The sequence below is a fragment of the Pongo pygmaeus genome, chromosome 19 (assembly GCF_028885625.2).
Source record: "Pongo pygmaeus isolate AG05252 chromosome 19, NHGRI_mPonPyg2-v2.0_pri, whole genome shotgun sequence".
Taxonomy (NCBI): domain Eukaryota; kingdom Metazoa; phylum Chordata; class Mammalia; order Primates; family Hominidae; genus Pongo; species Pongo pygmaeus.
The window spans coordinates 93,813,896-94,089,896 of record NC_072392.2 but is presented as its reverse complement, the minus strand read 5'-3'; the positions used below and the strand labels follow the sequence as shown (position 1 = coordinate 94,089,896).

Genomic DNA, 276,001 nt, shown 5'->3' with positions numbered 1-276,001 from the left:
TATCTCATGAAAGACTGTGAGATCAAGCAGCCCGTATTTGGTGCAAACTACATCAAGGGAACAGTGAAGGCGGAAGCGGGAGGTAGGTGATGGGAACTCAGGGACGCGGATGGGGCCTCCAGGGGAGTGCCCTGGGAACCTCTGACTGCTGCCGTGGGGGCATCCCCTTCAGACTCTTATCGCCCTAGCCATGACCTCTTCCCAGCTCTGGGCTGCCAGCTGGTGGGGTTTGATTGCCAAGAGCTGGGGAAAATGCTGGCATGAAAGACGGCAGCTCAGATCAGCTTTTCAGAGCGTGAAGTCTGCAGAAGCCTGCAGACTGAGTCAAGATGCTTAGTGCGACTTGGTGAGCGCATACAAATTTTAGACTCAGGAAGGAGCTGCATCAGGTTCTTGAGAGGGGCCTTTTCATGAGAGCCAGGAAGAGGCAGCTGCCTCTGGGAAGCCAGAGTCACCCTGCTTTGGGGCTGGCTTTTTGGCAGGCCCCAGAGACCTCTGCACTGAACTCGCCTTCCCCTTGACACCCAGCCAGGCCCGCCCTTGCTATTGAGGCGCTCTTGGTCCCCCTTTGGGCAGAAGCCAGGCTAGAGGGGCCAGAGTCTGTCCTTAGGCCCCCTTAGGACGAGAGGTCTGCTCTGAATTTTAAGGTCGGCTGTTGCTGAGTGGGCTTGTTCCTGTGAAGCTGCCGAGTGCTTGACTGGGGCGGAGAGAAACCTTGATGTTAGTTCTAAAACCAAACCAAGGTGGCCTTGGCACCCGTGTACATATTGGGCCAGGGGTGGGAGGACAGGCTTGTTCCAGGAAGGAGAGGCCATTGATCCAAAGGGGGAAGCGAGTACAGCAGGGCCAGGCCGGGCTGCAGTGCCGGCTCCTATGTAGGCAGCAGGCTGGAAACCATGGCACTGGGAAGTCCCTATCACAGTGCACGCCCAGCCCCCACAGGCCTACCGGGCGTTGGATGAAGCCCTGGAGAGGAAAACAGCCATCTCTTTGGGCATAAATTTTCTTTTCCTGTGCTGTTTATTCACTGTCATTCCCCTCTCAGGTGGCTGGGAAGGTTCTGCTTCCTACAAGTTGACTTTCACGGCAGGGGGCGCCATTGAGTTCGGACAGCGGATGCTCCAGGTGGCATCTCAAGGTATCCAAGCTCCGAAGATTAGGGGCTAAGGACATACTGAACATGTAGGGGTTTGGTTTGAGTTTGCTTCCTTTTTGTTTTGCTTTTTCAAGAACTCAAGAGGTAAGTGGGCACCAGGCTGACCAGGCCTAGGAGTTGGGAAGGAAAGCTGTCATTGGCATCAGCTCTGTCCTGTACCTCAAGAGACTGCGTTTCCCTGCCTGGAGCAGGTGGATGACGTTTTGACAAAGCTGTTTGGACTCAAGGACACTTTACTATGGCCTCATAAAACAAACACTAAACCAACCATTAAACTGCGGTTCCGCAGCCACTGAAAATGACTGAGGGATGGGCCAGCAGACATCCTCCGCCAGCTCACTCCTACCCCAGCCCCGAGCCTCCCTCCCAGCCTCTGTCCACCCTCCACCCTTGTCCTTGACCTCCCTTGCCTTCCCCTTGCTCTGACCGCTCCCGTCCTCTCTCATCCCTGACCAAGGCGGCCTCCCGAGTATGGGTGGAGAGTGGAGTGGGATGGACAGAGCATGTCTGCAGGGCACATCCCTGAGACCCAGTAGCTCCCATCTGCAGGCAGCGGGGCCGCCCTCTCCCTGCCCCAAGGCAGGCCACGCTCATTTCTCTTTCCCCTTGTACTTGTAGCCTCCAGAGGTGAAGTCCCCAGTGGAGCCTATGGCTACTCTTACATGCCCAGCGGGGCCTATGTCTATCCCCCGCCAGTCGCCAATGGAATGTACCCCTGCCCTCCTGGCTACCCCTATCCACCGCCCCCGCCTGGTGAGTGTGTCCTTTGCTGCCCAACACCCCCTCATGAGCCCACCCACCCAGGCTCCCCCCAGGCCAGGGAGACTTCATTGCTTGAGCTGCTTCAGGACTAACGAAGGAGCTGGAGAGGCCCCCCCCTCGGAGGGGGCCACAGCTGGGTGCTCACCGTGTCCTTGTTGCTCTCTCGCCAAGCAGAGTTCTATCCAGGACCCCCCATGATGGACGGGGCCATGGGATACGTGCAGCCCCCACCACCACCCTACCCTGGGCCCATGGAACCTCCGGTCAGCGGCCCCGATGTCCCCTCCACTCCTGCAGGTGAGGGCCCTTGGGTGTTGGCAGCCCTTCGGGACCAGCCCTCTCCTCCCCAAGGTCGCACAGAGAGCCTCAGGATGGCCAGAGACTGCTGAGAGCCGCAGATGATGGATGACCCCTGGATTACCCCAAGGGCCCAGCAGGGCTGTGGCCTGGTGGAGCAGAGCTAGATTCTGGCCCCACCCCCATCCCTTAGCTACCCATGTGCCCTGGGCGGGGAAGGTCACCCTGTGTGCCTCTCGATCCTCTCATCTACACTCAGCTGGTCGGCCACAGTGGCACCTGGGGAGTTGGCTCAAGGATTAGATGAGGTGAGACATGCGATGGGCCTGGAAAGGACCACGCCAGCGCGTGGCATATGCTCAGGAAACCTCACCTGCTGCTCTCATTGGTGGAACTGGACCCCCAGCACCAGCTGCCCCAAGCCATGGGGCCCCGGGGTCTCTTGGCTGAGCTCAGGGGGAGGAGAGCTTGTCACTGACACCGGGTGTGTTTTACTCTCATAGCCGAAGCCAAGGCCGCAGAAGCAGCTGCCAGCGCCTATTACAACCCGGGCAATCCTCACAACGTCTACATGCCCACGGTGAGGGGGCGTGGCAGTGCCGGTGCAGCCCCGCAGCCGCAGATGCTGGGAGCTGCGGGGGGAAGACCGCACCATGTTTTAAACCTTCTAACACAAATCTCCCCTTTCTCCCTTCTTTAGAGCCAGCCGCCGCCACCTCCCTACTACCCACCGGAAGATAAGAAGACCCAGTAGGCCCTCCTGCCGCCCTGCCTCACCCTCATCTCTCTACCCTACCCCTCCCATTGGGGCTGCGCTGGGGCTTGGGGAGGGGAGGGGGCGCCTTGTTCTCCCTCCAGGTCTGATCATAAACAATTACCAGGAGCTAGCATTGTGGGACATTAGGGCCCCCGGCCTCGGGAGAGGTGCCGCTCAGCTTCCCATACCAGCCCAGAGCCCACAACGCTGCCCAGCGTACCTCCCTCACTGTCTGGGGCTCTCCTGGGAGCACGGGGCATCCCCTGTTCCTGTTTCACTCTCAGCTTCTCCCCTCAAAGGGACTCTCTGGCCACCTCCTCCACCGCAGTCCAGCTCCCTCAGTCTGGCACCCACTGCTACACTCAGCCTCATGAGCCACTTCAGAACAGCCAGGTGTCTTCCCGGGCCCTGCCAGACCCTGCTCACATTCCCTCTGCTGGTCTGTGCTGGTCTCAGAAGGCCACCACGCCCGCATTCCACTCAGCCAGGGTCCAGCTGCAGCCCCCGCCACCCTTCCTTCCCTTCCCTGTCCTGGGTCATGTTGTTGCCACCCTGTGTGACTTTTGAAGCTGTAAAATGAGCTTCCAGGGCTTGGGTGGCGTCGGGGACAGGGCTGCCGAGGCTGGGAGGAAGCCCTTCTGCCTTTTGCTGGTGTTTCTGGAATTTGCTTTCCTCACCTCTCACTCCCCTCTAGAAGGAGCTTCCTGACTGGACCCAGAGAATGCGTGTCTGTCCACTTGGTGGCTGCTGGGTGGGGCCGGGAACAAGGGCCCCTGCCCCTGTGTGCTGGCCGGGACCTGCCACCAGCCCCCCAGCTTGCTTCTTTCCCTTAAGCTTCGTGCCCCTGGATGCGCTAACATTCACTCTTGTTTGTTCCTGGACTGGCCATGAAGTGAGGAGATGGTTATTTAAAGAGAATTCCCTATTTATTTGACAAAAAATCCAGTTAATATATTAATGTGAAATAAACCCTGTTTGCACCTTGATTTGTTTGCTGAAAATGTGAAATAGTAAAAATGAAATAACTCGACCCTTTCTGGCTCTGCGTGTGGTGACCCGGGGGTCTCTTCCGGAAGGAGAGCCGTCTGGCCGCCAAGGGCCCTGGAGGCTTTTGGGATGGTTCCCTCCCACGGGAGGATCCCCGTTCTCACGGCCCAGCCTGTCTGGTCCCCAAGACAGCTCTGGCCTCTGGAGCCGGTTCTTACGGTCATCGCTCAGCAGCCGTGTCCCTCCCCCACCGAGTCCCCAGGGCCTGGCTGGGACAGAGGTGGATGTGGCCCAGAGTTGGCTTTGATGGGAGGGGTTGGGGCTGCCACCTTGTCCCCTGCTGGCTTGAGGAATGGCAGCCCTGGCCTAAGTCCTGGTTGCCGGAGGGAGGAGGCCGAGTCAGCCCTGGAGCACGTCAGGACCTATGACAGGGACACTGAGGTAGCCGAGCCGGCTCGCCACCACCTACGTCACGTGCCCGGCTGTGACCTTGAAGGGACAGAAGGGTGGGAAATGGCCAAAGGCCGTAGCCAGGCCCACGCGCCCCCGAGTCCCCCAGCCCAGCACTGGGCACAGGGTGGGCAGGCCACAGAGCTCTAGGAAAGCCCCATGCTGAGGCGCATTTTCCTGTCCTCTGGGAGCCAAGTCTGTCCTCAGGAGAGATCGGGCAGCAGTTGCTCTGCCTCCTCCTCCTGGCCGGCCTGGCCCAGAGCTCTCTGGGACTTGGCTAAGCCCCCTTCAAGGGCGTCTGAAGGGAGCACCCTCCTGACTGCCAAGGTGGGGGCAAGGGTACAGGGCTGTCCCTGCCCAGCACAGCTTGGCCCCGTCATCTCCATGGAATGTCACCTGTGGGGCCAGGCAGGCTGAGCAACTGGCTGTCCTCCAGGGAGACGCCTCTTGGGAGCCCTCACCCTGGGCACCACCCCACCCTACCCCGCCCCGCCCCACGTCTGGACGCACTCGAGGAAGTGGGGTGAGAACCCCCCCGGGCCCAGGTCAGCTTCCCTCAGGGTCCAGCCCAGCCTGGGCACAGCACATGGATGGGGCAGGATGCTGCCCGCCTGTTCTGGGCCCCCCCGCCCCCTGCTGAGAGCGTTGTCCCCTTCCTAGGGCCTCTGTGGGAGGGTGGGGCGGGGCCAGGCCTGCCCACGGGGTCCACCTTCTGCTCCAGCCAGAGGAGGGTCCTGTAGGGATCCCGGCTGGGGAAGGTGCAGGGGGCCTGGGAGACCGCCTCTCCAAAGCGGTGAAACCCTCACCCTTCCGTCCCCCGCCAGCCGCCCTCCCTACAACCTCCCCTGACAGACGGTGGCAGCCCCAGGCTCTTTGCATAATCCTGTGGCTTCGCTGTCTTCACCCAGCACCAGCGGACAGGGAAGGGCAGAGAAGGCCACCATGGCGACACTCCTCTCCCATCCACAGCAGCGCCCTCCCCTCTTGCGCCAGGCCATCAAGATAAGGCGCCGCAGAGTCAGAGATCCACAGGATCCCCCGCCCCAAATGGCCCCGGAGGTAGGAGTGACCTCACTGGGGAGAGAGCTGGCCTTGGGGAGCACTGTGGTCTCGGGTGCGGGTGCCCTGCTGTCTGGCCCCACCTCTCAAAGGCTGGGACTGGGGACCAGGGACCCTCCCCCGCCTACCCCACCCTGGGGAGAGCCTCCTGGGCCAGCAGAGCAGGGGCTGCCAGGTGGACTCTGGGTCACTGGTGGGCCTCAGGCCCTGTGGTCTGAGGCTCTCTGAACCCCTCCTTCCCGGTAGGCCTGACCCCATCCCCTGCTCCTCCAGCTTCAGAGGAGCCGACTCCGTTAGGTGGGGGTGTCCCTGCTGTGGGGTGAGCTGTTTGGGGAGCAGCAGACCCCTAGGCCGGCATGGCACCCCCCTCACCTCCACTGCCGAGCCTCACTTCCGCTGCTGGGTGAGGAGCAGCCGCCACTGATAAGCAGAGCTGTTTCCTCTGGGGAAGGGAAGGAGGTGGGGTGCGGGTGCAGAGGGCTCACGCTGCTGGGAGCCCATGGACCTCAGCCACGGCGGGCCCGGGGACAGACCTCCAGGAGGCCTGCTGGGGGAACAGGTGCGGGGCATCAGTGGGGCTGGAGGCTGGGGTGCTGGGGCGCCCATACCCTTGGCCTGGTTCAGGCCTCAGAGGAGCCGTTCCTGTCCATCTGAGCCTGCTCTGGGCCTCCCGGGACACTCTGCCTTTCCACCTTGCTCTGCAGATCCGGCCTCCGTCCCACCACTTCTCCCCCGAGCAGGTAAGAGTCGGAGTGTTGGGGTGCAGAGAGGTGGGGAGGGCGGCTGTGTGTCCTCCTGCTGGTCGACGCTGATGGCAGCAAGCAACTTGCAGTGAGCAGGGGGCTCCTGGGTCTCAACTCCCTCCGCTGCACAAGCCGCCCCTTGTCCTGCCCATAGCGAGAGGTGTTGGTGCCAGGGGTGGCTGGTGGGGTCCCCAAGGTGACCCCGTGTGTCTCAGCGGGCCCTGCTCTACGAGGACGCACTCTACACTGTCTTGCACCGCCTGGGTCAGCCTGAGCCCAACCATGTGATGGAGGCCTCTGAGCTGCTGCGATACCTGCAGGAGGTGAGCCCGGCTCCCACCCCACCCCGCTTCCTGCAACTGCCCTGTCCCGTGCCCCCAGCCACCCACCCGCCTGCCTCCCCACCAGGCCTTCCACGTGGAGCCCGAGGAGCACCAGCAGATGCTGCAGCGAGTCAGGGAGCTTGAGGTAACTTGGGGCCAGAGCCACCCTGGGCAAGGAGGGGCCTGGGAAGACCAGCCCCCTCAGGGACTCAGGCCGTCCCTCCTGTTCCTCCAGAAGCCAATATTTTGTCTGAAGGCAACAGTGAAACAGGCCAAGGGCATTCTGGGCAAAGATGTCAGTGGTGAGCATGGGGTGGGGTCCCCGAGGAGCTTCTTCCTGGCTCCTTCCTCTCCCATCACAGCCTGGCCCAGGACTCTTGGCGGGAGCACCCACCTCCCAGAAGCCCTGTAGCGCTGGCCCCCCATGCTGCTGGTCCCCTTCCCTCTCCCCAGGAAGAGGCTCAGCCCTGGGCGGGGGTGATGAGGGCCTCTCCCAGGGACCCAGCTGACTCCCTGGCTGCCTCGTCTTCCCCACTCCTCCACAGGGTTCAGCGACCCCTACTGCCTGCTGGGCATTGAGCAGGGGGTAGGCGTGCCGGGGGGCAGCCCCGGGTCCCGGCAGCGGCAGAAGGCTGTGGTGAGGCACACCATCCCCGAGGAGGAGACCCACCGCACGCAGGTCATCACCCAGACACTCAACCCCGTCTGGGACGAGACCTTCATCCTGTACGTGGCCGTGCTCCAGCCCCCACTCTGTCCAGGTCTTTCCTGGGTGGCAGGGTCTCCCCCAGACAATGAGATGAGTAGGTCGTCCTGGCTCAGGGGAGGGGGTTTGGCCCTGGACAAAGACTGGAGAAGCCCATCTCTAGGCACGTTAGATGGACAGTAGGTCAGATGGGACAGAACGACATCAATGCCACGCGTGCTGATGAGGCAAGGAGGGTCAGGCCCTTGTGGGTGAGTCTGGGGGTGCCTGAAGCCATACCTGAAAGGAGGCAGGGATGGGTGCGGTGGTTCACACCTGTAATCCCAGCACTTTGGGAGGCCGAGGTGGGCAGATCACTTGAGGCCAGGAGATCGAGACCAGCCTGGTCAACATGGCAAAACCCCATCTCTAGTAAAAATACAAAAAAGGCCGAGCCTGGTGGCTCACGCCTATAATCCCAGCACTTTGGGAGGCCGAGGCGGGCACATCACGAGGTCAGGAGATCGAGACCATCCTGGCTAACACGGTGAAACCCTGTCTCTACTAAAATACAAAAAATTAGCCAGGCGTGGTGGTGGATGCCTGTAGTCCCAGCTACTCGGGAGGCTGAGGCAGGAGAATGGTGTGAACCTGGGAGACGGAGGTTGCTGTGAGCCGAGATCACGCCACTGCATTTCAGCCTGGTGACAGAGCAAGACTCCGTCTCAAAAAAAAAAAAAAAAAAATTAGTGGGGGCCGGGTGCAGGGACTCACGCCTGTAATCCCAGCACTTTTGGGAGGCCGAGGCGGGTGGATCACCTGAGGTCAGGAGTTCGAGACCAGCCTGGCCAACACAGTGAAACCCCACCTCCCCTAAAAGTACAAAAATTAGCTGCGCGTGGTGGTGCATGCTTGTAATCCCAGCTACTTAGGAGGCTGAGGCAGGAGAATCGCTTGAACCTGGGAGGCGGAGATTGCAGTGAGCCGAGATCGCGCCACTACACTCCAGCCTGGGTGACAGAGTGAGACTCTGTCTCAAAAAAAAAAAAAAAAAAAAAAAAATGGCCAGGCGCAGTGGCTCATGCTTATAATCCCAGCACTTTGGGAGGCCTAGGCGGGCAGATCACGAGGTCAGAAGCTCAGAAGCCCAAGACCAGCCTGGCCAACACAGTGAAACCCCATCTCTACTAAAAATACAAAAATTAGCCAGGTGTGGTGGCGGGTGCCTGTAATCCCAGCTACTTGGAAGGCTGAGGCAGGAAAATTGCTTGAACCAGGGAGGCGGAGGTTGCAGTGAGCTGAGATCCTGCCACTGCACTCCTCCAGCCTAGGGGACAGAACTAGACTCCATCTAAAAAAAAAAAAAGGCAGGGATGTGGCTGGGAGGAGAGGAGTTTGGCAGGGATAGGCTACAACTCCATGGCTCTGGGCTGTGGTCACTTATGGCTTCATCTGGGGGCATCCACCCTCCAGGGCCCTCAACCATGCCCTTTTCGCCATACAGGGAGTTTGAGGACATCACCAATGCGAGCTTTCATCTGGACATGTGGTGAGTGACCTGGCCTGCCCCTAGGGATGGGAAGGGAAGGGATCTGGGGTGAGAGAGGCGGAACCTCCTCCTGGAAGAGGTCAGGCACTCTCTCTGCTTCCTTCTCAAACCTCTGTCCCTCCAGGGACCTGGACACTGTGGAGTCTGTCCGACAGAAGCTTGGGGAGCTCACGGATCTGCATGGGCTTCGCAGGTGTGTGTTGCAGGGCTCACAGGGAAGGGGTTGGGGCTCCTTCTGCCCTCCATCCCCTGACATGCACACTGGTTGCTGGAGTGCAGGCTCCTTTGGGGTCCAGGTGGCCACGGCGGGGGGTAGATTCCAGCCTAATCCCTTCCAACGTTTGCTGCGTCCCCCTCATGGGACCCTGCCTGATGCAGGATCTTTAAAGAGGCCCGGAAGGACAAAGGCCAGGACGACTTTCTGGGGAACGTGGTTCTGAGGCTACAGGTGAGGAGGATGAGGAAAGGGGCCCAGGAGCGAGGCAGAGGGAGGGGGTTGGGAGGGGTTCTGGGGAGAGGCTCTGTGTCCTCACAAAGCTGAGCCTGGGGTCCACCTCCTGTCGCCTCCACTGCCCCTGACTCGGTGAGGTTCTGACGCTCACGGGCTGGGCATCCCCGGCTGCCAGGACCTGCACTGCCGAGAGGACCAGTGGTACCCCCTGGAACCCCGCACTGAGACCTACCCAGACCGCGGCCAGTGCCACCTCCAGTTCCAACTCATCCACAAGAGGGTAGGTCGGGTCCTGGGCCAGTGGCTGTGCCCAGCTCCTGCGGTGGTCTGCTGGGTTGGGGGGCTGGCTGCACCAGGTATGAGGCCCTGTCTGCTCACAGAGGCCTCATTGCAGAGAGCCACCTCGGCCAGCCGCTCGCAGCCCAGCTACACGGTGCACCTCCACCTCCTGCAGCAGCTTGTGTCCCACGAGGTCACCCAGCACGAGGTACTGCCCTCCCGGGGCTGGGCGCAGCCGGGGCTGCCCTTCAGGTCCTGACACTCCTCTACCTGCTCCCCTCAGGCAGGAAGCACCTCCTGGGATGGGTCGCTGAGTCCCCAGGCTGCCACCATCCTCTTTCTGCATGCCACACAGAAGGACCTGTCCGACTTCCACCAGTCCATGGCGTGAGTACACAGCCCTGGGCAGAACCCCTGAGCCACCAGCCCCCCACGCCCCCTGCCCAAGCTGGTAGCCCAAAGTGTAATTCTCAGCAGAGTTCCCTTTGGCCCAAAATGTGTGTTTTAAGTTTTGAATCAGTTGCCAACTTTAAAAAGTCTAGAGATTCGGCTGATGCAGTGCTCACTCCTGTAATCCCAGGACTTTAGGAGGCTGAGGCAGGAGGATCACTCGAGCCCAGGAGTTCAAGGCTGCAGTGAGCTACGATCACACCAGCGCTCCTGCCTGGACCACAGAGTGAGACCTCATTTCCAAAAAATATTAGAAAAAGCTATCTGGAGATTTGACATACCATCCAGATCTTCAGCTTCTCATGAAACACAAGTGCTGGAACTGCAGGGCCATCATTTTGTTTTTTTTGAAATGGAGTTTCACCCTTGTTGCCCAGGCTGGAGTGGAATGGTGCAATCTTGACTCACTGCATGCAACCTCTGCCTTCCAGGTTCAAGTGATTCTCCTGCCTCAGCCTCCCGAGTAGCTGGGATTATAGGAATGCGCCACCACGCCCAGCTAACTTTGTATTTTTAGTACAGACTGGGTTTCTCCATGTTGGTCAGGCTGGTCTCGAACTCGCGACCTCAGGTGATCTGCCTGCCTTGGCCTCTCAAAGTGCTGGGATTATAGGCATGAGCCACCGCACCCAGCCATTTTGCTGCTTTTTTTTTTTTTTTTGAGACGGAATTTCGCTCTTTCGCCCCGGCCGGAGTGCAGTGGCACGATCTTGGCTCACTGCAGGCTCTGCCTCCTGGGTTCACGCCATTCTCCTGCCTCAGCCTCCCGAGCAGCTGGGACTACAGGTGCCAGCCACCGCGCCCGGCTAAGTTTTTGTATTTTTAGTAGTGACGGGGTTTCCAGGATGGTCTCGATCTCCTGACCTCGTGATCCGCCCGCCTTGGCCTCCCAGAGTGCTGGGATTATAGGCGCGTGCCACCGTGCCCAGCCTTTGCTGCTTTTTTGAGTGGACAGAGCAGAGCGATGTGTGTGCCTCTGCCCATCATGGCTGCCACTGGGCCCACTTGAGTTGCTTTCGTCTCCTGAGTCCTGGGCATTTGAATTTGGACTCGGTCCCTAACCCCAGCCCCGTTTCCCAATGCCATAGCCTTCAACTCAGCAAAACTACGTGCTGATAAGGACAGATCTATGTTGAGGGCCACTTACGTCAAGTCCTAGGAAGGCCGGGGAGGGCACAGGGGGTCACAGCCATTCCAGTGCATGTGAGTAGGGCAGAGATGGGACACAGCCAGCTGGGCTAGTGGCTCGCGCCTGGAATCCCAGCAATTTGGGAGGCCAAGGCAGGCAGATCACTTAAAGTCAGGAGTTTGAGACCAGCCTGGCCAACATGGTGAAACCCCATCTCTACAAAATATACAAAAATTAGTCAGGCGTGGTGGCGCACGTCTGTAATCCCAGCTACGCAGGAGGGTGAGGCATTAGAATCACTTGAACCTGGGAGGTGGAGGTTGCAGTGAGCTGAGATCGCACCACTGCACTCCAGCCTGGACGACACAGCGAGACTCTGTCTCAAAAAAAGAAAAAAAAAAGAGGTGGGACACATCCAGGTGCTGGCCAGGGGAGGAACAGGAGCAGGATGCCGCCTCAGGCCTGGGCTGCGACTTGGAGTCTGAATGGGAGGCAGAGGGAGCCCAGGGGAGTGCATTTCTGGGCTGGGGTCAGCTTGTGTACTGCTAGGACCTCAGGCAGGTGGGTGATCTGGAGACAAGGGTGGAATGGTGGTGCAGCTGGAGACTGGAGCAGGCACCAGATGGGGAGGGGCCTGGTTTGCCTGCAGGGCCCAAGCACAGTAATGCAGGTGGCTGCAGTGTCCAATAGGGACCTCGGCCTGTCCCCAGGCTGCTCCTCTCCCCCATCCTCTACCCTCCCACTGGACGTTTGTGTGACATCCCCCCAAACCATCTGAAAGGAAGTTCTCGCTGATGCTTGCCACATGTGCACGAAGGCTCAGGTCCATAGATCCTATTTTTCTTTTCTTTTCTTTTCTTTTTTTTTTTTTTTGAGCTAGAGTTTCCCTCTTGTTGCCCAGGCTGGAGTGCCATGGCACAATCTCAGCTCACTGCAACTTCTGCCTCCCAGGTTCAAGTGATTCTCTTGTCTCAGCCTCCCAAGTAGCTGGGACTACAGGTGCCCACCATCACACCCAGCTAAATTTTGTATTTTTGATAGAGATGGGGTTTCACCATGTTGGCCAGGCTGGTCTCAAACTCCTGACCTCAGGTGATCCACCTGCCTCGGCCTCCAAAAGTCCTGGGATTACAGGTGTGAGCCACCGTGCCCAGCTAATCCAATTTTTCAAAAACAGCAAGAAATCCTGAAGTTTTAAAATCACAAAGATCTCAGTCTGGGCAATTTGAAAAGCATCTATGGAAACAAAGAAAAAAAATCCTGGCTGGTCACAGTGGCTCACGCCTGTAATCCCAGCACTTTGGGAGGCCGAGGCGGGTGGATCACTTGAGGTCAGGTGTTCGAGACCAGCCTGGCCAACATGGTGAAACCCCATCTCTACTAAAAATAAAAAATTTAGCTGGGCATGGTGGTACATGCCTGTAGTCCCAGCTACTTGGGAGGCTGAGGCTGGAGAATCGCTTGAACCCAGGAGGCGCAGGTTGCAGTGAGCCGAGATCGCGCCACTGCACTCCAGCCTGGGTGACAGAGTGAGACTACATCTCAAAAAAAAAAAAAAAAAAAAAATCCCGCGTGTCCTGTTGAGCCACTAGTTTTCAGCCTGTACTGGTGGATGGTTCTCCACCAGGGGCCCTGGAGGAGGGAGGTGATTCCCCTCACCTGAGGCCGGGTGAACAGGGGAAGGTGATTCCCTCCTCCCTGCCCAGCTGAGGGCTTCCTGTCACCTGCAGGCAGTGGCTGGCCTACAGCCGCCTCTACCAGAGCTTGGAGTTCCCCAGCAGCTGCCTCCTGCACCCCATCACCAGCATCGAGTACCAGTGGATCCAGGGTCGGCTCAAAGCAGAACAGGTAGGTATGCAGTGGGCAAGGGGCGCTGGGCAGGCAGGGCTCAGGGAAGGGGCAGGGGAGCAGCAGCGGCTGTCTAGGCCCCTAAAGCATCTCCTGGCTCTGCAGGAGGAGGAGCTGGCCACCTCATTCAGCTCCCTGCTGACTTACGGCCTCTCCCTCATCCGGAGGTTCCGCTCCATCTTCCCCCTCTCTGTCTCGGACTCCCCAGCCCGGCTGCAGTCTCTTCTCAGGTCAGTGGCTGCCTTCCCCTTCCTCGGTGGGGTTAGGGATGAGGGAGCAGCTGGGGTGCCTGCAGGAGTGGGAGAAGCCTGTTGGAGGAGTGAGTGCAGTGTGGGGCAGCAGGCACTTTCGACACAGCTCTTTCCGTCTTGCAGGGTCCTGGTACAGATGTGCAAGATGAAGGCCTTCGGAGAGCTGTGCCCCAACACTGCCCCATTGCCCCAGCTGGTGACTGAGGCCCTACAGGTATGGTACTCGTGCTGGGGATGGGGGAGACCAGCTCCTGGGCCTGGCAATCCCTCCCTGTTCACTGCCTCTTTGTCGACAGACTGGCACCACTGAATGGTTTCACCTGAAGCAACAGCACCATCAACCCATGGTGCAGGTGAGGGGCTGGGCAAGGGGGAGGGCAGGGGGGCACGGGGGGTGGTGCCTGCCTCTGGCAGCCCTGCCCGGCCCACCTATGTCTCTGCAGGGCATCCTGGAGGCAGGCAAGGCCTTGCTGGGCCTGGTACAGGATGTCATTAGTGACCTGCACCAGTGCCAGCGCACATGGGACAAGATCTTCCACAAGTGAGCAGATAGCCAGGTCGGGAGGTAGTGGGGCATTGCCTCAGAGCCGGAACCATGGGGACCCTGGCGTATGCCACTGGGTGACACCTGCTGCCTTTCCTCCAGTACCCTCAAGATCCACCTCTTCTCCATGGCTTTCCGGGAGCTGCAGTGGCTGGTGAGTACCTCCCCTGTCTCTAGGGCATGCCCTGCAACAGAGCTGTGGGCCCCGCCCTCCACCCCTTTCCTTTGCAGGTGGCCAAGCGGGTGCAGGATCACACTACGGCTGTGGGTGATGCAGTGTCCCCAGAGATGGGCGAGAGTCTGTTCCAGCTCTACATCAGCCTCAAGGAGCTCTGCCAGCTGCGCCTGAGCTCCTCAGAGAGGTGGGCAGCAGGCCAATTGTGGGCAGCTGCAGGGGCACAGGGGACGGGAGGGTGGACGAGGCCCCAGGGCCCATGGTGGCCCCAGCCTTCCCGACGCTGAGCCCCGGCAATCCCCAGGGATGGAGTCCTGGCCCTGGATAATTTCCACCGCTGGTTCCAGCCGGCCATCCCCTCCTGGCTGCAGAAGACGTACAACGAGGCCCTGGCGCGGGTGCAGCGCGCTGTGCAGATGGATGAGGTGGGGGCGTGGCCAGGGCGGGGGTCAGGGCCCTGGTTTGGGGTTGAGGCTTGGGTTCTGCCTGGACCTCCAAAGCGTAGTAAAAGCCGGTAACCTGCTCTGAACATCCCTTTTGGGTGCACTTGAGGCCAGTTTTGTGCAAAACGCTGCCTCTGGATATCCTTGGGGCTGTGGCTTCACTTTGCCTGAGATCCTGCAGCCTGGGGGTCTAGGCGGAGCCGTGCTTGTCTCTTGTGAAGCTCCCTGCTCAGCTCTGTGCCTGGTGATGGTAGCTGCTCTATGAATGAAGGAAGGAGGGAAGGGGGTGGATTTGGCAGTATCCTGAGTCCTCCTTTCTTCCCCCAGCTGGTGCCCCTGGGTGAACTGACCAAGCACAGCACATCAGCGGTGGATCTATCCACCTGCTTTGCCCAGATCAGCCACACTGCCCGGCAGCTGGACTGGCCAGACCCAGAGGAGGCCTTCATGATTACTGTCAAGTTTGTGGAGGTGTGGCATCTTCCATGTGTCCTTCCCCCTCTTTCTAGAACAGCCACACTACCACCCACCGTTTCTCCCGTGCTCTCACCCAGGCAGCCTCCCAAAGCCTGTATCCTAAATCCCCCAAGTCGCTGAAATGCCCATGCCCTCCCACCTGCCCTTCCTGGATGCCCCACCCATGGATCAGTTCCCTCTGTCCAACCCCACCCTAGGACACCTGTCGCCTGGCCCTGGTGTACTGCAGCCTTATAAAGGCCCGGGCCCGTGAGCTCTCTTCAGGCCAGAAGGACCAAGGCCAGGCAGCCAACATGGTAAGGCCAGAGCTGGGGCTGGGAGTCTGGCTGGGTGTGGGGACCAGCCTGGGCACAGTTCAGGAAGCTCTGCATCTCTGACCCAGCTGTGTGTGGTGGTGAATGACATGGAGCAGCTGCGGCTGGTGATCGGCAAGTTGCCCGCCCAGCTGGCATGGGAGGCCCTGGAGCAGCGGGTAGGGGCTGTGCTGGAGCAGGGGCAGCTGCAGAACACGCTGCATGCCCAGCTGCAGAGCGCGCTGGCTGGGCTGGGCCATGAGATCCGCACTGGCGTCCGCACCCTGGCCGAGCAGGTACCTTGTCCAACCGCACAGTCACCCCATCCCATCCTGTCTTCAGCCTGCCTGGCTCCAGCAGGACCTGGGCCAATGTCCAGCCCTGACCCCTTCCTGCATCTAAACTCAGGCTCTAAGGAACTCTCCCATCCCCAACTCATGCCCTGACCTCCCCCCTTCTTCCGTTTTGTGTCTCCAGTTGGAGGTGGGCATCGCCAAGCACATCCAGAAACTGGTGGGCGTCAGGGAGTCCGTCCTGCCTGAGGATGTAAGTGGCGCTTCTGCCTGCTGGCCTTCACCGCCCTGCCAGCTCTGTAGATCTGGGGTCATTGAAAGCCTTGGTGTCAAAGATAAGTCCCCCAGACTAGGCAAGGCATGTTCTTTCCCTGGGCCTCAGTTTCCTCCTGGGATGCTCACAGGAATGGGTTGGGTCACTCCACCAGCTGTCCCAGCACTGACAGTCAATGAGGGGGCTGCAGTTGGGGAGGGCTTAGACTTTGCAGCCAAACAGGCGAGGGTGCACATCCTTCTCAGCTGCCTCCTAGCTTTGCCGTCCTGTTCACACAAGCCAGCTGACCTGTAAGTGGGGGCATATCATGACGCACACCTTTGACTGGAGGGTAGAAGAATATTCATTCATTCATCAACTATTTATTAGGTATCCACTTTGTCCTATGCATTGATTTAAGCACTGGGGATAGGTCAGTAAACAATATGACAAAATACCTGCTTTCCTGCAGCTCACATTCTAGTAGTGGAGGTGAAAAAAGAGCTACATAGTGAGTATCCATAACTATAGTGATAGTTATAGCTATTAACTCTATGCACAGGCGTGTATGCGCGCACACACACATGCAGTGTGCTAGATAATGATAAGTCTACAGAGAAAAGTTAAAACAGAGAAGTGGGTGGGAAGTGTCAGAGGGTTGTATTTTTAGATGGTGGCCAGGGAAGGCCGTGACAGCTGAGTGAAGACCTATGGGAAGCAAGGGGAGGAGCCATGAGAAGTTCTAGGGGAAGAGCATTCTAGGCAGAGGAAACGGCAAGGGCAGAGACCCTGAGGCAGGACCATGCCTGGAAGGTTCCAGGGCTGTAGAGGAGGCCAGCGTGGCTGGGACAGGCTGAGCAACGGAGAGGGGAAGGCAGAGAGGTGGGCAGGCCGGCCTCTTACAGACACTACAAACTGCTCTCACAGAATGGTTCCCGGCCCTGTTTCCTCCCTCCAGGTCAGGGGAAGGGGATGGGGGTGGGGCCAACATGGGCCGGAGCCACACCTGCTCCCCGTCTCCCTCCCCAGGCCATTCTGCCCCTGATGAAGTTCCTGGAGGTGGAGCTTTGCTACATGAACACCAACTTGGTGCAGGAGAACTTCAGTAGGTCTGTAGCAGCCCCTGCCCTGGGCGCGCTCACCACCTCCCCCTCTCCTCCCACAGCCCCTCCTTCCTGGGCCCCAGCATCCGTTCTGAGGGGTGGAGGTGAATCCCTTTGGTGACCTCCCTTACAGGGTGCAACAGGCTCTGCTAAGGCTCGCTGCAGGGACGGGGAGCTTGCCACGTCGCAGGCCTCTCCATTTCCTGCTGCCCAGCTCTGAGCGCTTTGAGTTCTTCCTTAGGCTGAGCCAAAATCTACCTGTCCTTTCTCCTTTAGTCCCAGGCCTGTCTTCAGGGCCTCCCTGACTGCTCCTCTGCCCCCATTAGGTTACAGGTGGTCCCCGCCCACGTTGCAGGGAGAACTTCTAGCTAGGGTGTCTTATAGCAGGGACCCAGCATGCCAGGCAACAGGCGGTGGAGTCCAGCACATGGGCTCTGGACCACCTGGGTTCAGACTCCGGCTTCATCACTGCTTAGCAGCCTTGGGCAAGTTCCTGGTGCAGATGAGAATAGTTCTGGCTTCTGCTGAGGATTAAATGGGTCATGTGAGGTGCTGAGCATGGTGTCAGTACAAAGGAAGTGGTCAGTGACTATTAGCTGTAGTGACGATGATGATGACAGCGCCCCACCTCCCTGTGGAACCTGGGCCCTGAAGAGGCCGCCAGCTCTCCTAGAGTTCTGTTCCACCCCCAGAGGCATAGCTAGGGCCCCTCGGAGCCCGGCCGTTTTTATTTCTTAAACCATGTATATATATTTTTTATTTTTTTGAGACAGAGTCTCACTCTGTCGCCCAGGCTGGAGTGCAGTGGCACGATCTCAGCTCACTGCAACCTCCGCCTCCGGGTTCAAGTGATTCCCTGCCTCAGCCTCCTGAGCAGCAGGGATTACAGGCGCCCGCCACCAAGCCCAGCTAATTTTTGTATTTTTAGTAGAGACGGGGTTTCACCATGTTGGTCCGGCTGTTCTTGAACTCCTGACTTCGTGATCCGCCTGTCTCAGCCTCCCAAAGTACTGGGATTACAGGCGTGAGCCACCACACCTAGCCTATTTTTAACATTTTATTTATTTTTTTCACCTTTAAGCTCTGTTGGACTTGATCTTAGACCATATTTTTCACATAAACCAGAGTTAAACCTCCACCAAGAGGGAAGTTTTACTCAGTGCTGTCTCACGAGCCTTTAGAACACCACCAGGCATGGTGGCTCACGCCTGTAATCCCAGCACTTTGGGAAGCTGAGGTGAGTGGATCACTTGAGCCCAGGGGTTCAAGACCAGCCTGGGCAACATGGCAAAACCCAGTCTCTACAAAATTATACAAAAACAAAAACAAAAACAAAAACTAGCCAGGCATGGTGGCGTACACCTGTAGTCCCAGTTACCTGGGAGGCTGAGTTGGGAGGATAACTTGAACGTAGAAAGTGGAAGCTGCAGTGAGCCGTGATGGCACTGCTGCACTCAGCCTGGGTGACAGAGCGAGACCCTATCTGAAAAAAAATTTAAAAAGAACAGTGCCTGGTACATAACGGGCACTTTAATGTGTTGCACAAATTAATTAATTAACTACTTTTTTGATGGGGGGACGGAGTCTCTCGCTCCTGACCTCAGGTGATCACCCCACCTTGGCTTCCCAAAGTGCTGGGATTATAGGCATGAGCCACTGTGCCTGGCCATGCTTTTTTTTTTTTTTTGAGATGGAGTTTCGCTCTTGTTGCCCAGGCTAGAATGCAAAGGCATGATCTGGGCTCAACGCAACCTCTGCCTCCTGGGTTCAAGCGATTCTCCTGCCTCAGCCTCCCGACTAGCTGGGACTACAGGCATGCGCCACCACGCCCGGCTAATTTTGTATTTTTAGTAGAGACAGGGTTTCTCCATGTTGGTCAGGCTGGTCTCCAACTCCCGACCTCAGGTGATCCGCCTGCCTCAGCCTCCCAAAGTGCTTGGATTACAGGCATGAGTCACTGCGCCCGGTCGATGCTTTTTTTTTTTGAGACAGCGTCTCACTCTTGTTACTCAGGCTGGAGTGCAGTGGCGTGATCTCGGTTTACTGCAGCCTCATCTTCCTGGGCTCAAGTGATCCCTCCCACCTCAGCCTGCTGAGTAGCTGGGACTACAGGTGCCTGCCATTATGCCTGGCTAATTGTTTTCTTGAGATGGAGTCTTGCTCTGTTGCCAGGCCAGAGTGCAGTGGTGCAATCTTGGCTAACTGCAACCTCCGCCTCCTGAGTTCAAGCGATTCTCCTGCCTCAGCCTCCCAAGTAGCTGGGACTACAGGCACACGCCACCACGCCCAGCTAATTTTTGTATTTTTAGTAGAGACGAGGTTTCACCATGTTGGCCAGGATGGTCTCAATCTCTTGACCTCCTGATCCATCCGCCTCGACCTCCCAAAGTGCTGGGATTATAGGCATGAGCCACCGCGCCCGGCCTGCTCCTGTCTTTTTTTTTTTTTTTTTTTTTTTCTGAGACGGAGTCTTGCTCTGTCGCCCAGGCTGGAGTGCAGTGGCACAGTCTCAGCTCACTGCAAGCTCCACCTCTGGGGTTCACGCCATTCTCCTGCCTCAGCCTCCCGAGTAGCTGGGACTACAGGTGTCTGCCACCTCGCCCGGCTAATTTTTTGTATTTTCAGTAGAAATGGGGTTTCACCATGTTAGCCAGGATGGTCTCGATCTCCTGACCTTGTGATCCGCCCGCCTCGGCCTCCCAAAGTGCTGAGATTACAGGCGTGAGCCACCGCGCCCGGCCTTGCTCCTGTCTTAAATCATGGTTCTGTCACAGGGGGCCTGGCCTCCTCCCTGTCTCCAGCCTTGTTTGTGGGTTCCGTTAGTCTGCTGGGGAGGGTTCTTCACTGAGTTTGAGAGGTGTATGTTGGATAGGACTGATCCCACCTGCCCCTTGCTGGTCCTGTACCCACCCTCTCCCCAGCCTCACCTGGGGTGGGAGGCGGAGGGGGAGGTTGGGGGTGGGAGGAGCTGGGGTGGGGCTGGGTCCCTGAGGCCTCCCCTTTCTCAAGAGCGTCTTTGCTTCCTCCTCCGCCACCACCCTGCCGTGCTGTGTCTGCATCCCTCCGGCCCCCGCCCCAGCCTCCTGACCCTGCTCTGGACCCACACGCTCACAGTGCTGGTGGAGGCGGCCGCCTCCCAGCGCAGCTCATCCCTGGCTTCCAACAGGCTGAAGATTGCCCTGCAGGTAACAGAACCGGTCACAGCAATGATAACCCTGGTGGGAGGGTGCCTGGGGTCACCTCTGATGTCTCCCCCAGAACCTGGAGATCTGCTTCCACGCTGAGGGCTGTGGCCTGCCGCCTGAGGCCCTGCACACTGCCACCTTCCAGGTAGGGGCTTTGGGTGAGCTTCCCCGTAGGAGGTCCGGGGAGCCTTCCTTTTGGCACTCACCTATGTCCAGGGTCGGCTACATAATTTATGGGGCCCAGTACAAAATGAAAACTGGGCCCCTTATTCAAAAGTTATTACAAATTTTAGAATGGTGATGACAGAACCTGAAACCAAGCCTGGGTCCTCCTAAGCACAGGGGCCCTGTGTGCCTGCATGGGCGGTGGAGGGGCCGGGGTGGGGTCGGGGAAGCACGCCCGTGAAGCTAGCCCTATCTGTGCCTCTCCTGCTGTCTGGCCGGCCTGAGGGTGGCCCCAGCCCGTTGTCCCATGACCCAATACTTTCCATTTCAAACGGACATGTTACCCTTGACGGTGAGCTACTGGAGGGCAGGCCAGGGCTGTGGTTGGACGTGCAGTCCAGGTGGATTCTCAGCTGTATGTGTTCCCAGGCTCTGCAGAGGGACCTGGAGCTGCAGGCGGCCTCCAGCCGGGAACTCATCCGGAAGTACTTCTGCAGCCGAATCCAGCAGCAGGTGAGGCCCCTCCCTCGCGCTGTGCCCTCTGCAGGCCCTGGAGCACCTCGCTCCCGCTGTGTCCCTGCTGACCCTGCCCCTGCTCCCCACCCCAGGCAGAAACCACCTCTGAGGAGCTGGGGGCTGTGACAGTCAAGGCCTCCTACCGTGCATCTGAGCAGAAGCTGCGTCTGGAGCTGCTCAGCGCCTCCAGCCTGCTGCCCCTGGACTCCAACGGTGAGTGGAGGCTGCCCTTTGGCCACTCTCCGTGGTCCCGTCCTGGCCCTCCTGTCTCAGTGACCCTGGGAGCTCCGCTCACCCTGCAGGAGCTCTGGGTGCATTTCCTCCAGTTACCAGGAGGGGTCAGTGCCGCTGAGCAGAGCATAGCTGTGGGGGTGGGGTGCCTGGGAGACCCTCAGCTGACACACACTCCTCGGCCACTTACCAGGCTCCAGCGACCCCTTTGTCCAGCTGACCTTGGAACCCAGGCATGAGTTCCCTGAGCTGGCCGCCCGGGAGACCCAGAAGCACAAGAAGGACCTTCACCCATTGTTTGATGAGACCTTTGAATTGTGAGTGGGTCCCGTTCTTCTCCCAGTCCCTCCCCTCATTTCCCCCCACCGGGCTCCCTCAGGCCTGCTCCTCCTGGCTGGGGCCAAGGGGCTCCCCTGAGATGGCCACATTTGGGCCCAAGGGATAGGGCACCTGGGACAAGAGTTTGCAGCTGGATACGGTGGCTCACACCTGTCATCACAGCACTTTGGGAGGCCGAGGCGGGCGGATCACTTGAGGTCAGGAGTTCAAGACCAGCCTGGCCAACATGGTGAAACCCCGTCTCTACTAAAAATACACAATTAGCCGGGCATGATGGTGGGCACCTGTAATCCCAGCTACTTGGGAGGCTGAGGCAGGAGAATTGCTTAACCCAGGAGGCAGAGGCTGCTGAGATGGTGCCACTGCACTCCAGCCTGGGTGACAGAGTGAGACTCCATCTCAAAAAAAAAAAAAAGAGGGCCAGGCACGGTGGCTAACGCCTGTAATCCCAGCACTTTGGGAGGCCAAGGTGGGCGGATCACAAGGTCAGGAGATTGAGACCATCCTGGCTAACATGGTAAAACCCCATCTCTACTAAAAACACAAAAAATTAGCTGGGTGTGGTGGGATGCGCCTGCAGTCCCAGCTACTCGGGAGGCTGAGGCAGGAGAACCGCTTGAACCCGGGAGGCAGAGGTTGTCGTGAGCCAAGATGGCGCCACTGCACTCCAGCCTAGGTGACAGAGCAAGACTCCGTCTCAGAAAAAAAAAGTTTGCTTCCCTTAGGGGAAGGGGTGGACTCCCACGTGTTTAACTTAGGGACTTCTAGGGAAGGGTCCTGTCTCTGAGGTTCTCAGTAACCTGCTCCCAGTTCCTCAGGACAGGTGAATGGGGAACACAGGACCCCTGGTTTAAAGCATCAGCCCACGGTCAGAACAGGCATTGCACCACATGGCTGAGAGGTGCCAGGCTGAGAGCTGGCTTTGCAGTCCTAACCCTGGCTGGTTCCCAACACCAAGTGGGTGAACCCATGTGCCAAGGCTGGGGGTGGCCGTGCTGGGGCTGGCAGCAGAGCCCTGACTCTCCCCGCAGCCTGGTGCCTGCTGAGCCGTGCCGCAAGGCTGGGGCGTGCCTCCTGCTCACCGTGCTGGACTACGACACGCTGGGGGCCGACGACCTGGAAGGCGAGGCCTTCCTGCCACTGCGTGAGGTGCCTGGGCTGAGTGGCTCTGAGGAGCCTGGTGAGGTGCCTCAGACCCGCCTGCCCCTCACGTACCCCGCACCCAATGGTAGGCCTGAGCCCGGGGCAGGGTGGTGCAGGGATGGGAGCCTGTAAAGCTTGGGCAGGGGCCCCAGAGAGGTGACGCCAGGGTCGGAGAACAGCTTCCCTGGAGATGGGAGCCAGTGGGACAGCCATGGCCCATCTCTCAGTCTAATCAAGAGACTAGTGAACTTTAAGCTAAGTGTAACGTGACACTCCCTGCATGGGGAAGTCACCAAGAGGTTTAACTGGGGAGAAGGGCCTAGATCTCACTCGGCAGGGCCACATCCCTGCAGAGCATTTTTGATACCAGCAACGGTCTGATGCTTGTGCACTTATTATGAGCAAGTGCTAAGCACTTTATGCATTCCAGCCAACGAAGCAGATATTATTAGCACTCTTTTACAGATGGGTAAACCGAGGCATGAAAAGGTTAACTTGCTAGCTTTAGGTTCTCACATAAAAAAGTAATAGTCAAACCTCAGGCATGTCTCAGCCCCTCGCTGCAGTCACGACAGTGTCCCGGCAGCACTCTGTCTGTTACGCGACCGGATGCGTGTCAGACCACCTCCTGGGCTGGTGGGCTGGTGCGGGTCTGTCACTTGTTTCTTTCCAGGTTGTCGGGGAGATGGAGCAGTGCTGTGTCCCCCCTGCCACACTCTTCTCTGCCACCACCAGGCACTGCCTCTCCTCCGGCATCTGACCCCCAAACCCCTCTCTCCGCAGGGGACCCAATCCTGCAGCTGCTGGAGGGCCGGAAGGGTGATCGAGAGGCCCAGGTCTTTGTGAGGCTGCGGCGGCACCGGGCCAAGCAGGCCTCCCAGCATGCCTTGCGGCCTGCACCGTAGCCGTAGAGGTTTGCGGTGGGGACTTGCAAGGGCTTTCCTGTAGGGTCTGGGGCTTCCCCGCCACTGCGCGGCCCTCCAGCCTGGCCTAACACTTGGGGAGCCCCAGCATGCGGAGTGCCCAGAGTGCAGACCTCCCCTGCCTCCCATGGTGATGGGGGCTCAGCAGCGACATCTCTACTCCCGCCTCCCTGCCTCCAGCCCTGGCTGCAATGTCTCCACCACATCCCAGCACCAGGGGGAGGAAACCCTGCCCCTACCCGCCTCTCAGAAAAGCTGCTGTGGTGGGCAGGGGATTGGGCCATCTGCCTCCTGGCCTTCCTGTTCCAGCCACTGGGGTGGGGGCCAGGTTCACTGGGACCAGGGCTACAGGCACAGAGTCTCCTGGGGAAGGGAGAGGGGACCCTGCCCAAGATGAGGCTCCAGCTGCCCTGGGGGGAGGGTGGTGGCCATTACTAGAGGGAGCCTGGGTCCTCTCTCCAGGGGCTGCCAGCATCCAGGCCAGGAAGCCTGGAGCCAAGAACCTTCTGGCTCTGAGGGAGCAAGAGCTGGCAGGCGGCGGGGCTGGCACGGACAGACGGAAGCAGAAAGGACAGTTTGGCCGCTGTGTCTGCTGCGCACGCCTCCTCCCCGGACAGCACCTGCCACCTAGAAGCTTTCTTAGCAAAAAAATTAATAAAAACCAATCCATTGTCCTCTTAAAATATACCTTTGGTCTACAGTGGGGCCCGGAATGCGAGCCAGGCCAGGTAGCTTCCTCCCCAGCCCTCAGGGGACTTTGAGCTACCCCCCCACCTTGGGGTAGCTACAAAGCAAGGGGGTAGGTGTGGAAATAACTGAGGCAGAGGCAGGGAGGGCTAGGGTGGTTTTTGGCTGTGGGCTTTGAATAAATTGCTTTACCAGGCATACCAGTTCCTGTGGTGACACCCAGGACAGGGACCCGTTCCTCGGGGGAGCACAGTGAGCGGGGGCCTCCCAGGGGTGCAGGTTGAGGCTGAGGGGCTGCTCTTGAGACAGTAGGGTGTAGAGGAGCTGCGTCCCTACCCTGCCTGGGGGGTGTCAGAACCTGAGGCCTGGTCATCACGTCATCCTAGCTGTGTGACCCTGGTTCCATGTTGGAACCTTTGAGTCTGCACAAGATGAGGACAGGAGTTGAGGTTAGCTGAGATGACATCCAAGGCCCGAGACCATGCAAAGAGGATCCCACCAGGGTGTTTTCTCACCCCCACCGCACAGCCTAGTTGAGGAGGTGGGAGGGAGGACGTACCTCTTAGGCCTCAGCCCCTCATCCCTCAGGGGCAGGGTGGGGTGAAGAAGGCAGAAGGCAGGACTTCCTCTGGGTCCTACCAGCAAATCATCCCAAAGGGAAGGCGCTGGGTTTTTTGTTTTTGTGATGGAGTCTCACTCTGTCGCCCAGGCTGGAGTGCAATGGGGCAATCTCAGCTCACTGCAACCTCTGCGTCCTGGGTTCAAAGGATCCTCCTGCCTCAGCCTCCTGAGTAGCTGGAACTACAGGCATGTGCCACCACGCCTGGCTAATTTTTGTATTTTTTTTTTAGTAGAGACGGGGTTTCACCATTTTGGCCAGGCTGGTCTCGAACTCCTGACCTCAAGTGATCTGCCCGCCTTGGCCTCTGTTTTTGTTTTTGAGATGGGGTCTCTCTGTCACCCAAGCTGGAGGCAGCTGTGCAATCACGGCTCACTGCAGCTTCGACCTCCTGGGCTCAAGTGATCCTCCCACCTCAGCCTCCCTAGTTAGTAGCTGGGACCACAGGCATGCGCCACCATGCCCAGCTGGGAAGACATTGTTCCTCTGAGAAACAGTTAGGGGCCCTATTGCCAGTCACCGCTAACCACACAGCCCTAAAGAGTCCTAGGGCCTGGGAGGCCTCTTGTGTCCAAGGCTAAGGGTCCGTGTCATCAACCCCTAGGCCTAGGTCGGAGAGCACTTGAACTGTCTTGGGGCCTGATGGGTCCAGGAAGCTTCCAGCCCTCTCCAGCTGCCTTACCACACCTCAGGGGTGTGGGCACCAGCCGTTTCCATGGCTGAGGCAGGGCTCCTGGCCCACCTCATAGTTCAGAGGCCGTCTTTTGGGACCCACTCCCCCTCACCCCCATGTAAACAAGCTACCACTGCAAGTTCATATTTTATTTCCAATAGGTTTGGAGCTTTGTTGATTTTTGCATTTTTGTAAAAAAGGAAAAAGTTTTCACTTAATTCATTGAAAGCCCTTTCGTGCTGAGCCCAAGGGGGAGCCTGGGCCAGGACCAGACCCTCTCAGTCCTCTTTCTCCTACCCCAGACACCCGGTGCTGGGGGTGCGGCTGCTCCCCTCCGCCCACTCTGCCCTCCCGCCCCTGCTGCATCTCTCTCTGTACAGAACAATTTTTAAAATGGAAGCTAAGACACAATATACACTGGACAGGCACACACACACGCACATAGGCGTCCGCCCAGAACAGGGCGGGACACCAGCTGCACTCAGAGAGCACCAAGGAATGCATACGGAGCCCCTCCGGGTAGGAGGGCAGGGCCTGGGCCCCCTTGGTCCTCAGTCCGCACTCCTCCCCGCCAATTGCCCTGCTAGCTGCCAGAGAGGGGAGGGGGCAGGGAGAGCTGGGGGCAGCTGGTGGGGGGGGGCGGTCATAGAATGAGTACCAGCCTGGTAGGCGGCCCTGGGGTCAGGGAGGCTCTTGTGGGGAGTCCGGGGGGAAAGGACTGAGGGTGGACCCTCAGGAAACTGAGGGCTGGAACTCCTGGGCCTTGCCCCTCAAGGAGCTTCAAGGGCCCAGGTGTCGGGAGTGGGGCTGGCCCTGCAGCACTGGCCTCCAGCCCTTGCTGTTCTCCCCAAGACTAAATATACATTTGGTAAACCTAGGAGCTAAGCCAGCTGAGACCCCCAGCACTCCCCCTCAGGCCTCCCTGAGGCCCTCACAGCTGGGGGCCAGACCTGCTCTGGGGGACCCACGTCTTCCACACTCCACCCTTGCCCTGGCAAGGAGGTAGGGGGAGCAGGGCCTGCCCTGAGGGCTTCTCCCCTCCCCTTAGTGCCTTCCAGTCCCACCCTTCCCTGCTCAGGCCCCAGGAAGAAGTTAAAAATAGTTAGTTCCTACATTAAAAAAGAGACAGAAACAGATTCTCTGCCAAAAGGCCAGTGGGGGAAGAGGGGATGTCAGCTCTGCAGTGGGAAGGGCAGGGAGTGGGTAGGGGAGGACTGCAAAATAGTTTCTTCTTTTAAAAAGTGCTTGGTAAGTCTTTTAAAGTGTGTGTCTATATCTATGTACAGATATACACACAGACACTGTCCACACCACCACGCATACCTGCACACATACGGAAATGTATACATATACATAATCATATACATATACATACATACATACACATATATATATATATATTCATATATATATGTATATATATATATACTTTAAAAAGTCCTAGGTGAGAAGATCTGGGCCAGGCTGGGCCAGGCCTGCAGGGTCACGACTGGAGGGCGTGGGCCCGGCCAGGCTGGCAGATGGGGCACTCGCTGCCCTCGGCGCAGAGCTCACACAGCGCAGCGTGTTGGCACGGCAGTACTGCCCGCTTCTGTTCCTGACACTTAAGGCATTTCACCGACTGCATGTGGAACACGGCCTGCAGGGAAAGGGGCATTGTGGTCACCATCCATGGGTCTGGCCCCAGGTTGAGCAAGGAGTTCCCTTGATCCTCACTTCAGCCCCTTGGGATGGGGAAACTGAGGTACTGAGCTCCACAGTGTGCTCCCAGACCCCTGTTGGCAGGTGAGAGAGCAGGCTGAGAGTCCACCTCTGCATGGGGCATGGCCAGGCTGCCACAAGACCCACCCCTCACAGAGGCTTCGCCCAGTCTCATTTGACCTTGTAATCCCCAAATGGGGAAAATGAGGCCCAGAAAGGGCTGGGACATGCCCAGGGCCACACCTGGGGGCTTGGCTGCCCGAGAACAGAGGAGACAGCTCTTCCCACCACGCCACGTTGGCCCCTGGGACCCAGCAGGAGACCTGGGAAGGCAGGGGTAGCCCTGGGGTCCTGGGCCTCACTGGAAGGACCGCTGCTCCATGGAGGGTGTACAGGAGGACGCATTTGAGTGAAGCTTGGTCAGGGCCGCCCTCAGGGGTGCTGGGGGTGGCACCAACACCCCTCACCCGCAGCCTTTTCACCTTCCCCAGTGCACTCTCCTCACCCACTCCCAGCAGGCCGGCCTTTTGAGTGCTGGCCCAGTGCTGGGCAGAGGCTCTCAGGAGGGTGGCCATCCCTGGAGCAGCCTGCACCGGGTCAGAGTCCAAGAGCTGCTGAGGCCACCGTGCATCCCACCCAGTGCTCCCTGACCTGGGCTGACCTTGTCCACTTGTTCCAGGTGGGCCCGCAGTTGTTTCTGGAGGGAGTAGAGGGTAGAGAGTGAGAGCGCCTCCAGGTCGGAGAAGGGAGGCAGGGCCTGGGGCTCAGGCCCCGCGTGTAGCCGCTCCAGCTCCTCCTGGAGCTTCTTCACCTGCACCTCCAGTGCATCCCGCTGCTCCCGGGCCAGCTCGCACTCGGCGCCCGCCGCACTGGCCCGCTCACCAGCCTCCTCTGCCTCTTTCTTCCAGGCATCACAAGCCTGTGGGCCCAGCATACAGTCTCATCACAATGGCCCTGCCCTGCCCCTGTCCCCAGAGAGCATCATCTCTTGGGGGCCACTCTGGCTGCGAGGCCTGGTGGGAAGCTGGGTTGGCTCTCTGGGAGGAGGGCAAGGAGGAGGCTGATGCTGTCTGCACAGAGGTTTCAGGACCTGCAGGAGACTCTCCCCTCTGTGGCCAGGGAAAGGGGCCTGGGCCTAGCACAGCAGGGGGCACAGGGTAGAGCTGGGATTCTGGCCAGCACCCATAGGGTAGCCGGCTGCAGCTGGACAGGGGGCCCATTTCAGAACCCAGAACCTTGGGCTTGAAACCCTGGAGAGGCAAGGCTACTGGGAGGAGGCAGGTGGTCCTGGGAGCTTCACAGAGGGAATTTGAAGCCTGCAACAACAGTAACCACCCAGGGTCCTGACTGGCAAAGCAAGTCCTCCTAGGCGGAGAGCAAGCGAACAAAACTGAGTTTCTGCTCTGTTCTTCAAGCCCCCGATTTCCCCCATCCCATGCCCGCTCTGTGAAGGAAGGTCTTGGGCTGGATGCCACCTGGCACTGGGGAAGGCCGGCAGGCGCGGGGCCTGGTACCTGCTTGGCCTGCTTCCAGGACTCCTCCCACTGCTTGATGGTGCTGTTGGCTTCATCCAGCTCTTGCCGAAGTCGGGCCAGCTCAGCAGCCCCTGGCCCTGATAGGAAAGCGGGGGAAGTGCCCGGGGAGAAGCTTCCAGAGGCAAAATGCTCCCAGATGCTGCTGTTCATCCCGTTCAGACCTGCCCCAAGGAGGGGAAGAACATCAGCTCCGGAGGGCTTTGGGCCCAGGCCCTGGCCAGCCCTGCCTCAGGGGTTCCAGGGACTGGCTGTCCACTGGATGGGTGTGCAAGGCTCCAGCCAGTGTCAGGCCAGAGAATTTTGCAGGGACAGGCAGGCTGTGAAGGTGCAGGTGGCGTGGGCGGAGTCAGACCTAACCTTGAGTGCCACCTGCTAGTTGGTACCACTCAACTTCCGAGGCTCAGCATCCTCATGTGGGAAACGGGACTCCCATCGCTGGCCTCACAGGGTAACTCAGGGGACTCAGGAAGTACTGCATGTGAGAGCAGCCCCAGGCCCCCGATAGTGGCAGTTTATGACTGTGGCTTCACTTTTAGGCCTTTTTGCAGCCTGATGTGAGGCCCAGGAAGAGATAAAGGGGAAAAGACAGGCCAGAGCCTCATCGGATGGCAGAGCTGGGGCAGGAAGAGCTCAGGGAGCCTTGGGGCCATCCCCCTTGTTTTACAGACGAGGACCCTGGATAAAATGTGTTACCAAGAATCACACAAATTGTAAGTGGTAGGGCCAGGACACAGACAGAGAGTGTGGTTCCAAAGGCCTATGCTTTCCAGTCAACTATGCCGCGTGCACAGCCTCCCACCCAACGCCAACCCAGCTGCCCTCTGCTCACTCGCTCAACACATGTTTACCAACATCAGGTCCCCCTGCTCTGGACCCCAGGGCAGCCCCAGACTTCCGAGAAGGACCCATATCCACCTCTGGCCTCACTCTGCCCATATGTACTTTCTGGTGACTTCTTCCTTGCTCCCTTTCCCACTAATCCAACCGGGATGTTCCAGAACCAGATTTAAGACGCTTTGCTCTCTGAGACACACAAGTGCACCCACAGAGGAGGGACATGGTCCTGTGCGGAGACCCTGTGCATGCACTGTCTGAGCCATCTGCCCCGTCCCAGAGGAAGACCTCAGGGTCACCCCACCCACATGAGACCAGCCCTGCAGCAAGCTCTCCTGTCCCACCCATCTCTCCTCCTCCGTTGGAGAAGCTCTCCTGACTCTGCTGTCCAGGTAGGCCCCTCTATGATTCTCAGGAGGATCCCAATGGCTGGGCACCCCTGCTTCCCACACTGGCCACAGCTGCTGGACAGCAGGGACTGCTGCCCTCACACCTGTATCAATACACCTGTGCTCAATGGTCACATGGTGCAGGAAGGACTGTATGGCCAGTAAGTGGAGCTAAGTCAAGACGCCACCAGAAGCCAGGCATGGTGGTGCACGCCTGTGGTCCCAGCTACTCAGGAGGCTGATGTGGAAGGATTACCTGAGCTCAGGAGTTCCAGGCTGCAGTGAGCTACGATCATGCCACTGCACTGCACTCCAGCCTGGGTGACAGACTGAGATCCTACTCGAAAAAAAAAAAGATCCCATCCGAATATGGGGCAAGTCCGAAAAATGCAACACCAAGCACCTAAAGCTGACAGAATCAACGTAACAGAGAACAGCCTCTTCAACACTGGAAGGCGCTGAGAAATCCATGTGCTGTTCTGGGATCAGGAATGAGATAAGGGAAGCCACCAAACCCAATCAGAACTCTGAAGGGCTCAGTCCCTGGGCCTGAGCAAAATGCCGGCACTTGGGGAGGGAGCTCCTGGTGTCTGCAGCTGCTGGGGGATAGTTAGAGCGGTGGTGCCATGGGCTTCCCATCCCACCCTCAAGGACATCCCCTGACACACACAAGAGGAGATGCACAGCCGGCCCACAGTGGCACAGGCCTCTGTGCCATTCTTCTAGCCACTAAACCTTGAAGTGCCTTCAGGAACCCCTAGTCCATACCATTCTAATTCTGTGGGCAAACAGCCTTCTGGGCCAGCCCTGGTCCTCCCTGGAGCCTCTGTCCGGCAGGAAGGGCACCCGGAGCCAGGGGTTAGCCTGTCTGGCTTCTCCCTTGGTCCCCTGTGAACCTGGCTGGTGCCAGCCAGCCTCTCGGAGCCTGGGGTGACTGGGTAGAACAGAACCATGCTGTGAAAGAGACCAGGCCCAGCCCTGGCGACTGACACCCCTGCTCTCACCTGCACTGGCCTCGTGCCTAGCACTTCAGCCCCATTACTCCATTCAATGCTCACAACAATGTTAGGAGGTGGATGCTGCCGTTATACCCATTTCACAGCAGAGGAAACTAAGGCAGAGAGGCTCAATCACTTGTCCAGGGTCACTCAGACAGGAATCTGACTCTGCCTCCTTGCCCAAGGCCTCTCCCCTAACCCCCAGCCTAGCTGATATGCCGTAGATGGGGTGGCCAGAGGCACCTCCTAAAGGCGCAGGTTCCTGCCCCAGTTCTCCTGAGTGAACCACTCCCCCTCTTACCCAAAGATCCATGTGATGCTGAGGTTCCCAAAAATGTGTTTTCCGACTGGCTCAGGTGGCCCTGGGGCTGCTGCAGGAAATGCGAGGAGAGGCTGACGGGAGGGGACGGGGATGCTGAGTGGAAGGAGGCAGAGCTGCCCAAGGAGCCGGGGATGTTCACGGGCGCAGAGCTCTGCAGCAAGCTGCCGCCTGCAAGAGAGGCCCGGGGAGGACGGGCTGGGTGAGGGCAGCGGAAGCCAGGCGGGCCACACAGAGCAAGGGGCCTGGGCCAGGCAGGAACCCGAGGAGTCCTCCAGGCTGCCCTGCCCACCCACACCCAGTACCGATGGTGATGCTTCCTGGGTGGGGCACTGTGCTGTTATCGAAAGTCTTCTCCAGGGCGGCCACGCCAAACTCATTCAGGTCCAGGTCATCCAAAGCAGACTCTGGGGACAGAGAAGAATGGGATGTGACCTCCCGAGGGCCCATCTGACACTGACCACCTCACCTACTGCCCATGCTGCATCTTCACGCCCATGCTACACGGGGTCCGTACTCTCCCAAGCCCCTGTGCCCTTCCTTCAGCTGCTTCCTATGCCAATCCTGACTCCTGACTTCTGACGCCGTCTGCCAGTCATGTCCAACCCAAATGCCTCTCCTTTCTGAATCTTCTTTGATACTTCCAGGAGGAATCACATCCCCATCCAGGGTCCCTGCCTCGGCCAAGGGTCTTGTCCCCTGATGTTACAACTTGAGGGTCTCAGCCCCGGGCTCAGTAGGGGTGGGTGGGTCTCTGGGCACTCAGTGGCTGGTGTATAGCAGGTGCTTGACAAATGTCCACTGGGTGGGAAGTTTCCCTCTAGAGGGCAGGAGCAGCATGTTGCCATCTGTCTCCTCAGTGCCTGCCACAGGACCTGGCACAAAGCAGGCACCTAGAAATGAGTACTGAAAGAAAGGAGCACCAACTTCTAGCACCAGGAATTCTGAGAACGTTGTGCTGGCTATTCACTACACAAGGACACCAGTGAGATGAATGGGGACTGAACGACACATCTTGGGGTGAGACTGTACTCGCCAAGGGGAAAAGGCACCTCTTTCTAATTTGCACAAAGGAGCTCTAAGGGCCAGTCCTGGCCCTACACCTTGGGGTCATTTCCCCTTTAGCTCAAAGGACTCAGAGTGCCCACCCCCTGATTTTCCCAAGACAGATGTCTAAGGGGTCTGGTGTGCTGATTTGAGACTCGCTTCAGAGACTGGGGGGTCTCTGACCCCAGACCCAGTCCTGGGCTTGCAAACAGAAATGGCCTAGTTACCTATGACTGACTCCACCGTGTCACTGGTGGGGTAGAAGGGCAGAGCATTTGCATTCATGCCGGGGACGCTGCTGGTGCCCACTGGGCTAGGGGGGGTAGCTGCCAGGCTGGAGGTGATACTAGAAGAGATGCTTGAGGTCAGGGGGCTGCCTGCGGGAAGGATGCCCAGCATGTCCTGCAATGAGAGAGGGAAGAGGAGAGGCAATGGTAGGCCTGCATACGGAGGCCAGGACGAGAGGCTGGAGAGGGGCTGGGGGCAAGGGAAACGGCCCGTGCCAGCTCTAGTCCGGGTGCCCCCATGCCCGCATGGGCCCCGGCACACCCAACACCTTGTTGAGAGCATGGAGTTGGAGGTACGGAGGCTGCCAGGCCCACTCGCCCCTACAATCCTGTAAGCAGGGAAGAGAGAAGCGAGTACAGGGCCTGGCAGAGTGCAGAGGCTCCAGGAACACTTTCTCCACTGAGTCTAGGAGGTGAGGGGCTCCAGGGCCTGACCCCCTACCCTCTCTGGATTTGTGGCTGGGACCCCACTTTAGTCCTGCCCTCAGCTTTCGGGAAAAGTGGTGCCTCCCACTCCCCAAAGCCTCCTGGGGTTCTGGGCCAGTCCTGTCCACAGCAGAGGGGAGGAAGGGGGCTGAGAGCTCTATACCTGTTTGGGCTGAAGCAGAGGCTGCTCTTGACTCCTGGGCTCTAATGAGTGGGGTTTTAATTTGGCCTGAGGGAGAAAATTCAGGGAGTGGATGAATGTGGTGCTGGGGGGTCCCTGAGTCCATCTGACCCTGAGGCTGCTGGTACCAGGGGGCAGGTGGTGGCAGACATGCAACCCCTCTTCACATGCATGCGCACACCCCCTTCTTCCTCCCCATCCCCTACTCCCTTCCCCTACCCTAAGCAGGGAGCTGCCCTTCTCCTCCAGGTGACACCAGGCCTCATGTAAGCCCAGAAGGTATCTCTCCAGGCCTAGTTAGGGACCCCTGTGTCCTGCTTCCCCAGGCCCTGCCTTTCCATGAAGGCAGCTCAGGGCAGCAGAAGGACCGCACCCAGGCGGGATCCGGCTCCTCTCCTAACCAGCTCTGAGGCCCAGGGGAGGCTGTGCAGCCTCCCCAGCCTCCCTGTCTTCAGCTGCAAATGGGCTGACACTGCTCCCTCTGTTCAGTCCTGAAGAGGCCGAGGACAGTGGAGTCCTAGCTCCCAGTCATCCTCCCCGTAGCTGGACCAAGACACTCCTCCAAGATTCTCTTGCCCCACGCAGGAGAAGGCTAACCTCACTGCAGCCTCCCTCATCCCTTACCTGGCATTTGAAATTTTTCAGGTACTCGGCTCCCACCTGGTCTTCCCTCTCGAAGCCGGGAGCCTTCTTATAGCTGCCAGGGGCCAGGCCAGACTCCCCAGGGAAGACGATGCCCTCCAGGTTTGGGGGCTTCCTGATGGAGCCCGGTGGGGAGCCGCAGAGGTTAGACGGGCTGCCTAGGCTGCTGTTTCTACAGAGGAGCTGCGGAGAAGGAGGGGAGGGAGTGGGCCTGGGGGCACAGCACAGCCTGGTATGTGGCCCGTCCTCCACCCTCTCCAGAGGGAGTCTGCAAGGGGCTCAGTCCCACTTTCATCTGCCAACGAGCAGCAGAGACCACTCGGGGAGCCCGAAGCTCATGAAGGAAAGGGGGGTGACCTCAGGCTTTGTCCCTGCCACCAGTCCTACAGGCTCATCAGCACAGGCTCTGGGGACTGCCCTACCCCACCCCCGGGCCTGGGCTTTTGACGAAGAATGCTGAGATGGAAAAGACAGATCTCTCTGGCCTGAGGACAAATACCAGGATGGTCTCCCGAGCCCAGGCTGAGAGGGCCTAGGAGGCAAGTGTTGGCTCTGTCAGGCGCCCACCCACTCCCCAGGATGGACACGTACGGCACTGAGGTCAGGGGCATGCGGGCTGGAGGGGCTCACAGGCACCGAGTCTCCGGCAGCAGACGGCATGTACAGGACAGGACCCGGCTGGGTGGGGCTGGACACAGCTGAGGAAGGCTGCAGGTCGTCACTTAGGGGTGGCTCTGCAAGGGGCAGGGGGAGGGGTCAGCAGGCCCGAGCCAGCTCTGTCCCTCCAAAAATGCTCCTGGGTCCCTTCCAAAAGAGACCACAAATCCCCCTGCACATAAAGGGAAGGTTCCTACGACATCTCTAGTAACACCATGTCTGTGCATTTACTGTGTGCCAGGCACTGTGCCAGCACTTTGCAGTAATTGTGCATCTTCATGGTGACCAGAACATACCAGTAATGTGCTCTCCATTTTATAAATAAGAAAACGGAGGCTCAGAGAGATAAGGCAAACCCACCAAAGTGACAGAGCTAAAACAGAAGAGCTGGGACTTGAATGCTGATCTGCACAACTCCTAAGCCTGAATCACTTCCTTATGCTGTCTCAGCCAGGCGGTCCCAATGCCCATGGCCGGGGACCACCTCTGCATCAAGAATATGCTTCTCCCGCCCAGGGTCCTCGATTTATTTTCCATTCTCATCTCAGAGATAGGGCCTGAGCCTGGAAAGAGGTTAAGGAGACCCAGGGCAGTATTTTGGGGTGGAAAGAGGTGTTAACAGGTACAAACTGGAGCTCTGTCTCTGAGACTGGTGGCGGCCTACAGTATCATGCTGAGGATCCAGAGCCACACTGTCCCACAAGACAGCCGAAAGCCACATGTGGCTACTGAGCCCCTGAAACAGGCTGGTCTGAATGGAAATATCCCGTAGGCATTAAAATGCATATCAAATATTATAGACTTAGTACAAAAAAAGGTAAAATGTCTTGATATTTTTGTATATTGATTATTGAAATAACCTTTTATGTTGGGCTAAATACAAATATGTTATTAAAATTAATTTAACAACATATTTTCCAATTTTTAATTTTTTTAAATTTTTAAATTTTTAATTTTTTTTAGACAGAGTCTCGCTCTGTTGCCCAGGCTGGAGTGCGGTGGCATGATCTCGGCTCACTGCAACCTCCGCCTCCTGGGTTCAAGTGATTCTCATGCCTCAGCCTCCCGAGTAGTTGGGATTACAGGCGTGTGCCACCATGCCCAGCTCATTTTCATATTTTGCTATTTTTGTTAACATGCTTAAATATTTTAACTTTAAAATGACATATGGGGGTTGCATTATATTCTGACAGGCTAGCTCTGCTCTAGAGGCCTGAGCAGGACTCAGCAGAGAAGAGCTCCATGTTCCATTAGTGATGTCTGTCATGGGTATGACATGGGGTGGCTGGTGGGATTTGCCAACTCAGCCATGGGAGGCACAGTGCCTCAACCCTCCCTGGAACCATGAGTGCTCAACCAGGGGGATACAATCCCTGCAGCCTCTATCATACTACTTTGGAAGCTCTAGGCCTTCAAGGCTACTTCCAGAAAGGTGGGGGAATGGAGCTTCCAGTGGGGACAAGGCCCACTGCTGGCAGGCCAGAACTCCTGTGCAGGGAATACTGCCAGGGGCCATTCCCGGCCTAAGCCTGAGCTAGCCAGGCGAGGGAGGGGTGGGAGAGGGCACTGCCCCAGGGCAATGGGAACAGCATACGTTCTACGTGGGCAAAGGCGCAGAAGGGTCCTCGGGGACAGCTGCCCGACTGCTGCATGTCGTTGCACTTGGTGGACTTGTAGATCTGGAGGGCAGAGCACAGACAGGTCAGGCTCAGGCCCTGAGGGAAGGCCGGGCAGGCTCCCCTTCCTCCAGCATGAGTGCGCTGGCTTAGTCATCTCTTGCCCTGTGTCCCCGGCCCCTCCCCTCCCCTGCACTATGTCTCTCCCTACCAGCTTCTTACTCAAACTCCTGAGGCAGCCCACCACCACTCCCCACTGTCACCGACAGCCTCCGTTCTGGGGCCACAGGTCCCACCAGCCCTCCCAAAGGGATCCCCCAGTGACTCTCCACTCACGGGCATGGCCAGGGCTGTGCCTCCAAGCGTGCCTCCTGGGCATTAAGGGAGCCACAATCTCAGGCAACCACCCCTGCCAATGTGACCCCTGCCAGGATACCCTGGGTTGCTACCTATACTAAGTAACCTTCCACTCTGCTGTCTGCAGCTACATAATGTAGTTTCTGTCCGCGTGTCTACCTCAGGGTGTCCTGGCTTCCATGGAACACCAAGGGCAGGGACTGCAGGTGCCTCTCTGAACCCCAGACAAGACCTAGGCACACAGATATGGCCCAGGCTACCTCTTGGGGCCAGAGGGCAAGGGAACTGTGTCAGGGAAGTTGCTGATAATCTAGGCCCTGATATGAGACAGGGCAACAGGAAGGAGCTTATTTTTTTCAATCCTTTTTTTTTTTTTTTTTTCGATGGAGTCTCGCTCTGTCACCCAGGCTGGAGTGCAGTGGTGTGATCTTGGCTCACTGCAACTTCCACCTCCCGGGTTCAAGCGATCCTTCCACCTCAGCCTCCCGAGTAGCTGGGGTTACAGGCGCTCACCACCAAATCTGGCTAATTTTTGTATATTTAGTAGAGACGGCATGTTGCAGGCTAGTCTCGAACTCCTGACCTAAAGTGATCCACCCACCTCGGCCTCCCAGAGTGCTGGAATTATAGGCATAAGCCACCGTGCCCGGCCCTATTTTTTCAATCCTGATGTCACTGGATTATAAGCACCATGAGCGGTGGAAAGCCCAGAGTGGCCAGGTCGCCACACTCCATCTATACCTGCCCTGTCAGGAAGCCTGGGGGACACAGAACTGGAAGCAGAGGGCTGCTTGGTGAGTGTGGGCTCAGAATAGGAGAAGATGCCAAATTCAGCATGCAGGGTTCCTCTAGGCACTGCCAGGGGAGAGCCGGTAGCCGCAAGTCCCTCTTCCAGGACGGCATCAGGATGGGTTCTGCCAACATCTCCACGGATCCTGCCTGCCTGCCTCTCTCCTTACTTCCCAAAGCCACCCCCCTGCCCTGCTGTGGGGCCCACCTCGGGGTGGAACTGCTGCTCAGTGCGGGTGTGGCAGTACTGGCAGGCGTCTCCGTTCTCACACTTGCCAGGGTCTCCCCACTCATCCCCGTGCTTGACGTTTGGACATGGAGACGACCTGGCCAACAAGAGGGTGGGGTCAGATGGAGAAAGGAGAGGGTGAGATCGGAGCCTAGCAGGTGCCACCTGGACCCAGCCTCATAGGCGTGAGCACGGAAATGGAAAAGACCAGCTGCAGTCAGGGCCTTGCTGGTGCCACAAGCCAAGCTCTTTCTCTGACCCAGCCTGGCCGCATCACCACAAAGGATACTGTTTGATTCCCCTCGGCCAGGCCCTCCCATTAGCCCAAGTAGGGTCAGGCTGGAGCTACAACCACACTGTCCACGCTGTGGCCTGGTCCTCATTCAACACATTCCCCTCAGGATCAGAAGCAGTGGGGCCTCAGAGACGGTCTGACCAGGGTCCTCATTCATGCAGGAGGTGAAGCTGGGCTCCTACTGTCCAGCCATCCTCACTATGCCCTCCCCTGGGCCCTGGGCTTGCGATCCTGTCATCCCCAGGACCAGCCTCCCCTCCTCCCGGAGAGCCAGTGGGAGCAGCCTCTGCCTGACCCCTTCCCTGCCACTCCTCCCTCCCGTGGCTGGCCTTCTGGGGCCTAAGGACCTGTATTTGTGCTTCCGGGGGCTCCGCCGCCGGTCCTTGCTGTTGTGGTAGTAGGGACAGGCATAGCCTTGGCGGCACAGCCGCGGGGGCTTCTTGCAAGGCTCCGTCTTATAGTTCCCCAGCACATAAGCAGTCTCTGCACAGGGGGCCAGAGGGCAGGGGTCAGGTGAGAGGAGCTGGAGCACCCCAAGACTAGCAGGACTGGAGTGGAGGGAAGGAGAAGCCACTGGGAAGGAGTCCAAGACAGGAGGCCCCTGCGAGATGTGAATAGGGCCCCTCCTCCCAGGCCATGGCACAGCCGCAGGTGCAGCAAGGACAACAGATGCTGTCCATCAGAGAGACACTCACAGCTCACAGGGTGAAAGGGCACTCTTGCAGGGCGGAAAACATTTACATGTGCATATATGTACGTGCCTGTGCACATGTGAAAGCCTGGGGGCATCTTGGGAACATGATGTGTCAGGGAAAACGCCCCTAGAGGCGCCTTTTGAATGGTGGGTGTAGGGTGGGATGCAGGCCAGGTCGGGGCTTCGGCTAGAGCAGGCAGTAGGTGGTGGTGAGCCAAATCCCCAGGGCAGCTATGAGCAGGATTATAGGGAGGGCGCGGCCGAGGCGTGGATGCCTGTACCTTGCCACCGAGGCTCCTCGCTGAGGATCTTTTCTATCATGGCGTGGCTCGCAGCCCCAGCTGACTGGCCCTCTATGCTCCCCTCTACTGTGGTCTGGCCATTCTGCAAGGCCTCCATGGCCTGAAGCTCCCTGGGAGGAGAGGAAAGAACAGAGAGGGTGGAGAGGGGGTATGAGGGGGCAAGAACCAGAGTGCCAGCCCTCCACTGCAGTCTGAGGTACTCACCGTCATCAGCCGCCAGGCCCCTGCCCTGGACCCCAGCCTACTGCCATCAGCCCAGCCCAGCACCCAGCCCACCTGATGTCGTAGACAGGGGAGCGGAGGTCATGGGGCCCGTGGGCAAAAGCGCAGTGCAGGCCGTTTTTGGTGCAGTTGCCTTTCGAGTCTGTCTCGTGGATGCAGATTCCAGTTTTGTAGTAACGAAGGTGGTACCTGCGCTCAGTGTCCCCTGTGGTTCTGTGCAGGAATGGGCACCTGGAACATGGTAGTAGGGGGTCACTCAACTTTGCTGCCTGCAGCCTAGGCTTCCCTGCCTACCCCCTGCCCTTTCCCCAACTGTTTTTGTTGTTGTTTGTTTGTTTTGTTTTGTTTTTGAGACGGAGTCTTGCTCTGTCACCAGGCTGGAGTACAGTGGCGCGATCTTGGCTCACTGCAACTCCAACTCCCTGGTTCAAGCGATTCTCCTGCCTCAGCCTCCCAAGTAGCTGGGACTACAGGCACACACCACTATGCCCAGCTAATTTTTGTATTTTTAGTAGAGACGGGGTTTCACCATTTGGCCAGGATGGTCTCGATCTCCTGACCTCGTGATCTGCCCGCCTCAGCCTCCCAAAGTGCTGGGATTACAAGCGTGAGCCACTGCGCCCGGCCTTTCCCCAATCGTTGAACAGCTTTCCCTATGGCCCAGAAGGTGCACTAGGAAGAAGGCAATGATGAGCCCTGCTGTGAGGTAAGAGAACTGCCCTGCTGCTGCCTGCAGCCTAAATGGGGCCCAACAAGGCCTGGCATTCCAGGGCAGGACAGACATCTGGGAGAACAAATGCTGCCCAGGCTTGGGGGCCGTCAGAGAAGCAAATGATCTACTCAAAACTCAGGTATAACCTTCATCCCGAGTGCTTCGTTAGGGTAGGGTTAGGGTCAGCAAGCCTTGGGCCTCCGTGAGAAAGAGGTGCTAGGCCGGACCAGCAGTTCACACCTGCAATCTCAGCACTTTGGGAGGCAAGGCAGGAGGATCATTTGAGGCCGGGAATTTGAGACCAGCCTGGGCAACACAGTGAAGACATCCCCTCACCCATCTCTACAAATTAAAAGTGTTTTAAATCATGGCCAGGCGTGGTGGCTCACGCCTGTAAATCCCAACACTTGTGGGAGGGCGAGGCGGGTGGATCACCTGAGGTCAGGAGTTTGAGACCAGCCTGGACAACATGGCAAAACCCTATCTCTAATAAAAATACAAAAAATTAGCCGGGCATGGTGGCCTGCGCCTGTGATCCCAGCTACTTGGGAGGCTGAGGTAGAATTGCTTGAACCCGCGAGGTGGAGGTTGCAGTGAGCCGACATGTAAGCGCCAGTGGAAGCAGGTGCCCATTCCAGCCTCGGCAACAGAGCGGACTCCATCTCAAAAAAAAAAAACAAATCAACTGAAGCCGGGCATAGTGGCTCACGCCTGTAATTCCAGCACTTTGGGAGGCCAAGGAGGACGGATCACCTGAGGTCAGGAGGTCGAGACTAGCCTGGTCAGCGTGGTGAAACCCTGTCTCTACTAAAAATGCAAAATTAGCTGGGTGTTGTGGCGCACGCCTGCAGTCCCAGCTACTTGGGAGGCTGAGGCAGGAAAATCACTTGCACCCAGGAGGTGGAGGTTGCAGTGAGCCAAGATCGCACCGCTGCACTCCAGCCTGGGCAACAGAGTAGAGTTTGAGGGTGCAGCGAGGATGGTGCCACTGCACTCCAGCCTGGGGGAAAGAGGGAGACCCTGTCTAAATAAATAAATAAAATTATAAAAATTTAAAAAAAGAAAGAGGGCTGACGTAGGGAAGGCTCTATGAGACAAGCAGGGTCAGTGAATGTTCCGTCGGTGACACTCCCAGGTATGGCACCTCCCTATGTCTGTCATTAGTGCGACACTCCCAGGTGTGGCACCTCCCTATGTCTGTCATTAGTGCGACACTCCCAGGTGTGGCACCTCCCTGTGTCTGTCAGTGCTGTGCCCTATTTCTCTACAGAGATTTGCAGTAAGATATTTAGGGTCAGCAAACCTGGGCACCGGTGAGGCGCTCTCTCTAAACAGCCAGCTTTGGTGGGAACTGCATGGGATGTGATCCCCAGGGGAGGATGGAAAAAAGGCCAGGGAGCCTCCTGGGTTCAGATGTGGGCCCTTAGGCTTAGTGAAAGAAAGGCCTGTCTTAGGTTTCCTAAAAGTGGGAAAGGGAAATGGTACCTCCCCGCAGCCTACTGCCAGGGATGGTGGGGTCTGAGCCCAGGCTCGAGCCATGGGCTGGGCTGCAACCAGTCCTCTGGATGGCTTCCCAGAATCTGCCCAGCCTACCCTGAGGGCATCTGACCCAGAAGGAGACACGGGGCTCCTCTGAGGACAGGCTGGGTCACTCACTCGTCGCCCTCCGGGCAGAGGCCTGTAGCCTCGTCGTACTTGGTGCAGTAGACGTCAGGGCTGTAATTGAAGGTGCCGTCCCGACGGCGGATGGACCGGCGGCGCCGCTGGTTCACGAAGTGCCAGTGGAAGCAGGTGTAGGGCCGATGCTGCGTGCATTTGTGTTGCACAAACAGTGGGCACTGCTCTGTGCGGAATTCTTTCAGGTACCTGCAGAGAGAGCCCCGCATGGGGCAGGCCGGGAGCAGAGAATGAAGTCTCTTGCTTCCCAGCAAGAAGTTAGCCACCAAGTCCCCTGAGGGCCCTGCTCTGGGGTGCTAGTTTCACTGGGACACCAGGAGAGACCCAGAGCTGTAAGGCTATACCTCAGCTCTAGGATCCAAACCAACACCCCAGTCCCACACCAGCCTGAAAGGCAGGAACCACAGACCACAGGGGCCTCGGCGGTCAGCTGTCTGCTGTGTTGACCAGCTGTGGCGTTAATCAGCAGCTCGGTTCTCTGAGCCCTTTCCAAGGTTTCCCAAACCAAACCACTAATCACAGGCAAAGGGCTGTAAATAAGAGCATGAGGCGCCTCTGCCAAACTCTACAGGCCTCTGCTACCCAGGTCCACCTGCCTGTTGTTGCAGGCCTCGCCTGTACCATGAGCTGGGGCTGTGGGCTGAGAGGAGAAATCTACAGATAAGCACTTAGGCTTTTCAGCTCTGAAGCTGAAAGCCCAGGTCACAAGGCATCCCTCGGGACTACTGACTCAGTAATTACCATCCTGTCTGCCCGCCTCCGCCCAGAGACATTTCCTAGCACTACCTAGATCTGTGCTTGGGGAAAAACTCATACTGAAGTTCTGAAGAGGCCCGCCCCCGACCCCGCCCCTGCTGCTCCAGCCTGTTCTGTCCCGTCGTGTCACCTCATGTGAGTACCTGCAGCAGCCAGGCTATTTATGTCCTGGGGGCATGAAGCTGTCTCCTTTTGGCCGCCTCCTCCCAACCTTCACTGGTCTCTCTCCTCTGCCCTGCATGTGTAACAGCCAAGACACTCCCAGATCTCTTCCCCCACATTCCACCCAGTGGAAGGCCCCAGACCCACTTACCCCCTTACATCTGGGTTTTTGTTCGCTACAAGTGTCCAGGTTGAGGGGTCTCCTAGACTGGGCCCCCCTGCCCCCGGCCCCAGGAAGGACAGGCAGTTAGTATAGTTCTCTTTAGTCTCTCGAGCCTAACAATGCAAGCAACAAATGGCTTGGGATAGGACATCTAACGTCATCGAGAAGGATGGTGCCAGAGGCTTGGAGACTGCAGAAAGAAGCATGAAGGGAACAGAAGTCGATCCAAAAACAGGATCCTCGACCCAGGCTGGGCTGCAGGAAGGAGGAAGGGGGAAGAGGGGAGGAGAGGTACTAGTGGATGAAGAATTTGAAGGTGTTTTTGGAACAGAAACAGTATGAGCTTAGAAACAGAGTGTGTCTGGTTCTAAGAGCTCCCGGTACCTTTGTGGATATGCATGGAATAGGAAGGGAACTGGAAAAGAGAAAAGGAGGATGAGGTGAGGTGCAGGAGGCAAACTGCAAATCTCAAGGGCCTCATCTCTGGGCTCCAGGTACGTCCTGAAGACCCCAGGCAGAAATCTGGAAGCCTCCCTATGGCCTGATGCTCTCCTGGTCCCTTTGGCATTTGAAGCAAAGGTTCTTCTCCTTTACTGTCTGGTTAGACAAAAAGCTGTGCCCTCCTGCTGCACAAAGGTACCAAGCCTGGCACTGAACTGGGATACCCATTCCTCAAACTGGTAGGACCATCCCTCTCCTGGGAGGTACATCCTCTTCCTGACTTTTTGGACCCACAAAGAAACTACCTCAGGAGGTAACAGAAAATGGGAGAGAAGGAACTTTCCTGAAAGAGGGAAGCTGGGCCCAGAGCCAGGAGCACAGAAGAGTGAGGCATGGTTAGAATGGGCAGATTAAGGATGGAACATCCAGTTAAACTGGAATCTCATATAAGCAATGAATAATATTTTAGCCTAATTAAGTCTCAAATATTGCATGGGACATACTTATCCTAAAGAAATTATCTACTTCTGGTCAGGCGCGGTGGCTCACGCCTGTAATCTTAACACTTTGGGAAGCTGGGGCGGGCGGATCACCTGAGGTCTGGAGTTCGAGACCAGACTGGCTGAAATGGTGAAACCCAGTCTCTACTAAAAATATTAAAAAAACGGCTGGGCGCGGTGGCTCACGCCTGTAATCCCAGCACTTTGGGAGGCTAAGGCGGGCAGATCACAAGGTCAACAGATCGAGACCATCCTGGCCAACCTGGTGAAACCATGTCTCCACTAAAAAATACAAAAATTAGCTGGGCATGGTGGCGTGTGCCTGTAGTCCCAGCTACTCAGGAGGCTGAGGTAGGAGAAGTACTTGAACCCAGGAGGCGGAGGTTACAGTGAGCCAAGATCACGCCACTGCACTCCAGCCAGGGCAATAAGAGCAGAACTCCATCTCAAAAATAAATAAATAAATAGATAAATAAATACATACATACATAAATTATCTGTTTCCAACGTAACTGGCATCCTGTTTTGTTTTTAAGAGACAGGGTCTTGTTATGTTGCCCAGGCTGGAGTGCAGTGGCTGTTCACAGGCTCAATCATGGCATACCACAGCCTCAAACTCTCGGCCTCAAGCAATCCTCCTGCCCCAGTCTCCAGAGTAGCTGGGATTGCAGGTATACACCACTATTCCCAGCTGGCATCCTTTATTTTTATTTGCTAAACCTGGTAGTTCTAAGAGTGAGACATGCCTGCCTGGTGTCAGTGCCTCATGAAAGCACAGGGAGGCAGGAGGAGAAACCTAGGATATGTTCACCCTGCCTCTGGGCACAGTCTGTCCTGGAGAAGGAAAGGTCCCCGAGGACAGGAGCTAGACCTGGTGAGCCTGCTGACTTGGGGCAGACATGTCCACAGTGCCACGTGCAGATGAGACTCCACAGAGGCTCTGGCTGGCAGGGCTCTCACAGATCAGGACAGACAGTGAGCTACAGATTCCATGTTAAACCTCTTCACTTCCATTCCCACTGCCCTGGGTCAGGGACTTGAAGACCTTTTCCTAAACTGACTTCCCTGTTTCTGGCCTTTCTCTGTCCAGATGACACTGCATGGTGCTCAACCCTCTTCCTAGAGCCCCAATTTAACTCTTACTATTATTATTATTTTTTTGAGATGGAGTCTCGCACTGTTGCCTGGGCTAGAGTGCAGTGGTACAATCTCAGCTCACTGCAATCTCTGCCTCCCAGGTTCAAGTGAGTCTCCTGCCTCAGCCTCCCTAGTAGCTGGGATTACAGGCACCCGCCACCACGCCCAGCTAATGTTTTGTATTTTTAGTAAAGACGGTTTCACCATGTTGGCCAGGCTGGTCTCGAACTCCTGATCTTGTGATTTGCCTGCCTTGGCCTCCCAAAGTGCTGGGATTACAGGCGTGAGCCACCACGCCCGGCCCAAAATCTAACTCTTGCTTTTTTTTTTTTGAGACGGAGTCTCCCTCTGTCGCCCAGGCTGGAGTGCAGCAGTGCGATCTTGGCTCACTCACCACAACCTCTGCCTCCCAGGTTCAAGCAATTCTCCTTCCTCAGCCTCCCGAGTAGCTGAGACTACAGGTGCATGCCACCATGCCTGGCTAATTTTTTTTTTTTTTTGTATTTTTAGTAGAGACGGGGTTTCACCATGTTAGCCAGATGGTCTTCTCCTGACCTTGTGATCCGCCCGCCTCAGCCTCCCAAAGTGCTGGGATTACAGGCATGAGCCCCTGTGCCCGGCCAGCAAACTCTTCTTGTAAAGGACCAGATGGTAAATATTTTAGACTTTAGATTTCTTTTTCTTTTGAGATGGAGTCTCGCTTTTTTGCCCAGGATAGAGTGAAGTGGTGCGATCTCAGCTCACTGCAATCTCTGCCCCTGGGGTTCAAGCGCCTCAGTCTCCCAAAGTGCTAGGATTACAGGCATGAGCCACCATGCCCAGCGGACTTTAGATTTCTTTTTGAGGGGATAACAACTTGCAAAGTTGGGGGATCCTTTTCATCAAAATGGATTACAAATGTTCATCGTTAACTCTGATTCTATAATACATACATATATAGTATATATATTTTATACACACACACACACACACACACACAAATTTTTCTTTTTTTAAGGCAGGGGCTTGCTCTGTTGCCCAGGCTGGAGTGCAGCGGCTCAAGCAGGGCTCACTGCAGCCTTAACCTCCTGAGCTCAAGTGATCCTCCCACCTCAGCCACTGGAGTAGCTGGACTATAGGCGCGTACCCCCATGCCCAGCTAAATTTTTTTGATTTTTAGTACAGACAAGATATCGCTATGTTACCCGGGCTGGTCATGAACTCCTGAGCTCAAGTAATCCTCCCCTGCTTTGACCTCCCGAAGTGCTGGGATTACAGGCGTGAGCCACCACACCTGGCCTGTAATGAGATTTTTACGTATTTCATCTTTGAAAATGTCGATAACATTCCACATGCATGTGGGCTTGTTTGTTTTTTTTTTCCTTTTTGAGACAGTCTCACTCTGTCATCCAGGCTGGAGTGCAGTGGCGCAATCACAGCTCACTGCAGCCTCAACCTCCTGGGCTCAGGCGATCCTCCCACCTCAGCCTCCCAGGTAGCTGGGACCACAGCCACCACGCCCAGCTAATTTTTGTATTTTTTGTAGAGATAGGGTTTCACTGTGTTGTCAAGGCTCAAGCATATATATATATATTTTTTTTTTTTGAGATGTAGTCTCGCTCTGTGCCCAGGCTGAAGTGCAGGGGCGCAATCTCGGCTCACTGCAACTGCCTCCCGGGTTCACGCCATTCTCCTGCCTCAGCCTCCCGAGCAGCTGGGATTACAGGCACCTGCCACCACGCCCGGCTAATTTTTTGTATTTTTAGTAGAGACGGGGTTTCACTGTGGTCTTGATCTCCTGACCTCGTGATCCACCCGCCTCAGCCTCCCAAAGTGCTGGGATTACAGGCGTGAGCCACTGCGCCCGGCCAAACATATAATTTTTATTCAGGATATCCATCTCTTAGATGACAATTATAGAATTCTACTAATTTTTTTTTTTTTTTTTTTTTTTTTTTTTTTTTTGAGAGAGAGTCTCGCTTTGTTGACCAGGCTGGAGTGCAGTGGCGCAATCTCGGCTCACTGCAACCTCTGCTTCCCAGGTTCAAGCAATTCTTCCTGCCTCAGCCTCCCGAGTAGCTGGGATTACAGGTGCCCGTGACCACATCTGGCTAATTTTTGTATTTTTTAGTAGAGACAGGGTTTCACCATATTGCCCAGGCTGGTCTTGAACTCCTGACCTCAGGTGATCTGCCCGCCTCAACCTCCCAATGTGCTGGGATTACAGGCATGAGCCACCACGCCTGGCCAGAATTCTATTAATCTTAATACTTCTCTTTTAATCACTTCCAGTTGAAGATTTGGCATAAACTCAGTTGCGCAGATTAATGGATTTTTTATTTTTATTTTTTAGACGGAGTCTCACTCTGTCACCCAGGCAGGAGTGCAGCAGCGTGATCTCAGCTCACTGCAACCTGTGTCTCCCACATTCAAGCGATTCTCTTGCCTCAGCCTCCTGAGTAGCTGGGATTACAGGCATGCGCTACCACACCCGGCTAATTTTTGTATTTTTTGGTAGAGACGGGGTTTCCCCATGTTGGCCAGGCTGGTCTTGAACCCCTGACCTCAAGTGATCTACCCACCTTGGCCTCCCAAAGTGCTGTCATCAACATGACTTCCCTGAAGCATAGGGTTTGCATAAGCACCGTTTTACTTTGGAGTTTTAGGTTGAATTAATTAACAAATATTACCTAGTCTGCAGCAAAAGCTAATTTCCAAAGCCATTCAGCATTCAATGGTGGTTGAGAGCGATTCTCCTCATTCAGAAAATTTTCAATCTCAGCCCTGAGCTCAAAAAGTTGAAAGATAACTACCACTGCTAAGCCATCAAACTACTGCGCGGCAGGGCACATCAGAATATTCAGCTTCTATTTCTGACAAAAACCTATGGAACTGATGATGATTCACAAAACCAAGTAAAATTACTGATGCTAAGAGTTCAATAACACATGATAAATTAAGAGATTTTCTGCGAAGTGCCTGCTGATGAATAACACAATGAATAAACCACCTTACATTTTCACAAGTTTTGTAAATTTGTCCAATTATTCTTCTGCTGTACACATATTTTTACCACCACCAGCTATAAAAGATACTAGCAGATTACACTTTAGGTTGTACTGAATTAGTGTTTTCTTAGCTGTGGACTCACCAACAGCCAGGAAAAACCACATGAAATCGGCCTTCTTTTTGATGGTGTCTAGCTCTGTCACCAGGCTGGAATGCAGTGGCGTGATCTCGGCTCACTGCAACCTCCGCCTCCTGGGTTCAAGTGATTCTCCTGCCTCAGCCTCCCAAGTAGCTGGGACTACAGGTGCCTGCCACCATGCCCAGCTAATTTTTTTTGTATTTTTTAGTAGAGACGGGGTTTCACCGTGTTAGGAGATCGATGGTCTCGGTCTCCTGACCTCATGATCCGCCCACCTTGGTGTCCCAAAGTGCTGGGATTACAGGTGTGAGCCACCTGGGCCTCCCAAAGTGCTGGGATTACAGGTGTGAGCCACCGCGTCCGGCCTGTAATTTTTGTATTTTTAGTAGAGACAAGGTTTCACCATGTTGGCCAGGGTGGTTTCAATCTCCTGACCTCGTGATCCGCCCACCTTGGCCTCTCAAAGTGCTGGGATTACAGGTGCGGGCCATGGTGCCCAGCCTTCTTTTTTAATTGACTACTGACATTGCTCCTAACGTCCTCAACATTTTGAGGCACTGTTCCTGCTGAAAAGCTAACACTCTCAAACAAAAGTGTGTTTTCTCTGGACACACTTCTCCAGCTGCTGCAATCAAACACAATTAACTCAACATCAGTAAATGGCTTTCCTTGCCTAGCTAACAAATGAGCCACTCAGAAACCTGCTTCAGTTGTAGCCTGCAACTGAAACTACAAAAATGTAGTTTTAATTCTTGTGAAGAAATTCTGCTGTAAGGAAATATTCCTAGCTGTATGCAGTGGCTCATCCCGTAATCCACCAACACAGGAGGAGGCGGTGGGAGGATCACTTGAGCCTAGGAGTTTGAGGGCAGCATAGCAAGACCCCATCACTAAAACAGTTTTAAAACATTTTTTAAAAAAACTAAGCCAGGCATGCACCTGTAGTCCCAGCTACTTGGGAGGCTGAAGTGAAAGGATCACTAAACCCAAGAGTTTGAGGTTGCAGTGAGCTATGGTTGCACCACTGCATGCCAGCCTGGGTGACACAGTGAGACCCTGTCTCAAAAAAAAAAAAAAAAAAAAAAAAAGACATCTGTGCTGAAAAAATCCATCAGCATTATCAGACCAAGCACTTATCACAATATTCCCAGAAAAGCAAGCAATGGTCAGAAAAAAATTTTTAGGTCAGGCGCAGGGGCTCACTCCTGTAATCCCAGCCCTTTGGGAGGCCAAGGCGGGCAAATCACTTGGGGTCAGGAGTTTGACGCCAGCCTGGCCAACATGGAGAATCCCATCTCTACTAAAAATACAAAAAATTACCCAGGCGTGGTGGGTCACACCTATAATCCCAACTACTTGGGTGGCTGAGGCATGAGAATCACTTGAACCAGGGAAGTTGAGATTACAATGAGCTGAGATCGCACCACTGTACTCCAGCCTAGGCAACAAGAGCAAGACTCTGTCTCCAAAAAAAAAAAGGCTGGGGGGAGCCGGGTGCAGCGGCTCATGCCTGTAATCCCAACACTTTGCGAGGCTGAGACGGATGGATCACAAGGTCAGGAGTTCAAGACCAACCTGGCCAATATGGTGAAATCCCGTCTCTACTAAAAATACAAATTAGCCAGGTGTGGTGGTGGGTGCCTGTAGTCCCAGCTACTCAGGAAGCTGAGGCAGGAGAATCGCTTGAGCCCGGGAGGTGGAGGCTGCAGTGAGCAGAGATCACGCCACTGCACTCCAGCCTGGGCGACAGAGTGATCTCAAAAAAAAAAAAAACAAAGGAAAAATAAATTTTAAAGGAATATTTCCTTCTTTATTTAAATAAAGAGACAGGGTCTCACTCTGTCACCAGGCTGGAGTGCAGTAGTGTAATCACAGCTCATTGCAACCTCGACTCCTGGGCTCAAGGTGTCCTCCTGCCTCGGTCTCCCAAAGTGCTGGGATTACAAGCATAAGCCACCATGCCCAGTCACAGCTATCTTTATTATTAGGTGCTTTGCCACCAAATGTGTTAACAAATAATCCACATGCCACCGAGCCTTAAAAGTAAAATACTTGAAGTGCATTTTTCTCTTCCTCTCTTCTTTTGACATAAGAAGTATGCACTGGTGATGAAGAATGTATAAAACATGGTATGCTGGCCGGGTGCAGTGGCTCACACCTGTAATCCCAGCACTTTGGGAGGTCAAGGTGGGTGGATCACGAGGTCAGGAGATTGAGACCATCCTGGCTAACATGGTGAAACCCCGTCTCTACTAAAAATACAAAAAATTAGCCGGGCGTGGTGGCTGGCACCTGTAGTCCCAGCTACTCGGGAGGCTGAGGCAGGTGAATGGTATGAACCCAGGAGGCGGAGACTGCAGTGAGCCCAGATCGCGCCACTGCACTCCAGCCTGGGTGACAGAGCGAGACTCTGTCTCAAAAAAAACAAAAAATGTGGTATGCTGATAAGTGCAGCAATGAGAAGCAATGAGCATCACCTATAGTCAGTCTCCTGTTGCAACTACTTGAGTCTGTAGTTGAAGTGCACAAGCAGCCAGGACAACAGAGAAACGAATGAGTGCAGGTTCAAAGGAAGTGTTATTTTATTTATTTTTTATTTTTTGAGACAGAGTCTCACTCTGTTGCCCAGGCTGGAGTGCAGTGGCACGATCTTGGCTCACTGCAAGTTCTGCCTCCTGGGTTCATGCCATTCTCCTGCCTCAGCCTCCCGAGTAGCTGGGATTACAGGCGCCCGCCACCATGCCCGGCTAATTTTTTTATTTTTAGTAGAGGTGGAGTTTTACTTTATTAGCCAGGATGGTCTCGATCTCCTGACGTCATGATCCTCCTGCCTCGGCCTCCCAAAGTGCTGGGATTACAGGCATGAGCCACCGCGCCCAGCCCAAAAGGAAGCTTTATTTAGGGACTCTTTGAAATTCATATAATCGTCACATCATGAAATATCATTTTTTTCAACCATTGAAAAAATGTGAAGGGAGGACACAGTGGCTCATGCCTGTAATCCCAGCACTCTGAGAGGCCAAGGCGGGTGGATCACTTGAGCTCAGGAGTTGGGAGACTAGCCTGGGCAATGTGGCGAAACGCTGTCTCTACGAAAAAAATACAAGAATTAGCCGGGTGTGGTGGTGCACACCTACAGTCCCAGCTACTCAGGAGGCTGAGGCAGGAGGATTCTTTGAGCCTGGGAGGTCGAGGCTGCAGTGAGCCAAGATCGTGCCACTGCACTCCAGCCAGGAGGATAGACTGAGACCTGTCTCAAAAGTGAAAACAATTCTTACCTTGTGGGCCATAAAAAAGCAGGCAGCAAGCTGGATTTGGCATGCAAGCCGGTTTGCAGACCTCTGCTCTATACTTGGGTTTTTTTGTCTTTTTTTTCCCTTTCTGTGGAGAAAGGGGGCTCGCTGTATTGCCTGAGCAGGTCTCGAACTCCTGGGCTCAAGCTATCCTCTGGCCTCTGCTCCCTAAGTGCTGGGATTACAGGTGACCTCTGCTCTAAACAGTTGGTATGCCCCATCGCATCACACCCTTACATCTCCATACTTTTGATCATGTTGTCCCCTGGGTCTAGATCACCCTGAGGGTTCCCTGGCCCTGCCTGCCCCCGCTTCCATGTTCCTACTGCACTATGTGAATACTGCTGGTACAGCCACCACAGTGGATTCTGACTGTTTTGTACACTGCCACATCGATCATCTTTGTACCCCTGCACAGAGCTGACCCACAGCAGGTACTTGAGATGTGGGAAGTGAAAAGAAAAGCAAAAAGCACCCCAAGTGGTAGAAGCCTGGTACAAAAGCAGCTCTGCACGAAGCCAGCAAAACACAGAGGAGCAACTCCAACCTCTGACTTAGATACTTCTCCTGGCAATTAACTCAGTAAGCTCTCTCTTCCACATCACGTCTGCTCAGCTTTGTTCCTCACCTGAACACTAAAATTGAGATCTTCCGCCTCACACACAGAGTCGGTTGCTGGCACCTGGCTCCTCTTTTGTCATTGGTGCTGGGAATGTGCAGAGACCATTACAGATTAACTTTTTTGAAAAAGGGTCTCATTCTGTCACCCAGGCTGGAGTGCAGTGCACTCCTCCCAGTGAACTGCAGCCTCCCAGGCTCAAGCAATCCTCCCACCTCAGCCTCCCGAGTAGCTGGGACTACAGGCACCTGCCACCCCACCCAGCTAATTTTTTATTTTTTTGTAGAGATGAGGTTTTGCCATGTTGCCCAGGCTGGTCTCAAACTCCTGACCTCCAGCAACCCTCTTTTGTTTGTTGTTTTTGAGATGGAGTCTCGCACTGTCGCCCAGATTGGAGTGCAGTGGCCTGATCTCGGCTCACTGCAAGCTCCGCCTCCTGGGTTTGCACCATTATCCTGCCTCAGCCTCTGAGTAGCTGGGACTACAGGCACCCGCCACCACGCCCGGCTAATTTTTTTGTATTTTTAGTAGAGACGGGGTTTCACTGTGTTAGCCAGGATGGTCTCGATCTCCTGACCTCATGATCCGCCCGCCTCAGCCTCCCAAAGCGCTGGGATTACAGGCGTGAGCCACCGTGCCCAGCAAGCAACCCTCTTTAGCCTCTCAAAGTGCTGGGATTACAGGTATGAGGCACCATGCACAGCCACTACAGATTAATTCCTGTTTCTATTTCCTCCAACAACCAATGGGTATCATGATGACTACTGGCAAAAGCTGGGTATCGGCCAGGCATGGTGGCTCATGCCTGTAATCCCAGCACTTTCGGAGGCCAAGGCAGGTGGATCACCTGAGGCCAGGAGTTCGAGATCAGCCTGGTCAACATGGCAAAACCCCATCTCTACTAAAAATACAAAAATTAATCGTGGTTTGGTGTAGTGGCGCATGCTTATAATCCCAGCACTTTGGGAGGCCAAGGTGGGTAGATCACCTGAGGTCAGGAGTTCAAGACCAGCCTGGCCAACAGGGCAAAACCTCGTCTCTATTAAAAATACAAAAATTAGGCCAGGCGCGGTGGCTCATGCCTGTAATCCCAAAACTTTGGGAGGCTGAGGTGGGGGGATCACCTGAGGTCAGTTCGAGACCAGCCTGGCCAACATGGTGAAACCCCGTCTCTATTAAAAAATACAAAAATTAGCTGGGTGTGGTGGCACACACCTGTAATCCCAGCTACTCGGGAGGCTGAGGCAGGAGAATCGCTTGAGCCCGGGAGGCGGAGCTTGCAGTGAGCCGAGATCGCGCCATTGCACTCCAGCCTGGGCGACAAGAGCAAGACTCTGTCTTAAAAAAAAAAAAAAAAAAAAAAAAAGAGCTGTGGTCAATCTTTTTGTGGAGTGCATGTCTGCATGAATGTCCACCCTGTATGTTTTATGTTTGTTTATAATCTGATTTGGACAAACCTACAGATTTGAGTACAGAGACATATAGGCAAGACAATGATGGCCTCCAGACAACTAAGACAAGCCAACAGAAAGAGATGGCGCTGCAACACCAGATTTGCTCAGGACTTCGTGAATCCCAAACATGCAGTGAACAGCAAGATGTAAGCCCAACAAAAGGGACAAGAGATTGAGCCGGTGGAATAACTCACTCTGGATGCCACTCAGCCTCGGGTAATGGGCCACGAGTTTTCAAGATGGAGTGGCCAGTGAGGAAGCACCTGTTCCTGCAGCTCCTGCTGCTCTCCTGGCCACTTAGTGTCACTACTCATGACCCTCACACAGCAGCTGGCAGAGACAGGGCAATCTGACAGATCTGCCCATATCCCTAATAAGCTACTAATGTTCATTTTATTACAGCCAGTCTTATAAAAATTGAATTTCATATTTTTCAACAAGTATAGGCCAGGCGTGGTAGCTCATGCCTGTAATTCCAGCACTTCGGGCAGCCAAGGCGGGCGGATCACCTGAGGTCAGGAGTTCAAGACCAGCCTAGCCAACATGGCGAAACCCCGTCTCTACTAAAAATACAAAAATTACCTGGGTATGGTGGCACATGCCTGTAGTCCCAGCTGCTTGGGAGGCTGAGGCAGACAACTGCTTGAGCCTGGGAGGCAGAGGTTGTAGTGAGCCGAGATTGCGCCACCGCACTCCAGCCTGGGGGACAGAGCGAAACTCCATCTCAAAAACAAAAAACAAATATATACAAGCTTTAACATGAATATAGGATCTTTTTAAAAAGCAAGACATAGTCCTAATCTTAAACATTCTTTATTGAAACCTAACCACAATATGATAGGATTCTGCAACTAGCACCAAAGGAAAGGAAAAACAAAAAGCCAAAAAACTTGTCATTTTTGAAGATTATTTGTAGTATCCAAAGGCTCAAATGATGCTTGTCTGTAATCTCCTGCTTTCCATGTTAACCCTGCTAGCTACTTCTTTCCTTCCCCCACATGTAACTCCTAAAAAGAAATGTAGTCACTGAGGTCATAATTCACGGCCTATCAAAGGTTCTTTAAGTTTGAGAATAAAGTATGTTTTACCCTCAAAGAGAATATTGTAAGAGCATATGAGCCATAGATTAAAATTCTAAATTATTTATCCAAGTATGTATATGTTTGTTACAAGCTGCTAAAAATCTTTCCTTATTTTTGCAAATCTGATAGGTAAACTACTATCAGTTCTACATTCCATATTTATAAGGATATACATACACATTCTGATACCAAACATGACCCAGAAACCATACAACTTTGTAACAGTAACCACATTGGTGGGAGTTACTAAAAATGGCTTTTAGTTTAGGCTGGGTGTGGTGTCTCAGGCCCAGCACTTTGGGGAGCAGAGGCAGGACGACTGCTTGAAGCCAGAAGTTCCAGACCAGCCTGGCAACACAGTAAGACCCTGACTTCACAAAACAAATTTAAAAATAAAAAATTAGTTGGGTGTGGTGGTACACACCTGCAGTCCCAGCTACTCAGAAGGCTAAAGTGAGAGAGGATCATTTGAGCCCAGGAGTTCAAGGCTGCAGTGAGCTATGATTACATCACTGCACTCTAGCCTGGGTGACAGAGTAAGACCATATCTCAAAAAAAACAAACAAACAAACAAAAAAGCTTTAAATATTTGGATGGATCTGACACACTACACAGCTATAGAGATGTGGTTTCCAAATCTTCTAAAGTGATCCTGATTTAGAATATTCTCTCTGGCAGAAAAAGCAAGCTCAGGGAGTATTATTCAGGCAAATAAAGTAAGTGTCTAGTGAATTTTTAAGTGTGTCGGAACCTTTAAGGTGGTCTTTGATCCCACACTGGCCTTTAGTCAGAGTAAATACAATATGATCTTATGGCCACTATGAAGCTCCTAGATGCGATGAAACTCCCTACCGCACCTGGGCACACACGCACGTGCACACACACACAGCAACCCACAGTTCAAGTGCTACGGGCACTCAAGCAAGTCAGTGTTTTACAGTGGGGGAGCCAATCACTGGCAATTATTTCAGCCCACTTTTCACTGGGGCTCACTGGAACTTTCTGACACCTGTGAGCTGTCCTGGCCCCAAGAACTAACAAGAGCCAGGAAGGGTGTGCAATTAGTCCTGTGTGTCCATGGTCCCTTCTTTCTATAACTGTCCCCTTGCCCTATGGGGCCTAGAACTGGTGAAACTGAGGAAGATTCATATAAGGGTCACTCACATCACTGATGTTAGAGAATATTTGAGAGTACTAAAATCCCCCGTTCATCCTCCCCCAAATTATATAATACCTTGACTTTATTCAAAGTTTTTCTGGCTGGCCATGGTGGCTCACACCTGTAATCTCAGCACTTTGAGAGGCCAAGATGGGCAGATCACTTGAGGTCAGCAGTATGAGACCAACCTGTCAGGAGTATGGCCAACATGGTGAAACCCCGTCTCTACTAAAAATACAAAAGTTAGCCAGGTGTGGTGGCACGTGCCTGTAATCTCAGCTACTCAGGAGGCTGAGGCAGGAGAATCGCTTGAACACAGGAGGCGGAAGTTGCAGTGAGCGGAGATCACACCACTGCACTCCAGCCTGGGCAACAGAGCGAGACCCTCTCTCAAAAACCAAAAAAAAAAACAAAAAAAAAAAAAACCACAAAGTTTTTCTGTACATAGTTAGCCTGAAAAAGCTAGCCTGGAAAACCTCCAGTTTTATAACACTTTAGTAATATGTTTAAACTAACATGTTCTTTGTACATTGTTTTCTGTACAACAAAGTATTTGGCCCTAAACTGCGTGGGTCAGTTTAGAACACACATCCATCATGTAAGATACAAGCAGTATGATGGAGGCGCTACAAAGACTGGAGAATGAAATAAGAATTCAAGTGGACATGGAAGAGAGAACTGTTCTCTGAAGATGCTGCTGCCCCGTGCGTGCCCTAGGAACTGAAGAATCTATTTTAGTGTGGATGCAACTAAAGAAGGCATTCAATCAGGGCTGTTGAAGCAAGGAGCAATGCAACTGAAAGCAGTGACTAGGGCCCTGTTCAAATAATGGCGGAGAACAGTACCTATGCTGTGCTAAGTGCCAAGCACTGTTTTAAGCGCTTTACATGTATGAACTCATTTATTTCACCCTTATGACAACCCCATGAGACAGGTAATATTCCTATTCTCAGGAAACTGATACACAAAGAGGTAAGTCACTTGCCCAAGATCTCACAGCTAGTAACTGACAGAGCTGGGCCTCAAATCCAGGTGGTGTGACCCTGGAGTCAGTACTCTTAACTACCATGCTAACTGTTAACTAAGCATTTTTTTTTTTGGAGACAGAGTTTCACTCTTGTTGCCCAGGTTGGAGTGCGATGGTACGATCTCGGCTCACTGCAACCTTCGCCTCCTGGGTCCTAGTGATTCTCCTGCCTCAGCCTCCCTAGTAGCTGGGATTACAGATGCCCACCACCACACCCAGCTAGTTTTTTTGTATTTTTAGTAGAGACGGGGTTTCACTGTGTTGGCCAGGCTGTTCTCGGACTCCTGACCTCAGGCGATCCACCCACCTCAGCCTCCCAAAGTGCTGGGATTACAGGTATGAGCCACCATGCCCGGCTAACTAAGCATTTCTTAACTGAGCTAAAGGAAAAACAAGAGTAGTAGCAAATAAGCCTCAGTGACTCTCTGAAAGCTGTTTAGAATATGTCGGAGAGTTTCGGACAGGCCATAACTACGATACCATAAAATAAGTTGCTGAAATAAAAACAGAAATGTTCACTTTAGCATGCTCTACTGGATATTTAATATACATTTTTGTATTCATTATAAAGTACTCTTACTTCAATAGTAAAACAGAGGTTACTTTGTTTTTAATCAGGAAACACAAGTACCAGTCTCTAATTTATATTATATTTAGATGGTCTGATTCACACAAATCCTGAAGTGGCAGGTCACCAGATGCCTGGCACCTCTTAACAGTAAAAGTGACATCAGAAACATATAGTACTGTTCTTACCAAAATTAATAAATGCTTAGATATAAGAACGACTACTTAAAACTTCTAAGTCACAAAACACCATGCTAAAGGTTTTTATCAACCTCTTCTTTACAGAACATAACTACTTCTCTTATGTGGGGGGGGAGACCTGTGAATAGGCCAAAATTTCATAGGAAGGTGGGACATGGACCTTCCCCCTCCTTATTAAAAGTCATTTTGTCAGGACTTATGGTGGCTATATGGTGTTTCAAATGCTAACAGGAAACAAATGAGTCAACTTATGCACATGAAAAGCAAACTGTGAATAAAGAATAAGGAAGGGGAGGAAACAGTTCAATAAGTTCAGATACGACTTGATGATACTGTCACAGGCTGTCACAGGCCTCAGTATCTTCTTTATGTCCTAAAGAAATTGAGCCACCAACGGGAAAAAAGATCACCTCACAGAGAATGCTGTGAGATTTTTAAGTTGCTAGACTCCTTTCCATCTTCTCTTTTTCCTCAGCTCTTGATACTGCTGTCAAATTCTACACACTGGCAAAGAAAAAAGGGGTGAAAGTTGAGGGATTTTATAGAGAAATAATAAAAAGTTTGTTGTGATTACTTGAACTAATATAGTATAGCCACTGATATCATTTTAATTCCCAAAACACATAGCCTGTCCTTAAAGAAATGCCCATGTAAACCTTAAAACACTCACGATACCTGAAGAATGGACTCTATTACATTTTAGCAAGACGGCAAACTTCTCTTCCACCTCCCACCCACCCCAGGAAGTAGACATGATTCATCTTATGAAGGCATTGGTAAAAATCTGCTTGTTCCCTGGAATGGCTATCAAGTTGGAGACAAGGTAAAGTATAATTACCAGCACCTAAGAGTCTCAAACTTGTTTTCTGAATGCATATTTCTTATCTCAAAACATCTCCACAGACTTACAACATGGCGGCATTCAACTAGAATAGATACACAGGGCCTAAGCCACTGAGAAAGCTGGGAAAAGGGCACCAAGGAGCTTTGTGCAAACCACAGGCTTTCCCACACTGAACCACTGCTGCTGAGCCTTGGCAATAGGCCATGCGCTTGAAGCCCTCTCTATGGTAGGAGGGACTCATATACACTGATTTTTTAATTAACTTTTTAACAATTTGAGATATAATTCAGAGAGCACACAAACTCACCACTTGTACATTTCAGTGGTTTTTAGTGTATTCACCCATGTTATGTAACCTTCACCATATCTAATTCCAGAACATTTCCATCACTCCCAAAATCACCCTGTACCTATTATCCCATGCACTTTCTCCACAGATACCTCTGTTGCCTATGCAGGTATTTTAAAATGACTGGCTGGGGTGAATATATAGAGTATCTATATGGTAAGAAAACAAGAAGCTACATTGTCCAGAGGGATACTAAACCTAAATTCTTGGCATTGTTAGCAATTAGGCTAATGTAATTTTTATATATTGGCTAAGAATGGCAGAGAAACTTACATTCAACATCCATCTTCACATAACAATTAGTGTGACCCAAATTCATCCAAGATGTTAAAAGAAGGGAAGACAAGCTACTAGGATTAGCCATAACTGTCCATAGTTGCAATCTCAAAACAGAGAAGATGCATACGGATAGTGGGAAAACCTCCTTTAGTATCAACCATAGCTGGATTAAAAAAAACAAAAACAAAAACAAAAAAACTTAATCATTAAGCAAATATTGCCCAGTGTGGGAAAATAATCACTAGACCAGTCCACTATTTAATGTAATGCAGCTTTAAATGCAACCTTACTGTCATCACTCTCGACCTGGAGTCTCTCCTAATGAGAAAAATTACCTTTAGGTAAAGGTCTGGCAGGAAAGCCTGCAGATGTGTGCTGTGCTGCTCAGGCTGTGGCAGGGCTCTAGTTACCTAAGCGTGCTCATGGCTTCTAAGACACACAGGAAAGAGACCTCACCTTCAGGCATCAGGGTGTTGAAAAGCGGGAGGACGTGTAGGTCCACGAGGGTATCTTGCTTTTGTGCACTTATCTGGGGTGCTATTTGCAGAGAAGGAGCTCCTTTATAGAGTGTGCCCAAGATGGATTTCTCTAAGTTGCTCTCAGAGTTGTCCAGCTGCCCTCACCAATAAGTCACAGTCTTTGTAGGATGATAGAAACCACCAGTCAAAGCAGATGCATATGGGTTGTGGGGAAGCCTTCTTTAGTATTTAACATAGCTGGATTAAAACAAAAAAACTTAACCATTAAGCAAATCTTGACTTTAATAATTTAGATAATAGCAAATATCAACTAGGTGTTAAGCTTAAGAATCTACCCTTAGCAAGGGCACTTAACACTTGTTAACGGGGACTTTGTGGGATTAAATGAAGGCCACAATGAGCTCCTAATTTCTGTCCTGCAAGAAATTAGTTCTCCTTGATAAACAAGTAAACAAGATCCAGAAATGTTCCTTGGTAATGTAGCTTGTTCTCGCTGAGGTTGCTTAGTAACGCTTCCAATGACTTCTGTTGTGCAACAAGTAGTACTCTACTAATGCATGCACCATTTTATTGTAATTTGCAATAATGACTTAAATACATGTTCATGTTCAGGATTTTCCAAAATACAATCAGATGCAATCAAGTGAAGTTAATGACATTTATATAAAACATAAACTGACAAAACTGCCTGAAAAGAGTTATCTATGGAAGTATTGCCACATTATCTTTGTTTACTTCGATGCCCAGGAAACCAGTCCTAAATTTAAATGATGCCTAGACAGATGAAGCTATAAAGTATTTATTCTCTGTCGACCTATAAGAAATCACCAAGTGGCCAGAAAACTCCTGCAAACCTTCACTAAACTAGAATTTCATTTTCCTTTAACATGAGGGCATTAAGAAGTCTGAGAACCGACTGCAGTCACTGTAGTTGAAGGCATGAAGACATGATTGGTCTTTGAGGTATACTTCCTCGCATGGGGTCAAAACAATAAGGTCAGAAACTCAGAGAGTTTAATATTTATTTATTTATTTTTATTTTATTATTTTTTTCAAGCCAGAGTCTCGCTCTGTTGCCCAGGCTGGAGTGTAGTAGCGTGATCTTGGCTCACTGCAACCTCCGCAACCTCCGCCTCCTGGGTTCAAGTGATTCTCCTGGCTCAGCCTCCCGAGTAGCTGGGATTACAGGCATGCACCACCACGCCTGGCTAATATTTGTATTTTTAGTAGAGATGGAGTCTTGCCATGATGGCCAGGCTGGTCCCGAACTCCTGACCTCAAGTGATCCGCTCGCCTCGGCCTCCCAAAGTGTCAAGATTACAGGCGTGAGCCACCACGCCCAGCCAATTATTTATTTATTTTTCAGATAGGGTCTTGCTCTGTCACCCAGGCTGGAGTACAGTAACACAATCTTGGCTCACTGTAGCCTCAATCTCCCGGGCTCAGGGATCCTCCCACCTCAGCCTCCTGAGTATCCAGGACCACAGGTGCACACCACCACACCAGGCTCGTTTTTTTAATTTTTAGTAGAGAGGAGGTCTTACTATGTTGCCCATGCTGGTCTGGAACTCCTGGGCTCAAGTGATCCTCCTGCTTCAGCTTCCCAACGAGTTGGGACTATAGCTACCATACCCAGCTGGATTTTCACATGGTAGTTTTTCTGTGACCTTTCAAGAATAAACTTTTTTTTTTTCCTTGAGATGGAGTCTGGCTCTGTTGCCCAGGCTGGAGGGCAGTGGCGAGATCTCGGCTCACTGCAACCCCCGCCTCCCGGGTTCAAGCAATTCTCCTGCCTCAGTGCGCGCCACCACACCCAGCTAATTTTTGTATTTTATTTTTTTGTTTTTGTTTGAGACGGAGTCTAGTCTTGTCACCCAGGCTGGAGTGCAATGGCGCAATCTCGGCTCACTGCAACCTCCGCCTCCCAAGTTCAAATGATTCTCCTGCCTCAGCCTTCTCAGTAGCTGGGATTACAGGCGCCCACCACCACGCCCAGCTATTTTTTTGTATTTTTAGTAGAGACGGGGTTTTACCACGTTGGCCAGGCTGGTCTCGAACTCCTGACCTAATGATCCACCCACCTCAGCCTCCCAAAGTGCTGGGATTACAGATGTGAGCTACTACGCCCTGCTCAGCTATACACTTTCAATAGTATAACTGTTAATATAGCAAAAAGCCAAAAGGTAGTTAAACTTGTAGATACATTTTGAGACATGATTGCTACAGAAGTTCGCCTCATTCTTAAACGTTTTTATAAAACTCTTCCAATATATGACAGTATATTATTATAAATAAAGCTGAATTAAATTCATTATTTGTCAAATTAGAAGACAAACTGTCTAGTAAAAGGAGGTCACAGGCCGGGCGCGGTGGTTCATGCCTGTAATCCCAGCTCTTTGGGAGGCTGAGGCGGGCAGATCACGAGGTCAGGAGATCGAGACCATCCTGGCCAACACAGTGAAACCCCCGTCTCTACTAAAAATACAAAGAATTAGCCGGGCGTGGCAGCAGGCGCCTGTACTCCCAGCTACTCGGGAGGCTGAGGCAGGAGAATGGCGTGAACCCAGGAGGCGGAGCTTGCAGTGAGCCGAGATCGCGCCACTGCACTCCAGCCAAGGGCAACAGAGCGAGACTCGGTCTCAGGAAAAAAAAAAAAAAAGAGGTCATGTGGTTCTTGTATTGGAAGAATAACAATACATATACATTATCATTTTACTAAGTGCTAAGCAAATACTTGGAGCTGTATAATAAAGGAACTTCTGACATAACTGTTTTCTAAAAGGACTGGATTCCTAAGTCTAGCACAAGTGCCTGCTACACCAATTTGCTGAAAGGATTATTCCAAAGTTTCCCTTAAAGCAAGATTATTCAAGAGTTTAGAAAAAAAAAATCAACAAAATTATCCTTCAAACTACGTTATGAATAATCCTCTTGGTTTAGGAAAAGGAGGGCTCAAACTCTAAGAACTTTAATTTCAGCACAAGAATGAAGGGCAAGAAACAGAAACCAATGGGAACATAATTTTTTGCTTTTGGTGTATTCAACTGTGTTTGCCAAGATTACCGTTATGGTGAGTGAGACTCAATTATCACACAAGTGTCTCTGGATTATTGCAAAGACTACAGCATGTTACCTAATTTCAAATAACATCAGGTATAAAACTATACAAAATTAATTAATGTGTAAGAAAGGCCAGTTGAGGTGGCTCACACCTTCTCAGGCTCACGCCTTCCCATGCCACTGTACACCAGCCTGGGTGACAGAGCAAGATCCTGTCTCTTGCTCTGTCCAGCCAACCTGGGTGACAAAAAAAAATTAAAAATAAAAAAATTAAAAATAAAAATAAAAGTGGCTGGGCGCGGTGGCTCACACCTGTAATCCCAGCACTTTGGGAGGCCGAGGCGGGCAGATCACGAGGTCAGGAGTTCAAGACCAGCCTGAACAACATGGTGAAACCCCATCTCTACTAAAAATACAAATAAATAAATAAAGAAAAGTTTAAAAAGGTAAAAAATTTGACAGGCAGATGGGAACAGTGGCTCACGCCTGTAATCCCAGCAGTTTGGGAGGCCAAGGTGGGTGGATCACAAGGTTAGGAGTCGAGACCAGCCTGGCCAACATAGTGAAACCCTGTCTCTACTAAAAATACAAAAATTAGCCAGCCATGGTGGCGTGTGCCTGTAGTCCCAGCTACTTAGGAAGCTGAAACAGGAGAATTGCTTAAACCCGGGAGGTGGAGGTTGCAGTAAGCTGAGATCACGCCACTGCACTCCAGCTTGGGCAACAGAGTGAGACTTCGTCTCCAAAAAAAAAAAGAAAAAATTGACAGGCAAAAACATACAAATATTCAAAAGGGGTCTATCTCTGTATTCAAAATGGGATCAGTTATTATCAATGATCAATTATTATTCCACTCTGTACATCTATGTGTACCCACTGTTTACCTCCCAAGCAGCTCAAATTTTCATTTAAAATCAAAATCAAAATGCTCCCGCCCCCTAACTCCCAAGGGCAATAAATGAATTTACCTTATGGGGGTGGGGGGAAGCAGGTATGGTGGTATGTGCCCGTAGTCCCAGCTACTCAGGAGGCTAAAGGAGGACTGCTTGAGCCCAGGAATTCAAGTCCACCTGGTTAACATAGAGAGATCACGTCTCTCTTTTTTTTTTTTCTGGACCAAGTCTCACTCTGTCACCCAGGTTGGAGTGCAGTGGCACGATCTCCACTCACTGCAACCTCCGCCTCCTGGGTTCAAACGATTCTCCTGCCTCAGCCTCCCAAGTAGCTGGGACTACAGATGTGTGCCACTAGGCCTGACTAATTTTTTGTATTTTTTAGTAGACGGGGTTTCCATGTTGGCCAGGTTGGTCTCGAACTCCTGACCTCAAGTGATCCACCCACCTCAGGCTCCCAAAGTGCTGGGATTACAGGCATGAGCAACCGCACCCTGCCCATGTCTCTTTTGAGAAAAAAAAGCGGGGTGTGGTGGCCTCCCAGCACTTTGGGAGGCCAAGGCCCAACAGTAGATTGCTTGTGCCTGCTTGATCACAGGAGTTCGAGACCAGCCTGGGCAACATGGCAAAATCACGTCTCTACAAAAAATACCAAAAAAATGTATCCAGGTGTGCCTGTAGTCCCAGCTACTCAGGAGGCTGAGGTGGGAGGATCACTTGAGCCAGGGAGGTCGAGGCTACAGTGAGCTGAGTTCGTGACACTGCACTATAGCCTGGATGACAGAGACCATATCTTAAAAAAAAGAAAAAGAAAAATCAGAGCCAGCAAGTGTGCTGGTTCCATCATATGTGTCCTCATGCTCCCTGCACCTCAGCCCTAGGAGGACTAGGGGATGAAGTTTTCCATGTCATCACAGCTTCTGAATGCTGGTAAGTCTAGCAAGAAAGACCGCTGATTTCTATCTCTGATTTTTGGAAATACAAATATAAAAACACACATACATACGAAGACAAAGAGATAAGAACACCTACAACCTCCCATCAAGCTTGGCTATTTCACCTACTCCTGTTGATTTCCTAAGACACCTCAAAAGCCAGGTCCCATTACTCTATACTTACCCACAAGGAATGGAAAGGCAGGAGTTTTTTTGTTTTTGTTTCTGTTTTTTGAGACGCAGTTTTGCTCTTGTCGCTCAGGCTAGAGTGCAGTGGTACGATCTGGGCTCACTGCCACCTCCGCCTCCCAGGTTCAAGCGATTCTCCTGCCTCAGCCTCCTGAGTAGCTGGGATTACAGGCGCCCGCCAGCACACCCAGCTAATTTTTTTGTATTTTTAGTAGAGACGGGATTTTGCCATATTGGGCAGGCTGGTCTCGAACTCTTGACCTCACGCGATCCGCCTCGGCCTCCCAAAATGCTGTGATTACAGGCGTGAGAGCTACCACGCCCGGCCGGAAAGATAGGTTTTAAACAAACGAGGATCAAGAGAACAAAGACTCAGATACTGACATTTAATCAGCTGTTCACTTGTTTCACCTGTCAATTCCAAAATAAGAAAGCCTTTCTAATACAGATTCCATAGTATGCTCAATGACAACACAACACAGAAACATAAGTTGCTGAAACCAAGACTCTCATGACTCAAAATGTGTTTTATTTTGCTAAATACAGTGATCTGAGCAACCAGAGATTATAAAGAAGTTCCAATTATGTGAAGTTTCCAGATTCGAAAATCAAGACTACACCATTCAACTGATCAGTAGTCTTTGAGCTAAGAACATCTCACCAAAATCAATGGAAAGACTGCGAAAGATCTCCAGTAAGGACCAGGAAAGCAATGTCCATATCAGAAAAGGAATGGTTAACGTGAGTCAGACTGTAGTCAAGAAGCTTAAATGATTTCAGCCAACAACAGAGAATCCCACAAAGAAACCATACACTTCCTATAACCAATGTTCCCCAACCCCAGAACAGTTTCCCAAAGTCTTCTATAACAAGAGTTCCTCCTGACTGGTTTGAGTTCTTTCTACTCCAACAGATGATTCTGTTCTTCGTTCACTGAACAACTTAAGAGCTGTTCAACCCCCCAGGTTCCAAAACCTCTAGCAGCTGGGGATCCTTTCAAACATGCACATCACTCAGGAGCCCATGGGGATGAGAGGCATTCACAGAGCATCAGGGAAAATGGAAAGCAACATTTTCCTTAACAGGAGAAACCGCCCCCTTATTCGTCTTTCTCCCACATCACCTAACTCTAGGGAATGCTTAATGTGGCTTGAAGGAAATGAAGACAGCGACCTAAAAGCACACAGATGCAAGACTTCCAGGAAGAGGTTTTCCCATCTTGCTGGACTCCGGTAGTGTCAGTATTTGGGGCTCCCTCTAATGCCACATTTCTGCTGAGCCTGCAGACATACTTGGAACCCATCACCATCGGGCTCCCAGATTCAGGCTCCGCACAGCCCGCGAGGGAAACGGTCATAGGCACGCACGGACACGTTTCCATCTTTGCATGTTTATCTACGTCGACTGTGAATTCAAGCAAGGGTGGCCCTCGTGGACAACCTACGAGCCTTAGGGACACAAAAGGCTTCCTGTGCAAACTGCATGGAATCTCCTGACAGGACTTCACGCTAATCATCATTCATAGGTGGGTTCTGGGGCTGGACCCCAGGGAACTCGTCTTGGTTGTGTCTGGGACTTCTCACTGCCCCCAAGGAGCCTACTACTGTGGTTTTATGGTCTGAGGAACAGTTAGGCCTCGAAAGCCTGGCCTAGGGAGAGTGCACTCTGCATCCCGAGCTCCCGCCTTCCCCACTCGGCGGCCGGGACCGAGTTTCCCGCCCCACAGCCCGACCAGAGGTTGGTGGCAGTTGGAGGCAGTTGGGACCGGCCCCAGCAGGTTGGAACCGGTCTGGGCCGGGCCGGAGGAGGAAGAGGGGGAGGAAGAGGCCGCCTCGCGCTCTCCCTGCGCGCGTGACTCACGCTGGCCGCTGACGTCAGGCGTGCGCGCGCGGCGGGGGGGGGCTCTACGTACGTGTAGTGCTGCGGTTTCTCGGGCTGTGCCTGCAGCACCTGAGCGGTAGCGGCCGGGGGCGCCGAGGAAGCTGCGGAGCCGCCGGGCCCGGGGCCCTTCGACATGGTCTTGTCTTCCTGCCTCTTCGCCGCTCCCCTTTTATTATTCAGTCTGCGCGGTCCGCGCCGAGGACCCAGTGCGCTTGCGCCGCGCCACGAGAACGTGAAGACCCCCCACACGGCAGCAGGGGTTGCTGGGAGTTGTGGTTCTATGTCCGGCTGGAATTTTACCGTCGGCAGAGGGTTGCTGGCAAAGCACAGGACCACAATACCCAGGGATCCTTGCTGCTAGTGTCCCGGATGCTGAGGGCCTGCGACGGCTTCTGGGAATTGCAGTCCGGTCGCATTTCTCCGTCTTACCAGCGCGTTTTCAGTTTCATAGGGAAGCCTTTCCATGAAACTGGAGAGCCTGGAGGAGAAGGGGCCCAGAGCTAGCGAGTCCCTAGCGATTTCTGCGAAAGAGTTCCAAGTATAATTTCACTGCCAACAGTGTCATAACTACTTTGCCTTTATACTTAGTACAGCTAGGTTCGGTTCTAATGCCAGCTCACAGCAGTGCCTCCAAGCAGGGCTTAAGAATCTGTGTTGTCCGTTCTTAGTTCTGGGCCCTGTGCTGCAGGCACCTGCAATCCGCCAGCAACCCCTTCATCCCTGCGGCGGGTCTAACCTAAGAGGCATTGAGAAAGCTTTGCTAAGGAGGAGGTACACCGCACGCTACAGTTCCCGCGCGTTTGCCAAGGCGCCTCATTTACCTTTGCCAACCTCGACACCTGGAACTCCACGACTTGTGTGCTTTCTCAGCCTGACACGTGGCCTGACCAACTTGTTTCCAGTACATTAAGGGCCAAGGACGAATTTAATCTCCGCCTAGAATAGTCTCTGAGGTACACTGACAAGTTGCCAGTGTTGAGAAGCATCACAGGGTCCAGAGGAAAGGCCTGGGTTTGAGTAGGGCGTGCCCGTATTTACCCACTCTAGTTTTCTTCTCTGGACGTCAGCCTTTTTACTTGGGACATTATCTTTCCCCTCTCTGCTTCCCACCAGTCAAGCAAAGTTCTTCACTTTATAAAATAAGCCAGATGCCCCAGACCTAGGCATTTGTTTCTGTGAGTTTTAGAATGTTCTCCGTAGATATTTTAACAGTTGTCATTTAATTTGGTTTTTCATATTGAATCTATTTCAAATCCACTGGTTTTGATTTATATTTTCTTAGATGGGATTACATTAACAAATGATTATCTCATTAAAGAAACACATTCCAAATAACCTTAGGGGTGAAGGGTGGTGGGGCTAATGGAAAATCGTTAATGTTTGAGTGACATATACTAATTTTATTTAGCTCCAAGTTCTCTCACATCAGAAGCCACATTACAGAGTTGAGAAACTGGCATTTCCTAAACAGGCTAAATCGTTTAGCCACTAGGGGCGTTTGAAAATGAAAAATTACAAAAGGATAAATAAAAGTTGTAGTATATTGCTTTAATCCTATGATTAAACGCAAGTTAATTGGTTTATGTTAGCCTCACAATACTCAAGTGTGATCTGACTGAAGAAATAGAGTTCACAGCACTAGATTTTAAATAATAGATGTATATCGTGAGCTTCAGAATAAGTGTGTGCTGGTAGAATTGGGAGATGATATCATCCAAACTGCTTAATTTACAAAAGAGGAAACCGAAACCCAGAGAAGCTAAGTAACTTGCACAAAGTTACTCAGCAAGTTGGTAACAAGAGGAACTAGGACAGTAGCCTACAAGGCTACATCACATTCACTGTTGGGTTTTGTTTGTTTTGTTTTCTTCTGCTATTTTTTTCATTGTATAGACATTTTTTATTCTTCCTCATTTCCTGTGTTGCTTTTCCTCCATTGTACCAATCTGGAAAAAGTGAAACATACCTGCGTGACTACCAAGTAAGAGAGACAGCCTTTTTTTTTTTTTTTTTTTTGAGACGGAATCTTGCTCTGTTGCCCAGGCTGGAGTGCAGTGGTGCGATTTCGGCTCACTGCAACCTCCGCCTCCCAGGTTCAACCAATTCTCCTGCCTCAGCCTCCTGAGTAGCTGGGATTACAGGTGTGTGCCACCACCCCCAGCTAATTTTTGTAGTTTTAGTAGAGATGGGGTTTCACCATGTTGGTCAGGCTGGTCTCGAACTCCTGACCTCACAATCCACCCTCCTCAGCCTCCCAAGAGCTGGGATTACAGGCGTGAGCCACCGCGCCCGGCCTCCTGTTTCCACGAATCATACTTAAATGGATAAATGTATATCCATACCTTTTTTCTCCGGGTGGCTTTAGTTTCTAATAATTAGCAAAGCTGGAAAGAAAATGACTGTCCATCCACACAGAGGCATGGAAATGACAGGATTCTGTATAACCTAGAAAAATCGTGACACACAGCTGGGAGCAGTGGCTCAAGCCTGTAATCCCAGCACTTTGGGAGGCCGAGGCGGGCGGATCACGAGGTCAGGAGATCGAGACCATCTTGGCTAACACGGTGAAACCCTGTCTCTACTAAAAATACAAAAAAATTAGCCAGGCTTGGTGGTGGGCGCCTGTAGTCCCAGCTACTCAGGAGGCTGAGGCAGGAGAATGGTGTGAACCCAGGAGGCGGAGCTTGCAGTGAGCCGAGATCGCGCCACTGCACTCCAGCCTAGGCGACAGAGCAAGACTCCATCTCAAAAAAAAAAAAATCGTGGAACACAAAGAGGGGGACCAATTTAGAAAGCCTATTCCTCTTCTAGGCCAAAGTCAAAAAAAAAAAAAAAAAGATGACAAGTTATTTTTCTGTTTGCATCCCAGAGAATTTGACAGCCTCATATGTGTGTCTAAACAGTCCCGTTTCTTAGCTTGACACAGGTTTGAGAACAAAGCATGAGAATCCACCTAGGTTTCTCTTCTCAGCATGGCATGAATAAAATCATGTAATTTTTCCCTGCCTCAAATTTTGAGTCAAAGGCAGAAATTAAAGTTGGTTATCACAGTAAATTTAGGTATATGATGATTAAATACATAATGTGCATGTTAAGATTAAGAAGGCTGGCTGAGCGCGGTGGCTCACGCCTGTCATCCCAGCACTTTGGGAGGCGAGGCAGGCGGACCACGAGGTCCGGAGATCGAGACCATCTTGGCCAACATGGGAAACCCTGTCTCTACTAAAATACAAAAAATTAGCTGGGCATGGTGGCGCATGCCTATAATCCCAGCTACTTGGGAGGCTGAGGCAGGGGAATCGCTTGAACCCAGGAGGCGGAGGTGGCATTGAACTGAGATTGCGCCAGTGCACTCCAGCCTGGCAGCAGAGCAAGAGTCCGTCTCAAAAAAAAAAAAAAATGAAGAAGGCTGAAATAATGACAGGAATTTGGTACCAGAGATTGAGATGAAGCTGAGCTAGTTTTTCAAATTGTGCATTTTTTTCTCGTTGTTTGATACTTGACCACTGGTGTGACAAGTCAATATTGAGGTATTTGTTCTTATGTACTGTAATTCTCTGAAGCCCAGGCATGGTGGCTCATGCCTGTAATCCTAGCACTTTGGGAGGCTGGGGCAGAAGGATTGCTTGAGTCCAGGAGGTCAAAACTGCAGTGAGCCGTGGTCACCGCACCACTGCACTCTAGCACGGGTGACTGGGCAAGACCCTACTTCAAAAAAAAAAATATTATCGGCCAGGCGCGGTGGCCCATGCCTGTAATCCCAGCACTTTGGGAGGCTGAGGCAGGTGGATCACGAGGTCAGGAGATCGAGACCATCTTGGCTAACACGGTGAAACCCCGTCTCTACTAAAAATACAAAAAAATTAGCTGGGCACGGTGGCAGGTGCCTGTAGTCCCAGCTACTCGGAGGCTGAGGTAGGAGAATGGTGTGAACCCAGGAGGCGGAGCTTGCAGTGAGCCGAGATCGTGCCACTGCACTCCAGCCTGGGCGACAGAGTCAGACTCCGTCACACACACCCAAAAACATTATTTTAGTTGAAACCTATGTGTACCTGTATCTGCTACTTTTTCTTTTAATAGTTTAGAATATTTGTTGAACCAGCATCAGAACTATAGAGTAGAATGCCCAAGGCTCTATTTCAATTTTCTGGGCTTTGCTTGGCTAGTCTTAACCTTAAGCCTGCTATGGTATTTTATATACATGAGGCAAGTGAAGAACTGACTATTACAATCTACCCAAGACATTTACTTAGGCAAAGGTAGGGATTAGCATATTTACACATTTGTCATGTTTCTTCAGAAGTAATACCTACCAGGATATGCTATTAAACAAAAGGGCACATATCTAGTTTAGTTATCTTTCGTTTATTCTTTATGGACATGCAAATACTATAGTAGGACTATTTACTTTCTGGCTGTAGTCATTTCGTTCAGTTGAAGTACATAATTCAAGTAACATGTTGCTTAGTAAGTTACCTCTTGTTTAAGCATATGGAAATCAAAAAATATTTTGTGACACCTTAAAAACATAGGCCGAGGCAGGCGGATCATGAGGTTAGGAGATCGAGACCATCTTGGCTAACACAGTGAAATCCCGTCTCTACTAAAAATACAAAAAATTAGCCGGGCGTGGTGGCAGGCGCCTGTAGTCCCAGCTACTTGGGAGGCTGAGGCAAGAGAATGGCATGAACCCGGGAGGCAGAGCTTGCAGTGAGCTGAGATCGCGCCACTGCACTCCAGCCTGGGCAACAGAGCGAGACTCCGTCTCAAAAAAAAAAAAAAAAACAGTTCCTCTAAAATAATTTATTAACATGTTTATTTGTATCTATTATTTACCCCTTCCCACCCCACCAAGGGACCTGCTTTTGGTTAAAAATGTATGTGCATGATATATGAAACGCTTGATAATATAACGTGATTTACTGAATTCTAATTCTCACACTACGCACTTAACTATCAAAATATTATGAAAGGTAAATAATCCAGGGAACACATTTTATTTTACATCGGAAAATGTTTACAAAAATTTTGTTAAAGTAGCCTCTCTGCGTGCATAGCATTCGCTTGATGCCTGTAAGTTTAGACTCCTGCTCATCCTGATAGAGACCAATGCAATTCATTTGCATTGACTTTCTATTGCAGAGCTTTGGAACCAAGGGAAGGATCCAAACATAGCTCCATTTTATCCAATCAGAAGGGCCGCTTAGTGCTAAACTCTGATTCGTCCATTCCTCTTTGCATCCATCCAATCATTAGGCCACTTTAACAGCCAATCAGCGGCCTAGATATGCGCCAATCATGGAACAGTGCCGAAGCACGGCCTTTGTGTCGGGGGATGTCAGCGCGTCGGCGAAAGCGCCCACCAATAGAAAAAGTCGTTGGTGTATGCAAATAAGGGTTCTATGACGCAGAGACGCAGCGTGAAGCGTGCTTATAAAAACGGAGGCGTCGAGGGGGCTTGGAGCGCAGAGCGGTTTGGTCGTTCGTTGGACTGTGTTGGTTTTTCGCTCGTCGACTGCGGCTCTTTCTCGGGCAGCGGAAGCGGCGCGGCGGTCGGAGAAGTGGCCTAAAACTTCGGCGTTGGGTAGGCGTTCTTGGGTTTACCCGCGGCTTCAGGTTCTGCCAACCGTTGGCGCCGCGGGCCGCGGCCGTTGGGAGCTGAGCGGCGGGGGCTGCTCGCGCCGCTGGCGTCGGGTCGGGTATGGGGCCGGGAGGTTTCCCCTTGGGGCTTTGTTCCGGAACTGCGTCCCCGCCTTTTCCCGGCGGTGATTCAGAGGTCCCGACGCCGGGTTCCGGGCAGTCGGGCCTCCGCCCGTCAAGGGAGGGAAGTGACTCCTCCCCGCGCTCCCCCTCCCGGGGGAGGCTGCCGCTCCTTGCAGCCTGAGTCATTAGGGGAGGGGGAGGAGGTTGGCGGCCCTCGGCCATCTGCTGCCGCGAGGTGGGGCGCGGGGAAGGCGGGAGGCCTGGTGGAGGGGCCAGGGTCTGTTCCTCTTCCCGCAGCCCCGGGGGGCGGCCCGGGTGAGTGCGGCGGCCTTATCTTCGGGGCGTCTTTCTTAGGTGAGAGAAAATGGCCCGAACCAAGCAGACTGCTCGTAAATCCACCGGTGGGAAAGCCCCCCGCAAACAGCTGGCCACGAAAGCCGCCAGGAAAAGCGCTCCCTCTACCGGCGGGGTGAAGAAGCCTCATCGCTACAGGTAGGTCGGGCGGGGGAACAATGGCCCGGCGGTGGCCGGCTTTGTGCGGCAGCGTCCGCTCACCGCTCCCCTGCTCGCTGTAGGCCCGGGACCGTGGCGCTTCGAGAGATTCGTCGTTATCAGAAGTCCACCGAGCTGCTCATCCGGAAACTGCCCTTCCAGAGGTTGGTGAGGGAGATCGCGCAGGATTTCAAAACCGACCTGAGGTTTCAGAGCGCAGCCATCGGTGCGCTGCAGGTAAGACAAAGGCCTGGAGCTGGGAGAGGGCTGGGCGGTTTCCGCTCCCCGAGGGGGATTAATAGTGTGGCTCTTGTCCTCAACAGGAGGCTAGCGAAGCGTACCTGGTGGGTCTGTTCGAAGATACCAATCTGTGTGCCATCCACGCTAAGAGAGTCACCATCATGCCCAAAGACATCCAGTTGGCTCGCCGGATACGGGGGGAGAGAGCTTAAGTGAAGGCAGTTTTTATGGCGTTTTGTAGTAAATTCTGTAAAATACTTTGGTTTAATTTGTGACTTTTTTTGTAAGAAATTGTTTATAATATGTTGCATTTGTACTTAAGTCATTCCATCTTTCACTCAGGATGAATGCGAAAAGTGACTGTTCACAGACCTCAGTGATGTGAGCACTGTTGCTCAGGAGTGACAAGTTGCTAATATGCAGAAGGGATGGGTGATATTTCTTGCTTCTCATGATGCATGTTTCTGTATGTTAATGACTTGTTGGGTAGCTATTAAGGTACTAGAGTTGATAAATGTGTACAGGGTCCTTTTGCAATAAAACTGGTTATGACTTGATCCAAGTGTTTAACAATTGGGGCTGTTAAGTCTGACCATACATCACTGTGATAGAATGTGGGCTTTTTCAAGGGTGAAGATACAAGTCTTAACCACAGTGTAACTTACAGTTTCCTTTAAAAAAAAAAAAAAAAAAAAGTAAACCTGGCAGCTATAGAATACACTATGTGCATTTATAATAGCTATTTTATATATTGTAGTGTCAACATTTTTAAATTAAATGTTTTACATTCACAAGTGGTGGGGAGTCTTGTCATTAAGGTGTGTGTAATTTAGAGTCCAGTTGGTTTTCTTCTGACTGCACTTGTTCTCATAGTAGTAAAATGCTATGCGCATTTAGACCTTGCATAAGTCCTCATTCTACCACATGTTAACCCTCTAGCTGATAATGCAAACACTAACTGGGGGATTTTATTTATAAGGGCTCTAGAAAAAACGAGTTATTCACACCAGCATCATCTTAACTAATACTCTGAACTAGTTAGTGCAGCTTTTCATTGTGTTGTGTGGTTGGTCTCATAAGTAGGTTGAGTTTTTCTCCTTTGCTAAGAGGAAACAGTACCGAAGTTCTTTTTCTTGTGGCATTTGTATTATTAAAAACTTGGTGTGGGGGAGGAGCACAAAACTCCAGCCCACTGAACCTCTGCCAATTAAGATGGTGTTGGGTTAGGTTACATCTGGTTACTGTCCTGGGAAAATCATTTTTATAGAGATGGCCTTCCAAGTGGTTTTAAAATTTACTGAAGTTTTTAGGTCGATTATGTATGTTGACTAAATTTACAAATAAACTTGTTTATCCAACTAAGTGTCCAAAACCTAAATTGAATGTACTAAGTTTTGACATGTCCCATTATCTAGGTCCTTGTATACTAATGTTTTGAGCTTAGATCATTTCAGGTGTGTTGCTTGGTGGACAAAGGAACCTTTTATTTACAAAAATACTGTAGAAAGCATGTGAACAGCTCTCTGCTTGATTAAGATGCCATAATACTGCTGTATTTGCAGTGTGGGCTAAGACAAAGTATATTAATAAGCTTTTCCCCCCACTCCCATTCCGTAGTGTAGAAGCCCGCAGGTGTAGAACTCAGTCTTAAACTTCAGTATGAAGCCAGTTTCCTTGTGCAATAATGGCCACTGAAGCGTAGTACGTGGATGTTAGTGAGACAGCATGAGAGCCAGCAGTCATCAAAGCATTCCACGTTTGAAGCTAGCAACTGCTTGAAGTTATGCCCCATTAAAATTGTTTTCTCAAAAGTCTGGGTTAGTTTCAAATGTAAGATTTTGGAGGGAAGGTAGAGTAGGTATCTTTCAGGTCGTGATAATGAGCTCCTATGAAAGAATGCAATATAATGACCTGCTTTTCTAGAAAGTTCATAATCAGCTCTGGAACAAGCACACTTAATGATTCCTCACAGTGTGCTTCAGAATGAGATTAAGATCAGGTGTTGGAATGTGCTATGCTCTGGCGTGTCTGGAAACAAGTACAGAAACCTGGCTACGGTGATAAGTTAGCTTCTGTTTACTACCTGTGACAACCCAAGTGGGTGACACTAGTTAGTGAACCTTCTCCAGTCTGCAGGCTGGCATAGAAGGCTCTCAGATTATATTGGGCAGCTTGCAATCTGCCGAAGCAGCGACTTGCATTTCCACACTTGGCTCGAGCACTCAACCCAGAAGGCAAAGACAGCTTTTGGTTGTAGGCAGCTTCCTGTATGGGATATCCCTGGGTAAGGGTAAAGGAGCAGAAGCAAAGGAGAAAAGCAGAAGTTGGAGCTGATGGAGGTATCCTATGCCCTTGATGGATGAGACTAAAATAAAATTTTTGAAATTAAGATTTTCTCATTTCTCAATGGTTTTCATTCAAATGATAATGTCTTTCAAAAAGTTTGGGGAAATGTCCAAAAAGCACTGACTTCGGATTCATCTGGGGCTGGGACGTGTGCATTCAATAATAAGGACGCTCCCTATTGAGGTGACCTCAGTGACAGTTGGCCCAGGACAGTGCCAGTCTGTGCTTGTTGAAGTGGTGTATTTATTTTATTTATTTTGAGATGGAGTCTTGCTCTGTCTGGACTGGAGTACAGTGGCGCGATCTCGGCTCACTGCAATCCCCACCTCTCAGGTTCAAGCGATTCTCCTGCCTCAGCCTCCCGAGTTGCAGGAACTACAGGCAAACACCACCACGCCCAGCTAATTTTTGTGTTTTTAGTAGAGATGGGGTTTCACCATGTTGGCCAGGATGGTCTTCATCTCTTGACCTCGTGATCTGCCCACTTGGGCCTCCCAAAGTGCTGGGATTACAGGTGTGAGCCACTCCACCCAGCTGGTGTATTTACTTTTTAGAGACGGGGTCTCCCTATGTTGCCCAGGTTGGTCTCAAACTCGAGCTCCCAAAGTGCTAGGATTACAGGCGTGAAGTGTATTTAATAGTGCCTGTGTTTACTGTCCTCTGTCCCAATTTGGCAAATTATGTGGTCGTTCTACCTACCCATACCATGGTGATGTGAGGTGGGGACCCAGTGAATCTTATTTGTATAGGGACATGTCTCAGGAAAATAAGGTCAAATTGCTTACCCACCAATATTCTAATTATACTACCTTCAGTCTGAAAACGGGACATAATTTGTTTTGTCCCTTAAACTTCAATCATCTGATCCACATAGCAGTCAGTTTTGGGATGAAGCAGGGCTGTTTTACCCAGAACCAGGGGTCCGCAGTGTAACTGCAGAATAGGGAAAAGGAGGGGTGAAGAGGAAGACGGGAGAAATGAAGGGCAACGGGTGTTCCCTCACTAAGAGTGGACCCGGCTTCTGACCTGCAACTTCATCATGAACAAGTGGTCTTCCAGCCACCTTCCTGAGGACACAGGCTAAGGGCTTCAGGACAAGTGGAGTGGCTTGGGTTTCAGAATTTCTGGGAGCCAGAGTCCTGTCAGGACCTTGGGTACTTTTAGCACCTGGCCCACTAGTCCTGGCCTAGGGACCATCAGCCAAGGGAAGAAGAGGCCCTGAGCTGACTGCCTGGACTGGAAATTAACAGTTTCTAACTCATCGATTCACTGGATGATTCCCCAACAGTGGTATCTGCTGCTCAGCTCCCCCTGCCTGGCTCCTTGCAAGCACTGCCTGGTGTCAGGTGTCAGGGTGGGGTCTTGCAGCCCTGGGAAAGCAGTCCCTTTGTCCTGAATCACCTTCAGGTAGGTCAGTAGAGGGAGGAACACTGCGAAACACGGTCAGCTGTCTGCAATTCAATCAGCAGGAAACAAGGGCTTGCCCTATGATTTCTGCAAGATGGCCCTGGTCTGTGTTCAGATTCAGAGACTGAGGCCTCAGGCCAGTCTAGCCTGCCATAGAGAAGGGCTAGGTGGGTAGTTTTCACCCCTTCTGCAGTTGTCTTACAGGGGGTGCTGTGGTCCACTGGGCACGAGATCCTTGAGCTCCTATCCTGGGCATTCTTTCCTCATCCCTTGGAGTGGGAGCATTTTAATCATCTTGCCAAAGGAATCGCAGTCCACCTCTCTCAGCCCCACCCCAGACACTGATTAGTCCCACTGAGGCTGAGCTGGCTGCACCTTCCCCGGGCCCTCACAGCCTCTTCCCTCCCTCACCCCTGTGGTGCTCCTGCCTGCCCCTGTGGGCATTCCTCAGGGAGATGCCCTGATCACAAGGATGTCACCAGCCTGGACCACTCTATCAAGCTGGGCCTGGCTTCTGACCAGCAACTGCTGCATGAAAGCTGGCCTTCCAGCGTCTTCCTCCAAGGCAAGGCTAGAAGAAGGGGAGAAGGGGTAGGCCCCTGTCGGGTTGCCAACCCAAATTCTATAGCACCTTCAGAAGACTAAGGATGCCCTCTTCTTGGGCCGGGTGGCTGGCCTTTTCCCTCCCTGATCCCTTTGTCAGCAGGTCTGGGGAATGAGGGAGGCTGCAGGCCGAGGTGGGTGCAGCTGAGACAGCCCTGTGTTTACGCACAGAGGAGTTTGCACAAGGCCTCTATTGCAAGGGGCTGTGGTGTGAGAAGGGGCTGGAGAATATTATCCTCCCCTTGGGGACTCCTACTCCCTGTGGTCCTGCTGATGGCCCAGCAACCCCTGGCTATCAGTGATCCCACCAGACACTGTCTCCCTCCAAGCAAAGAGTCACGGGATTTCTCTGGGATGCGCCCCAGCATGTTCTGGTGTCTTCACCTGAGCACTATGCCTGGTGGCCAGCAGGGGCCAATCTTGCAGGTCAAGCACACCTGGGAGCAGTGCTTCTTAGCCATTTCCTGAGCAGAGGTCTCTCCACTCGAGCTCAGCCCGCCTCCTACGTCATGACCCCTCCCCATGGAGAAAGCTAAGAGGTCCTACAGTCACCCCCTACTGGGAAAGCAAGAAGTGGGGGCTTCAGTGAGGCTGTAGCTCCTGGAGGGGCGGTAAGGCCATGCGTGATCTGGAAAAGGGTGCAGAGAGAGGGACATGGAGAGGCAGCCAGGGTCTGGGGCCTTCTCACTGGCAGCTGCTAACTCTCATCAGGAAGCTGCAATTCTGGGGATACACACAATGGGATGGAGAGTGGGCAGAAAGGCAGAGGTTCATCTCAGACATCACCAGTACCAGGGACAAGAGGGCTCCAGGGAAGGAGAGGGAGATGGGCTGCAGGCTTAGGGCAGGTAGCCTTTGCTGAGGGGTGTGTGAGGGATTGTGCCTGTCCTCATGGAGGTGGAACCTGGGCTCTGTTAAATCCCTATTCACATACCACCTCCTTGTTGGCCACATTTCCCCCCCATAAGCTCCTCTCTGCCAGGCACTGAGCCAGGGGGCCAAGCAGAGGGGTCAGGAGGGGCTTGGGTCCACAGCCCAGGCATCATGGTCCTCACAGGGCTCTCCCTCCCCAGCTCCGCACCTGCAGCTAGTCTCAATCAACCTGCCCACCACCAGCAGTGGCCTGAGGCCTGGGCAGCTGCAGTGCCAGCCAGCAGCTTTCCAGCCAGTGTGAGGCTCAAGAGGAGACAGCCTCGGCCCTGAGCTGTCAGCTGCATCTTGTAGGTCTGGACATGCTTCTTGGCCAGCAGCAGGGTGGTTGTCAACCTAGAGGGCAGGAACTTCAGGGACAGAGTAGGAGCAGCAAATAAAGACAAGACCTGCAGCTGGGTTATCTGAGCAGGGGCATCTGAAACCGGAGGGAGATGAGAAGCTCCTGGCGCTCCGAAGGCAGGGAATGAGTGTGTCTGCCCCTGGAATCACACCTGACACATAGCAGAAGTTCCAGGAGTGACTGCTGACCAAACCAAATGGCCCCAGCAGCCCCCAGGCACAGCTGGCTGGATCTGCTCCCAGCATGGGTGGCAAAGAATCAGTCTGGTTCCCAAAAGCTTTGGTTACTTGCCTGGCTTCCAAACCAAGAGTGTTTCACGTAGGAACTGAGTCTGAGAGAGCAGCTGCCCCTCCTGTCCCTCACCAAGAGGCTGAGCTTTAACTCTTGACACTTTCGTAAGCAGAGGCCAGTAGAGCAGAGGCTGCAGCAGTCCAGGAAACAGTAGTGGCTGAGAAAATGGGCTCAGGGGCCGGGAGAGGTGGCGCATGCCTGTAATCCCAACACTTTGGGAGGCTGAGGCAGGTGGATCACTTGAGGCCAGGAGTTGGAGACCAGGCTGGCCAGCATGGCAAAACCCCATCTCTACTAAAAACACAAAAATTAGCCAGGTGTGGTGGCACATGCCTGTAATCCCAGCTACTCGGGAGGCTGAGAGAGGAGAATCGCTTGAACCCAGGAGGCGGATGTTGAAGTGAGCCGAGATCACGTCACTGCACTCCAGCCTGGGCAATAGAGTGAGACTCCATTTCAAAAAAAAAAAAAAACAAAAAAAAAACGACTCTGGTAGTAAACAAGCAGTGCTGCCCCGCAGGTGCATCTTGGTTAGATATCAGCCCTGAGGTCTGGGCTTACCATGGGCTCAATATTATTATCAATATTCCAGACACTGTTATCATGAATATTATAGAAGGGCAAAGGGAGCCCAGATCAGGAAATAGGTTAACCCTCTAGAAGAAACAATAGAAGGAATCTCCCAGAATGGGTAAGAGTGAGCCATCTGCTGGGGGCAAGATGTCAGTCTCTGAAAACACTGGGAGCCATGGACCTAAGTCCATCGGGGAATCAGGCTGTGACTGCAATGCAGAAGCCAGCGCTGTGTCCAGTGTATAGTCCTGTGAAACATAAAGGCTGAGCTGAGCAAGGAGGGCCCAAGGATTTGGCTTTTGTGTAGAAGACAGACACGGACTCTCGTGGAGAAGAGGCATTTTGGAGTGCCTGTCCTCAGTGGTAGGTCAGGTCTTGCCGCGGCCTAGACAAACATTGTTAGAGCCAGGTGCAGTGGCTTACCCGTGTAATCTCAGCAACTTGGGAGGCTGGGGTGGGAGGACTGCTGCAGCTCAGGAGCTGAAGGCTTCAGTGGGCTGTGATGGTGACACTGCACGCCAGCCTGGGTGACACAGCGAGACCCTGACTGAAAAAAAAAAAACAACAAACAACAACAAAAAAACCCACTTCTAAGCCTGTCTAGGTCACCAGACACCTGGCTGGCACGCATGGCATTCCCACCACTGGCTAGTATGTCCCAGTGGTGGATATAACCCAGAATTCTATGCAGACACCTCAGCCCTATGTGGTAATCAGCAAGATACAAGCAAGTTTCTCAGCCAGCAGAGCAGAGGACAAAGCTCAGGGTGAAGTGTTTCCATTACCATGCCACCTCCCCGCTAATCCTGAGACATCTGCCCAGGAAATGGGGGGAGGGTCAAAGGTCAAAGGAGACTTCACTCTGAACAAATTTCAGTAACACACTAGATGGGATTCAAAAAAGACAGTAAACACATTTCCCAAATAAAATCAATGTTTCAGAGTCCATCTTGAACAAACGGACGTGCTTCGCCTTACGCCAAATTTTTTTTCTTTTTTGAGATGAAGTTTCACTCTGCAGCCCAGGCTGGAGTGCAATGGTGCCATCTCGGCTCACTGCAACCTCTGCCTCCCAGATTCAAGTGATTGTTCTGCCTCAGCCTCCTGAGTAGCTGAGATTACAGGCGCACGCCACCATGCCTGGCCTATTTTTTGTATTTTTAGTGGAGATGGAGTTTCATCATGTTGGTCAGGCTGGTCTCAAACTCCTGACCTCAGGTGATCCACCTGCCTTGGCCTCCCAAAGTGCTGGGATTACAAGTGTGAGCCACCAGCCCACACTAATTTTTGTATTTTATTTATTTATTTATTTTGAGGTGGAGTCTCCCTGTTGCCTAGGTTGGAGTGAAACAGCACAATCTCAGCTCACTGCAACCTCTGCCTCCTGGGTTCAAGCGATTCTCCTGCCTCAGCCTCCCGAGTAGCTGGGATTACAGGCGTGTGCCACCACACCAGGCTAATTTTGTACTTTTAGTAGAGATGGGGTTTCACCATGTTAACCAGGCTGGTCTCGAATTCCTGACCCAGGTGATCCGCCCATCTCAGCCTCCGAAAGTGCTGGGATTATAGGCATGAGCCACCTCGCCCAGCCTAAATTGAGGTTCTCCAAGAAAAACTAAAATAGGCTGGGTGTGGTAGCTCACGCCTGTAATCCCAGCATTTTGGGAGGCCGAGGTGGGCGGATCACTTGATGTCAGGAGTTTGAGACCAGGCTGGCCAACAGAGCAAAACCCGTCTCTACTAAAAATACAAAAAATTAGCTGGGCGTGGTGGCTCATACCTGTAGTCCTAGCTACTTGGGAGGCTGAGGCAGGAGATTCACTTAAGCCCAGAAGGTGGAGGTTGCAGTGAGCTGAGATCACGCCATTGCACTCCAGCCTGGGTGACTGAGAGAGACTCTGTCTCAAAAAAAAAAAAAAAAAAGAAAAACTAAAAGAACACAAAGGATGAAGATGGGTCAAACGGTCATGTTGGCCGGGTGAGGTGGCTCACGCCTATAATCCTAGCACTTTGGGAGGCCAAGGCAGACGGATCACCTGAGGTCAGGAGCTTGAGACCAGCCTGGCCAACATGGCGAAACCCTGTCCCTACTAAAAATTCAAAAAATTAGCTGGGCATAGTGGCACATGCCTGTAATCCCAGCTACTTGGGAAGCTGAAGCAGGAGAATTGCTTGAACCCGGTAGGCAGAGGTTGCAGTGAGCTGAGATTGTGCCACTACACTCCAGCCTGGCGATAGAGCAAGACTCCATCTCAAAAAAAAAAAAAAAAAAAAAAAAAAAAAGAAGTCATGTTGTCAATTAAAATGAATCAATGGAAATAAAGATAAGGGTGTGGACTTCTAACTGGTCAGAATCCCTGCTCTCTCTTCTCCTATTCAGAAAGCTCTAATCAACATTTATTGCAGACAGAGGGGGTCAGATTTGTGACTGCCTCCCAATCAGACCGTGAGAGCCTGAGGCATTTATCTTTCTGGCCAATTGCATACAGGAGAGTACCATAATGCCTGTTGAATTAATGGACAACTGATAAGAATAGCAAACATTTATTCTGTGCGTACCAAGTGCCAGCTGCTGGGCTGGGCACTTTATGAAGATTATCTCATTCAGTTCCTTTTACAACAGCACGTCTGGGAGCAATCTCTAGCCCCATTTTACACATAAGAAACTGAGGCCCAGAAAGGTCACATCATTTACCTGAGATCATATAATAGTAAGAGTGGAGATGAGGGCTCAGCACTGTTAGATGTCAGAGGTGAGGTGAGTAAAAAGCATGCAGAGAAGGGGCTGCTTCGCTCACTTCTGCCCTGATAGAATGGGCCCTTGTAGGGAGGTATGGTTTGTGAGTTTCATTCCATTTCAACCAGCCCAAGGGCCACTCATGGTATGATTTGTTTGGTGTTGGCTGTGCCAAAAAATGCTTTACTGAAGTGTGCTCAAAAGGAGCAGGTCATCCTATGAAATCTGGAATTGCTTGGGCTGGAGTGCAGTAGCGTGATCTCGGCTCACTGCACCTTCAACCTCTGGGCTCAGGTGATCCTCCTGCCTCAGCCTCCCAAGTAGCCGGGACCACAAGCACACACCACCAAGCCTGACTAATTTTTGATTTTTTTTTTTTTTTGAGACAGAGTCTCAGTCTGTTGCCCTGGCTGGAGTGCAGTGGTGTGATCTCGGCTCACCGCAACCTCCGCCCCCTGGGTTCAAGCGATTCTCTCGCCTCAGTCTCCTGAGTAGCTGGGATTACAGGCTTGTACCACCACACCAGGCTAATTTTTCTATTTTTTAGTAAAGATGGGGTTTCACTATGTTGGCCAGGCTGGTCTTGAACTCCTGACCTCAAGTGATTCACCCGCCTCGGCCTCCCAAAGTGCTGGGATTACAGGCATGAGCCACAGTGCCCAGCTAATTTTTTATTTTTTTTGTAGAGATGAGGTCTCCCTTCGTTGCCCAGGCTGGTCTTGAACTCCGGGCTCAAGTGATTTGCCCACCTCAGCCTCCCAGTGTTGGGATTACAGGCGTGAGCCACCACACCTGGGCCCCATTGTTTTCTTAACAGCTTTATTGAGATATAATACATATACCATATAATTCACCCATTTAAAACATAAAATTCAACAGTTTAGGATATTCACAGGCATGTGCAACCATCACCACAGTCCATTTTAGAACATTTTCCTTACCACAGAGAAACCTGCCATCCTTTGGCTCTGGCCCTGCTATTCCCTCAGGCCTAAGCAACCACTAATTAACTTTCCATCTGTAGAGATTTGCCGATTCTGGATATACAACAGGTGGTCTTGTGTGACTGGCTTCCTTCACTCACCATATTTTCAAAGTTCATCCTTTTTTTTTTTTTTTTGAGACGGAGTTTCGCACTGTCGCCTGGGCTGAAGTGCGACGGTGCGATCTCAGCTCACTGCAACCTCCGCCTCCCAGGTTCAAGCGATTCTCCTGCCTCAGCATCCTGAGTAGCTAGGATTACAGGCGCCCTCCACTATGCCCAGCTAATTTTTTTTTTTGAGATGGAGTCTTGCTCTGTCACTCAGCCTGGAGTGCAGTGGCACGATCTCCGCTCGCTGCAAGCTCCACCTCCCGGGTTCACGCCATTCTCCTGCCTCAGCCTCCCGAGTATCTGGGACTACAGGTGCCTGCCACCACGCCCGGCTAATTTTTTTCTTGAAGGCTTCATCCATTTTGTTACACGTATCAGTACTTCATTTCTTTTTATGGATTAATATTTCTATTGTATAGATACATCATTTTTTTTCCCCCCGAGACCAAGTTTCGCTCTGTCACCTAGGCTGGAGTGCAGTGATGAGATCTTGGTTCACTGTGAACTCCATCCCCCGGGTTCAAGTGATTCTTGTGTCTCAGCCTCCCGAGTAGCTGGCATTACACATGTGCACCACCATGCCTGGCTAATTTTTGTGTTTTTAGTAGAGACGGGTTTCACCACGTTGGCCAGGCTGGTCTGGTCTTGAACTCCTGCCCTCGAGTGATTCGCCTACCTCGGTCTCCCAAAGTGTGGGATCACAGGCATGAACCACCACATCTGACCTTTGAGCATCTTTTCATGTGCTTATTGGCCATTTGTATTTATATTATTTGGAAAAATGTCTCTTGAAATCTTTTGCTTTGTTTTTTTTTTCTTTGACGCAGGGTCTCTCACCTTCTGAGTAGCTGGGACTGCAGGTGTGTGCCACCCAACCTGGCTAAATTTTTTTTTTTTTTTTTGGTAGCAGTGAGGTCTTCCCACGTTGCCCAAGTTGGTCTCAAACTCCAAGCCCCTGAGATATATATGATTTGCAAGTACTTTCTTCCATTCTGTGAGTTGTCTTTTCACTTTCTTGATGGTGTTCTTGTCAGGCCTCTGAGCCCAAACTAAGCCATCATATCCCCTGTGACCTGCACGTATACATCCAGATGGCCTGAAGCAACTGAATATCCACAAAAGAAGTAAAAATAGCCTTAACTGATGGCATTCCACCATTGTGATTTGTTCCTGCCCCAACCTAACTGATCAATGTACTTTGTAATCTCCCCTACCCTTAAGAAGGTTCTTTGTAATTCTCCCCACCCTTGAGAATGTACTTTGTGAGATCCACCCCTTGCCCGCAAACCATTGCTCCTAACTCCACCACCTATCCCAAAACCTGTAAGAACCAATGATAATCCACCACCCTTTGCTGACTCTCTTTTCAGACTCAGCCCGCCTGCACTCAGGTGAAATAAACAACCTTGTTGCTCACACAAAGCCTGTTTGGTGGTCTCTTCACACGGACGCGCGTGACAGTTCTTTGTTGCAAAAAAATATTTCACTTTGATGAAGTACAGTTTATTTTTCTGTTGTCACTTGTGCTTTTGATGTCATATCTTAAAAAACATTGCCTGGCCGCATTGGCTCACGCCTGTATCCCAGCACTTTGGGAGGCTGAGGCAGGCAAATCACTTGAGGTCAGGAGTTCGAGAGCAGCCTGGCCAACATGGTGAAACCCTGCCTTTACAAAAATTACCCAGGCATGGTGGAGGGTGCCTGTAATCCCAGTTATTGGGGAGGCTGAGGCAGGAGAATCACTTGAACCTGGGAGGCGGAGATTGCAGTGAGACAAGATCGCGCCACTGCACTCCAGCCTGGGCAACAGAGCAAGATTCTGTCTCAAATAAATAAATACGTATATAAATAAAAATAAAAAAACATGACTGGGTGTGGTGGCTCATGCCTGTAATCCCAGCACTTTGGGAGGCCAAGGTGGGCGGATCACCTGAGGTCAGGAGTTTCAGACTAGCCTGGCTAACCTGGTGAAACCCCAGTCTCTACTAAAAATACAAAAAATTAGCCGGGCATGGTGGCACGTGCCTGTAATCCCAGCTACTCGGGAGGCTGAGGCAGGAGAATCGCTTGAACCCGGGAGGCAGAGGTTGCAGTAAGCTGAGATCGCGCCATTGCCCTCCAGCTTGGGCAACAAGAGCGAAACTCCGTCTCAAAAATAAAAACCAAACAAACAAAAACATTGCCTAACCAATGTCACAAAGCTGTACCCCTATGTTTTCTTCTAAGAGTTTTCAGAATTGCCCTTGGAATGCAGTTCCCCACTCTTTGGGCACACCCTTGAGCAGGCCCCAAGCTACATCCCTGGCCATAACTCCCCACACAACTCCCACCCTAACCCCAAGCAAGCTGCTTACATTTCAGTCTTTCAGTTTCAAAGTTCCATGTAGGGTGGGCAGCTGTGGACAGGCATCAAGGCAGCAGTTGGGGCCGGCCTGCAGGTTTAGGATGCAGGCTAGCAAGAGTGCCTGACTGGGAACAAGCCCACGCCTCTGAGACAAGGGTTTCTGGGCTGAAGAAGTGCCTGCTGGGGCCAACAGCACAACCTACCTGGACAGCTGTGGCAGGTCCTTAAGGGAGGGGCTGGGCCCACTGCTGGCCACCGCCACCCTAGTCCAGTTCTCCACTTCTAGGAGCTGTTCCATATTACCTAGAAAATGAGCTTGTAAAATTGACTCTCTGGTCACCACCAAACTTGTCTTTTTTTTTTTTTTTTTGAGACAGAGTTTTGCTCTTGTTGCCCAGGCTGGAGTGCAATGGTGTGATCTCAGCTCACCGAAACCTCCGCCTCCCAGGTTCAAGTGATTCTCCTGCCTCAGCCTCCCGAGTAGCTGGGATTACAGGCATGAGCCTGTAATGCCCAGCTAATTTTGTATTTTTTAGTAGAGATGGGGTTTCTCCATGTTGGTCAGGCTGGTCTCCAACTCCCGACCTCAGGTGATCTGCACACCTCGGCCTCCCAAAGTGCTGGGATTACAGGTGTGAGCCACTGCGCCCGGCCCAAACTTGTCTGTCTTTATCTCTACTTACAGTGAGTGTCAGGACACCCTCTTGGAGACCAGTGATCAGAGGCTGATGACCTCTCACAGCTGCTGGCCCTGGGGACCTAGGAGATCCCTTTGGGAATCCCAGGTCAACCGGGTACCGGCTCCATTGCTCTGGCTGTGTGGGTGGTGGTGGGTGGTGAGGCACATAGAAAGTCACCAGCGCCAGGGAAGGGCAACTCAGAAATCCCAGTCATGCCAAGTGCCACTCAGGGCTATTCTCACTCTAGTGAGTGCCCATTGGTTTTTCCCGAAGTCCAGAGAGAAGGACACCATCGGGGGCGCTGTATCCCACCCGGCACCATTAGCCCCTGCCATCCACCACCCAGCAGCTGGATTCCCACGGGAGTTGCGGGTGGGGGCGGAACCGGCTGAGGTCTGGGGGCGGGGCGTCCGGGCGCGGGGCGGGGCTGGCGGGTATGTGCGCACCCCCGCGCGTGGCCCCGCCCGAGCATCCCGCGCCGACGGGGCTGTGCCGGAGCAGCTGTGCAGACTGCAGGCGCGCGTCATGGCTGCTTTGAGACAGCCCCAGGTCGCGGAGCTGCTGGCCGAGGCCCGGCGAGCCTTCCGGGAGGAGTTCGGGGCCGACCCCGAGCTGGCCGTGTCCGCGCCGGGCCGCGTCAACCTCATCGGGGAACACACGGACTACAACCAGGGCCTGGTGCTGCCTATGGTGAGGGGCTGCGCGGGGAGCCCCTAGCCCGCCGCCGCCTGTCCCGGCCGCCGAGGAGGGCGGGCCTCGGGGGCGCTGGGGGCGAGTTCTTCCCGCGGGAGATGTGGGGCGGGCAGCTGCGCCTGGAGCACCGGCGCACGGAAGAGTCCTCGGGACGGGCTGTTCCCCACGTTGGAAGGGAGGAAGCGAGGAAGTGGCCGGGAGAGGGTGCGCGGCCGCCTCTTCGCTCAAGCCCGCCCTCTGGGGGCTGGGGCTCCTCACCTTCAACCTGGGAGCATGTTCCTCTTAAACTGTGAGGCCCTGTGTGCCACGCAGAAGGGGACACTCCGCGCCTCCGGCCACCGTGGGGCCCCAACCACAGACCTGGGCGAACGTAGCCTTCTGGCCCAGCCCGTTCAATTTACAGAGGAGGAAACTGAGGCCTAGAGAGGCCCAGTGAACTGCTGGAGGTCACACAGCAGGTTCTTGGCGGGGCTGCGACTTGGGAGTGAGGACTCACAGCTTTCAGCGTGGGGCGCTTTCCGCCCCATCTGCAGCTTGGGGAGTGCACAGGTACAGGATGTCCAGAGCCACCCCAAAATGTAAAGGCTTTGGAGCTCCGGTGATCTGTTTTCCCTTTGGGCTAGCTCTCCCCCTTGCCCCACAGCTCAGGGCAGAGTCCAGGTCTGTGCTCCAGCTGCAGCCGCCCCGCCCCTGAAGACCTAAGGGGGCAGGGCTCAAGCCCCCAAGGCCAGCTGGCGCTCAGGATCTTCCCTGCGAAGCTGAACCTGGAGGTTCAGAACCTGATGACTGTGGAGGCATCAGAACCTCCGCTGGAGGCGGTGTCATTGGAGAGGCTTACTCCACCAGCTGGCGGAAGCCTCACGTACTGCTTGTCTCTCCTGCCAGGCTCTGGAGCTCATGACGGTGCTGGTGGGCAGCCCCCGCAAGGATGGGCTGGTGTCTCTCCTCACCACCTCTGAGGGTGCCGATGAGCCCCAGCGGCTGCAGTTTCCACTGCCCACAGCCCTGCGCTCCCTGGAGCCTGGGACTCCTCGGTGGGCCAACTATGTAAAGGGAGTGATTCAGTACTACCCAGGTATGGGGCCCAGGCCTGAGCCAAGTCCTCACTGATACTAGGAGTGCCACCTCACAGCCATAGAGCCCATTCATTTGTCTGATACACTGTGGGGAAGGCTTGCAGAGTAGAGCATCCCATTGTACAGATGAGGACACTGATGCCCCCAGAAGGTTGGGAACTTGCCCTGGGTTTCCCATGACCTGATTGGAGGAGCCAGGATTCAAACCCCAGCCTTTTTTCCCTCCAGAGCCCTAAACCAGGAGGACAATTAGAAGTGTCCCAGCAACCTCAGAGGGTGGGAAAATGGAGGGCAGTGGGTCCATTGGCCCAGCAGGTTGGTGGCTTCTGACAACTGAGACACACACCCTAGAAACAGCTGCTAGGCCGTTGCTGCCCTTCCTACCAGGACACGTGCCCTTCCTGTGCCATCCTCCCAGGCAGCCCCTCTTACCATCACCTGTTCTTTCCCCTGCAGCTGCCCCCCTCCCTGGCTTCAGTGCAGTGGTGGTCAGCTCAGTGCCCCTGGGGGGTGGCCTGTCCAGCTCAGCATCCTTGGAAGTGGCCACGTACACCTTCCTCCAGCAGCTCTGTCCAGGTACCAGCTAGGCCCCAGCCCTGACCCAGCCCTCCTTCCCTGAGGTCTCCAGGTGGTCCCAGCTTCTACTATGCCTTATGGAGGGGGTGGTAGAGAATCTCTCTGGAGTGTCATTGGAGCCACTGCTGCTCCCACCAGCCCTAGCCTCCCCACCTCACCCTGTACTGCAGACTCGGGCACAATAGCTGCCCGCGCCCAGGTGTGTCAGCAGGCCGAGCACAGCTTCGCAGGGATGCCCTGTGGCATCATGGACCAGTTCATCTCACTTATGGGACAGAAAGGCCACGCGCTGCTCATTGACTGCAGGTTGGGCTCGCTCCCCTCGTCCCCTCCTGCCCTGCACTCCGGAGCTCCTGGGTGGAGTGTGCCCACTGCCTGGCGCAGCAAGCACACGCTTGGCCTCATCATCTCCCCCATTGTAACTCCACCCCAGGTCCTTGGAGACAAGCCTGGTGCCACTCTCGGACCCCAAGCTGGCCGTGCTCATCACCAACTCTAATGTCCGCCACTCCCTGGCTTCCAGCGAGTACCCTGTGCGGCGGCGCCAGTGTGAAGAAGTGGCCCGGGCGCTAGGCAAGGAAAGCCTCCGGGAGGTGCAACTGGAAGAGCTAGAGGGTGAGAACTGCCAGGGTGCTCTGTCCTGGAGGCGGCTCTGCTCCCTGCTGGCGCCTCAGTGTGGCCTTGACCCTGCCTGGGACCCCGATTTCCAGGACCTTCTGCCATGCTCTTCCCAGTCCCTTCAAACACTGCAAACCCAGGGTTCCACTCTCAGCAGGGCTGCTTGAAATCCTAAAATGGTCTTATCTAATCAGAAAAATCATGTTTCCATTGGGGAAAATGTAGAAAAGTACAAAGTAGAAAATAATAAGCTATAAGACCACTACCCAGAGATAGCCACTGCTGACATTTTCACGTTTCCTTTCAGTATTTTTCCACATCTGTATTCAAAGCTGAGTATATGTAATATATCATCACTTGCCCCCACCCCCTTTTCTTTAAGAGGCAGGGTCTCGTTCTGTTGCCGAAGCTGGAGTGTAGTGGTGTGATCATAGCTTACTGCAAACTTGAACTCTTGAGCTCAAGGGATCCTCCCAGCTCAGCCTTCCAAGTAGCTGAGATAACAGGTGTGCCACCATGCCCGGCTAATTTTTATCTTTGTAAAGACGGTCTTGCAATGTTGCCCAGGCTGATTTTGAACTCTGGCCTCAAGTGGTCCTCCTGCCTTGGCCTCCCAAAGTGTTGGGATTATAGGCATGAGCCACTGCGCCCAGCCCATTTGCCATATTTTTTTTTTTTGGACACAGAGTTTTGGTCTTGTCACCCATGCTGGAGTGCAATGGCGCAATCTCAGCTCACTGCAACCTCTGCCTCCCAGGTTCAAGTGATTCTCCTGCCTCAGCCTCCCGAGTAGCTGGAACTACAGGCGCCCACCACTACGCCTGGCAAATTTTTTACAGTTCTAGTAGAGACTGGGGTTTCACCATGTTGGCCAGGCTGGTCTCAAATGCCTGACCTCAGGTGATCCTCCCGCTTCAGCCTCCCAAAGTGCTGGGATTACAGGCGTGAGCCATATCGCTGGTCTTTTTTTTTTTTTTTTTTAACTAAACATAATCTCAGAACCCAGAACCCTATCTTATCCTATGCCATGAAAGGCACATCTCAGTGTGGCTCTTTTTTTTTTTTTTTTCTGGTGAGACGGAGTCTTGCTCTGTTGCCCAGGCTGGAGTGCAGTGGCGCGATCTCGGCTCACTGCATCCTCCACCTCCGGGGTTCAAATGATTCTCCTGCCTCAGCTTCCTGAGTAACTGGGATTACTGGCACCCACCACCACGCCCAGCCAATTTTTATATTTTTAGTAGAGACGGGGTTTCATGTTGGCCAGGCTGGTCTCTAACTCCTGACCTCGTGATCCGCCCTCCTCAGACTCCCAACTTGCTGGGATTACATGTGTGAGCCACCGCACCTGGCCTACGTGTGGCTCTTTAAAGCTCCACAATATTTTAGCATTCAGGTGCTCTGTCATTTACTTAACTGTTTTCTGATACACCTCACACTGTGATTAACTTTTTTTATATATCTTTTTTATTATTTATTTATTTATTTTTTTTTTTGAGACAGAATCTTGCTCTGTCACCCAGGCTGGAGTGCAGTGGCACGATCTCGGCTCACTGCAACCTCTGCCTCCCAGGTTCAAGTGATTCTCCTACCTCAGTCTCCTGAGTAGCTAGGATTAGAGGCATGTGCCACCATACCCGGCTAATTTTTGTATTTTTAGTAGAGATGAGGTTTCACCATGTTGGTCGGGCTGGTCGTGAACTCCTGACTTGGTGATCTGCCCGCCTCAGCCTCCCAAAGTACTGGGATTACAGGCATGAGCCACTGCGCCCGGCCATCTTTTTTATTTTTTAAAGAGATGGGTTCTGCTATGTTGCCCAGGCTGGACCTGAACTCTTGGGCTCAAGTAATCTTCTCACCTAGTCTCCTCGGTAGCTGCAACTAAAGGCACCCGGTTTATCTGCATTCTCTTTTTTTTCTTTGAGACTGAGTCTTGCTCTGTAGCCCAGGCTGGAGCGCAGTGGCGTGATCTCGGCTCACTGCAACCTCCGTCTTCAGGGTTCAAGCAATTCTCCTGCCCCAGCCTCTGGAGTGGCTGGGACTACAGGCGCATGCCACCACAGCGAGTTAATTTTTTTTTTGTATTTTTAGTAGAGACTGGGTTTCACTATATTGGCCAGGCTGGTCTTGGACTCCTGACCTCAAGTGATCCGCCTGCCTTGGCCTCCCAAAGTACTGGGATTACAGACACAGGCGTGAGCCACTACGCCTGGCCTATCTGCATTCTCTTAATAGTTTCTTAGGAATGGATTCTTAGGAGTAGGATTACAGAGTCAAGAGACACAAGTATTGTAGGCTGGGTGTGGTGGCTCACGTCTGTGCCTGTAATCCCAGCACTTTAGGAGGCCAAGGTGGGCAGATTGATTGAGCTCAGGAATTCGAGACCAGCCTGGGCAACATGGCAAAATCCCATCTCTAAAAAAATACAAAAATTAGCGAGGCGTGGTGGTGTGTGCCTGTAGTCCTAGCTACTTAGGAAGCTGGGGTGGGAGGATCGCTTGAGCCCAGGAGGTTGAGACTGCAGTGAGCTGTGATTGCACCATGGCACTCCAGCCTGGGCCTCAGAGTGAGGCCCTGTCTCCAAAACAAAAAAGATACAAGTATCCTTAAGGCTCCTGCTACACATGGCCAGGAAGGCAGTCTATCGGACAGTTTTAAGGTCATTATCAATATTAACTCATTTAATTCCCCCCAAAACTCTGTAAAGCACATTCTGTTACCATAGTTGTCATATTTTTGATGGGGGAATCTACAATGAGAGGCAGTGCTGGGATCTGAACCCCATCTGGACAGATTAGCTCCAGGGCCCATGCTCTTGACTGGCTGGCCGTGCTGCCCACACTGAGTTGTTCCTTCCTGGCAGTGTAGGTGTGCCTATCTCAGGGACACTAGACAGCTCCGAGGGACCTCCCTGTCCTTTTCCTTTGCGAACTGTGTCACGTTCTCCAGAGCAGCGCTCAGACCTGCCCTGCCTGCTCTGTGCAGATGTCCTTGGCCAAGGTTTCCACACTGGAACAAGTTGGTCCCTCCTCCCTACCCCAGCCTGTCCTTACCCCTCCTCCAGGTCTCCTTCTGCCTAGGAGCAGCTCACCCTGCCTCCTCCAGAGTCCTGCCCTAGAAGCTGTAATCCCTCTCCTTCCATCCCCTGCCTGGCTGCCTGGCTCCTTCCCTCAGCCTCCAAGACATGCTCAGTTTTCTTCCCTCCTAAAACACCATCCACTGTCTCATTTCCATTCATTTCTTTCTTTTTTTTTTTTTTTTTCTGAGAGGGAGCCTCACTCTGTCACCCAGGCTGGAGTGTAGTGGCATGATCTCCACTCACTGCAACCTCCACCTTCCAGGTTCAAGCAATTCTCCTGCCTCAGCCTCCTGAGTAGCTGGGATTACAGGCGCCTGCGACGATGCCCGGCTAACTTTTGTATTTTTAGTAGAGACGGGGTTTCGCCATGTTGGCCAGGCTGGTCTCGAGCTCCTGACCTCAGGCAATCTGCCTGCCTCGGCTTCCCAAAATGCTGGGATTACAGGTGTGAGCCACCGCGCCCACCCATTCATTTCTCAGTCCTTTGAATCCACTTGCGGAATAGAGGGCTATTCCGCCATGCCACCTACCCTAACAACCTTCCCCCTTAAACCTGCGGGTTTGGCCGGGCGCAGTACACTGAGTCAGTACTGGTACTGACCCAGGTACCCCTCCAGCCTCAGCTCCAGCCAGATGGGACAGCCTGCTGGTCCCTGGCTGCTCCTGCCCCCTCTTCTGGAGCTCTAGCCTTGGAGGCTCCATGTGGCTCAGCAGAATTTCTTCTCCTCCTGCTCTGTGGCGGCCTCTTGAGGGCAGCACTCACCTTGGAAAGCATGGATTGTTTCAATCCTCACTGCTCCCTGAAGGACCAAGGTGTCCCATTTTACAGTCGGGGAAGGAGGCACTGTGATAAAGGGGCTCTTCAGACCCACGCCTGAGAGAGCCAGGCTGCCCTGCCCCCACGGCCTCCCACCTTTCACTGTCCAGCCAGGGCCACTGCCATCACCGCCTGCTGGTCCTCACAGGCGTCGGGGCCCCAGGCAGTGAGACGGCGGCTGCTGACTCCTTTTTCCTCCACAGCTGCCCGGGACCTGGTGAGCAAAGAGGGCTTCCGGCGGGCCCGGCACGTGGTGGGGGAGATTCGGCGCACGGCCCAGGCAGCGGCCGCCCTGAGACGTGGCGACTACAGAGCCTTTGGCCGCCTCATGGTGGAGAGCCACCGCTCACTCAGGTGAGGCCCTCTGGGCACCCCGCTCCTGCCGGGCACAGGCCGGCCCCAGGCCCACCCCTTCGATATCTTCTCTGCAGAGACGACTATGAGGTGAGCTGCCCGGAGCTGGACCAGCTGGTGGAGGCTGCGCTCGCTGTGCCTGGGGTTTATGGCAGCCGCATGACGGGCGGTGGCTTCGGTGGCTGCACGGTGACACTGCTGGAGGCCTCCGCTGCTCCCCACGCCATGCGGCACATCCAGGTGGGCGGGCACCAGGGCCTGGGCGGGCAGGAGCGGCAGCTTCCCGGGGCCCTGCCACTCACCTCCAGCCCGCCTCTTACAGGAGCACTATGGCGGGACTGCCACCTTCTACCTCTCTCAAGCAGCCGATGGAGCCAAGGTGCTGTGCTTGTGAGGCACTCCCAGGACAGCACACGGTGAGGGTGCGGGGCCTGCAGGCCAGTCCCACGGCTCTGTGCCCGGTGCCGTCTTCCATATCCGGGTGCTCAATAAACTTGTGCCTCCAACGTGGTACCTGCCTCCTCTAGAGGTGGGTGTATGTTTGGGTGTCAGAGAATGGGGGATGTCAGAACCGCTCCCCTACCCTAGGGGAGCACCTCTCAGGCCCCAGAAGAATGGGCAAGGCAGGGCCTAGCAGTAGCAAAACCATTTATTAAGTGCAGAACAAAGGCTGGGTCCTTGTGCTGCTCCCAGCTCTTTGGTTACAAATAGGTTTGGGCCTACAGAGGAGGGACCTTGCCCTCTTCATGCCTCCCAGGAGACACCTAGCCCCTGCTTTGTGCATGTGGTTGGGCTGGGCCCCCAGGGGTGCAAGGATGGAGTAGCTGAGGAGGCTCCAGGAGAGGAGTCGGGAGGACGCCTAGTGGGACATGGCGGGGGTGGGGCAGGGTGCGGTCAGGTTTGGAAGAACTGTTGGTCCACCTGGGTGCTGAGGGTTCCGCTGGTGGTCAGCGTCCGGCTCACAAACTCCTGGGTCACATGCCGGGTGAGGGAGCCACCTGCCTCTAGGTGCTGGGCCCCCAGGGTCAGCCCGTCTGTGGAGGAGGAGGCATTAGATGACCTGGCTTGGGGTCTACCCTTCTCCCTCTGCTAGCTCCCTGTCCCAGGAGAGCCGGGATCCCCCAGCCCTCAGTGCTCACCCACTAGGAAGGGCTCGGTGGCGCTGGTGTGGGTGGTGGTGATGCTGCTGTACTCGCTTTGCAGCGGGTGCTGGAAGAGCCCGGCATGGCTGCCCAGCTGCGGGAAGGGTCCTGGGGTGGGCAGATCGGCCAGTCAGAGGGTGGTGCCAGGAGAAGGCACGGCCCAAGGAGGGGTGGGGGTGAAGGAAAGGACAGGTGCCTACCGCCATCCTGGGACTCTATGGTGATGATGCCCTCGCGCTCTGGCCCGAAGCCTTCAGTGGTCCTGGCCTGCACCTTGAACTTGTAGGGCACGTTCTCACTGAGGCCCGGCACGGTCAGCCGGCTCTCGGGGCTGTCTCCATCCACCCGGAATGTGGTGGCTGGCCCTGAGCAGGGAAGATGCCTTCAGCCTCTGCGGCCCCCTCTCTACCCCTCCCCTGGCCACTCCTGCCCCCGGGGTGGGCAGCACCTCCTCCTTGGGCCATCTCACAGGTCACCAGGTAGCCAATGATATCCCCATTGGGCCTCCGTGGCCGCTCCCAGCTCAGCTGCAGCGAGTCTGGGCTCAGGGCAGTGAACACCAGTGGGCCTGGGGCACTGGGAGTGCTCAAAGTGAAGGCGGAGCCTGGGGGCAGCAGAGGAAGAGCATCAGCGTGTGGGTGGGTGGTGGGTATGATGGGGGCAGCTGTGGGGCTGGGGGAGGCAACTCACCTGGCAGGGGACAGAGTGGGCTCTGCGGGTGCACCTGGGATTCAATGGTGATGACGCCCTCACGCTCTCGGCCCCAGCCTTCCTGGCTCTGGGCCCGCACGCGGAACACGTAGGAGTGGTTGGGCAGGAGGTCTTCTACCACCACCGAGGTCTGGGCAGGGTTGGGGATGTTGAGCCGATGCAGCTCACCTGGGGGGTCAGGTGGGGCAGACAGTAGTGCAGTGTTACTCCCACCCCTGGCCTGATCCCCCTCGTCCCTAAGCTGCCATCGAGACCTGGTTATCACCCACCCAGGACTAGCTGTGGTTCGGGTACAGGTTGGGTACAGTATGGTATGGCTGGTTGTTCAGATTGTGTACTACACAAGAGCGGAGCCCGTAATCCCACTCATGTTTGGGTAAAATCCTGCATCCTGGTCATGCTGCTTTGAATGTGCCTGCCCAGGGAAGTGCCACTTCCTTGTTCCCCCAAAGGCATCTCAAGCCAGCAGAGGCCCTAGGATCCCAGCCCAGAGAGGCCTTGTTAGGCAAAACCTAGCAGAGAATGACCAGGAGAGAGGCCCAGGGAGGTGGGTGAGACCTCAGAAGAGGGGAGGCAAAAAAGTGGGGTGGAGAATGGGGTGGGAGACCCTCTCAGGCTGGATGGGGGTTTTAGCGCTCAAGGGACTTGGGTGGGTTCCTGACACAGCTGAGGTGCCCTATGTGTCACACTGGGGGCAGGCCTTGCAGGGCTGCACCCCGCAGCCTGGCAGCCACCATGCCTCACCGCCGTTCAGCAGCTGGTACTCCACGCTGTAGCCCTGCAGCGGCCGCTCGCACCGCGGCTCCTGCCAGCTCACTCTGAGAGATGTGGGCCCCAGGGCAGAGAACACCAGGCGGGTGGGCGTGTCGGGCACACCAGCAGTCAGGCGAGAGTCTGGGGACAGGAGGCCACAGTCAGCCAGAGATGCAGGGGCTAGGGTCTCAGTGGGAGTCACGGTGCTGCCCCCTGACCTCCCTCCCTCAGCTGGCATGTCTACACTGACCGCTGGCTGGACAACTCACTCACCCTGCAACACCCTGTCCAGGCTGCCCAGCACCTACTGCACATCCTCCAGCAGGGTGCGGGCCCTGCTTGTGCCAAGAGAGGGTGAGCCCCGTGAGTCTGCCAGCTCCACCCCCTCAACTGCTCAGCTGGCCTGGCCCCTCTCCTGCCCCAGCCCCAGCCCCGCCCCCTGGAAGGGCAGAGGCAGAGTTAGGCATCAGCACTGATGGCAGGGCAGGTGGTTAGCGCCTGTGGGCAGGCGGGGGTCCTGTGGATGGAATGGAGGAGAAGCAGTGGGCACAGCTGGCGGCTGCTATGGTGGCTGGATGACAGATGGAGCAGGACAGCTGTGGAGAGAGGATGGCCACCCCTGTACTACCTGGGCCCCAGGAGGGCGCTGCTGGCCTCCCAGCCAGGATTATAGAGTCTCGTGGGCCCCTGGAAGGGGGGAACCCTTTCATCTGAGCCCGACTCCGGGACCCCAGGGCCCAGGACAGCGGAAGCCTGCTCCTCCCGTGTTCCCAGATGGGAGGGAGGCCTAGGGCAGGACAAAACAAGAGTGAGAGGAGCAGGGAGTGTGCATGCATGTGTGTACGTGTGTGCGTGCGTGCATGTGTGTACGTGCATGTGTGTACGCGTGTGCATGTGTGTACGTGCGTGCATGTGTGTGCGTGCGTGCATGTGTGTGTACATGCGTGCATGTGTGTACGTGCGTGCGTGCGTGTGTGTACGTGCGCGCGTGCATGTGTGCATGTGTGTATGTTGGAGAATGGGCGGTGGGGACAGCAGACAGAAGCCCGAGGCTCCAGGAGCTGGAAGAGAGGAAGGGTTAGTGGGAGAGGCAGGGTTGGCTGAGGTCACTCACCGTGGGAGGAGACGGAGGTGAGGGTGGAGTAGTCCCTGGGCAGTGTGGTCGAGTGTGAGTGTTCCGAGCGGGTCAGCGAGTTGTAGTCCCGTGTAAGGGTGGAGGATGTGCTTAGCACGCGGTGGGGCACGTGTGGGCTCAGGTGGGTGCCATAGGCAGCAGTGCTGGTCGTGGTCATCCCGTGCAGGGAGTTGGTGCTGCCCGGGAAGGCAAAGTCCATCCGGCCATTCACCAGGTGCTCTGCGCGGGGAAAGCAGGGTCCCTTGGTCAGGCCTGCCCCAGACCCGGGCCCCGTGGGGCAGGCTGGGCCCTGCACATTCCTGGTCACCCACCCTCTGGGTGGCTTTTGCTTAAATACAACCAGTTTTCCTCAGACCACTAGGGATAGAGGCCCTCTGTCCCTGGAGGAGCCCAAGGGCCACCTAGGCTTCCACAGCCCATGTCCTCTAGCCGGCCACTATATCGGTGTGAGCACTGCCGACCCTGGCGGTGGCGGGGGATTTGCTGCCCCTGCAGTCAGCCCTGCCCTGGGGAGATCCCCAAGCCTTCCCTCCTGTCCTTTGAGGCCCCTGAGGGGTGTACTTGGGTGCCAGGGTCCGCTTCCCGGGCAGACTTCTGAATTTGCACCCCCTGGCCAGGCAGGCACCGTAAGGGCCCAAGTGCCTGCCTCACGCGTCCCCCGGCACTGGGCCCTGCCTCTGAGCAGCTGTGCTCCCAGCCGCCAAGGCCCCGGCCTGGCTGAAACTGAGGCCCCCGAGGCAGCGCAGACGCCCACCCCAGGTCCCCAGGCCCGCGGGCGCGAGTGAGGCTGGGTGGGCGCGGATCGGGCGGCGGGTGAGCCTGTCACCTCCGGGGGGCCCGGGTGTCGCACTGCGGGGCAGGCTGCCGCCCTTCCCGCCCGCGCCGCCGTCGTCCGGGGGCCCGTGGGGCGCCTCGGCGTCGGAGGAGCGCCCGCTGCTGGCCGACAGGCGCGGGATGAGCTCCGGGGGCAGCCGCCACGTGACGCGCCGCAGGTCCAGCTCCTCCCCCAGCAGGGGCTCGAACTTCCAGCCGCAGCCTTGGGAACAACGAAGGGCCGCGTTGGCACCGCCGGGGGGCGCCGGGCCGAGCAGGGCCAGGCGGGGGAAGGCAGGAGGCGCTGCGAGGGGAGCCCGTCTCCGGCTCCCGGGATCCCGGGGTGTGTGTTGGGGGCGGGGGTAGATGCGCACCGCCGGATCGGGAAGGCCGCGGCAGGTGAAACCCTCGCGCGGCTGGAGGCTTTCCAGATGAGCGAGTGCAGCCTTGGCACAGCTGGGGAGGAGAGACCCCCGGACCCGCCAGGAGACCTGGGGGAAGTCTGGGCTCTGTCACCAGCTGTGAGGTCTCCCTTGCTTTACTTAACCTCTCCGAGACTCAGTTTCCCGTTTGTACAATGGAGAGAGGAATCTTGCCCCTGCCTGCCTCCCAGGGACCGTTCCACAAGCCACCGAGTGCTTCGCAGGTAGTGTTAGAAGCAGCTGAGCTGGGGTTCTAGAGTCACACCAGCTGGGCTCCAACTGAACCCCTCAAAATGGCTCCTTAAGCCCAAGCTGAGCCCCGTGGGGGCCAGTATGTGTTCACTGGGGGCAGCTTGAGGCATAGGCAGGGATGGAAGAAAATACAAATGATATACGTGCCCCAGAGGTTTTTCCACTCATGGTACTGTGTGATTGATATCCCATTATACAGAGCAGAAAACTGAGGCACGGAAAGGATAAGTGATTCATCTGATGTCCCACAGGTGGAGCCAGAGCTGACACTGAGCACTCAGGAGGCCCAGCTAAGGGCTCTGTACCACTTTGTGCTGGGAATCAAGGAGGAAGAACAGAGCTGTTGGGGGGTGTTCTTGTCCCCTTGGCTCCCCTACCCCTGCCAGGTGGCCGCCTGGTGGCTGCCCAGGGCTCCTGGGCCAGGCCTGCCCCTGGGGGGTGGCCTGAGTGTCCTGTGTGCATGGCACAGCTGGTGAACCTTCAAGTTGTGAAGCTGTGTTTCTTCGTGGTCCCGTGGGCATGAACTCATGTGTGCTTGCACAAGGCTGTGTGTGTCTTGCCCCCAGGCACTGGTTCGTGTGCCCTGTGCACAGATGTGCACACCATTGCATTTGTCCAAGGCTGTCTTAACCTCCATGTCCTCTAGTTGCTGGCCCCTTTGCCCTCTCTGGACCCAGCGGACTCACTCTGTACCCAAGACCCCCACTGTCCTCTTGTGGGTCCCGGGTCTCCACTCACCAGTGTCATCGGAGACGCTGGGCCTCTGGCTGCCAGATGGAGAGCGTAGAACGTCATCGCTGTACATAAGGAAGCTGTCGTAGTCCTCCCCGCTCTGGGCGTCCACGATAGGGATGTCAGGAATGATGGGGACTGCAGGGCAGGGGAATGAGCCAGGGCCCTGGCTGCTGCCCTCTGTCCCCCTACCCGGTCTGCCCCTCACCTCCCTGCCCACCACTCACTGGACATGGGCCTCTTGGGCTGGGTGGCCAGGTTGATGATGGCCTCCCGCTCGGGCCCCCAGCCGGCCCCATTGCGCGCCTTCACCGTGTAGCGGTAGGGCTGGGACTCCCGAAGGTTCTCAATGAGCAGCATCCGGTTCTTAGGGTTGTCAACCAGCACCTTCTTCATGGGCCCGATAGGTCCTGGGGCAGAGAGGGTGCTTCAGAGGGTCACCCAGGTCCCAGCCTGGTCCCAACACCACCCCTGACACAGCAGGACGGCTGTGCATCCCCTGGATGGCACCCAGGGGCTGGGAAGCAAGGCAAAGCTAGCCACTGCTGAATTGCCGCCTGCGGAGCCTTGAGCGTCAGCATGACTGGTGTGGACATGTGTCACCAGTCCTTCAAGGGACTCTGCTGAGTAAGTGGCAGAGCCAGGGCTGGACTCAAGTTGGCCTCGATGTCACCTCTACCCATATATCCACGGTGCCTCCACACAAGGCAAGGGCACGCATAGGGGGTTGCCCACCCCTGCCTCCCTTTCAGGACTGGAGAAATAACTGTTCTGCTAGGCACTCTGATCTCAGGCTGCTAGATAAAATACTGTATAAAATAATCCTTTTTATTTATTTATTTATTTTTAGACGGAGTCTGGCTCTGTCACCCAGTCTGGAATGCGGTAACACGATCTCGGTTCACTCCAACCTGCACCTTCTGGGTTCAAGTGATTCTCCTGCCTCAGCCTCCTGACTAGCTGGGACTACAGGCATGAGCCACCATGCCTGGCTAATTTTTAGTAGAAACGGTTTCACCACGTTAGCCAGGCTGGTCTTGAACTCCTGACCTCAAGCAGTCCACCTGCCTCGGCCTCTCAATGTACAAAATAATCTTTTAAAGTGCTATCTGAAATTCAGAGCCTCCTGTATTTCTGTTTGCTAAATCCGGTAACTTTCCTCTCACCCTAAGAAAACCATGCACGTGTGAGCTCCCTGGTTACCCGCATGGGGAGGGGTACCCCTGGGCCTGTGACATCACTCCGCATAGGTAACCACCCACCCTGCAACCTTCTGGGTTTGGTCTTAGAATGCAACCCAGCCCAAATCTGGCCAAAACCCTAAAGATGCCTCAGGCTTATCTGCTGACCAGGATGAAGGCCTCGAGTGCCCTGCACAGCAGGTCCAGGGAGTGACCGAGAGCTCCCTCCAGCTTTGTCCCCTCCCCTTCCATAGCTGTTCTCCCTGTGGGCAGGCAGGAAGGATCTGGTTCTTACGGTTGTCATCGTTGACCAGGCCATAGCAGACCTCGTAGGCTGTGATCTCACCGTTGGTCTCGGCCGGCTCAGCCCAGCTCAGCTGGGTCACCGTGGAGGAGACGACATTGAAGGCCAGACGCCCTGGCTCGCTGGGCACTAGGGAGCGGGGGATACAGGAAGAGTGCTGTCAGTGGCAGAGGGAGGGAGGGCTGGGCACGCTGGCATCAGGGCAGCCAGGGGACAAATGGACAGACATGGCGAGGCCTCACCTTCCTGGTGGGTGCGGCAGGACACCAGGGAGCTGTAGGGTCCCTCGCCCTCAGCCCCGTAGGCGCACACCTTCATCTCATAGTCGCAATACGGGTACAGGTTGGTGAGCTCCACTGAGGGCACCTTGCTGTCGAGCAGGTGGGCTTCGGACTCGGAGTCACCCTGAATCCAGTACTTTACCTACCCCCAGGGACAGGGGTCCTGGTCAGCGGGGAGCAGCAGGCACCCAAGCTGCCTGTCCCTCCGCTGACCTCTGCCCTTACTGTCCTCTTTGCACAGATGAGAGACACTGAGGCCCGAGGGAGGGGCTGAGAGATCTGCCATGTGCACACGTCAGGACTAGGGCAGAGCAGGTGGGGGTGTCTCCCATGCGGGGGTGGGAGGGGGCCCCATTCTAGGACGGAGGGCAAATGTCAGATAAACTCAGGAATGGGTCTTCCCTCTTCCCCAGCACAGACCGGGTTTCCCTCTGACTGCCTGTGCTAGGTTCCACTGTCTGCTCTCTCTCAGGGGGCCCTGGCCTCGGACAGCCCACCTCTTCTGTGAGTGCTGGTGCCAGACTGCCCATCCACCTGTCGTGGCCCTCAGCCCCCCGCCTTACCCTGTACCCCATTGGCTTGCCAGAAGGGGGCAGCCAGTTGAAATGGATCTTCCTGGACCCAGCGGCCTTAGCATTGGGGTTCTGCGGGGCGCCCAGGTCGCCGTGAGGGGGTGGCTGTGATGACAACATCTGACTCGTGAAGCTCCGGTCCAGTTCATCTAATGGGTTTTAGGTCGGGGCAGGGCAATCACTCAGATCCCCCTTTGCCACCAGGGGGCGCCAGACACCCACTTAAACACCCAGGGCGCTCTGCCCAGCGCATTCAACTCAGACCTGCCCACCCGCGTCTCTGGAGACCTGGTGCCCCATTGCTGCCACATAGAGCATCCTGCCAAGCTTGGCGGAGGACCCAGGAGGGTCTCTGGAGGAACAGAAGGAGGAGGGAGTTGGTCTGCCCCTTTCTCCCTTGGCAGCTCAGGGAACATTCCACATGAGAACATTTGCTCCCCACCCCATCTCCACACTGTACCCTGAGTATCTCCCTCCTCTCCCATCTGCCCGGCAGGCCTTCTCCCAGCGGGGAGGCTGAGGGCTGATAGGAACGAACTGGCCCACTCCTTCCACAAGCACCTGCATGTTAGTTGGAACTGAGGCTGAAGCCAAAGGGCCAGGGTCTGTCTGATGGGAGAATTCCTGCTGTGTGGTGACAACATGATCTCAGCCTCTCTGGCTGTGGGGTTGCCAGATAAAACGCAGGATGCCTAGTTACATTTGAATTTCAGATAAGCAACAAGATTATTTTTTGTTGAGGGACAGGATCTCATTCCACGGCCCAGGTGCTGTGCACTGGTGCCATCACAGCTTGCTGCGGCCCAGACCCCAGGGGCTCAAGTGATCCTCCCACCTCAGCCTCTGGAATAGCTGGGACTGCAGGTGCACACCACTATGCCAAGCTAATTTGTTTATTTTTTGTAGAGACGAGGTCTCACTATGTTGCCCAGGCTGGTCTAGAACTCCTGGGCTCAAGTGATCCTCCCACCTCGGCCTCCCAAAATGCTGGGATTACAGGCGTGAGCCAGTATACCCAGCCCATTTTGCAAAAAAAAAGGATAAGAATGTTCCAAATATTGCATGGGACATACTTATCCTACCAACGTGTATGTTGTTTATCTGAAATTCAGATTTACCTGGGCGTCCTGTGTTTGGATTTGCTAAGTCTGGCAGACCTAGTTGAGAGACCCCCAGTCTTCCCTCTCCTCCTGCTTAAGCTGACCCCCAGGCTCTGCCTACCTGGGTCCCTGATGATGATGGTGGTGGAGTGGGGCTGGCCCAGGTGGGCCCCAAACTTAGGGTTGCTGAGCTGGACGTGGAAACGGCGGACCTGGCGGCCCCGCAGGAGGGAGTCAACCTCTTGCAGCTCCAGGAGCTTCACCTGCAGCTCTTTCCAGGCCTCCCCAGGCTGGAACAGCAGCTCGCCCTCCATGGGGATGTAGTCCTGAGAGTAGAGGGGGTCAGGGTCAGGGTCATGGCTGGGGGCTGAGGCAAGAGTCATGGCCACACGCTCCCACCCAACCTCATGGACGCTGCAGAGACCATCCCTGCTTGCTGGGTGGAGTACTTACATGAGGTTCAGGTTTTTGTGTTTTTTTTTTTTTGAGGCGTAATCTCACTCTGTTGCCTAGGCTGGAGTGCAGTGGCATGATCTCGGCTTACTGCAACCTCCACCTTCCAGGTTCAAACGATTCTCATGCCTCATCTTCCCGAGTAGCTGGGATTACAGGCACCTGCCACCACGCCTAGCTAATTTTTGTATTTTTAGTAGAGATGGGGTTTCACCATGTTGGCCAGGCTGGTCTCGAACTTCTGACTTCAAGTGATCCTCCCACCTTGGCCTCCCAAAGTGCTGGGATTACAGACATGAGCCACCATGCCCAGCCACGTTTCTGTGTTTTTTTGTTTGTTTGTTTGTTTTTGAGACAGGGTCTCACTCTGTCACCCAGGCTGGAGTGTAGGGGCACAATCACGGCTCACTGAAGCCTTGACCTCCTGGGCTCAGGCCGTCCTTCCCCTCAGCCGCCTGAGTAGCTGGGACTACAGGCGTGCACCACACCTGGCTAATTTTTTTTTTGTAGAGGCACGGTTACCCTATGTTGCCTAGGCTGGTCTTGAACTCCCGGCCTCAAGCGATCCGCCCACCTTGGCCTTCCCAAGTGCTGGGATTACAGGCGTGAGCCACCCATCTTCCTTTCAATGCCGTGGAGCATGCCTGAGCTTTCCAGAATAAGAACTGGGAGGAAAAAAAAAAAAAAAAAAAAAATCCTTCACACAGAAGACCACTAGGTGGCACTTCAGGGCAAGATTTCAATTCCAGGGGCAGCAGCCAGGGCCATGGCTGGGGAGGCAACCTCATGCCACCCAACTCAGAAAGTGAGACCCATAGTTGTAAAACAAACAAACAAAAAACAAAACAACAACAAAAAACCAGGGAGCTGCCTGCAAGCAACCTACACAGATACTTCAAAAACGTCAGTGTCATTAGCCCGACATGGTGGCTGGTGCCTGTAATCCCAGCTACTGGGGAGGCTAAGGCAGGAGAATTGCTTGAACCCGGGAGGCAGAGGTTGCAGTGAGGCACTGTACTCCAGCCTGGGTGACAGAGCGAGAACTTGTCTTAACAAAAGTCAGTGTCACGGAAGACAAAGCCAGAAACTTCTCTAGATTAAAGGAGTCAAGACACGTGACAAAAGTCAATGCCAAATCCTTGATTAGTTCCTGCATTGGGGGGAAAAAAGCTATAAAGGACATTATTGGGACATCCGAACAAGGGGACATTGGAATATGGACGAATTTTATTTTATTTTATATATTTTTTGGGATGCAGTTTTGCTCTTTTGCCCAGACTGGAGTGAACTGGCGCAATCTCAGCTCAGTGCAACCTCCACCCACTGGGTTCAAATGATTCTCCTGCCTCAGCCTCCCTAGTAGCTGGGATTACAGGCATGTGCCACCATGCCCGGCTAATTTTTGTATTTTTAGTAGAGACGGGGTTTCTCCGTGTTGGTCAGGCTGGTGTCAAACTCCTGACCTCAGGTGATGCACCTGCCTCGGCCTCCCAAAGTGCTGGGATTACAGGTGTGAGCCACCACGCCTGGCTGGAATATGGACTAATTTTAGGTACTAGTATAATCAATGTGAAGATACAGATGTCCACATCTCTATCTATATTTCTATGTTGCTATCTATATAGAAAGAGAGAGAAAGCAAATATTAGCAATCGGTGAATCTATGTAAAGGGTAAATGGGTGCTAGTTTTATCGTTCCTTCCATTTTTCTGTATGTTGAAGTTTTTAAAAATAAAAAGGTGAGAAAATGTTTTAAAAAACAAATATCAAAGCTTTTTTTTTTTTTTTTTGAGACAGGGGTTTCACTCTGTCACCCAGGCTGGAGTGCAGTGGCACTATCTCGGCTAACTGCAACCTCCACCTACTGGGCTCCACCTCAGCCTCCCGAGTAGCTGGGACCACAGGTGCACACCACAACACCCAGATAATTTTCTGTATTTTTGGTACAGACAGGGTTTCGCCATGTTGGCCAGGCTGGTCTTGAACTCCTGATCTCAAGCGATCCGCCCGCCCTGGCCTCCCAAAGTGCTGGGATTACAGGCATGAGCCACTGCACCCAGCCTCAAAGCATCTTTATACAAGTGTAACAGGATAACCAGAAGGCAAGGCAAAAGGATCATGTTATCCTAGGAGTTTGAGACCAGCCTGGGCAACATGGCGAAACCCTATCTCTACTAAAAATACAAAATGGCCGGGCGCGGTGGCTGACGCCTGTAATCCCAGCACTTTGGGAGGCTGAGGTGGGCGGATCACGAGGTCAGGAGTTTGAGAACAGCCTGACCAACATGGTGAAACCCCGTCTCTACTAAAAATACAAAATTTAGCTGGGTGTGGTGGTGCGCACCTGTAGTCCCAGTTACTTGGGAGGCTGAGGAGGAGAATCGCTTGAACCCTGGTGGCGGAGGTTGCAGTAAGCTGAGACTGCACCAGCCTGGGCAACAGAGTGAGACTCCGTCTCAAAGAAAAAAAAACACAAAATTAGCCGTGTGGTGGTGGACATCTGTAGTCCCAGCTACTTGGGAGGTTGAGGTTGAAGGATTGCTTGAGCCCAGGAGTTCAAGATCGCAGAGAGCTAGGACTGTGCCACTGTACTCCACCCTGGACTAGAGGGAGACCTTGTCTCTTAAAAAAAAAAATTATTCTTTGGAATTTTTATGGGGGGACATTGGAAAAATAATAAGAACAGTTCCTATCAATAAAAAGAAGTAAATAAAAATAGGATGTGGCCAGGCAGCCTGGGCCTGCTGACTACATGCTCCCCTATGTTTGCCGGATGGGCCTGTGGGCCCAGGGAGGCAAGACTTTATTACTTTTGAGATAATTTTTTTTTTCTTTTTTTGAGACGGAGTCTCACTCTGTCGCTCAGGCTGGAGTGCAGTGGCATGATCTCGGTTCACTGCAGCCTCCACCTCCTGGTTTCCAGCGATTCTCCTGCCTCGGCCTCCCGGGTAGCTGGGATTACAGGCACGTGTCACCATGCCGAACTAATTTTTGTATTTTTAGTAGAGACAGGGTTTCACCATGTTGGCCAGGCTGGTCTCGAACTCGTGACCTCAGGCGATCCGCCTGCCTTGGCCTCCCACAGTGCTAGGATTACAGGCATACGCCACCTCGCCTGGCCTTTTTTATTATTATTATTTTTTTAACATAGAGACAGGGTCTCACTATGTTGCCCAAGCTGGCCTGCAACTCCTGGACTCAAGTGATCCTCCCGCTGGGGCCTCCCACAGTGTTGGGATTACATGCATGAGCTACTGCACTGAGCCAGGTTTTGTTTCTTTGTTTTTTTGTTTGATTTTTAAAAAGTTAATTATTATTATTTTTTTAGATAGGGTCTTTCTTACTCTGTTGCCCAGGCTGAAGTGCAGTGGCATGAACATGGCTCACTGTAGCCTCAACCTCCTGGCCTCAAGTGATCTTCCTGCCTCAGCCTTCCAAGTAGCTGGGTCCACAAGTATGCACTACCATGCCCAGCTAATGTTTAAATTATATGTATAGACACGGTCTCACCACGTTGCCTAGGCTGGTCTTGAACTCCTGGGTTCAAGTGATTCTCCCACCTTAGCCTCCCAAAGTGCTGGGATTGCAGGTGTGAGCCACCATGCCCGGCCTTTGTTTTTAATTATGGATTTGTTGCCAACATTTAAAAACTAGAAAGGCCAGGTGCACTGGCTCACACCTGTAATCCCTGCACTTTGGGAAGCCGAGGTGAGAGGATCATTTGAGATCAGGAGTTTAAGACCAGCCTGGCCAACATGGCAAAACCCCATCTCTACTAAAAATACAAAAACTAGGCTGGGCGTGGTGGCTCACTCCTGTAATCCCAGCACTTTGGGAGGCCGGGGTGGCTGGATCACTCGAGGTCCAGGAGTTCAAGACCAGCCTGGGCAACATAGCAAGACCCTGTCTCCCCAAAAAATTAAGAAGCAAAAAATCCCCACACAAAACAAACAAAAGAAACAAAACTATGAAGCCTGTACACCCAGTCCAGCCTGTGTGCCACCTGGTTTGGCTGTACCCTAGCACTGGGGCTCAGCAGTGAAGGTGATGCTGGTCCAGCTACGGCACTCCCTGCCTTGAAGGGTTGCTCTTGCTGCTTGGCAAATTGTGACAGCCCTTGGGGAGTCGGGCCTGGGGACATGGGGTCTTCGATCCCAGCTCAAGAAGCCCAAAGCCCCCCGGACTGGGGCATACAGGGGGAGTTTATCTCCAAGCGGTTTGGCTACCCTGTGGATCCTGGGTTGTAGGAGGGGACAGGAATGGTCTGGGCAGGTCCCTGGCCCATGAAGGAAGAAAGAGCCCTCTTGGCCTGAGTCCCTGGCAGCAATGGAGCCTCACCCAGGGTGTCACTGGCACCCTGGGCAGGTGAGACTCCCCTGCCACAGGGTGGCAGGAGCAGGTGGATGTGTCCTTGGGAGGCCAGCCAGGGGCACGGCCAGCATCCAGGGACTCAAGCAGCTGCCATGTGCTGCTTTGTCCTGGGAACCCAATGCAGTGCCCACGCAGCCCCCCGGGCTGGACCCTCGACCCTGTGGCGGAGCCTCACCCGGTTGCCCTGCGCGGTGCCATCCTGTGTGCGGTAGGAGACCTGGGACTTCCCGCCATCCAGGACGCGCCGGATGACAGGGATGCGGGCCACCTGGTCCCCGCGGCTGACCGAGAACTCAGGCTGCTCAAAGGACACCACGTCTCTGGCTGCAAGGAGCCCGGGCATTGGTCAGAGCGTGCTGGGCCCAGTCCTTTCCCACCTCCTGCTCTCCTGCGGCCCTGCCCAGTCCAGCCCAGCCCAGAATCCAGTTGTCCGCTTGGTTCCCTCTATGCATTGCCCTCTGGGAAAGGCACAGGAGCGAAACGGAAAATCCTTCCAGAAAAAGGTGAGGGGCCGGGCGCAGTGGCTCGTGCCTGTAATCCCAGCACTTTGGGAGGCCGAGGCAGGTGGATCACCTGAGGTCAGGAGTTCGAGACCAGCCTGGCCAACATGGCGAAACCCCATCTCTACTAAAGATAGAAAAATTAGCTGGGTGTGGTGGCGAGCGCCTGTAATCCCAGCTACTCGGGAGGCTGAGGCAGGAGAATCACTTCAACCTGGGAGGCAGCGGTTGCAGTGAGCCAAAATGGTGCCATTGCACTCCAGCCTGCATGGCAGAGCAAGACTCCGTCTCAAGAAAACAAAAAGTGGGTCTGGAACAAAGTGTCCAGACATCCTGGAAGGGCCAGGCAGAGGAGGGAGGCCAGGCACGGGCAGGACCAGAGATGGAGCCCTCAGCCCCAGGGCTGGAGCAGAGCAGGAACAGGCCTGAGGCCTGTGGCTTCGGGCACAGGTGGGAGGAGAGCTCAGATGTCCATGGTGTGATGCCTTGGCCAACCCCTCTTCTAGATAGAGAGGAGCAAGGGTCTGGCCCTTATGAGGATGCAACAGAAGCTTCCATTTACTAAGCGCTCACCACCAGGCAGTGTGGCGAGGTGAACAGCCCTGTATTCTGTAAAAGAGCCCTTACCCATTTTACAGATGGAGAAACCAAGGCGTGCAGAGGTTAAGTGACTAGCCCAGGCCACATGGCCAGGTCGCAATTCCACTTAAGCAGGAGGAACCAGTGCCCCCGAGCCCCCGTCTGCCTCCCCCACTCTCCGCACCCTGACCCACCTTGCTCCTTGATGATGGTGATGTTTACCAGGCGGCGGCCGAGGGTGGCAGTGCCCGCGGGCACATCGATGGCCTCCACCAGCAGCTGCTTCTCCTCGTCATCCTCAGGCCGGATAAAGAGGGGCACCCGTACGTCCACCAGCTCCACGCCCTCCTGGAACTCCACCATGCCCCGGGCGTCTGGGTGGGAGTTCGGAGGTGGTCAGAGGTGGGTCACAGGGCCACACGGGCGGGAGGTGCGAGGCAGTGGCACAGGGGACCTGCCCTCCTACCCTGGTCTGCAGTGAGGGTGTAGTAGCCAGGGGCCACCTTGAGGTCGTGGAAGGCCCTCTGTTCCACCTGCTTCTCTGTAAGCTTCAGCAGGGCCGGCTTGGCCGAGCGGGGCGCCATCAGCACTGTGTCCACAATGGTGTGGTCTTGCCTGGGTCGAGGGTGGAGGGTTCAGGCAGCAGAGGGGTCAGGCTGGCACCTGCTGCCCTGTCCCTCCTGCCTGTCCTCTCCCCTTCAGGGGCCAGGATGTAAGACAGCAAGAAGTGCAGGGTCTTCGGAGGCAGGCAGTGCTCCAGGCCTATGCCAGCCCCATACCCTTTACCTTGCAGCCTCAGCCCAGCCATGGCGCCTCCCTGTCCTCAGCATCCTCCTCTGTGAAATGGGCTTCTCTGCCCACCTCATCAAGGGCTGGACAGCAAGATGCTAAGGGTGTGAGTGCTCAAGCCAGGCTGCCGCGGCCCCAGCCCTGGCTCTAGTTCTCGATAGCTGGGTAACCTTGGGCAAGTCACTTAACCCTTTTGAGCCTCAGCTTCCTCATCTGCAAAATGGGAACAGCAGTGAGATCTACCTCACAGGCTTGACGAGAGGGCTGGATAAGACGACCACACACGGAAAGCCCTTAGGACGATGCTTGGCCCGTAGCAGGATCAGAAATGCTGGTCAGCCATTCCTTTTTTTTTTGAGACAGATTCTCACTCTGTTGCGCAGGCTGGAGTGCAGTGGCGCAATCTCGGCTCACTGTAACCTCTGCCTCCCGGGTTCAAGGGATTCTCCTGCCTCAGCTTCCCAAGTAGCTGGGATTACAGGTGCCCACCACCACACCCGGCTACTTTTTGTATTTTTAGTAGAGATGGGGTTTCACCATGTTGGCCTGGCTAGTCTTAAACTCCTGACCTGAGGTGATCCACCCGCCTCAGCCTCCCAAAGTGCTGGGATTACAGGTGTGAGCCACCACACCCAGCCAACGGTTCTTACTGATGGCCATGTGCTGTGATTCTAGCTCTTCTGTCCCTGCATCAAGACCCCCTCCTCACACTCCCTCTCTCTCCCCCTGAAGGGCCAGGACCCGGAGTAGGACCTGGGGAAAGAGGTGTGTGACCTGCTGGCCCAGCCTTTCGGTAACCTGCCTGGCCCCCAGAGGTGCACCCAAGATCAGGGTCTTGGACCCTGGAGCAGATGGAGATGGGCACCTGCTATCGCTGGTACTGGGTGGGGGGCTGGACGGTCACCTATATGAGGGCAGGGACTGGGTTGATTTGCTTTTGCCTGCTCTAGTCCAGGGGCCACTTCATAGCAAGCACTTCACACTAGCATTTGTTGAAGAAATGGTCAAAGGAACGAATGAAGGTCCGAACCCGACGGACACATCCGACCGTCCTTTCCTATGGGATGGAGATGGAGTAGGGACGGACGAGGCAGTGGCTGGGCTGGGGACAGGCAGGCAGGAAGTGGGAGCCCTCTCACCCGCGAGTCTTCTACTCACTTTTTCCCAGCATTGGGCTGCTGCCTGTGGGGACAAAGAGGGCGCTGTGAGCTAGATAGCCCTGAAGTGGAGGCCTGATCTGCCTGGGGGCTTCAGCTCCTGGAGTCCTGGTAGGAGCGGCTCCCCCACCCAACCCGGGCACCCCAGGACTCACCGGAACTTGGTCTGCTGGAGCTTGTGTACACCGGAGATCTGCCTGTAGACCTCGTTCAGCTGCCAGGCAAGGGAGGGGCGTGAGGCTGGGCCTAGGCCACCCCATGGCAAGCCCTCAGGCTGGGGACCCAGGGAGCCAGGCAGCCTCTGTACCCAGAGATCCTCAGGGTTGGCTGGGGCATGCCCCGTGGGGCAGCATCCTGGGCCCAGGCTCTGGCCTCCTGCCCTCTGGAAACAGATCCCAGGATGCCCCCTGCCAGGCACAGGTCCAGAGAGGCCTCTCTCCCCTAGTTAATGAATCTCGGTGCCACGACCGCATTCGCTTTGCCCTGCCCACCTCACCCGCCCTCATACCCACATCTCCTGCCAGGCCTAGCTCCTGGGTCCTTACGTTCTCCTCCACCTCCTGGCGCAGCTGGGCACACTCCCGAGTGTCGGGCTTCAGCAGGTTCTCGGTGCAAAGGCGGGCCAGGCGCAAGGACAGCCCGTAGGGCACTAGGGAAAGGCGGTGGGAGGGGGTGAGATGGAGGTGGTCAGCCCCCTGCATGACGGGCACCACAGAGCATCCCTCCAGCAACCATGCTAGGATCAGGGGACGCCTGGCCAGCAGGCCACGCACACCGAGGCACGAGGTTGATAGCACCATCAGGACAGGGCAAAAGGTGGCTGAGCCCTGTGCCTGCACCCCACACCCAGAGAAGAGGCGTGCTGTGATCCCAGATCTGGAACAGAGGGCCCGAAGGGCACTGCCCAGAGCTGTGGCGCCCAGCCCTGCCCTCACCCAGCTCTGTGGGGTTGATGCTGGCGGCATGAGTGGCAAAGCCAGGCCGTTGCATGTTGTTGGTGACCTTCCAGCGGACCACGTCACGGCCTTTGAGGCTCCCGCTACGCAGCATGGGTGTGTCCAGGTGGTCTGAGGCCATCAGGTTCTCCCGCAGCATGTAGTGGTCTTCCTTAAAGCCCACCATGTGACCTGCAGGATGGGGTCCTCAGCACGGCACCCCTCCCTAGACCTGCACAGCCCAACCTCATCCGGTGGGACCCCAGAGCCTCCAGCCTCTGCCGTTCCAGGTTCGGCTTCCCTCCACCCCAGCTCAGAGAAAGAGCAGTCAGATCCCCTGCTGCCCCTGCGATGCCAGGCCCATACCTCGGTTGCAGCAAGGGAGAAGTGCCAGGCAGGCCTAGGAGACAAGGTGGGTGAGGGTGAGGCCTGAGACAGCTGCCCTGGCCCAGGTAAGCCCTTCCAGCCACCCCGCCCCATGCCAATGGTCCAGAGGGGTGACAGTGGCTTCCCAGACACCAGAATATCCAGGTGGTGGCAGGGTGTAAGCATGGCACACAAGGGCATAGAGGGGGATGGGGGCAGAGGGCTCCCAAAGTTTGCGCCGTGGAACCCTCATCCTGCCGGGTGCTCTGTAAAGGTTCTGTGGTCAGATTCACTTGGGAAGCACTGAATTCATTCCCCATACCCCTCTTGCAGGTTAGGCACAGGACTATACCAAAGCCTCTGAGAAGTCCTGCAGACAAGAAACTTGTTTCTTTGTTTCTTTTCTTTTTCCGTTTTTTTTTTTTTTTTTTTTTGAGACAGGGTCTCGCTCTGTTGCCCAGACTGGAATGCAGTGGCACGATCTCGGCTCACTGCAACTTCTACCTCCCAGGTTCAAGCAATTCTCCTGCCTCAGCCCCCCTAGTAAATGGGATTACAGGCATTCGCCTCCATGCCCAGCTAATTTTGTATTTCTAGTAGAGATGGGCTGTCACCATATTGGCCAGGCTTGTCTCGAACTTCTGACCTCAAGTGATCTACCCGCCTTAGCCTCCCAAAGTGCTGGGATTACAGGCGTGAGCCACTGTAACTTAAACAAATTTAAGAAACTTGTTTCTTAAACCTTCTTCTTTTTTTTTTTTTTTGAGTCTCACTCTGTCACCCAGGCTGGAGTGCAGTGGCATAATCATAGCTCACTGTAGCCTCAAACTCCCAGACTCAAGTGATCCTCCTGCCTCAGCTTTCTGAGTAGCTGGGACTACAGACACGCGCAACCGTGCCTAGCTCAAACCTATTTGATCACATAACTCCTTGCCTATGTAATGCACATTAATATCCCACAACACTGGGGGTTACTACGGAGTGTGGTCTGCCGCCTACAGTCCCCACTCTGAGCCATGCCATCCTCCACACTTTCTCTTGTCCGTTCTCCCTTATGACTGCCAGCTCCCGGCGGGCAGGGACCTTTCTTCCTTGTTGTGGCTCCCAGGCCCTTTGCACGTGGCTGACCCCAGAGCAGGTGCTCTCAGGGATCTGGCCACCGATGGCTGATGGAGTGGGGGTCCTGGGTGGGCACTAGAGCTGGGGAAGACGTGGGCTCAGCTTGCCTCAGCCCCTTTTGAGGACTGTGTATTTATCACCTGCCTCTCAGCCCCAATTTCTCCATCTGTCACAGGGCAGAGTGACCTTGCCCCACTGACCTCATGGGGTGATGGGGGGCAGGGAAACGGAGTCATGTGGACATGCTGTGGCGACAGCACAAAGAGGAACACTGAGCTAAGCAGAGAACGGATGCTGGCAAGGGCTGAGCTGGGGGCTGGGGCTCCAGGATGACTCGGGCTAGGAGCTCATGGGCGTCATCATCATTACTGTCACTCAGGAAGCTGGATGGGGTTGGTGTGGGTCTTGCCAAAGCGGGGGCGGGGGTGATGGTGCATGCTATGGGTCAGTCCCTTCTGAACTTTACTAATTTAAGCTTCAGCTCCACTTTCTGAGGTCAATTCTTTTTTTTTTTTTTTGAGACAGAGTCTCGCTCTGTTGCCCACGCTGGAGTGCAGTGGCGCGATCTCGGCTCACTGCAAGCTCTGCCTCCCGGGTTCACACCATTCTCCTGCCTCAGCCTCCCGAGTAGCTGGGACTACAGGTGCCCACTATGATGCCCGGCTAATTTTTTTGTATTTTTAGTAGAGACGGGGTTTCACCATCTTAGCCAGGATGGCCTCAATCTCCTGACCTCGTGATCCACCCGCCTCGGCCTCCCAAAGTGCTGGGATTACAGGCGTGAGCCACCGCACCCGGCTCTGAGGTCAATTCTATAATCTTCATTTTACAGGTGAGGGAACTGAGGCATGGAGAGATTAAGTAATTTGCCCAAGGTCACACAGCTGGGACCAGAATCCAGACAGCTGGACTCTACGGGCTGAAGCCTCTGGCTAGAAAGCTGCGGGAGTGGGGATGGTGGGTGGGCTGTTGGGGGAACCATGGGGAGGCCGGGGACCCTGGTGGGGGTTGGGGACCCTGAGGAGGACCCTGATGGAAGGTGGAGACCCTGTCAGGGAGGGGACCCTGGTGAGGTGGGGACCCAGGAGGGGGTTGGGGACCCTGGTGGAGGGTGGGGGCCCTGTTGGGGTGGGGACCCTGGGATGTGGGGCCTTGGGAGGCACCCTGGGTGCTCACCTTGCAGCAGGCGCAGTACTTCCAGCATAGCAGCAGTAGCAGGGCCAGGAGCGGCAGGAGGAGGAGGAGCAGGGGGATGAGCCACCAGAAGGAGCCTGGAGGGCAGTCTGGAGAGGAGAGGAGGTGGGGGAGGTGGTGCCTGTCCTCCCCACCAAGCTCTGACAACATGCCCCCTCCCTGTGCCCGGCCCCACCAGCTCACCCTTCTTCTTGTGCACCAGGACAGTGCTGTTGGGCCCAGGGGCGCCGTCGCCTTCCATGGTGTAGCTGTAGGTGCAGTCGTCATCCTCGTCCCGGAAGGAGCAGCGCACCACCACCTCCTCGGCTGTACCCACAGCCAGTCAGCAGGGCACCTCAGCCACACCCCTCCGCCCCAGAGGACCCCAGGGTCTGGTGAGGGGGCCCCTACTCTGGGATCTGCCTCACCCACGGCAGGGCCTCCTGGGGAAGAGTGGAAGTCCTTGCAAAGCCGTGCTCTCACCTGGCACAGGAACGGGTGTGGTGGGGGTTCCCCTGCTCAGGAGCATCAGAGCCTAGAAACCTACCTCCCCCACTTCCCTGACCTGGACATCACCCAGGAACTCAGGGTCCAGAAAACGTATCTGATCTCGGGGAGGGGAGGCTGCGTGTCTCCACAGAGTGACCATGTACCCCTGCTGTGTGCGTGCCCCTACCCAAGTCAGGTGCCTCTCACCAAGACTCTTGGTCCCTTCCTGGGCCAGACTGTGTCCCACCGCCTGGGTTGTGTGCCTCCTGCTCAGGCTTTTACCCTTTTCTGGGACTCGGTGTCCTCTATCTGGGTTCTGTGGTCCCTCCCAGCTCTGGAGTTCCTGTGCGGACTGTGTGACCTTAGCCCAGACTGCAAGCCCCTGTCCAGGTGATGACACCCTTGCCCCGTTGGATGCCCCCTGCCTAGGCTCTCAGCAACCGCAACCCTCAGCCCCTGCCCTACCTCTCTTAAGCTCATCCACCATCTTGACCTTGAAGTTGCATTCCTCACACGTGCGCCCCTTCTTCTCCCCGGTGCCCCACGCCTGGCACTGCACACAGGAGCGTAGGTCCTCGCAGAGGCCTGGGTGGATCTTGGCGGGGAAAGACGGGGCAGACAGGCACTGTGTTGGGTGGGCCTCTGCCAGACCCCCGCCCCCCCAAACCTCTTGCCCTTGGCCAGCTCCTGTGGCATCAGGCTTAGCCCCTCCTGCCCACCCTGCCCTGTGCCTTCCCTGTTCCCACGCCCACACCTCGCAGGTCCTAGCCTCACCGCCGAGTAGTTGATCTCGCAGATGGTGTCCGTGTAGAGCGACTGCTGGTGGCAGTGGCAGCGGCCACACTCACAGTGGCCACGTCCATTGCAGATGCCCTGGGGTAGGAGGGGGCACCAGTGAGCCAGCTGTGCCCCATCCCTGCCTGCTCCCTCTCCTCTCTCCATAGGGTTCTCTCTGGAGAGGGTGGGTGGTGCTGACAGACACTGTCTGTCTTATGCCCAGGCCTACCCCATTGCTGTCGATGCAGGTGGCATTGCTGAGGGGACAGTCACAGCTTGGGCCTGTCCAACCAGGCTCACACACACACTGGCCCATGGAGCAGCGTCCTCGGTCTGCAGAGAGGGACAAGGAAGGGAGATGAGAGCTACATCTGCGCCTGTAGTCCAGGCTGCCCACCTGGCAGGGAAGGCCCGTGGAGCAGAGCTGTGGGAGCCAGGATGCCACTAGCCTGGGGCAGAAGTCATCTCTTCCTCACTTTCCTGAAATCTCCTTCCCTCCATCTCTGCCTCTATCCTGCCTACCTTCCACTCTGCAGCCAGAATAATTATCTCAAAACAAATCCAATCATGTGGCTCCTGCTCCCCTAGCTCAGAACCTCTAATGGGTCCTGGCCAATGCAATAAGGTCAGAAAAAGAAATAAGATGTATAAGCATTAGAAGGTAAGAAATAAGGCCAGGCAAGGTGGCTCACGCCTGTAATCCCAGCACTTTGGGAGGCTGAGGCGGGCAGATCACAAGGTCAAGAGACTGAGACCATCCTGGCCAACATGGAGAAACCTCATCTCTACTAAAAATACAAAAATTAGCTGGTCATGGTGGTGCATGCCTGTAGTCCCAGCTACTCAGGAGGCTGAGGCAGGAGAATCACTTGAACCTGGGAGGCGGAGGTTGCAGTGAGCCGAGATCATGCCACTGCACTCCAGCCTGGTGACAGAGCAAGACTGTCTCAAAAAAAAAAAAAAAAGAAAAAAAGAAAAAAGAAATAAAACTGTCAGCCGGGCATGGTGGCTCACACCTGTAATCCCAGCACTTTGGGAGGCTGAGGCAGGAGGATCACTTGAGCTCAGGAGTTCAAGACCAGCCTGGCCAACATGGTGAAGCCCTGTTTCCACTAAAAATACAAAAATTAGCTGGGCGTGGTGGCGGGCCCCTGTAATCCCAGCTACTTGGGAGGTTGAGGCAGGAGAATTGCTTGAACCTGGGAGGCAGAGGTTGTAGTGAGCCGAGATCATGCCACTGCACTCCAGCCTGGGTGACAGAGCAAGACTCCATCTCAAAAATAAATAAATAAATAAATAAATAAAATTGTCTTTATTTGCAAGTGTCAGGAACATGTCACAAAGTATCCGGAAGAATCTACAGATAAATTATTAGATCTCATAAGTGTGTTTAGCAAGGTGACTGGATACAAGGTTAATATGCAAATAGTTAGAAAATGAAAGTAAAACCTCCAGTGACTCCCTTTTGTCCAAAGGATGAAGTCCTGCTCTGGACTAGAACCGAAGCCCTTTGTACTCTGGCCCTGCCTCCTTCTCCAGAGGCACCTACCTCCCTTCCTCTCTCATACCTCCCTCTGTGCCACTTGTCTGCCTTTCTCCAGTGGTGCCCAGTTCTCTCTTCTGTTTCTCTGAGCACACTCAGGTACAGACAGTTGAAGAGAAGAAATGGTGAACAAAAGCAAGAACAGAAGAAAGAGTAGAAAAGCAGGGGCTTGGAAAGTATACAGTGAGGGCTTCATAAGTATTTGATGAGTAGATTTTCATTCATCCTCCTCCATTCAACTATCAATCCTTCCATATGTCCTCTTGTCTGAGTTCTGTGATCCTGCCTAGCTCTGATGTTCCTGGTCAGACTGTGTGCCTATGGCCTGGACCCATGGGAATACAGAGGAAGCTCCAGGCCCTCCAGCTAGAAATTTAGCATCTTTGGGCCAGGCTCAGTGGCTCACGCCTGTAATCTCAGCACTTTGGGAGGCTGAGCGGGGGCAGATCACCTGAGGTCAGGAGTTCGAGACCAGCCTGGCCAACATGGTGAAACCCTGTCTCTACTAAAAATGCAAAATTAGCTGGGCATGGTGGTGCATGCCTATAGTCCCACCTACTAGGGAGGCTGAGGCAGGAGAATCGCCTGAACCCAGGAGGCAGAGGTTGCAGTGAACCAAGATTGTGCTCTTGCACTCCAGCCTGGGCGACAAGAGCGAAACTCTGTCTCAAAAAAAAACAAAAACAAAAACAGCAACAACAACAACAACAACAACAAAACCACAGAAATTTAGCATCTTTGGAGAGAGGAAAGATCATAATGCCAATATACCTGCCAGCCATTGGAGGGCTGAGCTTGGTGGCACCCACTCTAATAAGACAGGGGTGTGGAGAAGGCGGGTGGGCATAGAACTGAACTTCCAGAGAGAATCTCAGGGGAGTTGGAATCTTAAAACCAGGGGAAAGTCCTGCCAACAGTGGCCTTGGGCATGGATGTTGCAGATGAGGGAAGTGAGGCCCAGGTTGGGGCAGGACTCAGGGGCGGCCCTCAGGGCATCCAGAGTGGGCTGGGCCTGAACTTGGGGATTCTGATTCCAAGTCTGGCTCTCCCCACCTGGGTCCTGACGGGAAAGTCATGCTTGCTGTCCTCACCCTACCCCGCCGTCAGCATTGGCCGCAGTTGTTGTGCTCACCATTGCAGAGGAACCCGGAAGTGCGGGGACACTGGAAGTTGTCATACTCGCAGAACTGACCCTCATAGCGGCCTTCGCCGTAGCACACACAGTGCCCGCACTGGCACTCGCCACGGCCGGAGCACGGCTTGTCCTCGTCCTCCCGCAGGCAGGGCTGAATGTCACTCAGAGAGCCGGTGGAGCAGTTGCAGGTCTGGCCACTCCTGAAGGAGGAAGTGGTCACTTCCCCGAAACAGCCCAGGAGGAAAGCTGGGGCTTTTGCTGTCCCATTTTATTTTATTTTTTTGAGATGGAGTCTCGCCTTGTCGCCCAGGCTGGAGTGCAGTGGCGCGATCCTGGCTCACTGCAAGCTCTGCCTCCCGGGTTCACGCCATTCTCCTGCCTCAGCCTCCTGAGTAGCTGAGACTACAGGCGCCCGCCACCGCGCCTGGCTAATTTTTTGTATTTTTAGTAGAGACGGGGTTTCACCGTGTTAGCTAGGATGGTCTCGATCTCCTGACCTTGTGATCCGCCCACCTCGGCCTCCCAAAGTGCTGAAATTACAGGCGTGAGCCGCCGCGCCCGGCCTATTTTATTTTATTTTTTTCAAGACAGAGTTTCGCTCTTCTCACCTAGGCTGGAGTGCAGTGGCGCGATCTCAGCTCACTGCAACCTCTGCCTTCTAGGTGCAAGCAATTCTGCCTCAGCCTCCCGAGTAGCTAGGATTACAGGCATGCACCACCATGCCCAGCTAATTTTTTGTATTTTTAGTAGAGATGGGATTTCACCATGTTGGCCAGGCTGGTCTTGAACTCCTGACCTCAGGTGATCCACCCACCTCGGCCTCCTAAAGTGCTGGGATTACAGGCGTGAGCCACCTCGCCTGGCCTGCTGTCCCATTTTACAGACGAGGAAACTGAGGCTCTGAGAGGGCTGAGGCAGCTCCCAGTCATGCAGACAGAAGTTGCTGAGCTGAGACCTAAACCCCAGTGCCCTGTCATGTCACCCCTTCCAGTGTCCTTTCCCCACTGCTCTGCCTCACGTTGTGGCAAGATTACCCAGTGTCCTGAAGCTAAAGCCCTTACTGCTGTGCGTTTACGAGCTCTCTTCTGATCGGGCAATATGACACAGGACTCAGAATATCAAAGGCATGGAGCAAAAAGGAAGCCTCCTGTGCCCGTCCCCCAAGATCCAGACCCCAGCCCCAACAGCCAACCCCGTCTCAATCCCCACACCTCTTTCTAGAGACAGCCCATATATCTCTGTATTTCAAAGTGCTTTGACCTGGGTTTGACCAACAACTGGGTGTGCCCCGCCCTTAGCTGTTTCTTTGATTGCCGCCCCACCCCTGGCCAGGTGCACAAGGTGCACCCAGGTCCAGGCCCCTGCAGGAGCCCAGCCTTCCCATCAGGGGCCACTGGTGTCCTGGGTGCCCAACTCCCTTCCCCACTCACCAGCCCTCACTGCACACACAGTGTCCACACATGAAGTCTCCGTTGAAGCTGCAGCGAGCTGACCGCACCTCTTTTCGCTGGAATGAGAGAGACCACGGTGGGGTGCATTGGGGGAGCAGGACCGGGGCCACTGGACATTCTGCTCTCCTGTGTGCCTCGGGACACCCCACAAGGGATATGGGGCACAGGAGTCCTGCTTCATTCCTCAGGGCCCCTGGGTGCTTGGCTCAGCTCTCCCCTCCCGCCCAGCGGGGCTGCGTTGTACCAGCTCGCAGGTGCACACGTCACAGATGATGCCCACGTCCATCTTGAGGCCATCGGAGAAGGAAGGTTTCAGATGGATGTTGCCCTTCTGGTCCTCCGGCAGCTGGCACACATGAGTCCCATCCACGTGCTCGAGGGCCCGCAGCTGCACCTGGTATACACCCTGCAGGGGCCCCGTGGTCAGCCAAGGCAGGCCCAGCCCCAAGGACCAGGGGGCCACGGATGCCCGAAGGCCCTCAGCCCCCAAGTTCCTAGGAGATGTCTGGATCCCTGATACGAGCTCCTGCTCACCTCCCTCAGGGCTGAAAACTCCCTCCTTCCCAGCGCAGTCACAATCACAGCAACAATGACAGTAGCCAGGGCCTCTGGGCTTCATGACACTAACCCATTTACTGCCCCAGCAAGCCTCCAGGCTGGACGCTTGCATGCCGAGGAAACCAACAAGCAGAGGAGCATCCCAGGCTCATCCAAGCGGCTAGGCCCAGGGATCTGCACCGAGGCCTGCCTGACTCCAGGGGCCACGCTCTTGACCGCTGTTTTAAACGATTCCACTCCGTGCAGGGCGCTATGCCTGTCCCCCACCCCGCTGCCCCCACAGAGGCGTACCACTTCCCCCCGCCGGATGTGAAAGGACCCAGTCTTCGTCTTCTGGAACATCTTGGAGGTGACCTCTGTCCGAAGGCCTCGGGGGCTGTCTAGGGCCCGGATGTCCAGGTTGGAGCGGATTCGCTAAAGGAGGAAGGAGGTTGATCAGTGCTCTGTGGGGGGCCTGGTTGTGCTCCACCCCAACCTCCAAGTGTGGCTGGCATCATGCGGGGTATCACAGAGCCTGCAGGAGCCAGGGCCAGGCCCAGGTGGCCCCTCGGGGCCTCAGGGATAGCCAGAGACCCTTCCTCACTGGTCTGTCCCAGACCCATTTCTCCACCATGACCCAAGACACCTCTTGCCCACTCTGCCCACCTCCTGCCCTGCCCCAGTAGGGCTCAGACTCTGGAGCCTGAGCTGCCCTCACATTGAAGGCCTCCTCCAGCAGCTCCACGATGTTGGACGAGTCCTCCTGCAGCACCCCCAGCGAGGAGACAGGGAAATAGGTGTGAAGCTTCTGCGGGAGAGAAGGCCAGGTCTCAGGCTAAGCATCTCCATGAATCTGAACAGCTCTAGGATTCTTCCCGCTTTGAGGATGGGGAAACTGAGGCCTGGAACCTGCTGTGGTGTCGCAGAGCCTGCCCTCTTAGCCCCCACCTGCTTGGGAGTTGGGGTGGAAGATGAGCACATGACCTCCCCTTCCCACTAGGGCCCACTTTTGGGGGGGGTCTAAAGGCTTTGGGAAGGGAGGAAGGAAAGAAGGGAGGAAAGGAGGGAGGGAGGAAGAGAGGGAAGGAGGAAGGGAGGGAGGGAGAGGTGTCTGAGAAGTTCCACGGAGCCCCTGCCTTGACCACCTCCCACCCGTGGGGCCCGGGCCCTGTACCTCGTAGTAGCTATAGGAGTAGTTGGTGACAGCAAAAATGGGGATGATGTTGTGCTTGGCGAGCAGGCGCACCAGGGTGGGCACCGACGGGTAGTCCTGTGTCCTGTACTGGGTGTAGGTGCCCGTGGCATCCAGGTGGCACCGTTCATCGTTGCGGCTCATGATGCCAGCCAGCACGTTGGCGCCGTCGGCCTCATAGTGGAAGGCTGACTCGGTGGAGAAGACCAGCAGGTGGGTGCTGTCTGGGCGCCAGCCAATGTCTCTCTGGGGAAGGCAAGGCGGGGCGTGCCCACTGAGCAGGCTGCCTGCTGACACGCATCACGGCGTCACGTAGGACAGGGAACGCGGGTCCCAACATGGGGCTGGGCTTAAGCCACTGGATTCACAGCAAGTGCCCTCATGAAAGATGCATCTGACGGCACATGACTGAGTGACAACGCTGAGAAACAGGAGCCGGAGAGGCGGCTCCCCCAAAGAGCTAGGGCCACAGGCGTGCATCACACCCAGCTAATTTTTGTGTTTTCTGTAGAGACAGGGTCTTGCCATGTTGCCCAGGCTGGTCTCAAATCCTGGACTCAAGCAGTGCCCCCGCCTCGGCCTCCCAAAGTGCTGGGATTACAGGTGTGAGCCACCACACCTTGGCTCGCTCTTTGTTTTCTAACCTAGTAATATGGGTATGTCATTTTCAAAATGAACAAATGGATGTACATATCAAAGGAAATAGCTTATTTGGATGCCCAGAAAACAGGTGGAGACTGGGCAGCTGGTGGGTTCAGGGTACTAAAGATTCCAGAACCCTAAAGTCCAGGTCTGCCTTGCTAGCTGATATGAAACCAGGCTGTGACTGCTCAGGCCAGAGGACCATGGCTCCCGGCACATCTGAACTCAGATTGTAACTGAGACCTACTCACAGAGTCTGAGCTTGTCTTAGGGCGAAGGGGTTGCAGGCTCCCAGGCTTTCCCACAGGGCCTGTGAGCCTGGCGCCAGAGCAGGCCAGGGGGCAGCTCAGGCCCTTGCCCAGAAGTGCTCATCCCTGGCCTAGGCTGGCAGCGCCCTTCCCAGTACCCACCGTGCACACGGCCGTCTGCAGGATGGCATCGAAGCCGCCCTCAGGAGCATCCAGGTTGCCTGAGATCCGCTCTCCCTGCAGTTTATTCCGGAACTCATCCACATCTTCTGTCAGGCTGATGACGTTCTTGAAGGAGAAGGGGGGGTCACTGTTGGGCCAGGGCTCCTTCAGCCTGGGCAGAGGTGGGAGGGAGAGGGAACGTCACAGGCAGAAGACACCGCAGACCCCAGTGCCCCCGGCTCATTTCAACTAGAAGGAGAATTTGTTTTTTTTTTTTTTTTTGAGACCAAGTCTCACTTTATCACCCAGGCTGGTGTGCAGTATGCATGATCTTGGCTCACTGCAACCTCTGCCTCCTGGATTCAAGCGATTCTCCTGCCTCAGCCTCCCAAGTAGCTGGGATTACAGGCACCCACCACCACACCTGGCTAATTTTTTTTTTTTTTTGAGACAGAGTCTCGCTCTGTCACCCAGGCTGGAGTGCAGTGGCGCGATCCTGGCTCACTGCAAGCTCCGCCTCCCGGGTTCACGCCATTCTCCTGCCTCAGCCTCCCGAGTAGCTGGGACTGCTGGTGCCTGCCACCACGCCTGGCTTATCTTTTGTATTTTTAGTAGAGACGGGGTTTCGCCGTGTTAGCCAGGATGGTCTTGATATCCTGACCTCATGATCCACCCACCTCGGCCTCCCAAAGTGCTGGGATTACAGGCGTGAACCACCGTGCCCAGCCAATTTTTGTATTTTTTAGTAGAGACAGGGTTTTGCCATGTTGCCGAGGCTGGTCTTGAACTTCTGACCTCAGGTGATCTGCCCGCCCTGGCCTCCCAAAGTGCTGGGATTACAGGCATGAGCCACCGCGCCCGGCCGTAGAAGGAGAATTTTAAGTTGTGGGTGAGAGAGGAGAGGGGGTCACATGGCCTGGACCTTTGCCCACCTGCTGGGCCCACACAGTCACTTACTTCTCAGGCCTCATGTCCGTCTGCGGGACGCTGACTTTGTCCACAAACTTGCCAAATCCAATAGTGTAGTCGCTGGTGAGCTGGCTCAGGACCCGAGCTGGATGTCAATAGGACAGAGAGGGGATAGCTGAGCCCTGATGCCTGGCATAAACACGGGCCCCCCTACCAAGGGCTGGCTCAGAAGGGAGGAAGAGGGAGGTTAACGCTTTGCATGCTGGACAAAAGTTCATGCTCACGACATTGTCTGTTCCTATTTATGGATGAGGGAAATGGGACTGGGGGTCTGGAGTTATGCATACAGCAAGGACAGGGTGGCTGGGAATGCAGCCCAGCTCTGAGGAGCAGAAGCTTCCCCACAGCGTCATGGCAGGGGCTGCCCTCCTTGTCAGGGCCAGGTGGCTCCACTGCCCGCCTGCCCTGGGCCTTCTCAGAAGTCCCCAGTGGTGAGTAGGGTCTGGCTGAGATTCTTCCCTTGAGAATGGAAGGGAAGGTTTTTGGGGGCTCCAATGTCCTGTGTTTCCTTCTGGGTGGGTGCAGCTGTCCTGAGTCCTGGCCTCCCAAGCAGACGCCCACCCATCCCCCTCCTGCCCTGCTGTCCTCCACTCTGGCCCTTCCGTACCCAGGTTCTGCCCCATCTTCTTGAGGTTGTCCAGATCATCGGACATGGAGTTGGAGAAGTCCATGAGGATGTACAGGTCCACAGGGCTCTCCAGGGGCTCAAACACCTCCAGCTCAAAGTGCTGCTCCTCACCGGGCCGCAGACGGACCCGCAGGCCCTGGGGGGACATCTGGCTGCGCCGCAGGGTGGTGTCAATCTGGGTCTCCTGCAGCCAATGGAAGGGGACACCTGGCTAGAGGGTCACTCCGGAGGCCCGATGGGGGCCCAGCCCGGCCAAGGGGCACTATACACCCCCATAAATAGCCAGGCTGAGCATGGGGAGACCCCACCCCAGTCCCCACACCGGGCACCTCTGTGATCTGGAAGCTGCTCTCCATGACCACGATGTTCTCCCGCTGGCAGCCCGCGGCCAGCAGCTCCGCCTGGGTGTTGCAGCGCCGGTCCCTGAACATCTGGCCAGAAGGACAGGGGGTCAGTGGGGGCAGCACCCATTCCCTGGATGCCCCAACCCCAGATTCATTTCCACCAGCTATTCCCGACCCTTGCCTGTTCCACACCGACCCGGGCCAGGCCCTCACCTCGTCCGTGCAGTAGGCGCAGTCCTTATCCACACGGACACACTCCGTGCAGCTCTTCACTGGGGCCTTCTTGCAGCGGTTTGCTGGGGGAGCGGGTGTGGGTACATGAATGGGGAGGCACTCAGCAAAGGCAAGCACTTTCCCACCTGCACCCTCACCTGGAGAGGTGGGGATTCCCTCCTTATGTTATTTATTTATTTATTTATTTATTTAGAGACGGAGTCTCGCTCTGTCGCCCAGGCTGGAGTGCAGTGGCACGATCTTGGCTCACTGCAAGCTCTGCCTCCTGGGTTCACACCATTCTCCCGCCTCAGCCTCTGGAGTAGCTGGGACTAAAGGCGCCCGCCACCACGCCCGGCTAATTTTTTGTATTTTTAGTAGAGAAGGGGTTTCACTGTGTTAGCCAGGATGGTCTCGATCTCCTGACCTCGTTATCCACCTGCCTCAGCCTCCCAAAGTGCTGGGATTACAGGTGGGAGCCACCGGACCCAGCCTTATGTATTTATTTTGGTTTGTTGTTGTTGTTGTTGTATTTTTATTTTGTTTTACTTTATTTTTCAGACGAGTCTTGCTCTGTTGCCCAGGCTGGAGTGCAGTGGTGCGATCTCAGCTCACTTCAACCTCCACCTCCCAGGTTCAAGTGATTCTCCTGCCTCAGCCTCCCGAGTAGCTGGGATAATAGGTGGGCACCACCATGCCTTGCTAATTTTTGTATTTTTAGTAGAGATGGGGTTTCACCATGTTGGCTAGGCTGGTCTCGAACTCCTGACCTCAAATGATCTGCCTGCCTCAGCCTCCCAAAGTGCTGGGATTACAGGCGTGAGCTACTGTGCCCAACCTGCATTTCAATTTTAGTTTTGAGATATGGTCTTGCTGTGTCACCCAGGCTGGAGTGCAGTGGCATGATCACAGCTCGCTGCAGTCTCAACATCCTGGGTTCAGGCAATCCTCCCACCTCAGCCTCCCAAGTAGCCCAGCTAATTTTTTATTTTTTGTAGAGACAGGGGCTCCCTATGTTGCTCAGGATGGTCTCAAATTCCTGGGTTCAGGCGATCCTCCCACCTTGGCCTCCCAAAGTGCTGGGAATTATAGGCCTGAGCCACTGCACCCAGCTCTTCCCTATTTTACAGAGGCTAAGGGTATGTGATCTGCCCCAGGTAGCGCAGCTAGAAACAAGCTGTGGTTTCAAACCTGGGACTTCCCACTCAAGCCAGAAGGACAGAAGGTGGGGACTGAGACAGTGGCACTGGCACACTCGGTGCTGGTACACCCTGGCCACCCCCTGGCCTGCTGCCTCCTCAGGTCCAGCAGACGGTCCTCAGCCTTCCCCATTACCTTTGATGAGCTGCACCTAGCACCCTTTTCAGGTTCCTCCTCCATCACAGCTTGTGCCTCACAGCAAGACCACTGCCACATGGCCTGTCTGTCCTCTGAGCCCCCTCTAGGGTGAAGGGAATGGTGTCTTGTTTATCACGGTAGCCCTAGCACCCGGCACACCTGGCACACAGTGGGTCCTCAGTAACGAATGAAGTAAAACTCTAGATTTCTCTTTGGCTCTGCTCAGTTAAAAATCACAGTGAGGACCTACTGTGTGCACCTGGTGTACACAGTAAGAGGTCTCCTGGGCTTCAGGCAATGGTGTGCTGGTCAGTGTTTAACAATGGCTGCGGTGGCCAGTGCGACGGCTCACACCTGTAATCCCAGCACTTTGGGAGGCCGAGGTAGGAAGATTGCTTAAGCTCAGGAGTTTGAGACCAGCCTGGGTAACATAGTGAGACTGTCTCTACAAAAAAAATTGTTTTTAATTAGCCAGGCATGGTGGTGCACGCCTGTGGTCCTAGCTACACAGGAGGCTGAGGTGGGAGGATTGCTTGAGCCTGGGAAGTTGAGGCTGCAGTGAGCCATGATGGCATCACTGCACTCCACCAGCACGACAGAGTGAGAGCATGTTTCTACATATACATTGAATTAAATAAATAAATAACAACGGCTCTGGTCTCTGGTGCTTGACATGTAGCATTTGCCAATTTCTGTGGTGTAAACATTTCTGTCGTGGTCTATTTCAAGCCACCAGCAGGACCCCCTCTAACAGACAAAATTCAAGTGGTAGGAGCTGGCTCCAGTGATTTGTCCACTAGTGACACTCAGAGAGCAAGTGACATGTCAGCAGTGCCTCTCTTCTCCAAATTCCTATAACTCTCTTGACTCCATCTCTGGGGCCTCAGTGCATCCTCTGGATGCCTCAGTCCTGGGTGGGTGTCTCCTTTCTCCTCTAGACACAGCCTCCTTCGCTCCTGTTCTCAGGCCCCGTGGTCAGGGCTCAAGATTCTCTAGGCTGAAGAGCTTGGAGACTAAAGTTTTCCAGCCCTGAAGGTGGGCAGTGGTCAGTTGCTGAATGGCCAAGCGTGTTTAGGTGAGACCCCGTGAGATCCCCGTGCAAGGGCAATGCCTGCCCAAGGGATGACCCTGCCAGGAGGGAGCTGCAGGGCAATGTGGACTCACCCAAGGTCCCAGAGAGGCTGACGCTGATCAAGGCTGCCAGTAGCAGCCTGGCCCATGGGCTGGGGCGTGGCCCTGCCATCTTCCTCCTGCAGAACAGCAACAATTGACACATGAGGCCTCCACAGCCGTGGTCGGTGCCGTCAGCTTCCTCTCACTGCACAGCTGTGGGAACTGAGGCTCTGAGCGCCAGCGACGTGACCAAGGGCACCCAGCCGCCAGAGGCAGGGCCCTGGGCCTCTGACTCCTGCCTTTTCCGCTGCCCTGTTCCGTGCCATCCCTGCAGTGGCCTGTGCCCTGCCCAGGGAGGCCCCCTCCAGCCCTCAAGGACTCTGGTTTTCGAGTTTGTCCCAGTGCCAGGCCTCTCGGCGCTGGGCTCCCTGAGGGCAGATCTGGGTTTATTCTTCTTTGCCTTTTAGCTCCCAGTGAGTCTGGGTCAGGCTTGGCCATGAGAGGGTCATCCAATGAGTGTGCCACCCTGAGAGGGGGCCACGGCTCTGCCTCCTGCTCCTTCTGTCCTGGCCCACTTACCCTTTGGTGAAGGTAGCGCAGCCGGGAGCAGAGGGGCCCCTCCCAATATCTGGGGCCTGGGGCTGAGCCACAGCTGCATGCAGTGGCTTACTGCACCAGGTTGGGTTCTGCAGTGGCTTACTGCACCAGGTTGGGTTCTGCAGTGGCTTACTGCACCAGGTTGGGTTCTGCAGTGGCTTACTGCACCAGGTTGGGTTCTGCAGTGGCTTACTGCACCAGGTTGGGTTCTGCAGTGACTGCCCGGCCCATCAGGGTGGGGTCTGAATCATCTGCCCTACCCTGTACCTCTGCCTGCCCCAGAGTTAAGTTTTCGGGGCCCCTGAGCTGTTCACCCTTTCACAAGTTAGCCCAGAGCGAGACACACACACACACTGTGTCCCAGGCGGCTGTGGGTTCAGTATTAAACCATCCTAAGTCCTCAGCAGCCTTCAGGGCAGGCCTGGACATCCCTGAGGCCCTCTAAGAGATGCTCAGCCTGAAGCCTGGACAAGAAAAGAGGCTGGCAGCAGAGCCATCCAGGCCTGCAGGGCCGGGGCAAATGTGTGAGCACCGCGCCTTTCTCTAGGGCCAGGTCTCCCAGGGGCCCAAGCCTCTGCCCTGCCCACTGGCCCTCCCCATTGAATCCTTTCTCAGTCCGGCTTCTGGGGCAGCGGCCACCCCAGGGTCTGGGGGCTGGGGTCCCCGAGGTGCTGGAGAAGCCCTTCTCAGCCCAAGGGCAGGAAGGCATAGCCTGCTTCTAAGGCGTGCAGCCTGGAGGAGGCCACAGCAGCGCCAACACATGCAGGGGAGACCTGTTGTGGCACAGGGATCGGGAGGCAGCCCTGAGCTGGCAGGGAAAGGGTGGGGACAGCAGGGTTCCTAGAGGGAAATGACTTCCTTGCAGCCTCAGGGTGTAGGCGCCACACCCACACGCTACACAATACAGGCTGCAGGCTCAGGCCTCCCAGGCATCATTACACAGGCAGGTACAGGCCTGGAGAGCTGAGCCCAGCTCTTCCTCCCACTGCCCCTGGCCACAGCCCCTCAGGCAGTGCTGATTCCCACACTGTGACTGCCATATGAGCCCAGGGCTTCACGGAGGAGATTGCTCAGCACAGGAGCCCGGCGGGGAGATGACTGCATTCTGCCCGTTTCCCAGATGAGAGACCAGGCACAGAAGGCTGTGGAGCTTCCCCATCCCGTGGCCAGCACTGGGAGGGCCAGGACAGGGCCCTGCTCTGCAGGCCCTGCCTTTAACCTCCATGGCAGCCTCCACGCAGAGGCTACAAAATGGCAGTTAGAGGGTTGGCGAGGCACCCAAGAGTGTTTGGCTTGACTTAACTTGTTTAGAAAGTTTTAAAAGTAGGAGCCAATATTAGAAACAACGAGATTTCCCATAACAGTTAGGAATTTGTGTTTATCATGAGACGCATTATGATGGGCTGGGCCCAGGACCAGGACACCCACTCTCCAGGCGGCCCGGACCCCACCAGGCTGCCCCGACTTTATGTACCAGCAGGTCCCTGGAGTGTGTGACTGCCACTCTGAATGCCGTCACACTGCAGCACAGGCAGCTTCCCCCACACAGGGACACACACACACACACACACACCCCCCCCCCCCCCCACACACACACACAGGGACACACACACACACACACACACACACCACACACCACACACACACGGACACACACACACACACTCCACACACAGGGACACGCACACACACACCACACACAGGGACACACACACACACACACACACCCCACACACAGGGACACACACACACACACACCACACACCACACACACAGGGACACAACCCCCCCCACACACACAGGGACACACACACACACACACACAGGGACACACACACACACACACACCACACTCTACACACACACGGACACACACACACCCCCCACACACAGGGACACACACACACACACACACCACACACAGGGACACACACACACACACACCCCACACACAGGGACACACACACACACACACCACACACAGGGACACACACACACACACCCCCCACACACAGAGACACACACACACACACCACACACAGGGACACACACACACACACCCCCCACACACACAGGGACACACACACACACACACCCCCCCCACACACCACACACACAGGGATACACACACACACACACACACACCACACACCACACACACAGGGACACACACACACACACAGGCCATGCCCACCCACCCACAGGCTCAGAGCTCCCCTGGCCCCCATCCCAACCCCTGGGGACCCCTCTGGGCACCGTTGCTCCTGCCCACCATCCTCTCCCGCTGTCACATCTCCTCCCCTCAGGGACCCAGGCCCTTCCCTCGCCCCAGAGAGGCAGCTGGCCAGAAGTCTGGAGACCCCAGGCCCTTGGCTGCTCTGTCTCCCTGAGAAATCAGGGTCGAGTAGACAGACATACCTCCCCTCCTGTCCCTCCTGCTGTCCTTTCCTCGGCCCCCAGGATGGAGACTCCAAGCCTTCACTGCCAGCTCTGTTGGGGACAGCAACACCCATGCCACCTGTGCCTGGTCCTTGTCCTCAGGGTGTGGCAAGGCCATGGGGGCAGAGGAGGAGCCCTGTCCCTGCTCCTGGGAGTCACCAGGAGCCCCAGAGCCCCAGTCCCAGCCAGAGGGCCACCCCAGAGGCCAAGCCGTGGGAAAGAGGGTGGATGCTGCAGGAGGTGGCAGTGTTGCGCACAGCCCTGGGGCTGGTGGGTGAGGCCTGTAGAGCTTCCTGAAGGAAGGCGCCTGGGGCTGACTTTGGGAGGAAGGCAGGCCTGTGCTTGGCCAAGAGAAAAGGAAAATCAGGGACTCCCCAGCCCCAGGTGGACTGTGGCACCGCACAGAGCAAGCCCTGCCTGGAGCTGGGATGGCGTCTGCCTCTCAGGGTGGCTTTTAAAAGTAGGAGCCAATGTTAGAAACAACGAAATTTCACATAAAAGTCAGGAACGTGGGTTTATCATTAGATGCGCCATGATGGGCTGGGCCCAGCGCTCAGGCTGGTTTCTACTCCACCTTCTTTGCAAACCCTGGAGGGGACCAGCCCCAGAGGGCTGCCAGCCACTGGCCTCTGCCCACTTCTCCCGCAGGCGCGCCCAAGGCGCTCCTCTGGCCTGGAGGTCTGATGGGCACCACCCTTCTCTAGCTGCCCTGCCTCTTGGCTACCAGCTGCCCCCGGCGCACCCCGGGGAGGCTGGACACCTGTTCTGGGCAGCGTGGACAGAGGGACCGGGGCCTGCCAGCCTTCAGGGAGGGGAAGGGGAGACAAAAGCCACCGGCCCTGCCCGACCAGCTCCCCTGCGCGGCTGCCCAGCTGGGGCGGGCACTCACCCTCTCCCGGCCAGCCTCGGCTGCTGCTTTGCGCCCGTCCTGGACCTACCTCAGGGCGGACTCGCTCCCTCCGCGCCTGGGCTGCCGCTAGGAGATGGGGCTGCAGCACGCGGGCGAGCAGGGACGGTCCGAGGGCGGGCGCCGGGGTTGGCGGGGTGGGGACGGGGCGGGCAGCACTTTATGGGGCGGGCGCGCAGGTAGGAAGGAGGCGCTGGTGAGTCAGACGGGCTGCATTCCTTCGCGCGGCGCGCACCTGTCGGGGCAGGAGCTGGGTGCCGCCGCCGGAGCCGGGTCCGCCCCCCGGAAAGGGCTGCGGCTCCCGCGGCGCCCGCCCAGCGCCCCGATCGGCTAGCGGCGGGGGCCGGGGGAGGAGCCACCGCTGTCCCTCTCCCTCCGGTCCGGCCCCGGGCGCGGGGCCTCCCCACCCCTCCAGGCTCCGGGCTCCAGGCTCGGGTGCGCGGACTGCCCCGGGCTGGAGGCGGCCTCTTAGCCCCCGTCCGCACGGGAACCCTCCCTGCCCCGACTCTGGGCCGCGAGCCAACGCCGGGCTGTGCTGCTGCTGCTGCCCCGACGGTCGTCAGCCGCGTACCCCCCTCCCTGCTCTCCGTGCCAGCGCGAGGCATGGGCCCAGGGAGTGCCCCGGCCGGGTCGGGAGGCCTGACTCCCCGTCCCAGCTCTGCTCGGCAGTTCACGGGGTCCTCTCAGCCTCCTACCCCCTAACCTCAAGTTGTATCCAGAGGGAGATCCGAGGAAGGGTCGGGTCCTCAGTGCACCCTTCAACAAGCTACTTAAATCTCCTTACAATGTGAACAGTGATACCCTGGAAAGGCCACTGCCGACCTGGCATGGGGCACTCGATGCCTTGTTACAGTTGTTCTTGACAAGCTGGTTACAGAGCTGGCCCCTCCCTCCAGTCAGTCCTCTGAGAGCAGTCTCTCCAGTGCCACTGCTTACCACGGGTGTTCAGGTCAGAGAAGGGCTTCATTTTTCTTTTTCTTTTTGTTTTCTCTCTCTCTCTTTTTTTAGACGGAGTCTCACTCTGTCGCCAAGGCTGGAGTGCAGTGGTGCAATCTTGGCTCACTTCAACCTCTGCCTCCCGGGTTCAAGCGCTTCTCCTGCCTCAGTTTCCCGAGTAGCTGGGATTACAGGCGCCCGCCACCACGCCCGGCTAATTTTTGTATTTTTAGTACATCATGCTGGCCAGGCTGGTCTCGAACTCCTGACCTCAGGTGATCCACCCGTCTTGGCCTCCCAAAGTGCTGGGATTACAGACGTGAACCACCATGCCCAGCCAGGGCTCCATTTTTCTCTAGCCTCACCGGTCAGCAATGCTAGACAACACCAGACTACTGGCAGAGCTCTGTCCATGCGGTTTCAAGCCACCGTGATTTTGCAACAGGCTGGTCCCTTCCCATGACATTGAGCCCAGTTTATCCTTCTTGTCCTTGAAGACATTGCACCAACCACGTGCTAGAGAGCCTTTCTTGACCTCTCCACACCCAAGTTGGGTTATGTGTCCCCATAACCCTTGGGCCATGGCTTTTTCATGGCATTTGCCACATTGATTTGAAATGATGTTTAGGAATCTCTCCACACTGTTGGACTGTGACTCCAAGGGCAGCTACTCTCTAGCACCTAGCACCATGCCTGTGCATAGCAGGTGCTCAATAAAAGGGTGGTTGAGCGAATAGGATCGTCACACAGCCTCCCTGAGCCTCCATGCTCTCATCTGTAAACAGATTCCTCCACTGCCACCTCTCAGAGTGATTGTGGGGGTGCTGGTTGCAAATGTGTGAGTCGCCACCTTTCCTGGTCATCTGAGAGCTGTTCCGCACAGAGAAAGTGCTCAGAGAGGCTTGCTCCTGGATTTGGGAACAATGTGGACAGAGTCCCAGTTTGGTTGAAGCACTCAAGTCTGTGTGTGTCAGGCCAGCACAAGTGCCCTGTGGACCTGAGCCACTCCAACAGGTACCTAGTCCACCCGAAAAACAGGAACATGGAGCAGGAGCTCAGAGAACAGCCAAAAACAGCCTGCCTGAGGGGCCTGGGTCTGCCAGCAGCACCCATTAGAGAACTAGGGGGTCACATACACCCCACTGTGGGTGGGGGCTGAGGCTCCTTCCTAGAGAAGACCCAGGTCCAGAGCTGGCGATGCCCCAGACCACTGGGCTCAGCAGCCCCTTCCTCTCTTCATTGCAAACCCTTCTGAAAATGACTAGGGGGCCTGGAGCCCTGTAGCAGCTGAGAGGCGAGATGTCTACCCAGGGACGTCTCACCAAGTAAGATAAGCCATGAGCTTCCTTGGCTTCTCGGAGTCCTGGGGTTCATTATCTGGAGCCCGCAAGTGGACCTGGCAGTGGGGAGTCCCTGAACCATCTCAGATCTTGTGCAGACTTCGAGGCGTATCTGATTTCAGAGTGTGGGTTTGCTGGGAGGGGAGCCTTAGCTTACACTGGATTCCCAAATAGGTTACTGGCCCCAGAAGGTTAAATATTGCATGTGTTTTTTTTGTTTGTTTGTTTGTTTGTTTTTTTTGAGACGGAGTCTGACTCTATCGCCTAGGCTAGAGTGCAGTGGTGCGATCCTGGCTCACTGCAACCCCTACCTCCTGGGTTCAAGCGATTCTCCTGCCTCAGCCTCCCGAGTAGCTGGGATCACAGGTGCACACCACCATGCCTAGCTAATTTTGTATTATTAGCAGAGATGGGGTTTCACCATGTTGGCCAGGCTGGTCTCAAATTCTTGACCTCAGGTGATCCACCTGCCTCAGCCTCCCGAAGTGCTGGGATTACAGGCGTGAGCCACTGCTTCCAGCCTGCATGTGAATTTTATAAAACTAAAATAAACCCCACTGTCTCTGCAGCCTTAGGGCCAGAGTGAGGTTGGCTCATAGAGGGCTTCCTAGGCTCTGCAAGAGAGGTGAGGCCCCTGGAACAGGACCGAGCCCAAGGACCTTGGATTGTTGCTCCTCCACTCCCCTGCACTCCTCATGTGGCCTCCAGTAGGTCAGACTTGTTCATTCATTAGTTCAATTATTTATTCATTTTATGAGCATTTAATGAGCTCCTATGCTAAATGCTGGGGATACCAAGATGAACGAGAACTACGGCCTGCTTACTCCATTCCCAGTTTAAACCAGGGGTCTCCAAAGTAGGCTGCGCATTCTCGAGGTAGGTGCTAGCTGAGACCCTATTCTTTTTTTTTTTTCTTTTGAGATGGAGTCTCACTCTGTCGTCCAGGCTGGAGTGCCAGTGGTGCAATCTTGGCTCACTGCAACTCTGCCTCCTGGGTTCAAGCGATTCTCCTGCCTCAGCCTCCTGAGTAGCTGGGATTACAGGCACGCACCACCATGCCCAGCTAATTTTTGTATTTTTAGTAGAGATGGGGTTTCACCATGTTGACCAGGCTGGTCTTGAACTCCTGACTTCAGGTGATCCGTCTGCCTTGTCCTCCCAAAGTGTTGGGATTACAGGCATGAGTCATTGCGCCCAGCCCTGAGCCCCTATTCTTATACTTGAGAATGTACATTACTTATTGGTAGATTGGCACCTGTTTTATAAAAGAACAAGTTAAAGAATAAATAGACAGAGGATGTGTGGTGGAAAGAGTCCAGTGACCTGTCTGGAGAGCCCACATCAACCACATGTTCACACTGGGGGCAGAGGCCTCTCCGGTGCAGAATCCTGGGGTTTGTTTTCTTCTCAGAGCCAAGGGGTTGCTCAATAGGCCCCCTCTTTTTTGTGACAGGGTCTTACTCTGCTGCCCAGGCTGGAGTGCAGTGCCATGATCAAGGCTCCCTGCAGCCTCAACTTCCTGGGCTCCAGTGATCCTCCCACCTCAGCTTCCTGAGTAGCTGAGACTACAGGTGTGTGCCACAAATCCTGGATAAGTTTTTAATTTTTATTTTGTAGAGACAGAGTTTCACCATATTGCTCAGGTTGGTCTTGAACTCCTGGGCTCAAGCAATCCTCCCGTTTCAGCCTCCCAAAATGCAAGGATTACAGGCATGAGCCACCATGCCCCAGAAAGTTGAAAGAATACAAAAATCACCCGTATTTTTACCAATTAGACTCAAGAATAATATTTTGCTGTATGTATTTATATATTTGTTAAACATTTGTATATTTTTAAATTTGAAGTTGCACTTATCGTGTCATTTCATCCTCAACACTCCAGCACGTATCTCTCAGTCCCCACGTAACCTCAATACCATCCTTTATTTTTTTGAGACAGAATTTCGCTCTTGTTGCCCAGGCTGGAGTGAAGTGGTGCAATCTCGGCTCACTGCAGCCTCTGCCTCCTGGGTTCAAGCAATTCTACCTCAGCCTCCCGAGTAGCTGGGACTACAGGTGCATGCCACCACGCCCACCTAATTTTTTGTATTTTTTGTAGAGACAGGGTTTCGCCGTGTTGGCCAGGCTGGTCTTGAACTCCTGCCCTCAGGTGATCTGTCCGCCTTGGCTTCCCAAAATGCAGGGATTACAAGTGTGAGCCACTGAGCCCGGCCCCTTTTCACACCTAAGGAAATAATATCTCCATTAAATGATGTGTGATTCAGTCCATATTGAAATTTCCTTAGTTGGCTCCAAAATGTCTATTATAAAGGTTTCCTTTTGAATTTGAGTCCAATCCATGCCGCCTATTGCATTTGATTGTTTGTCTCTTTGTCATTCTAAAATAGAACCCTCAGCATCCCATCCCCTGCCCCACATTACTTTTTTTTTTTTTTTTTTTTTTTTTGAGACAGAGTCTCGCTCTGTCGCCCAAGCTGGAGTGCAGTGGCGCGATCTCGGCTCACTGCAAGCTCCGCCTCCCAGGTTCACACCATTCTCCTGCCTCAGCCTCCGGAGTAGCTGGGACTACAGGCACCCGCCACCACCCCCGGCTAATTTTTTTTTTTTTTTTTTTTTTTGTATTTTTAGTAGAGATAGGGTTTCACCATGTTAGCCAGGATGGTCTCGATCTCCTGACCTCGTGATCCACCCGCCTCGTCCTCCCAAAGTGCTGGGATTACAGGCATGAGCCACCGTGCCCAGCCCACATGCACTTTTTTTTTTTAGACAGTCTCACTCTGTCACCCAGGCTGGAGTGCAGTGGCGAGATCTTGGCTCACTGCAACCTCTGCCCCCTGGGCTCAAGTGATTCTCCTGTCTCAGTCCCCCGAGTAGCTGGGACCACAGGTGTGTGCCACTGCACCTGGCTAATTTTTAGTATTTTCCTTTTTGGTAGAGATGGGGTTTCGCCATATTGGCCAGGCAGGTCTCGAACTCCTGGCCTCAAGTGATCCACCCACCTCGGCCTCCCAAAGTGCTGGGATTAAAAGCATGAGCCACTGTGCCCAGCCCCCACGTTGACCTTTTAAGGAGTTGGGCCAGCTGTCCTGCAGAACGCTCCCCTTTCTTGTCTTCCTCATGGGAAGCTTCCTTCTGGAATGCTTCCTCATGGTGTCTCTGGGCCTTTCTTTCAGCCCCTTGTAAACTGAGGTATAGGGCTAAAGGTCAGATTAGAGTTAAGTTAAATATTTTTGGCAAGGATGGTCACAGGGGGTGCTGTGTGGTTTGCAGATGGCAATTGATGCCAGGTGCCTAGTAGCGATGCTTAAGCCAATCACTTGGTTAAGGAAGTGACTGCCATCTCTCCCAATGTAAAAATACCAATTTTCACTTTGTGATTAAGAAGTAATCTACCTGTAGCCGGGTGCAGTGGCTCACGCCTGTAATCCCAACACTTTGGGAGGCCGAGGCGGGCAGATCATGAGGTCAGGAGATCGAGACCATCCTGGCTAACATGGTGAAACCCCGTCTCTACTAAAAATACAAAAAATTAGCTGGGCGTGGTGGTGGGCACCTGTAGTCCCAGCTACTCGGGAGGCTGAGGCAGGAGAATGGCGTGAACCTGGGAGGCAGAGCTTGCAGTGAGCCGAGATCGCGCCACTGCACTCCAGCCTGGGCGACAGAGCGAGACTCCATCTCAAAATAAAATAAAATAAAATAAAAAAAGAAGTAATCTACCTGTAATCCCAGCACTTTGGGAAGCTGAGGCTAGAGGATCGCTTGAGGACAGCAGTTCAAAGCTAGTCTGGGCAGCACAGGGAGGCCCTGGCTCTGCAAAAAATAAAAATAAAATTGGTTGGGTGTGGTGCCGTGCACCTGTGAGGTAAGGCAAAAGGATCCCTTGAGCCCAGGAGTTCGAGGCTGCAGTGAGCTATCAAGCCATGGCACCCTAGCCTGGGAGACAGAGTGATATCTTGTCTCTCTAAAAGAAAAAAAAATTAAATTAAATTAAACAATAAGCTGGGCACAGTGGCTCACGCCTGTAATCCCAGCACTTTGGGAGGCCAAGACAGGTGGATCACTTGAAGCCAGGAGTTCAAGACCATCCTGGTCAACATAAGGAAACCTCATCTCTACTAAAAAAAAAAAAAAGTCTCGGCGTTGTGGCTCATGACTGTAATCCCAGCATTTTGGGAGGCCAAGGCGGGTGGATCATGAGGTCAGGAGTTTGAGACCAGCCTGGCCAACATAGTGAAACCCCGTCTCTCCTAAAAATACAAAAATTAGCCAGGCATGGTGGCACGTGCCTGTAGTCCCAGCTACTCGGGAGGCTGAGGCAGAAGAACTGCTTGAACCCGGAAGGCGGAGGTCATGGTGAGCAGAGATCATGCCACTGCACTACAGCCCGGGCAACAGAGAAAGGCTCCATCTCAAAAAAAAAAAAAAAAAAAAAAAAAAAAGACCCGGGTGTGGTGGCGCATACCTGTAATCCCAGTTACTTGGGAAGCTGAGGCATGAGAACTGCTTGAACCCAGGAGGCAGAGGTTGCAGTGAGCCGAGATCGCGCCACTGCACTCCATCCTGGGCGACAGAGCAAGATTCTGTCTCAAAAAAAAATTAATTAAACAATAAAAAGAAAAAAAAAAGAGGTTATCCAGGGGAGGAGGATGATGCTTTGTCTCCCTGTCCATTTCCCAACAAGCTTTCACTGAATCGTTTTAGTACTCATTGGTGACTCTGGTTTGAATCAATTAGACTGTCCCCAACCTAGATGGTTTGATTTAGAATTTTTTAACTTTAAGATGGGGTTTATTGGGGTGTAACATTATCATAAGTTGAGCATTTGGACTTACAATGATTTGACTTAAGTTTTTTTTACTTTACTATGGATTTATCTGGGTATTAAATGCATCTTCCACTTACATTTTTGACTTACAATGGGTTTATCTGGACATAACCCTATTATAAGTCTAAGGGCACCTGTATCATTTTTGGGGCTGAAAAATTGCAATTTTCTGTTTCTACCTTCCTTCCTACATTTTTATTTTTTAAATATTTATTTATTTATTGAAATGGAGTCTTGCTCTGTTGCCCAGGCTGGAGTGCAGTGGCATGATCTCGGCTCATTGCAAGCTCCGCCTCCCGGGTTCATGCCATTCTCCTGCTTCAGCCTCCGGCGTAACTGGGACTACAGGCATGCGCCGCCACGCCCGGCTAATTTTTTGTTTTTTAGTAGAGACGGGGTTTCATCGTATTAACCAGGACGGTCTCGATCTCCTGACCTCGTGATCCGCCCACCTTGGCCTCCCAAAATGCTGGGATTACAGGCGTGAGCCACTGCGCCCGGCCCTATTTTTTTAAATTTTAATTTTTTTTTTTTTTTTTTTTGAGACAGAGTCTTGCTCTGTCACCCAAGCTGGAGTGCAGTGGCGTGATCTCGGCTCACTGCAAACTCCACCTCTTGGGTTCAAGTGATTCTCCTGCCTCAGCCCCCCGAGTACCTGGGAGTACAGGTGCACGCCGCCACACCTGGCTAATTTTTTTTTTTTTTAGTAGGGTCAGTGTTTCGACATTTGGCCAGGCTGGTCTTGAGCTCCTGACCTCAGGTGATTTCCCACCTCAGCCTCCCAAAGTGCTGGGATTACAGGTGTGAGCCATTGTGCCCAGCTCCTTTCTACATTTAATAAGTGTCTTTCTGATTTAAAAAAAAAAATAGAGGTTCCCTTAATCAACTGGGAATGAACTACATTCCCCTAAAAATGCAGGGTAAATGCTTTTTAAAATAAAGTTTTGAGTTATAGAGACTTTAAAAAATTACTATTACAAAGCAACCCAAAATATTTTTTAAAAAAGATGGGCCGGGTATGGTGGCTCACACCTATAATCCCAGCACTTTGGGAGGCTGAGGCAGGCGGATCACGAGGTCAGGAGATCGACATCATCCTAGCTAACACGGTGAAACCCCGTCTCTACAAAAAATACAAAAAAATTTAGCTAGGCTTGGTGGCGGGTGCCTGTAGTCCCAGTTACTCGGGAGGCTGAGGCAGGAGAATGGCGTGAACCTGGGAAGCGGAGCTTGCAGTGAGCAGAGATCACGCCACTGCACTCCAGCCTAGGCGACAGAGCGAGACTCCGTCTCTAAATAAATAAATACATAAAATAAAATAAATATAAAAAGATCCTGAAAACACATTAAAGTTCACCATCTTTACCATTTTTAAGTGTACAGTTCAATATATTTATTATTGTGTAACAGATCACCAGAACTTTTCATTTTGCAAAACTAAAATCCTGTACCCATTAAGCAACTCTCCATTTCACCCTTCTGCATCCCCAGTTCCTAGCAACCACCATTCTACTTCCTGTCTCTTATGAATTTGTCTACTCTGGATGTCTCATATAAATGGAATTATTCAGTATTTCTTATTGTGACTGGCTTATTGCACTTAGCGTAACGTCCTTGAGGTTCATTCATGTGTTGAATGTGACAGGATTTCCTTCCTTTTTAAGGCTGAATATTTATGTATGCGTGTATGTATATTGTATGTATATATCATTATTTGTTTATTCACTCATCTGTCAATGGACATTTGGGTACTTCCACCTCTTGGCTATTGTGAATGATGCTGCTATGAACATGGGTGTGTAACTATCTCTTTGAGACCCTGCCTTCAATTATTTTGGATATATATTCAGAAGTGGGACCACTGGGTCATATGATAGTTCTATTTTTAACTTTTGAAGGACTAGCTGGGCATGGTGGTTCCTACCTATAATCCCAGCACTTTGGGAGGCCGAGGGAGGTGGATCACCTGAGGTCAAGAATTCGAGACCACTCTGGCCAACACAGTGAAACCCTGTCTCTACCAAAAATACAACAGTTAGCTGGGTATGGTGCCACGTGCCTGTAGTCCCAGCTACTTGGGAGGCTGAAGCAGGAGAATTGCTTGAACCCAGGAGACAGAGGTTGCAGTGAGCCGAGATCGCACCACTGCATTCCAGCCTGGGTGACAGAGTGAGACTGTCTCAAAAAAACAAACAAACCAATCAAAAATTAGCCGAGCATGGTGGCTCATGCCTATAGTCCCGGACACTTTGGGGGCTGAGGCCGGAGGATTGCTTGAGCCTAGGAGTAGGTTGCAGCGAACCAAGATGGCACCCCTGCACTCCAGCCTAGGTAACAGAGTGAGACTGTCTTAAAAAAAAAAAAAAGAAACTTTTGAAGAACTGCCATACTGTTTCCACAGCAGTTGTAGTTCAAAATCCCATCAATGGTGCACAGTGGTTAATTCTTCTCACCTAATTATCAATTTCAGAGTAAGGAGCAGATATATTCAAGTCTAATGGTGGCAAATACATATTTTTTTCAAATTATCACTGTGAATGAAAGAATTTTTATTTGCTCAATAGTTTACAATTCATTGTAGGCCAGGTGCAGTGGCTCATGTCTGTAACCCCAGCACTTTGGAAAACCAAGGAGGGTGGATCACCTGAGGTCAGGAGTTTGAGACCAGCCTGGCCAACATGGTGAAACCCCGTCTCTACTAAAAATACAAAAATTAGCTGGGCGTGGTGGTGGGCATCTGTAATCCCAGCTACTCGGGAGGCTGAGGCAGGAGAACCGCTTGAACCCAGGAGGCAGAAGTTGCAGTGAACCGAGACCGTGCCACTGCACTCTAGCCTGGGCAACAGAGTGAGACGCTGTCTCAAAAAACCCCAAAAAACACACAATTCATTGTAATCATTCTTCCTTCATGTTCAAATGTAACCAAATTTGGCCAGTAGGAGATCCCTTCACCCTAGCTTTTTTGACCTCTTGATCTGACTTCCGTGTCTTCCCTGCTTTCTAGAACTGCCCCAGTCCTACTTAGATTTCAGGATCTGCTGTTTCTCCAAGGGGCCCCGGCTTGGTTCCTTTCAGCGGGTAATGGTATTAAGAGACCACGATGTGAGCACTGTGTGCTGGATGCTACCAGGGTGTCTATTATTGCTTCTAGGTCTTTTTTTTTTTTTTTTTTACTCACCATATACAAAGCAGGAGGTCCTAGCTCCTTGCAATGGACAGACAGGAAATGTATCTTTTTCTTAAATCCTGAGTTCATATTGATATCTTCATTCAAATCATTCAAATTTAATATTAGAGATTTTTCTTAATTTATTTGGTTTTATTTTTGTAGCTCCTTCTTCTATTGTTATGATTATTTTTTAGAGATGGAGTCTTGCTGTTGTTCGGGCTGGAATGCAGTGGCGAAATCTTGGCTCACAGCAGCCTCCAACTCGTGGGCTCAAGGGATCCTCCCATCTCAGCCACCTGAGTAGCTGGAACTACAGGTGCATGCCCCCACGCCTGGCAATTATTATTATTATTATTATTATTATTATTATTATTATTTGAGATAGAGTCTCACTCTGTTACCCAGGGTGAAGTGCAGTGGCACGATCTTGGCTCACTGCAACCTCCACCTCCCAGGTTCAAGCAATTCTCTCGCCTCAGCCTCCCAACTAGCTGGGACTACAGGTGCCTGCCACCATGATCGGCTGATTTTTGTATTTTTAGTAGAGATGGGGTTTCACCACGTTGGCCAGGCTGGTCTCGAACTCCTGGCCTCAAGTGATCTGCCTGCCTCCTCCCAAAGTGTTGGGATTACAGGCATGAGCCACCACGCCCAGCCAATTATTTTTTATTTGTATAGTATTTTCTCCCTTCTTATAAAAGATAATTTATTACATGTACTCTTTGATACCTTTTCATTTAATCTCTCCTAAAGATCACTCCAAATCTATCCATGAAGATCTTTTTATTTTTTTTTTTTGAGACAGAGTCTCACTGTATCGCCCAGGCTGGAGTGCAGTGGCGCGATCTTGGCTCACTGCAACCTCTGCTGCCTGGGTTCAAGCAATTCTTCTGCCTCAGCCTCCTGAGTAGCTGGGATTATAAGCACCTGCCATCACGCCAGGCTAATTTTTGTATTTTTAGTAGAGATGGGGTTTCACCATGTTGGCCAGGCTGGTCTTGAATTCCTGACCTTGTGATCCGTCCACCTTGGCCTCCCAAAGTCCTGGAATTAAAAGGCGTGAGCCACCGCGCCCGGCTCCCTTTTTTTTGAGACGGAGTTTTTGCTCTTGTTGCCTAGGCTGAAGAGCATTGGCGCAATCTCAGCTCACTGCTACCTCTGCTTCCCAGGTTCAAGCTATTCTCCTGCCTCAGTCTCCCAACTAGCTGGGATTACAGGCATGCGCCACCACGCCCAGCTATTTTTTTTTTTTAAATTTAGTAGAGACGGGGGTTCACTATATTGGTCAGGCTGGTCTCGAACTCCTGGCCTCATGTGATCCAGCCCCTTGGCCTCCCAAAGTGCTGGGATTACAGACGTGAACCACCGCGCCCGGCCCCTTGTTCTTTTTTGTGTGGCTTAATAGCCTTCCGACCCCCTCTGCCCCTGAGAGGGAGTTTTGCTCTTGTCGCTCAGGCTAGCGTGCAATGGCGCAATCTAGGCTCACTGCAACCTTCGCCTCCTGGGTTCAAGCGATTCTCCTGGCCTGAGCCTCCCAAGTAGCTAGGGTTGCAGGCGCCTGCCACCACGGCCAGCTTTTTTTTTTTTTTTTTGAGATGGAGTCTTACTCTGTCGCCCAGGCTGGAACAAAGTGGTGCGATCTCGGCTCAATGCAAGCTCCGCCTCCCGGGTTCACGCCATTCTCCTGTCTCAGCCTCCCGAGTAGCTGGGACTACAGGCGCCCACCACCACACCCAGCTAATTTTTTTTGTATTTTTAGTAGAGACGGGGTTTCACCGTGTTAGCCAGGATGGTCTCGATCTCCTGACCTCGTGATCCGCCCGTCTCGGCCTCCCAAAGTGCTGGGATTACAGGCGTGAGCCACTGCACCAGGCTCAACAGCCCTTAAAAAATCCTTTATTATAGAGATTTCCAAATAGATACAAAATTAAAGAGAATATTGAACCCTCCTGTACCTATCATTGAACCTCAATAATTGTCAATGCATCGCCAATCGACAGCAGCCCTTTGGAAATCAAGCCCCAGGCGGCTTGAATGATGCTGTGAGCACAGGGCTTGGGGGCTGGAAACTTTCATTTCAGTGACCATAGGAGCAGAGACCACCCCTTTGGAAGATGAGCAAACTCACCTCTCCTTTCAACCCTCCATTCCCCCAATCACCTGTGTACTTATCTCATGCCAGGCACTGGAGCAGAGAGTTATTTATGCCTGCTTTGTTTCTGCTTACAAGAACTAGGAGACAGGAGCTGTCTCATCCCGCTTGTGGGCAGAGGTTACAAGGCAGTTCAGTGTGATCCTAAAAGCAAGGGGATGCTGTGAGCGTTGAGAAAGGAGCACCCACCTGTCCAGCAGAGTCAGGAGGGGATTATACAAACCTGAGACACATCTTGGGGTATTACATGTGCAAGGTGGGAAGCTAAATGAATCCCGATGCCCACCCAAGATCAGAGCCCTAGGGAGAGGTAGTGGGTGTGTGGGTGGGGGACAGTAGGAGCCGTGGACAGAGTTCAGTTTGGACACTGTTCTCTGGTGAGCAGACACACACTGGTTAGAAACAGCTTTGACCCCTAGTGCCTGGGCCATCCACGCACAACAGGAACTGTTCACACATCTCTGGGCCATCCTTGATGCGACTAAGGTGGGTAAGCACCATTTTATAGAAGAGTAAATGAAAGTCCAGAAGGATTAAAAACCTTGATCCAACTCATGAGGCTGGTAAGTGGGGCAGCAGTTTTGGCCTGGGGCTGCACAACTTCTAAGCCTATGTTCACTCTCCAGGCCCCCCACCTCTGCGGCCCCGCAGGAGACAGTCATTACTGCTTTAACTGGACAGATGAATAGCAGGGCCAGGGCTGCCCAGAGGAAAGCGGGGAGGGGAAAGACCTGCCAAACCCCACCCCACTGACAGAGCACGAGACGGGGGACAGGCCAGGAGTTTGCTCCTCTCCTTGGTCTACAACAACAACAAAATTGGATTTAGCCAACAACAAACACTGGCAGGAACTTTCCAGTTTATAAAGCTTTTGCATAAGTCACCTCTGGTTCCTCCCAACCACCTTACAACGCTTTATTACTGTGATTTCAGAGAAGAAACAGGCTTATAGAAGTCAAGGGCTTGAGACCACTCAACTGGTTTTAAGCGGAATCCAGGCCAGAGGTGTCGGCTCCACGTCTACTGCCCTTTCCACGGTGCCATGCTGCCTCCCACAAAACATCCACAGTGCCCTTGGCTCATGAGGGGCCGCTGTCGGAGGTCACAGGAAGCCTTTTCAGAGTCCCTCTGGGGCATGAGTGGGGAGCAGCTCTTCTCCCCAGAGCTTTAAAGCCCCATCAAGGAGGGGTGAGAACTGACCTCCTGAAGTGCCCGAGTGTGTGTGTACGGGGGTAGTGGACTCAATTTTTATTTTTGAAACCTCATGCACAGAGTTCCTTATATTCCCCAGGTCCCAAAAGAGTACCAGGTGCAATTTCAGAACCACCTTTCTAAACCTCTGCCCACCCACTGAAAGCAACACGGCCCTTCACAGCCTGGCTTCCTTCTTTTGACACACAGCCCTTCCGCTCCAGTGGAGTCACCAAAGATCATGAAGGGTAAACAGTCTCCTCTGAACCCCCGGTCTGGGAAACCCGTTTCAGCCCTGGGGGGAGCCCAGTGGCCACTGGTGCTGCCCAGGGGCTGCTGTGGGGCAGAGATAACACACAGAGGAAGGGTGGGGTGGCAGGAGCCCTCCCAGGAGAAGGGCTTGCCCGTAAACAATGAGCTGCCGCCTGGCCAGGGCAGGAGGTGATTCATCTCCCTCACTGCTCAGCTCCTGCTGGCTGCGCTCACCGGGCACCGAGGGACTGGGGCAGCCCTGGCCAGGCGCTGACACCTCCCCACTCCCTGCACAGGTCGGGATCTCACCCCAGCCCTTCTGGAAACTGGCACCTCCCCACTCCCTGCACAGGTCGGGATCTCACCCCAGCCCTTCTGGAAACTGGCTTGACTTCAAAAGCCTGCCTGGGTGTGTCCAAAAAGTGATCTGGTCTGGGGAGTGCTCAAGTGCACCCAAGGGAGCACAGCTCCGCCATCACCCGAGAACTGGCTGGGTTTTGGGATCAAGGCAGCAGATGGAGCATACATGGGGCTCGGGGACTCCCGCCTGTCCATGCCCAGAGGCATACACGGGTAACAACGGCGGCTTCTTGGGTCACCCCTCTGAACAGTGTCCCAGGCCTCCATCACCCTGTTGTCAACCCTGAGGCAACAGTCCCAACAAAGATGGGGGGACATGTGAGCTGAAGCATTTGCCTGCAAACAGAATGCAGGAGAGGCCAGTGCATCTGAAATGCCAAGAGGTAAGAATATGGCACTTTTAATAGGCGGCAGACCCCAGGTGGTGCGTGGACAGACCCTGTCCACAGTGCCTGGCTCCCGCGCTGCCTGTCCTTCCATATGGAATGCCACACAGAAGCTCCTCTCAGGTGGCATCTGGGGAGCAGGTCCCAGTCCTGAAATATACAAAGTGGCGCCTCCCACTGGGCAGTGGTCACTGGGCGGCACGGTCCTTTCAAGTCCTAGGGTGGCCCCTCAGGTCACTGCTTGGCCTTCTTCACAATGGTGCCCACAGCAGAGATGACGGTGGTCTTGGAGCCGCTGGCGCTGGTGGTGACCGTGACGACAGCTGGCAGGGTGGCTGTGGTGGTGAGGATGGTGGGCTGGGCTATCGTTGTCACTGGGATAGCCGAGTCCCACTTGCTCTTTCTCTTCTGAGCATCTGGAGATAAAGCAGAAGTCAGGATCACGATCCACCAATGAGCGGTGCCCTCTTTCCCTTCCCCTTGCAGGCCGGCGGGAGCCTAGAGAGCAGACCCCAAAGCGGCCCACCCTAGACTACAAAGCTGCTTCTCAAAGTAGCAAGGCTAAGCCCAGGCCCAGATCCACGTGTTGTCTGTTGCCCAAACAAGCCAGGGAGACCCTGGCTCCATGTGTGTGGCAGGAGGCAGGGCAGCTCTGCAATCTACCTGCAACAGCTGTGCTAGCGGTGGTAGTGGTGGTGGATGTGGCGTTGGTCGTGGTGCCTTTCTTGGTGCCCGTCACAAACTCAATCTGGAGAGGGAGAGGGAAGAGAATAAGACCAGGCAAAGCTGGGTGTCCACAGCTTTTTGCCATCCGTCAGCTCCTGGGGGACAGGAGCTTGGCACTACACAAAAGAGGCATTGGAAATGAACTCTGCTCTGACCATCTGGGGGAGGGCGAGGTGTCTAAGAAGAACCCAAAGGGGCTTTTCACTCTTAAAAGAACTTTCCAAACAGTACTGGATCCCTCCCGGCATCACCAGGTCTCTGCACATGCCCGGCACCCCCCGCCCACCGCCCCACCTCACATGCCCAGAACCGTTTGGCCAGGCCCCTCCTCCTCACACCCAGGAGGAGGCGGTGCCCGCCCGCACAGGGGAAGGACAGCTCCGGTCCCCAGGCGCTGCAGACACGTCCCTGCAACAAGCCTGGGGTTTGGAAGGGAGAGGGAAAGAGAGAGAAGGGAGATTCAATCAAGGGTTAAGAATGAGAAACCCCGATTATCCCCTTGCACCAGTTCCCATGTTCCTGGCCCAGCAGCCAGCGCCTCCAGAGGGCCACCGGCATGCCCAGGCCCCACAGCCCCTCTGCTTGGGGTGAGGGAAGCGGTCTGGAGGCCTCAGCTGCTTGAGGATGGTCAGGCCGAGCCAGAAGTGGGAGGAGCTGGTGTCCTGATGCCCGGCTCCGAGACTGTTCACAAAGGGAACAACACCCGGAGATAACAGTTTGGTCTCCCAGCCAAACTGATGCTCCCTGAAGAACACAGACCACACTGCTGGGGAACAAGTGGTGCTCAGGGCCCTAACGTGGGACCTAATAGGTAGCACCCAGGCAGGCCACTGAGGGCAGCTCTGGAGGCCAAGACACTCACCGCGCAGAGCAAGCTGGGCCCGGCACTCTCTCAGGGAACTATTTCCCTCCCTTCAGGCCACAGAGGGCCCCCATGACCCAAAACAGACAAAGCCCCCCAAGGCTCTGCAATTGGCGGGGAGGAAAGGGGGGCACAATGTAGCAAACAAGCCTCCGAGGGCAAAAGCAGCAGACGAGCGCCGTGAACCCACCAGGTCTGCTCAGAGCACAGGCTCTGCTGAGGGGCTCAGAGCATCACCGGGCGATGACACAGGGCCAGGGTTGGGGGCAGCCTGGACACCTTCTGGGCTCAGCCAGCAGGACCCATGCACTCCACACCTGCCTTTTTCATCTAGGAGGTCTGCCATCACTTACTTTCGTTCGCTCCTTTTTGGCCTTTTCCAATTTGTCCATCTCAATCTTCTGGGCCTTGGCTATGAAGACAAGAGAAGCTGTTACAAAGGTGGCCCCCGAGCAGCTCTGGGCTGAGGGAGCCTACTCTGATCCCTGCGTTCTTTTCAGCGGGCTAAAGGCCTTCACGGGCTCAGTGAGTGTTCTTTGTGCTTGGCAAAATGAAGCCAGCCCTTGGTCGGCGTAGGGCAGGGGCCTTCAGCTCCAGACTGGAGGGCTGCATGCCCTGTGTGTGTATGGAAGGGTCGGCTACTCCTGAGCTCCTGTGGACTGCCGCACACGGGAATACAGGCCCAATGGGGAATACAGGCCCAATGGGGACTACCCTCCTACTGACGGAGAGAAGCTGGAATCAGAGATTACGTAAAATGTTGGCAATGAATTCAAATTAAAGATGACAAAATTCATGAAGGCCAAACAAAGCACCTCTGCAGGCCAAGATCTGCGCCATGGGCTGCAGGCTCAAGACCTGTGCTCTAGGGGTTTGGGCCCTTTGACATTTCTCCCAGTGCTCCCAAACTGGAATCAAGAAAAAGCCATCCTCTCACTGGCCTCAGAACACTCTGCCTACACCTGCCTGGCCCCTCTGCCTCTTCAAACTTCAGCTTGAACAGTTTCGTCAGTGAGGCCTTCCCATCCCTTTGGCCAGATTAGATGACCCTGCTTGCCAAAGCTCCCCTGTACCCTGCAACTCCGTCATCACCAACACTCATCGAGGCTGGCATTACTGGCGTGACGTTCCATCTTCTTTGCTGTGGCATAAGCCTCTTAAGGCAGGGATGGGTCTGTCTCATTCAGGCCTGTACCCAGCCCCCTTGAACATGGCCTGACATAGAGGAGACCCTGAAATATGTGTCACCTGGATAACCAACTGATTGGATAAAGGGACAGTCGGGTGGGCGGACGAGGTATATGGGAGGAGGGACAAAAGGCTACCTAATGCCTCATAGTAGGAGTCCTCAGACCAGCCATGGGGATCAAACATATCCTGCAAAGGAAAAGGCGAATGACTCAGATGACAAATGACTCAGAAACCCAAGTTCCTTGCCCGAGTCTTTCCATAGAGCTTCTTGGTCTGGGGTCCCCTTACCCAGGGCTCGGCTGTCATCTTTGGTCTTTAGCAAAGGGGTGGCTGGCAAGTGCTGAAGAACATGGGAACACGAAGCCCCCATCCAGCGACCCCCAGGAGCAGCAGGTCCACACACGTCCCCACCAGTCAGGGGCCAGGCACCAGGCCGGCCACCGGAATCTCTTTATTGGACTATTTCAGAACAATAGGGACTCAAACAAAAGAGACGGGGACCGTGCTTTCAACTAGCGGTGCCCCTACACGGACCTTTCTGTGGCTGCAGGTCAAATCCCACGGAGAAAGCAAACGACCCTGGGTGTCCCCATCACCCTCCAGCCCCGTGTGCCAGACGCACCTTTGGGTAGTTGGTGCCAAGCTCGTCAATGGCACAGAACTGGATCAGCTTCTCGTAGATGCTGAAAGAACAGCACCGGCGCTGAGCAGGCACAAGTCCACGTCCCTGCATGGGACCTGAACCATCCAGCTCCTGGGGCTGACACAAAACCTTCAAAACCTTTAAACCCAGCTCAGCCGCTCTAAGCAAGCTTCCTGATGGCCCTCCACCCTCCCAGGGAGATGGACCTGTTAACTAGGGGCCGGGAGGAGCATGGGGTCAAGGTGATGGCTGAGTTTTGTCTCACTGACCTTCAGTCTGCATAGCTGGATTGGGCTTACCACACTCAGACCCACACAAGGGCCATGCTCTTTCCCCTGTATGTCACTAGCTTGAGCATTAAATGGAGCAAGACCAGACATAGCTCTGGTCCTAAGACCTCTCACCTATACGCAAAAATCAGCTTTTTAGAGTTGGAAGATGAACCTACAGTAATTGTCTAGTCCAATTCCTTCCATGAGGACAGGGGCCTTGAGAGGTCATGTGCTTTAGGCTCAGAGCAGGGACGAGAACTCAGCCAGGTCTCCCTCATCCTCGGTATGGATTGCTTTGTGTTTTGTCTGGATCTTAAATGGCAAGCCTCTGGCTAGGTTAGCACAGTCTGCCATGTCCAGCAGGCACTCAGTGTAATGACAAGTCTGGGTGATGGTTTGGGCTCAGGGCTTTTCCTCACCACCTCCTTGGGGACGTCTTAGTCCTTAGCCCAACATTAATAACTCAATAAACTCTGCAGACTCAAGGGAAACTTACCTAGGGTTCCGAAATTCTTTCTTCCTTTGGATAATGTAGTTCATATCCATTCCCTCCTTTATCTTTCGTTCATAAAGCTTCTGGATCTTGTCCTATGGAAGAGGAGCAGAGGGGGTGTATGACAGAAGCCCACTCCTCCACCATCCCAGCCCCTGGTCACCAGCTACGTGTGCAGCATGAACGTGAGGCTCCAGTCACGCAAAGCCCAACTTGACCTCAGGTTAAAATTTAACCTATTCTCAGCCAGGCACGGTGGCTCATGCCTGTAATCCCAGCACTTTGGGAGGCTGAGGCGGGTGGATCATGAGGTCTAGAGATTGAGACCATCCTGGCCAACATGATGAAACTCCGTCTCTACTAAAAATACAAACAAAATTAGCTGGGTGTGGTGGGGCGTGCCTGTAGTCCTAGCAACTTGGGAGGCTGAGGCAGAATAGCTTGAACCTGGGAGGTGGAGGTTGCAGTGAGCTGAGATCATGCCACTGCACTCCAGCCTGGTGACACAGTGAGACTCTGTCTCGACAAAACAAAACAAAACAAAACAAAAAATTAATCTATTCTCTTTCTGCACCCTGCCTTTGCCCAGAACTGCACACAAGTAAGATAAACCGAGACCAGGCTGCTTTCACTGCTGAGGTTTCCTGACGCTCTCTGGATGACAGTATAGTGAGCAGTGAGAAGATCACACAGCAGAGGAGCCATGGAGAAAATAATGAACAAAGCCCCAACTGGTTAATCAGTTCCAGAATCATCCGAAGTAGGGTTTAGGGATTGGTGTTGATATGCAGGGACTAAATCCTGGTTTTAAATTTTAACATGAGGTCAAGTCCTCAGCAGAACTGTGAACCACAGGAGACTTCGGAAGGGCTATGTCCTTTTAATGGGAGGCAGGAATAGAGTTGTTTGGATTCGGTCTTGCAAACTTTTTAGAATGTGTCTTTTATGGGGAGGCTCACAGGTGGCTGGTCCGCGCTGGTTTATCGAGGGCATCAAGGGTTAACTGCTTATCTCTCACCCAAAGTCCCCCACAGGTCACTGCCCTGGCTTTCGATGGGAGAGTGGAGAACCACCTGGGGCGATCCAGGCTTACCTACTGTGGCCAGTGCCACAGGCGTCCTCAGGAAGGGGGTCCTGCCCAGCCCATGGACATGAAGCCCAAAGTAGATGGCATCAGCATGACCCAGTGCCAATGAAGACGGCCAAGACACCAGAGTGTCATGGCAGAGCCACCTCTGGAAAGAGCAGTCTTAGCCAGGAAGGTGGGCACTGGCCCAGGGCAAGATCTACCTGCAGCCTCCCCCTGCAGTGGGGGTTAAATATAGATTCTCCAGAAGGGAAACATCTGAGGCACTGTGCTGGCAAAAGCAGGTGGGCAGGCCTGGAGGGCCCACGTGACAACATTTAGGACACGTCAGGAGGGGTGATCCACTCCCCTTGTTAGAGGCCAAATCTTTCTACCAAGATTGGCCAGAGCAGAGCTCAACTGCAGAGAGGGGTCTGTGACTTCAGCCAAGACTGAAGAACCTCTGTCCTCCAAGCTGTCTCCTCCAGGGTCATGGGGGGCGCCGTATACAGAAGGCTCGGCAACTTGAGGAGAACCCATGTCATACAGATGACTTGGCTGTGTCTCCTGGGCCATACGATCAGTTCTACTACCCAAGACGAACTAAAATGTTTGCTCAAATGCCATGGTTTCCACCATCAGGAGGGTCTAAAGAGGAGGCACAATTGGCACTGCATGCTGTGCGCCGCTTGTCTCTGACTGGCGGGTTGCTGGAGTCATCCTTACAGGCTGGAGCTTGTTGTCTGGTTGTCTGGCATGGAGGGTGATGTGATTCTGGAGGGCAGTGGTGGGGAGACGACTCAGCAATGGGAGGAGACTTCTGGGAAGGGAAGGGAATCTGCACTACACTCCCAGTCCTGCTCTGGCCCTCCCCTAGCTTGCTGCATTCCTTAGCCTCAGGTCTCATTAGTCATCCATCCGTTAGGGTGGTGTCATGGGCTTGCTGTGTAGCCAGAGGCACCCAGTGGGAGCTCCAGGATCAAAGGTGAAGCAGGTGGTCCAGGAGCCATGATTGTGCAGCCTTGGATGCCTGTTCTATTGTTCATCACAAGGGAACCTACAGAGGGACAAGGAGAGCCACGGGCTGAACCCTAGCTGTCCCCCCAGGAGTGTAACTGCACAAAAGCTTCGACTCCTTGGGATTTCAAAATCTCCAGTCAGGACTGCACATTCTGTCAGGCAAGAAGCTACTGAATCAGCATTTTAGAAATAGATTAGGATAGAAAATGTATACATATAATGCCTGTGATTTTTTCATTTCTGTAATTTATTTTACATTCTGAGGGTTCCTCAGTTTCTTAGCAAAGCTCTTTCTGAGAAGCTCCCACTGGTCCAGCAGGGCTGCACAGAAAAGGTTATCTTCTTTTCTCTGTCTCTGCTTAGGACCTTACTGAGGGCAAGCCAGGGCCGCCCTGCTGGAGCAGCACCACAGGACATGGCGGTGGGTGTAGGAGCCGACTCCTGAGATGAGGCTAACAGGAGGTAAAGTGAACTGTGGGATCCTTCCCACCTGTCAGTTTCTTTTACAGAAGCCTCAGTCCCTTTCCCTGCCATGGTCTCTTAAGATTAAGACCAAACCAAACACGTAACCCAGGCTATCTAATCTATCCGACCTCAGTAGCCAAGCCTCATGCTTACTTGCAAGTGATTTGAACATCTGCCAGGGGGTTCTGGCGGGATCTTGATTTCATCAGGCGACATGTTCCGAACTCTTTCAGAAAAGGAGGCTGTTGAGAGAAGAAGGAAAAATTCTATAGGTGGGGATTAGAACAAGGGACAGACATGGACAAAAAAAAAATAAGCACATAAAATCTTATCAGGTAGTGATAAACACTATGAAAACAGTACAACTGAGTGTTCGGATGTGGCCTCTCCGAGGTGTCATCTGAGTTGAGACTGAATGACCAGAAGGGGTGGGCCATGTGCCAGCTTGGGAGAAGAAAAGTTCAGGCAGAGGGAATAAATGTATACAGCAGTTAACTTTTCCTTTTTTTTTTTTTTTTTTTTTTTAAAGAGACGGGGTCAGCTGGGTGCGGTGGCTCACGCCTATACTCCCAACATTTTGGGAAGCCAAGGTAGGCAGATCATTTGAGGTCAGGAGTTCTAGACCAGCTTGGCCAACATGGCGAAACCCTGTCTCATACTAAAAATACAAAAGCAACTGGCATGGTGATGCAAGCCTGTAAACCCAGCTACTCTCAAGGCTGAGGAACTAGAATTGCTTGAACCCGAAGGTGGTGGCTGCAGTGAGCCAAGATCGCGCCACTATACTCCAGCCTGGGTGACAAAGTAAGACTCTTGCCTCAAAAAGGAAAATAAAATACATAAAATGAAATAAAAAAATAAAATAAAGAGACGGGGGTTTTACTCTGTAACCCAGGCTAGAGTGTAGTGGTACAATCATAGCTCACTGCAACCTCGAACTCCTGTCTCAGCCTCCTGAGTAGCTAGGACTACAGGTGCATGCCACCATGCCCGACTAATCTTAAAAGTTTTTGTAAAGATGGGGTCTCGTTACGTTGCCAGGCTGGTCTTGAATTGTTGGATCAAGCCATCCTCCCGCCTCAGCCTCCTAAAGTGCTGGGATTATGGGTATGAGCCACTGTGCCTGGCCCATAATGGTTAACTTTTAAGGAAAGAGTCAGCAGTGTGTTGGTAAATATTTAATGACCAGCTGGGCGTGGGGATGGTGAAGGGGGGAGGCGCCATGATCTGTGGCATTTGCCATTTCTTGTGGTGTAAATCCTCCTGCCATGGCCAATTTCAAGCTACCAAGGTGAAGTCACTGAACTCAAGGCTGGGAAGAGATGTACACAATAGGCTCACAACATGAGCCAGCTCCAGCCACCACTGCATATGTCTCTAAACCAGCTCCAGCCACCACTGCATATGTCTCTAAAATACCTGCAAGACTTTGGAAACTCAGAGGTGCTTGGTGCCACCCGTCTCGTCTAAGGCTGACCTGCCTAGACTACAGGAGAAACAGAATTCAGGGTTCCCTGAGTTTTGGGTCCCAAAGTAAACAAAATGGCCTTGTGTATAAATGATACTTTTTACCATTATCAGCTGAAGATCTTTTAAAAATAAACCAATCAACTCTCTCTTAGCCCACCTCATTCCTGAGAACAAAAGGCCTGATTCTGATGGGAAGAACCACAACCCCCAGGGGACAATTTCCTTAGACATCTGCCACTGTCCAGCAAGCCTTGCTCTCTCCAGCCCCTTCCCTGCAGCCTTGGGCCACCCCAGCACTGCAGTCCTGCTTTGGATCGCTGGGACAATGCGCTATTTGTTAAGATTCTGTCTGCGCTCTTCAAAGCACTCTTTCATGAAAAGGATCATACAATGAGCAAAGAGCAGGCAGGGCAGGGTGGGGCAGGATGAAAAGAAAGAATGAACAAAACACCAGTAACACTCAGCAAGCACTTACTGGGCACCTACTGTGTGCAGGCCCCGGCTAACCCACTGCTGAGCTGCCTGGGCTGGCTTTGCACAGCCAGCCCCTTCTCCTCTCCCCAGGCTGGGTTAATGTTTGCTTAGTAGACAAGGTGCTCTGATCTCTGCCTGGAGTTTCAGTTACTGTCAAGAACACAGTGCCAAGGAGGGCTGGGGACAAGGCTCCCAGACTCTGCCAGTCCAGCTGCTGCAGGATAAGCCTGTGCCCACTGCAAATACACTGAGACAGGGGTCGAGCCTGGGGCCATCCTAAAAACATGACTTCATCTGCTGATTTTCACTGTTGTCAGTGGATTCTCACTGGAAGCGCCCCAAGAACAGAGCACTAATCTGCCATTTTAGGTGAGGGCAAGAGGACAGAGACTGAATGACACATTGATCAGAGGTCCTGCTGCGGACCCCAGATGCCAGTGCAGCCCAAGAGCAGGGGACGAGGTGCTTCTCTTTGCCCAGCACCTTCCTTTGGTCTCCTGACTCCTCAAGCAAAGGTGAAACCCAGATATGGCTGGAATTCAAGTCTCCTCTAACTTCCTCCTTCCTCCCAGCCCTGGAATAGGCGAAAGTGCCAAGGCTGAGGTTGCAGAAGCTGGTGGAGAGTGGAATCAGCTGGGGGGAGCTAGTCCTATCTCACAAGCAGCAACAACAAAAGCAAGGAGGGCCTTGGCAGGTGCTAGGCACATAAACAAGCAGGGTTAACTTCTTCCCTGGGCTGGAGAGAATGTATGTGTGCTTGTGACAGAGAGACAAAGAGTGCCCTTTGGCATTTGCCAGGAAAGCCTTTTGGAAAAACAGGGTGTGACCATGTTGCCACAGCAACCCAGCCACACTCTGGGGCTCACCTGGTGTACAGTATAAGAGGAGGGGCTGGGCGCGGTGGCTCACGCCTATAATCCCAGCACTTTGGGAGGCCGAGGCGGGCGGATCACAAGGTCAGGAGATCGAGACCATCCTGGCTAACACGGTGAAACCCCATCTCTACTAAAAATACAAAAAACTAGCCAAGTGTGGTGGTGGGCGCCTGTAGTCCCAGCTACTCGGGAGGCTGAGGCAGGAGAATGGCGTGAACCCGGGAGGCGGAGCTTGCAGTGAGCCGAGATTGCACCACTGCACTCCAGCCACTCCAGCCTGGGTGACAGAGCCATACTCCGTCTCCAAAAAAAAAAAAAAAAATAGAGGAGGGGAGCCCCTCCTGAGCCTGGGGCTTGAAACAAAATAATTCCTAGGAAGTAACTGGCAAATAAAGGAACACATTCAGGAAAACTAGATGCAAGTGTACAGCACAGAATTTGGAAGCAACCTTTCAGTGATCCTCTCCTTCCTGAGTCCTGGAATGAATCTAATGTGGAAGACCTGAACCCCACATTTCTGTTTCTTTTTTTTTTTTAATTGAGATGGAGTCTCGCTATGTTGCCCAGACTGGAGTGCGATGGTGTTATCTCGGCTCACTGCAACCTCCGCCTGCCGGGTTCAAGCAGTTCTCTTGCCTCAGCCTCCTGGGTAGCTGGGACTACAGGCATGTACCACCATGCCTGGCTAATTTTTTTTTTTTTTTTTTTTGTATTTTTAGTAGAAATGGGGTTTCACCATGCTGGCCAGGCTGCTCTTGAACTCCCAAACTCGTGATCTGCCCGCCTCAGCCTCCCAAAGTGCTGGGATGACAGGCATGAGCCACTGCGATCAGCCGAGCCCCACATTTCTTGTAAGCAGACAGAGCCTCAAGCCATGTCCCCAGGACATATGTAAAGCAATGTGTCCACAGTCTCTTGGAAGCAGTGCTGGGTCTGTGGCTGCTGCCTGGGTCTGATGGGTGTGTTCTCAGAGGCAGCCGCACTTAGGACTTGAGAAGCCAGCTGTCAGTGTGACTTGCCCTGGTGCGTGCCCAAGTCAGAAAACAGAGTACCCACAGCTGCCAGGGAGGGATCTGTGCAGGAACAGCTAGTTGGACGAGCTTATGGGATGGCAGGGAGTGAGCAAGCTGGGGGGCCCCAGGGGACAGTGGAGTATCTCCAGCTCCTGAGTGACATAGAGAACCCACATGCACTGCCACACCAGCACCACTGCTCCAGGCTCAGCCGTGGGCATCAGCGAGGCCCTGGAGGGCACAGACAGGGTGTGCACACTCGGCTCTGTCAAGGAGCTGCAGTGCTGCAGACGCCTGTGGCTTGGCTTCTCTGCTCTCCTGCTCGTTCTCTAAAATCTGGGGCCGCCTACATGCATGGACACACTTCCCATACCTGGTAAGCAACCTGAGTCCTGACACCAGAGCGGACAAAAGCTTAGGCAGAGGGGCCGACAGGCACTGCATCATGAATGGAAGCCACTGTCCTTCAACTAATTACATCTTCAGTAAGAGGAACTAAACTAGCTAGTCGTCAATGAGGAATGGTGAGTAATCAAAACGATGCCGCTTAAAGATCCATTTGTGTCCTCATGGGTGAATCAGTAAACACACTGTGGTGTATCCCTACAGTGAAATATTACTTGGCTACAAAAAGAAACTCTGGACATGCCCAGCTACATGGATGAGCCTCGCAAGCACCGTGCTGAGTGAAAGAAGCCAGACAAAAACGCCAGTTCCCTTTCTGTCCCTGGTTCTCAACTGGGGGTGATTCTGCCCCAAGGGGACATTTGGCAATGTCTGGAGACACTGATCATTGTCACATCTGGGGGAGGGAGAGTGCCTCTGGCATGTAGTGGGTAGAGACCAAGGACACTGCTAAACATCCTGCAAAGCACAGGACAGCCCCACAACAAAGACTCATCCAGCCCCAAGTGTCAGTGAGGCCAGGGTGGGGAGATCCTGACTGATAGGAGATTCTAAACAAGGCAAAGCTATAGTGAGGAGAGTGTAGGTCACAGCTTGCCCGAGGCTGAGGGAGGGAATCACCTGTAACAGGGTCGGGGCACAAGGGAACATTTCGGAGTGATGGGTGAGTTCTGTATCACAATTGTGGTGGGGCTAACACAACTATACACACATTTGTCAAAATTCATAAAATGGCACACTTAAAACTGGCAAGTCTTACTCTATGTAAATTAGACCTCAATAAAGCTATTTCCAAAAAGTGGCACAGGGAGAAAAAGTGACAAGTTGGCTCTGGAAGTGACTGGGGGCTGAGATGGCTGATGCCCACACACATTCCACTGCCTGCCCAGCACTACCAGCAAGAGCAAGGGCATCTCTGCGTCGGCACGTGACAGGCTACTCTCTGATCCCCGGCCTTGTAGTTTCTCAGAGTAAACAGCAGGGTCGGCTCGGGTGATGGCGGGGATAAGAGGCCAAGGCTCCCGTCCACACCTGACCGGTGGATCGCCCCCTTAGGGCAGGCCATCGGCTTCCCAGCAGATGCGCACTCTGCTTCCTCTGCCCTCAAAGCCAAATGTTGCACCCCTACGGCGCCACTTTCTAAAGAACAAACTCTAGGTTTTAGGAAAATCCTGGTTTTTATAGGATTTGAAAGACTGAAACTCCATCAGAGAAACCAGGGATTAAGGCCCTCCTGCAGAGGGTCTGGGCTGCTCAGCGTTACCGTGTTCCCACCCAATCCTTCTTCAAAAGACAAATAGAATGAACGATTCCTAGCTCCTTTAGTTCCGGAAAAGGAGAATAGGCTCTGTAGCAGAACTCCCAGCAGAAAGGCCCTACTGGGAGGAAGCCTGGGTGGGAAGGACTGACTACTGGGGCAGCGCTTCCAGGTGGTCCCTGGGCTCAGAACCCCTAGGGCTAGAGCCAGTGAGCCACTGAGGCAAGACCGCAGGAGGCAGGAGCCTGTTTGTGAAGATCAGCGGGACGGGCAGGAGAGCCGGTAATGGCTGCCACAGAGAGGGAGGGCCAACCCCACCAAGAGCTCTGACTCAGATGCCGGGAACTCCTCCCGGTCGGGCTTTGGGAGCCACGTGAAAGGAGCTGGGGGGCTTTCTAAAAGGATTAAAAGGCTGGGGCTAGCACAGGACTTGGATGATATGTGCTGTTTTCCAGAAACATAGTGTCCCTGCTCCTCCCAAATCACAAAGAGCCCCAGACTCCAGGGCTGTGAGGCATGTTGCTGCCTGGGGACAGAGCAAAGTGCCAGCAGAGGCCACATGCTGACTCCCTGAGCAGCATGCATATGCCAGCAGAGAGGGGGAGGAGGGGTCGCAAAGACAGAGGACAAGCCCAGGGCACTAGGGGAAGCAGAGACCAAGACACGCTCCCAGCTGAGGGGTCCTGAATTCCCTCTTGACAGCGCTGGCAACCGACCAAAGCCCATTAAAACACACCACAAATATGATTTCCAAAGAAGAACTGCTCCCGGGGCATCTCACCCAGGCATCTTAGGAAATGCCAAAGCCCTGAGAGGGAGCCGAAGGGACCACGGTGCTCACAGCACACAGAAGCCCTGTGGGGCGGCAGGCCTTGGCATGGCTGGAAGCCAGGCTGCTAGGGGCAAGGCTGAGAAACGCGCCCCCAGGATCCCCCAATACTCACCCACGAGTTCCTGGGGGTCTCGCTTTTCTGCTTCTGTATTATCCTGCAAAAGAGAAACAAATACGAGGAGGTAAGACTGGGGCTCCTGAGCCAGCTACTCTCCATTGAGACCACTCAGGATTTTTAAGGAAGGAGAAAAAGTAAAAGCACCGCCAGGAACACTAAGGGTAAGCTGATGCTTCAGGGGCCTCTGGCACCCCCGAGCCTCCGAACCCTCTTCTTCCCACATTGCAGCAGCCGGATGCTCCCGAGCCCCACGCCTGTCTCTCCTCCATGCCTTTTCAGTGACCAAACCCACCATCACTTAGGAGAACACACGCCAGCAAGCCTGCTGCGGCCACCTGGGCAACGTATACCCTGCCTATTGCTCTCCCCTGGGTCTGAGGAAGCTTGCCTGAATGGAGTGCAGAGCTCAAGGGCCCAGCCAGCCCAGACATCACCACCTCTACCGCTGGTACCAAGGAAGCAAGAGGTGACTGCTTTGTAACAGCAGACTCCCGAGATGAAAATGCAGACTAGCTGCTCACAAGATACTCTTCTTATTTTTAGTTCAAAGAAGGGAGGCTTCATCATGAGGATAAAGGGGCAGCTCATGGAACCTCAGAGCAAGCATGCAGCGAACCTTTAATAAGCAGCAGAATGGGGATCCCAGAGAGACCCCAAGCTCAAGGAAGCTTCTCTCTGGCTCTCAGCTCCCTCTACACTGGCTTTATACTCCCTCCAAAGAAAAGCTTCCTCCAATCCCTAATGCAAACAGCGTCCCATGACAGCTACATCCACATGTCCTGCAGAAACCTGAGAGCAAAGGCTTCTTAGACGTTTTCTGGATTTCACTGTTTCGTAGGAAATGTTTCATCTAAACCAAAATCAACGCTGAGAAAGCCACGGTCCAAGCCCTCTGTCACAAGTCTTCCCTTGCCTCCACTGTCTCAAGTGTAAAATGGCAAGAACACACCTGTTTCCCCCATTTCTGGGTTGCTGACACCCAGCCCCTCAAACCCAGTTAGATCAACAATCTCAAGGGCCACATGTGCTAATCATCAAAACAGCAGAAGCAGAGTTCACAGCAAGTTGTCGGACCCCATGTCTTTTCCCGCTGATGAGCGAGGGAGGAGATGAGACAGGAAGACCCTGCAACAAGACCTTTTCGAGGACAGGTGCAGAGCTCCGCAGGCTCCACTTACACAGACATGGCACACCACACCACGGCTCCAAAAGGAAGGTGCCAGGAAGCCCACCCAGTTCCCTACACTGAGCCTAGACTCAGTCTTAGCCCCCTTTCCAGAAAGTCCCTCCTGATGCTGGGACAGGCCAAATTCCCCATTCCTCAGAACACTGCAGCTATTCATTCAACCTGGCAGGGCACCACGTCCAGGCCAGGCTGCTTAGCAACCCATCTCTTCAAGCCACTGCCCCCTGCCAATCAGGTGGGCAAAGAGGAGGATGGGAGTGGGCAGGGAGGCGCGCCTGGAGGACTGCCACGCCAACTTCAGGTTGCAGTCATAAATCAGCGGCTCTATAGAGACTGCCGCAGTCATAAATCAGCGGCCCTATAGAGACTGCCAGTCTCTTAGGGGACCAACAATCCCTTTGTAGCAGTGACTCTCAGGAAACCAGTGTTCAAGAGTGTTAGTAACAATACATGGGACTGTAAAATGCCCTCACATTTTCCCTCTAGAGAACAGCTTTCTGGGTGCTGATTGTAGGAAAACATCAGCTCCTCCCCCACCCGCCAGCTGGCTGATCATACAGGGACTGACCATTCGTTAACTCTCCCTCCAGCCCCCACTCACCCTTTCCCAAGGCTCCGCACCATACCACACCCACCCCTTCTCATGGACTCAACTGCAGAGGCCCAATACCCACACGAGGAGTCTAACATGTCTACCCCAAAGCCACAGGAAGTTAGTCACCAAACATGCAACGGCTCTTCAAAGGGAAACACACTTGCCACTTCAGGGGCTCCTTAGGTAAAGTAAGAGGCCAGGAGCCTCCCCGTGGCTTCTTGTGGCTTTTGTGACCCTGGAGATGGAAAGGTGTGTGGGGTGTGTGTGCTGTCAGGCTCAGCTGAGGTTGTTGAGTCACGTCTCTGGAAGAAAAGAGATGATGGGGCAAAAATCACAGGAAGTATTTTATCCCTTTATTTTAGTTTTTTCCTTTAGCTTGGCTCTTCAGTTCCCCCTAAATTATTCCTTCTATGCCTAAGAAATAAATAAACTGGGTAGTTGGGTTCCAATTTGCCAACTAGTCTGGTCTTTGCTCTTCTACCCTCTTAGTACAAAAAAAGGGCACGGCATGCCCAGAGTACACCCTCAACTCGCAACAAGAGGACTCTCATTCAGTCCTGAACCTGAGGCCCAGAAACATGGCCCACCCAACTTCCCAGCAGCAGAATCCAGCTCCACGGGCCTTCCCACCCTCAGTGCCTCTGAACAAAGTGCTGACCGATGGACCACAGACCCAACTCCAAGTTCAGGAAGATTCTCCTGCCTTACGAGAACCCATTAAACCAAATGCATGAAGTAGCCTGGCCAGCTCAGAAGCCATATAAGCATGCACGCTCAGGCGGAGGCCAGCGCTGCTCCACTAGGGTCTCCCAAGAAGACTGCGGAGTCTGTGTTGGTTCAGATTCCCATTGGTGTCATAGGCGCCCTTGGGACCTACAAGGCTCTGGAGAATCAAGCTGGGAATCTGCCTCCTGCTGGCTATACCTTGTCATGTTTAGAATGTGATTCTTCTGCCCTCTGAGTCCAACAAGCTGGGCCATGAGCTTGCTGAGCCCTGGGTGCCTCTGTCACTGTGCCGAGCTTCTCCTGAAGAAGAAAGACAACAACCTAAGTTCTCTGGATCCTACAGTCCCCACTTGGTCAGGCGCAGTGGCTCACGCCTGTAATCCCAGCATTTTGAGAGGCTGAGGTGGGCCCGACTGCTTGAGTCCAGGAGTTTGAGACCAGCCTGTAGTCCTAGCTACTTGGGAGGCTGAGGCGAGATCACCTGAGTCTGGGAGGTCAAAGCTGCAGTGAGCTATGATCATGCCACTGCACTCCAGCCTGGGTGACACAGGGAGACCCTGAAATACCCTAGAGCTGCTTTTTAGTACCATTTACACACAACCATCCACTGAATCAAGTTTCATCCAATAAAAGTGACCTCTATTCAAACAGTAACGATATGCCTCTATAACGACCTCCACCACAGGGAGGACAGGCCTAAAGAGATGCCCTCTTACCAGTCATGTCTCAGATAGCATGTATGTAGTATGAAAAATGGACCAAGCACCCATGACAGTTATCATGGAAGCCAGCCACGTGTCAGAAAAAACATGTGATGAACGATTTATTTTATAATAAAAAAAAAAGTATTTTATTTTAGATTTGGTGGTATATGTACAGGTCTGTTACATGGATATATTGTGTAATGATAAGTAAGGTTTGGGCTCCCAGTGTACCCATCACCCAGAAAGTGAACATTGTACCCAGTAGGTAATTTTTCAATCCTCACCTCCCTCCCATTGAAATATTTTAATTGGTAGAAGTCACCTCTCTCCCACTGAAATATTTTAAATGACAGAATTAAGGAGACAGAAGAAAGGCTCAATTATTAAACTGCCAGTTGTTCAAGGCACTGGTGTTATACCACCTCCTCTAGGGGGAGATTCTCACTATGCCCTTAAAGAGGCAGGAAGCGGAAAGAAGGGCTGTGAGGATACAAGTAAAAAGCAACAAGAAAGCACTGTTCATCTCTTCCCCGCCAGCAGCGTTTCGAAATGCACAGGAAACACATCTTGACTCGTATGAATCCACCCACTGGCCTCCAGGTAGAAATTCTCAGTTGGTCAAAGTAATGAACTCACCTGGATGTCTAGTCACCAGGCATCTGTCTACATTAGCCAGAGGGCATGGAACCCGCAGCCCAGAGACATGAGCAACAACACACAGAGACATGAGCAACAACACACAGCCAGAACAGGCTGAAGGCTTTTCACCCAGTTCCTAAGGAAGGTGAAAACAAAGCGCCTCACCTAGGAAAGGAAGGCTGCTTCTGAAGAGGCCCACCTCTTCAGCCCCCTCATTCAATTCCAATCAAGACACAAGGAAAAACAGGCTGGGCGCGTTGGGAGGCTGAGGTGGGCAGATCACTTGAGGCCAGGAGTTTGAGACCAGCCTGGACAACATGGTAAAACTTCCTCTCCACTAAAAATACAAAAATTAGCCGGGCATGGTGGTGCATATGCCTGTAATCCCAACTACTTGAGAGGTGGAGGTTGCAGTGAGCCTAGATTGCACCACTCCACTCCAGCCTGAAAGAGAAAGATCGTCTCCAAAAAAAAAAAAAAAAAGATACAAGGAAAAACAAAAAGACAAAAACAAAAGCCAAGTTAGAAAACAGAAAGGAGGAAAGAGGAAGTATGGTTTAAACGCTGAGCTGGTGGAGGACACCAATCTGAGCCAAGGTCTCCTCCTCTGCCTGCACCCCTCATCCACCCAGACCCCACCTGAGACTAAAGGCCCAACAACCAGAGCAGGAGGCAGCTGCGGCAGGCTGGGGGCTATGCCTGGAGAAGAATAGTGATCTCAACCTGCCAATTTGGTTTCTTAACCAACTGTGACTGAGACTTGGAAGATGCAACTGTAGGTCAGTGGCAGGGGCTGGGTTCTCAAGAATTACAGAACCTGGAATATGGTTCCTCCTGCAGAGAATACAAAAGTCCAGCCACTGATGAAGCTGACTGGAGCGCAGGAAGGTAACAACAATATAGACCCACGAAACTGGACAAGCTGCCATTTGAGCTGGGAGGATTTACTCAGCAGAGAAGTACTAAGTCCTGAGAAAGAGAATGGAGGTTTATTTACAGCCAACAATGCTTCCTCAATCCTTCCTGGAACCGGCCCCACAAAGCTCCAGTGTCAAACTTGAGTTCCACAAAGGCAGCCGCCAGCATCTAGATCCCGCCAAATCTAAATGTCACGTTTTCTTTCCAGCTTCTGGAGCAGCGGGCACAGAGAAAGCACTCTGAACAGGGGCACAGGGCAGCCAGCCCCGAGGCCACGGGCAAGAATGCTACAGACTGGGGGTTTCCTGTTGGACAATGTAATCGTGCATCTTACAAGTATGTGGCAGCTAGGGAGGCAGATTAGTAAAATGACTCCTTTCAAACCTTTATTCTCTCAGACCTGGGACAGCCCATGGCCTGATGAGATCTCACTTCACGAGCACAATAGCTCCTTAAAAACAGATCCTCACTGTGGCCCACGAGCCTTGAGGATTCCCTGCTGGCCATTTCAGCCTCTTCCTCCCCTTTCTGCACCCAGGATCTTTGCAATGCCTGCTCCCTGAAATCGCCTTCTCCCCACTCCTGCCTAGAAAGCCCCGTGTAGGCCTCAGCCCAGCCCAGGGAAGCCTTCCTCTACGCTCATGCCTACCTGGCCGATGAAGACAAACTACTCTACTCTGGGTACTCACAAAAATCACCACCTCTAACAGTCAGACCGGCCCACAGAAGGTGCTCAAGCACTGACCTCTCTCTCTCTCTCTCACACACACACACACACATACACACACATCAAACACTGTTAGTTTGTCTTCTGTGAAGTTTAGTTTCCACACCTACCTTCAGCTGTTATGTTTTAACTTCAGACTCCCAGCCTGGTCAACTCCACAGTGAGTTTCATGTGTAGATTCACTAGAAATGTCAGACGGACAGGCAGCAGAAGAGCAGCTAACAAAAGGGCTAGGCTTGCAATAAAATTCTGCCAAGGGGCAGGAGAAGGTGGGGAGGGGACACCAATGCGGAATTACAAAAAAATTTCAAACCGAATTCTTTCCAATTCTTTGTTCATCTTTCCGCATCATCTTTTTTTTTTTTTTTTTTTTTTTTTCTGAGACAGGGTCTCACTCTGTCACACAGGCTGGAGTACACTGGCGCAATCATAGCTCATTGCAGCCTTGACCTCCTGGGCTCAAGCAATTCTCTTGCCTCAGCCTCCCAAGTAGCTGGGATTACAGGCATGCACCACCATGGCTGGCTAATTTTTAAATTTTTTGTAGAGATGGGGTCTCACTATGTTGCCCAGGCTGGTCTTGAACTCGTAGGCTCAAGCAATCCTCCTGCCACAGCCTCCCAAAATGCTGGAATTACAGGTGTGAGCCACCACATCTGGCCCTGAATCCTCTTTCTGAACACTGGACCTAATGCTCCTAAACCCTAAGACAAAAAGAATTACTGTATAGTTAATTCATTTATTTTTTCCACAGATAATTTACTGAGCATGATTTATACACCAAGCAATGGGCCAAGCATTGAGGATAAAATATGAAAACTCGATCTAGGGGAATAAGTTTAGATATTATGCTAAGCTCTTCAATTAAGAATCCCATTTTTCACAACAGTCCCACGAAACTGTGCTCTTAACCATCAGGCAATACGGCTGCTTCAGAACAACTGCTATGCCATCCTCCAGAAACCCTCTTGTGGGGGCATCAAAGTAATAGTCAAAACAAGGTTTTCTGAGATCAGTGTGAGTCACTTCAGGTTGCCAAGAAAGCAACAATGCTGGATTATCTTTATAAAATACCTCTAAGTTCCAGAATAAAATGATGTTGGTTTGACAGAGACATGGTTGGGGGCTAGGAGTGAGAGCTGTCAACAGCTCAGCAAAGCCTCCAAACCCAATGCTGCATGGGAACATCCCACCCCAGGGGCCAGATGCCAGCCACCCCCACTGGAGAGCCCTGGAGAAAGCCCACTGCTAGCACATTTCCTTTAGTTGTATCCTGTCGGCCAGGACTGAGCCACTGCCGTGGGCGCACTGCCTGCCTGGGAATGGAAACACTCAATTTATCAGAAAAATGGGCGGAAGTTGGTGGGGCCCTTTGGGACACATTGGGGTTGCCTTTGCTTAGACCGCTTGCTGACGGGAAGGCTGCTTCCAACCACAGAAGGTTTCTTTTTTTCTTTCTTTTTTTTTTTTTTTTTCTGAGACGGCGTCCCGCTCTGTTGCCCAGGCTGGAGTGCAGTGGCGCAATCTCGGCTCACTGCAAGCTCCGCCTCCCGGGTTCACGCCATTCTCCTGCCTCAGCCTCCAGAGTAGCTGGGACTACAGGCGCCCGCCACCACGCCTGGCTAATTTTTGTATTTTTAGTAGAGACGGGGTTTCACCTTGTTAGCCAGGATAGTCTCGATCTCCTGACCTCATGATCTGCCTGCCTCGGCCTCCCAAAGTGCTGCGATTACAGGCGTGAGCCACTGCGCCCGGCCCCAACCACAGAGGGTTTCTATAGGAATGGGTGAAACAGGAGTTTGCCAAGACTTATCAAGCCGGCTATAGAATTGGCCTTGTAGACTGAAGACAAGGTAGGGAGGAGGAAGGGAAACAGTTTCTCCATTTGAAAAATCTGGCTAAATTTACAAAGCCCACGTTGCTCAGCATGGCTCCTGATGTTGTTACATGGAACATGTTACAACCAATTAGACTTCAATGTAAACGCAGGGAGCTATTTCCAAGGGGAGACTTTTGTTATCTGACTATTCCAAGTGCAATCTACATTTGATTCAAGACACTTCAAGATTTTTGGTTTCTTGAAAGTTACAGAAGATGGTCAGAGAGGGCCATTCCCTTTCTGTCTTATCCCCAGTGTCAGGAATGGGTGTATCTAGGTCCAGAGGTTGCCTCACACCAAGGATCTGAGTCAAGCCCTTGGTGGTGAGGCCAGGACAGGCTTTTTCCCTTCAAGGCTTCCCACAAGAACGGTATCTCTGTGCTTTAGGTTGATATATTTGGGGGGTTGAGGGGAGCCTGGAGCCAGACAAGGACAAAAGAGACAGCTTTGTGAGGCTGAGAATGCAAGTCTGGAAGGCACACAACTCTACATGGCTAGCAAATTACAAAAGCATTCCATCTGAGAGGCTGGCCAACAAGCTGAGGAGTTAGTTACATCAACATCTCAGGCAAATATACTCGCAGTCCCTGAAAGTCAGGGTGGCAGAAATGCAAACTGGTCATCATCGACACTGGTAGGAAGGGGACTGAGTTACTTAGAGGGCCAAAAAGAAGGCAAGCATCTTTAAAGCACAGCCCAGAAAATATTTACCTAATTCCAAAGTTAGGAATAGAAATGAGCAAAATCCTATCGAACCCAGAAATCACACAGCAGCATTTCAGGAGACATGGATGAAAATACAGAACGAAGGTCAGAAGTGCTGGATCCCTAAGGACAGGCAGTTCTCTGCATCATATAATTTCAAAAAGATGAGTCCCAGATGGGGAAGGAGGGGCCCAGCCACACCTCAGTTAGCAATCCATGGCATCTGGCCCGAAGGGAAGGAGGTATGTTGGGGCTTGCACGGCAGATGGGAAGGTGGACCAGACACGCGGTGGCTCCCTGTGGGCTGCGGAACCACAGGAGTGAGGTGGGGCTTCTGGGAGTCTCCGCTTCAGGTTACTTGGATCAGCTGCCATCAAGAAGGCCCCTCTGGCAGTGCAACGGAGCCAGGGAGGGGTCAAAGAGAGAATAATGGTCATTGTTCCCCTTTGCATGAGATCACAACTTCCAACAACTACCAGCGCTTCTACTAGCAGTGTTCAGCTTATGATGTAGTGAGGCCTTCCTTGGAAGGTGGCAGGACAAAGCCAAAGCAGGCTTGGATTTCCTTCCCTTGCGACAATCAAAGAGTGACTTTCATGGCCTGCCTGCCTTTCTGACTCCTGCTCAGATCCGGTTACCACCCAGCAGGCCCCTAGAACCCCCAGAACCCTAGACCTCAGGTTGGGGTAGATTCTCCCCAGCATGGCCACTCCACGAGCTTCTGGAAATTCCATGTCTCCCAGCTGTGCAAGGCAACCCTAGTGTTGTTGAGGAAAAGCCTAAAGAAGACCATCCATCGTGTTGAGCGCAGGGAAGTGCCAAATGCTACGTAGGCTTGGGCATTCTCAATAGTTCAAGGCCCGCATTACAACTTCCAAGAGAAGGGTGGTGGATGGCTCACAAACCAGCAACGGCCAAGGGCCATTTCCTTCTCTGGTCCTGGGTGAGTCATACTGTAATTTTGTTCCCTTCTAATCAGCACTCAAAAGATTACAGGGTATGGGAGATAGAACATAGGGGCAGGTGGACTAATAAAACAGGATGGAAGAATGAAGCATATACTCACTCACATAGCACCCCACGTGACACCCTAAACGTAGAACCCACTACAAGCTAACCTACACTATTCAAGTCTCACAATAACCCTATGACGCAGACATTATTATTTCCATTTTGCACACGAGTAAACTGAGGTAAAACACAATGAAGCAGCTTACCCAATAAATGGCAATGTTGAAACTCAAGGCCAAATCTGTTTGGCTCAAAAGCCCAGTTATCCAGTTATTCCCAACTTCCCACCTTTTTCCTCTAGACTAAGAGGCTGCAAAGGGTAGCGGTTTCTAGGAAGCTGTTGGTTCAACCACTGGGTAAGCCAACAGTGAAGACCAAGAAGGAAAAGCACCTCTCCAGGAATGATTCTCTAGCAGGTCAGAGTGAAGCAGGTATTAAAACCCTGGACTTCAGGGAAGACAGCCAGAATTATTATCTTTCAGCTATGACGATCAGGGGAAACAGCTCTAGAGTCCATGGGGCCCCAGTGAGTCACATCTGAGTTAACTTGTTTGAAAGGGTTGGTCCTGCAGGCTTAATCACACAAACCGTGGGTGCTACCACCCTGTCCTTAGCCTAGAGACTTCCTGGGGACTCACAGAAAAAATGCTACCAAATCCTGAACTCTACCCAGCTCTTCTCCCTTCCTGGGGGAACAATCATGTGGACTTCCAATAAGAACACGAGCTTAAAGAATGAGTTATTCCTTCTGACCCAAGTAAAGAACACGGCCCATGTCCTGTTCATCAGAGAACTTCATTAGAGGGAAACTGCAGACATAGCATTCAATTATAAAAACCGATTCAGATTTTGCTAGTGTAACATGCTTATTTCTGGATTTAACTTATATAGCTGAAGAAAATATGAGAATGAGGGAAATTATGTGAAAATCTGTGGGGCTAATGATTGGTGTCACTACTAGAACAAAAGTTGGTAGATCTCAATGGGTTTTTAAAAAAATCTCCATTTGGAATATTTTAAAAATTATTATTATTATTATTTTTTACCAGACACCATGGTTCATGCTTGTAATCCCAGCACTTTAGGAGGCTGAGGCAGGCAGATCATTTGAGGTCAGGAGTCCGAGACCAGCTGCTTGGCCAACATGGTGAAATCCTAGCTCTACTAAACAAATACAAAAATTGGCCAGGCATGGTGGTGTGCACCTGTAGTCCCAGCTATTGGGGAGGCTGAGGCAGGAGAATTGCTTGAACCCCAGGAGGGAGGTTGCAGTGAGCTGAGATCGCACCACTGCACTCCAGCTTGGGCGACAGAGTGAGACTCTGTATCAAAAAAAAAAAAAAAAAAATTTTTCTTACAGCAGCTTTAATGAGATGTAACTCATATACCATACAATTCTTTTTTTTTTTGAGACGAAGTCTCACTCTGTTACCAGGCTAGAGTGCAGTGCCGTGATCTTGGCTTACCGCAACCTCCGACTCCCTGGTTCAAGTGATTCTCCTGCCTCAGCCTCCTGAGTAGCTGGGATTACAGGCACGTGCCACCACGCCCGGCTAATTTTTGTATTTTTAGTAGAGACGGGGGTTTCACTATGTTGGCCAGGATGGTCTTCATCTCCTGACCTCGTGATTCGCCCGCCTTGGCCTCCCACAGTGCTGGGATTACAGGCATGAGCCACCGCACCCGGCCTCATATGCCATACAATTCTTCAGTGTTCGTTTTTAACTATTCGTTTGTGTCATATTGCTATTATAATTATACAGTACAGCAACACTGAAAATGTTTATATATAGATAGAGACAAAGCTGGATGCAAAACATATGTTATTATAGGCAAACATAAAAGAAGAATAAAAATGGCTGTATGAGGCCAGGTGCGGTGGCTTGCACCCGTAATCCCAGCTCACGCTTGTAATCCCAGCACTTTGGGAGGCTGAGGCAGGTGTATCACCTGAGGTCAGGAGTTCAAGACCAGCCTGACCAACATGGAGAAACCCCATCTCTACTGAAAAATACAAAATTAGTCGGGTGTGGTGGTGCACACCTGTAATCCCAGCTACTCGGGAGGCTGAGGCAGGAGAATCGCTTGAACCAAGGAGGTGGAGGTTGCAGTGAGCCGAGATCATGCCATTGCACTCCAGCCTGGGCAACAAGAGTGAAACTCCGTTTCAAAAAAAAAAAAAAAAAAAAATGGTCATACGGTTAGCATCATGGGATTAGGTGATTTTTTTTCCTTTCGCAAAATACTCAATCTTGCTACAATAATTTGACAAAAATAAAAATAAACACAATGTAAAAACATTTTATATTTTTATAAAAAATAACTGTCCATTAAAAAAAAAAGTCCAAGCTTAAGCTCTGAGAGCTCAAGTTTGCTCTTTCGTTCTGAAGAGTAATTCTCAGTTGTCAGGGCTCTCCAGTAGTGCATCAACAAAGGCACACAAACAACCTGTTTGCAATGCTGCAAAAGGACTCAGGGCTCCTATCTCATACCACATCACATACCCTCCTAAATATTCTTCAATATCAGGAGGAATGCAACCCTTTGCTGCTTGTTTATGAAAAGCAACAGCATCTTCCTTTCAGATCCCAGAGTCCTGGAAGGGCAGCAAATATACCAGGAGCCCAGATGGGAAACACTTGTGCTCTGCAGCAATCCTGCAGAAGCTGCCCATGTTCTGGGTCTGTGTTCAATAAAAAGAATGTAAGATTTCAACCTGCAGTGCTGCCCGCATGCAATTGCTGGCAGGCTCCTCAAAGTTCTTCCTATAATCAGCAGTCAACAACAAATTCCTGGGAGATTAGCCCCTTAGGCAGTTTTCAGATATTTGATTCTGGTACTTCAAAAGATCAGGAGTAATGCAAGGACAGTGGGAAGGAGTTGAGAGGAGAGTGGGTGAGGGAATTACCGAGTCAGCTCTGCCCAATACAAATCCTCGTCTAGACTGTGAGTCAGTAACTCCCGTCAACTGGGAGACCTGGTCTTCTTCAGGATGGGTATGAACAGCCACTGAGGCAGAGAACCACTCACCCGGCTGGGCCTCCAGCGGAGGCTAAGTGAGGACTTGTCAAGGCCCCCACTCTAGAACTCTAAGACAATCTACTGCCAGTTCCCAAACTGCTACCTGGGGTAACCCAGCAAACTCACAAAGGTGCCACAGAATATTTAACAAAGCTGTTACAGGAAACACAGCCTTACTCCACATGTCACATACCACACACACTTACACATATTATTTTTTTAAGCAGCTACTGAATTGTGAGGACAGTAATACTTACTGTCTGAAGCTAATGACGTAAGAAACAGAACCATTCGTTAGGCATTTTTTCTTCTTTTTTTCAGACAGGGTCTTGGTTTGCTGCCCAGGCTGGAGTGCAGTGATGCAGATCTCGGCTCACAGCAACCTCTGCCTCCCAGGATCAAATGATCCTCCCATCTCAGCCTCCCAAGTAGCTGGGACTACAGGCACACACCACCATGCCTGGTTAACTTTTGTAGTTTCTGTAGAGACGGGTTTCACCATGTTGCCCAGGCTGGTCTCAAACTCCTGTGCTCAAGCAATTCTCCTGCCTCGGGCATCCCCAAGTGCTGGGATTACAGGCGTGAGCTACCACACTCAGCCATTAGGCATTTCTTTTGGTTCCGGAGGTCTGTGAAAAACTATGGAGACATGAAGGGCAGTGAGCCGAGAAATCGTGGCGCCTTCTAACCTACAGGATAAGGGCGTATAATCAGACTTAGTTACACCGAAAAGGCCAAGCACTGCTAACAAGTGCATTGTATACTGCGAAAAGCATCTTCATGTACATTCTCTCATGCCGCAGTCACAACCACCTTGCAAATGGGATCTCACAGCCCTGACTGCCCAAATGGAGCCAAGTGAAGCTTAAGTTATAGGCCTGTGGTTCCACAGCCAGAGGGAAGCCAGGCCAGGGCACAACCCAGGTCTTCGGACCACAAGTCCACCAGACCGGCTCTAAATTGTTTGTGAACTCCACATTTTAGTACTACTTTAGGGATCTAAGAATTTTAAAAATGTCTTCTCTTAACTGGGGTTATACACGCCTTTTTAAAAAATGCCAGAACAATTCCCCCCAACCCCCACCTGATGCCACCTCCTTGACCCAGAAGACGGAATTTTGTTTTCACAGATGTGCACCCCTGGGCCGGGAGGATTCTTTTCCTAGATCAGAGCGTGAGATCTAGATCTTTTCCTAGATCAGCCCCTCAGGGAGGCTGGCGATCCCAGTCCCTCCCAGTTAGCTGGCAATAGGCTGCTCCATCTTTCTTGCTCCAGGCTCTCAACCCCCATGTTTGTTTTCAAAGGAAGGGTGTGTCAGGGACAGTGAGCGAGTGGAAACAGCTTCATCCACAGGAACTGTAGGAGTGGAGAAAAAAATAAACAAGGGAAACCGTCCAGAGCAACCGAGGTAAAAATGGACAAAGGAGAGTGGCAAAAGGGATGCTCGGGTGCCAAAGGTAAACAGGGTGAGGAAACACTTCAGCCACCAGGCACTCCTTTCCTGGAGTGAGGTGCTGGCCCCAGGACTGTCACTTCTGCTCTTTTTCCAGAACAGCAGCGCCACCTCCTGTTAATTTGCTGCTTACTGAAGAGACAAGATCAGAAACTTGAAGTTAGAGACAAAAAAATAATGGAACATAGGAAACAAAGCTTGTTTCCTATGCAACGCCCAGCCTCCTTCTCCAATTTCCTGTTCACTAGTTTGGGGCAAACTCAGCACCCGCAGAGCCCAATCCCTGCTGCCCCAACCTAAAGGACAGGACCAAGGCTCCCTGCCCAGGTGGGCCAGAGTTAGTTCTTATGCTCCCAAACATGGGACTCTGTGCTCACAGGTAACCCCAAACATCAGAGCAATAAAAACCAGGGCAATTCCAGTCTGTGCATATTTTAAAGTCATCAGATAATAAAGTCAGAGAATACTCAACTTTCCTTATGTATAATGCCCAAGTCCTTTCCTAGGGGGTTCCCAGGGAACTCCCTGGAGTTTAATCCAACCTCTACCAACAGATTTTATGATGTTGATGACAAGTCGTTTCTTAAAACTTGCCTGGAGGCCGGGTGTGGTGGCTCACACCTGTAATCCCAGCACTTTGGGAGGCCGAGGCAGGCGGATCACGAGGTCAGGAGATCGAGACCATCCTGGCTAACACGGTGAAACCCCGTCTCTATTAAAAATACAAAAAATTAGCCGGGTGTGGTGGCAGACGCCTGTAGTCCCAGGTACTACTCGGGAGGCTGAGGTAGGAGAATGGCGTGAACCTGGGAGGTGGAGCTTGCAGGGAGCCGAGATCGAGCCACTGCACTCCAGCCTGGGCGACAGAGCGAGACTCCGTCTCAAAAAAACAAACTTGCCTGAAAAACCTCTAGAAACAGGGAGCTCACTACCTTACGAAACAGCTCAACCCACTTTTGGCCGGAGATCACAAAAGGTCCTTCGTTATGTGAAGGTAAACTTCTGTGGAATTCTGCGCGCGGCTTCAGGTCTGCCTCAGGCTGCCTTAGCCTTTCCCTCAGCAGACCTTCAAACACCAGAGCGCAGCCCCGGCTCTTCTGAGTCTTCTGTCTTCCAGCTCTACCTTTCCCTCAGGTGATGGTGCTTTTGAGTCCCCTCACCTTTACGACTGCTCTTCTGAGAGCACTCCAGTTTAAAACATGGAATCTGCTCTTCCAAAACAGGCCGACAACATGTATGACCAGCCTGGGAAGTATGCACAGGTGGAACTGGAAGTGATGGTCAGTTCAGCCAATGCTACTGAACAAACACACACAAGACATACTGAGCCGAGTACAGCAGGCCCTCTGGATCTGTGGTTCCGAATCCATGGCCAAAACTCACCTCCAGTTGAAAATGTGTGTGTGTGTGTGTGTTTTAAATTGTGTCTGTGTTGAATATGTCAGACTTTTTTGCTTGTCATTATTCCCTAAACAACACAATCTAACAACTAGTTACACAGCATTTACATTGTATCAAGTATCATAAGATGATTTAAAGTATCCAGAAGGATTCCCAAGGCTAAATGCAAATGCTACACCATTTTATATCAGAAACTTGAGCATCTGAGGAGGGGGTCCTGGGATCCCCACAGATAGTGAGGGACAACTGCATTTTACTTTTACTTAGTTGAACCTTAAAATGAATGAGGCAGATTTTATTATGATGATTATTTTTGCGATGAGAAAAACTGAGGTTAAAGGACTTCCCCAAGAAAACCCCAGTCTCATTCCAGAGCTTGAACTCCTCCCCACCATGCCAGGGCTGAATCATCTTACTCTGAATACTAACCCACCCTCAACGTGGCTCAAGACTCCATAAGGCTAACAACTTAACGGACATTTTCAGAGCAATAAAAACAGTTCTCAAACAACTACTGAATCACTGACCCATGATTTCTGTTTTAGAATAATAGTAGTTTTTCTAAGGGGTCTACAAAGTCAAAACTGTTTTAAGTCATTATTTGTCTTTTTCATCGTGTTGACTTTTGCACAAGCAATGGTGGGTAAACTGCTAGCCTTTAGAACAAATTGAGGTGGCAGCACTAAACTGTAGCCGTTTGATTAAAAAAAAAAAAAAAAGGGGGGGGGGCTGGGTGTAATCCCATGGGATTCCCATGCCTGTAACCCCAGCACTTTGGGAGGCTGAGGTGGGCGGATCACTTGAGGTCAGGAGTTCGAGACCTGCCTCACCAACATGGTGAAACCCCAAGTCGACGAAACAAAAAAAAAAATACAAAAATTAGTCAGGCATGGTGGTGCACGCCTGTAATCCCAGCTACTCGGGAGGCTGAGGTAGGAGAATAGCTTGAACTGGGAGGTGAAGGCTGCAGTGAGCTGAGATTGCACCACTGCACTCCAGCCTGGGTGACAGAGCGAGACTTCGTTTCAAAAAAAAAAAAAAAAAAGCCAGTTTCACTTAAGAATGGTCGGCCATAAGCCGGGCGTGGTGGCTCACGTCTGTAATCCCAGCACTTTGGGAGGCTGAGGCAGGAGAATCACTTGAACCTGGAAGGCAGAGGTTGCAGTGAGCCAAGACTGTGCCACTGCACTCCAGCTTGGGCAACAGAGTGAGTGTCTCAAAAAAAAAAAAAAAAAAAAATGTCCTGCCAGGACAGTAAAAATGATTAGTTTTATGACATCTTGACATTTGAATATACATCTCTTTAATATTTTGGGCAATGACATGAGAGGCATGCATAAATACTTCTGCTGCATAACAAAGTCAGATAAATGTCTCAGGGAAAAGCACACATAGCAATGCCCCCTTATCCCTGGGGTATACGTTCCAAGATTCCCAGTAGATGCCTTGAACCTCTGATAGTACTGAGACCTATACATACCATATTTTTTTCCTATACATACGTACCTATGATAAAGTTTAATTTATAAACTAGTAAGAGATTAACAACAATTAGAATGATATACTGTAATAAAAGCTATGCGAATGTGAACTCTCTCTCAAAATAGCTTACTGCATGTAATATTTTCAGACTGCAGCTGACCTCAGGTTACTGAAGCCACGGAAAAGGATGGACTACCGTTTGTGATTATTTGAGTCACCAGTTGAACTGGCAGTTTTCTTCAGGAAACACCATTTTTATTTGAAAGAATGACAAACAAACTAGTTCTCTGGACTTGGGTATTTGGCAGACATTTTCTCAAGACCAAAGCCTGTTACTTCAAGGAAAGCTCTGATAGCACATATTGAAAATGATAAATTCATGCTTTCAAACAAAAATTATTAGAAACACATTATCTTGAAAAATGTGTTGCTCCTTATTGTGGGCTTGCTAAAAGGTTTCTAACATTTAATGATTTTCTGATGAGATCAGTGATGTCACTAATAAATACTACTTTTTTGATACCACAGAACAAAATGTGTCAACATTTAGATCTGCATAACTCAGTAAATCATCAATTTTCAAATCACCAGTGCCTGATGATATAAAATCATGTATGGGTAAAAGATCCATTCAAAGGGCAAGACAGACCAGTGGATTTTAGGGAAGCAGAATGCAGAGCTCACTGGTAAGGCTTTGCATTCCATGATGTAACTAACCTTTCAAGGAAACTATTACCTGTTGAGTTTTGATGAAGTATCAAAGAAGAATACGTATAATTACCTGAATACAAAAGCAGTTACATGTACCCAGCCATATTCTATTAAGCCAGACATTAAAGAGATTTGTAAAATGGTGACACAGTGCCACTCTTTGCATTAACTTTTTGGAAATACTTTTTCTAAAAATGTTATTGATGTTAATATGTAATAGGTTTGTTTGAGACAAGGTCTCAGTCTGTCACCCAGGCTGGAGTGCAGTGACAAGATCACAGCTCACTGCAACCTCTACCTCCCAGGCTCAAGTGATCCTCCCACCTCAGCCTCTCGAGTAGCTGGGACTAGAGGCATGCAGCGCCAAACCCGGCTAATTTTTGTATTTTTTTATAGAAATGGGGTTTTATCACATAGCCCAGGTTGGTCTCAAACTCCTGGGCTCAACCAATCTGCCCACCTCGGCCTCCCAAAGTGCTGGGATTACAGGCACGAGTCACTGTGGCCGGCCCAGGTTTGTTATTTTAAAATAAATAATTTAAAATTTTCTCAGTTTTAACTTATAAAATAGTAAACATCAATAGATAAAACCAAAATGAACAAAAACTCTGATCCTCAATTTTTAATTGTGTAAAGAAACCTAAATGTTTTGAGAACTACTGAAAAAAATTAAAAGATCTTAAAAAACCAAAGTAGAGGCTGGGCGAGGTGGCTCACGCCTGTAATCCCAGCACTTTGGGAGGCTGAGGTGGGCAGATAACGAGGTCAGGAGATCAAGACCATCCTGGCCAACATGGTGAAACTCCATCTCTACTAAAAATACAAAAATTAGCTGAGCGACGTGGCATGTGCCTGTAATCCCAGCTACTCGGGAGGCTGAGGCAGGAGAATGGCTTGAACGCGGGAGGCAGAGGTTGCAGTGAGCCGAGATTGCGCCATTGCACTCCAGCCTGGGCAACAAGAGCGAAACTCCTACTCAAAAACAAAACAAAACAAAAAAACAACAAAAAACCAAAGTAGAAAGGAGAATGCCATCTAGTGGAGATGACAATTATGACAGTAATCTAATTGTTAAACAACACTTCTAACAAAGATCCACACTTGTAACATATTCTATTGTTAGAAACTTCGTATGTTCATGTGCACTGGGCCTGGTGGCTCACACCTCTAATCCCAGCCCTTTGGGAAGCCAATGTGGGCAGATTGCTTGAGCCCAGGAGTTCAAGACCAGCCAGGGCAATATGGCAAAACCCTTTCTCTACAAAAAAATAAAAAAAATTGCTAGGTGTGATGCACACACCTGTAGTCCCAGCTGTTTGGGAGGCTGAGGTGGGAGGATTAATTGAGCCAGGGAGGTTGTGGCTGTAGTAAGTTATGATGGCACCACTGCACTCCAGGAGACAGAGGAGACTCCATCTCAAAACAAACAAACAAACAAAACAAAACAAAACAAAAAAACTTAATATGTTTAAAGCAGAATGTTCAAAATTAAGGGTTTTGAATATAAAATATATTGTTACACATCAATTTAAAAAAATGTGGGCTGGGCACAGTGGCTCATGCCTGTAATCCCAGCACTTTGGGAGGCAGAGGCGGGCCTATCACTTGAGGCCATGAGTTCAAGACCAGCCTGGCCAACATGGTGAAACCCTGTCTCTATTAAAAATACAAAAAATTAGCTGGGCGTGGTGGCTTACACCTGTAATCCCAGCTACTCGGGAAGCTGAGACAGGAGAATCACTTGAACCCGGGAGGCGGAGGTTGCCGTCAGCCGAGATCACATCACTGCACTCCAGCCTGAGCGACAAAGCAAGACTCTGTCTCAAAAAAATACATAAAATAAATAAATAAAAATAAAACGTAAATATGCCAGAAAGTTCTGGATTTGAGGTACATGTTGCTATGTGGAAGAGAGTCTGAGGCCAGCTCAACCAGAAGGATGACAGGGCCAGGACTAAGAGTATCACGGAAGACTCATGCTGGGGATCATTTGTAGTCCTTGGAAATGCCACAAGGACTCCTAAAGGCCTGGCAGCCACTGGGGATTGCAGAACATTGAAGCTGGCAAGCTCTATCTAACCCTTCTCCATCACCCTCCAAAAGAACTAAATCAAGTGACTTTGACGGTTGGATTTTGTGTTATGATTTCTGAGGGCTCCTCAAGAGGAACGGAAATTATTCCATGAAAACTTTTCATTCCACAGTAAAACTTGAAATGCACATGAGTGAATGAGGAACAGCGAAGCACATCAGTCAAGGAGCAGGCAGGAATGACGAGGCTGTCAGCCGTGATGTGGGGCTGAGAAGGGGAGCCTGAGCACAAAAGGCATTTCCACAATCTTCCCAGCTTCACCTTTTTTAGGTCCCTCCCACCCCGTTCTTTAGTGACTGCTACTAGACAGTAGTAAAGTCTGTTTTGTTTTTCATGTGGCCCTTAACCTGACTCACAAAGCCCTGTCATTTCCCCAAGGAGTTGCTGCCTGGGTCACAGTATTTTAGAAGGGGTGACCGTTAAGTGTATGTACCCTCCTCTCCAGCCAACTTCCCCAGGAGGCCTTCCAGCCCTAACAAAAGGCTGCAACTATACCCAGAAAGACTCTAGGACCCAGATCCTCCCTTCCCTCCACAACTGAAATCCAAACACTTAACGGCTCCCTGGGCTTGTTTTATATGCAGGCTCCAAGTCCTATATACCCTAAATACTAGGCAGAAAAGATTATCACTACTGAGTGTTTTCGTTCTGCAAGCCCGAGCAGAGCTGTGACTGACTTTGAACTATGGGGCCACGGGTCTGCCCATACCATCTTGCCAGTTCTCAGGTAGGGTGAGTTCTTAGGCCTGGGTTCCAGGTTTTTCACTCAGCATAGAAAGTAGGTTGCATTTACAGTTTTCAGGGATTCTTTTTTTTCCCTCCTGCATGCTGGTGCCAAAACTTTCTTTCCTGGTAAAACACACTCTTATCTTTCTCACTCACAACTCTCATGATTTTAGTGGCTACATACAGTTCTATCCAATCACAGAATCAGCTCAAATATGCAACAGCTCACACTATATTTTCAAGTATATTACTGTTTTAGATTATAATTGGGCATAAATTTCCTAAATTTTACTAGGTCATCTTGAAAGTTACAGCTGGTTTCCAAGCAGGTTTTTTTTTTTTTTTTTTTTTTGGAGACAGATTCTCATTCTGTTGCCCAGGTTAGAGTGCATTGGCAGATCTTGGCTCATTGCAACCTCTGCCTCCCAGGTTCAAGTAATCCTCCTGCCTCAGCTTCCCCAGTAGCTGGGATCACAGGTGTGTACCACCCACTAGTCTCACCAGTTAATTTTTGTATTTTTAGTAGAGACAGGGTTTCACCATACTGGCCAGGCTGGTCTTGAACTCCTGACCTCAAGTGATCCTCCTGCCTTGGCCTCCCAGAGTGCTGGGATTACAGGCGTAAGCTACCGCGCCTGGCCTCAAAGCAGTTTTTAACTGCAAAACGTGGTCCTTATTCCCTGGGTCTAGAGTGATAGAATTAAGTTGTTTTCTTTGCGGGTACAGGGGGGAAGTTTCTCCTCATAAAAAATGACTCTTCGACAAGTACACATTTCTAATGGCCAATGCACAGCACAGCAGCTTAACCAACACAAGGGTGTCTTAACCTTCACAACAGATCATTAAGGAATGCGATAGGAATTGCTACAAATTACTCTTGGCTGCTACTAGGATGAAACTGTGAGAATAGTTATGTTGTTCCGAAAAAGACCATTCTGTACAGCTTGCCCAAAAGTGGATGGACACACCCCCAGGAAAATGAGAATTAGACCCATCATCCCTGAGAGCTGGGGAGAGGCCTCATTTTGGTCTGACCTTCTTATAGCCTCTTGTTCACTTCTAGATGATTAAAGAGAACCCAAAGCACGCGAGGTGGCCCTTACGCCTTCCTGAGTCTAGAAACAGACTAATCCACCTGCAGGGCAGTGACACTTAAAGCCCCATCTGGGATGCAGAATGCAAGAGGGTTGTTGGACTCAGCCAGGCCCCTCGCCTTTCTAGTCAGGAGATATGGCACAATCTGAAAGGCTGGAAATCCAATGTGTCTCAGGATTTGTTCATTCCTGAGTTGTCTCCAGGTTCTTTCTTTATAAAGCTTATTTTATCCCAGAAAATGTCCACACAGTTGCACAGTTTGTCAGTGGGACAGATCTTGACCAGACATACGAACTGAGCCATAATGTTCAAACACCTTGTTTGCATCCAGCCACCCACCACAGCCAACACCAAATACCTTTGGGTCATCAGCCTCAGGTTTTTCAGTCTCTGAATCGTCATCTTCCTACAAGACAAAGAATTTAGAGGATTAAGCTTAAAGGAGCGGGCCTGAGGAGTCTCACATGCATAACTAGGGGCCGGAGCAAACAGCCCATTTACCCAGCTGGGGTCATCCCACCAAGAATCCCTCCCCTACCATATAACTCAGAACCAGAGAAAAATAAGGGGAAAAAGAGATATTCTGGGGGGTGGAAAAAAACAAAAAAGCATCAGCAGCTCAAAGTCGGGTTACTCTAGTGGTGAGACAGTCCACATCAATGAAGATGCCCGAGTTAAAAGTCACATACATAAAAATGGAGAAAGCTTGCAATATGTTTTAGGAAAGAGTAAGATCAGGCCACACAATAAAACAGGCATCGTGTTTCCATCGTTTTGAAGTATCAGTTATTTCACATCAGGATTATGAGCCTTCTTTCCTTTTCATATACACATGTACATCAGACTCAGACCTACTGTAACAGTGTTCAACACCAAGTGCCAAGGCTTACACACAGCTGTATCGCAGCACCTCAACCAGCATTTGCACTAACATCAACACAGGAAGGTAGGCATCAAATGACCTGAGCAAGTGACCTGGGAAAGGCAGGACTAAAGGGCAATGCCCAACCTTTCAGGAGTCCCAGTTGAGTGGGCTCTGCTTCCACCTAAGTGCTCACAGAACTGCCAGTGATCCATTCTACCCAGTCCTGTTCCTTATCCAGATGAGGTCAGCCTGACACAAAGGATCACACATGGTAAGGCATTCTCCAAAGTGAGCCTGCCATTCCACTGAACGCTAATGCTGATGCTATGAAGGTCAAAGATCAGGAGCAGATGCTGGACCAGCTACCTTATTAGTTGGCTAAATCCATGTCACCTCCACTATCCACAACACTCCCAATGCACAGAAGCCTTTAACTAAATACCCAGGAAAAAATGGTTTCATTTGAAACTGCTATTTTCAACAAAGCTACACTTCAGCCCAAACATTACAGAGCACTCCATATATTAATATAAATACCACTCGAGAGACTTGAACAAACTAGACTGATGATTTGGAGACTTAACTGTCCTGTAAGGTGCCAGTGAGTCCAAGGCTTTAAATGCAATCTCCATAATCTCCTTAAAATGAAATCAGTCACGCTAAATAAACAGAGATGGAGCTCAGACAAATACAATCACATTTCAGAATCTCTACAATAAGATCTGATGAGAAGATTTTACTAAAATATGAAATGAAGCTTAAACATGATGAAAATTCTAAGCAAATATGAAACAACACTTCAAAAACACATTATGCAAATGTACTAAAGAAAAGAGTTATGAATATTAAGCCAGAATGTGTGTACTTCAGAAAAGTCAGAAAACAACTTGCAAAACTTTTCTGAATAATTTCAGTCAACTCTGAATTATCAGTATTAATGGATGGGGCTAAAGGCATGAAAGTATCTCCCAAAATGCATAATGTATAAAACGCATTTCTGTTTGTTGTGGAAATAATTTTTTTTTTTTTGTTGAGATGGAGTCTGGCTCTGTTGCCCAGGCTGGAGTGCAGTGGCGTGATCTCGGCTCACTGCAACCTCCACCTCCCGGGTTCAAGCGATTCTCCTGCCTCAGCCTCCCAAGTAGGTGGGACTACAGGTGCGCACCACCATGTCCTGCTAATTATTGTATTTTTAGTAGAGATGGGGTTTCACCATGTTGGCCAGGATGGTCTTGATCTCCTGACCTCATGATTCACCCACCTCAGCCTCCCAAAGTGCTGGGATTACAGGCGTGAGCCACCATGCTTGTGCTAGCATTTACATACCAACATGTAATAAAAATTTCCAACAAATAATATATTTTAAGTGATTTAATTAAAACTGTTGCTAAATAGTTAGATTCGACATCCAGACTCAACTCTGCCTGTCTTATGCTTAGCACCAACCTCAATTTCCTTGTGTTGTCTGCAAACTTAAATTCCGGCTCATGTTGCTCAGGTGATTATGTGTCTAAAGTCTTTCTTGTTAATAATAGCACAGGTTCTCCTTTCTCCAGCACCTACTGAACTTCAGGCAAGATTTGTGATCAAGAACTAAGGGCGCCATAATAAAAAGTGCCAAATAAAATGTCAAGAAAGAAGTTAAGAAGGCCAGGGATGGTGGCTCATGCCTGTAATCCCAGCACTTTGGGAGGGTGAGGCAGGGGAATTGCTTGAAGCCAGAAGTTTGAGACCAGACTGGGAAACATAGTGAAACCCCATCTCTAAAAAAAAATTTTTTTTTTTAATTTTAAAAATTGGCCGGGCACCGTGGCTCACGCCTGTAATCCCAGCACTTTGGAAGGATGAGGCGGGGGGATCACCTGAGGTCAGGAGTTAGAGACCAGACTGGCCAACATGGTGAAACCGTCTCTATGAAAAATACAAAAATTAGCCAGGCATGATGGCAGGTGCCTGTTAATCCCAGCTACTCAGGAGGCTGAGGGCAGGAGAATTGCTTGAACCCAGGAGGCAGAGGTTGCAGTGAGCCGAGATCACACCACTGCACTCCGGCATGGGCGACAGAGCAAGATTCCGACAAAAAAATAAATAAATAAATTAGCTAGGCATGGTGGCGCCCACCTGTAGTCCCAGCTACTGGGTAGGCTGAGGTGGGAGGATCACTCGAGCCCAGGAGTTCAAGGCTGTAGTGAACTATCTATGATCACACCACTGCACTCCAATCTGGACAGCAGAGTGAGACCCTATCTCAAAAAAAAAAAAAAAAAAAGAAAGAAAAAGCAGGTGAAAACGAATTTTCCTTTCTTATCTTGTTAATAAACTGAGAAGACTTAAATGAGCCCCAACCAAGATTAAAAATAACGCAGAGTTGACTGTAGATATAAATGATACACCAATTAGGATGAATGCCTGCTATAAAAGGAGTAAATCATTTAAACAGGGAAAAATCAACATAAAACACCCATTGATATCTGGGTTAAATAAAATAATCCACTATCTTTTCCCCCAAATTTCAATTCAAAGATTAATAAAAAATGATCCATGTGAAAATACATTTTCAAACAGATCTGATATCCAACCCACTTTCTTCCACTAATACTAAAACAAAAGGGGAGAGCAAGGGATGAAGCTAACCATGAAATGGAACACTGTTGGCACAGTTCCAAAATCTGACAAATGAAACTGTGCTTTCAGCAGCTCTGGATTTGGGAGATTTACCTACCGACTGTCTACTGTTCTCATCTTCTTCTTCTTCATAACCATCTTCATCACCCCCTAGACGAGAAAAGTCATCCTCCCCATAGGCATCAGATACCAATCCGCCTTTCTCCTCTGAAAAGTTAAAAAAACAAACAAACAAAAAGCAAGAAAAAAAAAACAAGAGTTACAATGTAAGAAAAAATGTCCAGAGATTTGAGTGGCCAAGACTATCTCTGAAGATACAAGGGGAACCTAAATCTCATGTTAAGTGACAATAGGCCCAGATTCGGCTCTCTGAGAAGGCCATCATTTACTGAATAAAATCATCAAAAGGTCAGGGCACAAAACCAAGTACTAAATTCTTTTTCTAATGCTATAAACACTAGATAAACACTATAGTGTTTATAGGAAACCATCAGAGAACTTTCTGACTGGAAGAGACCACACAAAATCACAAAACATGGAAGTACCTAACCTAATCCAATCCCCTTCACTTTCCAGATGAGGAAGCTAAGGTCCAGATATGTTGTTAGGTAACTTGTTCTTTATTCTCCCAAAGAAATCTGTTTCCACTATCTAACATTGTGCTTCTCAACCTGAGGAGGAGAACATCACCGATAGGCTTTAAAAACTCACGAAATAAGAAAAATCACCCGGGATCCTTAAAAAGTTCACAAATGCCCACATCCTACCCCAGTTCTACCGAATTAGGTTCTCTCACTTTGGGCATCAGATACGTTTATTTTTAAAAGCTCCAAGATGTGTTTAGGGCACATTCCCAACTAAAAGTTATAAAGTTAACGAACACAATCTTTACCATCTTCCACGTATGTTTTACTCATCGCTCTCCTTCATCAAACAACGAGCCCAGGGGGAACAGGCAGTGGCTGAGCAGCCGCTCCCTCTTCGTCCATCCCTCTGTCCATCACTATAACCGGCACGGAGTCTTTCAGTAAGTTTAGGCAAATTAATCGAAATAACGGGAAGGAGATTCTTCATTCTTAGTCCACAGTCTCTAATGCTCTATCTCACCCAGGACCCTGGGCCATTCTTCGGGGTCCGGTGCTTGGAGCACAATGACCATCTTGTTCCCTCCCGCCCAGCGAGGGTACAGCATTCCGGGCAGACACCCGATTCCCCTTTCCAGCTTCCCACTTGGGCCTTACCAGCCGCGCTGCCCACCGCCTCGATTCCAGCCTCGCCATCAGACTCGGGCTCTGAATCTTCCGCGTAAACCGCGAGGGACGACAGAACATTCTTCTTCCCCGCCATCTTATTCCCACAGCCCCGGCGTAGCTCACTCCTATGACTCAAGATGCCGACTTCCGGGCGGAAAGACAGGTTCTTTCGGATCCCAGGAGACCCCGCGCCACGCTGGAAACCAATCAAAACGGCAGTTTCCAGCGCCTGGCTCCGCCCTCATGCCAGCGCTCGCGCTACGTCATCACTGCGCGACGGATATAAGATTGCGTGGGTTCCGTCTAAAGCTGAATGCCCAGCGCTTTGGCTTCTCTGAGTTGGGGTTGTGTATAGGGGTCTTCGAACAGTTCCGGAACCAGCCAGCAGCAGCGGCCCAGTAAGGGCCTTTAATTCCTGGGCGGACCACGGCCGGTTCTGATATCTTAGGGTGAAGAGAGGGAGGTGTCGGCCGGCCAAGAGAGAAAATTGCGGATCTTGGGCTCAGGAAGACGGGAGAAAGGGGGTCGGGGTCCCGGGGTGGAAGAACGGTCCTCGTGGTTGCGCTTGAAGTAGGAGCAGGTGGTGGATCTTAGGAAAACGGTTCCCCGTTCTCCATACTGTTCTGAAGACATTTATGTTTCTTCTCTTGATCTGATTTCTAGCTCTGTGCTATACCGTGTCCTGGAATAGTTCAATGTTTTTATTTTCATTGAACCTGAAAGTGGAGATGTTAATTACTCAGGAATGTATTGCTTGAGGCAGTTCACCTTCAGCTTTATTACTTAAAAATAATACATTATTTAAGTGTAATATAGCAAATTGTTACAGAAAAATAAGCTGTATTTTTAATGCAAAACAGAGGGTTCTCGTGGCAACCTTTTACTACCTTTGCCTTAACCTTTGGCCACTGTTCTTGGCTAAGATGAGCAGCCACCATACCACCTTTCCTTTTGACCCTGAGCGGCGAGTCCGGAGTACGCTGAAGAAAGTCTTTGGGTTTGACTCTTTTAAGACGCCTTTACAGGAGAGTGCGACCATGGCTGTAGTAAAAGGTAACATTACCAAGCTACCTTCCTTTAAATTTATGCTGGCTATACCATAACGCTGCGGCAGAACACCCTCCTCCTGATCCTTCGTACTGCCTCACCTTTGGTCCATAACTGGATTTGGAAATCTTTAGAGTTGTCAAGGCTTGTAGTTTCGTTTATTTGTTTTAATTAGAGACGGGGTCTTGGCATGTTGCTCAGGCTGGTCTCCAAATCCTGGGCTCAGGCAATCCTCCCACCTCGGCCTCCCAAGGTGCTGGGATTACAAGCATGAGCCACCACGCCCGGCCCGAAGCTTGTAGTTTTAATGGCAGAACCACCCAGCTGGTCTATTTCATAGCTAGATCTACACATGGTCTTTGAAAACACTTCAGATTCTCATTATTGTTCGTTTGTACACACAAACGAACAGCAGCAGTGAGGGTGGCAGGAATAACTTAACTCAGTCACTGGCCTTCTAGGTAATTCCCTTGTTGAAGGTTGAGTGGCCTGGGTCCCAGATAGAGAAAGTGATAATTAATAATGTTATAAACCTGAGATACGGTGACAAATGGAAGTTGCCAAGAGGCGAGCAGCAATGTAATATTAATGATACATGTCTAAACAAAAGCCCTCTAAGTAATGTCCTCTCGTGTCTACACAGATGTACCCACTCATCTAGCAGTACTCTGCTTTCATGGCTGTTTAGTTCAATCATCCATATCACATTAGACTCAGACTTCTTTTTTTTTTTTTGAGACAGACAGTCTTGCTCTGTCGCCCACGCTAGAGTGCAGTGGCGCGATCTTGGCTCACTGCAAACTCCGCCTCCTGGGTTCAAGCAATTCTCCTGCTTCAGCCTCCCAAGTAGCTGGGATTACGGGCACGTGCCACCATGCCTGGGTAATTTTTCTATTCTTAGTAGAGACAGAGTTTCACCATGTTGGCCAGGCTGGTCTCAAACTGTTGACCTCGTGATCTGCCTGCCTCAGCCTCCCAAAGTGCTGGGATTACAGGCGTGAGCCACCGCACTCGGCCCAGACTTTTTAAATCTTGTTTTTAACCATTACTAGAAATGGTTTGGGCATGTATCCAAGTTTCCCAGGATCCTTGCCTTTTTCATAGAAAGGACAGGAGGGGAATTAGCATGACATTGAGACCCTCCCATGTGCCAGACACTCTGCTAGGTGCTTTTCCTACAATCTCACTTAATTTTCAACAACTTCAATGAAAAGGCAGGAAGCACTGAGATATCGTTGTCTTGTATTTTTGCAGGTAACAAGGACGTCTTTGTGTGCATGCCCACAGGGGCAGGAAAATCCCTATGCTATCAGCTCCCTGCTCTGTTGGCCAAAGGCATCACCATTGTAGTCTCTCCTCTCATTGCTTTGATTCAGGTGAGGCTTAGGGCAATGAAGATGGTAGCCCAAAAAGATTCGGGGAAGGATTTTCGAGGCTGGAAATTTCACTTCTCTATTGGTCTTTTGCCTATTATTTTCTTTTCTTTTTATTTTTTTTTTTGAGACAGAGTCTTACTCTGTCGCCTAGGCTGAAGTGCGGTGGTGCGATCTTGGCTCACTGCAGCCTCCGCCTCCCGGCTTCAAGCAATCCTTGTGCCTCAGCCCCCCAGATGGCTGGGATTACAGGTGTATGCCACCATACCTGGCTAATTTTTGTATTTTTAGTAGAGATGAGGTTTCACCATGTTGGCCAGGCTGGTCTGAAACTCCTGACCTCAAGTGATCTGCCCGCCTCGGCCTCCCAAAGTGCTGGGATTACAGGCGTGAGCCACCACACCCGCCCCTGCCTCTTATTTTCTATGATTTGCCTATCTCACTCGCTATATTGGGTTTCTGTATTTCCCAATGTAGTGTTCTCCACTGGTGCATATCACTCTGGGGGGTTATGAATGACTCCTCTGAGGTCCCTTACCCTCCTTTGTTATTTTTTTGTTCAGAGGAGTATGAAACTGTATTTGTACACACATATACACTCAGTCTCATGTATACACACATGTGCACTCGTGATGTTGGGACAAAAGTTGCAGATGGATAGATAAGTTGATATAGGGAATCCCTGGTGTCCTGCTTATTTTGGTAAGGGCACAGTATGTGAAACAGAAAAAAAGATGAGAAACTGGCTGGGACCTGATTAACATCTGCTCTACAGGTGTTCTGACTATTTAAGGCCTGCAGATGGGCTGATAGAATCAGAATTGAGGAAGTGTGGCTATGGGGTAAGAGCCATCCACCATGAAGAAAGGTAGAGAGACAGGGAACTACAGTAATAACTTGGTGAATGTTCACCGGGTCCCAGGCTTTGTGCTAAGTGCTTTACATACATTAATTTCTTTCTTTTTTTTTTTTTTTTTTTGAGATGGAGTTTCGCTCTTGTTGCCCGGGCTTGAGTGCAATGGCGCGTTCTCGGCTCACCGCGACCTCCACCTCCCGGGTTCAAGCAATTCTCCTGCCTCAGCCCCCCGAGTAGCTGAGATTACAGGCATGCGCCACCATACCTGGCTAATTTTGTATTTTTAGTAGAGACAGGGTTTCACGATATTGGTCAGTCTGGCCTTGAGCTCCTGACCTCAGATGATCTGCCCGCCTCACTCAGCCTCTCAAAGTGCTGGAATTACAGGTGTGAGCCACCGCACCCGGCTTACATACATTAATTTCACCTCTGAGATGTAAATTTTAAGTCATACAACAATGCTATTAGATAGAATTGTATAAATCGTTCAGAGGGTAAGAAACAGCCAGCGAGCATGTGGCGATTAAGTGAGCCAGGATGAAATCTAAATCTGACTTCAGAGCCTGTCCTCTAAACCACTTCACCTTCCATACAGGTTGAGCAGCATCCCTAATGCAAAAATCTGGAATCTGAAATGCTCCAAAATCCAAAAAATTTTAGTGCTGGCGTGACGCCACAAGTGGAAAGTTCCACACCTTTCTGACCTCATGTGATGGGTTGCGGTCAAAACTCAGTCAAAACTGTTTTTTCATACACAAAATTATTATTTTTTTAATATATATTTTTAATTGTACTTTAAGTTCTAGGGTACATGTGCACAACGTTATGCACAAAATTATTAAAAATATTATATAAAATTACATCTAAGCTATATGTATAAGGTATACATGAAAGAAAAAGTGAATTTCATGTTCAGACTCGGGTCTCATCTTTAAGAGATCTCGTTGTGTATATGCAAACTGCAAATATTCCTAAATCCAGGAATATCTGAAATCTAGAACACTTTTGGTCCCAAGCATTTGATAAAGGATATTCAACCTGTACTACTGCTATGCAAAGAGAAGACATATTGGAGGGTGGGAGGAGGACAGTTTATGACTGGGAAATCCTCCAGGGACTTGCAGTGATGTTTACCTGAGTCCTGAGGGCCAATTATAGCCCCTTTCTCTTTTCTTAGGACCAAGTGGACCACTTGCTAACCCTAAAGGTACGAGTAAGTTCCCTGAACTCGAAGCTGTCTGCACAGGAAAGGAAGGAGCTGCTTGCTGACCTGGAGCGAGAAAAGCCCCAGACCAAGATTCTGTACATCACCCCGGAGATGGCAGCTTCATCCTCCTTCCAGCCCACCCTGAACACCCTGGTGTCCCGCCACCTGCTGTCTTACTTGGTGGTGGATGAAGCTCATTGTGTTTCCCAATGGGGGCATGACTTTCGTCCTGACTACTTGCGTCTGGGTGCCCTGCGCTCCCGCCTGGGACATGCCCCTTGTGTGGCTCTGACTGCCACAGCCACCCCACAGGTCCAAGAGGACGTGTTTGCTGCCCTGCACCTGAAGAAACCAGTTGCCATCTTCAAGACTCCCTGCTTCCGGGCCAACCTTTTCTATGATGTGCAATTCAAGGAACTGATTTCTGATCCCTATGGGAACCTGAAGGACTTCTGCCTTAAGGCTCTTGGACAGGAGACTGATAAAGGGGTGAGGCACTGAGGTGGAGGCCAAGCAGCTGTTAGAGCAGTGGGGTGCGATGTACAGCATGAAGATGGAGATTGGTCTTCTAAGACCTTTGGTTTTTCTAGCTTTCTCAGCCAGGCTTCTTAAAACTTGTGCACAAAAAGAGTTGTCTCTTTGGTTTCCTGGCATTGTCCTCCTTACCAGGGTTTCCTTGTTCTGGATCCTGTGGAAGGCAAGCAGCCAGCCAGTCTGTGTGAGGCCTCTGCAGACCCATGCAAAGTTCATGAAGAGGAGGCAGAGAAGTTAAACAGGTTGAGTTTTGAGCAACTTTTGGCCTGCCTTTTTTTTTTTTTTTTTTTTTGGAGATGGAGTTTTGCTCTTGTTGCCCAGGTTGGAGTGCAATGGCGCGATCTCGGCTCACCACAACCTCCGCCTCCTGGGTTCAAGCGATTCTCCTGCCTCAGCCTCCCAAGTAGCTGGGATTACAGGCATGCGCCACCACTCCCGGTTAATTTTGTATTTTTAGCAGAGACGGGGTTTCTCCGTGTTGCCCAGGCTGGTCTCTTAACTCCTAGCCTCAAGTGATCCCCCAACCTTGGCCTCCCAAAATGCTGGGATTGCAGGCATGAACCATTGCACCCAGCCTGGTCCTGTTTTTTATAAAGTGACAGAGCCTTACTGGGTGTCCTGCCTCAGAAGAGACTGAAGCCGACGAGAGAAGGAACACAGAGCTTTTAGAGCAGGGTGCATTACACTGGGCCTATTGTTCTGTTCTTGCTATGCTTATTTTCTTCCTGCATCTCCCCATTCAGTTATCTGGCTGCGGCATTGTGTACTGCAGGACTAGAGAGGCTTGTGAACAGCTGGCCATAGAGCTCAGCTGCAGGGGTGTGAACGCCAAGGCTTACCATGCAGGTAAGGGGCACCCAGGCCACTTGAGTCTCTTCACCCTCAGAGGCTTCTTAGCCGGTCTCTTGTTCTTTACAGATCCTGGTTATCAGGTGACCCACCATCTTATTACAGATACTCAGGCAGAGCTAAAGTGATTCACTTAAATCCCCTAAAAGGAGTCTGGACATGAATGAGGTCTAAAATGAGAATTGTGACTCCTGAAGTTCTTCCCACTGTATGCCTACCCAGCAGCAGGTGATAAGTTTTTACAAGCCAAGGTAATGGTGTTGTAGGAGGAGCACAGGCTTTGGAGGCCAACGGGCTTGGGCTTGAATCATGGCCCTAACCTTTGCCAAATGCTCTGTGTCACACATGGGCTAGGGTCTTTGTGCCTGTCAGCTGAGGCTCAGTAAAGTTAAGCACCTGATGTAAGGTCAGACAGCTGGGAAGTGAAAGATTCAGGGTTTGTGAAGTGCCTAGCACACAGTGTCAAACCCAAAATAGACCCCGGGTAAACCCAAGGGAAATGTGAGTTCCCTTCTCCATCTTTCCCTCCTTTACAGGGCTGAAGGCCTCTGAAAGAACGCTGGTGCAGAACGACTGGATGGAGGAGAAGGTCCCTGTAATTGTTGCAACCATTAGTTTTGGGATGGGAGTGGATAAAGCCAACGTCAGGTGAGCTTTGGTTCTTGCCCTGCCTTCCTGGTCTGGGCCTGGCTCAGGGTGGATTGCCTAGTGCTATGCCCAACGGACCAGGTACATGTGCTCCTTCGAGGGCTAGAGGGGAAGGAAGCTCCAGGAGAGAGTCGTTAGAATACAGCCTGAGTGCTGACAGCTTCTGTGCGGCCTGTTCCCAGGTGACTGCACGGCACGGTTCTGGCACCCCCCAGGATGGGGCAGCATGGAGTCTGTCAGGCTTGTCCTTTAACACAGCCCCGTTCACTCACATCTCAGTAGGTGGATCCTATGAGGAGGTGGGAATAAGGGAACTATAGTCATGCACCTCATGTTGATGTTTTGGTCAGTGACAGACTGCATAGACTGAGATCCTGTAAGAGTGTAATGGAGTTGAAAAATTCCTGTCGCCTAGTGATTTGCGTTACAGTTGCCTACAATATTCAGCACAGTTAACACTCGATACATGTTTACAGCCTAGCTGTGCAGGCTGCAGTACCATCTAGATTTATGTAAAGACTGTCTACCATAATGTTTGCACAATGATGAAATCGCCTAACAAGTCATTTCTCAGAACATATCCCTGGCAGGGCACAGTGGTCCACACCTGTAATCCCAGCACTTTGGGAAGCCAAGGCAGGTGGATCGCTTGAGTCCACAAGTTTGAGACCAGCTTGGGCAATGTGGCCAAACCTCCATCTCTACAAAAATACATAAAAATTAGCCGAGTATGGTGGTGCGTGCCTGTAGTCCCAGCTACTTGGGAGGCTGAGGTGGGAGGATTGCTTGAGCCCGGGAGGCGGAGGTTGCAGTGAGCTGAGATCATGCCACTGCATCTCAGGCTGGGCAACAGACCAGGACCCTGTCTTAAAAAACAAACAAAAACACCAAAAACCAAAACACAATATGTATTCCCATCATTAAGTAATGTGTGACTGTATTTTAGGCTACTCCCTGTGGAAGGTCAAAGGCAAGGCTCTTAGAACCATCATTCCTTGTTATTGCTTACTAGTAGTCTAGAAGAGTCGGGGTGCATCCCAGCCTCCTAGCCCCACACTGGCAACTAATAGGAAGTCTTTTACATCTGGCCATGACCTTCAAGAGGCATTTTGGGCTACAGCCTGAAGCCCTTTGGTCTGATTAACACCGAATAATAATACCTTGTATGATTTACAGAGCATGTTTGCATACATGGTCTTGGTGAACCTCACAGTGACCCTGAGTTAGGGACGAAATTTTATAGTGCACTACATTTGAAAGAACACCGACTTTAGAATCAGAGTTCGAACCCTGGGTCTGCAGCCAGGTGTAGCGGTTCACACCTATAATTCCAGCACTTTGGGAGGACTAGATGGGAGGATTGCTTGAGCCCAGGAGTTCGAGACCAGCCTGGGCAACATAGCAAGACTCCATCTCTATAAAATTAAAAATTAGCCAGGTATAGTGTCATGTGCCTGTAGTCTTGGATACTTGGGAAGCTGAGGTGGAAGGATCGCTTGAGGCCGGGGGTTGAGGCTGCAATGAGCTACGATTGTGCCACTGTACTCTAGCCTGTGCAACAGAGCAAGACCCTGTCTTGAAAAATAAAAAACAAGGCCAGGCACAGTGGCTTATGCCTGTAATCCTAGCACTTTGGGAGGCTGAGGCAGGCGGATCATGAGGTCAACAGATTGAGACCATCCTGGCCAACATGGTGAAACCCCGTCTCTACTAAAAATACAAAAATTAGCTGGGCATGGTGGCACCCACCTGTAGTCCCAGCTACTCAGGAGGCTGAGGCAGGAGAATTGCTTGAACCCGGGAGATGGAGGTTGCAGTGAGCTGAGATCGTGCCACTGCACTCCAGCCTGGTGACAGAGCAAGACTCCATCTAAAAATAAAATAAAATAGAAAACAAAAAGCAAAATAAATAAAACGAATCCTGGGTCTGTGGTATCTTGTTAAGAGCCAGTTTTGAAGGCAGACACCCCTAGGCCCAAATTCTAGCTCTGCTGACCCTTTACTGTGTAACCTTGTACAAATTTACCTTTCTGAATCTCATATTCTGGAGAATGGCCTACCTCACATGATGGTGACTAACAATTAAATGAGACATATATAAACTGGCTCATAGTAGGTATTTAATAAATATTATTTCTTTCCCTCTCCAAAGAAGTTATAAATAACTTATTCAAATTTGCATAGCTCATAAGTGGCAGAGCCTCATTTTGTTTCTTTAGGTCCAGTATTTTTTCCACTGGGCCCTGACTGAGTTTTTTGGTCCCCCATATGCGCTGGATTTGCTCCCCCTTAACTCCTGCTGTGGCCTCTAAGCTGGGCTGCTTCTAGAAGGGAGACGTGCTGATGGGCTGCAGGTGTCTTATATTCTAACTCTGGGACTATCCCTCTGCCTCCCTATCTGCTGGCCTCCCTGCTCTCCTAGTCATGATTACTCCTCCAAAGGACACTCAGCTTCTCCACCATCTCATGCTGCTTGTCTCTTTGGATCCTACAGGTTTGTCGCCCATTGGAATATTGCCAAGTCTATGGCTGGGTACTACCAGGAGTCTGGCCGGGCTGGCAGGGATGGGAAGCCTTCCTGGTGCCGTCTCTATTACTCCAGGAATGACCGGGACCAAGTCAGCTTCCTGATCAGGAAGGAAGTAGCAAAACTCCAGGTAAGACCTGGGCAGTAGAAGGTCTTTCAGTCTGACCCACCACTCTCCAGTTTTGTGAAGCTGATTTCTGAACTCTGATGATGCTTGATGTAAGCTAGAGGAGGCTGCTCCCAACCTGTAAGTATAGCAAAGGGAAATGGCGTCTTGGTTAGGTAGGCAGCTTACAACAAGCTAGGTTAGACTTTTTCTTTCTAAATATTTAAATATTTAAAGTATCTTAATACTGGCTTTTTTTTTTTTCTTTTTTTGAGACAAAGTCTCACTCCGTCGCTCAGGCTGGAGTACAATGGCATGATCTCGGCTCACTGCAACCTCTGCCTCCCGGGTTCAAGCGATTCTCCTGCCTCAGCCTCCTGAGTAACTGGGATTACAGTCGCGCGCCACCATGCCCAGCTAATTCTTGTGTTTTTAGTAGAGACAGGGTTTCACCATGTTGGCCAGGATGGTCTCGATCTCATGACCTCGTGATCCGCCTGCCTCAGCCTCCGAAAGTGTTGGGGTTACAAGCATGAGCCACTGCACCCACCCTTTTTTTTTTTTTTTTTTAAGAGACAAGGTCTCTCACTGTCGCCCAGGCTAAAGTGCAGTAGCATAGTCATGGTTCACAGCAGCCTCTAACTCCTGGCCATAAATAATCTTCCCACCTTGAGTAGCTGGGACCACAGGTGTGCACCACCACGCCCGGCTAATTGTTTTTTCAGTTTTTGGCAGAGATGGGGTTTCACTATGGTGCCCAGACTGGTCTCATAACTCCTGAGCTCAAGTAATCCTCCTGCCTCAAACTCCCAAACTACTGAGATTACAGGTGTGAGCTACTGCACCTGGCCTTAATATTGTCTTTTGTGTACATGTTATTTTATGTGGTCAAGATCAGTACTGCCTTATTTCTTTTGTTAAAGAGATGGGGTCTCACTACGTTGCTCAGGCTCAAGTGCAGTGGCGATTCACAGGCGTAATCATAGCACAGTATACCCTCGAACTCCTGGGCTCAAGTGATCCTCCTGCCTCTGCCTCTCAAGTCGCTTGGACCAGAGGCATGTGCCACTGCACCTGGCTTAATCTTCCCTTGTTTTTTGTTTGTTTGTTTTGTAGAGACGAGGTCTTGTTATGTTACCCAGGCTGGTCTCAAACTCCTGAGCTCAAGTGAGTCTCCCACCTCGGGCTCCCAGAGTGCTGGGATTACAGGCGTGAGCCACCATGTCCAGCCTACAAGTACTTATTTCTAATCTCTGCCAAAATGACAATAAAGGGGCTGGGCGCGATGGCTTACGCCTGTAATCCCAGCACTTTGGGAGGCCGAGGCGGGTGGATCACGAGGTCAGGAGATCGAGACCCTCCTGGCTAACACGGTGAAACCCCGTCTCTACTAAAAATACAAAAAATTAGCCGGGCGTGGTGGTGGGCACCTGTAGTCCCAGCTACTCGGGAGGTTGGGGCAGGAGAATGGCGTGAACCCGGGAGGTGGAGCTTGCAGTGAGCCAAGATTACACCTCTGCACTCCAGCCTGGGGGACAGAGCGAGACCCTGTCTCAAAAAAAAAAAAAAAAAAAAAAAAAAGACAATAAAAGGATAAATATACATAAATTCGCAAGGATAATGAAAGTAGGAGAGAAGACAACAGCAAGTAGAAATGACAACACATTGTGCCTAGAAACACAAAAACCCTACTAGAAATCTACTCAAATTCGTAAGAAAACCTGGCAAACTGGCTGAATATAAGAGAAATAGTTTAAAGATCAGTAGCTTTTCTCTAGTCAGATGAGAGCCAAGGAAAAAAAAAATCAGTAGCTTTTCTCCACATTTCCATAAATACCTAGAAATAGAAACAAAAAAAAAACTTAATTTGCAACAATAAAACTTACAAAATACCTAGGAATAAGTATTACAAGCTGTTAACAAGAGTTTTTTTCAAAAAGCTCCCCAGTAGGCTGGGTGCGATGGCTCACGCCTGTAATCCAGCACTTTGGGAGGCTGAGGCGGGCAGATCACCTGAGGTCGGGAGTTTGAGACCAGCCTGACCAACATGTCTCTACTAAAAAAATGCAAAATTAGCCAGGTGTGGTGGCGCATGCCTGTAATCCCAGCTACTCGGGAGAGGCTGAAGCAGGAGAATGACTTGAACCCACGAGGTGGAGGTTGTGGTGAGCCGAGATCGCTCCATTGCATTCCAGCCTGGGCAACAAGAGTGAAACTCGGTCTCAAAATAAACCAAAAAAAGCTCCCTAGTTGCTTTGAATATATGGCCAGGGTTGACAACCACTGATTTAGATGAAGAAAACTAATATCTCATCAAGAGAAAACAAGCTCTGGGGCCAGGAGCAGTGGCTCTTGCCTGTAATCCCAGCGCTTTGGGAGGCCAAGGCAGGCAGATCACCTGATGTTAGTAGTTCAAGACCCTCCGGCCCAACATAGTGAAGCCCGTCTCTACCAAAAAAATACAAAAATTAGCCAAGCATGGTGGCGCACACCTGTAGTTCCAGCTACTGGGGAGGCTGAGGTGGGAGAATCACTTGAACCTAGGAGGTTGAGGTTGCAGTAAGCTGAGATCGCGCCACCACACTCCAGCCTGGGCGACAAAGTGAGACCCTGTCTCAAAATAAAAATAAAATAAAATTTAAAAAGGCCAGGCGCGGTGGCTCACGCCTATAATCCCAGCACTTTGGGAGGCCAAGGTGGGCGGATCACGAGGTCAGGAGATCGAGACCATCCTGGCTAACACGGTGAAACCCCATCTCTGCTAAAAATACAAAAATATTAGCTGGGCGTCATGGCAGGCACGTGTAGTCCCAGCTACTCGGGAGGCTGAGGCAGGAGAATGGCATGAACCCGGAAGGCGGAGCTTGCAGTGAGCCCAGATTGCACCGCTGCACTCCAGCCTGGGTGATAGAGCAAGACTCTGTCTCAAAAAAAAAAAAAAAAGGGCGGGCGCAGGGGCTCACGCTTGTAATCCCAGCACTGTGGATAACTTGAGGCCAGTAGTTCGAGACCAGCCGGCCAACATGGTGAAACCCCGTCTCTACTAAAAATACAAAAATTAGCCGGGCATGGTGGCGGGCTCCTGTAATCCCAGTTACTCGGGAGGCTGAGGTAGGAAAATCGCTTGAACAAAGGATATGAAAAGCAAATAATATGAAAAGAAAGTTCCCAGAAAAATTTATCAAATGACATGTTTAAAAATGTTAGGCTGGGTGAGGTGGCTCATGCTTGTAATCCCAACACTTTGGGAGAATGACATGGGAGGATCTCTTGAGGCCAGGAGTTTGAGTAGCTTGGGCAATGTAACAAGACTTTATCTCTACAAAATATTTAAAAATTAGCTGGGTGTGGTGGTATGCACCTGTAGTTCCAGCTACGCAAGAGGCTGAGGTGGGAGGATCACTTGAGTCCAGGAGGTCAAGGCTGCAGTGAGCTGAAATCGTACCATTGCACTCCAACCTGGGTAACAGAGTGAGACCCTGTTTCAAAAACTAATAATAATTAAAAAAATTAGCTGAGCATGGTGATGTGCGCCTGTAGTTCTAGCTACTCAGGATGCTGAGCCGGGAGGATTGCTTGAGCCTAGGAATTCAAGGCTGCAGTGAGTTATGATCATGCCACTGCACTCCAGACTGGGTGACAGAGCAAGACTCTGTCTCCAAAAAAATAAACAAATAAAAATTCAATGCTGTATGTGGAAACTTGAAGGAAAAAACAGATATCTTCAGATACAAAGGTTTCAAAAACTTTCCCCTAGTATGTCATGTCTCAGAAGCTATTAAAGGATGTTCTCCATTGTAGAGAAGCAGTAAACCTAGAAAGCAAAGATGGAGACTTACCCAGGAGTAAGTCAGTCTTGGCACAGGACAATATTGGAGGGTAGTCCGGAAAGACAGCTGTGTTCCAGGCCTAGGGAAAACCGGTCCAGATTGCACTAGGGGGCAGAAGACTCCAGGAAGGAAGGTTCCAAACATTAAAGTGGAAGCTGGCATCTCTGGCTCCTATCGAAATGAATTGTTCATTATGTTAGGACAGTTAGGGGTGAATTAATAACATACTGAAATCTAAGTAAATGGAGAAAAACAAAGCTATTAATTTCAGGGGAAACACAGTTACACAAGAAAGGAAATGTGATCACGGGAAATATAAAAATGCAATCACTCGGTTTAGCTGTGAACTCTGTTGACATAGTCATAATAAGGAAAATATGGATTTAATCAGAAATTGTGTTGTAAACATATTGGGAAGTTGGGGGTACAGAATCTGTGTGTATTTGTGTGTATTGGTGGGGATGAGTTACCTGCCCAAAGCAGAAACTCAGACTCAATAGATGATGTCTCAGATATCAGTGTCTGGTTTTTGTTTTTTTGGGTTTTTGTTTTGTTTTGTTTTTCAGACAGTCTTTGTCATCCAGGCTGGAGTGCAGTGGCGCAGTCTGGGCTCACTGCATTCTCCACCTCCCAGGTTCAAGCAATTCTCATGCCTCAGCCCCCCAAGTAGCTGGGATTACAGGCGCCCGTCACCACGCCTGGCTAATTTTTGTATTTTTAGTAGAGACAGGTTTCACCACGTTGGCCAGGCTGGTCTCGAACTCCTGACCTCAAGTGATCCACCTACCTCAGCCTCCCAAAGTTCTGGGATTACAGCCATGAGCCACCATGCCCGGGCTCTTTTTTTCCTTTTCTGTATTAAATAATTCACAGTATTTTAAAAGGATATGTTGGCAAATAGACATGTACACAAAAAAGGCCGCTGATGAATAATCACATCACTCACAAATGCTCAGTGTTCTGCTAGTTGATTCAGCCACAAGTCCATAGACAGTCTTATAACAGAGTGAAGCCAGGAATGGTCTCTGAGCAGAGCTGCACCAGAGCTTCAGTCACTAAGAGAGGAATTACCTCCAGGAATGGGCAAGGAAGGAAGTTGGCTGCCATCTTTAGCGTTCCACTGCCCTGACCAAGGTATGGTGCCCATTCCTTACCTAATAGTGGTTCCTGGCCCAAGGTGAGACTGTCCTTTCAGTTGGATAAGGGTGCAGAGGTCTTCCTGGTGGGAAGGCCAGGAGCTGTTGCTCAGCTGGGGGGACCACCTGCTGTTGCCCTACTCCCCTCTAGTGGGAGCCAAAGGGAAGGCTGGCTGATGAGTGTCTGCGGATTGAGGATGTGGCAGGGACCGGTGCCCCCACCTCCCTCCGCCCCACCGCCAAAGATGGGACTCTGCCTGCTGTGTGCCTGTCACCAGCCACCAGCAGTCATGCCTTGGGTTTCCCAGGTGGAGAGGTGGCAGGCAACATTTTAAAAAGAAAACAGGAAACTATATTGTGTTGGGGGAGGCAGGAGTGGAGATGAGAAAACAGTTTGGATTTTGTGAGAGGGGCTTTGGGGGAGTTTGGTAGTTGTTGGTAACTTAAGTGCTTTTTCTTCCTTTTAAGTTAGTTGCAGGCTTTGGCTTGGAAAGCCCCAGGGAAATGGGGTGGGGGACAGAAACCTGAGGCTCTTGCCCCTTTATCTGCCTTCACAGTACCATCTCCTTCCCCCAGCTTTACCCTGCGCCCAGGAGCCAGGCCTCAGCTCTTCCTGCTATCCACTCCCCATAAGCCACTCCTCTGATATTAGTCCATAGCCAAAGGAGCTGTGGGTCCAGGCCTGGTGACCAGCCCAGCTCAGCCCACTCATTCAGGGTGCTCCCTACCTGCAGGCAGGAGGCAACACCCTGTCTGCTACCATTAGCACCTTCCAGAGCCCACCTCCCCTGCCCAGCCGTACCCTGCTCTGCCCCATCTGGGATGCTGTGCTCAGGCATTAGCTGGCAGGGCTGCACCCAGCCTCCCTGGTAAGTAGAGACTCAGGAAACCTATGGCGTCCTCCTGTTTTCTGGTTGTGTGATCCAAGGGGTGCCCACTGGCCCCTTGGATGCCAACAGAAGGACTTGGGAATCTTGCTCTCCTGGTGTAGCTGGCAGCTGCCCACCCCCACCCCACGTGGGTTTCTGAGTCGGCAGGTCAAGCATTATTTTATTTTATTTTTTTATTTTATTTGAGATGGAGTCTCGCTCTGTTGCCCAGGCTGGAGTGCAGTGCCACGATCTCAGCTCACTGCAGCCTCTGCCTCCCGGGTTCAAGTGATTCTCCTGCCTCAGCCTCCTGAGTACCTGAGATCACAGACGTGCGCCACCATGCCTCGCTAATTTTTGTATTTTTAGTAGAGATGGAGTTTCACCATGTTGGCAAGGCCGGTCTCGAACTCTTGACCCCAGGTGATCCACCCACCTCAGTCTCCCAAAGTGCTGGGATTACAGGTTTTAAATTGTATTTTAAATTCATGTTTTAAGCTTATCAAGAAGAGTCACAACATTTTAATATATCTCCCTCCAATATACACAGAAGTATATGTGTTCATATATGTTAAGTTCAGAACATTTGTGCGTGTATTTACTATTATTAAGATAGGTGATATTATATAGTGCTTCCTAAACGCCAGTCTGTGGGCCCTTTGCATGAGAACCTCCTGAGAAGCTTTTCGGAAACCCTCAAAAGCTCATCCCAGAAAATTCAGTTCAGTAGTCTGGGGGTTATGATATATAGTCAGGTTTGGGGACACTTTTGTAAATGGCTTTATTACTGTCATTTAATATTTTTCTCCCTTGTTACTTTTTTTTGTTTTTGAGACGGAGTGCAGTGGCGTGATCTCAGCTCACTGAAACCTCCACTTCCTGGGTTCAAACGATTCTCTTGCCTCAGCCTCCCAAGTAGCTGGGACTACAAGCATGCGCTGCCACACTTGGCTAATTTTTTTGTATTTTTAGTAGAGACAGGGTTTCACCATGTTGGTCAGGCTGGTCTCGAGCTCCTGACCTCAAATGATCCTCCTGCCTCAGCCTCCCAAAGTGCTGGGATTACAGCCGTGAGCCACCGCACTCGGCCTCCTCATTACTTTTTGTGGCTCTAAGGTAGTCCAATTCTATAAGACTTGCTAAGTGGTCATTTTCTGTCCCCAGGAAAAGAGAGGGAACAAAGCATCTGATAAAGCCACTGTCATGGCCTTCGATGCCCTGGTGACCTTCTGTGAAGAACTGGGGTAAGTGACTTATTTTGTATGTGGAGCAAAGTGTCAGTGAGATCATTTACTTCCCTGGCACGCCCTAGTTAAGCAGGTGACATAAGACAGCCCGTAGGCTACCAAGGGACACCTGCCTGCAAAGGCCGTTGTGTTGGGCAGCATGGAAGTCAGGACCTTGCTCTTCTCTATCGGAGGCCCCAGGATCTCTGGCAGTGTGGGGATTTGCTCAGTATTCTGAGTGGTATCCTTCCCTCCACTCCACCCTCTTCTGGGATGGCTGGCCCCACAAGCCACTCAGTTCCAAGGGATGTGACCAGCTCTGAGCCGTCGGCTTTGTGGTCATCATGTGCCACCGAGCTGGGACTTCTGGCATCACTTGAGTAGTCCTTATCCTTATCCAGGACCCACACAGAAGCCTCTGGCCCCGCTTACCTCAGGGAGTCATGTACTTCAAACCCACGCATCTGTTTTACCTGTATCTGCAGGCGATGGGGCAGGGGCCACGGAAAGAGTCTGAGGGCTGCTTGGTGTAGTCAGGTTGTGTCCAGGCATGTGGAGCTGTGAGTGCCTGCGTGGGAGACACCCAGGAGGAGTTTTTACATTTTGGTCTAAAAAGCTCTTGGATTCATCTCATCTCATGGAGTGATCCTGTCGGGGGATGATGCTGACGTGATTGCTTCAGGCTTAGAGGTGAATAAATCGAGGTGAGGTCACAGTCACGAAGCTCATGGTAGACTGAGGCCACTAAACACCCGTCTCCTGATTTTCAGTGGCGTGCTCATTTTCATGCACCTGGGCCATCTTGGTTTTTGCAAGAAAAAAAGCAAGGAAATCAGAGAAGCTCTTCTTTGGGCTGTGTGTTTTTATTTCCACCTCCTCCTGTTCACTAGTGAGTCGGTGGCTTCTGGACTGAAGCTATTTTCTTCTCCAAACTGCCGTCTCTAATTTGGCCTCTGTGGCAAGACCACGCCCAGCAGAAGTGGTCGGCTGCAGTGCCAGGACCACCCTTGCCTGCAGCCGTTGCGACCAGAGCCCTTTTCAAGCACAATTAATATGAGAGTTGCTAAATTTGGCCTTCTTAGGCTTCTTGAGCAGAGCTCTCATTTCTGTTGTGTAATGAAAGGGCCAAGTGTTCCTGTTCATTGTGAGTCCTCTTTGCTGAAAAAAGCTCTGGGGCTGTCTGAGGCTCTGGAATGCTCTCTGGAGGGTTAACTCTGCCTGTCCCCAGGGTCTGCTCAGCCTGCCAGGCAAGGGAACAGGTCCTCCCAAGGGCCTCTGCCTTCATTTCTCCTGTCACCTTCCGGGGAGCTGGGACTTCTTAGTGCATCAGTGGCCTGGTTGCCAGGGGCTGGGGTCCAGGCATCTGTGGACCCAAGGAGTCCAGGTGACAGTGTCGCGCTGCCTCTTGAGCAGCCTTGTACCTGTCTCCTTTGCTACATGTGATGATTCTGAAATCCAGGCAGCAGGCTGGAATAAACACTGCTGGTATGTCTGTATTGGCTACTGTTCTTTGAATAAGTGAATGTTTCTTTATGGCATAACTGGCATGTAGCACAAAGAAAAAGCCCCTTCTCCACCAGATATTTGCTCCCTAAGAATAGTTCTCATTGGAGGCTAAGGTTGAAGCAGCCTCCCACCAGCGATCCCTTGGGGCGGGCACCTGGCAGTGAGGGACAGAGCTAGTGGGGTGGGCTCAGCAGAAGTGAGTACATTTCTGCGAAGGAAGCTGTAGGTTTCCTGTCTGTTTGTTGTGGGGTCTGAGGCACATGGGAGTGGGACCAGCAGAAAAGATACTCAGGTCAGTTAACTAATGAGGCAGGGCTGTGGCAGCCAGCGGTTTTCCTCTCTTCTCTGTCTGTAGCTACTTTCTCTGGGCTACAGCCTTGAAAAAGCAGTGTTTGATTATTCATGACAATGAGTGTCTTTTAGTGTCATAGGGAACAGTTATTAGATTTGAAGCAACCTCCAGCTTGAGGCCTCGGCATTTTGAGATGGAAGAGCAGCCTTGTGTTTAGACCTGGATTGAATTGGGCCCTGTTCTTTCCTGGGATCTTGGGGCTGGGGGTGCCCAACAGCCCGGCATCTTCTTGTTTATCTGTATGTTTACTCATTCATTCATTTATTCAGCTGACAAATATTGACTGATGCCAGCTCTGTGCCGGGCACATTGGACATGGGGGATACACTAGTGGGCAGAAGCAGCCCTGTCCCCTGCTTTATGGTGCTTGGTCCGGTGGGGAAGAGCACTGCAGATAGTCACAGTGGGCAGAAACAGCCCTGTCCCCTGCTTTATGGTGCTTGGTCCGGTGGAGAAGAGAGCACTGCAGATAGTCACAGGAGAGACATATAAGTCCCAGAGCCGGCCGTGGTGGCTCACACCTGTTATACCAGCACTTTGGGAGGCTGAAGTGGGAGGATCACTTGAGCCTGGGAGTTCAAGACCAGCCTGGGCAACATGGCGAGACCCTGTCTCTACTAAAAATACAAAAAAAAAAGCACAATTAGCCAGGCATGGTGGCACATGCCTGTAGTCCCAGCTCCTCAGGAGGCTGAGATGGGAGGATCATGTGAACTCCGAAGTCGAATCTGCAGTGAGCCGAGATTGTGCCACTGCACTCCAGCCTGGGTGATGGGAGTGAGACCCCATCTCAAAAAAAAGGCCGGGCGCTATGGCTCATGTGTGTAATCCCAGCACTTTGGGAGGCCGAGGCGGGCGGATCACAAGGTCAGGAGATCAAGACCATCCTGGCTAACATGGTGAAACCCGTCTCTACTAAAAATACAAAAAAATTAGCTGGGCATGGTGGCGGGCGCCTGTAGTCCCAGCTACTCGGGAGGCTGAGGCAGGAGAATGGCGTGAACCCGGGAGGCGGAGGTTGCAGTGAGCCGAAATCGCGCCACTGCACTCCAGCCTGGGCAACAGAGCGAGACTCCGTTTCAAAAACAAAGAAACAACAACAACAACAACAACTAAAAAGACATATAAGTCCTGTAAATGGTATTTCGAGAGTATAAAACAGGGGGCCTTACCCTAATCCTCAAGGGTTAGGGAAGATTTACCTGAGGGAGTCAGGTTCAGACTGAGATACAAAGGATGAGGAAGGACTAACTAGGCCATGGAGTAAAGCGTGGTGTGAGGGAGAGCATCCCAGTCAATGAGAATAGCATGTGCAAAGGCCCTGTGGTGGGAGAGAACACGGCATATTCAAGAACTGAAAGACACGCTGAGAACCCAGGGGCAGGGCGGGGTGGGGTGGACGAGATAGCTGGAGATAGGCAGGCCAGACCGTGCAGGCCCCGGTGAGGCTTTGTTGGGGAAGCTTGCTCTGGTAGCTCTATCTGGATTAAAAATGAGCTCTCACAAGTTAGCAGATTTGAAAAGGAATTTTTACTTCATTTGGTTGTATCTTTCTCTGTCAAGGATTTGTGAAATTGCTGGCTGGGCCTGTGAGCCTGTTAGAGAACCTTGTTAGCCATCGCTCCTTCCACCTGAGGCAGTGGAGCCGTCCTCTCCATGTGCTTTTAGGGTTCTGGTTGGGGAACCCTAAAAACAATAGGGTCAAGGAGCCAGAATTGGTCTCAGACCAGCCTCCCCATCTTACTAGTCTAACCAACCCTAAGCCAGATACAGTATTTTACTAGACTTTTTCCTGGTGGGAAAGGAAGACACCAGGGCTTGGCCCCTGAGCCAGAGGGAACCACGGAGGGGCCCACCACCAGAATGGGGGCAGGTCAGCTCGCCTCCCCTGCTGCCGTCTCAGTCCCCAGGAAGTCAGGTCACTCTTCACCCGCTTCATACTGAGTGTTTTCTGTGGAAGTGAGTAAACCAAACACGATGGCAAATAAGATGAGAAGCAGGACAGCAGTGATGAATAAGATAATCACTGCCAGGCCCCCCTGGTCCCAGGGGTTCTGCCAGAAGGCATCATTCCAGATTGTCTCTTTGAATACCAGTTGGTCCATGAGAATCTGGAAAAGAGGGACAGAGGACCTGAGTGCAGGCAGCCCTCCCAGGCCCTGTCCCAGGTGCTATGCTCTGCCCGCTGACTCCAGCCTCTGTAGCAGCCTCTGTGAGCAGCCGGCCCGCCCGGCAGCCGGGGACATGAAAGGGCTAGAGTCTTTGTGCTGGATGCCTGCAGCCAGCAAATGGCATTTCCCCCGCTCTAGATACAGGAGCCAGGACTGGCGCAAGGAGTGGGGCCCTGGATTCTTCCTGGGGGCTGCCCCTGGATTCTCCAGTCCTTCTTTCCTGAGTAGCAAGTGTGAACAAGGACTCTCTCTCATCCCTGAGACCTACTTGGCTAGAATCTAAAAAGCATCACGATAGAGCCTCCCTGTTTTTCCTGCCCCAGCTGCCGAACATTTGGGAGGCATTTGAGAGAGTGTATAGGAGCCGAGGAGGGGCCAACTCCAGCTGAGGCCTCGGTAGCCTCCTTGGAGCAGCCAAGAACTTACGAATCTTCTAGAAGCGGAGCTCCTTATCACAGACTGCAAGCCCATAGCCAGGTGAGGGCAGCCCAGGTGGAGAAGGAGGGAGGCATTACCTGATTCTGCTGGTAGCTGTTCTGGGTCCTACAAGGGCAGTTCAGGGTGGTCCTTCAGGCTCACACTTTGTGGAGGGCTGAGCTGAAGAGGCCGCCAGGTGACCAGAGCTGCACCCTGACTCAAAGAAGCAACTGTTGAGAGGAAAAGGCGTGAGCGTGGCCAAGCGGCCCTGACCAGACCTTAGTTGCTGTCACCAAACAAACAGGTGGGCTAGGGCTGGTTGCCTGGCAACCACGGCTCCTTTTCTGCCTTTCACGTTCCCCCTTCAGCTCCTTTCTGCCATTGTGTGATGTCATTTTGGGGGTGCTCAGGGCACGTGTTCATGAGTCCCTCCTGAGAGAAGTCAGACTTGGGGTGTACGGGGAAGAGACTGGACCGAGGGCCTTTGCCCCAGGCCATCAGGCCACCTCACCTGTGGCTGGGCTGGGCTGTCCTTTGTCTGGATGATGTGTGGGCTGCGGACCTGCCCTGAGCTCAGGAAGCCCTGGGGCTGGGGCTGGGACTGGGGTGGGGCTCACTTCCTGTGTTGTGGGGTGAATGATTAACTGCAGCCCTGGCTGGCGCCTGGTGCCTCCTGGAACTGTTTCTGGGGGAAGTGTTGCTCCCCGCTGAGGCTTCCCATTGGTGCCTTTGTCTGTTGGGCACGGCCTCAGCAACATTGTGTGGTTGGTTTCTGCCCACTGGCACAATAGGGAAGCTGGGAAGAGGGGATCAAGCCTGTGCCCTGGTGCTTGAAACCTAGTGGCCACCATTTACTCCTTTAAAAGCTAGGATGTGAGGGCCCGCTGTGGCCAGGAACCATGCCAGGCACCGTGTGTCCAGTTGTGAGATCAGAGAGGCGGGCCCTGCCCTCCCAGGGCTTCCCTTCTAGCCCTCGGGTGCTTTTCCCAGCTGGTAAAGATCTGGGAGCTTTGAGAAATGCCCAGGCCCCACCTGGTACCACTTACATCAGTCTCTGGGGTTGCCAGGATGTCGTATTGTTTACACATCCCCAGGTGATTCTCCCCAGGTGTGGCCAGGGTTGGATTACAGATGGAGGCAGATTTAGGACAGTCGTTCTTAACTATCATGGGCGTCGCTGACCCGGGTTACCTGATGTTTTCCGTTTCCTTGTGTGAAACTTACTGACTAAGGCCCTTGGCATGCTGAATGCTCACAGCAGTGGGCAAGTCTCTAGCTCACCCTTTGCGTGCAGCTCCGTCAGTTAAGTCAGATGCTTATCAAGAGTCAGGTGTTGGTTCCCAAACCTGTTCATGGCAGTTGTACTTGTAATTACATAATTGAATTTAACATCCCGGGAACCAATGAAGCAACAATAATAGCTGAAACCCCAATTTTACATGTGGGGAACGGGCACAGAGAGGTTAAATAACTTAGCCAATGTCATCAGCTACTAAGTAACTGAGTTGGAGTTTGAATCCAGCAGCACACAGTCTGAGCTCTGAAGCACTTGTGCTGCACCTCAGAGCGAGTGGTGAAAGAAATTCTTTCTAGAAATACCTACTGACCACTTTGGGATGACTTTGGAATCACTCAGATAATGTTCCTGTTGAAAAAGATGCAGACATGATAACTAAACATCAGGGACATTTTGTAAAAACCCAGGAGGTTTTCACACCCAGATTCCTTTGCCTTTAAGTTCCAATGACTTTAAGTTTTTGTTCTGCTTTAAAGAAACCAAAACTAGAAAATAACAATACAGGAGCTCTGGTTGGCAAGCCCACACTCAGAGAAAAGGCCAGGAAGGCCAGCCAAGGAATAGTTATATGTTTCCATTTAATGTGAGATATGTAAAAAAGTAATAGATGTGTAGAGAACTTAGGTGTTCTTTAACAAAAGTTGCTTTGACCAGCTCTTTCAATTAACTGCCGGCCCCAATTGGATAATTTTTTTTTTTTTTTTTGAGGCAGAGTCTCACTCTGTAGCCCAGGCTGGAGTGCAGTGGTGTGATCTCGGCTCACTGCAACCTCTGTCTCCCGGGTTCAAGCTATTCTCCTGCCTCAGCCTCCTGAGTAGCTGGGATCACAGGCATGTGCCACCATGCCCGGTTGGGAGGAAACTTTTATATACTCTTTGCCAAGTTTTTCTAATGAGATTCTTGTATCCATGGCTTTATTGTCATTTTTTATTTTTATTTTATTTGTTTTTGAGACAGGGTCTTGCTCTGTCACTCAGGCTGGAGTGCAGTGGCACCGTCATGCCCCAGGCAGCCCTTCTGCCTCAACCTCCACAGGAGTAGCTGGGACCACAGGTGTATGCTACCACGCCTGGCTAATTTTTTTTTATATTTGTAGGGACAGGGTCTCCCCACGTTGCCCAAGCTGGTCTCAAACTCCCAAGCTCAAGGATCCTTGGCCTTCCAAAGTGCTGGGATTACATGCATGTGATATACTGTGCTGGTCTGTTGTTGTTTTTTGTTTGTTTGCTTGAGATGGAATCTCACTCTGTGGCTCAGGCTGGAGTGCAGTGGCGTGATCTCAGCTTACTGCAACCTCTGCCTCCTGGGTTCAAGCAATTCTCCTGCCTCAGCCTCCTGAGTAGCTGGGATTACAGGCGTGCGCCACCACACCCGGCTAATTTTTTTGTATTTTTAGGAGAGACAGGTTTCACCATGTTGGTCAGGCTGGTCTTGAACTCCTGACTTCAAATGATCTGCCTGCCTCAGCCTCCCAAAGTGCTGGGATTACAGGCAGGAGTCACCACGCCCATCCCTATTGTAGCTTTTAATCAGGCATGATGTACAGACAGTGCGGCACGCAGGTCTTCAGAGTAGAGTGCAGCCCTTTTGAGGAGCCGAGAGCAGCCTGCCCTGTGGCGGAAGCAGAGGGCACAGCTGGGGGTGGGCATGAAGAGGCTGGCGAGATGATTGTGGGGACCACTTAGGATGCTGCTGTCGTGACCACAGGTAAGCATTGATGGTGGCATGGTCCAGGATGGCACAGTGGCGGGAACAGAGAGGTGGTGGCCAAGTCAGACGTCCTCTAAACCTGAAACCAGCCTGATGGCCGCCCCTTCCATGGCCCCCGCCCGTCTTCAGGCTGCCCAGGTCTGCAGCATCTTTCTGTTTATTCTTTCCCATCGTGGGGCAACTGCTGCCACCTTTCCGTGCCCATCTTCCCCAGGGAAGACTGGCATGAGAAGCTGCCTCTTAAAGGAGTGGGCCAGGCTGCTGTCGGAGAGCAGGTCTGGTTTGTTCATCTCAGTGGGTTTGAAGCCTGTGAAGGAGTTGGCCCGACAGCCGGGCCTGGTGTGTGCCAGTTGGCCAAGGAGCGGGGAGGAGTGAGTCCTGTGAGGGCAGGGACCGAATCCTGTGCGGACTCAGCAGTTGTTCACCGCCTGCCCTAGAGCGGCCATTCGGCCTGTCTGTGCCCAGGGCTGTCTGTGGTTCCCACCTCTGCAGCTGGGCTGGGGAAGCAGAATATTTTCTAGCAAAGGGCCTCAGCCTCAGCGGCCCTGGAGCAGGGCTATTCTTATGCTGATGAAAACTGGCTTATGGAAAAGTCACCCAGGAATTGGGCTGCTTCCCTGTTGGCCATCTCCCAAACAGAAGGCTTCCAGGGACCCTCCAGCCATTGGTGCTGGGAATGAAAAATGTGGGGTTTCCTGTCCGTCCACTCCCCTGTGTTTTCCTTCTGGGAGGGGTACCTCATTGGGCACCACCCCAGCTCTTACCTGTTGGGTCCCACCCACTCCTGTGAAGGTTATTTTGAGACAGAGTTTGGGGTGTGGGTGTTTTGGGTGTAGGGTTGGTCGATGGAGGATAATGGATTAGAGCCTTATCTGTCCTGCAACCAGGAGGCCAAGTTCTGGGTCTCAGAGCCCTGGGTGTGGTAAGCAGAGGCTCTGGAGCCAGATAGGCTGGACTCAGGCAGGCCCTGCTCCTTGTCAGCATGGTTGAACGTAGACAAGTTACCTAACATCTCTGAGGCCCAGTTTCCTCATCTCTAAAATGGGGGTAACAGTGGTATCTTCAACATGGAGGTACTGTGATGAGTAATTGAGTTTATCTGCACCAAAACGCTGAAGACAATGCTGAGTATATGTAACTCCTCAGTAAATTTTAGCCATCTTCTTCATCATCATCATCATCATCATCATCATCATTCTGAATCCTGTTCTTTGGAGGGGGCTGAGAATGGACAAATTTTTGAATTTCTTTTCTTTTGTATGAAAACGCTTACTCTCTGGGTCTTTAACCTAAACCTGTCAGACAAGTCCGTGGACACTAGAAAGTGAAACCAGAGGGTGAGAGCTTCTCCTCCCTGCCTGCTGTTGCCAGTGTGGCCTGGACTGCCAGCTGGAAATGGCAGGGGTGTGGCAGGGGCTGGGATCCCCTCTCCATGACATGTTTCCCAGGTAGACAGGGCTCTGCTCCCAGGTGGCCAGAGCACGGGCCACACAGTCCAAGATGATGGAAGCATGTGAAAAACACAGACTTCTCGAGGCTCTGGGGAAGCCCCAGGGAGGCACCTCGGGATGCTCTGTCTGGACCCATTGGCATTTCTGGAGCCGTGTGCCTCCCCTCCCCTCACTCCTGGGTTCGTAGCTCTACCTGGAAAGTTCTCTGGAAGTAAAACTCAGCAGAAAGGAGGGGGTAAGGAAGGAAAGGTCCTTCCTCTCAGCAAGACCAGTCTTTAAAATGGGTCCCTGTTGCCCTGGTTGGTCCCATGTTTAGAGGGGCAAATAATAACGGATCATGGTGATGGGGCTCTAAGGATATGCCCAGCACCGAGCTTAGTGCTAGACATAGGTCATCTTAGTTTATCCTCACAGCAAACCCCAGGAAGCAGTACCAGGATTTGCCCCATTTCACCAAGGGGGAGTTCGGCTTAGGGAAGTTGAGTCACGCAGCTGACAGGGTGAGGGTGTGAGCCCAGACAGCACACAAATGGGGGAGGGCCACAGGGTCAGGAGGCAGGTTACAGGTGACATTAGGGCCTTCCTCTGGCAGTTTGTGAAGACCCACTGGTCTGAGTCTGCTAGTGTGGGATGTACAGGCCAAAGGTGCAGGCAGTGGACAGAGTGAAGTGCCGTTCCTGAGCTTAGCTCCTGCCTTTGGGCAAACACAGTCTCTGCCACTCTACAGAGTAGTGCCTCAGCCTGGCAGAGCTCATTAGCAGCTAATGCATGACAGGAATTTCATGGCATCGTCCACTGGTCCCGTGGTGTTACCGCCTGTGTGGCATGCTTCTCTGCGTGGTTTTCCAGCTTTCGTGGGCACAGGGAGAGCAGAGGCCTGGGAAGGACGGGCACCAGCCATACCCCCTCCCGATGCACAGAGTCCAGCCCAACCTCAGGGAGTCTGGCACTGCAGAAACACATAACACAAAAGCTTTTACTTGGAAACTGGCAAATACTGGACTAGAATACTGACATGCTCACGCTCTGGCGGGAGCTCGGATGCAGAAGCTATTGCACAAAGCCCCTCTGATTGCCTTTCTCCTCTTTGGCATGTATCAGCAGAGCCCAAAGGGCCAATTGCCCACAGGTGGGGGCTGTTCTCCATGAAGGTATGGAGACCCCTACTTCCTTGTTTTGTTAAAAAGTGCAGATAGGCGAAGAAGCCCAGGCGGTTGACCCAGTCTTTGAAACAGCTGACTCCCCAGCACCCAGTGTCCACTGGCAGATGAGAGGTTTGCACCTATACCAGCCCTTGTTTCCTTGGTAGGGCTCAAGTTGTCAGTGTCCAGGTACCTGGGCCGGGCCAGAGCTGGGGCCAGGGGAGCCTGGTCTTGAGGGGTGAGGGCTGCAGGGCCAGGCTGATGGCCTGTGTCATGGCATTGGCCATCTCCTCTCCAGCTTCTCCTCAGTCATCCCCCGTTCGTCATGGTGGTGTTGGCTGCACCTGGACCTTCCTGCCTCTCCGCTCAGGGCAGCAGCAGTGAGTGCAGCAGCAGCTGCAGGCTATCAGCAGCAACAGCAGAACAGTGGCTGGAGGGCCGGGAGAGAGCATGGGACTCAGGTTGGGGAGAGAAAGGATGCCCACCCTCCTCCCAGAGAGAAACCCACTGCGTGCCAGGGTCTTTCCCCCACAGGTCTGGTGGAGGGGTCAGAAAGACCTGAGAGGCTGGTGAGAGGTGTGGACAGTCCCCATGCCAGCCGCCAGGGCCAACCTCCTCCATGTTGTGTCTTCTCTTTCGCTGCCCAAGCCTGGCTCCCGTCATCCCCGCATTTGGGATCCCGGGGTACTGCTGGGCCCAGTCCCCAGCACCGTCCATCACCCAAGCAGCATATCAGAGGATGAGGGAAGTCCCTTGGCTTCCCCCAAGGGACAACTGGTTTTCCTCCTTGATCCGGGAGACACCCGCCACCTCTGCCAGCCCTCTGGCTGGCACCATGGTGTGGTCTCTCCCAGAAGCCAGGGAGAGCTGTGGGGCGCTGAGTGCCCCAACTAACCTGTGAAAAGGACGATGACTGAGAAGGCCACGATCTCCACGGGCTCAGCCTGGGGCAGTCTCTGCAGCTTGAGCAGCAGCCTCTCGCCCACGGCGCGCATCTCCTGCACGAAGTCGGTGGCGGCCATGCCGTGCTGGCTTCCTGTTGGGGCTCCTGCCGGGCTCTGCTGGGGCAGACAGAACACCTGGAGCCTCCACGGCTGGCCCCACACTCGCCGAAGCACCGAGATTCCACCCTCGCACCCATCCGCAGCCCGCAGAACAAGTTTGTCAGGTCTCACACATTGCACCCCTGGTGACTTCCACCTAGTGGTGGCCCTCAGTCCCCACCCAGCTGACACAGCTCAGGGTGGAGGAAGCCGGTGAGGACAGTGAGACCAAGGGCTTGCTTCAGGGGCTGCCGGCCAAGGCCGCGGCTGGTGGTAGTTTCTGGCTTCGCTGTTCCATTCCCTTGTCTTGAGATAACACTCCTAGGTTTTGCCCGGGTGCTTGGGACTGGCACAGCTCCCTCGGGGTGGGGAGACTGGGATAGGATGCCAAGCTGGTACTCTTGCCTTCCATCAATGTGGGGACAGAAGGAGCAGGTTCTCCCAAGAGCAGGTTCATGGGGCTTCTGGCCAGGGTCAGTCAGAGGTGAAAACTGCCCCCCTGTCCCCCAGGCCGCCCAACCTCTCCCACCAGCCCAGTTTCTACACTCATGCGTGTTCTGCTGGAGAGGGGAGGCCGCACCGTGTCCCTCCAGGTTTTGCCAGGGTTTCTGTCCTGTCTGTTGGGAGGGGGTCAGGAGGCCCAGGTTGCTCAAGCCAGCCCCTCCCCTGCTGGTGTCATCTGTTTCTCTGGCCTGACCAGGAAAGTCCTCTCCACTCCCACCCCTGCCTCAGGAGAGCCTCTTCCTGTCTCAGGGTGCCCAAGAGGCCCAAGGTGCCGCTCCAGGCTGAGGCTGTCGGGCTGTTGTGTCTTTGAGCCGCTTTCCCCTTCTGCCTCTTCTGTGGGCATGAGGGCGCTGGTGCCTCTTTAGAGAGGAGCCAGAGACAGCCTTGTCCCAACCCAGCCTGATCTGGTTCACCAAAGCAGTTGCTCTAATCCAGGGGTGGTGGTGGGGACAGGTGGCCAGGGGCTTGTGCCAGACCTTTGGCTGTAATTATCGTTGCCTCGTCCCAGGTCTCAGCCAGTTCTCGCTGAGATGGCTACAGTCCGTGAGGTCAGTCACTCCCGGTGCTGCTGCCTTGGCAGAGCTGGTTTAGAACCACCGTGAAGGTCATCGAACGGAGCCTTCCACGCTGCACTTGGCCTGCGGCCATCCTTGAGGCCATGTGGCCTCTGCATGAGCACCCAGGATGGTGAGGAGCCCCCGCCTGCTGAGGCAGCCCACCCACTGCAGAAGGTCGGACTCCCTGCTGGCCCCGTTAGTCCCACTTGTGCTCACTTAGACCTTGCCCCCACTTCTGCCTCGTAGCCCTTCAGGAGCAAGATGGCAGCCAGCATGTACCTTCTGGATTTCCTTCTCTGCCAGGGGCCTGCTCTAGTGTTTTCAGCTGCCCCTCCTTGAATGCCACCTCCACTTCTTCCTTTTGTGACATGAACAGGTTGCTTCATGTCTCTGATATGGAATGAGATGCCCGTGTTTTGAGGCTATTGGGAGGACTGACCATTTCGCAGCACGTTGTAGACAGCCATAGGGGGGTGCCTGGTACACGAGAATGCCCCCCTGGGAGGGGTCTCACTGGCTTTGGGGGCTGTCATCCCCATGCACCGTCACCAGCACCCCCAACACCTTTTGGGTGTCTGTCCTAGGGTGTCTGTGGTGTGTGCTCTGAAGGAAGGTAGGCAGGCTGGAGGTGGGGAGCTATGTTTTTGTTGTTGGTTTTGGTTTTCTTTGAGATGGAGTTTCCCTCTTGTTGCCCAAGCTAGAGTGCAATGGCGTGATCTCAGCTCACTGCACCCTCTGCCTCCCAGGTTCAAGTGATTCTCCTGCCTCAGCCTCCCGAGTAGCTGGAATTACAGGCGCGCGCCACCATGCCCGGCTAATTTTTGTATTTTTAGTAGAAACGGGATTTCACCATGTTAGCCAGACTGGTCTCAAACTCCTGACATCAGGTGATCCGCCCTCCTTGGCCTCCCAAAGTGTTGGGATTACAGGTGTGAGCCACTGCACCCGGCCTGGGGAGCTGTTTTTTTAAGTGATGATGAGGGTGGCAGGCAGAAGATGGCTCCATGGAAAATTAGATGAGTTATTGTCAAAAGTGGGAGGTTCCCTGAGTTAGATCCACCCAGCTTTTCACACCTCACCTGGAGTGAGTGCGTTTCTGCGGAGGTGAGGATCTCAGTTTTCAAATGTACTGAGAGGCATAGGGTCCTAGAATGCTACAGATCATCCGCTCCCACCTCCTTCCTTCTACACATGGGGAAACTGAGACCCGAGAGAGCAAGCAACTTCTCTGAGGTTACACAGCAGGACAGGGCCCCAGCCAGCACCCCCACTGGTGCCCCACGCTGTCTCTCCATGGAGGCCTGTCTCCAGCTTAGACCAGCAAGATAGCCAGGAGCAGCCCCCCTGAGGGCACTGCCCGTGCAGTGGGCTCAGTACAGGAGCCAGGGCCCGAGAGCCTCCTGGAAGCCAACTGGCTGTGCTCGGCCAGCCCCAGCCCACATTAGTGGATCTGAAGCCGCTTTTAGCATATCACCACCAGGCCAGGGCCACGCCAGGCTCTTTGAGACTACCTGGAGTCCTTGTCACCGCAGGTACAGGTCTTGTGAACCTAGCCAGCCTGAGCGTAGGACTGAACCCTCTGGTCAGACTGAATCAGACATTCCCTCTGGCCAGGTGGAGCAGGCTTGCACAAGGACAGTGGTCACCTCTTGGTTCCGGGACCTCCGTGCCATCCTCACGCCCCAGCTTTCCAGGTTCCCTCATTCTTAGAGGGACGACAATGCCGACAGTGTCCCTTACGGGACAGTTTGTGCGTGGTTCAGGAGCGGGGCTGCCTTTCTCCCCTCCCTCTCTGTCTACGCTTGGTCTGGCGTTTTCAGCCTGACTGGCACTGTGCCCACACGGCCTAATGTAGCCCAGCAGAGACACTCCTTCAAAGAGGAAGCGGGCAGGGAGAGCTTTTTTGCTTGTGCGCCACACCCAGAGACCCAGGGAGAGATTGCAGGGGGGCACTTTTCCTTGTGAGCGAGAAGTGGCATGGAGACCTGGGTTTGTGCTCACCAGAACAGGGAGGAAGATGGTTGGACTGAGGCTAAATTTACTGGTGCAGGAAAAGTGGGGTTTGTTGCTGAGAAGCTCCGGCCAGCCTCCTCCAGGGGCTGCAAAGTGGGAGAGCTGCAGACTCATGCCGGGTGGACCCCGGCCCCCAGCGGGGAAAAATGTCAGTTCCCAGCAGCAGAGGCTGTGGCTGTGGATAGTGTCATAGCTTTGTGCCCAGGGCTTCCCTAGGGGGCTGATTGGAAGCTGAATTTGCCAGCTGGGCATTGCCAGCCTCACCCAGCCCCGGGGTCTGACCCAGGGGTACTCACGGTATCCTGTCACACAGCGAGCAGAAGTGGGACCATTGGACGTGGCTGTTCTGCCCCCAGAAAGCTGGAGAGGAACCCCAGGACCCCCTTTGTTTTGCAGTTGATATCTTGTCATTTGGAGCGTAAGCCCGCAACTGAACCTTCATGGAGCAGGTTGGGGAGCTGAGGGGTCCTTTCTCTAAAGAGAAGGACGCGCATTCCAGCCGGTCCCCAGGCGGTCTTCCCAGCGGGCTATTTAAAGCCAGGCCAAGGAGTGCCTGACGCTTGGTGCCCAATATAACCAGCAGCCATCAGGTGACTGTGTGGCATGTGCCCCAGCCGCTGCTCCTAAGGGAACCTTAGTGTTCCCAGCTGTGGCGAGGGGAACATGGGAGCTCTGAGGCTGGCCACCTCTCCTCCCCTTTCCCTTCCTAGGTTTGGCAGGAGGAAGGCAGGGAAGCCCAGGAGGGCTACTGATGATCCTGTATTTTTCTCGTCTTTCTATCTCAGGTTCACCCAACTCCTTCGAAAACCACACTTCCCACCTGCGAATCAGGGCAACCAGTCCCTCCCAACCCCACGCTCGGTAGTGCCCACCTGCGAACCAGGGCAACCAGAGTCCCTCCCAACCCCACGCTCGGTAGTGCCCACCTGCGAACCAGGGCAACCAGAGTCCCTCCCAACCCCGCGCTCAGTAGTGCCTTGGTTGGAGGTTTCTCAGGGTCCTCAGGGGTTCCTGAGTGGCTGCCAGAGCAAGTGGTGGCTTCCTCTGGCCTTAAGAGGGAGTGTAGCCCAGCTGCCACCAGGCCCTCCTGCTGCCCAGGCTGCCCAGCCAGCCCTGCTTGGAGCCTTCAGAGGGTGTGCCCTGGCTGCAGTAGCGGTCAGCACAGGGGAAACACTCAGGGCAGAGAAGGCTGGCAGAGCCGGAGGGATGGGAAGCATTCCTTTATGTGGCATCTCCTGGCACACGGAGCCTTGCAACAGGCAGGCATCCTGCAGGCCAGACAGCTGCCACTTGGTCCCGAAGCTTCCCTGTTTCCTCCTCGCAGAGCTGATACTCCAACCCCAGGCGCCTCACGAGGAAGGGCTGGCAGCAGGCGGCGTGTTTGAGACTGATAAGCGAGGTGTGCTGGCAGCGCGGGGCCCCAGAGGGCTGCTTGTTCTGCCCTGTTGTTTTGTCATGGTGGGTTTTAGCCACCCTTGCCCTGTCGGGCATTATCTCGTTTGAGGTCCAGCTAGAAGGAGGCATAACTGACACTTGTGGGAGATTTGCAGGGTCCTGTGCCTGAGCAGCCGGGGGGATGCCCGTTTGTGGCATTGAGCCTTTGGGTGACTCCCCTTTTTGCCCTGGCTCCAACTGGAAGTAGAAAGTGGTGCTTGAACCCCTGGCAGGCCCTGCTCCTGTAGCCACCCAGGGCAGGAGGAAGCCTTTCTGCTGCTAGTGTTCGAAACAGTAGGCGCTCTTTTTGCAGCTACAGAAGCTGGCCGTTCATTCGCCCTCCGTCCTGGTTCAGGGACTGTGTTGGAGAGACCCTGTCCACTCGTGTCCTATGGATGCAGGACAGGGATCCCCACCTGCCTGCCTGGGGCATCTTGTGAGTGACAGCCAGTGGGGTCTCCAGGCTCACCGCTGTGCCCCGACCCCCACCTGGCCTGACTCTTCCCTACTGTGCGCCTCCCAACACCACAGGAGCTTGTCTCCCCAGGCACCAGCCCCAGCCGAAGCCCCCAGCCTCTGCTGAGCTGAGAACACTTGGGCTGCTCCTTGGTTTCCACATTTCCCTGGGTCATTGTTTTTCTTTCTCACTAGATGCCAGCTTGTTTGCTTTGAGGAAAACATATGGGGGGTGGTGGCTTTAACGCCGGCTTGAGGACAGGGAGGCAGGAGGAGTAGGCAGCCTCGGCTCATGGGCCCTGCCCAGGAGGGCTGCTCTCAGTGTTCCCCAAAGAACCAAACAGCCGGGTCCTGCTTCCTTAGGGGTGGTGTCACGTCAGCCTGTGCATCACGGTGGCACAGCAGAGGTCCCGGTTGCCAGCGTGGTCCCTCCCAGCCTCATTTCTGTGACCTTCTCCCACCTGAGCCTGGATTGAAAGTCAGTCCTCCAGGTTCCTGGTTTGGTGTTCAAGGCTCGTCACCAGAGGGAGATCTAGGAGTTCATGGGGTTCTAGATGGGCCCAGGGAGGAGGACCCAGGCTGAGCCCTGAGCTGAGAACACCAGCAGTGAGTGGGCCAAGCCCCTGAAAGGACACAGATGGGCAGAGTCCTGCTGCATCCTGGGGGCGCCGCATGCTGGCTGGGCAGACCCTGTGCTGACCTCAACAGGGCTCTGCCCTAATCCTGGGAAAAAGGGAGGCTCAGCAGGCCGGCAGCCATTCTCTCCCAAGCTGGACAGCCAAATCCCTCTTTTAAGCCCCCTGAATAAAAGAGCTGAAATGAACTTGCAGAATAAGCAGGCCCTCGGGGCCCCTCTGCTGCACAGCAGGCGGAGCAGGAGGCGCTCTGAGCAGAGCCCCCGGCCCTCCCCTAGTGCAGGGTCCCAGCAGCAGGCAGAGTGCAGGTGCGTGCAGGAGGCTGCCTGACTTCCCTGCAGGGAAGCGACCCAGCATGTCCCCCAAGACCTCTCCGTGTTTATGGTAGACTGTGGCCCTTCACCCTGGGGGTAGGGGACTCTTGCTGCTCCCTCCCTGTCCCCCCTTCTTCTGTGGCCATTGCCACTCACCTGGGAGCTCAGGTGTTGGGGGCTGAGCAGCAGTGCTCCAGCGCGGAGCCTCCACGTGCTGTCCTCGTACTTCCTTCGTGGGCGCCGCTGCTCCCCTGGGCGCCTCAGCCCAACTCCTCTGCTGACAGCCAGCTGCTGTCTCTGCCTGGCTTTTTTGTTGTTGGTCGTCCTGGAGATCCAAGTGTCAAATTACCGTCGCGAGGGGGAGCCCGAGAAAGCCCTGCTTGGGAACTTGTCCTCCAACTTCATGTTGTCCCGGTGCCTCACCTCTGCCCTGAGAGGGCTGCTCGGGGACAAGACAAGCTCCCTCTCTCCTCCTCCTTCCTCCTTCCTCCTTCCTCCTCCTCTCCCTCTCCCCCACTCCCACGCCGTGGGCTGGGCCTGGGCTGGGAGCTGAAGAAAGAAGTCCGCTCTCGCCTCCCTGGCCAGGAGGACCCTGGGGAGGCTCTACCTGAGCCTGTGGAGGGGAGTCCTGTAGCGCTCTCAGGTCTGGGGCACCCACCCTGCCCTCAGGAAGGCCACCCCTTCTGTCCCTCTGGCCACTCCCTGGCTGGTCCCTCCCTCTGGCCTCTCTCAGGAACAACAGTAAACAGTGGGGAGCTGGTGGCCCTCCCAGGCCGAGCAGGAGGCTTTGCAGCCAGTCCCTGGGGAGGCCCTTGTGCCGCTCAGCATCTGAAGGCGTCTTGGGGGAGAACTTGGAATCCTGAGTGACCCGGGAGTGGCCTGCGCGCCCGGCAAGGCGCCTCATGTTCCTCGTGAGGTGAGGGCCTTCTGCCGGGGCTGTGACCGCACTCCTGGCCCAGCTCTCAGGGCAGGGCTCCAGAGTCCAGGGGCCGGGCCCTGTGACATTTGCCTGGTTGTGCCACCCAGCAGGCCAGGCTGTGTGGAGAGAAACCGACCCCAGCCCCACTGTCAATGGAGCTCTTTGAGTCTGAGCACAAAACCCCAGTGAGTCAGGGCCTGGGGAGGGCAGGGGGAGGAAGCCAGCCATGTGGTCACACCACTTGGATGCCAGAGCCTCCCAGAGGCTGGACAGGCGGCCGCTGTGCGGGCGCACGGACTCCTGGGGATGGACCATTTGTCGCATTTACTCATTGGAGCAGAGTGGAGGCAGCAGCGCCCTCTGGTGGCCGCCTCGGCTGTCGCAGCCCAGGTCAGGCTTCAGAGCTGCATTCACTCAGCTAAAGGAAAGTCAGCCAGGCCCTGCTTCCTTAGGGGAGTGTTGCAATCAGCCTTGGATCCTTGAGCCTGTGCCTTGGGGTCGCAGCCCCAGCAGTGCTCACACTGGGAGGAGTTCTAGTTAGAGCAGTTAACGCCAGCTATTCTTGTCCCTGGGATGTGGCACCGCAGACAGCCCTGCCTGTGTTCCAGCATCTCCTCTTGGGCTTCCCTACCCTGTGCCACGTTCCTGGTGGCAGGAATGGCTGTTTATAAGGAGCCTGAGAGAGCTATGGCCCCTCTTGAGGCCTCTGCAGCTGCCCCAAGGGTCGACAGCCACCCCCATGCATAGGGAACAGAGATGTGACAGAGCCTCGTGGGCCAGCCAGAGGCTGCTCCCTGCTCCCAGCATGGGCAGAGGCCGCTCACCCCAGGAGGGCTGCAGCAGGGTTGAGACAGAGGAAGACGAGAGGAGGACTCCAGGCGAGGCTGCGTCTCCCTGGCTAAAGGCCCCACCTGTGACACCCTCACGGGTTGATGATGGGACATATTACTACACAGCCATGCCTGCCTTAGCAATGCAAATACGTTTTGAGAAATTTAACTTGTCATTGCGCGGTCACAGTGTATACTTATGGAAATCAAACGGCAATTCCAGGGAAGAGAAGGAAAAAAATATCAAGTGACACAGCCTCCTACACACCCAGGCCATGTGGTACAGCTTGTTGCTCCTAGACCACAAACCTGTACATCATGTTACTGTCCTGAGTACCATATGCAGTTGTAACACAGTGGTATTCACATATCTAAGCACACAGAAGCATAGAAAAAGTATAGTAGAGATACAGTGTTAGAATCGTAGGGGACCACCGTTGGCTGTGCAGTCATTCCATCACACATCACCTCAGCCATCTTCGCTCAGTCCGTGAGGCCTGTGCCTTTCTGCACCATCTTACTGATGGGAATGCATGGGCTTTAGGAGGTGAAGTGTGTCACCCAAAAGACAGCCTTCATGGCAGAGCCGGCATCTGCACCCAGAGCCTGAACTCTGTGCAGTACATCCCATTGCCAGAGGACAGAGGGGAGGAGCAGAGGAGTAACTGGACAGAATGGGGTTCACATCCTGCTTCCTGGGAGACCCCCATCTGTTACGTGACCTTGAGAAAGTTTGTTCACCTCATTGTCCTCATCTGTGTAGTGGGGAGAGCCAAACGATGCCTGGTGCGGCTTGGATGAGATGAGGGGTATGGGGCTCCTGGCATGGTGCCGGACACAGCAGTGCTCGCTCAGCCAGCGATTCCGGCTCGGGTGAACAGACACCGGCTGGCTGGGCTCTCCGCCCCTCACCTCTGCGGTGCTGCCTGCTCCAGGTGCCGCCATGCTGCCATTGCCAAGTACTTCGGGGATGCACTGCCTGCCTGCGCCAAAGGCTGCGACCACTGCCAGAACCCCACGGCCGTGCGGAGGCAGCTGGAGGCCTTGGAGCGCAGCAGCAGCTGGAGCAAGACCTGCATCGGGCCCTCCCAGGGGAATGGCTTTGATCCCGAGCTGTACGAGGGAGGCCGCAAGGGCTACGGGGGCTTCAGCAGGTAAGGGGCCAAGAAGCCAGGGACTCCAACCCACTGGAATTGTCTGGCATTCCCTTGGCGCCAAGGCCAGACCAGAGGTGGCACGATGCTGCAATCCCCCCTTGAGCTGGTAGGACATCAGGGACATTGCCGTCCTAGCAGCAGCACACATGGGGAGGGCAGAGCGAAGCCAGGGCCACTCACACCTGGCCTGTCCCTAGGTACGATGAAGGTTCTGGAGGCAGCGGGGATGAAGGCAGAGATGAGGCCCACAAGCGGGAGTGGAACCTCTTCTATCAGAAGCAGATGCAGCTGCGCAAGGTGAGGGGAGCCACTCAGTGGCCTGTGTAGGGCCCCTGGTGGCCCCCTGCTCGCACCTCTCAGCCCCTTCTCTGGTGCTGGATGGGACTGTCCTGCGGCAGGGCAGGACGCCTCATGGGCCCTTCATGTTGTCCTCCAGGCCAAAGACCCCAAGATAGAAGAATTTGTACCCCCAGGTCAGTACAGAAATGTTCCTGGAGGCTTGTGGGCTCTTCCCGGGGCATGGAGGGAGGATTCTCATCCGGGGCGTGGGGGACCTCAGTGCAGAAGGTGGAGTGAAAGGACCAAGGACTACCACCCCCCCCACAGATGAGAACTGTCCCCTGAAAGAGGCTTCTAGCAGGAGGATCCCCAGGCTGACTGTGAAGGTAAGAGACGGGCAGCTCCTCAGCCACCCCCTAGGGCCCTCCTCCAGCCGCGAGGCCATGTGACCAGTCTCACTCTCCTGTGCCAGGCACGGGAGCACTGCCTGGGGCTTCTGGAGGAGGCACTGAGCAGTAACCGCCAGTCAACACGTACCACAGATGAGTGAGTTCCACGATCATTGGGTTGAGGAGCCCTCCAAGCTCTCGTTCCCTTGGAGACTGCAGGACTCTGTCAACCCTGGCCTGTTTGGGCCACCTCTCCCCAGATTGTACCTCTCCTACTCCAGGGGACTGCCCCTACAACCCCACCAGGGCCAGGCATGGCTACAACTTAGGTGCTGCCAGCAGCTGCTGAGGGACAGTAAGCCACAGGGTGCCCAGAGAGTCCTAATCAGAATCCCTGTGCCCAAGGCCTACCCCACCAGGCCTCGAATCCCACAGGAGCTCAGCAGGGAGAAGCCCAGGCCCACCTGATAACCTTGTGCCTGTTACCTTGCACCCACAGAGCTGACCTCCGGGCCAAGGCTGTGGAGCTGGAACATGAGACATTCCGGAACGCCAAGGTGGCCAACCTCTACAAGGCCAGCGTGCTGAAGAAGGTGGGCCTGGTGCAGGTGGACCAAGGGTCGTTGCGGGGTCCCCTCCATACTCTGAGGCAGAAGCTGTCTGCCAGCTCTCTGGGCATAGGCAGCCCAGAACTCACCCTCCCCAGCCCACCCCAGAGACAGTTTATGGGGGTAGAGCTCCATTCTCCACTGGCCAGAAGTGTTTCTAGCCAACCCTGTGAGGATGGGAGGCCTAAAACTTGCCCAGTGGTCAGTTGCCTGCGGCCGCTGGCCACAGAAACCCACTTCTAGTGCCTAGTGGAAAAGGAGGGCTGGGTGGGGCATGTCAGGAGGAGCTGGTGGGTGCCACAGTCTCCCTGCCTATCCCTGCCCAGGTGGCCGATATCCACAGAGCCTCCAAGGATGGGCAGCCCTATGATGTGGGAGGCAGTGCCAAGAGCTGCAGTGCCCAAGCTGAGCCCCCGGAGCCCAATGAGTATGACATCCCACCAGCCTCCCATGTGTACTCGGTGAGCTGTGGCCCAGTGCCCTCCAGACCTGTGACCAGGAAAGGCTCCACTTCCCCTCTGCCCTCAGGGGTGCACCTCTTGCCAAGGCCTGGCTCCCCAGCAGGGTCCTGCCTGCCTGTTCCCTCCCACACTCCTGAGAGCCCTGTCCTAATGTGAGTGACTGGTCCAGCCAGCGGTGCCCTCGAGGGGGCCTGGTGGGCTGAACCTCCTCTCCTCCTGCTCACATTTACAGCTCAAACCCAAGCGGGTGGGAGCTGGTTTCCCCAAAGGCTCCTGCCCGTTCCAGACGGCCACGGAACTGATGGAGACAACTCGGATCAGGGAGCAAGCCCCCCAGCCCGAGCGGGGAGGCGAGCACGAGCCCCCGTGCCGGCCCTGTGGCCTCCTGGATGAGGATGGGAGTGAGCCCCTCCCTGGGCCCAGAGGGGAGGTCCCTGGAGGCAGCGCTCACTATGGGGAGCCCTCCCCTGAGAAGAAGGCAAAAAGTTCCTCTGGGGGCATTTCCCTTGCCAAGGGCCGGGCTAGCAAGAAACAGCAGCTCCTAGCCGCAGCGGCCCACAAGGATTCTCAGAGCATCGCCCGCTTCTGCCAAAGGGTGGAAAGCGCACCTCTGCTGGCATCAGCCCCAGAGGCAGAAGGTGCCTGCCCCTCCTGTGAGGGGGTTCAGGGACCCCCGATGGCTCCAGAGAAGTACACAGGGGAGGACGATGGAGCTGGGGGACATTCGCCTGCCCCTCCCCAGACTGAGGAGTGCCTCAGGGAGAGGCCAAGGTAAGGGTACAGGTAGTCATAGAATCTTCTGGAATCCACACGGCAGTATCCCCTTTGCTCACTGGGCGTCTGAAGCTCAGAGCTCACCCCTAAGATGGGCTCTCCTAGGCCTCCTGGGATGAAGGAGCCACCCGGACCCAGAGCTGTGACGCCTGCTCTTCCCTCCACCAGCACCTGCCCACCCAGAGACCAGGGCACCCCTGAAGTCCAGCCCACCCCTGCAAAGGACACATGGAAGGGCAAGAGGCCTCGATCCCAGCAGGTGCCGGCAGGGATGAGGCTGTTGGGGAGGAGAGAAGGGCTGTGGGCAAGGCCAGGAGCTGTTGTGCCCTGCTCAAGGGGTCAGGGAAAATCAGCGCTTCTTTCCACACCCGGTGGCAGATGGGCTGGGCTGGAGGGAGGCAGCTGGTGTGGGGACCCCGTCTTCTGGAGGAGGGGAGCAGGCCAGTGGAAGGGAGCTCAGGAGTGACCCTCTGCTGTGGCCCTTCTCAGGAGAACCCAGAGAGCCAGCCTCAGAAGAGGCCGCGCCCCTCAGCCAAGCCCTCCGTCGTAGCTGAGGTCAAGGGCAGCGTCTCAGCCAGCGATCAGGGCACCTCGAATCCCACTGCTCAAGACCCCTTCCAGCTCTCAGCTCCTGGCGTCTCCTTGAAGGAGGCTGCAAATGTTGTGGTCAAGTGCCTGACCCCTTTCTACAAGGAGGGCAAGTTTGCTTCCAAGGTAGGGGGAGTGGGTGGGCTCTGCCTTCTCCCAGGCCTGGGGTATGTGGGTGTAGTGGGGGGCGGAAGGCAGGGAGTGTGAGCCCCAGAACACAGTGGGCCTAGGGCCAGCCTCACGCCCGTCCTCCCTGGGGCCTGCCTTGCCCTTGGGTCATGGCTGTGGGCTGCTCTGGGGGTCAGGGCAGGGTCCTGCTCTCTCTTTTTTTTTATCTGTCGCCCAGGCTGGAGTGCAGTGGCGCGATTTCGGCTCACTGCAACCTCTGCCTCCCGGGTTCACGCCATTCTCCTGCCTCAGCCTCTCAAGTAGCTGGGACTACAGGCGCCCGCCACCACGCCCGGCTAATTTTTGGTATTTTTAGTAGAGTCAGGGTTTCACCGTGTTAGCCAGGATGGTCTCGATCTCCTGACCTTGTGATCCGCCTGCCTCGGCCTCCCAAAGTGCTGGGATTACAGGTGTGAGCCACCGCGCCTGGCCACCAAGGGTCCTGCTCTCTGCTTCTCTTCTCCCTCTCCCTTCCAGGAGTTGTTTAAAGGCTTTGCCCGCCACCTCTCACACTTGCTGACTCAGAAGACCTCTCCTGGAAGGAGCGGTGAGTGCTGGCATTGCCAGGGCCAGGAGGCACTTGGGAGGGTGGTCTACAGGGAGGAGGCTAACGCTCACCTCCTCATGCCCCCACCCTGAATCTGTAGTGAAAGAAGAGGCCCAGAACCTCATCAGGCACTTCTTCCATGGCCGGGCCCGGTGTGAGAGCGAAGCTGACTGGCATGGCCTGTGTGGCCCCCAGAGATGACCAACTGCTGGTTGGGCAGGGCCCGCGTTCTCCCCCAGATTCTAGCATGGGTCATCCTGGGCCTCGCCTGCTGATGCCAGGGCCATCGTCTTTTCTCAGTCCTTCTCCCTTCCAACCATACTTGGCTTTGGGGATGACCCCAGACACCCCCTGAATCCAGGTCAGAGGTCAGCCCACCTTTCTTTCTGCTTGCAAAGCCTATAGACCCTTCTCAGAGCGGCCCACATGGCTGGGTTTTCTGGGACACCTCCAGGACAGAAGGTGGAGGGTGGTGGAGCTGCTGCTGGAAGAAGGGGAAGGAAGAGCGGCCCCTCCCCGAGTTTTAAGTCAGGATAAGGCCCATCGTCCAAGGTATTAGAACCTACTCAGGGGAACCGCAGATCCTCCACCCACTCCCGCATCCATTACGATGCCAGCTTCCAGCCTTGCCCAGGTCAGAGCTGCGGCAGAGGAGAGGCAGCCAGGCCCTGTTCCTGCTCAGCTCCTGCTCAGGAAGGCCAGGCCTGACTGAGATGTTTGGGAGAGGAATAAAGTTGTGTTGTTGTGGCGCATGCACGCGTGCACACAGCCCTTTTCTCCAGGGAGTTTTATTTCCTCAGCAGCTGTTTCTCCCATGCCTGGGCTTGTGCTAATGTGGGGCCTGGGTGGAGCCTGGGGCCGGGTGGGCATCTCCCTCAGACTGGGCAACCTCAGGTGCCCCAGCCGAGTTCCTGCAGCCCCCTTTGGCCCCAGGCCATCCTGGAGAGGGTCTGGCTGTTTTCTTTGCCTGCTAGTGACGTGATAGCAGCCCCTGCCTCATGGCCTGCATGTGGGCCAGCTGGGCTGTGCTGAGGCAGGTTCTGGAACAGTGATCTGACAGCATCCAAGGCAGACCATCTGGGTGAGACTTGGGCCGGGGGAGGCCTCATCCTCATCTCTCCCCAGCCTGCACTCCTCTCAGTTGATGCTGGGCCACTCAGTGCAAGAGGCACTGCTGTCTATCAGGAAGACAGTGGTGTATAGCAGCTCCTGGGCCTGCGCAGAAAAAGGCCTGTTACAAGAGGGCTCGCCAGCCAGGCCCTCGCCTCTGCCCCGGCCCACAGCACTCCGGAGCAGTGGGCCTCGGCCTGGGCCTGGGCCTGGGCTCCCACTGCACACCATGCTGGGGCAAGGCCCTCACATCCACCTTCCCAAGGTGGCCACAGGCCTGGCCACTCACCTGTGGCAGCTCAAACCAGATGGTCTGGGGGTTGTCAGCTGAGCCATAGTTGACTTCCAGGCCAGGGGGCCCCTTCTCCTCCAGAGGGCTTAGCAGGTGGAGCCGCTGCAGGCTCTTCAGGGCAATGCGGCAGTACAGGCTCTGGGGGCAGCAGAGAGCAGGGCTGGTCTCCTCTCCGGGGAGGGGTCATTGTGGGTGATGGAATGGCCCGAGGGTCCCTAGGCCAGTGCTGGGGCAAGAACTGTGCCCACCTGGGAGCTGGGGTCCATGAGGATGAGATGCTGGCGGTTGAGCCCCAGGAGAGCGGGTCCAGACAGGGCCTGTATGCTCACTCGCAGCACCCCGTAGATGGTGTAGCCGAAGAGGGGCAGCTGGCTCACGGCCTCTGCGGGTGGAGAGGGTGCAGGCAGGAAATCTGACTGCTGGGGCCCTGGAACCTGCTCTGCTTGGTACCCCAGGTCAGCTGAGAGGGACAGGGCAGGTGCAGACCCCTCCTCACCCCTCTACCTGCATTCCTTCCCTCCTGGCCTCCAGCCCCCACCCAGCGGTCCCCTAGCCCCAGACCCACCAATGAAGCTGATCTGTGCTTCCTGGGGGCTGTGTCCTTCCAGCTGTTTCAGCTCCTGACCCACCAGGTTCTTGATGGAGGCCGTGTTCACCTGCCGTTGCAGGGGCTTTGGCACATAAGCTAGCAGGTCCTGCCTAGGATGCGTGGCTGGGGTCAGTTTGGCCCCTGACCACCTGGTACAGGGCTGGGCATACAGCATGTGCCAAATAACCAGTGCCTATTGTGGGCAAGACTAGACATCCATACACATGAACGAGGTGAGGGTCCTGCACCAAGAGGAGCTCGGGGTGGGGTGGAGAGGACAGATGTCCACAGGCCCCGCTGCTCCCGGCCAGTCCAGTTAGGGCAATGAAGGGTACCAGTCAAATGGCCTTGACCTTAGAGCTAAGGGGAGGGGCTTAGGGGCGGGAGGTGCCTCCACTCACTCTGAGGGGGTATTCCTGTTGGCCTTGCTGAGGTGCTGCAGGGCGGCCAGCCTGGCGAGCTGTGCGTCCGCCTTGGCGCTGACTGGCAGCTTCCCCTGAAGGTAGTCCCAGAGCACCTGTGTGGGGAGCATGGTGAGGAGGGCAGCGGTGGTCCAAAGCCCCCCATCAGTTGGTGGCTCTAAAGGCTCAAGCCTACTTTTGCCACTGTCACCCCCCAGCCACCACAGACCCACACCCTTGTGGGGAGGGAATGCTTGGAGGTTACCCAGGCAGGAAGCCGCACCCTCAAACTGCAGCAGCAGCTCGGAGGCAGGCAGGCTGACCTGGCTGTAGTGGGTGCTGATGTAGGTGGAGTTATCAAAGTGCAGTGGGGTCTCCCAGTGGAGCCGCCGGCTGTGCAGGCTCACGTCCTGGTCCACTACCACACTGTTGAGGTATTCGGCGGGCTGCAGGGGCCGCACCAGCTGGCCTGCGTGGGGAGCCTAGGTCCACTGCTGCTCAGACCACACACACCCCGCCCTGCCACCCCAGCAGAAACCAAACCACCTCACCCCTGGGCAGGGGAGTGGCCCCACCGTGAGGCTCTGTCCCCAAGCTTACTTTTCTCTTTGATGAGGAAGAGGGCGAATTCCTGTACTTCCTGAGGCTCCGTGATACCCATTTGCCAGCACAGCTCCTCCTGCACTTCAGCTGCCACCTGGGCATGTGGACAGGCTATGATCAGGGGGAGGGAGGCTGGGGGACCCAGAACTGATGCCCAAGGCCGCCTCCCTTGGTGGCCCCCAAGCTCACTGTGAAAGTCTGGATATTCGTCCTATAATCCACACCCCCCGGCAGGTGGATAAGAAGCAGGCGAATGGCTTGTCCTTTCTGCCAAGGCAGGTTGCAGGGTCAGTCGGCCAGTGGTCTCCTGTAGGAGACACTTGCCACCCCAGGGTGTCCCACAATGCCCATCCGCCACCCCCAGTACCAGGAAAGCCTTCATTTCGCCTGGTGGGGGCATCCGTCGGCGCCCCCCATATTTGACTGTGCGCTGGAGGTGCTCCTGGCTGCTCCGGGCCAGCTCTGCAGAGAAGCCAGGCTGGGGTTATGAGGTGGCCAGGCCTCCCCAAGCCCACCAAGTTCCCAGTCCTAGAAACCCCTGCCCCTCCTCCATCTCCCCCCTCCCACGGGCACCTTGGCTGGGGCCTGAATCCTGCAGGAACTTGGTCAGGTAGGGCATCAGCCTGGTCGACGGGGGGAAGAAGCCTGTGAGAAGGCTGAGGAAGCTCCAGCCTCGAGTGCAGTGTTCCCTGCAGAGCAGAGAGCTCGGGCTTCAGGCCAGCCAGGCCACGGTGCCCAGCTGCCCCCAGAAGCCACCCCACCCCGCCGGTCCCCACTCACGGCCGGGGGTGTCCCGTGACCTGCTTGATAACCTGGCAGTAAATCTCATCCCTTAGCTTCTCCTGCTGGCACAACTGTGGGGACAGGAAGGGCAGGTGGGGTGAGGGATGGGAGCGGTGACCCTGGGGTCTGAAGCCCTGGAGAAATCCTGCTAGGCCATGGGCTGGGGCTGGGGCTGGGTCAAGATGTCTCCCTCAGCTTAAGAGCATCACTGCACTGGCTACTCAGCCACTTTCTTCGCTGCTCCCCTGTCTCCCTCTGTCACACAGGCTGGAATGCAATGGCATGATCTCAGCTCACTGCAATCTGTTTCCCAGGTTCAAGCAATTCTCCTGCCTCAGCCTCCTGAGTACTACAGGTGTGTGCCACCATGCCCAGCTAATTTTTGTATTTTTAGCAGAGATGGGGTTTCACTATGTTGGCCAGGTTTAATCTCGAACTCCTGACCTCAGGTGATCCACCCGCCTTGGCCTCCCAAAGTGCTGGGATTACAGATGTGGGCCTCCGTGCCCGGCCTTTTCATTTATTTATTTTATTTTTTGAGACAGTCTTGCCCTGTCGCCCAGGCTGGAGTGCAGTGGTGCCATCTCAGCTCACTGCAACCTCCACCCTCTTGGGTTCAAGCGATTCTCCTGCCTCAACCTTCCGAGTACTACAGGTGTGTGCCACCATGCCCAGCTAATTTTTGTGTTTCTAGTAGAGACAGGGTTTCACCATGTTGACCAGGCTGGCCTGCAACTCCTACCTCAGGTGATCCACCTGCCTCGGCCTCCCGAAGTGCTGGGATTACAGGCGTGAGCCACCGCGCCTGGCCCCTGCTTATCTGATCTCTTAGTCATCTCCGCCGGCTCCACCTCAACTCCTTGGCCTGTGAGCGGTGCTGTGCCCTTGAACCTCTCTCTGTCTGCCCTTCTCCCCGTGGCCTCAGCTGGTCCCATTTGATGACTCCTGGTGCCTGCCTCCAGCCTTCTCCCTTGAACCCCAGACTCCTCCACTGGGAAGTCTGGGATTTCAGACCTCACGTGTCCAAAACAGATTTCCTCCACCAGCCAAGACCTGCTCCTTGAAGACAATAGTTGTCCTCCTTCCCGTAGCCCACATGCGATTGGTCAGCACACTCTGCTGGCTCAATCTTCTGCTTCTCCCTTGCTGCCAGCACCATCCCTCACCTGGGACCACTGCGATAACTTCCTTTTGCTTTTAAACTTAGACCCCCCGAATCTCAAACAACAGCCGAGTGACCCTGTGAAATGTAAGCCGAGTCTCTCTCCAGAATCCTCTGGTGGTTTCCCATCTCTCCAAAAATCAGAGGCCAACGATGGCTACAATGATGGCTATAAGGCCTGTGGTGGCCTGGACCCACCATCCGCTCCCCATCTTCATCCTCCGTTCTCCCTGCTGCTCACTAGGCTCAGCCACACTGGCCTTCCGGTGCGTGATGGTGCCGAGGGTTCCCCCCACATCTGAACTGTTGCCTGCCCTTCTCTGTCACCCCGTGCTCACTCCTTCCCTCCCTGTAGGAAGGCCCTGCCACAAAGCCTTCTCCACTGCAGCAGCCCCTTCCCTGCATTCTTACTGTCTAGTGACCTCTCACTCCCAGACACATAAGTTATCTCATCGTAAGCACTGCAGAGACTTAGCCTGTTGGCTTCACAGCCACGCCCCCTGCACACAATGGGTGCTCAGTAAATACTTTGGAACGATTTCAAGGACAGTGACCAAGAGAAGGGGATCTCCTTCAGGCCCAGACAGGAGGACAGGCACAGGTGCTGGGGGTCACACAGCCCAGGCTTACCTTCAGCAGTTCATAGAGCAGATCCATCTCATCCTTGCCCCGGGGCTTGGACTGGTCACCCATAAACCGCATCAGGGCTGCAGGCAGGATAAGAAACAGGGCACACAGCTGGGGCTGTGCTGGGGCTAGCCCCGGCTCATGCTGTTGCTGTGCAGGGCCTTCACCTGCCATCTGATGCCTCACTCTCACAATGCCAGCCAGGGCAGCTGGTTGCAGCTCGACTCATGGGGAAACAGGCTCCTGGGTATCCAAGGCCCCACACAGCATCTTCTGGACCCATGGACTGCCTTCCAACCCCAGACTCCACACAACCCATAACCCTTGAGTGGGAGTAGAAGTGGGTGAGGGCCCTGGGGTCCAGGAACCACCAGTGAGCTTCCCAGAGTTGGCAGACTGGGACGGAGCCAGGCAGAGCTCAAGGACATAAAGGGACCAGACACCCAGGTTCATGGCACGGCAGACATGGGGACGCAGGATGCCTGTGGCCACTCACCCAGGAAGCTGGCCACTGCCAGCTTGCTCACATCATCACTGAGGCTGAGGAGCGACTCCTGGATGGGAGCCTGTGGCCAAAGAGAGGAGGCCATGGGTCTGGGGGCCCGCGGAGGTCAGAGGGGAGATCTACAGGCCAGACCCCTCCCTGCCTCTCTCCCACCTTGGTGTACTGCACCAGGCTGTCCGTGTCCTTCCCTGCGGCACCTCCATCTGTCTGGTCCAGCCTATGGGGGTGCAGAGGGAGACAGCCCAGCTTGTTTGGCCCTCCTGCCCTCATCCCAGCCAGCCAGGCAGGGAGAGTGCTAAGAGCACAGCCCAGTGGCTCTAAGCAGGGTGCTCCCTCGGGAAGGCTGAGGACAGACAGGCACAGGGGTTGGCCCAGTGCACTCACGAGGCCTGGGACTTCCGGAAGTAACGCAGGGCAAATTCCCGCATGGTGTAGTTGTGGGAGTCGGTGGACAGAGAGGCATAAGCCCCAGAGGAGGACTCCGAGTTGTCACTGTGTGCCTGGCTCCAAGGGTGGGCAGGGCGCTGGGAGCACAAGAAACCTGGTGCCACCTGAGTGTCCAGTGCCCTGTCCCAGGGGTCTTGTCCAGACCCCATCCCTCCCCAGCCAGACACCCAAGGAGCAAGACCAGAAGCCAGGAAAGTGAAGAGCTGTTTATTAAGCATCTGCTGGGGCAGCATTGAACTAAGTACCACGTGGGGCACAAGAGCAGCACCCAGCCCAGCCCCTGCCTGCAAGGAGTGCAGAGTCTTGCCGGAGAGACAAGGCGAGCCATCAGGAGGGGGCAGATGGGGCAGCCACAGGAGACGGACAGCAGGGTGGTCCTGCCACATGGCAGCCTCGGGAGTGGTCAAACCCCTTTCCTTCCTCAGTCTCAGGCAGGCCTTGCCTCTGGTTGTCCCTCTCCCATCTTCCTCACCTCTGAGGCCCTGTCCCACCGAGCCAGCCCTCGTTCCCCGTTGGGCAGCTGACCCTTGTGCCAGCCACTCCTCTGCTCCTTGGAGAAGGAAAAGTCGGGAGCGGCAGCCGGCTGCACTATGTCGGCAGGAAAGAGTCCGGAACGGCCCCCGGCAGAGCCAAACTGCCAGCCTGGAAGGCACCCAGGGATGTGGCTCACCCACTGGACCCTCTGCCCCCGGGAAGCCTCTGCCAAGTGGATGCCCTCCCTGTGTGAGCCCCTGCCGGCCTCGGGCGATACCTGGCTCCAGGGTGGCCACCGGCAGCAGCTTGATGAGGTCCCCACGGTGGAAGCTGAGGAGGCTGCAGTTGTCAGTGATGTAGCTGCGCAGGGCGATGACATAGCCGGAGTCCTGTGGGCAAGCAGGCGACGGCCTGGAGCAGTGAGTCTGCCTGTGCCTGCCTGTCCTGCCTGCCCACCTGCTCCCCCTGCTGGCCTCCCCCTCCACCTAGCACCCCAGACTTCCAGGGATTTGGCCCAAACTCCCAGCCCCTGCCCCCACAGGGAAGACGGACAGGGAGATGCAGCATCGGTGAGGGCTGTCTGCCCGGCCTCCCAACCCGTGCCCCACACTTACCTTCTTAAGCTCATTCAGGAACAGCTCAACCAGCGCCTCGATGGCCCTTGCCCGGGCTGTGTGCAGCACCAGCTGCTCGCTCTTCAGTGACAGCTCCAGGGTGGAGCTGCCCCGGCACTCCACGCCCAGCACCTCCGCGAAGCTGCGCAGGGATCGGGCATGAGCTGGGGTCACCTTGCCACCTGCCCCCACCTCTAGCCCAGGGTCATGAGCCAGCACACCTGTATGAGCAGAGAATCTTCAGTTGGTCGGGGCGGAGGCCGGGGCCTTGGGTCACCTTGAGCAGTCGTAGCCCGCGGTGGGACACGGCTAACAGCTGCACGTCGCTGCCACTCTCGCCCTACAGGAAGGTGGTGGGTCTCGGGCAGGCTCCTGGGTCCTGCTACTGCTCAAGATGCCCTGGAGCTGCCCAGGGCCAGTGGCTGGGCTTTGTCCTTCCCCTGGCGCCTGCCCCCCAGCTCTCCTGCTTGTGGAGGGTCTGTGCCCGTGCACCCCAGGATCCAGGCTGGGGGCCTGGCATCCCAACTCCCTACCCCAGCGCCACTGACCGAGACAGGAAAGAAGCGGGAGAAGTAATTGGCCCAGTTGTCCCGAGCGGCCACCACGATGCGCTTCTTGACGCTGTCTTCAGTAGTGGTGAGAGAATCCAGGTCCACCTCCAAGCCTCCTGTGGGCAGGAAGGACCCAGGCTGCCCTCTGCTCACACAGAGGGGGCTCTAGAGTTTGCTCCCATGCTGCTCCCTCCTTCAGGGCAGGCGCGGCCCCCAGCACTCAAGCTCCCAACTCCATGGCCCCTGGACCCATACCCAGCAGGTCTTTCATTTTCCGCCGCTCATCCTGGGAAATCCGGATACAGGACTCGGAGAAGGTGTCCCGCAGGATCTGGGGGCAGAACGAGGTGGTCACCACCAGGTCCTGAGACAGAGCCCACCCCCAGAGCAGCCATCGACATGCATGAAGGAAAAGCTGAGGAGGCCGATGGAGGGCGCCCTGGCCCCCGTGGCCTGTGTGCTCAGCAGAGGGCCTAGGTGGGGCAGGGAGGGATGGAGGGCTTGGGCCACCTCTATTCACACGTCTCACCTGTCCCCTCCCCTGCAACTGCCAGCCCTCCCTTTTCACTCACTGCCCAGAGACCCCATGGTAACTGCCCTTGGATCAGCCCAGATATAAGATTGTTCGGGGCAGGGGGCGGGTGCTACTGCAGAATTAGGGGGAACAGAGGCTCACTCCTGGGAGCATTCAGAGGTGGCAAAGTGACCACCATTTATTAAGTACCTACTGTGTGCTAGAGCCTGTGTTGTACACTGTACACACTTTGCCTTTAATCTTTATCTATGAAACTAGATGAATAATGGTCCCTACTTCTTGTTGTTGTTGAGACACAGTCTCGCTCTGTCACCCAGGCTGGAGTGTAGTGGCACAATCTCGGCTCACTAGAACCTCTGCCTCCCGGGTTCAAGCAATTCTCCTGCCTCAGCCTCCCGAGTAGCTGGGATTTCAGGTGCATGCCACCACGCCTGATTTTTGTATTTTTAGTAGAGACAGAGTTTCACCATGTTGGCCAGACTGGTCTCGAACTCCTGACCTCGTGATCCACCTGCCTTGGCCTCCCAAAGTGCTGGGATTACAGGCATGAGCCACCGCACCTGGCCATGGTCCCTACTTCTTAGGGATGTTGTGAAGATTCAATGAAGGCAGGTCTGGGCACACAGAAGTGCCCCCTAGTGCTGGCTGCCAACATGCCCTACATGGTGTTCACCTGGCCCAGCCATTAGACAAAGGGCACCAGGGATGCTGTCTCTGCAGATGTCTCAGGCTGGCAGGTGGGCCAGCTCTCACCTGCTCACAGAGGAGCCGCAGATAGTAGGGATGGCTGAAGTTCTCCCGTGGGTAGAACACCTGGAGGAGGGCACAGAAGGGCAAAGATCGGTAGGTCTGGTGCCTCTTCCCAGCCAGCCTCTGCCCTCCCAGGCCTGGAAAATCAGCCTTGAGATGGTGGGCTGTGGGGAGGGGATGCTGGGGTCCCAGGCTGGGACACACAAAGCCTGCTGCCTCCCTGCCAGCCCAAAGAGGCCAGGCCAAGGCCCCACCCTTATGCCCACCTCCTTGCGTAGGAACAACTTCCAGGGCGTGCCGGTGTAGGAGAAGCACACGCTGCCAGAGGGCGCGAGTAGCTGGGTGGAGACCCCCTGGTCCTCCATGGGCTGTGTCAAGCCTGGCAGAGAGGAGGGGGTGAGGAGCCTCCGGGAGGGGCTGCAGAGCCAAAGTGATGGGGGCACGGGAGGGAAGACTCTCATCCCCAAGAGCCTTCCAAGGGCCCGGCTCTCCCAACCTCCAGCTGCCTTACCCTTCCATGGTACCATCTCCTGCCTCCACTTCGGGCCCTAAACTTGCCCTGGCGTCCCTGAGGCTCGTGGGTCTTCTATGAGCGACCATGTCAGCCAGGGCCACCTCACAGAGCTGTCGGGTATGTGTCAGGGACAACACCCTGTGTGTGATGCCACTGACTTCCCCACAGAGCTGTCGGGTATGTGTCAAGGACAACACCCTGTGTGTGACAGCCTCTCAGTGACAGCCCCAAAGATGCCCAGGCCCTGCCCTGGGTAGGAACGCGGAAGCTGGGACTCCCTAGCTACGTATGGCTCCAAAGTCCAGAAGCCCGAACAGCTGGCCTCAGCCACGCAGAAATTCCTTCAGCCCTGGGCACTGAGAGTCTGTGCGAACCCTGCCTCTGCCCCAGTGAAGCCCACGGCGCAGGAGAAATGTGGTTCCTTACGACGACGCTCTGCTGAAAGGGTCCCTGGGTCCTCGGGCAGAGGCAGTGGTGGTGCTGGTGGAGGTGGGGGTGTCTGGGCAGTAGGCAGCTTCTGGCCAAACAGGTCCAGAAGGGGCCCCTGCTTTTCCTTGATGGAGCGAGAGGGCCCAAGCTGTAGTGGGGCCTTGGGTCGAGGAGCCACAGCTGGCGGGGGGCCCTTTCCTGGGCTGGGGGACAGCATCTGGGGGGATACAGAGAAAGTACACGGGCTAAGTCACAGCACAAGGCCAACTTCGCCCCAGAGAGCCTTGGGCTCCCCAGTGCAGCAGCACACACTCTGGGGGAGACAGGCTGGGGTGCTCACCGGCGGGGACGAGTGGGCACCGTTGATACCCAGCTTGGCCAGAGCCTCGTCCTTGGGGTCGATTTTCTTCAGGAAAGCTTTGCGAGGCCTCGTGGGAGAAGCCAGAGGTCACTAAGTTCCTAGGGTGAGTCCCCGAGGAGCGGGACAGCCCTGGCCACCTCCCCGTGGGGGCCCACCTGGATGGCTGCACGGGCACAGGCACGGGGCCTGGGCGGCTCTGGTACATGCGGATGATGTTGCCAATTTCCCTGCTGGGTTGTGGCCGCTTGGGCTTGGAGTCTGAGCTGTGCACCACGATCCCCCTGCCTTGTGCTGGCCCTTGGCCACGGCCCTTGGCCACTGTCTCCTTGGCTGGCTCAGCTTCAGCCTCTTTTGGAGCTTTGGCCCCACCTGGCTTCAATGGCTTCTTCACAATGGGGGGAGGAGGAGGGGACGGCACTGACCAGGAAAACAGGAAAGACCGTTAAACGCTGTGCAGAGCCACAGGAGCCCCAGGCCCTGCCCAGCTCCCCACAACCTGCTCTTGTTTCCACTTCTTGCTCCTCCTGCTCCTCCTGCTCCTCCTCCTCCTCCTCCTGCACCTCCCCCTGGGGGATGTGGACCTTGGCTGGGGGCTTCATCGTCCTCACTGTGATCTGCGGCTGCCCTGCAAGTGTCCAGATGGTCTTCAAAGTTACCCATACTGGCCCAGCTGGGCTCCTGGATGGGCTGCACCAACTTCGGGGAGCAGAGCACACCCCACCCTCCCTGGCCCAGGCTAGGGGCACTGCCCATGTTTCTGCACGGTCCTGCCACCCCAAGTGCCCTCACCCATCTTCTGGAAATAGTTCCGTTTCTGCTGGAAGCTCTTGGGCCGATAGGGCCTGTCTTCAGCCTCCTCAGAGATCTCCTGGCAGAAGCAGAAGTGAGTGGCAGCTCAGCCAGCCTGGGTGCCACACTCGCCACATCCCTCGGGTCCCGGGCCAGCAGCCTCTTCCCTGCGTCTGCCTACTCACCCTGCCCATGTCCCCTGCCCCTGCAGCCCCCACCCTCACACCCCTTCCTGAGAACACGGTCACCTCCTCACCCTCAGGCGGCCACCCTCTGCTTCCAGGTCACGCTGTGGCTTCTCCGGGGGTGTGGGGGGCTTCCTGAGCTTGGAGGTGACGGCTGAGGGTGAGGCCTGGGACGCAGCCTCGGAGGCCCGAGCCTGCCGCTGCCGCTGCTGTGTCTGCTGCTCCAGGGACAGGGTCATGGCCTGGGCTGTCATCTGCTGGGCCTGAAGCAGGAGGAGCAGCCAGTTCAGACCCTCATCCCCGAGCCACAGACCTCTCCTCCACCAGGTAGCCCCAGGGCCCTGCCAGCGCTCACCAGGATTAGCGCCTGCTGGTTGATAAAGTTCTGCTGCTGGACGGCCAGCTGCCCTGCGTCCAGGCTGGGAAGCAGCGGCTGCGGTGGCTGTGGCGGCACCACCATGGCTGTGAGGGCGGCAGGTGGCCAGAGCAGTGGGCACCATGGCCAGCCTTGAAGCTCGCTGCCCACTGTGCACTCGGGACTCCTAGCAGGACCCTCCCTCCTCCAGTCCCAGAGCTGGTGGCTGCTCTCCTGAGAAGGGACTCTGGTGCCCCCAGCCCAGACTTACCTGGCATGGCAGGGACTGTGCCCATCGCTGGCATCATGGGCATGGGTGCAGGGACCATGCCTGGCTGGTATCCAGGCATCTGAATCATTCCTGGGTACACTGAGGGAACACGCCCTCCCTGTCAGTCCCTGCCTGGGCCCACATGCCACCTCCCTCCAGCCCCAGGCACAGAGAAGAGCATCGGGTACCGGGGTGCTGGCCAGGGCATCAATCGGCATCAATCGCCACTGCCAGAGGGGTCCCAGGCCATGCCTGCCATGCTGCCAGGCCCGGAGGCCCTGGGTAAGGAATCAGCCCCTCACTCACCCATGGGGTAGCCCTGCTGCGTGGGCCCAATGGCGCCCCCTCCCTTCATGCGGCTGCTCAGAGCCCAGCTTTGTTCCAGATCCTGAAGGGGCAATGGTCACAGGTCAGAGCGAGAGCCCTGAGAAAAATGGAAGGGGCAGCAGAGGCCCCGGGGGGTTGGGGCAGGGGCATTCAGGGGCTGTGCCCGACTCACGCTGAGGCCGGAGGATATCACTGGCTGGAAGATCTGGTCCAGGAAGCCGTCCAGGCTCCCTGACCTCTGGACCTCCCCTGTGGGGCAGGGAGAGGGTTGGAGCCACGGCCCGGGGCGTGGGGCTTCCCATGCTCTGCCAACCTCCATGTGCCCACTCCAGCCTTACCTGTGTGGTCCCTGCTGGGCAGTGTTGAGGCTGGACCTGGAGGGAGTCCTGGGGGCAGTGAGGGAGCCTGGATGCCAGGTGCAAGGGGAATGGCCTCGGCTCTGCAGGAAACGGGATCCAGCTAAGGGAGTGGCCAAGGCTGAGGGTCACCCAGGCTGGGGCAAGAGGTAGAAGCTGCTGCGGGGGTCGCCCCATGGTTGGGAGGAGGCTGGGTGGGAGGGCTGGGCCTGTGGCAGCTCCTATAAACCCCTGAGTGTGGCAGGGTGGCGGTGGGGTTCCCCTGCAGGAGCAGGCCAGGGAGAGGGGTGCTGGGTGGCACCTACGAGCCAAGAGGAGTGATGGGGTAGCTGCGGGGACGAGCTGGGTCCCCCAGGTCCTCAGTCTGGCTGATCAGGTCCAGCACAAAGTCGCAGCCAGCCAAGTCCTGCCATGCGTCCCTGGAGTGCAGTGACACGGACCAGCCCCGGGGAGGCGCCTCCAGGCCTCTGGGTGGGAGGGGAGCAGTGAGGCAGGCGGCCGACACGGACCATCCCCGGGGAGGCGCCTCCAGGCCTCTGGGTGGGAGCGGAGCAGTGAGGCAGGCGGCCATCCAGAAGGGGCAGGGACTACAGGGTGGGCCAAGGGGGCAGAGGGCTGAGGAAGGGAGGGTGGCCCTGGATCCGCCTGGTCCGGGACCCAGGTTTGCTCAGCAGCGGGGACTGCTCCCCTCCTCACCTCACGGCCCTCCATTTCCACAAGGGCTCCAGCATGGGCATTTATTTTCTGACCTACTGAGTTAGAATCTGGGCCGTGGGAGCTCCCAAGCCCCTCATTCCTAATCTGCCCCTGGCTCCCCATCGCCATCTGCAGTCTGGCCCCTGCCCACCCCGGGGCACCTCCCCTCCCTGCCCCCGAGACTGGGCTTGGAGAAGGAGGAGAGTATAGGACAATGGTCACTTTGGCCACACTGTCCCCCATCCCTGGTCCCCATACCTGCTCTGCAGGATCCACCCAGCCAGCTGCTCCCCGGTGGTCCAAGACTCCACCTCGGCCGAGTAGCACTCCTCTGCAGGGGCGCAGGGGGCAGGGGCAAAAGTGAGGGACAGCAGGGTCCACCCTGACAGGAAGGGGCTGCTGTCCCCATGAGGGTTTCAAAAGCAGGACAGAGGGGAGGGAGATCAGGGTCACTGAGGACAGGGCAGCAGGAAGGCTGGGGCAGGAAGGGGTTCCAGGGAGGGCAACGGGGTAGGGCTGGCCCCACTTCAGGCCTGGGAAGCCTCAGCCAGAGGCAGCCCTCACCGCTGAAGGTGAACACGTCCAGCGCCATGCGGCCCCGCCGCCATCCGGCCAGCCACTCCAGCTGGGTCGGGGGGTGGGCCCGAGTGGCCCCCGAGGCCAGCTGCGACTGCTCCAAGGCCCACAGCAGCTTGTGCTGGCACAGCGCTGCCATGCCCCTGGGGGCCTGGTCAGACACGAACCTGCAGGGCGCGCACAGGCTGCAGTGGAGGCAGGGTGATCCAGCGACCCCACCTGCCAGGCCCCTACCTCCCAGGCCCCTTACTTGAGCAGCGGCTTCTGTAGGACAGGCAGTGGGGGAAAGGCGCTGAGCAAAACAGCCATGAGGGCCCAGCCACGCTGGCTCTGCTGTTCATCTGGGTTCTGCCATAGCTGGGCCACCAGCTGGCTAAAGAGCTCATTCCGCAGCCCTGGCCGGCACTGCCCCTGCCGCACCAGGTATGTGCCCATGGTCTGCCTCTGCCAGGACTCCAGGGATCCGTCCCCCAGGAGCCGCAGCATCTGCCGACACAGCCGGGTAAGGACAGGACGTGCAGGGCTCCCAGGCGCCCATCCTGTCCCTTCTCCAATGTGTCACTCACCACTTTGTTGATGTCCAGGGCATGCTGAGGGTTCTCTCCGTCCAGCTGGGTTAGGGGCTTCGCCAGTGGCTGCCCCGGCCTGGGCAGGGACGGCTCCTGCAAGGAAGGAAAGGGCTCAGTCCACGCTCGCCAGCTGTTAGACAGCCCAGGGGAGCCCCACCAGAGCAGGCACCTCGGGAGAGGCAGAGGGCTGGACAGAAATGCATCTTAATGCTTTTTTTTTTTGTTATTGTTGTTGTTGTTGCTGAGGCAGAGTCTTGCTCTGTCACTCAGGCTGGAGTGCAGTGGCACAATCTCAGCTCACTGCAGCCTCCACCTCCCAGGTTCAAGTGATTCTCCTGTCTCAGCCTCCTGAATAGCTGGGACTACAGGCGCATGCCCGGCTAATTTTTGTATTTTCAGTAGAGACGGGGTTTCACCATGTTGGCCAGGCTGGTCTCAAACTCCTGACCTCAGGTGATCCACCCACCTCAGCCTCCCAAAGTGCTGGGATTACAAGCATGAGCCACCATGCCCAACCTGTATGTGCAGTTTTGAACCTGCATTTGTATTTACTGTTGAAGTCTGGACAATTTCCCTTGTCAATAAACATTCTTTAAGGTCATGACTTCAAAAGCAGAGCACTACCGCAGGTACAACAAAGGTGTGGCATCGTGGATCTAAATAACGTCTCCCATTCAATAACACCAACTGTTATCGCCAATAACCCTCTATGGTGAGACAATTACATTCAACGGTTATTTTCAGAGCAATTCAGCGCTATTGACAGCCCCAAAGGCTGGGGAGGGAGGAGGGAAAGAGCTGACAGCAGGGAAAAAAACGCAGCGTCTGCCAGGCAGGTGCTAACTCAGAACGGTGAGGCCAGTGGGAAGAGCTTAGGCCTGGACGCCCACCTGAAAGCCAATGGCGACGAAGCTGGAGAAAGGGAATAGGTCAATGTCTGCTGGGAGAGTCAGGCTGGGCCGGGCAGGAACCTCAGGCGGCAGGCACTCGGTGATGCTCCCAGCCAGGGCATCCTGATGGCCTGGGAACAAGCACCGGGAGGCAGGCAGCCCAGGAACACCCAGGTGTGGTACCTGGCCCTGGGACCACCTCCACCCCTCACCATGAGCCATCAGCCCCTGTCCACAGGGACCCGAGCGGTGAGCTCAAGGGAGCCTGGAGCATCAGAGGGAGGAACCACAAGGGACAGACACACCCCACAGTAAAGGGACTGGAGAGGGGATCTTAACAAGAGGACACCAACAAGACTCACCTTCCGCCGTCTTCAGCATGACGGCCAGCTCAGCCGGGATCTCCAAGCGCCCCAACTCCTGGCAGAGGGGACTCATTTACCCAGGATCCACAGGAGGGGCCTAGGGACCAGTGTCCCTCCCCACACCCTCACCCCCAAGATTATAAACATCCCCTCCAAAGACCACGGATTTTTTTTTTTTTGAGGCAGGGTCTCACTCTGTCACCCAGGCTAGAGAGCACTGGTACCATCATGGCTCACTTCAGCCTTCACTTCCGAGGCTCAAGCTCAAGCGATCCTCCCACCTCAAACCTCCTGAGTAGCTGAGACTACAGGCATGTGCTACTGTGTCCAGCTAATTTTTATTGTTTTTGTAGAGATGGGGTCTTGTCATGGTGCCCAGGCTGGTCTCAAATTCCTGGGCTCAAGCAGTCCTCACACCTCGGCCTCAAAGTGCTGGGATTACAGGTGTGTGCCACCACGCCCAGCCAAAGACCAAGGATTCTGACCCTGGACACTCGAACAAACAGAGCCCCAAAGACCCTCTGAGGGAAACCAAGAGCCAAGGGCACCCCGGTCCTCTTCTCAGGAGGTGCAATGCATGGCCCTGAGGGACAGGACCCATAGTAGCACCCTGGCGGCCCTCTAAGCTGTCCCAGTCTCAGCAGGTTCATAGCCCCATGTAAAACCCCCCAATAGCCCCATGTAAAACCCCCCACTTTCCAGGCCACCTACCATGCTTGGCACTCTCTCCAAGGCCCTTTCGCTGCTGTGCCAGCCCTACCAATGCCCAAGCTGTTGGAAGAGATGTGGGAAGAGCTGATGCCTCCCATGTGAGTCACCTGGGGGCACCTCCCCAGCTCTGAAGTTCAGCTGTCCCCTCCTGCCCCTGGGAGGGTCTCAGCAAAGGAGCGAGAACAGATCAGGAGGGGCCAGCCACCCCTGGCCCTCCAGGGCCCTCACCAGCCTTAGCGCTGTGGGCATCTGTGCCCATCTGCCAGGGCACCGGGAAGAGGGCAGGAAGAAGGGAAGAAATGGTCCCAGGGGACAAAGTCCAGCCAGGGAGGGGCCAGAGAGGGGGTAGCACGTGGGCATTGACCTTTGAGCTGCTTTATAGACCTTAGATTGGAGTCATCATGCAAAAGAGGGGAGCAGAAGGGGCCCAGGGGAGGCCTGGAGGGGATGGGAACCCCAGGCAAGAGGGAAGAGCCAGGCCCTGGGGAGAGTGCGCAGGGATGGAGGAAGACAGCATCTCCCAAGGGCCCCGGCCTACCCCAGCCGGGGGGAAAAGGGATGAGTTCAAGAAGCACTGTGTCCGAAGCTGCAGCCCTTGTGAGGCTGGGCTGAGAGGGTTGACGCTGCTGGGATTTGGCCAGCTCGGCCAGCTCAGGCAGCCTGGCTTCTACCCTGAACTGCCCCACCCAAGCCCCTGCACCTGCAGTCTCTGCCGCCTCCGGAGCAGGGGCTGGGCCACCAGCAGGATGGTGTTCAGCTGTCCCAGAGCTGCCCGCCGCCGGAGGTACCGCTTCCTGGAGGCCGGGAAAGGGCGGGGGCGAAATGAAGAGTCCACACTTATGCTTCCTGCCTGGCACCGCCCGGACATTCATGTAAAAACTGACTTTGGACCAGAGAAGCCCTGGACGCTTCACAGAAACGACAGGAAAAGAACAGGATACTTCAAAAGAAAAGCAAGGGTTGGGTGCGTTGGCTCATGCCTGTAATCCCAGCACTTTGGGAGGCCGAGGCGGGTAGATCACGTGAGGTCAGGAGTTCAAGACCAGCCTGGCCAACGTGGTGAAACCCTGTCTCTACTAAAAATACAAAAATTACAGCACACCTGTAATCCCAGCTCCTCAGGAGGCTGAGGCACGAGAATCACTTGAACCTGGGAGGCGGCGATTCAAGTGAGCCGAGATCGTGCCATCGCACTCCAGCCTGGGTGACAGAGCAAGACTCCGTCCGGAAGGGAGGAAGGGAGGGAGAAAGAAAGAGAAGAAAGAAAGAGAGAGGGAGGGAGGGAGTGAAGGAAGAAGGAAGGAAGGAGGGATGGAAGGAAGGAAGGGAGGGAAGGAAGGAAAGAGAGAGAGAGAGAGAGGAGGAGGGAGGAGGGAGGAGGGAGGAGGGAGGAGGGAGAACAAGTAAATTGAGAGACTGTTTAGCCTGAGGGATTAAGATCTGACTCTCTGACTCTGGGCCTAGAATACCTGGGTTCAGATCAGTTCCCCATATGCACACTGACCAAAAAAAAAAAAAAAAAAATCATTTCCCTTAGCTTGGTACGGTAGCTCATGCCTGTAATCCCAGCACTCTAGGAGGCTGAGGAAGGAGAATTGCTTGAGACCAGGAGTTCAAGACCAGCCTGGGCAACACAGCAAGACCTCATCTCTACAAGAAATATTTTTTAAATTAGCCAGGCATGACGGCGTGTCCTTGTAGTCCTAGCTACTTGGGAGGCTGAGGTAGGAGCTATGATTGGGTCACCGCTCTTTAGCCTGGGTGACAGAGTCAGACCCTGTCTTGTTTAAAAAAAAAAAAAAAAGAAAGAGCAGCAGAACTTATTAAAAAGTAACATCATTGGCCGGGTACAATGGCTCATACCTGTATCACACCTGTAATCCCTGTACCTTGGGAAGCTGAAGTGGGAGGATCACTTGAGACCAGGAGCTTGAGACCAGCCTGGCCAACACGGTGAAACCCCGTCTCTACTAAAAATACAAAAAAGGCCAGGCGTGGTGACTCACGCCTATAATCCCAGCACTTTGGGAGACCGAGGCGGGCAGATCACGAGGTCAGGAGTTTGAGACCAGCCTGGCCAACATAGTGAAACTGTCTCTACTAAAAATACAAAAATTAGCTGGGCATGGTGGCAGGTGCCTGTAGTCCCAGCTACTTCATAGGCTGAGGCAGGAGAATCGCTTGAACCCAGGAGGTGGAGGTTGTAGTGAGCTGAGACCAAGGAATTGCACTCCAGCCTGGGCAACAGAGCGAGACTCCATCTCAAAAGAAAAACAACAACAACAACAACAACAAATTAGCCGGGCTTGGTGGCCTATGCCTGTAATCCCAGCTATTCCAGAGGCTGAGGCACGAAAATCACTTGAAACCAGTAGCTGGAGGTTGCAGTGAGCTGAGATCACGCTGCTGCACTCCAACTTGGGTGATAGAGCAAGACTCTGTCTCAAAAAAAATTAAATAGAAAAAAATAATAAAAAATAAAGGCCAGGTGCAGTGGCTCATGCCTGTAATCTCAGCATTTTGGGAGGCTGAGGTGGGTGGATCACCTGAGGTCACGAGTTTGGGACCAGCCTGGCCAACACAGGAAAACCCCATATCCACTAAAACCACAAAAATTAGCTGGGCTTGGCGGCAGGTGCCTGTAATCCCAGCTACTCGGGAGGCTGAGGCAGGAGAATGGCTTGAACCCAGGGGGCAGAGGTTGCAGTGAGCTGAGATGGCACCACTGCACTCCAGCCTGGGTGACAGAGCAAGATTCCATCTCAAAAATTAATTAATTAATTAAGAAATAAAAACGGGCAGAGGAGAAACAGACATTTCTCCAAAGAAGTGACTCTAATGTCTGAGATGCTCAATGTCATTAGTCCTAGAGAAATGCAAATCAAAGCCATAATGAGATGCCACTTCACACCCACTAGCAGGGCTATGATTTTAAAAATGGGAAATAATAAGTACTGGCAAGGATGCAGAGAAACTGGAACCCTTGCACATTGCTGGTAGAAACATAAAATGATGCAGCCACTATGGAAAGCAATTTGGCAGCTCCTCAGAAAGTTAAACATAGAATTACCATATGATAGAATTACCAGCACTTTCACTCCGAGGCTTATACCCCAAAGATTTGTAAACAGACTAGAACAGGCCGGGCGCAGTGGCTCACGCCTGTAATCCCAGCACTTTGACAGGCTGAGGCAGCTGGATTGACTCAGGAGACAGGAGTTCAAGACCAGCCTGGCCAACATGGTGAAACCCCGTCTCTACTAAAAACACAAAAAATTAGCCGGGCGTGGTGGCGGGTGCCTGTAATCCCAGTTACTCAGGAGGCTGAGGCAGGAGAATTGCTTGAACCTGGGAGGCAGAGGTTGCACTGAGCTGAGATCGAGCCACTGCATTCCAGCCTGGGCGACAGAGCGAGACTCCATCTCAAAAAAATAAATAAATAAATAAATAAATAATAATAATAATAATAATAATAAATTATTTATTAACCCTCAAGCCCGGAACTGAATGAATTTCTGACACATGCTACAACATGGATGAACTTTGAAACATTATGTTAAGCGAAAGAAGCCAGTCGTAAAAGGAAATATTGTATGAGTCAACTTACAGGAAACATCTGGAATGGGCAACTTCATAGAGACTCAAGTAGACTGAAAGTTACCAGGGGCTGGGGGTCTTGGGGGGAATAGTTACTGCTTAATGGGTCCAGAGTTTCCGTTTGTGGGATGAAAACGTTTTGGAAATAGATAATGGAGATGCCTGGCTTCCCCGATGTTCTCCACTGTCTTCACTTTATTCTCAGCCCTCGAGTTACTCTCTGGGAAGATCACTGGCTGCTCTACCATCTGAATCTGACTCCCCACCTAGCCTGGGAGGCCCCGTCTCTGGCACCCCCAGCTCTATCGCCAGCATCTGGCCCAGGGCAGATGAGGCAGAAGGTCAGCCAACAGCTGTTGGAGGAATGTGTGAAGACAGGCTGTGAGGGCAAATAAGAGATGATTAGGTGAGAAGTGGGAGAGTGGTGTTATAAGACAGAAAAGTCTAAAGTCACTGCAGGGTGAAAGTCTGGCCTAAATTGGGCTGGGGAGGTAGTCAGGTCCTTAACAACATGATTCATGCTTTGAAAAGATGACTGTAGCCAGGCACGGTGGCTCACGCCTGTAATCCCAGCATTTTGGGAGGCTGAGGCGGGAGGATCACCTGAGATCGGGAGTTCGAGACCAGCCTGACCAACATGGAGAAACCCCGTCTCTACTAAAAATACAAAATTAGCCAGGCATGGTGGCACATGCCTGTAATCCCAGCTACTCAGGAGGCTGAGGCAGGAGGATCACTTGAACCTGTTAGGTGGAGGCTGCAGTGAGCTGAGATCACACCATTATACTCTAGCCTGGGCAACAAGAGTGAAACTCCATCTCAAAAAAAAAATTAGTTGAGTGTGGTGGCACAAGCCTGTAATCCCAGCTACTCGGGAGGCTGAGGCAGGCGAATCACTTGAACCCAGGGGGCAGAGGTTGCAGTGAGCTGAGATCGCGCCATTGTACTCCATCCAGCCTGGGCAACAAGAGCAAAACTCCATCTCAAAAAAAAAAAAAAAAAAAGATTGTTCCCACAGTGTGGAAAACAGACCAGAAAAGAGAATGATAAAGGAGTCAGGACCACAGGTTCAGGTGGTCTCAGTAGGTAATGAGTTTCTCGTGGCTGGGGTATTCAAGCAGAGGCTGCATGGGTATGGGGGGGAATGCCGTCAAGGAGAGTCACATGCCGATGAGATGGCACTGGGGCAGGATGACTTGCCTTGAGGCTCTATGTTTCCCCAACCCTGCCCCACCACCTGGAGGACGTGCCCACGGCCTCACCCCCTCACTTCAGCCCTGGCTCCAACGCCTGCAGACCTGGCCTGGAACCCACGCACGCGAGCCTGCATCCGGGGCAGGATGCGCTGGCGGGAGATGCGGGTGTGGAAGCTGCGGTGCAGGTTGACCAGGGCCTGAGAGCGCTGCTGGTCCCGGAGCTCCTCCAGCCGCTGCCAGCCCTTTTCCAGCAGCAGGACCTGTGGGGCAGAGGAGTAGGCTGTAGGCAGGAACCACGAGCCAGCCCTGCCTGCTCTCCTCCTCTGGTCTCAGCCTCCTCCCTTCCAGCCAAACCATTTGTTCTTCTTGCCCTGCCGCCCAGCCCTTCCGTCTCCCACCACTTGGACGGATCCCCAAGTTTGGATCCTGGGTTTGTCCCTTTGGGCCCAGAATGCATCTCTCCTTTCCCATTCATGCTGCCCTCTGCACACAGGGATACACACACCCACCTTGGTGGCTCCAAGGTGACAGAGAGGTGATTCGGCCCCCAGCACCTGGCTCAGGACGGCACCACACTTCTCCCGGTCAGAGAGGTCTTCCTGCCCTTCTGACCCCAGGGCCCGGAACCTGCTCCAAGGATGGAGCTGAGATCAGAATAGCCAGAACCTCCTTTTACACTTTTTTTTTTTTTTTTAAGATGGAGTCTCTCTCTTTCGCCCAGGCGGGAGTGCAGTGGCGCTATCTCAGCTCACTGCAAGCTCCGCCTCCCGGGTTCATGCCATTCTCCTGCCTCAGTCTCCCGAGTAGCTGGGACTACAGGCACCCACCACCGCACCCGACTAATTTTTTGTAATTTTAGTAGAGACGGGGTTTCACCGTGTCAGCCAGGATGGTCTCAATCTCCTGACCTCGTGATCCACCCGCCTTGGCCTCCCAAAGTGCTGGGATTACAGGTGTAAGCCACCGCGCCCGGCCTTTTTTTTTTTTTTTGAGACAGAGTTTCACTCTTGTTGCCCAGGCTGGAGTGCAATGGTGCAATCTCAGCTCACCACAACCTCCACCTCCCAGGTTCAAGTAATTCTCCTGCCAGCCTCCCGAGTAGCTGGGATTACTGGCATGCACCACCACGCCCAGCTAATTTTGTATTTTTAGTAGAGACGGGGTTTCTCCATATTGGTCAGGCTGGTCTCGATCTCCTGACCTCAGGTGATCTGCCTGCCTCGGCCTCCCAACGTACTGCGATTACAGGTGTGAGCCACCACGCCCGGCCCTTTCACACTTGCTGTGCAACACCCTGAGCCCCTCGGTATTTATTCCATTTCTAGATCATTAAAAAATTTGGAAAGTGCCTGCTCTATGCTAGGCGCTCAGCTGGGGGCTGAGACACTGCAGCGAACTTGGGTAGGGAGGGTCTCTGTGCTGGAGCTCAGGGGGAAAACAGGTGAACACGGTGTGCGCAGGAGACATAACGGCTGGTTCTGGCCCACGGGAGCAACGGGAATGTGGTTCCCAAGGCCTTAGTCTCCTCGCCACCCAACACAGTGGGTCTCAGGACAAGTTTGTGGGAGGGAGGGAGGGAGGGAGGGAGGGGTGTGGCAGGAAGGGATGGGTGGGGGAGTGTTGAAGGACATTTCACAGGTCCACATCATGGTACCAGTTTGGCTCAATGGACACTCAGTAGTTAGTCTGTACCAAGCAAGCACTGTGCAGGTTCTGGGGATGTGGTCACGGGATGCCACAGCGCATCGGGAATGGCACAGATCAGCAGACCTGGTCTGTGCTGGGTGGAGAGTTGTACCTGGAGGTTCCTCTCACCCAGCTTCCGGGCTCAGGGCTTCTTGTTGGAGGTGACAATTGCTGTAGCTGGTAGGTTTCCAGATGGCAGAGACAGAATGTGCCCCGCCCTGGAGCTTCTCAGGATCTGACTCAAGGCTGGGCACACCCATCCCTACTGCCTGCCTTTTGCTCAGTCCCCCAACCAGGCCATCCCCATTGCCAAGGCCGTCACAGGCTAAGGAGGTCCGCAGAGCCCTGGGGTAAGGCTGCTGCTCCTAGCAGCTGCCCCCTCCCTTCTGAGGCAGCCACCAGCCCAGCTCAAGCTCAGCTGCACATCAGTGAGGTGTGACTCCACCTGCTCCCTCTGTCCCTGTCCTTGGGGGAAACTCCAGCCCTTCAGAGGATTCCCAAGAGGCCATCCAGTCAATAGCCAAAGGCCAGATAGGCAAACACCAAAACGGACAATGCCACCAGCTTTTCTTTGAGGTTTCTGAACTCTGAGAACAGAGCTACCTCCGGGGTTCTTGGCAGCTCCGTGTGCACCCCGCCCCTCCCCGCCCCTCCTGCCCTTCTGAGAGGCTCTTTTCTCACTCCGTCCCCCCCTCCCATCTCACTGCTTCAGCCTGCACTCCCTGGACAGCTGCTGCGGGCACTAGACCGTGAGCCCCGCCCAGGGCAGGTACTGCTCCCACCTGATCTCTGGTGCCCAGGCATCAGCACAGGAGAGATTTGAGGAGAGAAGAAGAAATGATGAATGCATGGAGGGATGGTGAATGGTAGAAGAGAGCGAAATGAAGAGAGAGAGAGAGAGAGGGAGGATGAGAGGACGAGGAGAGAGAGGGAGGGTAGGGTGCTAGGCCCAGTCCTGGGCAGAGTGAGTCCATCTCCAATCGGAAGGACCCCCGGGGCTGCCGGTCACTCCCGGAGGCCTCCTTGTCAGTCCTGCCCCGAGGTGCTGGGCCCCACCTGGCCAGGAAGGCCTCGAAGGGCACACGCACGGGGAAGTTGGCACTGCGGGTGCCCACGGCCTCCAGTATGGCTGCCTGGTGCAGTTGCTCTGTCACATGTCCCACGTCAAAGAGGCCTGGAAGCTGTGGCCACAAGACAGAGCCAAAGACAGCTGGAGTCAAGGGGCCTGGAGCTGTGGGTAGGGAGGTGCAGGGCGGGGGAGGGCCCTGAGGCCAGTTGCTGGGGAGCTCACCTTTCCAGGGTTAGGGGTGAGGCACTGGATGAAATAGACATGGCTCCTGATGAGGGAAAGAGGGGTCACTTGGGCACAGACCAGCGCCCCATACAACTCCCTGGGGTCTGGTGTGGCGGGCGCTGTTCTCACCTGCCCAGCCGGGCTATGAGGTCCTCCAGGGCCTGCTGGAAGCGAGAGGCCAGCGTGGGTCTGCCTCGCCCTCCCCTGGACTGGGGCTCTGCCTCCTGGAACAGGCTGCCCACCAGCTGTGAGGGTGAAGGGCTGAGCCAGCTGCCCACTGGGGTGTGCCCATCCACCCTGCAGCCCGGGAGAGCCAGAAGGGACCAGCCCTCGGCATCCAGACCCTGGCAAGCTCAGCCCATGGCCCAAGGTGCCGGGGGCTTGAGGGCCAACCCTTGGGCAAGAGCGCCCAGGGGGAAAAGGACAGAATTGGGGGACAGAGTATGGAGCGGGTGGAGGCCTGGAAGGGCAGATGGGCACCTGGAGCTGGCTCTGGCCAAGCATCTCCACCACGGCAGGGTCCAGCTGATCCCGGTTTCTGTTTAAAAACTTGTGAACCTGCAAGACGCCATGCAGGTGCGGAGGGGAGTGGAGAAAGGGAGGAGAGCAGGAACCAAGCAGGGGAGGCTGGATATGGAGGAGAAGAATCTACCCTCTCCCCAGGTGACCTGAAAGGCTGCCTTCGTGTTTCCAGTCCTTTACCTAGCCTTGGGTCTGCCACTGGACTTTCCATTCCACCCCATGGAAAGGTCCAGTCCCCAGCAACACTACACTCTCCCCACTGGGGCCTTAACCTATGCTAGTCAATAGGTTGACTAGACAAGAATGTTGTCTGTCTCTCCATGTTAAATCTATTTTGACTTACATTTTCCTAGCTTTCTTGAACTCCTTGTATTTCTTTTTTGGGGGGCAACTCCTGGGTAGTTTGTAGTTTTTCTTCTCCAAGCAAAGTGTGCCATCTCCTCCAGGGAGAACTGATTCTCCCTACTGCCCTTCCCTTTATTCCAGCCCCCATTCCCCCACCCCCAGTTCCTCTCCTCCTGGGGCAGGCATGCATGCAGCTTCTTGGTAGGCATAGAACTCAGAAGGGGGAAGGGAAGTCCATTCAGTGAGCACCTACTATGTGCCAGGCACCTGCCAGGCCATCTCCACGTTACTACATCTCACCCTCACAGCAACACCAGAGCTTAGGTCTCCATGCCCATTTTACAGGTGAGGAAATGGAGGCTCAGAAGGCAAAGTAAACTGCCAAGGTCATCAGGTCCCATGCTTGTGCTCTGCCCACTTGTCTGGAGGGTCCCAAGGCTTCCACTCCCTGACCCCATAATTGTCACCTAGAACTCAGTAAACTGTGCTCAGAACTGAGCAGGGCCCATGGCTCAGGTAGGGACAGGTATCCAAACCTTGCAAGGGGCCTCCCCACACCCACTCCTCGACACTGTGGGTGACTCAGCTTGGGAGGGGACACTGCCCTCGCTGATTCACCCTGGTCTGTCCCTGAGGCCAGGTACCTGGTAGGTGACAGTTCCTGCATAATGTCGCACGGTGAACACGGGCAGGGGCAGCCGGGGCTTGGCATAGCTGGGGTGGTCACCATGGTGATAGTGGCTCTTCTGGAGGAAGGTGTGGTCTGTGGCCTAGGAGAGCAGCCATGAGCTCCCTTCATGCCGCTGCACAGGCTGTCCTTCTGGATGGCGCCCTCTCCCGGTGAGCAGGAGTTCTGCCTACACTGACTACAAGGGTAGGTTTGGCTTTGTTCCCCAAAACAAGCGCTTTGGGAGGCCAAGGTGGTCGGCTTGTTTGAGGATAGGAGTTTGAGATCAGCTTGGGCAACATAGTGAGATCCCGTCTCTACAAAAAATTTAAAAATTGGGCCAGGCACGGTGGTTCACGCATGTAATCTCAGCACTTTGGGAGGCCGAGACAGGCAGATCACAAGGTCAGGAGTTCGAGACCAGCCTGGCCAACATAGTGAAATCCCATCTCTACTAAAAATACAAAAAATTAGCCAGGTGTGGTGGCAGGCGCCTGTAATCTCAGCTACTCAGTAGGCTGAGGCAGGAGAATCACTTGAACCCGGGAGGCAGAGGTTGCAGTGAGCCAAGATGGCACCATTGCACTCCAGCCTGGGTGACAGTATGAGACTCCATCTCAAAAAAAAATAAAAATAAAAATAAAAATTAGCTGGGTGGGGCCGGGCGCGGTGGCTCATGCCTGTAACCCCAGCGCTTTGGGAGGCCAAGGCAGGTAGATCACCTGAGGTCAGAAGTTCAAGACCAGCCTTGGCCAACATAGTGAAACCCTGTCTCTACTAAAAATACAAAAAAATTAGCTGGGCATGGTGACTCATGCCTGTAATCCCAGCTACTTGGGAGGCTGAGGCAGGAGAATCGTTTGAACCTGGGAGGTGGAGGTTGCAGTGAGCCGAGACCACACCATTGCACTCCAGCCTGGGCAACAAGAAGCAAACTCCGTCTCAAAAAAAAAAAAAAAAAGAAAGAAAAAAGTAAGATTAGCTGGGTGGAAGGACTGATTGAGACCGGGAGCCTGAGGCTGCAGTGAGCTACGATGATGTCACTGTACTCCAGCCTGGGTGACAGACTGAGACTCCATTTCTAAAATAAATAAAGTACTTAAACCAAAAAAAAAAAGAAATGGGGATGGGGTGCTTTAGTACAGATTTAGCAATCATTCCTGGGAGAATAGTCCCACAATCACATGTGCTTTTAAACAAGTCTTTCAAAGATCACTTTCAGGCTGGGCGCGGTGGCTCATGCCTGTAATCCCAACACTTTGGGAGGCCGAGGCGGGCGGATCACAAGGTCAGGAGACCAAGACCACGGTGAAACCCCATTTCTACTAAAAATACAAAAAGTTAGCTGGGCGCAGTGGTGAGCGCCTGTAGTCCCAGCTACTCGGGAGGCTGAGGCAGGAGAATGGCGTGAACCTGGGAGGCAGAGCTTGCAGTGAGCCAAGATCGTGCCACTGCACTCCAGCCTGGGCGGCTGAGCGAGACTCCACCTCAAAAAAATAAATAAAAAACAAAAATAAATAAAATAAAATAAACGAGTCTTTCAAAGATCACTTTCATGCCAGGCGCGGTGGCTCACACCTGTAACCAACACTTTGGGAGGCCGAAGCAGGTGGATCACGAGGTCAGGAGATCAAGACCATCCTGGCTAACACGACGAAACCCTGTCTCTACTAAAAAATACAAAAAATTAGCCGGGCGTGGTGGCGGGAAACTGTGGTCCCAGCTACTCGGGAGGCTGAGGCAGGAGAATAGCACAAACCCGGGAGGTGGAGCTTGCAGCAGTGAGCTGAGATCGCGCCACTGCACTCCAGCCTGGGCGACAGAGCAAGGCTCTGTCTCAAAAAAAAAAGAAAAAAAAAAAGAAATAAAGATGAGGAGCTTTAGTACAGATTTAGCAATCATTTCTGGGAGAATAGTCCCAGAATCACATGTGCTTGTATTTATTTATTTTATTATTATTATTATTATTATTATTATTATTATTATTATTATTTTGAGACGCATTTTGCTCTGTCGCCCAGGCTGGAGTACAGTGGCGCGATCTTGGCTCACTCCAAGCTCCACCTCCCGGGTTCATGCCATTCTCCTGCCTCAGCCTCCCGAGTAGCTGGGACTACAGGCGCCTGCCACCGCGCTCGGCTCATTTTTTGTATTTTTAGTAGAGACAGGGTTTCACAGTGGTCTCGATCTCCTGACCTTGTGATCCGCCCGCCTCGGCCTCCCAAAGTTCTGGGATTACAGGGATGAGCCACCGCACCCGGCCTACATGTGCTTCTAAACAAGTCTTTCAAAGATCACTTTCAGGCTGGGCGCAGTGGCTCGTGCCGGTTAATCCCAGCACTTTGGGAGGCTGAGGCGGGTGGATCACGAGATCAGGAGATCGACCATCCTGGCTAACATGGTGAAACCCCGTCTCTACCAAAAATAAAAAATAAATAAATAAATAAATAATTAGCCAAGCATGGTGGCGGGCGCCTGTAGTCCCAGCTACTCGGGAGGCTGAGGCAGTAGAATGGCGTGAACCTGGGAGGCGGAGCTTGCAGTGGGCCAAGATCACGCCACTGCACTCCAACCTGGGCAACAGCGAGACTCCGTCTCAAAAAAAAAAAAAAAAAAAAAAAAAATCACTTTCAACAAGTAACTCAGTTGGGAATGATAGTAGGAGTCAGTTAAAACACACATACACAAACATACACAGTAACTCAAGGACAGGTGCAGTAGCTCACGCCTGTAATCCCTGCACTTTGAGAGGCAAAGGTGGGAGGATTGCTTGAGCCCAGGAGGTTGACACCAGCCTGGGCAACATAGGGAGACCCCATCTCTGTTTTTTAAAATATAAAAATAAAACTAAAAAGTGATTTGGTTGGACGCTATTTTACTGAGCTAATGCACATAAAACAGCAAGTGCATGGGGGAACTTGCCTAATATTATGTAAATGAGAACTTGGGTTTGGGGTAACAATTCCAGGCTCAGCACCCACCTCGGACTCAGAAAATGGTACATGTCACATAACACAGACCTAAGTGATATTGCTGAGCCCTGGAAAACCATGCTGGGGGATTCCAAAAGTGATCTTGGGACCTCAAAGACACTCATGACAAGTTTTAACAAAATGTTATGAAATGTGAACTGGGAGAAACAATCATTTAGAAATTAACACTCTCTTAATTATCCAGTACAAGATTTTACATAAGTATTAATAAATGAACCTTATATATTATATATTAATGTGACCTGTTATATATCAATATATAGTATATGAAGACATGTATTACATTAATATGACAGTGATCAATGAACTATTACAATAACATTTGACAATTTTACCATTATTTTTCACCTTTCTTTTTTTTTTTTTTTTTTTTTGAGACGGAGTCTCACTCTGTCGCCCAGGCTCACGCCATTCTCCTGCCTCAGCCTCCCCAGTAGAGCTGGGACTACAGGCGCCCACTACCATGCCCGGCTAATTTTTTGTATTTTTAGTAGAGACCAGGTTTCACCGCATTAGCCAGGGTGGTCTCGATCTCCTGACCTCGTGATCTGCCCACCTCCGCCTCCCAAAGTGCTGGGATTACAGGCGTGAGCCACCGTGCCCGACCCATTTTCTTTTCTTTTTTTTTTTTTTGAGACGGAGTCTTGCTCTGTCCCCAGGCTGGAGTGTAGTGGCACAATCTCGGCTCACTGTAACCTCCACCTCCCCGGGTTCAAGCGATTCTTCTGCCTCAACCTCCCGTGCCTGGCTCACCTTTCATTTTCAACCACTAATTGGGAAAATGGGGGAGGGTCGCCCCATATTCAGAATCACATTATATTGAGCTTGCACAGAAACTCCTGCTCCACGTTCCAGCCTCAGTTCCTAGAGGCTCTTGACGCCCCCCCAACTCTCCCTGCCCCACACACCCACCCATGGAGCCGGACAGGGGTGATCTTGTATTTGGCTCTGCGTTTTTGGTTTGTTTTTTATAATTAATTAATTTTTTTGAAACAAGTTCTCACTGTGTCACCCAGGCTGGAGTGCAGTGGCATGATCATGACTCACTGCTTCCTTGACTTCCTGGGCTCAAGCAATCCACCCACCTCAGCCTCCCAAGTAGCTCTAACTATAGGCTCGCACCACCACACCAGGCTAATTTTTGTATTTTCTGTAGAGACGGGGTTTTTTCATGTTGGTCTCGAGCTCCTGGGCTCAAGAGATCCACCCACCTTGGCCTCCCAAAGTTCTGGGATTACAGGCGTGAGCCACCGAGCTTGGCCAAGGCCTGTTTTTTTAAATGAACATTTCTCTCCTGCTGCACTGCGGGCTGTAAGAGGGGAGAGACTGGGTCTAATTTTGTTCACCTTTTATTCTTAGCACAGTTCCTGGCACAGTTATTCATTCATTCATTATTTCCTTAATACGTGCTGCAGATAGAGCTAAAACCCTTCACACGGGCACCCGCCCTTGTGGAGCCCAGTCTGGCGCGGGAAGGAGTCAGTGAATGAATGGACACTGTGACTGCATGTGGACGCTCGCTGAAACGGGAAACAGGGACGAGGCTGCTATTTAAGTCCGAGCAGGCAGGAGGCAGTCAGGAAGCATTTGTGGAATGGGGGACACGGTGCCCTGGGGTTTGTCCCCGACCGGTCAGAGGCCTCAGTGGCCACCTGGCCACAATTGTGAGGGACCTGCAGAAGCCCTTCATGAGCCCCGTGCAGTCCCCGCCACCTTGCCCATCAGGCACTACTGTCCCCCTTCTGTGGCAGGTACGTGAGGAACCTCAGAGGCCAGATGTCATGCTCAAGATCACCCCGAGACAAGATGTGAACCCAGGTCTGCAGGAGCCCAGGGTTCTTCCCCTTTGCTGCTGCTGTCCCAGGCCATGCTGAGGAACTGTGGGCAGGGTCTCTGGATCCCATAACCTTGTCCCCTCTGGGAGGCTCTGCCAGCTACAGCCTGGACACCCAGGGCCTCCACTCCTTCCCGACACTGGGTGGGGGGTCACCGTCCTAGCCCTTACCTGGGACAGCCATGTCTGGGCGTCCAGGATACTCAGGAGGCTGTGGGGCTGATCTACCAGGAGGTCTAGGCAGGACTCCCTCGGAAGCTGAGGGACAGGCACCCAGGACAGCAACTCCCGCCGACACTCCTCCTGGGAGAACAGCCGGCATTTGGCCATTTTGCAGGAGCAGGGATAACCCTCCCACCTTATAGAATAGTATATTGAGGCTCAGAAGACTGACACACCTCAAGGAAAGGGGCCTTCCAGGCAGAGCTCTCAGTTCCCAACTTTCCTTCACCAAGGATGGCCTCTGCCTGGGCAATGCCTGAGCGGCCCCTGCCACGTCCACACCCAATCCTCTTACCTCCTCCTGGGCCAGCAGCATCTGGCTGGAGAAGAGCTGTAGGCGCTCGCTGGCGAGGTTGTTGCACAGTTGCTCCAGGCCATTCACCCGCAGGGCCTGGGGGCATGTGGCAGTGACGTGGGCACATGGGGCTGGCAGGGGCCAGTACACAGGCCTGTGCCCTCCCCCAACCCCAGAGGCTTCCTTCATTCTGGCCAGGGCACAGGGATGAGTAATACCCAGGGCTGATGCCGTGTAGCCAACAGGGTCAAGTCTAAGGCTCTGGCACAGCACACGGGCTACCTCAGCCCTGCCCAGCCACCGGTCCCTCTAGCTGCCCACACCCCTGCCCTCTGCTGCAGCACTCCTGCGAGCCTTTGGGCCTCTTGTCACGGCCATCCTGTGGCTTGGAAGGCGCCTTTCCCTACTAAATAGCAGGCTGGCTATCAGAGTCCCGCATCCTCATGCGCAGGGCTCCAGGCTGCTGCCTCCAGGAAGCCTTCTAGCCTTCCTCCTATAGGAAGTGCTCCCTCAACACTCTCCTAGGAAGCTTCATGCAGCTTTGTGCACCCTTGAAACACACACACAGGAGCTCAGATGCACACAGAGGCCAACATCACCACCAGCCTCAGGGTGGGCACAGTCACAAGGACACACTGGAGTATAGGACAGAACAGGGGGCCATGAATAGTGCCCGTCCAGGGACTGAGGGCAGGGGCCACCTCCTCTCTCTCCAGCCCCCTCCTGGCTGTCCCGAGGCGGCAGGATCCTCTGTAAAGGGGTGCAGAGCCTCTGCCAACTCAGAGAGACTGAGGGACTCTCCCTCTTCCCTTTCCTCCTGACGTGGGGGAAGTGGGGCTGCAGGCGGGCCCACCCTGGGGCCTCTGTCTTCCACTGCCTTTGAGACTCCTGTGTCTCTACAAGGCCACGGAGGACAGGCCATGCCGAAGGCAGGACCGGCCAGAGTGGGACAGAACGGCTGCCCCGGAGCACATAGCTCTCTCATGGACTATCTCTATTAAGCCTCTGAAACTCACAAGGTAGGTCCTGCTGGGATTTCTACTTTACAGACGGGAATGCTGGACCTCAAAGGTTCATCCACTTGCCCAAGGCCACACAGCTAGTGAGTAGCAGGACCACTCAGAGCCTCTGCTCTGTCTGCTGCACTAAGCAACTCCTCCCAGCAGGAGGACAGCACGGGCCAGGGCTGGGGCTTGTGGTGGGCTCCAGCCATCCCAGAGAAGCGAGGAGCGCTCCCGGCCCAGGCTGCCCAGCCCAGGACCAGAGAAGGGAGCAGCGACCATGCCTGGATGAACGTGGGTGTGGGGCAAGGGGCATCGTCCTCTGGAGGTGAGTGGAAGCGAGAACTCCAAGGCGCGCAGCCAGCCCTAGTCCTCAAGAGATTCTAAATCCCCAGAGGCAGCCCGACTCCTTTTCCTCTCCATCCCTGTACCCCATCCCAGCAGGCTCAGCCCAGCAGATGCAGAAGGAGCCCTGAAGGCGCCCTGCCAGACAGGCAAGCACCTCGCGAGCGCCCCCAGGGAGAGCTGGAGCTGTGGGGGTCCCAGAAATCCATCAGAATTGTATGGGTGCCCCCTTTCCTGGGCCCCACCCCAAGGGGTGACCTCAAAGCCGTAGGCATCCACGACAGTGACGGTGCCAATGCTGCCTCCCTCCGCTGGTGGTGCCAGCCGTGCATTGGTCCTCCTCAGAAGCCGGTGGAAGAGGCGAGAATACAGGGCCTTGGCCAGGGCATCCCTGTAGGCATGGTGGGTGGGTGAGCCACGTAGAGCCGTGCCTCGGGCCCTGCTCTGACTCTCACCCATCTCTAGGGCCACCTGGCATCAATGGCGCTTTCCACGGGCAGGGATCGCGAGACCTGGCCATAGGGCGTCTCCTGGAGGGCAGAGGAGGCACAGCTGGTATGTCAGGCCCGCAGCCCTCATGGTGCTTACTCAGCCTGTGAGTTGCCCAGGCCAGGCCCCTCTCCCCAGGACCCTTGGGCTCACCGTGACCCTCCTGGTGACAGCCCCCTCCAGGCACTCTGGTGGTACCCGCAGCAGCCGGGCTGCTGTGTGGATCTCGGCCCAGCTAGACACAGCAGCCACCTCCTGGGACTCCCGCTACACAGAGACGGAGGGACAGGGAGATCTCTGCTTCAGGAATGGACACACTCCCCAGGCAGGGCAGGCCGGGCTTTGCCTGGCAAATGGCCCTGTCACCCAAAGGGGAGATATGTCACATGAGGAGATCTGGGCCATTAGGAGCGAGGCTATGGTTCTCAGGGCCCTGAGTTCGAGTCCTACTTTCCCTCTTCGCTGGCGGACAGTTCTGGCCAGGCTCCTTCCTTCCTGTGCCCCATGGCCTGACTGCTAAAGGGGAAGCAGTAACCCTTGCCAGGGGGTTGTCTTGCAAACTAAATTAGAAAACAGATGCAAAGTGATTTACACAGTGCTGGGTACGTAACAGCTGCTTGCTTGATTTTTTCTTTTTTTTTTTTTTGAGACAGGGTCTCACTCTGTTACCCAGGCTTGAGTGCAGTGGCACGATCAAGGCTCACTGCAGCCTCCACCTCCCAGAATCAGGTAATTCTTCCACCTCAGCCTCCCCAGTAGCTGGGATTACAGGTGCATGCCACCATGCCCAGCTAATCTTTTTTTTTTTTTTTTCTTCTGAGACTGAGTCTCGCTCTTGTTGCTCAGGCTGGAGTGCAATGGCGTAATCTTGGCTCACTGCAACCTCCACCTCCCAGGTTCAAGCAATTCTCCTGCCTCAGCCTCCTAAGTAGCTGGGATTATAGGCAGGTGCCACGACGCCCGGCTAACTTTATATTTTTTAGTAGAGATGGAGTTTCACCATATTGGTCAGGCTGGTCTCGAACTCCTGACCTCAGGTGATCCGCCCATCTAGGCCTCCCAATGTGCTGGGATTACAGGCATGAGCCACCACGCCTGGCGTGTTTTTTTCTTTTTCTTTTCTTTGAGACAGAGTCTCGCTCTGTCGCCCAGGCTGGAGTGCAGTGGCACAATCTTGGGTCACTGCCACCTCCGCCTTCTGGGTTCAAGCAATTCTCCTGCTTCAGCTTCCCTAAGTAGCTGGGACGTGCCACCACACCCAGGCATGTGCCACCACACCCAGCTAATTTTTGTATTTTTAGTAGAGACAGGGTTTCAGCATGTTGGCCAGGCTGGTCTCAAACTCCTGACTTCAAGTGATCTGCCCGCCTTGGCCTTATCTTTTGATATTTTTTGTAGAGACAAGGTTTTGCCACGTTGCCCAGGCTGCTCTAGAATTCCTGGGCTCAAGTGATCCACCCACCTCGGCCTCCCAAAGTGCTAGGATTACAGGCGTGAGCCACCACGGCCAGTGTTTTTTTTTTTTTTTTTAATAGAGATGGGGTTTCTCTATGTTGCCTAGGCTGGTCTCAAACTCCTGGCTTCACACGATCCTCCTGCCTCGGCCTCCCAAAGTGCTGGTATCACAGGTATGACCCACCATGCCTGACCATAGCTGCTCATCTAATGCCAAATGTTCTTAGGGGTGGCAGCTTAGAGGCACAGACGTTGGGAGAGTGGAGAAGCTCTATGTCTCAGCTTTCTCATCTACACAGTGGGGATCTACCCGCTTTTCAGGGCAGCCCAGCGCTCTGTAGTCTCCTGCACACGAGCATTTGGCGTCATTACCACTGCCCTGATTCTGCAGACCCAGCACCCCAGATGGCCTCTGCCCACGGGGGAGCCCACCTCTGAGGAGGAGAAGCAGATGTTGCCCAGCTGCAGGACGGCGGCCAGCACAGCCCAGATGGCATTCAACTCCTCCGGGCACAAGCCAAGCCCCTGCAGTGCCTTTACCAGCCCCTCAAAGTCCTGGGCATCCTCCTTGCCTTGGAGCCTGCAGGCCTGGCCCTGCGGAGCACACCAGGGGTGAGGGGGCAGGGCCTGCCACTCCATAGCCTCCCTCTACTCTGGCTACTTCTCAGACCTCTGGGCCGAGATCTTCCTCTGGGCAGGCCTTATCCCCATCGCACCACAAAGGCTCCCCCTACCTGGTTGAGGTAGTAGTAAGTCTCCGGTCCCTGCAGGGAGAGCCGCTCCTGCTCTATGGAGTCCAGCCCTGCCAGCAGCTCGTAAAAAACATGGAAGCTCCGCTCAGCCTGGGCCTTGGGGGCAAGACTGGCTTAGGGGCTCAGTGCCCTAGGGGCTTAGAGGCCACACCCCGACAGTGGCACCCTCTGCCCTTCCTACTCTGGGAACGGGGAGGGGTGGATAGAAGGGCTGCCCTTACCTGAAACACCACCCTGGAGGTCTCAAGTAGATAATGAGACACAGAGGCTCCCACGAGGACCCCTCTGTGGGCACAGAAGATGGGTGTGAGTGCCCAGGATGCAGACCACCCAGGGGCCCCATGCAGAAGAAGCCCTACCAGGGTCTGGACCCCAGGGAAGCAGACCAAGGACCCAGCAGGGTAAGTGATTGTAGATGCCCCGGGCAACCCTGCCACTCACTGCTGTAGGTAGAGGCAGAAGACCTGGCCGAAGCGGCTGGCATTGGCATTGAGGATGGTCTTGGCATGGCCAAAGCTGCTGAGTATGGGCAGCACATCCTCCACCTGTACAAGGAGGGGTGTTCAAACTTCCCTGGGCAGCAGTAGCCCCCACCAGCAGGCATCCCAGCTAGGGGCAGGTCCAGGGAGGCGTCAGTCCCATCAGAAAGGGCAGTGCCTGCAGCTGACCCCAGGAGACGCCAGAGGCCTGAAGACCACCCCTCTCCTGGCTGAAAGGAGAAAGATGGTCCCTTGGACATGGTCAGCTGTCCCCTGGAAGGAGACAGATGGCCAGCTCAGCCCATGAGGTGCCTCCAGCCTGGCCCTCACCTGACACTCTCGGTTTCCCGTCTGATCCTGCTCCAGGCTGCTTAGGAACTGCATGATCTTTTTGGCGGCTTCTGTCTTCCCTGAGCCACTGTGCCCACTGCAGTGGGAGGAGCTAAGGATGTGTTGGTTGGTAGGGTCTCCAGGGAGGGGCACGTAGGACCACCCCCAGTGAACCCAGGAAGTCGGATGTGCCACCCAGAAGTGACAGCTAGCCTGGAAAGACCCCCATAAATGTGGAAAGATAGTCCCAGGGCATGGAGAGACCTGACAGAAAAGAAAAAGTCCCCAAGATGCCACATTCCAGGGGCTCATGCGATGATTTCAGCTGGGAGCTGAGGAATCCAGAGCTGTAGCCCGGCAATGGAGCATACCAGTGGCTTCCAGTGAAGACCTCAGGCCCCGCCCCATCAACCCTCAGTGTGGCCCATGGGTTCAGCCACGCAAGAAGGCCACCACTCACCACAGGAGGATGCACGGGTCCTGCCCAGTATTCTGAGCTAGGTCATAGGCTGATGCCACGATGGCAAAGATGTATCTGAGGGAGATGAGAAGGTTGCCAGACATGGGGACCTGGGACCCTCCGAGGTGTAGCAGAGGTGCTCACAGGCCCCGGGACCTCAGTCAAGGGGACATGCAGGGACTGGGCTGTCTGGGAGGTGAGCAGAGGGTCAGCGGGGCAGAGTCACATACGGAGTGGTGCTGAGGGCCTTCCTGGGGTGGTAGCTTGCCTGGACCTCAGGTGAAAAAAGAGGCAAGGGCCGGTGAGGGTTCAGAACGAGCAAGAGGGGCCCCCCAAAGGTCTGGGGAGGAAAACAAGCTCTCATCAGAGTGTGGAAGGAGCAGGGGGAATGCAAACAGAGCCCAGCCCCCCAGTCCCGCTCTGCAGGGCTCCAGAGAGGGTTCACCGCCCAGCCCGGGGAGGAAGAGGAAGGAGAACCTCCAGGGGTGCCAGGGAGCCCTCTGTCCCCAGAGGAAAGGGGATCCCGGCCCACCGTCCCTCCCCGTGGCTCCCCATACATAGATGCGGCCCAGGTGAAATCTCTTCTTGAGGCACAGCAGCACAGAGCTGTCACACACCAGCCTGTGGAGACAACAGGGTGGAGGCATGACAAGTTGTGGCTGCAGGAGGTTGTGGGTTAGTTCTGCCACCCACTGCAGGGACACTGGCAAGTCATTCAACCTCCCAGAGCCTGATCCATAAAATGGGGGCTGAGCTGTCAAGTAATGGGGAGGCTACAAGTAGGGCTGGCGCTGACCCAGAAGGAAGCTTTGTACTAATTAGAAAGGCAGTCCCGGGGACGTAGCACCTGTTGCCCCTTACCTGCCCCCTTCCTGCCAGGAGGGTTCAAGCCCATCCTTCTGAGGATTCAATAAGGGTCTACACGCAATTCATAAAGATAAGCGCAGGGTGGGTGTGAGGAGCTGTGAGCCGGGGATGGCAGCTTTGGCACCGCGCCTGCTCACCGCAACCGGGCCAGGTCCTCCATGTCTTCCAGGTCGTCTCCGAGGCTCCTGCCCTTGGCACCGGGGAAGGGTGGCGCCTCCAGGCCCGGCCCGAGGCTCAGCTCCAGGTCCCTCTCCAGCACCGCCTCGTCCTCATCCTCGGGTTCCCACAGCTCCCTCAGGGACCCGCGGAGGCCCGGGTCTCCCTCCTGCTGCAGGCGGGTCTCCAGGGCGAGTCGGGGTAGCAGCACGGCGGCGCCAAGCCTAGGACCCTCGCGGGGGCCGGAGCCCTGCGCCCAGTGCACCGGGGGCTCGTCGTTCAGGGTCTCTAACTCCGCCTCACTGCTGGAGCCGCTCTCGTCGAGTGAGGGCCCGTCGGGTGCAGTCGGGGCAAGGAGGGAGCCGCGACGAAGCCCGGACACCCCTTCCCCACTCGCCCTGCACCCCTCACTGTGCCCCCCCGCCCCTGCACGAGGCCAACCTCGGCCTTCCCCCGTGGGGGCATCTGCGGACGCTTCTTCAGAGCTGCGGCTGCTCGACGCCCGCGCTGCCCTGTGGATCCTGGGGAACACGACTGCGAACTTGGGATCTGGAGTCTGGTCCTCCTGATCGAAAGGGTCGTCGGGGACTGGGCTTGTCGGGACCTGCGGGGAGCGGCCGCCAGGGGGAGCCCTCGGCATACCCCCCAGCCCTGCTAAGCCAGCCAGGCGCAACGCTAAACGGTGCCGCAGCCCGGGCTCAGGGCCCCGCCCCTCGTCCCCTCTCTCGTGGTCCCGGCCCTCGTCCCCTCTCTCGTGGTCCCGCCCCTCGTCCGCTTTCCCGCGGCCCCGCCCCTCGTCCGCTTTCCCGCGGCCCCGCCCCTCGTCCGCTTTCCCGCGGCCCCGCCCTTCGTCCGCTTTCCCGCGGCCCCGCCCCTCGTCCCCTCGCTCGTGGTCCCGCCCTTCATCCGCTTTCCCGCGACCCCGCCCCTCGTCCGCTTTCCCGCGGCCCCACCCCTCGCTCGCCCGTGGCTCCGTCCCCCGCCTCTCGCCCTCTGGCGGCCGCCGCCGCAGCCGTAGCCGCCGCCGCAGCCAGCGCAGGAGGCCCAGGGCTCGCGCTACACTCAGGAGCCGCTCCTTGAGGCCAGCGCGGCGGGGGCCCACGGCCTGGGAAGCGGCGCCTGGCGGGGGCCTCGCGAGGAGCCTGCGGACCACCAGGAGGGCCGCCAGCGGGGCTGGGTCCTCCGGCCCCGCTTCTGCTGCGGCTCCCGCTTCGCCCTCGCCTGCTGCCGCTGGCACCTGCCCCGCCGCCTTTCCGACCTGGTGGCGCGGAGCCCGGGCCATCGAGGCCTGCATTGTTTCTGACTCGGCGCCCCGCTGCGCCCGGTTGTCGCTCGCGTCCTTGGCCGGCCCAGTGTCCCGAGGAGCCCGCGAGCTGCCCTCGAAGGTCCTGGAGACCATAGCTGCCCGGGAGCCCCGTCCGGTCCCCAGCGGACTCGAGTCGGAGTCCCCCCCGGAATGCTCGCTGGCTCCCAGGGGCTCCGTCCCCGACGACCCTTCCCGGCCCCGGGTATCTGCGCGGGGCCAGTCGCTGTCCAGGCCGTCGCTGCTTGGCTCCAGCGCTGACTCCGGCCCGGTTTTTGTCCCCTCCGAGCCCACGTCCGTAGGCTCCGGCGTGGGCCGCAGCTCCCGGGCTCTGCCGCTCTGGCTGCCGCTCTCCTGGGCCTCGCGGGTTTCGCTGTCCGGACAGGAGCTGCCTCCGTCTCCACCCGACGTGTCCCCATTAAGGCTCCTGGGCGTCCGGCGGCCCCGCCGAGCCGAGGGCCCCTTATCTTTCCGCTTCCTCCTACGGCGGCCGCCCAGCCCTTCTCCTCGGGAGAGGCTTTCCTCCAGGCGCCCCCCGCGGCGGCCCCTGGGCCCGCGTCCCTGACGCTGAGCGCTGCCTTGCCTCTCCTGGGTTTTCGGGGACAGCCCAGCCCCTGGGCGTCTGCAGCCGCCGTTCTCCTCTGCAGTGGGCTTCCTGCGGCCACCAGCGGTCCCCTGGCCCCCGGCGGTGGCAGGCTCGGCCGCCGGTCTCGCCCTGTCTGCCTGGCCGCGGTCGGATCGGCGTTCCCGGCTGGGCGCGCCGTCTGCGCTGGCCGACCCCGACTCCTGCTCCCCTGAGGCCGGCCTCCCGGGCCTCTCCAGGCGCTGGGGCGCTTTGCGCTGGTTCCTGCCCATGGCTGGCCCAGAGGAGACCGGCTTCCCGACGCCGAGGTCCTCTCCCCTCCCCGGGGATTTGACCGCCCGCGGTCTGTGCAGTGCATCACCCGGCTCTGCTCTTGCAGGGGCTACAGGCTCCTTCTACTCCCCGAGGTGCCCGCCTTACAGGACCATCAATAATGCAGAAGGCGGCGGGTCCTGACCCCCTCGGCCAACAATGGAGTAGAGGCGCCCAGGAAACAGGAGACGCTGCAGCTGCGGACAGGGCAACCGTGCCGCCGGGAGGTGCTGCCAGCCAGGCCAGCCTGGCACCGCGCCAGACTGAGGGGGCCCATGCTCCACTCCCACCTCAGTGCTTGCCCAGCAAGGAAGGGCCCAGAGAACCTGTCTGGACTTTTTCCTTCTGAGGGTTCCAAGGGACTGGGGCCAGGCCCACCCTGGCGCACGGCAGCACTCCATGAGTCGCTAGGGTTTTTGTTCTTTTCAGTTGTGGAATAAATACAATTTACCGAAAAGTGCATAAAACATAAATGTACATCTTGAACTGGTGTAAAACATGCCTGTCTACCTCCTTGGAGTTGTGGAACAGAACCACACCCCATACATTCCTGATTGCCCCAATGTGTGTGTTTTTAAAATATCTATTTTTAAAACAGGTAATACGTTCACATCATTCAAACATCCAAACATTACAAGATAAAAGTCTCCCATTTCTGACCCTCAGCGTACGTACTCAGTGTTCCCCTGAGGTTACCCATTTCTGTATTTCCTTGCAAAACTTTCCAGGCTGGCCGGGCGCGGTGGCTCACGCCTGTAATCCCAGCACTCTGGGAGGCCGAGGAGGGCGGATCACGAGGTCAGGAGATCGAGACCATCCTGGCTAACACGGTGAAACCCCCGTCTCTACTAAAAAATACAAAAAATCAGCCGGGCGTGGTGGGGGGTAATTAGCCTGTAGTCCCAGCTACTCGGGAGGCTGAGGCAAGAAAATGGCATGAACCCAGGAGGCAGAGCTTGCAGTGAGCTGAGATCACACCACTGCACTCCAGCCTGGGCGACAGAGCATTTTGTTTGTCTCAAAAACAAACAACAAAAACTTTCCATGCAGACAAAAGCAAATATATTTTTCCCGTTTAGCACAAGTGGCAGCTTCTGTAGCTCAGGGGTCTCCACTTTGCCTTTTTCACTTAATGTAATCTGGTGATTTCATAATAATACCATTTAAAAGCCAGCCTGCATTCCTCCCTTCTCTCCTCCCTCTCTTCCTTGCAAATAAATGCACCATGGTTGAACCAATTCCTTATTGATAGGTTTTTACATCCAAAGTGGATCCTGGCCAAGTGAGATGGCTCATGCCTGTAATCCCAGCATTTTGGGAGGCCGAGGTGGGCGGATCACCTGATGTCAGGAGTTCGAGATCAGCCTGGCCAACATGGGGAAACCCCATCTCTACTAAAAATACAAAAATTACCTAGGTGTGGTGGCGCATGCCTGTAACCCCAGCTACTCGGGAGGCTGAGGCAAGAGAATCGCTTGAACCCAGGAGGCAGAGATGATTGCAGTGAGCTGAGATTGTTCCACCCTACTCCAGCCTAGGTGACAGAGCAAGATTCGCTCTCTTAAAAAAAAAAAAAAAAAAAAAGGTGGATCCTTCCTTCATCTCATCGTTTGCTTAAGTTACAGCCAATACTGGAATAGAATTTCAGCAGCATCTGCACAGAATCAACTATAAGTAGAATTGCTGCACCATAGGGCACGTGCATTTGTAATTTTGAGATTTCCAAATTTTTCTCCACAAAGGTTGTGCCGATCTATATTCCCACCAATAACAGGGGAGACCACCATTCTTTTCCAACACTCTGAAACATGACAAAATTTCAGTGCCACTTTGAAGAAATAAGATCTAGTGTTCAATAGATCAGTAGGATGACTATAGATAACATTAATTGATTGTACATTTCCAAATAGCTAGAAAAGAATTGTTGGGAGAAAGGCTGAGTGTTGGGAGATAAGCTCAGGCAGGGCTTGCATGTCTGCTAGACTTGCTGGCTCCTTGCTTCTAGCACTCCCATTATCTCAAGCAGCTGTATCTTTCTCCTTCACTTGATACACTATTTCCTTTCAACCCCCACATCTTCACCACCTGTTTCTTTGTTTGAGCACCAATAAACAGCCTGGGCTCCCAGCGCTCAGGGGCCTTCGTAGCCTCCACACTCGCGATGGTCCCCTGGTCCCACTTTCTCTCTCAAACTGTCTTTTTCTCATTCCTTTGACTCTGCCAGACTTCATCACCCCCACGACCTGGTGTTGGGTCTGATTACCGCAACAGAGAATGATTCAAATGTTCCTAGTATTAGAAAAAGAAAAATAAGGTGACAGATACCCCAATTACCCTGATTTGATTATATGAATATATCAAATTATCATATGTACCCCCAAAATAAGTACATCTAATATGTATCAAAAAATAATTTTAAAAAATAAAATAAAAATAAACTCAGTGCCTCTTTTAAGTTCATTTATCTGTGAAAATAAGCAGCTCTCCCGCTCTTAGAGCCACTTTACTTCCTTTTCTGAGACCACTCTCTTCTCATCCTTCCCCATCTCTCTATTGGGTGTGAGAAGATCTGTTTCTTTTTTGAGACGGAGTCTTGCTCGGTTGCCCAGGCTGGAGTGCAGTGGCGCGATCTTGGCTCACTGCAACCTCTGCCTGCTGGATTCAAGCGATCCTCCTACCTCAGCCTGTAGCTGGGATTACAGGCGTGCACCACCATGCCCTGCTAGTTTTGTATGTTTAGTAGAGATGGGGTTTCACCATGTTGCCCAGGCTGGTCTTCAACGCCTGGCCTCAAGTGATGCGCCGGCCTTGGCCTCCCAAAGTGGTGGGATTACAGGTGTGAGCCACCTCACCCCGTCAGGACTGTTTCTTGATGATTAGACTGTTAAACCCGGGCAGGATTTGTGAGGCTACTAGAGGGTCCTGGGGCAAGGCAGCTGTGCAGGGGCAGGCTCAGAGGACCCACGATGGAGTCAGATGGGTCGTCCAGGTGGGGCCTGTGACCTGCCCCACAGGGACTCCCATGCCCCCGCTGACCAGCTTGCTGTGGCGTTTCCTCACCAGGAGCAGCACCCAGTACAGAGCAGGGGAGGTGACATTCCAGACTGCGGCACTTTCCTTTGGAATGCCCTCATCAGCCCACGCCTGCCTTGTGCCCATCTCTCTGCACATCTCCTAGAACCAGCCTCAGACATGGCTGCTGCTGTTGCCAGCATCCACGTTGCCCGAGAGGGCTGTTCACAGCCCAGAGGCCTGGTTTGAGCAACAAGTTGACAGTGATTTGGCCTTTGCAGTCTGCATCCTCAAGGAGGCAGCCTTCTGGAGAGGGAGGCAGCTGTTCGAAAGACTACGAGCTCACGGGTAACCTCAGCCTGTAGATGTCTGCAAGCTGTACTCCCCCATCGCCAGCTGTGCTGGGGCAAAGAATGATTATAGTCTGAGCACTGGTTTCTCCTGCAAGAAGCAGAACGTGGGTGAGGTATTCACCCGGTGGATTAGTACATAGCATCGAGAACTGTCTACAGCTGTCAGCAACAACATGGATAATCTTGCAAGCATAATGGTGAGTGAAGGAATCCAGGCATGAAAGAGCATCCACTGCATTCTATTTATATAAAGTACAAAAACAGGCAAAGTGATCTATAGAGTGGTCCCTCCAGGGTCAGTAGTGACTCAAAGGGGACACAAGGGACACTCTGAGATATGGGTGATGCTGTTTGTTCAGTTTGTGGGGATTTGCTGAGTCGTTCTCCTATGACTTGTGCACTGTTGGTTTCTATTTTTTTTTTTTTTTTTTTTTGAGACAGAGTCTTGCTCTGTTGCCCAGGCTGGAGTGCAGTGGTGAGATCTCGGCTCACTGCAACCTCCACCTCCTGGGTTCAAGCGATTCTCCTACCTCAGCCTCCCGAGCAGCTGGGACTACAGGTGCACACCACCACGCCCAGCTAATTTTTGCATTTTTAGTAGAGACAGAGTTTCACCATATAGGCCAGGCTGGTCTCAAACTCCTGACCTCGTGATCCACCCACCTCAGCCTCCCAAAGTTCTGGGACTACAGGCATGAGCTACCACGCCCAGCCTGGTTTATATCTTATAGCACAGTGGGCTGGGCAAGGTAGGTCACAAATGTAATCTCAGCACTTTGAGAGGCTGAGGACTGCTTGATCCCGGAGTTCCAGACCATCCAGAGCAACATAGCAAGACCCCGTCTCTACAAAAAATTTTCAAAAATTAGCTAGAGGCTGGGCACAGTGGCTCATGTCTGTAATCCCAGCACTTGGGAGACCGAGGTGGGTGAATCACTTGAAGTCAGGAGTTCGAGACCGGCCTGGCCAACATGGTGAAACCCCATCTCTACTAAAAATACAAAAATTAGCCGGGTGTGGTGGCACATGCCTGTAATCTCAGCTAGTCAAGAGGCTGAGGCAGGAGAATCGCTTAAACCTGGGAGGCAGAGGTTGCAGTGAGCAGAGATTGCACCACTGCACTTCCAGCCTGAGTGACAGAATGAGACTCCGTCTCAAAAAAAAAAAAAAAATTATTAGCTGAGCATGGTGGCACACGCCTGTAGTCCCAACTACTTGGGAGGCCGAGGTGGGAGGCTGAGGTGGGCATATTGCTTGAGTCTGGGAGATGGAGGCTGCAGAGAGCAGTGATTGTGCTACTGCATTCCAGCCTGGGCAACAGAGCAAGACTCTGTCTCAAAAACGAAAACCAAAACCACAAAAAAACAAAAAAAATTAAGACAGCATAGAGAGAGAGCTCACTGTGTTTTTTTTTTTTTTTTAGACGGAGTCTCATTCTGTCACTCAGCTACTCCCGAGTAGCTGGGACTACAAGCGCATGCCACCATGCCCAGCTAATTTTTTGTATTTTTAGTAGAGACGGGGTTTCACCATGTTAGCCAGGATAGTCTTGCTCTCCTGACCTCATGATCCACCCGTCTCAGCCTCCCAAAGGGCTGGGATTACAGGTATGAGCCCCCACACCCGGCCAGAGAGCTCACCGTTGTGCCCTGGACAAACAATGACGATAATAGTAGCAAATAGCTAGCACCTCAGGGTTTCTTACGCTCCAGGCATGTTGTAAGCACTTTTTTTTTTTTTCTCAGACGGAATCTTGCTCTGTCGCACAGGCCGGAATGCAGTGGCGCGACCTCAGCTCACTGCAAGCTCCGCCTCTCAGGTTCACGCCATTCTCCTGCCTCAGCCTCCGGAATAGCTGGGACTACAGGTGCCCGCCAATACACCCGGCTAATTTTTTGTATTTTTAGTAGAGATGGAGTTTCACCATGTTAGCCAGGATCTAAGCACTTTTCTGTGAATTTATTTAATCCTGAGAGCACTGTAAGAGGAAGGTGCTATCAGGATGTTCATTCTAGGGATGATACCACGGAGGCACACAGCTAGGGAGTGTCAGAGCTGGCATGCCAGCTCAGGCAGTCTGACTCCAAAGGCCCAGATGGAGAATGTGTGTGAGAGAAGTGTCAAAAAAATTACACCATGTTTAGTTAAAAGATCTTCAATGGCAGGCTAGGCGCGGTGGCTCATGCCTGTAATCTCAGCACTTTGGGAGGCTGAGGCAGGAGGATCACCTGAGGTCAGCAGTTCAAGATCAGCCTGATCAACATGGTGACACCCCATATCTACTAAAAATACAAAAATGAGCCGGTTGTGGTGGTGTGTGCCTGTAATCCCAGCTACTCAGGAGACTGAGGCAGAAAAATCACTTGAACCCGGGAGGAGGTTGCAGTGAACTGAGATCACACCACTGCACTGCAGCCTGGGCAACAGAGCGAGACTCCGTCTAAAAAATAAATAAATAAATAAATAAACTTAACTGGCTTTTACTCGCGATTCTAGAATCAGGCAACACCTCATTCTATAAAATAGAATTATATAAAATTGAATGTTCTTTCGAGCCAAGCAGAGGAACCTGGCTTTATAGACAGAAAAGGGGTGAGGGAAACAGACACAGAGAACAGAAAGCACATGGGTGTGTTTTGCTGAGACGGAGTCACGCTGTGTCGCCAGACTGCAGTGCAGTGGCAAGATCTTGGCTCACTGCAATCTCCGCCTCCCAGGTTCAAGCCATTGTCTTGCCTCAGCCCCCCGAGTAGCTGGGATTACAGGCACACACCACCACAGCCAGCTAATTTTTGTATTTTAGTAGACAGGGTTTCACCATGTTGGCCAGGCTGGTCTCAGACTCCTGACCTCATAATCCGCCCTCCTCAGCCTCCCAAAGTGCTGGGATTACAAATATGAGCCACTGTGCCCAGCCTGGACGGGTGGTTTCAAAGTGGTTTTCCTTGTAAAGGTTAACAGAAAGGGGACTGCTGTGTCCGGAATTGGTGGGTTCTTGGTCTCACTGACTTCAAGAACGAAGCCACACACCCTCCTCTTGAGTGTTATAGTTCTTAAAGGCAACATGTCTGGAGTTTCTTCCTTCTGGTGGGTTCATGGTCTCCCTGGCTCAGAGATGAAGCTGCAGACCTTCAAGATGAGTGTTACAGCTCTTAAGACAACGTGTCTGGAGTTGCTGCTCCTTCCGGGTGGGTTCATGGTCTCACTGGCTTCAAGAGTGAAGCCGCAGACCTTCACAGTCAGTGTTACAACTCATGAAGGCAATACAGACCCACATAGTGACCAACAGTAAGATTCATTGCAAAAAGAACACAACCTCCACTGCGTGGAAGGGGAGCCTTACAAATTGCCAGCACTGGCTTGGGCAGCCTGCTTTTATTCTCTTATCTGGCCCCACCCACATCCTGCTGATTGGTCCATTTTACAGAGAGCTGATTGGTCCGTTTTGACAGGGTGCTGATTGGTGCGTTTACAATCCCTGAGCTAGGCGTAAAGTTCTCTACGTCCCCACTAGATTAGCTAGATACAGAGTGTCCACACAAATGTTCTCCAAGTCCCCACCAGAGTAGCTAGATACAGAGTGTGGACTGGTGCATTCACAAACCCTGAGCTAGACACAGGGTGCTGATTGGTGTGTTTACAAACCTTGAGCTAGATACAGAGTGCCGATTGGTGTATTTACAATCCCTTAGCTAGACATAAAGGATCTCCAAGTCCCCACCAAACTCAGGAGCCCAGTTGACTTCACCCAGTGGATCCCGCACCGGGGTCGCAGGCGGAGCTGCCTGCCAGTCCCGCGCTGTGCGCCTGCACTCCTCAGCCCTTTGGTGGTCGATGGGACTGGGCGCAGTGGAGCATGGGGCGGTGCTCGTCCGGGAGGCCCCGGCCGCGCAGGAGCCCACGGCGGGGGGTAGTCTCAGGCATGGCGGGCTGCAGGTCCCGATCCCTGCGCCGCAGGGAGGCAGCTAAGGCCCGGCGAGAAGTCGAGCACAGCAGCTGCTGGCCCAGGTGCTAAGCCTCTCACTGCCCGGGCCCGGCGAGGCCGGCTGGCTGCTCCCAGTGCGGGGCCCGCCGAGCCCACGCCCACCCGGAACTCGCGCTGGCCCACAAGCGCCACGCGCAGCCCCGGTTCCCGCCCGCGCCTCTCCCTTCACACCTCCCCGCAAGCTGAGGGAGCCGGCTCTGGCCTCGGCCAGCCCAGAAAGGGGCTCCCACAGTGCAGCGGCGGGTTGAAGGGCTCCTCAAGTGCCGCCAAAGTGGGAGCCCAGGCAGAAGAGGCGCCGAGAGCGAGCGAGGGCTGCGAGGACTGCCAGCAGGCTGTCACCTCTCACTTCCTTATCACGCTGGCTAAAACTGGCCGGTTTGGGATTTGGCTGTTACCTTTTTCTCTTGATTTCGTGGCAGGTCAGATAAACAACTTAGTTTCAGCTTGGTGGTGTGGAACTTGAGCAAGAGTGACTCCAGTTTGGTTTGGTTTACTGGGTCTAGCGCAGGAACTCAGTCCAAACCAATGGCTAAAAGTTTTATTTAAAAGGAGCTGGGCCGGGCGCGGTGGCTCACGCCTGTAATCCCAGCACTTTGGGAGGCGGAGGCAGGCAGATCACCTTAAGTCATGAGTTCAAGACCAGCCTGGCCAACATGGTGAAACCACGTGTCTACTACAAATACAAAAATTAGCCAGGCGTGGTGGTGGGCGCCTGTAGTCCTAGCTACTCTGGAGGCTGAGGCAGGCGAATTGCTTGAACCCAGGAGGTGGAGGTTGCAGTGAGCAGAGATTGTGCCACCGCACTCCAGCCTGGAAGACAGAGCAAGACTCTGTCTCAAAAAAAAAAAAAAAAAAAAGTGGCTAACATCACTCCAAACAGAGCTCGAGTTCCTCGGTGGACCCACTATCATGCATTCTGCAAGCTCTTGGGACCAGCTCTTCAGCTCTGTGCCCCTGTCCAATCTCCTGTCCCTTTGGGTGCCCTCTTCTTCTTTTTTTTTTTTTTTGAGTCTCGCTCTGTTGTTGCCCAAGCTGGAGTGCAGTGGCACAATCTTCTTCCTCAGCCTCCCAAGTAGCTGGGACTACAGGTGCGCACTACCATGCCTGGCTAATTATTGTTTTGTTTTGTTTTTGAGATGGAGTCTCGCTCTGTCACCCAGGCTGCAGTGCAATGGCGTGATCTTGGGTCACTGCAACTTCCACCTCCGGGTTCAAGCAATTCTCCTGCCTCAGCCTCCCAAGTAGCTGGGATTATAGGTGGGCGCCACCACGTCCAGCTAATTTTTGTATTTGTAGTAGAGTCAAGGTTTTGCCATGATGACCAGGCTGGTCTTGAACTCCTGACCTCAAGTGATCCACCTGCTTCGGCCTCCCAAAGTGCTGGGATTACAGGTGTGATCCACTGTGCCTGGCCTGGATGCCTCTTCTTTCTGCTGACCCAGGCTGGGGCTTGTATCTCACTCAGCTCAGTGGGCATGGCAGGCTTCTTACCCTCTGAGCTTCAGTTTCCTAACCAAGTACCATTTTATTTAAACCTTCTCTAACCCTAGGAATGAAATAGGATCCCATTTTACAGATGATAAAATGGCTCAGAGAGGTTAAGTAATTTAAGGAGCCAGGTATGTGCCTGTAATCCTAGACCTTTAGGAGGCCAAGGCGGGAGGATCGTGAGAAGCCTGAAGTTTAAGGCTGCAGTGATCCATGATTGCGCCACTGTACTCCAGCCTGGGTAACACAGCGAGACCCTGTTTCTTAAAATAAAAATAAAAACAAAATTAAGAAGTAGTTTAAGGCTGGGCGTGGTGGCTCACGCCTGCAATCCCAGCACTTTGGGAGGCTGAGGTGGGTGGATCACGAGGTCAGGAGATCGAGACCATCCTGGCTAACACGGTGAAACCCCATCTCTACTAAAAAATACAAAAAAAAATTAGCCGGGTATGGTGGCGGGTGCCTGTAGTCCCAGCTACTTGAGAGGCTGAGGCAGGAGAATGGCGTGAATCTGGGAGATGGAGCTTGCTGTGAGCTGAGATCGGGCTGCTGCACTCCAGTCTGGGTGACAGAGAGAGACTCTCTCTCTCAAAAAAAAAAAAAAAAGTAGTTTAAGCGCCAGGCGCGGTGGCTCACACCTGTAATCCCAGCACTTTGGGAGGCTGAGGTGGGCGGATCACAAGGTTAGGAGTTCGAGACCAGCCTGGCCAACATGGTAAAACCCCATCTCTACTAAAAATACAAAAATTAGCTGGGCATGGTGGCATGCACCTGTAGTCCCAGCTACTCAGAAGGCTGAGGCAGGAGAATCGCTTGAACCCGGGAGACGTAGGTTGCAGGGAGCCAAGATCACTGCCACTGCACTCCATGGGCGACAGAGCGAGACAGTCTAAAAACAAAACCCAGTAGCTTAAGGACACATAACCAGTAAATATGGACTTGAGGACCAAGCCCAGGCCCTCTGGCCTTTAATACCCACTTTTCTGCTGAACCCACACTGTGGAGCTCTGCAGCACTTCTGCTGGAATCAGCTTTGGAACGAGACAGCCTTGGTCCCCCATCCCAGCTGCAGTGCTCCACCCTCCTGGCTCTATGACCTTTAACAACCTTCAGGGAACAGCTTGGCTAATCTTGACACGCTGGGAGACAGGCCGCACCCTGGAGCCTGGCTCTCCCCTCTGCTTCCCACTTTGCCGTTGACTTCCTTTGCCTGCTTGGCTCACCAGTGTAGAGTGAGCTCCTCCCTGGGGCTGTGTGCCGAGCCCTCTCTGGACTTCCTTCCACACTCCCTCCCTCTGGAGCCATCTCCTCTCCTGACCTCATCCACCATCCACAGTAACTTTCACCTCCTAGGGTTGGGTGTTTACTAGGAGTCAGGTGCTGTGTAATTTTACAGGCTCTCATTTAATCCTTTACAACCCTCTGAGGTAAGTCCTATTATTATCCCTCACTTTACAGATAAGTAAAACAAGGTATGGGAGTGAGGTCATGTACCCAAGGTCACGCAGTCAGTCACGTGAAAGCCAGTGTACAAAGGTTAGATCTGCCCGGCCTCAAAGGCTAAATGAACACCAGGTCTCCACCACTTTGAATGCCCAAGACCCTCACATCTAAATCTGCAGACTGGCAGGGTGCGGCAGCTCATGCCTATGATCCCAGCACTTTGGGCGGCTGAGGCAGGAGTATCCTTTGAGACCAGGAGTTTGAGAACAGCCTGGGCAATATAGGGAGTCCCTGTCTCTACCAAAAATTTAAAAATAAAAAATTAGGACAGGCGCAGTGGCTCATGCCTGTAATCCCAGCACTTTGGGAGGCCGAGGCAGGCGGATCACAAGGTCAGGAGTTTGAGACCAGCTTGGCCTACATGGTGAAACCCCGTCTCTACTAAAAATGCAAAAATGAGCTGGGCGTGGTGGCGAACGCCTGTAATCCCAGCTACTCGGGAGGCTGAGGCAGGAGAATTGCTTGAACCTAGGAGGCGGACATTGCAGTGTGCCGAGATCGTGCCACTGCACTTTGGCCTGGGCGACAGAGTGAGGCTGTCTTGAAAAAAAATAATAATAATTAGCTGGGCATGGTGGCACCCACCTGTGGTCCCAACTACAAGTTTGCTCCAACCCAAGAGTTCAGGCTACAATGAGCTGTGATCACACCACTGCACTCCAGCCTGGGCAACAGAGCAAGACTCTGTCTCTAAAATAAATCAATCTCCATGGCCAGGCTCGGTGGCTTATGACTGTAATCCTAGCACTTTGGATGACTGAGGCTGGAGGATTGCTTGAGCCTCGGAGGTCAAGGTTGCAGTGACCCATGATCTCATGCCACTGTACTCCAGTCTAGGTGACAGAGTGACACCCTGTCTCTAAAAAACAAATAAATAAAAATAAAATAAAATAATCTCCTGACCACGAATCCAGTTGTCTGCTGTATACCTCCTTGGCCCTTGGAGGCAACAGGTAGCCCTCATGCTCACTCACCTCCTCCCATCTGGCAGCCATCCTTGTCAACCCAACCCCTCAATGCCTCTATTTCCCTACCACCGTCGCCTTGCCCCTGGATGGCTGTGGGGATCCCAGCTTCCTCCAGTTCATTTTCTTTTTCTTTGAGACGGAGTCTTGCTCTGTCCCCAGGCTGGAGTGGAGTGGCATGATCTCGGCTCACTGCAACCTCCGCCTCCCGGGTTCAAGAGATTCTCCTGCCTCAGCCTCCCGAGTGGCTGGAATTACAGGCACGCGCCACCACACCTAGCTAATTTTTGTATTTTTAGTAGAGACGGGGTTTCACCATGTTGTCCAGGCTGGTCTTGATCTCCTGACCTTGTGATCCACCTGTCTCGGCTTCCCAAAGTGCTGGGATTACAGGCGTGAGCCACCGCTCCTGGCCTCTCCAGTTCACTTTGTAGAGAGGAGGATGCCACGTCCTTCCATCTTGCACACTCATCAGTACCAATTGTTCATCTCACACTCCCAGTGAGAATATTTTTCTTTTTTTCTTTTTTTGAGACAGAGTCTCACTCTGTCGCCCAGGCTGGAGTGGAGTAGCATGATCTTAGCTCACTACAAGATCTGCCTCCCGGGCTTACCCCACTGTCCTGCCTCAGCCTCCCGAATAGCTGGGACTACAGGCGCCCGCCATTACGCCTGGCTAATTTTTTGTATTTTTAGTAGAGACGGGGTTTCACCGTGTTAGCCAGGATGGTCTCGATCTCCTGACCTCGTGATCCGCCCGCCTCGGCCTCCCAAAGTGGTAGGATTACAGGCGTGAGCCACCGTGCCCGGCCGAGAATATTTTCTTAAACTGAAAT

General features: G+C 53.6%; 11 protein-coding genes and 1 pseudogene across 43 annotated transcripts in view; 6 read left to right on the top strand and 6 right to left on the bottom strand.

The window, feature by feature from the left end:
• WBP2 (WW domain binding protein 2) overlaps positions 1-3,958 on the top strand; it is an 11,243-nt gene extending 7,285 nt beyond the window's left edge. The window contains exons 3-8 of one of the 3 annotated variants that reach the window (XM_054456493.2): positions 1-82; positions 1,046-1,138; positions 1,775-1,909; positions 2,093-2,215; positions 2,719-2,795; positions 2,916-3,958. The exon at positions 1-82 is cut by the window's left edge and continues 54 nt beyond it. In XM_054456493.2, coding sequence (XP_054312468.1) covers positions 1-82; positions 1,046-1,138; positions 1,775-1,909; positions 2,093-2,215; positions 2,719-2,795; positions 2,916-2,969 — 564 coding nt within the window. In that variant the 3' untranslated portion in view covers positions 2,970-3,958. Of the gene's footprint in view, positions 83-1,045; positions 1,139-1,774; positions 1,910-2,089; positions 2,216-2,718; positions 2,796-2,915 lie in introns of all 3 variants that reach the window. The other 2 variants (XM_054456492.2, XM_054456494.2) reach the window with 2 other exon arrangements.
• A 99-nt stretch (positions 3,959-4,057) lies between these two features.
• UNC13D (unc-13 homolog D) lies at positions 4,058-23,942 on the top strand. Of its 4 annotated transcripts, none has more exons than XM_054456486.2 (34): positions 4,058-4,932; positions 5,318-5,468; positions 6,173-6,208; positions 6,427-6,534; positions 6,620-6,679; positions 6,770-6,836; positions 7,080-7,260; positions 8,724-8,768; positions 8,893-8,961; positions 9,147-9,216; positions 9,395-9,499; positions 9,614-9,706; positions 9,782-9,885; positions 12,808-12,925; positions 13,031-13,155; positions 13,300-13,390; positions 13,473-13,529; positions 13,620-13,717; positions 13,823-13,874; positions 13,952-14,082; positions 14,200-14,320; positions 14,666-14,809; positions 15,013-15,111; positions 15,198-15,404; positions 15,586-15,654; positions 16,684-16,763; positions 19,837-19,942; positions 20,016-20,087; positions 20,537-20,620; positions 20,716-20,836; positions 21,048-21,171; positions 22,225-22,421; positions 23,120-23,249; positions 23,722-23,942. In XM_054456486.2, exons 1-33 carry the CDS (start codon positions 4,799-4,801, stop codon positions 23,239-23,241), a joined length of 3,441 nt encoding a protein of 1,146 aa, XP_054312461.1. In that variant the 5' UTR covers positions 4,058-4,798; the 3' UTR covers positions 23,242-23,249; positions 23,722-23,942. The 4 variants fall into 4 exon arrangements, with proteins under 4 accessions (XP_054312461.1, XP_054312466.1, XP_054312465.1 ...); XM_054456491.2 differs by lacking the exon at positions 4,058-4,932 and adding an exon at positions 5,715-5,871 and having other exon boundaries at positions 5,377-5,468; XM_054456490.2 differs by lacking the exons at positions 4,058-4,932; positions 5,318-5,468 and adding an exon at positions 6,010-6,027 and having other exon boundaries at positions 6,173-6,534.
• A 1,430-nt stretch (positions 23,943-25,372) lies between these two features.
• UNK (unk zinc finger) lies at positions 25,373-67,240 on the bottom strand. Of its 6 annotated transcripts, XM_063655369.1 has the most exons (18): positions 65,776-65,909; positions 58,764-59,023; positions 58,302-58,470; positions 41,127-41,336; positions 38,813-38,989; positions 38,516-38,646; positions 37,888-38,023; positions 37,225-37,342; positions 35,849-35,933; positions 34,189-34,331; positions 33,580-33,780; positions 32,938-33,003; positions 32,289-32,463; positions 31,320-31,421; positions 30,997-31,185; positions 28,454-28,635; positions 27,601-27,858; positions 25,373-26,877 (listed from the first exon to the last, which is right to left on the bottom strand). In XM_063655369.1, coding segments are annotated over exons 3-18 (2,331 nt in total). In that variant the 5' UTR covers positions 58,304-58,470; positions 58,764-59,023; positions 65,776-65,909; the 3' UTR covers positions 25,373-26,721. The 6 variants fall into 6 exon arrangements, with proteins under 6 accessions (XP_063511439.1, XP_054314772.1, XP_054314773.1 ...); XM_054458797.2 differs by lacking the exons at positions 58,302-58,470; positions 58,764-59,023 and having other exon boundaries at positions 65,776-67,240; XM_054458798.2 differs by lacking the exons at positions 58,302-58,470; positions 58,764-59,023 and having other exon boundaries at positions 33,616-33,780; positions 65,776-67,240.
• On the top strand, positions 29,183-30,130 carry LOC129017889 (uncharacterized; annotated as a pseudogene).
• A 3,965-nt stretch (positions 67,241-71,205) lies between the features above and the next one.
• Positions 71,206-73,537, top strand: LOC129017890 (histone H3.3A). Of its 2 annotated transcripts, XM_054458801.2 has the most exons (4): positions 71,206-71,328; positions 71,802-71,939; positions 72,023-72,176; positions 72,263-73,537. In XM_054458801.2, exons 2-4 carry the CDS (start codon positions 71,812-71,814, stop codon positions 72,389-72,391), a joined length of 411 nt encoding a protein of 136 aa, XP_054314776.1. In that variant the 5' UTR covers positions 71,206-71,328; positions 71,802-71,811; the 3' UTR covers positions 72,392-73,537. The 2 variants fall into 2 exon arrangements, with proteins under 2 accessions (XP_054314776.1, XP_063511441.1); XM_063655371.1 differs by lacking the exon at positions 71,206-71,328 and having other exon boundaries at positions 71,808-71,939; positions 72,023-73,537.
• Positions 73,538-85,957: 12,420 nt separating this feature from the next.
• GALK1 (galactokinase 1) lies at positions 85,958-99,811 on the top strand. Its single transcript, XM_054458795.2, has 9 exons — positions 85,958-86,216; positions 87,105-87,294; positions 87,752-87,871; positions 88,042-88,177; positions 88,305-88,486; positions 92,586-92,736; positions 92,814-92,976; positions 93,059-93,152; positions 99,547-99,811. Exons 1-8 carry the CDS (start codon positions 86,052-86,054, stop codon positions 93,128-93,130), a joined length of 1,179 nt encoding a protein of 392 aa, XP_054314770.2. The 5' UTR covers positions 85,958-86,051; the 3' UTR covers positions 93,131-93,152; positions 99,547-99,811.
• On the bottom strand, positions 93,368-130,637 carry ITGB4 (integrin subunit beta 4). 12 transcript variants are annotated; one of them, XM_054458790.2, is made up of 42 exons: positions 130,332-130,637; positions 129,373-129,444; positions 126,409-126,494; positions 123,907-123,989; positions 123,679-123,780; positions 123,329-123,533; positions 122,710-122,806; positions 121,753-121,924; positions 120,683-120,946; positions 120,227-120,316; positions 119,821-119,943; positions 119,216-119,377; positions 118,951-119,027; positions 117,518-117,720; positions 115,072-115,175; positions 114,840-114,938; positions 114,531-114,660; positions 113,781-113,903; positions 113,580-113,686; positions 111,285-111,318; positions 110,919-111,110; positions 110,529-110,632; positions 110,139-110,197; positions 109,985-110,008; positions 108,504-108,652; positions 108,232-108,411; positions 107,134-107,282; positions 102,256-102,460; positions 101,026-101,183; positions 100,424-100,604; positions 100,173-100,310; positions 98,924-99,106; positions 98,703-98,834; positions 97,304-97,513; positions 96,457-96,696; positions 95,971-96,129; positions 95,334-95,483; positions 94,569-94,757; positions 94,327-94,482; positions 94,079-94,243; positions 93,876-93,986; positions 93,368-93,770 (listed from the first exon to the last, which is right to left on the bottom strand). In XM_054458790.2, the coding sequence occupies exons 3-42, from the start codon at positions 126,485-126,487 to the stop codon at positions 93,631-93,633; spliced, it is 5,628 nt and encodes a 1,875-aa protein (XP_054314765.1). In that variant the 5' UTR covers positions 126,488-126,494; positions 129,373-129,444; positions 130,332-130,637; the 3' UTR covers positions 93,368-93,630. The 12 variants fall into 12 exon arrangements, with proteins under 12 accessions (XP_054314765.1, XP_054314762.1, XP_063511432.1 ...); XM_054458787.2 differs by having other exon boundaries at positions 130,283-130,630; XM_063655362.1 differs by lacking the exon at positions 95,971-96,129.
• Positions 130,638-144,909: 14,272 nt separating this feature from the next.
• Positions 144,910-184,064, bottom strand: SAP30BP (SAP30 binding protein). 6 transcript variants are annotated; one of them, XM_054455839.2, is made up of 12 exons: positions 183,898-184,028; positions 182,754-182,863; positions 179,525-179,572; positions 160,800-160,901; positions 158,089-158,131; positions 151,803-151,891; positions 149,102-149,193; positions 148,313-148,373; positions 147,825-147,876; positions 146,853-146,911; positions 145,575-145,659; positions 144,910-145,327 (listed from the first exon to the last, which is right to left on the bottom strand). In XM_054455839.2, the coding sequence occupies exons 1-12, from the start codon at positions 184,001-184,003 to the stop codon at positions 145,146-145,148; spliced, it is 1,029 nt and encodes a 342-aa protein (XP_054311814.1). In that variant the 5' UTR covers positions 184,004-184,028; the 3' UTR covers positions 144,910-145,145. The 6 variants fall into 6 exon arrangements, with proteins under 6 accessions (XP_054311814.1, XP_054311821.1, XP_054311822.1 ...); XM_054455848.2 differs by lacking the exon at positions 144,910-145,327 and adding an exon at positions 145,974-146,056; XM_054455846.2 differs by lacking the exon at positions 160,800-160,901 and having other exon boundaries at positions 183,898-184,064.
• A 110-nt stretch (positions 184,065-184,174) lies between these two features.
• On the top strand, positions 184,175-224,607 carry RECQL5 (RecQ like helicase 5). 5 transcript variants are annotated; one of them, XM_054455835.2, is made up of 20 exons: positions 184,175-184,348; positions 184,819-184,962; positions 186,211-186,332; positions 188,363-188,881; positions 189,670-189,772; positions 190,312-190,423; positions 192,918-193,080; positions 200,056-200,135; positions 219,804-220,022; positions 220,223-220,322; positions 220,462-220,498; positions 220,632-220,690; positions 220,777-220,850; positions 221,193-221,286; positions 221,628-221,762; positions 221,995-222,533; positions 222,705-222,795; positions 223,026-223,250; positions 223,770-223,839; positions 223,940-224,607. In XM_054455835.2, exons 2-20 carry the CDS (start codon positions 184,833-184,835, stop codon positions 224,038-224,040), a joined length of 2,973 nt encoding a protein of 990 aa, XP_054311810.1. In that variant the 5' UTR covers positions 184,175-184,348; positions 184,819-184,832; the 3' UTR covers positions 224,041-224,607. The 5 variants fall into 5 exon arrangements, with proteins under 5 accessions (XP_054311810.1, XP_054311807.1, XP_054311809.1 ...); XM_054455832.2 differs by having other exon boundaries at positions 184,178-184,348; positions 222,642-222,795; XM_054455834.2 differs by lacking the exon at positions 184,175-184,348 and having other exon boundaries at positions 184,527-184,962.
• Positions 192,964-206,976, bottom strand: SMIM6 (small integral membrane protein 6). Of its 2 annotated transcripts, none has more exons than XR_008494864.2 (3): positions 204,662-206,976; positions 196,896-197,057; positions 192,964-193,195 (listed from the first exon to the last, which is right to left on the bottom strand). XR_008494864.2 is itself a non-coding variant. In XM_054455852.1 (3 exons), exon 3 carries the CDS (start codon positions 204,078-204,080, stop codon positions 203,895-203,897), a length of 186 nt encoding a protein of 61 aa, XP_054311827.1. In that variant the 5' UTR covers positions 204,081-204,086; positions 204,662-204,793; positions 205,075-205,123; the 3' UTR covers positions 203,493-203,894. The 2 variants fall into 2 exon arrangements, 1 of the variants encoding a protein (XP_054311827.1); XM_054455852.1 differs by lacking the exons at positions 192,964-193,195; positions 196,896-197,057 and adding an exon at positions 203,493-204,086 and having other exon boundaries at positions 204,662-204,793; positions 205,075-205,123.
• On the bottom strand, positions 209,984-218,129 carry SMIM5 (small integral membrane protein 5). The gene is made up of 3 exons (XM_054455851.2): positions 217,276-218,129; positions 211,059-211,221; positions 209,984-210,593 (listed from the first exon to the last, which is right to left on the bottom strand). Exons 2-3 carry the CDS (start codon positions 211,183-211,185, stop codon positions 210,487-210,489), a joined length of 234 nt encoding a protein of 77 aa, XP_054311826.1. The 5' UTR covers positions 211,186-211,221; positions 217,276-218,129; the 3' UTR covers positions 209,984-210,486.
• Positions 224,608-224,682: 75 nt separating the features above from the next.
• Positions 224,683-264,316, bottom strand: MYO15B (myosin XVB). The gene is given in 64 exon segments (XM_054455830.2): positions 224,683-225,054; positions 225,239-225,379; positions 225,490-225,623; positions 225,807-225,940; positions 226,232-226,347; positions 226,555-226,700; positions 226,832-226,928; positions 227,024-227,101; positions 227,202-227,296; positions 227,408-227,523; positions 227,615-227,688; positions 229,410-229,486; positions 229,903-229,972; positions 230,065-230,128; positions 230,296-230,435; positions 230,831-231,000; positions 231,110-231,221; positions 231,447-231,588; positions 231,668-231,786; positions 231,995-232,113; positions 232,253-232,328; positions 233,286-233,345; positions 233,549-233,661; positions 234,223-234,442; positions 234,566-234,653; positions 234,742-235,003; positions 235,083-235,211; positions 235,376-235,454; positions 235,632-235,823; positions 235,916-236,022; positions 236,187-236,285; positions 236,493-236,574; positions 236,686-236,762; positions 236,852-236,952; positions 237,175-237,336; positions 237,824-237,896; positions 238,130-238,308; positions 238,392-238,627; positions 238,708-238,803; positions 239,601-239,731; positions 239,963-240,020; positions 240,677-240,736; positions 241,377-241,470; positions 245,572-245,729; positions 245,979-246,096; positions 248,212-248,336; positions 248,447-248,492; positions 248,579-248,694; positions 248,930-249,007; positions 249,961-250,086; positions 254,982-255,113; positions 255,328-255,423; positions 256,932-257,064; positions 257,145-257,203; positions 257,316-257,429; positions 259,050-259,211; positions 259,352-259,465; positions 259,591-259,654; positions 259,811-259,914; positions 260,179-260,290; positions 260,639-260,713; positions 260,869-260,978; positions 261,196-261,259; positions 261,643-264,316. Coding segments are annotated over 64 exon segments (9,279 nt in total). The 5' UTR covers positions 263,820-264,316; the 3' UTR covers positions 224,683-224,976.
• Between the last annotated feature and the right edge of the window lie 11,685 nt (positions 264,317-276,001).

Coding starts and splice junctions, on each gene's coding strand:
- UNC13D (XM_054456486.2), top strand. CDS start 4,799: ATGTCACCTGTGGGGCCAGGCAGGCTGAGCAACTGGCTGTCCTCCAGG. Junction 9,707..9,781: donor ACGAGGTCACCCAGCACGAG/GTACTGCCCTCC, acceptor TGCTCCCCTCAG/GCAGGAAGCACCTCCTGGGA. Junction 9,886..12,807: donor GACTTCCACCAGTCCATGGC/GTGAGTACACAG, acceptor TGTCACCTGCAG/GCAGTGGCTGGCCTACAGCC.
- UNK (XM_054458797.2), bottom strand. CDS start 65,879: ATGTCGAAGGGCCCCGGGCCCGGCGGCTCCGCAGCTTCCTCGGCGCCC. Junction 41,337..65,775: donor GAGAAACCGCAGCACTACAC/GTACGTAGAGCC, acceptor CTCTCTCTGCAG/GTACCTGAAAGAATTCCGCA. Junction 35,934..37,224: donor AGCAGCAGTTCCACCCCGAG/GTGGGCCCCACA, acceptor TCTGCCCTCCAG/ATCTACAAGTCCACCAAGTG.
- LOC129017890 (XM_063655371.1), top strand. CDS start 71,812: ATGGCCCGAACCAAGCAGACTGCTCGTAAATCCACCGGTGGGAAAGCC. Junction 71,940..72,022: donor AAGAAGCCTCATCGCTACAG/GTAGGTCGGGCG, acceptor TGCTCGCTGTAG/GCCCGGGACCGTGGCGCTTC.
- GALK1 (XM_054458795.2), top strand. CDS start 86,052: ATGGCTGCTTTGAGACAGCCCCAGGTCGCGGAGCTGCTGGCCGAGGCC. Junction 86,217..87,104: donor AGGGCCTGGTGCTGCCTATG/GTGAGGGGCTGC, acceptor CTCTCCTGCCAG/GCTCTGGAGCTCATGACGGT. Junction 87,872..88,041: donor CCTCCAGCAGCTCTGTCCAG/GTACCAGCTAGG, acceptor CCTGTACTGCAG/ACTCGGGCACAATAGCTGCC.
- ITGB4 (XM_054458790.2), bottom strand. CDS start 126,487: ATGGCAGGGCCACGCCCCAGCCCATGGGCCAGGCTGCTACTGGCAGCC. Junction 102,461..107,133: donor GCACCGCGCAGGGCAACCGG/GTGAGGCTCCGC, acceptor CTCTACTCTCAG/GACTACATCCCCATGGAGGG. Junction 101,184..102,255: donor CATCATCATCAGGGACCCAG/GTAGGCAGAGCC, acceptor AAAACCCATTAG/ATGAACTGGACCGGAGCTTC.
- SAP30BP (XM_054455839.2), bottom strand. CDS start 184,003: ATGGCGGGGAAGAAGAATGTTCTGTCGTCCCTCGCGGTTTACGCGGAA. Junction 146,912..147,824: donor CTCCTACTATGAGGCATTAG/GTAGCCTTTTGT, acceptor TTGTCTTCATAG/CCAAGGCCCAGAAGATTGAG. Junction 145,660..146,852: donor CCAAAAAGGAGCGAACGAAA/GTAAGTGATGGC, acceptor CTCCCTCTCCAG/ATTGAGTTTGTGACGGGCAC.
- RECQL5 (XM_054455832.2), top strand. CDS start 184,833: ATGAGCAGCCACCATACCACCTTTCCTTTTGACCCTGAGCGGCGAGTC. Junction 186,333..188,362: donor CTCTCATTGCTTTGATTCAG/GTGAGGCTTAGG, acceptor CTCTTTTCTTAG/GACCAAGTGGACCACTTGCT. Junction 220,023..220,222: donor GGCTACGGGGGCTTCAGCAG/GTAAGGGGCCAA, acceptor GCCTGTCCCTAG/GTACGATGAAGGTTCTGGAG.
- SMIM6 (XM_054455852.1), bottom strand. CDS start 204,080: ATGGACCAACTGGTATTCAAAGAGACAATCTGGAATGATGCCTTCTGG.
- SMIM5 (XM_054455851.2), bottom strand. CDS start 211,185: ATGGCCGCCACCGACTTCGTGCAGGAGATGCGCGCCGTGGGCGAGAGG. Junction 210,594..211,058: donor AGTCATCGTCCTTTTCACAG/GTTAGTTGGGGC, acceptor CCGGCCCTCCAG/CCACTGTTCTGCTGTTGCTG.